The 288,358-nt window shown below is 37.0% G+C and overlaps 7 protein-coding genes and 1 long non-coding RNA gene across 22 annotated transcripts in view; 5 read left to right on the forward strand and 3 right to left on the reverse strand.

Annotated features, from left to right (window-relative positions):
• Positions 1-475: 475 nt before the first annotated feature.
• Positions 476-10,258, reverse strand: grhprb (glyoxylate reductase/hydroxypyruvate reductase b). Of its 2 annotated transcripts, none has more exons than NM_205685.2 (9): positions 9,899-10,258; positions 8,090-8,220; positions 7,937-8,009; positions 6,246-6,392; positions 6,083-6,171; positions 4,154-4,258; positions 3,765-3,900; positions 1,866-1,996; positions 476-1,781 (listed from the first exon to the last, which is right to left on the reverse strand). In NM_205685.2, exons 1-9 carry the CDS (start codon positions 10,048-10,050, stop codon positions 1,660-1,662), a joined length of 1,086 nt encoding a protein of 361 aa, NP_991248.2. In that variant the 5' UTR covers positions 10,051-10,258; the 3' UTR covers positions 476-1,659. The 2 variants fall into 2 exon arrangements, with proteins under 2 accessions (NP_991248.2, XP_005168397.1); XM_005168340.6 differs by having other exon boundaries at positions 1,424-1,781; positions 6,246-6,362; positions 9,899-10,099.
• A 3,639-nt stretch (positions 10,259-13,897) lies between these two features.
• uba6 (ubiquitin like modifier activating enzyme 6) lies at positions 13,898-52,890 on the forward strand. The gene is made up of 33 exons (XM_021476288.3): positions 13,898-13,927; positions 20,164-20,246; positions 20,367-20,461; positions 21,710-21,738; positions 22,722-22,816; positions 26,638-26,749; positions 28,501-28,581; positions 28,658-28,780; positions 30,823-30,946; positions 31,024-31,127; positions 31,212-31,274; positions 31,380-31,456; positions 32,787-32,853; positions 32,930-33,073; positions 33,477-33,544; positions 34,432-34,510; positions 34,659-34,739; positions 34,842-34,919; positions 36,728-36,909; positions 37,004-37,109; positions 37,983-38,072; positions 39,215-39,295; positions 39,383-39,511; positions 44,623-44,674; positions 44,763-44,826; positions 44,956-45,025; positions 46,081-46,152; positions 47,278-47,401; positions 47,498-47,691; positions 47,779-47,906; positions 48,001-48,088; positions 50,530-50,624; positions 50,749-52,890. Exons 2-33 carry the CDS (start codon positions 20,209-20,211, stop codon positions 50,897-50,899), a joined length of 3,084 nt encoding a protein of 1,027 aa, XP_021331963.1. The 5' UTR covers positions 13,898-13,927; positions 20,164-20,208; the 3' UTR covers positions 50,900-52,890.
• Positions 52,891-58,569: 5,679 nt separating this feature from the next.
• On the forward strand, positions 58,570-160,891 carry apbb2b (amyloid beta (A4) precursor protein-binding, family B, member 2b). Of its 8 annotated transcripts, none has more exons than XM_688300.11 (19): positions 58,570-58,613; positions 99,998-100,043; positions 105,255-105,380; positions 107,904-107,949; positions 108,969-109,928; positions 123,912-124,129; positions 124,209-124,400; positions 126,631-126,705; positions 126,987-127,040; positions 129,150-129,235; positions 129,325-129,385; positions 134,459-134,605; positions 139,474-139,601; positions 145,693-145,807; positions 146,038-146,125; positions 148,954-149,037; positions 152,523-152,638; positions 152,754-152,933; positions 156,955-160,891. In XM_688300.11, the coding sequence occupies exons 5-19, from the start codon at positions 108,971-108,973 to the stop codon at positions 157,123-157,125; spliced, it is 2,673 nt and encodes an 890-aa protein (XP_693392.8). In that variant the 5' UTR covers positions 58,570-58,613; positions 99,998-100,043; positions 105,255-105,380; positions 107,904-107,949; positions 108,969-108,970; the 3' UTR covers positions 157,126-160,891. The 8 variants fall into 8 exon arrangements, with proteins under 8 accessions (XP_693392.8, XP_009305863.2, XP_068077236.2 ...); XM_009307588.5 differs by having other exon boundaries at positions 148,957-149,037; XM_068221135.2 differs by lacking the exon at positions 126,987-127,040.
• Positions 67,910-75,317, forward strand: LOC108183934 (uncharacterized). Of its 5 annotated transcripts, none has more exons than XR_012406008.1 (13): positions 67,910-67,963; positions 68,220-68,323; positions 69,592-69,624; positions 69,828-69,912; positions 70,093-70,233; positions 70,330-70,478; positions 70,621-70,757; positions 70,859-70,952; positions 71,080-71,179; positions 71,290-71,543; positions 71,699-71,851; positions 72,239-72,366; positions 72,472-75,317. XR_012406008.1 is itself a non-coding variant. In XM_021471176.3 (13 exons), exons 4-13 carry the CDS (start codon positions 69,831-69,833, stop codon positions 72,787-72,789), a joined length of 1,590 nt encoding a protein of 529 aa, XP_021326851.1. In that variant the 5' UTR covers positions 67,910-67,963; positions 68,220-68,323; positions 69,592-69,624; positions 69,828-69,830; the 3' UTR covers positions 72,790-75,317. The 5 variants fall into 5 exon arrangements, 3 of the variants coding, with proteins under 3 accessions (XP_021326851.1, XP_073806721.1, XP_073806712.1); XR_012406009.1 differs by having other exon boundaries at positions 68,220-68,312; XM_021471176.3 differs by having other exon boundaries at positions 71,665-71,851.
• A 5,290-nt stretch (positions 160,892-166,181) lies between the features above and the next one.
• LOC101882573 (putative methyltransferase NSUN7) lies at positions 166,182-223,207 on the reverse strand. Its single transcript, XM_073950602.1, has 13 exons — positions 222,988-223,207; positions 222,778-222,904; positions 218,897-219,352; positions 208,464-208,522; positions 208,245-208,381; positions 207,358-207,510; positions 206,574-206,757; positions 206,288-206,501; positions 204,055-204,198; positions 203,859-203,960; positions 201,417-201,534; positions 200,861-200,960; positions 166,182-167,412 (listed from the first exon to the last, which is right to left on the reverse strand). The coding sequence occupies exons 2-13, from the start codon at positions 222,782-222,784 to the stop codon at positions 166,558-166,560; spliced, it is 2,529 nt and encodes an 842-aa protein (XP_073806703.1). The 5' UTR covers positions 222,785-222,904; positions 222,988-223,207; the 3' UTR covers positions 166,182-166,557.
• Positions 170,486-193,616, forward strand: LOC137495487 (uncharacterized). Its single transcript, XR_011015310.2, has 11 exons — positions 170,486-170,860; positions 171,924-171,987; positions 172,156-172,230; positions 172,422-172,528; positions 172,653-172,737; positions 172,966-173,039; positions 191,756-191,974; positions 192,066-192,267; positions 192,402-192,525; positions 193,385-193,458; positions 193,565-193,616. It is a non-coding gene; the product is annotated as an uncharacterized lncRNA (long non-coding RNA).
• Positions 223,208-230,185: 6,978 nt separating the features above from the next.
• Positions 230,186-234,829, reverse strand: mettl14 (methyltransferase 14, N6-adenosine-methyltransferase non-catalytic subunit). The gene is given in 11 exon segments (NM_207071.1): positions 230,186-230,726; positions 231,449-231,659; positions 231,792-231,908; positions 232,098-232,190; positions 232,698-232,839; positions 233,129-233,219; positions 233,298-233,385; positions 233,969-234,046; positions 234,152-234,239; positions 234,442-234,530; positions 234,672-234,829. Coding segments are annotated over 11 exon segments (1,368 nt in total). The 5' UTR covers positions 234,738-234,829; the 3' UTR covers positions 230,186-230,421.
• A 924-nt stretch (positions 234,830-235,753) lies between these two features.
• The window catches only part of prss12 (serine protease 12), a 75,640-nt gene continuing 23,035 nt past the window's right edge, over positions 235,754-288,358 (forward strand). Inside the window, exons 1-11 of one of the 3 annotated variants that reach the window (XM_073950650.1) lie at positions 235,754-237,157; positions 239,243-239,381; positions 245,540-245,718; positions 245,804-245,954; positions 253,497-253,675; positions 255,122-255,263; positions 256,000-256,196; positions 274,117-274,258; positions 278,531-278,733; positions 283,474-283,552; positions 283,704-283,826. In XM_073950650.1, the coding sequence (XP_073806751.1) occupies positions 245,559-245,718; positions 245,804-245,954; positions 253,497-253,675; positions 255,122-255,263; positions 256,000-256,196; positions 274,117-274,258; positions 278,531-278,733; positions 283,474-283,552; positions 283,704-283,826 (1,376 nt within the window). In that variant the 5' untranslated portion in view covers positions 235,754-237,157; positions 239,243-239,381; positions 245,540-245,558. Of the gene's footprint in view, positions 237,158-239,242; positions 239,382-245,539; positions 245,719-245,803; positions 245,955-253,496; positions 253,676-255,121; positions 255,264-255,999; positions 256,197-274,116; positions 274,259-278,530; positions 281,827-281,936; positions 283,144-283,473; positions 283,553-283,703; positions 283,827-288,358 lie in introns of those variants that run through there. The other 2 variants (XM_073950642.1, XR_012406014.1) reach the window with 2 other exon arrangements.

Genomic DNA, 288,358 nt, shown 5'->3' on the forward strand with positions numbered 1-288,358 from the left:
GTTCCATACCTGCTCGAGTTTCACTTTTGTTAAACACAGAAAGAAGATATTTTGAAAAATTTTAAAAACGGGAAACTATTGAAATTTTCCCTATTACGTAAAGTTGAAGTCAAAATGATTAGCCCTCCTGTAAATTTAGCTTCTTATTCAAAAATTTCCCAAATGATGTTTAAAAGAGCAAGGATTTTTTCACAGTATTTCCTATAATATTTTTTCTTCTAGAGAAAGTCTTATATGTATTATTTCACCTAATAAAAGCAGTTCTTAATTTTTTTTAAAACATAAAAAAAAAACATTTAATGGTTTTATTAGCATTTAATGGTTTTATTAGCAACACTATGAGCCCCCTTAAGTAATATTTTTTATAGATTGTCAACAGAACAAGCCACAATGGCCCTAATTACCCTAATGGCCCTGTTGGAATATCTAATCAATTCCATGCGTGTTCAATAAAAAAGGTCAGGAGAGATTTTTCTTCAAGGTTTAACATATTAGCAGTTTTGGATACAAATGAATAATTCGATTCACGAATTCGCAACGCAAGAGTTACATTCAGGATGTGTGCAACAGTTTTCATTTCCTGACTTCAACGTATAGCCATGCGGTGAAATTCGTCCCTTGTCAATCATTCTCCATTCCTCCATTGGCCGCACCCATACATACGTCCTCTTTTTCTACGGATTCTCTGCACAACAATAAAAGCCTAAGCCTTTATCAACTGCACATATTCTGTGTTCAGTTTTAAAATATTTCTGCTGACAGGAAGTTTAGCTGCAGAGCTCAAGTTAATTTCAAACAATCAGGCCTATCAGCTCCATCTTCTGCCAAAAAAGCTTAGTATGCAAAACATATCACACTCGAGTTTTTTAATATAAATCACCTTAAGTGATACAAATACAATTGTTTAATGAAAAGAAAAAGCGACAAAAATATGTTTAAAATTTTTTTTTTGTATTTCCTTTTTCCCAACAGCCCATTTCCACTGAGTGGTACGGTATGGTTTTATACGCTTTTATGGCTGTTTCCTTTGTACCAAAAAGATACCAAAAAGCGAAAGTCTACTTGGCACAGCTTTCCTAGTTAAACTAATGAACCTAATTAAGCCTTTAAATGTCACTTTAAGCTAAATATTAGTATCTTGAAAAATATTATTTACTGTCATCATGGCAATGATAAAATAAATTAGTTGTTAGAAATGAGTTATTAAAACATTTATGCTTAGAAATGTGTTGAACAAATATTTCCGTTAAACAGAAATTGAGGAATAAAATATACATATAATTCTGAATTCAACTGGATGTCAGTGGCTACCAGTTTCGAACATTCTTCAAATTATCTTCTTTTGTGTTCAACAGAAGAAAAAAACCTAAAGTTTTAGAAGCAACTTTTTATTTACAAGCAATTTTAATTTCAGGGTGAAGGATCCCTTAAATTTTTTTACTTTTTGCATCTGAATGTGATTTATTCATACTAATTCTCCAAGTGTAACATTTTTCAGTAGCATCAAGTTGTTTGTTGTGCAGAGACATGCTGTGGAGATTTTTCAAACGTTCATCTTTATGTCTTTTATGCAAATACAACAACAGCATACAGGTTTGAAACAACAAAAGTTGAAGGAATCATTACAGATTGTTTTAATTTCACCAGTACTTTTCCCCTCTACAGTTTCAGCTCTTTGGGCATGGCTTCACCTCTGAGTCCTGCCAGCAGGTTGTTGGCAGCGAGGGCTGACATGGCGTTTCGTGTGGTATAGGACGCACTGGCAATGTGAGGAAGAATCACTGCAAATACAAACATAACACACAGAATGTTTTAGCAGGAAACCAATCAAAGGTTTCAATCTAAGCCATGCGAGGCGTTCTTACCGCAGTTTTTGAGGGTGTAGAGCGGATGGTGTGTTGGCAGCGGTTCAGGAGTGGTGACGTCCAGCCCTGCGCCAGCAATCAGACCCGTCGACAGAGCTTCATACAGATCCTCCTGGTTCACCACGCCACCTCTTTACAACAACACCATTACAGGCAAGAGGTCAAGACTCTGTTTTATTTTTATTCTTTGAGAATCTGCTTCTGTGAATCTTTGTAGATATTATTTGTACATAACTGCTGTGATTGTGTTTATTTGGCAAGGCAAGGTAAGTTTATTTATATAGCACATTTCATACACAATCATAATTCTTTACATAAACAAGAATGAAAGAAACAAGTATAAGAAATAAACACAACAAAGAATAAAAATGATTAAAAACAGATTCAAATGTGTTAAAACAGGTTGTAAAGGAATGAAAGAGAAAATCTGTCGGATGTAGTACAGTGCTCATTCGGTAAAGGCACAGCTAAACAAATGTGTTTTAAGTCTTGACAAATGTTGGAGCTCATCTGATCATTTCTGGAAGCTGATTCCAGCAGCGGGGGTGTAGCTGAAGGCAGATTCACTCTGCTTTGACTGAACTCTGGGAATTTCTAATTTACTTGATCCTAATGATCTGAGTGATCTGCTAGGTTTGTATTCAGTTAGAATATCTGTAATGTACTGAGGTCCTATAGGCCATTTAGTGATTCATAGACAAGTAATAATACTTTTTTGTAATTTGAAGTGAACAGTTCTGTTGTTTATCAGAGGTTAAAGGGATAGTTTAACCAAAATTTGACAAGTTTTCACTACTTATTTACCCTGAAGTGATTTCAAAACTTTAGAAGTTTTGTTTTAAACTGTTAAACGGAAATTAAGGTATTCTGAAGATTGTTGTGAACCTGTAACCATTGACACCCAAGGTAGAGAAAAGAGATATTATGGAACTCAATGATTTCTGACATATATCTTTCTTTTCTGTTCAACACAGAAAGAAAGACAATCAGGTTTAGAACAAAGGGTAAGTAAATAATAATAATAATAATTATTATTATTATTATTATTTATGATTTATCCCTTTAATACTGGAGGGCAGGACATCATCTGTTAAGATTACTGACATTTCACAACACTCTCCAATGTGTATTTCATAATATTGCTGGAACACCAAAATCAATATGTTAGTAATGTTTTAGCACGGAATATTGGGTCTTGTTTATCATGGACTTGACATGAAAAATGAACTGTCTGCTAATCAGTTTCATTAATTTTCTGGATTAATTAGTGAAATTGCTATATTAAAACCTTGTGAAAAAGCTGCTAAAATAATGAAAATAAACAGAACTTCACGTAGTTAGCATTGACCAAAACTAGATTATTAAAAAAGTGTTCATTAATTAATATAACGCATTAATAGAATCTAATTAATGTATGGAAAATTTAACTTGAAAATAATAAAGAGCAAAGGAAAAGGTAAGAACTGAAATAAAATAGATTTGGGTCCATGTCTATTTTTGAAGTGCTTTTTACCATTCAGTTTAGTAAATGTCTGTTGAATTTCATTTCAAACTGAAGCACACAAAGTAAATATGTATGTAGATACAGTTTTTAAAAAACTATAAATAGACGAGAGGTCTCATTTCCACTCATTTGTATTATATTTGAAATGATTAAATACTCAGAAACTCAAAATTTAAAACAGGCCGCATTTTAATGTATAATTTTTTAAAAAGTCTTTTATTTTTTTAAGCACTTTTTAAATAATTAAATATATATATATATATATATATATATATATATATATATATATATATATATATATATATATATATATATATATATATATATATATAATTTGAATGCTTGAAAATCCATTTCTGTACTTTTAAGCAACACAAAAAATAATGTTGTATTACCTGCTCGTGTTGATGAAGATGGCATTTTTCTTCATCTTGGAGAAGAGATTCCAATTGCAGATGCCATGAGTCTCTGGAGTCAAAGCGCAACATATGGCCAGAAAGTCTGACTGCTTGGCCAGTTCATCTAAAGACACTGAACACACAAACATACACACACAGTTCATTCCTGTGCTACTTTGTGACGTAAACTCTCACTAGAGTTCTGAGGAGGTTGGATTGAACAGCATTGGAATCTCTCTAATGTCCCCAAGGGCCAAAAACAAAATTTTACACCTGCCAAAATATGTTGAAGCAGCAGGAAATATATGTACATACACAAAATAAAAGATGACCTGGAGCTTGAAACAGAACTGCTATATTGGGACAAATAATAAGGTTCTTCCTACCGTATTCTGCATTTATCATGTTTGCAAGCTCAGTTCTTGGCTCCACATCTGTATAGATGAACTTCTTCACCTTAAATGGCTTCAGACGCTCAGCAATAGCAACACCTATTCAGCAGAGACACACAAAAAACCAAAAAAGAATAGTATCCCGTACTTTCATATGACAATTACATTAATACTTGCAAACATTTTTTGAATTACAAGATTTTTAATAGTAAGTTTAAATATGCAATCATTTCATTAATAAAACTTTCTACATTTTGGAAATAGGCTAATTCTAGAAGTCACCTCATGTTAGGGACCATTCATAAATTGCGTATATTGGGAGCAACACACTTGCGTATTTCAGGCGCAAAACGTCATAACTTTTTAGAAAACCGCAAGCGCACCTGCGAGTGACATGACAAGAACTGACATAGAATATTCACATTTCGGCAGACTAATTACCTCACCCAAACACTGCAGTGCTTTTTAATTTTTCTCCATAAATAAAACTTGTATCAGAGCTGCAGCAACGTTTTGTCAGTTTGTTATCCACTGAGTGAACGGTCGCCTAACAACAACAGACGACATAGGAGCATGAGTGCTTTCCACACACTTTTTAGACATGATAGCTGTGTCTTATTTCAGAGACTGAATCCTCTGAAGGATGTGTTCGAAGTGCGCTGCGTCATCGCGACTAAGGCTGTCTCATTTCAAAAAAATTTCGAAGGCTCCTTAAAACGCAGCCTTCAAATGCGTCCTTTGTTTCCAGGTAATGAAGGACACAACCGGTAGATCCTTCCAGGCCTCGAAGGTCCCAGGATTCATTGCAGGCTGATAACGGCAAGACGCTTTTGAAAGAAAACTCCGGTTTAAATGTATGAATTAGGTTTATTAGGTTTTTTTTAAGTGGATATGAAAACACATGTTAAATAAACAAAAAGAGTATGACATGTCTCACAAAAGAGTGATTTTATATACAGTTTACACGTTTATGTGTACATGTACGGATCAAAGGAAAAAAAATATCCAGCTTTTTTAAACCTTGTTTTGCCTTTAGATCACTTACAGTAAGTTTATTACCGCTTATTAACAGCAGCAGTTACGGTTGCTTGGTGATGAGATTTGTCTTCTGTAGGTTAGATTGTCTCATTTTAAAATGCTCGGTTCGGCCTGTGTGGACTTCGAAGGACTCACCTTTGAAGTCTGCATCCTTCGAAGGATACAGCCTCTGAAATAAGACACAGCTGATATGTGAACAGCCCCTCAAACTGGTAAGTTTTACCATTTCTTTAAATCCATGAATTATGAATCCAATTTCCTGGTATCACTGCACTCTGGAGCACTTTTAGCTTAGCTTAGCATAATAAAGCATTAAATCGGATTAGACCATTAGCACAGGGGTGTACAAACTCGATCCTGAAGGGCCGGTGTCTTTGAGAGTTTAGCTCCAACTCTAATCAAACACACCTGAACCAGCTAATCAAGCTCTTACTAGATATACTAGAAACCTTCCTGGCAGGTGTGTTGAAGCAAGATGGAGCTAAGCTCTCTAGGACACCGGCCCTCCAGGATAGAATTTGGACACCTGACTTAACATCTCCCTCAAAAATAAAATAAATAGTTTTGATAATTTTACTATTTTCCTTCTGCTATTTACTAAGACTACAGTTCTAAGAATTATAGTTCAAGGAACTATACTCTCAATCCGGCATAGTAATCAAGGAACTTTGCTGCCATACCAACACTGCAGCAGACACAATGATATTACACAGCAGTGACAGCCACTGAAAATAGTACCCAGGTAATTTTGTAACAGCGCTGCATAACATCATTGCGTCTGCTGCAGTCAGAAATCGAGTTTGAGACCTGTGCTTTAAACGGTTAACCAACATCCTAAACTAATAATTGATTCAACTACGCAAATATGGTGATCATGTTTCTTACCAATCCTCCCAAGTCCCAAGATTCCAACCGTACTGTTTGCTAGTTCATGACCGCACAACCACATAGTTCTCCAAGTTCCCCAGCCACCACTAAACACAACAATAAAACTCAGTGCATGATTAACAAGCAAATGTATGCGAATATTAATAGTTGGTTTAAATACGTTTTAGCTTCATGCGTAGCTTCAATAAGTCTTCTGGATGTGGCGAGTAACAGAGCAACAGTCAGTTCAGCCACAGCATCGGTCAGGACTTCAGGTGTATATCCTACACGGATTCCTCTACAAAATATACAAGCCCATATCAACAAACTTCATGAAATTAAAAGATTACTTCACCTTAAAAAGAAAATGCAGTCATAGTTACTCACCCTCATATCATTCTATTTTAGATGAAATCCAGAAGCTCTCTGACCCTCCATATACTGTCCAAAACTATAAATAGTGGTTCAACTATAATCATATGAAGCTCCAAGAAACCCTTTTGTGCACTAAAAAAAACAGTAAAACTATTTTTGTTGACCTGTTTTCCATGTCAGGTCAGAGTTTTAATGGTAATACATTGTACTGGCCATAGCAAACGTGCACTCTGACCTGACGAGGAAGGGAAGATATATACTACCTGACAAAAGTTTTGTCCCCTATCCAAGTTTTAGGAACAACAAATAATATTATGACTACTAGTTTTTAGTTTTTTAATTTTGAGTATTTAATTAGGACAGTAAGGTCTGACTTTGCTTACACAAAAGTCTTGTCACTTAACAGAAATAATCCACAATATACACTATAAAGTCATGCTGCAGTGGAAAAAGAATTAATATCATGTATGAATCCCTTGAGCTTGGAGGACTGCATTCATATACATCTCTGCAATGACACAAATAACTTATTAATAAAGTCATCTGGAATGGCAAAAAAGTGTTCTTGCAGGACTCCTAGAGTTCATCAAGATTCTTTGGATTCATCTTCAATGCCTCCTCCTATACCCCATATATGCTCAATAATGTTCATGTCTTGTGAATGGGCTGGTCAATCCTGGAGTGCCTTGACCTTCGTTGCTTTCAGGAACTTTGATGTGGAGGCTGAAGTATGAGAAGGAGTGCTATCCTGCTGAAGAATTTGATCTCTCCTGTGGTTTGTAATGTAATGGGCAGCACAAATGTCTTGATATCTCAGGCTGTTGATGTTGCCATCCTCTATGCAGATCTCTCACACACCCCAAACCATGATTTTTCCTTCACCAAACTTCCAACATGGACTTCTGCAGTATTTGTGATGATTGGGATGCAGCTCAACAGATCATTTACTGGAAAAATCGACCTTCTGCCTCTTTTCTAAATGATCAACTAGAAGTGAAGGTAATATTTGTTGCTCTTACAGCTGGGATCAGCGACAAGACTTTTTTCAGGTAGTGTAGGTGAACAATGTTTTTTTTTTTTGCCACACAAAAACATTGTTGGAGCTTTGTATGATTACAGCTGAACTACTTAAGTCAAATGCAATTTGACAATGTTTTGGTTCCATTTCTGATCTTTGATCATCTCCAGACTGTTGTTGTATTTGGAGGATATTTCATCTAAAACAGGGGTCATCAAACTTGTTACTGGAGGTCCTGCTGATTTTAGCTCCAACCCTAAACAAACACACCTGAACCAGCTGATCAAGGTCTTACTATGTATACTTGAAACACCCAGACAGGTGTGTTGAGGCAAGATGGAGCTAAACACTGCAGGGTTCATCAGGGACCAGGATTGGTGACCCCTGATCTAAAATATCTTAATTTGTTGTTCCAATAATGAATAAAGGTCTCAGGATATTGGAACAACTTGAGAGTGAGTAAAGGGCAATCAACTGACCTTTTCTTAAGCTCTTCGAGAGAAAGGTGATCATAGCCCACTGACATGGTGCTGAGGACTTTCAGATTTGGACCTGGATTGTTAAGAAAATGCATTCAATACGTCAGTAAGTTTTCTCATTTTGGTGTCAGTCTTACAATCATGAAAGCTAACCTGCCACGTCCAGCAGCTGTGCATCAATCTTCTCTGTAAGTACACACAGAATCCCATCACAACCTTTGACCTTGTTCAGCAGCTCCACTCGGGGCACGGGGTCATCAGAGTCCCACAACTCAAACTGGACTCTGCCGTTGTGTGGGCAGAAATCGAGAGTTTATGAAGAATGAGAAAATATTGTCAAGTGAGAAGAGATCTGTTTTAAGGGGATGGTTCACCCAAAATTGAAACTTCTGTCATCGTTTACTCACCCTTCACTGGTCAACCTTGGTAACCATTGACTGCCATATTTGTTTTTCTTACTATGGTTGTCAATGGTTAACATTTTTCAGGTTTTGTCAATATATCTTCTTTACACTGTAAAAAATTATATGATTAATTAGTCCTGACAGCATATGTTTTTAGTTCATAGTAACTTACTTAAGTTAATCATGTTCTAATTTCATTTTAAACTGTTTTAAGTCAGTTTAACATAACAAATTCAATGGACTCAAATTCATAAAATCAATAATAATGTTAATTTGATTCAGCTTAAAAATATAAGGCAATTAGGATTTTTACAGTGCAGTGATCAACAGAATAAACTGATGTTTGGAACCACTTGAGGGTGAATAAAAGCTGAGGTAATTTTAGTTTTTGGGTGAAGTATCCTTTTAAACAGAGTGAAATGGCAGATTTGCAAATGACAGTTTATTTTAATGACCATAAAAATTCTAAAACTTTATCTTATTAAGTCTTCCTGGGTTCAAAATGAGTGGGTTGAAGGTTTTTAATTAACTTTCTCTTCCTCTGTTATCTTCAGCTGAGCAGATGTCCAGTTGCCACATGATAAACAAGTCTTTAGTAAATATGTACCTTATTAAAAGCTCGAAGGGCTAAACTTGACTGTTGTCATGTTGCATACATGTAACTATAAAAATCAAATTTAATTTATTTTTCAATTTTAGTAAATAGCAGTAGCACTGAAACAAAAAGGTCAGACTGGGGATTGAAGGTACTGTGATATTTGAGCCAAGACCCCCAAAAAGGTAATCAAATACATTAGTATTGCTTTAGTGATATTTCAGCAGGCCTTTGCTGAATAATGGGCCAAGTCTGTACTCAAAGTGACTATTAAAACAAGCAGATTTATTTTAGTTAAAGCAGTTAGTCTGTATGACCAAATTCATTAGGGAAAATTTCAGTGATCAAGAGTAGCCCTACTGGCTACTGGAGTGAATTTCATATAGTACAGAATCACTTTTCGCCATTGTCTTGATGCTTTAACGTGAAATAAGCATTTCTTTTTTATTTAACGTATAAACGTCATATCCTTTTGATTTTCCCAGCAAAACGACCAGACCACATTGCAAAAAGTCAGTCTACAGGCTTTTTATAGAGACCTTATGGCCTAGAATCAAAGGGTCTGATTTTGTAAAACAAATTACCCACACTGACATTGGCAATAAAAAAAATACATAGCCTGCATAATAAACAGTTAATTTAATTTAGAGGCTAATAAAATTCTTAAACACAGTCATATCTTAAGTTGAATAAATGGTACAGTCTGATGTACCAAACCAAATGAGCCTTACTGTAAAGTGTTGTCAATTTAATAATAAAGCAACAATTAATCATTTCTTCACATTGTCTGCTTATTTATGAGAAGCCAAATTGTATCGCTTATAAACATTGGAATCAGGAAAAATAATGCATTTCAAACACACACACACACACACACACACACACCCACACACAAACAAACAAACAAACAAACAAACACAACGCACAAATGTTTTTTTTAAGTTGCTGAGTGCTTCAACCTACTGTCCGGATTTTCGCAGAATGTCCAGTCCATCTGGTGGAATCCTGCGGGTCACATACACTTTCGGTAACGCGGACATCGCGCGGTGATGTCCGGTCACGGTACAGGGGGCGATTCTCTGTAGTCTCCCGAGCGCTGTTCTGCTGCACCACATTACTAACAACTGGATCAGTCAGGGAGTCTGAGCTGAGGAGGACAGACGCGGCAGGTGCTGTGTGTGTGCGTCTTTGTGCTCAGTTTCGAGGGAGGAGACGAATGGGTGGTCTTTGTCCAGTCCACGAGCCAAGAGAGCAAATATGTAAGATTAATATATTTTGTTTATTTGTTTTAACATTCCAAAGTACCACAACTAATCACAAAAGGCATGGATGTGTCTCGATTTCTGATAGGCTATTGGCATTGATTTTGTTTCAATCATTAATCAGGGGCTCAAGATGTGTAAACAAGCTGTATGAAAAACAATGAATATTGAAATAGGCCAACACTTTACACTATCATATAAAAACAACATATGGAAAAAAGATTTAGACAACAGGCATTACTATTTGTGCGTGTCAATGTGTGTGTGTGTGTGTGTGTGTGTGTGTGAGAGAGAAAAAGTTTTCTGGTCAATGTTTGAAAGCTCTCTTTGTCAACACACTTTTTTGTACTTTTGACTGAACCACACAGTCTTGTGCTGTAACCTAATGCAGATTAGAGAGACACTCTGAAAATCTATTTATTTTTATTGCAGCATTTTGGAGAAGAAAACCATTAAACTATAATCATACCAAATTAATTGATAAGACAAACATAAGTGAGTTATAGATTTAAGACTTTGGAATATAATTTGCAGTTTTTGTGATGCTTGTTTATATGTGAATAGATTTTGCATATACTTTGCATCTATTTGCTAAAATCTTTTAAGTTATTTATTTCCTCATTAATGTACACCCCAAATTGACAAAAAACACAGAATTGTTGAAACTTTTGCAGATTTATTAAAAAGAAAAATTGAAATAGCACATGGTCCTTAGTATTCAGACTCTTTGAATATATTTAAAGCACCCTTTTGATCTAATACAGACAGGATTCTTGTATTTTTATTTTTTTTTTTAGGAAAAATGAACTTAAATGATTTTGGCAAATAGCTGCAATATAACAAAGAGTGAAGAAATTAAGGGGGTCTAAATACTATCTGCACTGTAAAAAGTTCTATAATGACTTATTCATGACTGCATAAGTTTTTAGTTCATATTTAGCATGTTCTAACTTAATCTTAAAAATTATGCAAGCTGTTTTAGGTCACTTTAACATAATATAAGTTCAATGAACTCAAAAGGTTGATTTGATCCAGCGTAAAAATTTAAGACAAACAAGTTTTTTTATAGTGTGTACCCCTATATACTGTATATACACCATTTATTAAATTCCATACAGTGTATTTTGATACAGCAATGTGCAAGTAGCTCTTTTTCTTCCTTTACCTGATGGTATGATGTAGCATTTGTGCCATAGAAAATAAAATAAATAAAAATAAAATGAAACTCAGCGGTGGAAAGAGTACAGAAAAATCATACTCAAGCAAAAGTGTCCATTGTAAATCGTACTCAAAATATGTGTAAAAGTAGCCCTTTTAAAAGTATTTAAGAGTAGTGAGTATTACGCTGTAAAAAGCTGATGCATTTGCATGTAATTTGTGCATGTGTGTAAACTAGGGCTGCAACATTACAGTTAGCCCATGGTTCAATTCATACCTCGTTTTTTTTATATGGTTTTCGGTTCGGTCCTCATGGCTTGACACGTATGTGTTTCTTTATTCTATGAGAAAAAAATAAAAACGATTTATTGCAATACAATTATTTTGTTTTATCTAAAAGCCAAGCAAAGTACACAAGTTCCTAGTGTATTGTATAAAAAAATTAACACTGAAATCTCACAGCTGCTGGTAGCCCATGTACAAACTGGGGAACACATAAAATCCTACATTTTGAAAAAAAAACATACATGTAAAGTTAATAAAGATAAACTGGCCATTTCAATTAAACATATTTGTACTAAAGCAAACAAAAATAAACCAACTTAATTATCTCTGTGCTGAAAAAATGCGAGACTGTAGTCTGTAACGCGGATCGAGTGCTTTTATAAAATTAAAAAAGCCTGCATCTCCAATCACCGAAAACAGCTGCAAATCTTTAGCAGTAAACACCCGTACTGCCTTTGTTATTTTTATGTGTCTGTCGGAACCTTCTCTGCTATCCTGACTTTAGACAGTGATATTGCTGGGTGATGGCGCTGCAGATGTGTAGTCATGGTTATAAGTGTAAAACACTGCTTGCACACAGTTATTTTTTGTTGACCGTTTTTTTCTTTTATTGGCATTATGCTTACCGGCAAAACCGAAATGTCCTCACACTGCAGATTTGAAAGTTGCCAGTGCTTTCTCGTACTGTTGCCTCACTTCGCGGGCGCTTCCTTGTACTGTTGCCTCAGCCTCACTTTAGATTTGTGTGATTGGATATTTACTCGCAGGGAGGAGTTTCCTCATCTCAGCTCATGGATTTAGAAGCACACACTGTCAATTCAGGGAGATATAAAACGCACATCAATTATTTAAACGCAAAACCGAGAAAACCGCAATGCACAAGCGCGTATTGAACCGGGGAGGTTGTACCATACGGTTTAATATTATATTGAGAACCGTGGCATCCCAGTGCAAACGTAAAATTCTGTAGTGCATTTAGTTATTGCTCAGAAGGCACACAACATCATAAGACGTTAGTATTAGGTTAGATTTAGGTTGTGATGTGAGTTAACAAAAATTCAATGTCTAGCCAGCATCTAAGGATGATCTTATTTTGATGTCCACGATGTAAAATGACGTTGATATTTGGTTGATTTTAGATTGTGTTGGAAAGTGACCAAAATCCAATATCAAGCTAACTTAAACCAATGTCATATTGACGTCAAATACTCATAGTCTTAGTTGTAATGTCCACACAACAACACCAAGCTGTAACATCATTAGACATTGATATTTGGTTGATTTTAGGTTGGATCTTGGACATTGCCGTCGCCCTGATGTTGATTTCTGACGTCAATCCGATTTTTATTTCCAAACAAAATGCAATGTCCCCACGACATTGGAGTAAAATTGTCAATGTTGACGTCTTGCGTCTACTGGTTGTTTAAGGCCATTTCAGTCATCATACAGTAAACATCCGTCTTCTTATCATCAACTTCTTGGACACTTTTAATGCTTCCAATCAGTTTGCTGCAATTATGAATCGCCCATGTCTTGAGGTAGTTCATTATAAATGCGATTTACCTTCTATGTGTGATTTTATTAGACAGGAAACACAGGACTGATTTTTCTAATCCCAATTGACAGGATTAAATAAAGTAGCCAGGTAGCAAAGAATTCTGGCCCAGATTTGGCATAAATCTGGCACAGCAAGCATTCATCCGGCATTGGCATACAGTTTGTGGGCCAAACATGGACCTGGTTTGGCAGAGGTGGCACCGTCCTTAAGGCAGCACACAATACTTGGGCCAGATGTAAAGTGTAGTATTTGGATCATATGTTAATAATTGATTTATTAACATATAGCTTTATGCCACATCTGGGCCAGAATTCTACCTTGGCACTGATGATACACTGATGATACAGTCTGCACAATTATTGCAAGCAGCTTAATCAGCTGTGGTAAAACATCTACAAGTAGATGTTTTTTACCAAGTTAATGACAACAGTTAGAACGGTGGTTTCCTCACAGGTTGCTAGTTTGTGTCCCGACTGGACCATCAGGCCATTATTTTTATATTTTGTGTACATTCATTTTTTTTTGCAAATCCTAGTAAAAATTAGCTCATTATTTTGGTCCTAGTACACATATTTTTTTATTTTAATTTTAAAATCTTTGCAAAACCTCATTCTCATTCAATGTAACCCATTCCACTAGATGGCGGTAGAGAGTTTCCTATCACGAAACGGCTTCGCACACGCGCAGTAGAAGAAGTGTGCAGCTCCCGATCCTCGCGCACATTGACAGGTAGCTAATTCACTGCTCTCTTTCTGCACTTCAGACATTACTTTATACCTCGACTGGCTGAAAACAAGCCATCGCCGCCGTAAAGACACAATATGCAGAGTCGTGCCCGCAGATTTTGTTGATGTGCTTATAGTTAAACAGCTAGACTAATTCACTGAAGAGTTCAGCTAGCCGGTGTGCTAATGATATATAGATATGAGTAAGCATTAAGCGGTATGAGAAATGGATCAATCAGTGACGTGTTCTTCGTTTAGACACGAGATGTATTTTTTCCCCGATTTTGTGTATTATGTATGCATTTAGAGCTGTTCAGATGCTGTCGCTTTTATGTGAATGTTTTTATGAGCATGTTATATGTGTGTGTTTGTTTCTGCTCAAACTAATAGTTTTTAAATTATTATGCTTGCGCTATTAATTGGGAATATGTATGCCATTCAAAACTATGATATGTGAGCCATATGTGTTATTAAAATTTACATTGCGCTGCAGACAGAATTAACTGTCAAGTCATTCAAGGCTTCAGAGCTCATAGAAAACTAGGACATGTCAGGGATATTTCATTGTGTGGTTCAAGCTTGAAAAATGTATATAGAGAAAACAACACAATCTTAAAAGTCTATGTTTATGTTGTGATTATGTTTTATTTAGATTAAAAACGCATCCACAGAGATTTGTTGATTGATTCTGTATGAATCAATCAAACCTGACAGTCCTGAACTGCTCGTGTATGATTTTACATTTGTGCCAAAATGAAACTGCTCTGTGCTTTTGACTAAACATTTTCCAAACTGCAGTAAACATTGAAACCGGTTATCGTTCCATGCCTACTACTCACAGTAGTCTTGTTTTGACATTTATGGAGGTCTTCCTGCATATGCCGGGGTTAACGCTAAGGACATTTTGGACCAGTGGTTCAGATTTTTACTTGCTCTGCCAAAATTTCCACAGGCCCCGCACCAAAAAACAAACAAACAAAAAACTAAATAAATTATTACTTAACATATAACATATTTTAAATAATGTGTCAAAAATAATGTCTGTGAATCTAGAATTAAATATTTAATTTTAGAAAAATATTTAGCAGTAAAATATAACAGTATGGAGATGTGCAGGTATTTTATTGCAAAACTAAAGGTAGCTGACTTAAAACTGTTGGCAAACTATGCAAAACATCACTTAATTTTTTTCATGGTGTTTGCACAATGTTAGAAACAGATGTTTTATTTTTAGCCTCATAATTTGATGTGGCCGTCATGTTGTCGTCTCTTCACTGTACTGGTTTTTACCAGGTTATGGAAAAAAATAATGTGCTCACAACATCCAATCAGATAAGAGGAACTGAAAAGCAATATGGTGTTTATGACTTCACAGTAAAGATAGCATTCAAAGACATAAAAGCACAAATTGTTTCGCGATTCTAAGACTGTATTTGCATGCAATTGACAAATAGTTGCAGTCAAATTAAAATATAGTGACAAGGCAGCACTGGTCCGATCTGGCCAATAACCATTCTGTCTACTGTCCCGAGCATCTCTCACGCTTTCTCGGGCCATCAGGCAGTTCTTATTGTTGAGCCCTGATATGCAAAAATAGAAATCTGAAAAAAAAAAAAAGATCTGAGTTGTGTCATGTTTGAGCATACGTTGATCTTTTAGATTTTTAAGTTCTTTCTCAGACAGTGGTACATATGACTTTTATGTCAACATTTCTTTCACACATTCAGTGTGTAATGTGGACGCTAACAAGCTAATTTCTGGACTCAATCTTTAAAAATTATAAAAAAAAACACTGCTGTAAGAATTACTGTGAAGTTGACAGACAATACGACACTAATAATGACTTTAAAAGATGACCGGAAGTGTGCTAGACTGTAGTCAGGATGACTGTACAAGTGTCAAATTTCAGGACGATAATAAGATTGACCAAAATATAACACTACAAGATGACAGTAAAGAGTTACAGTAAGAATGACAGAACAAGACGTTAGTTGGGGCCAACAGTACTCGACTATTATAAGGTTAAAAGTAAGAAGCAAAGCTCATATGGTCATGAAAAACCTGGAAAAGTCATGAAATTTTGACATGGCATTTTCCAGGCCTGGAAAAGTTCTGGAAAACCTGAAAACCCACAAGGTTTTGGAAAAGTCATGGAAATTAGTTTACCAAATATCTGTGTACTTAATTATGGGTTAGTTGTCTTTACTTCTTTTCTGTCCATGGCCAAACACATCCTCTCACATTATTAGTGCTGTGTGAGCATTATCTAAATAAATAAATAGATCTGAAGATTCTTTGAAACTAAATAGATTGTCGCATGTTTTATGATATACTGTATTGAAGGTGCATTGTGTTTCTTAATATTTACCAGGTGTACATACTGTAGACATTACATGAAAATTAGGTCATGAAAATTTACTCGAAAGTTCTGGAAAAGTCTGTATGATCCCTGAAGAAGGACTGAAAAAGATATTGGAAAAAAATGATTGCGTTGTTTTATTTGACTGCGATATATGTTGCAATAATTTCACCAGATGATTTGTATAGCTTAGTTTGGAAAGAATTCAAAAGTTTATATTGATTGGGATGATTTTGTAGGACAAGTAATCTGCATAAATTAAACATATTGCGTTTGCTGGGTTTCTGGACTGTTTTCAGGTACAGAAATTAAATAATGAAATATAAAAACATGACACTTCATCGTCTTTATTGTATAGAAAATAAACAATATTTGTTAAAATCTTAGAATTTCTTAAATGGTTTAAATACACTTAAAATCTCACAGTCATAAACCTTAAAAACAAAGAAAATGAAAAAAAAAAAACATCCTTTTAAGGGTAAACTTCACTATGTGGTTCCTGGTTAACTATATTCCTACTTAAATTTCTTAATGGATGAATAAGCTATGACTAGGCCCACACGAAATCTGCGCGCGCAGAATTCCACAGATTTTTAGCCCACCCTTGATTCTTTATATTTACTTGTGTAAATTTATTTAGTTTTTAAATTATTTACAGTAATATTGACTAATATGAAAATATTGATTTTATATTTTTACAAAACAGTTTGTAAAATAATATTTTCTGTCTTTTAGTAGATATAGTATATGAGAGACTTGCTTTGTTTACCAATTAAAGTGGATCTAATTGGATTTGCATTGTAAACATTAAATAAAAGTTTTACATTAAATAAAAGGTATTACTTTTTATTTCATAGTTTAATAAAATAGAATAATTCTGCATAAATCTTAAAAGCATAAATTTTGTGCAGAAATAGCAAAAAATGTCCACAGATTCCGTCTGGCCCCAGCTGTGACTAATCTTAAACTGAACTTTCATTGCAGATTGTGCGATGTATCTGTTGTGGATTTGCACATTGCAATATCGATGCTGAATTATTATTATATTATATATAATATATATTATAATATATTATATATAATTATTATATTGTGCAGCCCTAGTATGAATGACTGTAAAGGCTTGACTGTAGACATCAGTAGAAAAGGACAGTAAAATGTTACCTGAAGAACAGCTGACAAAGATGAAAAGCACAGTTGAAGATGATTGTAAGAACAGCAGTCAGAATGACAATAACGGATGAAAAAAGATCACAATACAAAATGACAGTAAAGAGTTACAGAAAAGGCTGATTAATACTTATGCGTCTAATGTTCACCTTGGTGCATATTTTAGAAGTAGCTCACGCAGATGTGTATATGCTTGAACAATGTATCGTTTGAGCATCGATATCGTGATGTGTGTAATGTGCAATAGTAACATCACAGTATTACATTATTTATTAAAGATTAAAAGATAGGGAGCACAATGGCGCAGTGAGTAGTGCTTTCACCTCACAGCAAGAAAGTCGCTGGTTTAAGCCTCGGCTGGGTCAGTTGGCATGTCTGTGTGGAGTTTGCATGTTCGCATGGATTTCCTCCGGTTTCCCCAACAAGTCCAAAGATATGCAGTACAGGTGAATTGGGTAAGCTAAATTGTCTGTAGTGTATGTGTGTGAATGGAAGTGTATGGGTGTATCCCAGTGATGGGTTGCAGCTGGAAGGGCATCTGCTGCGTAAAACATATACTGGATAAGTTGGCGGTTCATTCTGCTGTGGCAACCCCAGATTAATAAAGGGGCTAAGCCGAAAAGAAAATGAATGAATAAATAAATAAAGATATTATTAAAATAAAGATGGTATTTTATGTTTGATTGTTCAATTTTTGTAATTGAATAAAGTTGCAGTACATTCCTCAGAAAACCATAAAGCACTGTTTAGATCAACTTGGTCATCCCAGTTGATCTAAATTAAAGAAATTTTTCCAAATAGAGCTATTTAAATCACCTATGGCCTCATGTACGAAGACTTGCATTAAATTAATACTGAAACATTGCTTACGGACAAAGCTGTAAATGTGCGTACACAGTAAAAATGCAGATGTATGAAACACTGCGGACATGGAATCCCACGCATATTCTCTTTGTACATCCAAATTAACGTGAAACTGAGCGCATGTGCACGAGCGCAAAACCCCCTCTCGCCTCCTCCTTCGTATGAATATGGTAATCACTCCACTTTGGCAAAACCAAACGAAAAAGCAATGGCAAAGGCAAGCAAAAAGAGAAACTTCACAGAATGTGAATTGGAGGTGCTTCTATCGGAGGTAGACAAGAGAAAAATGGTGTTATTTGCAAATGTGTCCTCCGGAATTAATAACAAAACAAAACAAATTGAGTGGGAGAGTTTAGCTGATTCAGTTTACGCAGTGGGGTCTGAACATCGCACTGTGAGTAAATTAAAAAAAGAAATGGTCCGATGTAAAGGTGCAGCTTAAGAGGAGAACCGTGGCGCATATATAGTGTCAGTTAACCCATTTGATCAATTATAAATTAATAGCAATGTTTTTCAAATGTGTTGTTGCGATACTTTGTAGTGTGCAATTTAACATTAAGCCTCTAGGTGTGGCAAATGGAAATAAAACAAACACACACAATAATTACACATACCCCAGACATGAAGTTGGTGTGGACCAACGCACATTCTCATGTTAATTTCTTCATTAGGAAATCCAAACGTGTGCGTGAAACCTGCCATACGCAAAGTTTTGGTGTGTATGTAGCGTTGACACATAAGGCCCCCGGTGAGGTTATACTGATATCGCAATATATATCACAACAAACCAAAATATCACAATTTAAAATTTTGAGCAAAAATTTTGAGCATTTCTTTTACTTCTGCATTATGTCCTTGCTGCTTTGAGAGTAACGTTTCTGAATTGCTAGTAGTCAGTGGGGTTTTGAGTTTACATTTACGTTTCTTATGCAGTGCTACTGTAAAAGTAGCTCAAACTCACATTCATTAAAGAATGAAAGTGGCAGGAACTGGCAAAGGTGCAACAACTAATCATAAAGCAACTCAAAATAAAAGTATCCATTTGTGGCTCCTTTGTGGAACTCAACACTTGTTAAAACTCAACCACAAGCCTAGCACTGCTCCCAGCCTACTGGGGGAGAAGAACAAAACTGAAAACCACCCAGCTATACAGAGTACAGACAGCCTATAACACGCTGTCTTTATAAACACACACAAACAAGCACAAGCAAGTGACACACACACACAGACAGCGTCTCGATCTCTCTTTCATTTACACACACAGACACACACACACACACACACACACACAGAGAGAGCTCTCTCATTCGCACACACACATAGACAGCAACAAACAAGCTAAACGCAGCATCATGCTGTCTCTTTCACATATATACATGCGTGTGCTCGCTTGCTCAGGAGTGGGGAGCCAGGAGTGATATTGTTGAACCGCCCGCTCCCATCCAAAATTAAACCTGTTACCGACCGCTCCCGCAATTTATTCTGAAATTTATTCCCGCGCCGCAGAAATGTGGTCGGGTTCCGCAGCTCCCGCATGCAGACCTCTAGTTTGAACGACCGAACAAGATACGTGTGAGGACAATAGTAAGAATGACTGCAAAAATAACAGTCAAGGAAGATGTACAAGATTACAGTTATAAATGGAATGAGACCACATTAATAGAACAAACACATCAAAATACACTCATTTATATAAACAAGTAGGTAATGACATGAAGCAGTCGATTCATTTTTGGCACAAATCAACCCTCATAGTCAGTGAGCAGGTCAGGTTGATGCAGGCCTATTGTAGATTGTATCAGTCAAAAGAGTCTTGCGCACTGTACAGATGTTTCTCTCTCACACAGGATCTTAAAGAGGAACATCTGGACACCCCCTCTCCCCTTCCCACTATGGCCGACTCCATGGATATAGATGACTCTCTGTACAGGTGCACGTTTAAGACAGAACTGAGACAGGCTTAGCTTTTTGTTATGTACAGAATTCGATTCATTAAATTTGTGTGTGTGTGTGTGTGTGTGTGTGTGTGTGTGTGTGTGTGTGTGTTTAGTCGGCAGCGGTATGTGCTGGGGGACAGTGCTATGCACCAGATGGCCCAGTCCACAGTGTTTGTCAGTGGAATGGGAGCACTTGGAGTGGAAATAGGTGAGTGGTGCCAATTTGTCACTCCAGTCCATTTTTTAAATATTCATATTTGTAATATATTGTTTTCCTATTTACATGTTTTTTACAATATTTGGAAATTTTAAATGGCTATAATTTGCATGGTGGTTTAGTGCGTGTATATTTTCTACAGTATCTTGATCTGAGATGTTCATGAATTCTCTATGCCAGTGGTTCTCAAACTGGGGTACATGTACCACAAGTGGTACACAGGCTTCCTCCTAGTGATACGCAGAGAAATCTCTGAAAAATTCAAGTAAAAAAAAATGAACACACATTTAACCCTTTGATGCATACGATAACAACGATGTGATCAGGAAATTGATTTTAATAGGCTAAACTTTTTATTTTATTTTCATTTTTCTAACATTTGTTATGTATTCTATCATTTGAGGTTATTTTCCTCCCCATACTTGTAACGGTTGTTGGGGGCGTATCTCGTAGTTTTATATCCCAATGTTGACAGGTATAGTTTAATCACTTACTTCTCTGACACACATAGCCTACTCTAACGAGCAGTAAGCAGATCTAATTTCTAATCTAATTTCTAATTTAAATATGTAAATCCAATTTCTGGAAGTTAACTTTTAAATTAACGTTTACGTTAACGTTTAAATTTCAAAAATATACAAATAAGTCATATATACATGCAACATATATTTCAAAATGTATCAGACAGAGTTATGTATGAATATTATGACATACGGTATAACCTATATTTATGAGGTCCAAGAAACATTTGCAGGTTTTGATGAAAATTCTACTTTATGATAATACTTTACATTTGAGTACAGCAGTTTTCTTTTACTTTTTAAGAACAGTGCCATTTTAATTAACTTTTAAAATCACATTTTAATTTAAACATTGACATTTTATTTATCTTTTTCTTTTTACCTGTGTGTTATTATTAAAATTATTTATTTTGTTTAAAGTGACTGATAATAATAAATATTCATAATAATAAAAAATAATCTGCCTCGTTTGTGAACTGTCCAGAGCTGTTGCCACTTCATTAGGCCTACTTTGTATTTCAATACGAGTCATTATGGTGGTACTTGGAGAGACAATTTTTTCTGAGGTGGTTCTTGGTGAAAAAAGTTTGAGAAACACTGCTCTATGCTGTATGAATATTTAATCCAACAAGCTCCTCGCTTCCTTCTCTTTTGAGATGTAAATTTCACAAAATTTTTTGTCACTTTTGTCTAATTAATATTCTTTTATTTTGTACAGCAAAAAACATTGTTCTGGCAGGAGTGAAGGTAAGATCAATTTGACTTTATGTGTATTTTTTTCTATACAAGTCAAAGATGAGATGTCACATTTTGGTATCTTTGTCCAATTAAATTTTACACAAGTTAGATATATTTTTCACAAAACAATCAATTATTCTAAAAAATGTTGTAAAAAATATTCATATATAGTTAAAGTCAGAATCATTAGCCCCCCTGAATTATTAGCTCTCCTGTTTATTTTCACAGCAGAATGAACCACCAACTTATCAAGCAAATGTTTTACGTAGTGGATGCCCTTCCAGCAGCAACCCAGTACTGGGAAACACCCATACACACTCATTCACACACATACACTACGGCCAGTTTAGTTCATTCATTTCACCTATAGCACGTGTCGTGGGACTATGGGGAAACCGGAGCACCCGAAGGAAACCCACGCCAACACGGGGAGAACATGCAAGCTCCACAGAGAAATGCAGGACTAGAATCAGCGGCCTTCTTGCTGTGAGGCGACTGTGCTAACCACTGAGCCACGGTGTCCCCCCAAAATATACTATGAACTGTGATATTATTATACTATAAAATAGAGCATATATGCGATATGAAGTAACTATTTTTTTAATGTTATTAGTTCATGTGATGACAAAGCTGTTAATAATGTTCAGCATCATTTCTTCAGTCTTCAGTGTCACATGATCCACCAGAAGTCGTTTCGTTATGGCCATTTGATGCTCAAGAAACATTTCTTATAGTTTTTCAAAATCAGTGTTATATGATCAATCATTGCTAAATAAAAGTACAATTTATTTCCACAATAAATCTCACACACCTCAATCCTTTAGCTCCATTAGCATATACAGATTTTTCTTTTGTCCTCAAATTGTTTTTTTTCTTTTATACATATGTAGCATATTTTTTGCTGATATAGGTGACTTGGAGCATTTGTTGAAGAGTTAGTTTTCAGTTGTTTTCTGACAGTATTGTGAGATTTTGCATGTGTGTGCTTGCAGGCAGTCACTCTTCATGACAGTAAGCGATGTGAAGTTTGGGATCTGGGCACCAACTTCTTCATCAGAGAGGAGGATGTGAATAATCAGAAGAAAAGGTGCACTTTTAAAAAATTTGTTACAAGACAAGAATGGGGTATATGCACAGCAGTGTTTTTCAGCCAGTGATAAACTTCCGGTGAAAGGTTAATGTGACTATTTCAAACTTTTTAAGGTTCTTTTTACAGCATCGACATTCATTCATTCATTTTCTTGTCAGCTTAGTCCCTTTATTAATCCGGGGTCGCCACAGCGGAATGAACCGCCAACTTATCCATAATTTAATGTAATGTGTATTTATATAGCGCATTTATTGTGTATGGCCATACACCCAAAGCGCTTTACAATCATGAGGGGGGGTCTCTCCACAGCACCACCAGAGTTCAGCATCCACTTGGATGATGGGACGGCAGCCACAGGACAACGGCGCCAGTGCGCTCACCACACACCAGCCATTGGTGGAGTGGAGAGACAGTGATCAAGCCAATTCGGTGGAAGGGGATGATTGGGAGGCTATGATCGTTAGGGCCGATAGAGGGACTTTGGCCAGGACACCCCTGCTCTTCCACGAGAAGTGCCATGGGATTTTTAATGACCACTGAGAGCCAGGACCTTGGTTTAACGTCTCATCCGAAAGACGGCGCCCACTGACAGTGTAGTGTCCCCTTCACTTTTACTGGGGCATTAGGACTCACACAGACCACAGGTTGAGCGCCCCCTGCTGGCCTTACTAACACCACTTCCAACAGCAACCTAGTGTTCCCTAGTGGTCTCCCATCCAGGTCCAATCCAGGTACTGACCGGTTACTTCAGTGAGTAACCGGTCTTGGGCTGCAGGGTGACATGGCTTTGGCTGCAATCCATCGGGCATTATAAATGTATCCATCATAATGTAATTCAAATACAATCAGTTAAATAAACTTAAGCATTTATTTAGTTGTTCAAGCGTAAAACGAGTTAATAGACTGTATAACCGCTAGCGCTGCAAGGATCAGTAGGCTTGCACAGAAACTTCATTAAAAATACTGGGGAAAAATAAATGTTCATATTTTAAAGAGATGGCGAGGAAAATGGAATTTACACAGTGCTTCTTGTCCAGTCTGAGACCAACTTTATATCATATATATTTATCAGGTAGTTTCGATCACTGACTATTACCTTATTACCTTCTTTCATGACCACCAGCGATCTAATCAACAGAGATCGCTGGAAAAAATTCACACAAACTACAATCCTGCCTCATAATGGACTACAAAACCCAGTCATGCAACATACACACACACACAACCGGTTCCAGATCCTGACTAATTAGACACTCACAGCTGATACTTATGACCATTGATTATTTGGACTATTTAAACACGTCTGTTCCACACACGTTGCGGAGTATTGTCTTAGCTGTTGCTGTCTGTACATAAGCGTTAACTGTAAAAACTGTGTTTTTGACGTTGGACTGTTTTGACCCTTTGTTGCCTGCCCTGAACCTTTCACCTGTTTTTGGATTACGCTTCTGGACTGTCTACTATACTTTTTATTAGGGTTGGGTACCGAAATGGCACCGCTACCTTTGGAACCGGTATGCATCGGATCAAATCAGCATATGAATTTCCGTGCCTAATTTCAGTGCTGCAACAAGAATGTAAAGCAGGTTGCACACCTGAAGCACCGCTCTGCGATGCGCAGCACCATGCATTTTAGAATTCGCAAGTCAACAGCTGTCCACGGCGCTCAGCCACGACTCATGACTGTTCATATTTCTGCCATGCCACAGAGCGCCATCTGAGCCCCAATAGGTTCATTTTAAATAACATGCAAATGTTCACGACTGGTGTATGATACCATCAACTGTCATGCGCGCGCCATGCCGAGGCTCTGAGCGTCACATCCGCTGTGTGACGCCCTTAAGAAGTATAAAGGGGTGCATTAAAGGCCCACATAAGTAAGTGTTGTGTTACACCATCTCTAAATGTTTAATTCTAAACAGCTTTGAGGGATACGGATGTCAGCAATGTCAGGCGTTTGTTATTGTAGCTTATAGAAGGCAAAGCGCGCAGTACGGCGCATGCGGCGAGCGACTCTCTTCATCAACACGCAAGATCACGTTCATCTAATTTGCTTAAACTAAACATTATATATGGCTATATTTTACAAGCAAGGATTCTTACACACCAACATGCAGCAGATGTTTTACACAAGTTGCGTGTAAGGGAAAAGCACGTCAAAGTTATGAAATTTGAGGGCTCATGGAATCAACTGAAAGGTGAGGAATGGACTGTCTTTAACAGCTTGTGACATCATCTGGCACATTATCTGAGGACGTTTACATGGACACCAATACTCTGATTTTAAGATGATTAAAACAGTACTCTGATCACGAGTCTACTGCTTAAAAAGTGATTTTTGATTATCTTAAAGGACCACAGACACAAACTGCAGAGGAAACATGTATAGGCTGGTGACGCAATGACGTTGATGGATCTATGTGCTATAACATGTAACTGGGAATCATGAATGTAACATTCAAAAAGCAACTCATGTACACACCTGAATCATATTATTGTCTTATTTAGATTAAGGCAAATCATTAGATCACCGATGTCCATGTAAAAGTAGTCACAAGCCCCAAACCCAGAAAAAAGGTGTTCCCTGATTTTGATGACAGCCTTTCCACAGGTTAGCAGTAAGCTAATGTAATGTTAATAGCATAATGCAGGTCTTGCATTCATGCTAACAAACAAAGATCAAAAGAAATATATTAATGCAATTCAAATAAATAAAATACAAATTAATGTTTACTTTAAACTTATCATAAATATATATTTATATTGTTCAATTATAATGATAAATTTATATATATATATATATATATATAAATATTTTTTTTTTTTGTCGATTAATTTGTTCAGGCACCGTTTTGGCACCGGTACCATTTTAAAAGTATCGATTTAGCACCGGTATCGATATAAACCCAAACGAGACCCAACCCCACTCCTTATGCTGGTATTTGACTCCTGCCTGATTGACTATTCTCATAAAAAGCTGCATTTGAAACTACCCCTGTCCATATGCATATGCAATACCTGACTATTATTAAGATAGTGGCTGTTGATTGGTACATATAAAGCACATATTCTGTATGATCTTATTCTACAACCTAAACCTCCCTACTACCTTAATAACTATTAATAAGCAGCAAATTGGGAGCTTATTAATACTGCAAAAGTCATAAAGTAGTTCATGTGTTGTTAATAGTGAAAATGGCCTATATGCACAGCAGGTGTTTTTCAGGCTCTGACAAACTTGCAGTAAAAAGGTTGAAGCATATAATATTGAAATATAATAATTTAAATAAACTGAAGCATTTGTTTAGTTGTTACACTTCGTTGAAAAATACTGAAGTAAAATACATTTCCATGGGGCAGAACAATGGAATTTAATCAGTGCTTTTTGTCCAGTTTGAGACCCACTCTAAATCATATTACAGTCAAAAAGGGAAGGTCATTGATTTTCAAAGAAACCAGATCTTAAACATGGTCATTTTATAATAGCACGACAGTTCCCCAGAAGTGCTTGAGCTGACTTATTGAAAATTAAAAGTCTCTGTGCAAATAATCTATTGTATCTTAAAAGCTATTGTTATTTTTAGAAGATAATTCTTAAATTTTCTTTTATTTTCTTTTATTAATATGTTCTCTTTTACCTGTTTTCCGGTTTTCTATTATTAAAAAGCATTTTGTGACTTACTATCTGTTAAAGGTGCTATATAAATAAACCTTGACTTGCTTACTTACTTACTTACTTACTTACAAACCTACATGAATAGTCAGATTCTGCTTCTTTGTGTTGTTTTATTAATGTGGTGCATTATTTTCTCTTTTAGGGTGGAAGCTGTGCATTCACGAGTGGCAGAGTTAAACCCATATGTCCAGGTCACCATGTCCACTGATGTCCTGGATGAAAGCACAGACCTCAGCTTCCTGAAGAGATACCAGGTTGGTCTCAAGACTGGCCTTCAAAAGTTAATTGTTTAGATCAGTGGTTCTCAAACTGTGGTACTTGTACCACAAGTGGTATGCAGGCTTTCTGTTAGTGGTACGCGGAGGAATAGCTAAATAATTTGTGTAACTAAAAGGAACACACTTTTGATTTTAATAGGCTAAACTTTTTATTTTATTTTCATTTTTCTAACGTTTGTTATGTATTCTATCATTTGAGGTCATTTTCTCCCTATACTTGTAACGGTTGTTGGGGGCGTATCTCGTAAATTTTTATCTCAATGTTGACAGGTATAGTTTAATCACTTGCTTCTCTGACACACATAGGCTACTCTAACGAGCTGTAAGCAGCTCTAATTTCTAATTTAAATATGTAAATCCAATTCATATATTTAAAATACAAGTTAACCTTTAGATTTCAAAAATAAACAAACAAGTCATATATACATGCAACATATATTTCAAAATTGATCAAATATATATATATAACCTATATTTATGAGGTCTAAGAAACATTTGCAGGTTTTGATGAATCGACTACTTTATGATAATACTTTACATTTAAGTACAGCAAAAGTTTTCTTATAACTTTGTAAGGACAGTGCCATTTTTAAATAATTTTTAAAATCACATTTTAATTTAAACGGTGACGTTTTATTTATCTTTATTTTTTACCTTATTATTACTATTACCTTATTATTAAAGTATTTATTATGTTTGAAGTGGCTGACTTATACCGAGAATTACACCGGGAGCAGAGCCGAAGAGAATAATGAGAGAGAACAACATCTTTATTCCGGGATAACCACTCTTAATAAATACACTTGCATATAAAGTAAATCGTACCTCAAATCATTTACTGGGGCCCTGGCGATTTTTACTGGGGCACGTGCCCTGAATTCTCCAAGATGGGACGGCCCATGTTGGACCCATCTGGGATGGCCCATGTGGGACCCTCCTGGGATTGCCACAGTGACTACAATGTACCCATCTTCTGATAACTACTTCCAGCAGGATAACGGGCCAATATGGGCCAAAATCTCTGAGGAGTATTTCCAGTAACTTGAATTTATGCCATGAAGGATTGAGACAGTACTGAAAGCGAATGGGGGTCCAACCTGGTACTAGTAAAATGTACCTAATAAAGGAATTGGTGTACCTAATAATATATATATATATATATATATATATATATATATATATATATATATATATATATATATATATATATATATATATATATATATATATATATACATGAGCTGGCCCACGTGGGGCCCATCTATGATGGCCCGCGTGGGACCCACATGGGCTGGCCAGTATTATTATTCATGATAATACTTTACATTTGAGTACAGCAGTTTTCTTTTAACGCTTTAAGAGCAATGGCATTTTTAATTAATTTTTAAAATCACATTTTAATTTAAACGTTGATGTTTTATTTATCTTTATTTTGTACCTGTAAGTGTGTTATTGTTCAAACTATTTATTATGTTTAAAGTGGCTGACAATAATACATTTTCGTAATAATAAGATTTTATCTGCCATGTTTGTGAACTGTGCTGAGCTGTAGCTGCTTATTTAGGCCCACCATGTATTTCAATACCTGTCATTATCGTGGTACTTAGAGAGACAATGTTTTCTGAGGTGGTACTTGGAGAAAAAAGTTTGAGAACCACTGGTTTAGATTGTTCTGTATGTTCATATGGTTTCAGATCTAAATGGGGCAATTCTTTTATTTATTTTAGTGTGTAGTGTTAACAGAAACAAAGCTGACCCTACAGAAACGAATCAACCATTTCTGCCACACTCAACAGCCTCCTATTAAGGTACGTTTATTTTCAGACACATTTGCACACATATAAAACTTTCTGTTTGGATGCTTTAAATGTGTTTTTGTTGCAGTTCATTGGCTGTGATGTGTTTGGGATCTGCTCGCGGGTGTTCTGTGATTTCGGGGAGACGTTTGAGGTGTCTGACCCTACAGGAGAAGAATCAAAAGAAATTTTTATCCAAAACATCAGTCAGGTAATGAGAGCACCACATTATTAGAGCTTTTGTTGCATTAAAGGCCCTCATATACTGATGGCAGAGATCTTTTTTTTGTTCTGTGCTTTGAGCTTCACGATACTGGGAAAATATGTGATATGTAATATTGTTTTTAAGTATTGCGAAATTTCCTGTGATATACAGTTGAAGACAGAATTATTAGCCCCCCTGAATTATACGCCCCTGTTTTCTTTTTCCAATTTCTGTTTAACAGAGAGATTGTTTTCAACACATTTCTAAACATAACAGTTTTAATAACTCATTTCTAATATCTGATTTTTTTTTTTTATCTTTGCCACTTACCTGTTAATATGTTTTGGTGCGATTATAACTTGTTATTAAAAAAAACACGACTGAATGTGTGAAAAAAGAAGTGAGGTGTGTTTTTGATGTTGCTTGACTTAATCAGCTGCATATTGTGCGCGAGTGTTGCTTTTGAATTTGGTATAATTGTAATATTTAATAATATTGTGATTTTCAAGATTTGTGAAGTCATACAGCACCAGATAACTTGAAACAGTGACCACAAGTCTCTCTTCTATCTTCAAAAGTCTTCATTGTCATCTTGACTACACAAACACTGCTGTCGCTTCAATGGAAACCCCACCTCTGCTTTCATTTGATTAGAGAATAAAAAAGGTGCGACTGACATAACATACTTTTTCCACTCAGAGTTTTTTCAACTGCAAGTGCACAGCGTGCAATGGCAAAAACGCGAGGTGCGGCAGGTGGTTAAAACGCAAGGCACGCAGGGTGCATAAGCAGCGCACAAAACTCTGCAGCCGTTAGTAAATCATTCAAAAAAGGCACCTCTCAACCCAAAATTGCGTTCAGTGTGATCAGCCCCTAAGACAATACTCTGATTAAGAGTCTACCAAGTAAACAGCAATTTTTGATTACCTTAATCTGATTAATATCATAATCGAACTAAACAAATCGAATTAAGACATGTAACAGCCGAGAGGAGAGGAAACGTCTTGCCAGCAGGTCAAAGGGGCCACAGTAAGAGAGAGAGAAATGGAGTTTACTTTCATTTTTTCCACAGCAGTGAAATAGGGGGGTTTTGCTGTAACTTCATTGTCAGTGAAACACCGTCCAGCAAACACTCCAGTCCAGTGAATTGTGCAGAGTTTCTCTGTCTAGTTACTCGCGCTCACCTCCCTTGTCATAGTACGCTACCTCGACATAGCACATATAAGATAAATGACGTCAGTACATTATAACTGGTTATGATTATTACTGAACCAATACTGAGTTTTCTGCGTCTGCATCACGGTGCACCAAAGAAACAATTAATTTTAACATCCCTAGAGATAACGTTATGTAACGTTGCATTTGTTTTGTATCTACCACTATGCTCACACATAGAAAACAGGGGATGGCAATATAAAAAAAAGGTCGCACTTTATATTAAGTGTCCTTAACTACTATGTACTTGCATCAAATAAATAAATACAATGTACTTACTGTGTTTATAATGTATTTGAGAACACTTGTGGTGCTTTTGAGTTGGGATAAAGGTTGGGTTATGGCATGGGTAGGTTTAAGGGTGGGTTAAGGTGTAAGGCATGGTCAACTGTGTTTTTACAAATGTAATTACAAATGTTAATTAAAGATGTAATTACATACATGTATTTAATCAAGCATAAGTACACATTAAATACATGTATTTACACAATGAGTACATTGTAACAAACTATCAACTCCTATGTAAGTACATATTAGTTAAGGCCACTTAACATAAAGTGGGACCAAAAAAATCTTAAGGGAGCTAATAATATTATATATAAACCTCATAAATATGGAACTAAAAAAAAGAAGAAGTAAAAACTGCTTTTAATTCAGCCTAACTGAAAGCAATAAGACCCTGCCTTATAAAAATCACTTGGGAAATATTAAAAGAAGAACACGAAATTGACAGGAAGGCTGATAAATTTGCTTTCAACTGCATATATTGAGGCCTTTATTCATTTCAAGTGAAACATCATTTTTGTAATTTCCTGCCTGATACACAATCACAGGGCAGTCCTGGTGTTGTGACATGTATGGACAGCCGAACACACGGCCTTCAGACGGGACAGAGTGTTTGTTTGAAAGAGATCAACGGCATGACTGAACTCAATGGTACCATGCACCAGATTACAGGTATAAACAAACCCAGACTTCATCATGTTCAGTAATGTATCAAACTGGCGTATCTAACTGTGTGTGTGCGCATTTAGTTCTGTCTCCCTATACCTTTGCGATTGGAGACACTTCATCATTCCAGCCATATACTCACGGAGGATTCTTCCGCTTGGTCAAGATCCCCAAAACCTTCAGCTTTGTATGTTAACACCACCTTCAGTTCATTTTATTAATAGTGGAGAAGCATAACAATTCACTTTTCCTCTGTCTATGGCTTGTGTAGGAGAAGATGGAGCAACAGTTATCTGATCCTCGGCTCCTTACTCCAGACTTCAGCAAACCAGAGGTCAGAAACAGTCTCAATCTAATTGCTGGAGTTAAATTTTTTTAAACAGACTTTAAGGTTTAGTTACTTATGTCTTAATAAATAAATGTGTTCTTATTTATTCAGGTCCCTCTTCAGCTCCATGCGATCATGCTAGCTTTGGATGCTTTCCTGGAACAGCATGCTAGACTGCCCAATATTGGGTAATTAACTTTTACTCTGAAGTCCTAATACCTGATCACTGTGCTTTCAATAGGTTTTTCTACTCTTGATTAGGGACCGGGGCAAGAGGTCCTGGTTTCTATAAGTGAAGAATTTTGAATTTTTTCATTGGCTGAAATAGTTAGCAGTGTGTTCAGATTTTGATGTTTAGAGCCCTATGAAAATATTTCGTAAGGATGCTGGATTCTGTTCCCTTGTTTATTTATGATTCTATTTTATTCAATTATTTATTTATTTATTAATTTATTAATTTTCTTTTCAGCTTAGTCTCTTTATTAATCTGGGGTCCCCACAGTGGAATGAACCGCCAACTTATCCAGTATTTGTTTTATGCAGGGGATGCCCTTCCAGATGTAACACATCACTGGGAAACACTCATACACACTCATTCACACACATACACTACGGACAATTTAACTTCTGCAATTCACCTATATGTTGTTGGGGGGTGGACCAGAACACCTGGAATAAACCCACGCTAACATGGGGAGAACATGCAAACTCCACACAGAAATGGCAACTGAACCAGCCGAGGCTCGAGAAAGCCACCTTCTTGCTGTGATGTAATCGTGCTAACCACTGCGCCACTGTGACGCCCATTATTTATTTTAACTATTAATCTTTAGTGCCCGTGTTATTTTTATTTGTAATGACTTAAATAAACCAAAACTTTATGAAATATTATATTTATAATAATATTTATAGAATTTTTACAATTAGGAAACACCATATTTTGGGGATTTCTGTAGTCTTTAATTTCTCCAACAAAGTAATGCACATTCATGTGAAAATTAAAACAAAAAAGTATGGCAATAATTCATAAAATAATGAATTAATAACTTTATTATTAACATATTATTATAACTTTAAGAATTGCATTTTACTGTACAGAAGTAACATATTTCTGCTACAATTTCAAAGTCAAACTTTTATTTTGAAGGGTTGTAGTAAAGACCTTGATATGATTTGAAAATTTTGTTTATCTTGACAGCACACAAAATTGAATTAAATTATTATTGTTATTAAATTTAATTATTATGTGTAAACACTAAGTTGCAGCTAGAAGGCCATCCGTTGCATAAAACATATCCTGGGTAAGTTGGCGGTTCATTCCGCTGTGGCAACCCATGAATAATAAAGGGGTTAAGCCGAAAAGAAAATGAATGTAAACACTAAACAATATGCAGCATTCTACATAATGCTCCTCATAACTGTATAATAAAAATCAGTTGTTGCATCTTTCATTTCTCTTTAGTTATGATTGACATGAATAATTAAAAGTGATGGATTATTTTTCTTGTTTGTCTGTAGTTGTTTGCAGGATTCAGAGCTGCTTCTGAAATATACAGAGGAGATCAGCAAAACACTTAAAAACAAGGTCAGTTTTTTGTTTACATGGTAACCTCTGTTGCTTGCAGCTTCATGTTTAAATGTTAATGAGTCTGTGTTGTCAGGTATGCATAAATCCGGATCTGGTGAGGTGTGTGTCGCGCTGTGCCAGAGGGTGTTTGTTTCCTCTAGCGGCGACAGTGGGGGGCATCGCTAGTCAGGAGGTCTTAAAGGCTCTCACTGGGAAGTTTTCCCCTCTTCAACAATGGGTAAGGAATACATAAGATTTAATACGGTAAATTAATATTACAATATAAAAATGTTTATTCTATTTTAAAATAAAAAAAGCATAAAGTAAGTCCAATTTGGTGCTCAGAAAACATTTCTTATTACCAGCGATGAAAACAGTTGTGTGGCTTTTTAACCCTGTTTCTTAAAAAAAAATTCAAATAAAAAGAGCCTTTATTACAGATTTAAAAAAAAAATCATAATAATAATTTACTTAATAAATTGTATTTTAATGTTTTTATTTAAAATTTAAATTGAATTAAATTGAATTCATCCTTGTTTAATGAGACTTTTAAATTTTTTTAAAGACGCTAGACCTTTGAATGATTGTGTTTTATGTTATTATTATGACAACACTATTCATTTCTATGTGTGTTTATGCAGTTTTATCTGGATGCATTAGAGGTTGTACAGCCCCTCCAGTCTCTTCCTGCTGAGGAATTTTCCCCAAGGTAAGTGTGATGCCAAATATTGAGCCCCACAAATATATATTGTTAGTTCATATGTTTCTACAGCATTTTGGGAATTGTTAAAGGGTGTCTGCGGGGTTTTAAAAAGTATTGAAAGTCGATAAATCAATGTAGAGAAATTAAAGGCCCTTGTAATGTATTAAAAAGTCTTAAATGCTGGTATTCAATTTTAGATAATTTTTGTTTATGCAATGTATGGTTGTATACTGAAGTTTGCCTGAATTAAATCTGCGAATATCAGGATGCTATGTAATTTATGAAATCAATAAAATCTTGCTAGGTTTGACATCATGCTGCTTTGTTTACTGCAGAAACTAAGCCAACAGCATTATTTCTGCAGATCCATAGGCGCCAAACCTGCTGAATTAGCTAGATTTAATAGATTTTTATTTAGTATATCAATAATGTTTTAGTTTTGGATTAGTTTCTTACATTAATATTTAGTAAATATACTGTAGTTTAAAATATCGCCAGTGTTTCCAGTTGAAAAGGGGTTACAAGGTCTTAAAATGTATGGAAAGAGTCTTTAAAAAGGTCTTAAAAGGCATTGAATTTCGCTCTCTGATTCGTGTATATACACTCTATGTTATATAAACAATATATAACCATTATAAACCCTTATTTTTTCCCTGTTTGTCACACTTTCAATTTAAATATTAGTCAAAGTCAACACAAGTAAACACATCGTGCTGGTTTAAAATGAAGGTTTTTATTGATAGGGGAAAACAAAATACAAATACACTACTATATAAATTCAATAGCTTTACATATATGATAAAACATTGTCCTCTCAAATAACACTGTTGTGCCTTGGAGCTAAAACAAAAAGTTTAAGAGGGCTGTAAATGTTGTTTTGTCATGTTTTGTAGGGGTGACCGGTACGATGCATTGCGGGCATGTATCGGCCAGTCGCTGTGTTTGAAACTGCACAAGTTTCAAGTCTTCATGGTGAGTCATAAGTGCAGCAGATACAGTAGAAAATTATATATTTTTAATCCTGTAATACATCAAACTTTGAACTAGATACATGTTTTTTAATCTTAGTATATACTTCACATAGATATGTAATTCTATTGTTATAATGTGAATATTGTAGGTGGGCTGTGGTGCTATTGGCTGTGAGATGCTGAAGAACTTGGCACTTCTGGGTGTGGGATTGAGTAGATTTTTGGGAGAGGTGAGGATATGTATCTGACAGGACTCTTTATTTTTGTCCTTCTCAGTTAAACGAAGAAGGAATAGTTGGTGCCTTTTTTAGAATGTGATTCTTTATTTTTAGATTTGCATCACAGATCCAGATTTGATTGAGAAATCCAACCTCAACCGACAGTTTCTCTTCAGACCACACCATATACAGGTATTTAATTCATGTCTGTGGCCCTTCTGTTACTTGATATTACAATGCAGTAAATTTGGAAGGGGATTTATAGTTTATGCCCTTTTTTATAAGATGTAAAATAAATCTTTGATGTCCGTAAAGTGTGAAGTTTCAGGCTACAATGGCATATGTAGCAGCATAGTAGCATATTTAAAAACAGGACTAATGTCCTATGATACTGACTGAGAGAGAGATTGTCCCCTATAGGCGGGGCTTTCCCCCTCTGAAATCATGTACAAAGGAACAATGTCAATCAAAGTGTTTCTGCAGATTAAGTGTGATTATAAAAAACGAAATTAATATATTTTCACCATTTAAAGCTGGTCATATTTACAGACTGTTGCCACAGAACTGTGTTTAAACCAGTGGTAGGCTGTTATCGGCGTTGACACGCTGACTCTTATCAGGCAATAAAAGAAATATCACAGTTTATCTATTCTCAAAGTTGGGTTGGGAGCTGGGTCTGTTCTACGCAAGCTATGATGACTTTCTCCTTGATATTTTAGCGCTGATGTATACCTGGCCGGTGAACCACCTGACAAAAAAAGAGCCCTTCTGGATCTTTCACTTACTTCGAAGACACTACTGACTATGTTTACATGGACATTTGTAGTCTAGTTATTTGCCTTAATAGACAATAATATAATTAAGGTGTTTACGTGAAGGGCTTTCATGTAAGAGTTTCCTGTAATTTTGGGTGACTTTAACTGCACTTCGGCAGTTACACTTTCACTCATGAACATTTCATTCATGCCCCCATAACAAACTGGGGTAGTAAACGCAAATAAGGAGTAAGGACTGCTGAGAGTGTTATGGAATTTATTAACGCACACCAAACAGACAGAAAAAACTTCTGCATTTCCCGATGTGTGTGTGTGCGGTCCTTTACAGCAACTGTGTGGATCTTGTCGGAAAATATGGCGAAAAGTTCTACATGATGGGAATAGTTTGTTGTAGGTAATAGTTGATTGCAGTGTTAACTTCAATAATGCTGCTAATATATGCATACGCCACATCTTAATTCCATTTCTGTTTAGTGCAGTTATGATTTAGTTAGATTAAGGTGATTATAAATCGCTGTTTTGAGCTTATGTAGGCCTACAGTTCAAAATTCATGTTTTACTGATTTAACAGTTAGTAAACACAAGTACATCTTATTGAACATCCCTTATTTTCATTAACATAGTAGAAGAGTTTCTCAAGCAGTTTGTGATGCATGTTGGAAACCGGAGATGAGCCCCTGGTCTAATGTGCCACCTGGCTTGAAAAACCTGTTCTCAAAGGCCTACTTTTAGTCATTTTTTGAGTAGCACACATATTCTGAATGCATTCGGCAGAATTCAAATGAGCCATTTTAATCTAGATTAATTCGAAGATTAGAGTGAGATTAATCTAGATTTAAAAAAAATAATCCATGCCCACCTATGGTTTTAACCCCTTTCAAAATGAAAAAAAATGGCCTTAAATAAAGACATAAACATTATTTTTAGAGGGAACTTAATAACTAGTTATGCGAAATACTCAACACATTTGCTGCAAACGTGTGAAATTTGCCTCGCAATCACGTCTTCTATGCAAGTTTAAAAAAAACTTGAGTGTAAAGATCAAGAAAAACATCCTGTGAGTAGTTTAGAGCAAGTGTGTGTTCTCTTCATGTTTGGTGTGAACTCAACATAAGTGGTAAGATAAAATATTTTGCGATAATGAAGTGTAAACTGGCACATTTCTCCATGAATTATCACTCATGAATGAATATCCACTTTTTTCCCTCTTAATCCTTTCTGTAGAAACCCAAAAGCACTACAGCAGCAGAAGCTTCATTAGAAATAAACCCAGAGCTGCAAATACACGCTCATCTTCATAAAGTGTGTCCTGCTACAGAGGACATTTATAGTGATGATTTCTTCTCCCGCCTCAATGTGGTGGTCACCGCACTGGACAACGTGGAGGCACGGAGATACGTGGACAGGTAATTCATTATTAACAGCAGATGTCTTTTCATTTGTTTTTCATTTTTAACGTGTGCTCGCTTATTCTTCAATGGTTGATTTGTGAACTTGCAGCCGGAGTGTATCCAATCAGAAAGCTCTGTTAGACTCAGGCACAATGGGTACGAAAGGGCACACTGAGATCATCGTTCCAAACCTCACCGAGTCCTACAACAGCCATGTGAGTTTATATGATTATGTGTGTATGTCTATATGCTATACACTGTGACTATATACAGTTGACATCAGAATTATTAGCCCACTTGAATTATTAACCCCCACTATATTTTTTTACCCAATTTTTGTTTAATGGAAAGAAGAATTTTTTTCAATATTTCTATACATGATAGTTTTAATAACTAATTTCTTCATTGATTTCTTTCATCTTTGCCATGACAACAGTATATAATTGTTAACTAGATATTTTCAAGATATTAGTATTCAGCTTAAAGGGCAATTTAAAGGCTTAATTAGGTTAATTAAGCAAATTAGGGTATAATATTAATAATTAGGGAAATAATTCTTGCTCTGTTAAACATTATTTGGGAAATAATGTACACATTTGCTTATTTGTTCTATATATTTTCATATATGCATGTGTTTGTATGTGTATATGCGTACTGTATATATGTCCCCCTCTATCAATGCTAAATTAATGATAATTGTTGAGTTGACCCTGTTTTTTTTTTATTTGAGTGTTGTTAAGATAATCAATTGAGTCATATGACTGGAGCAATAGACTCTCCTGATCACTGTTACCCTGATGAAGGCAGTTCTTTGCCGAAAGATTAGCCATGTGAATAAAGGCTTTTTGATATTTTCCACATCTTTTGAGTGCGTTGGACTGATTTTTGTTGTTTGTTCTGAAGAATCCCTTGCCCAAAGAGCTCCGACAAAATATTTAAGCTACCCCTGAGCGCTTTTTGTTTGTTTTTGGATTATTATTTGGGAAATATTTGAAAAAGAAAAAATTACAGGAGAGCTAATAATTTTGACTTCAACTATATATATATATATACTATTCCCACTCAACTGTGATTACTTTCTTTGTTAGAGAGACCCACCAGAAGAGGAGATTCCATTTTGCACTCTAAAGTCTTTTCCTGCTGTTACTGAACACACCATACAGTGGGCCAGAGACAAGGTCAGTTTCAAGCACTTTGTTAAGTGTCTCCAGAATTTTGAGAGTCCAATGGTTCTTGGGGTCAAAAAGAGAAATGTTGTACAGTATTTTTGTGTATTTTTTACAGGAAAATGCAACAATTAAAGCAAATAATATTATAGGTTTTGATAAAAGATGTCACAAAAACAGTGATTTGATAAAAAAACACATCCCTGCAAAAGCCTGGGACTGATTATCACACTAAAATATCAGGCCTATTTAGTTTGTGGAATTTTTATGTCGATCAAGGTCATTTTACTTGTGTTTTAACAACCTATGAGATTATGTATCTTTAATTTCTTTAAACAATTATTTTGCTTTGCATAGACTTAGTTAAGGATAAAAATATATTTAATTTATTTGTGCATATAATTTATTTCTTTTTACAAAAAAGGTACCCATTATTACTGCTGCTATTACAGTTTAGTACAGATATTTTAAATAACGGTGTGTTTTGTTTTTGTAATCAGATCGTTAAAAAAATCATTGAAGATTTGTATTTATCAGCCTGTATATATCATTTAATGGTATTAGCAAAAAAGTTGATGGTGCATCCATAATTTACTAGAAGGGTTAAGTTTTTTTTACAAATATTTTTAATAGGTCTCTATTTATTACCAGGTAGGTTAGTTTTTATGAATTTTAATTAAAAAAATATCTTTTAAAGTTTTCTTTTTATTATTGTACTATTTTAAACTTTACTGACTGCTATCAGACTTATGTCCAAGGCTTACATGATCAGGATATTCTAGGATGTGATACATAGTAACTTAGATTAAAGACATCAAGTAGTCATAATTAGCTCTAATTAAAGAATCCCTCATTAACCTTACTCAGTGACTCTTTTTCAATATGGATGGTGTGCTTCTTCATTTCTGTATGTGTTTGTTTAGGAATTATGGCTAATATAAAAGTATTATGGGAGTTTTCTTTTTTTTAATTTACATTTTTCTCTACAAAAGATGTGACTTTTATGATTACTTTTTTGTTTGTTGAGATTTAACACATAAAAGGTTGCCAAGTTGTAAAAAAAATGAACATACATTAAGTTTTTTAAGATCTCATAATTGTGCTTGAAGATGTTTGATTGTTGTTTTTTGTGGTTTTGTTTTTCTTGTGTACAGTTCGAGAGTGCTTTCGCCCACAAGCCCTCAATGTACAATATGTTCTGGCAGAGTCACTCATCAGCTCAGAGTGTTCTACAGGTGAGGATGTTTACTACATACACGCTTATCTAAACGCTGTGATATAGCCTTGTTGGAGTTGTCTAAATCCAGTGCTTGTGTGTGCAGAGGATGATGGGTGGAGAGAGCATGGAAGGATCATTTCAGGTCATTAAGTTGCTGAGTCGGAGACCTACTCAATGGGATCACTGTATAACTCTCGCTCGACTCAAATTCGACAAGTACTTCAAAAGAAAGGTGCTGGAACTGCAATGCAGAAAGTAGATTTTAATCAAATAAAGAAATAAACAGTAAAAAACACTATTAATTTAGGCATTTAAGGCAAGACATTGCTGGTGAATAGGTTAAAAGAATGGACTAATAGTTTTCTCCAGTTGACTGATTACAACAGGAATTGCAAACATTTATGCTAATAAGGGTCAGGTACCGAAACCTGGTGCCATTATAGCACCGGTATCTTTGTAACGGGTATGTACCGGATCAAATCCGCATATGAATTTTGATGCTAAATTTTTGTGCCACTGGTGCTGCGACAAGGACGTAAGTAGCATCAAAGGGGTGCATCAAAGGCATCTCTAAACATTTCATTCTAAACAACTTTAAGGGAATACAGACAGGCGATGTCAGGCGTTTGTTATTGTCGAAAGAGAACAGACACACGCAACGCGCATAGTACATCGCATTCAGCCCGGTTTTCGGTGAGCAAGAGCGACACTCTTCAGATCAACTCGCATGATCGCGTTCATTAAATTTGCTTAAACTAAGCATTCTAAAGCGTATTTTACAAGCAAGGATTCTGATACAGCAATGTGCTTTATAAAAGTTGCTTTTAAGGGGGAAACATGTCAAACTTAATGACACATTTGAGGGCTCAAAAAGGCAAAGGAATGCCTCTCTCGCGTGCTCTAGGTGTCATGTGCAATCGCTCCCGTGGGCACTCGCTCCCTCTGCTTTCGCGGCACTTGCTCTGTCTGTGACGGTGCTGCGCGCATCAGTTCCCCGCATTCGTCAGTAGTTGACGCCCAAATTGACACAGGTAATAAAAATATTAAACTTCAGTCATGTTCATGTTGTGAAACACTATCAAAATGTCCACCGTTGATGATATTAGACGTCTGTTTTCAATAGCGATTTTAGCACTTTTAATATAGAAAGTCCTAGGCTATGCAGAGACCATTATTAATCAGAAATCTTTTGTACATAGTTTTACATTAGAAAATGCAGTCTTGAATTTACAAACAGTCGACAAGTACCAAAGAACAGATGTAAGACATTGATCAAATGTAGTTATCAGTCACGCTCATGTAATTCATATTCAACTTGTTGAGTTTTCCCTTCATTCATTTTTGATTTCCTTCTTCAACTCATGATTTATTTACAACACATTTTAAATAGTTTAGCTAACTCGTTTCTAATATCTACTTTTTAATCTACCCCATAGTGACAGTTAGTGCATACTATTTTACTAGTTATTTTGCAAGACATTTATATTTAGACAAAGTCACTTTAACTATTTTATAGTCTTTTATTCAGTATAAAGTGTTATTTAGGCTTAATCAGTTAACTACGAAAGTTGAAATAATTAGTCAAATTATTTTGTAACTGATTTGTTGTGAGGCGAGGCAGTGGCGCAGTAGGTAGTGCTGTCGCCTCACAGCAAGAAGGTCGCTGGGTCGCTGGTTTGAATCTCGGCTCAGTTGGCGTTGCTGTGTGGAGTTTGCATGTTCTCCCTGCCTTCGCGTGGGTTTCCTCCGGGTGCTCCGGTTTCCCCCACAGTCCAAAGACATGCGGTACAGGTGAATTGGGTAGGCTAAATTGTCCGTAGTGTATGAGTGTGTGTGTAAATGTTTGTGTGGATGTTTCTCATAGATGGGTTGCGGCCTCCTTTCTTAAGGAGACTAATAATACTGACCTTATTGTATTTAAATTAAAAACTGCTTTTATTCACAAAATAAACAATGATAAATAGGACTTATTATGACTCCAGAGTAATCATTTTTTTAGGAAACACTTTGAAAATTTTCAGAAGCATTATTTTAAATGAATGGGAGGGCAAAATAACTTGACTTCAACTTTAGGCCTGTCTGTTAAAGTTTCCACCCCCCCCCCCACAATTTTAAAATGCAATTCTTAAATTCATGCTAACCAACAAATTAAATATATAAGTAAATATATTAATGTAATTCAAATATATAAAATATGAATTGATGTTTACTTTAAACTTTAATTATATTGTTCTATTAAAATAATTTTTTAAAAGATTTTGTCAAATAAAAGATTTTTCTAGAGTTATCCACCATCATTTTGTGGCTCAAAAGTATCGGTTCAGGCACCGTTTTGGCACCGGTATCGTTTTAAAAGTATCAATTTAGCACCTGTAACAGAAAACCCCAAATGATACCCAACCCTAATGCTAATACACGTTTTCTAAAATGTAATGTTTAAATATGCAAATGAGGCATTATTGTATTAAATATGCACTTAATTGCATACATTTCAATCTTTCAAATCTGAACGTAAATGAACTTCAAATCTAAATTTAATGAAGTCAGGTTCAAAATTTTGTTTTCTTTTTCTTTCCTTTTTTTTTACTTGTTAGATTTAATAGTTTTTCAGTTCATTTTCATCACAGAAAACTATGTGAACAACCCGAATAACAACAGTAAAAAATTAGATTAATATAATGTAGTTGTATATAACTATATAATATTGTTGTATATAATTATGCAATGTATATATGACAGTATTTCTTTAAAACACTTGAGGCTATAGATATGAATAAATTGTGAAGTTTGGTGTTTGTCTGCTGAAATGCAGATTTATGGCTTTGTTTATGGGAAAAAAATCTATTTGATAAAACAGCCTTTAAAATGCATCACAAGAAACACTTAAAAGTGTTTTGGATGTTTACTTGACATATTATGTTAAAAAATAAATAAATATGAAAAGCCATAATGCCCAAAAATGGACAGGTGATAAATAAAATATTTATCACCCGAAAATAAATATTTTGCCATCAGTGTCTTGCCTTAAATATATTTTTAAAGGTGCTGTATGTAAGTTTCTGACTCTTCTAAAGCATGAAAATGCCATAATATGTTTGCAGATATTTAACATGCCAAATGAACATTATGTTTATCTGAAAAACAATTCTGAAGTCAGATATTCTGCTTTGAAAATGTCGGAAAACTTGCCGGAACTGATGTGTTTGTTTTATATATATATATATATATATATATATATATATATATATATATATATATATATATATATATATATATATAAATTTTATTTATACTTAGTTTATTTTTACAATACAGAACAATAATTTAACAAGAAGAAAAAGAAAAAAACATGCAGACATATATCATTACATACATACACATGTCAATATGCACATATATACTTACCTATATATATACACACACATATATACTTGCATGTAGAAACAGTAAAAAAAAAAAAATTTATAAATAAATGAAAAAGATAAAAGCCGAACGCATAAGATTGATATGTCTCTTCCAATTACCTTTAACTTAAATGGGGATGTCTTTATATTCCCTATTTATCATCCTTTTTTCATAAACCTTCCTGAAAAAAATCTGCTTTCATCCTCAACATAAATGTCAGTTTTTCCATTACATAAATTTCTTCAATATTCTCAAACTACATTACATTTCAATGTTGAGTCTTTAAGCCAGTTGTTTGTTATAGTCTTTTTATTTTGGTTCTTTTAATCCACCCAATGCCAATTTAGCCAATTATATTTCATTCATTCAGTAAGGAAGGCTCTCGACCAATGACTGTAAAAAATATGGACGACGCGACAGCCCTTTTTCCCATTGAACGCCTTGAGGGCAAAACGCCTGCTTGACGGGCACAAACTGTCGCAAAAGACTGCTGAAATTGGAGCCAGACATGCGCAGAAGGATTGTCTGATGGAGCCAGAGGAGGAGCCGCGAAAATGAGCAGAGTCGAGCTTCCAATCAAACGCTTTATGTAAAATCAACTACGCCCCCCGAACTTCTCAGCATGCGTTTGCTGTCATATCAACACAAATGGATGTAATAACGTTAACAAATATGAGGGTTTTATATATTCAATCGCGCCAGCTGCAGGCCGCAGCGCATAACTTACTCGCGGCGTCGCGGGCTGATTCCGGCTCGCATGCGGCAGCGCCTGCTCGCTCGGCCGCCGCATCTGGCTCGATTGACTCGGGCTGGAATTGGGTAGTGAGTCCAGGCATCCGGAGTAGGTCCAGCAGAGGTAACATTAGTCAGTCTGAGCTCTAAGAGATAAGTCTCCGGCAGGCGAGAATCTAGCCGGAACTGTGTTTTGCTATCTGGGTGGCTAGGCGTGTATCAGCAAACTAATAAAGCCCGAAAAAAGCCCTGAACTTAGCGAATAAACAGTGTTCCACCAGGATCATGTATGTCAGAAACTATAGTTTACTGCTGAACTCATTTTGTCATGGTAAAATAACACAGAAATCGAATAATAACATTTCAGTCTACTTCAGTCTCCTGCCGAAGCTCAGACGCCGCGCTTTGAGAAACTGTCAATCACAGCTGTCAATCACGATGACACGCCCAGCTTTAAATTACTGCTAAAAACAAACTGTTTACAAAAATGAAGATCTGCACCTATTTCAGCACAATAACCAGTGCCTTAATCGACCAGAACTATCTTTCGGGACATTTTATTGCAAGTGTAATATTTTTTTTTATTTGGGCTCAAGTCTCCTTCATTAACACGGAGGAGGCGGGCTTTATGACTTGTACTGCAGCCAGCCCCCAGGGGGCGATCTAACGGCCGAAACCTTCAATCAAACGTAGGCTTGCGGCACACTTGCTCTCGACATGTGTGTCCACTACCAAAATGCGACCTCCGGTGGACAATAGCAGATTCTGAAATGAGACCCAGAGGTTCACATGACGTGGTTATTAATTAGCAAATAATATAAATATTACGAATGTAAACATTAGTTGAGCAGGTTACATTGTAGCTCATTGACCTAACAACACACTATGTGATGAGATTTGCAGTAACAAGTAATTGGGCCAATTTGCACCAGATGAAACACGACAGAAGTTTAAATACATTAAACAGAATAGTGCACTTACTACACTTCAACAAAATATTAAGGTTTACAATCTAATTAATACATATCTGGCAACCTGCGCTTGTGTTTGTTTTGAACCAGGTGTGCAATACCTAGTTCACCCACTGGGTGTCAAACTTACATACTGCACCTTTAAATAGTGATAAGCTTTGGAATGCTTCATCATATACAGTAGTAGGCTACTGAATTTCTTTTAACTTTTCACATTTTTGCTTTAATATTTCAGGCATTACAACTACTGCACTCATTTCCATTGGACACACGGCTAAAAGATGGCAGTAAGTAATCTTCACTCCTGCGGAAGAATTCAAAAAGTGAGAAAAATCGATGTCTTTGCCCAGCTGAAGTGTTTCCCTTCTATTTTAGGTCTGTTCTGGCAGTCTCCAAAACGACCACCTTCTCCCATAGACTTTGACCTCAGTGACCCGCTGTGAGTCTCTCAGTAATTATTTATAGTTCGTTGTTCATAGCTAAAGTGAGCATTCATTTTTACTGCAGTAAAACAAAGAATCAGGTGATGTGTGAAAGCTTATGAAAAAATCTCTGTTTTGTCCTTCAGGCATTTTGGTTTTGTTGTCAGCGCAGCTCGCCTTTTTGCTGGAATTTATAATATTCCATACTCAGAAGAGGTAAACAATGATTTACACAAACTGCTGTCTACTTGTGTGGTGCCTGAAAAAGTGCATGGTGTGCAATATTTATTGTCTACAGCAATATTATAATTGTTGCCTAAACAATGTGTGAGCTGAGATTTTTGTGTATGTTGTTTAATTTGCAGAAAACAAACTAAAAACACTCAAAAGTGTTCACTGCATGATACAGAATGTTAAAATGAGCCTGTACTGAACTCATAAATATCCCTTGGGTTTGGGTTTATGTTTTTTATATTTATAAAAGATGATATAGTAAAGTGTGGAGTTAGCATGTTCCCGTTGTGGGTTTCCTCCGAGTGCTCCGGTTTCCCCCATAAGTCCAAAGACATGTGCTATTGGTAATTTGGGAAGTCTAAATTGTCCATAGTGTATGTGTGTGAATGAGAGTGTATGGGTGTTTCCCAGTGATTGGTTGCAGCTGGAAGGGCATCCTCTGCATAAAACATATGCTGGATAAGTTGGCAGTTCATATCACTGTGGAACCCCTGATTAATAAAGGGACTAAGCTGAAAAGAAAATGAATGAATGAATGATGTAGTAGTAATATGACCCATGCAAGAGTGCCGCTATCTTGAAAATCAGTTTTTTAAATTTGATCTCAAATGTGATAATGATTTTAGAAAACAATTTTACAAAAAATTATTTTACATTTAGCTTAAAAGGTTGAAATGAATCTTGCTGTTCACTAACATTATGAGCAAATGATTCAGTGATACATTCATAGAGATGCTTATTTTCTGAATGAATCAGCCATTTTGAATGAATCATTTGAATTTATTCATTAAGACAGAATAAGAATTAAGCTCATTAATGCAGGGACTTGCTACTATATTGATATTTCTTGATCTGTTAGGCTTAAACCAGCCAAGAAACAATAGTATTTAAAAAAACTAATATTGTTTAACTTAATAATTTAAACTCAACAAATAATCCAGATAATTTTCAATATTGCACACTCCTACTTTTTGAAGTAATTGTTTGTAAAGTTTTGTTGCTATTTGTCTTATAATGTTCTATTGAATCATTTATAGCAACTTTCCTACGAGGATGTCTCCAGAGTTTTAGCTGAAGTGGATGTTCCTGAATACAAACCAGCTGAAAAGGTATCTGTTCATTCACTTTGTGCATGTCTGATTGTACTCATTCTTAAACACAACAACTTTATAAAAGCAATCAAAATAAAACAACATTATTTAACTTTGCATTTAGGTCAAAGTGATGTGACTTAAACAGAGTTTGGCACATAAACCTGCTTATAGAATTAAAATCGTAATGCTCTAAATGTTTTACTGGGATTCCTGCCTCTAATAAAGAGTAACAGTTGGATTCTGGATCAAAGAAAAACTTGATTTTTATTTTAGGGAAATTAATTTTTAACAATAATAAACTCTTTGAAGACAGACCTGTTGTGCATTGCTAACTTAATTTGTTGAACTTTAAACGTGATTTTATCTGTTTTAAAATTTTTTTGTTTACCTTTAATTCCTTTAATCTTTAATTTCATCAGCTCTTAGACAATGCAAAAATTAAAAAGTCCACCAAGATGAGGCGTGGAGGTAGTGTTTTTTTTTTTTTTTATAAAGCAATGTGTAAGCTTTTGGACCTGCATAGGTGCATTACATTTAGATCAGCTTTTAGTTGGTCAATGGCGTGGTCTTTTTTAGTTCCTTAAAATAGCAATGCGCCAACAATGTGTTTTAACAAACCTCCTTTATAGGCCGGAACACCCATGAGTCAGCAAAGTGATGCAAATGGATTTTGCTATTTAAGCAACGTGGTGCAAAACGTGAACATTACTATTGCGCTGGTCTGAAATTAGCAACAAATCGCACCATACACAACGTGCACCTTATTGCGCCGGGAGTATGATAGGGCTGGATGAGTTTCTTTCTTCTGCTGAACACAAACAAAGTCATTTTTGAAAATCTTGGAAACCAGTAATCATTGACTTCCATAGCATTTGTTTTACTTACTATGGAAGTCAGTGGTTAACAATTTCCAAAATTCTTCAAAATATCTTTTAGGTTTAACTGAAAAAATAAAATCATAAATAATAAAATAATAAATATATAATAATAATATAATAATAAATAATAAATAACTTCATAAAGATCTGGTGAATAAAACTGTAAATTTTTACATTTTTGGTAAACTATCCAAGAGCCAAATATTTGTGATTTTCTGTGGCTTTACCGAATTTCATCACTTTTGTGTGTTTTTTATTTCAGCATATAGAGACTGACGAGACTGTTAAAAAGCCAGATCAGTTGAAAATAACAGTGAGCAGTGAGGAGGAAAGAGAAGCCATTTCACAGCTACAAGAGGCCATCAACTCCAACTTAGTAACACCTGGTGTGTTTATAGCACACAACATATAACAAACAGTTCATAACAAATCAAGATGCTCAGCTTCCACACATTTGTACTCACATTTTACTCTTACTTTAGAGAGACTATGTATGAGTCCGCTGTTCTTCGAAAAGGACGATGACACAAATGGACACATGGATTTTGTAGCATCAGCGTCAGCCCTGCGAGCTCGTATGTACGCCATTGAGGCCGCTGACCGACTACAAACCAAACGAATAGCTGGCAAAATCATCCCTGCGATTGCTACATCTACAGCTGCTGTCGCTGGACTGGTGAGAGTAAAAACTAAATGATTTCAGTGAATATTTGAGTGCATTGCTGTGTGGATATATGATTGCTTTATTATTCATTCCCTTTAGGTGTCGATGGAGTTGATTAAAATTGCTGGCGGTTATGGATTTGAGTTGTTTAAAAACTGCTTCTTCAACCTGGCCATTCCAGTTGTGGTTCTTACAGAAACAGCTCAGGTCAAGAGAACCCAAATCAGGTAACAGATCAGTGCTTGTGCATAGATACTTTTCAGGGATGAATAGATGCACTATTCCTGGCTTCATGTAATTGGATCTTTTTGTTTTGACCAGAGATGATATTTCATTTTCTATCTGGGATCGTTGGACCATCTTCGGTCGTGAGGACTTCACCTTATCTGATTTTATTAGTGCCGTAAGGGTGAGTAACATTAAGGGCTCTATTTTGACGATCCATGCACAAAGCGCAGGGCGCAAACGCTTTCAGGGCGTGTCAGAATCTATTTGCTAATATAAGGACGGAAAAATCCACTTTGTCTAAAAGGGCTGAGTTTATTTTCTTAATGAGTTATAGGTGTGTTTTGAGAATAAACCAATCAGACTCTCATCTCCCATTCCCTTTAAGAGCCAGTTGCGTTGCGCCATAAGCACATTTGCCATTTACATGGCGTAAAGTAACTGTAGGTGGAAAAACTGAGCATTTCACTAGCAAGAAAACAGTTAAACAGAACATCTGCAGCGAGAGAATGAGAGATGAATTATTAACTTTCACTTTCGCTCTCGTGGATAGGGAAACCTTTACGCACAGACATCAATTAGCCTATAAATAACTAATTTCGTTTGTTAAGCGCAAATATTTGTTTTAAAACAAAGTGTGGTCAAAAACCTGAGTTATATCCTAATACACATGCTATGCCCCATTTGGTCTAAAACCTGACAGGTGGGCAAATCTAAGATTGTTTTTAATTAAACAAATATAAATATTGATATAATAAATAATACTGCTAATAATAATAACATTATACAAAAGCAAGTTGTGATAAATAAACTGAAAAAGCCTCCCGAGATAAAGAAGGCTTGAAGGCAGTAGTTTTTCATGTTTATGTAGGCTAGAAAATAATATGTTTTGTAATATTTAATCCTTTATATTTATATCCTACAGTATATAAATCCTTATTATATCCTATATATATATCCTTAATATTTTAATTCTTTTTCATATGTAAAGATATTTGAGTATTGCCCTAAATCTTGTGTGCATTAAGCAGTGTAAGCGAGGCGCACAACTAACTCACTCTGCGCTCGACTTAAGACCGGCTTTGTTTTGGTCTATTGAAAAATCTATTATAGTTTCTCAAAATATCAACGCCCCAGCAATGCGCCTCAGAACGCCCTCCTTTTTAGACCAGAATGGCTATGGCCGCACATATGAGCGCAAATGCATTTGCTATTCAAACAGCGTGGCGCAAAACATCAAAACAACTCTTGCGCCAAGCTGAAACTAGCAAACAACAATTGCGTCGCGCCTTGCGCCACATTGCACCGGGGGTATGATAGGGTCCATAGTCTGCTGATCAATATTGTGAAGGCCACTTCAGCTTTCACAGACAGATGGACAAAAATATTTAGATAAAATTACATAATAGCAGTCATGTTTATTAATGATATTAACCAGTTATGTCACACACAGTCTACTATCTTGATGTGGGACTAATTTAGCAACGCTTTAAATATATGAACGTTACTTGTAACATAGAAATAAATAAACATTTTGCATATCATTAATAGTTTGGTGGTATTGTTATACAAATCAGAACCTCTGAAACTACAAAATTTGAGCAAACTTCGTTGAAAATGTAAAAAATTGTGAAAGAAATTGAAAACTTTGTTTAGCAAAAAAATGTATGTTTAAATTTATATATATATATATATATATATATATATATATATATATATATATATATATATATATATATATATATATATGGCTGTTTCCTAGTGTTGGATTGTGGCTGGAAGGGCATTCGCTGCATAAAACATATGTTAAATAAGTTGGTGGTTCATTCCACTTTGGCGACCCCTGATTAATAAAGGGACTATAAGCCGAAAAGAAAATGAATGAATGAGTATTATTATTAATGGTAATAGTAATAAAAGCAATAGTGACTAGAGTAATAATTTCATTTAAAACTACATACAGTAAGTAGAAAATAAGTATTTTACTTTTTTTTACATTTAATAAATGCCGCCTTGATAAGCAGAATGATTTTATTTAAATTATTACATAAAAAAAAAATATATATATATATATATATATATATATATAAAACTGACCCAAAACTTTTGACCGGTAGTATATATATTAAGGAAATATTATGAAACACAAAAGTTATCAGCATTGAAAATAGTAATAATAAATGTTTGACCACTTAATTAGCATTTTATAATACATTTTGAAGTATCATATGACTGAAGACTTGCTGAAAATTCATCTTGAATATCCCTGTAATAAACCTTAATATATGTTCAAATAGAAATGTTTTTACAATCATATTTGTTTTGGTAATATTTCCCAGTATCACTATTTTTGACTATTTTTCATTTAATAAATTGTAATAAAAGTGCAAGATGCTACTTTGAGAAAGCAATACAAATTATTTATTAGCTCCACAATTTGCTAAATTTTGGTAGTTCACAGTTTTCTCTCTTTTTGTTTGTTTAAACAATGGCATCCTAAAATTATTATTTTCTTTAAATCTTTAATACATTAATAACACTCGGGTCTATATTATGTTGCCATTTGCCAGGAATTCAATACTTTTTTGCACACTACACAGCAATAAAGCTTTTGTTTCATTTCAGGAGAAATACGGGATTGAGCCCACCATGGTTGTTCATGGAGTGAAGATGCTGTATGTGCCAGTTATGCCAGGCCACAACAAAAGACTAAAACTAACGTAAGGCTCAACAGAAAAATAAAAAATACGAACTGAAAAAAAGATTGCATACTTCCAGCTTCTGTTTCAAAATGTAACATAATGCATTTCTCCAACCATCTCCCTGTTTCTCCTCTCCTTACAGAATGCATAAACTGATCAAACCTTCATCAGGAAGGAAATATGTCGACCTGACCGTATCGTTTGCCCCTGAGGTGGATGGTGATGAAGATCTTCCCGGTCCTCCAGTGCGATATTACTTCAGTGGAGAAAATGAAAGCAGCGAGACAGCCTGACACACACACACATACAAAACTCAACAAACACTCTTCTCTCTTGCCCTGTGGACCACAAGTGAAGTAGCACTTGATCAGACTCAGTGTACATAGTGAATTTTTGTTTTCTACTGGTTTAATATTTTATTGCACAGCATTGCCTGTGCAGATGCCTTAAGATAATTCTATTGTACTTCAATGTGGCAACAATGACTAATATTAACGCTCTTAAGAGTAAAACTAAAAGAAAGTGTTTACACGACTTTCCCCAGGGCTTAAAAGAACACTCCACTTTTTTTGGAAAGCTAAAGGGGGAAGCCCTTTTAGCTTAGCTTAGCATAAATCATTGAATCAAATTATTATCATCTCATTTAAAAATGATCAAAGACTGTTTATAGTTTTGCTATTTAAAGCTTGACACTTTTGTTACATCGGGTACAAAGATTGACGAAAAATTAAGAGTTGCTATTTTCTAGGTCGATATGGGTAGGAACTATACTCTTATTCCTCCGTAACAATCAAGAAACTTTGTTGCCATACCATGGCTCCAGCAGGCACAATCATAGTACACAGAATCTAAAAATAGTTACCAGGTTACTCTGTAACAGCGCTGCATAATATTGTTGTGCCTGCTTCAGCCAGTAAAGATTCTTGAATGTTACTCATGAATGAGAGAATAGTTCCAGGCCTAGAACATAGCAACTCATCATTTTTTTGTCAGTCTTATTACACAGTGTAACTAGATCTGGGGTGTCCAAACTGTGGTTGTCATGCTGAGTCTAGCTTCAAGACACTTCAAGTTTTTAGTATATATAATAACAGCTTGATTAGCTGGTTCATGTGTGTTTAATTAGGGTTTGAGCTAAACTCTTCAGGACACCGACCCTCCAGGACCGAGTTTGGACATCCCTGAACTTAGAGAGTCGAACTTTATATATATAAAAAAAAAGCAAACCTCTTTTTGAGCAAGGTGCTAATCTAACCTGATTCAGTGATTTATGCTAAGCTAAGCTAAAAGTGCTTCTGCCAAACGCAGATATTGGCAGAATGGATTAAAAAATTGTCTAAAATGTCCACATGAAAAAACATGGAGTGTTCATTAATATTGTTCGATTGTCTAAAAGTCAATAGACGGCTTGTAAGAGATAAAGAGTCATCATGAATAAGCGGTTATTTATTTGCACATATTTTGGGAGGATTTTAAGGTTTGAGAGGTTTGTCAGTCACTGTAAGCAACATAAAAACCAAAGATTTTGCTTCTGGTTTCAAATATTCATCAGTGGCTTTCAGCAGCTCTTCACGACTGGTTTCCCATGAATGAGGCTGTCAGGTCTTTTGTGATCTTAGCTGTCAGTGAGGACAGATGAGGTAAAGAATTTCACCTCTCTCGTTACGCCTACCATGATGGTCATAATTCATTATTGCCACTAGAGGGTGCTATAAGTAACAGCTTCGCTTTCTCATCTGCTACTATCAACTTCAGGTTAAAGTATATGAAGGTCAAGGAGGAGAATCTGAATGATGAGATTTTATATAACTGGCAAAGATATAGACATCATCTCATATGTCAGTGTATATTCATATCACAATTCCAATCTGCATGTGGACACAAATAACAGGTCTTTCACAAGTTTCACGTTGCATTTGTAGTCTTGTTAAACGTCATTGAATCGTCCTAAAGTGTCCTTTAGGCAGGTGGCTGTTGCTTAGCACACTGGTTATTGGCAGTAGTAATTAGAAATCACACACACACACACACACATAAACAGCTAACCGGATGATATGGTTTGAGCTTACAGTGGAGATGTTTGAATGCATAATGAAGAGGAAAAATAGAGAAAAGTTTCTGATTTGATCCCTTTAAAATGACCTTCAGTTGCACAGACTTTCCTCTAATGATGTCCTTCTGCTAATATGATATCAAAAGAAGATAAATCAGTGATTGGAACATATGATGTCATTGTGACTAAAGTAAACTACAAGAGTCCAATAAATTAAAATTTCAAATCAAATCTCAATGTTTTCATTCTTTTTTATTTATTTATTTATTGTTTTTATCTTTTTTCACCCATTCTTCCAATAAACTCTTTAACTAAAGAATATTAGTCTTCTGAATTGTTTTAGGGTAATTTAATTGACTACAATCTAACAGGTTTAGTCAAATTGTAATATATGAATTAAACAGTTATCCAAAATACAAAGAAATGTATTAATCTGGTAATATGATTAAAATAAGATTTGAAAACGCATCTATATTTTTAAAAGACTGCCAAGAAACAAGAACATGGTCGTCAATTGAATTAAAGACCAATGCTTGTAGTCACCTTGTTTTACAATGCGGAAGCAAGCTCTTCTCTGTGATTGTTTTATGACTTCCTATTCATTTGCATATTGGTAAATGATTGAGAATAACAAATGCCAGTAAATGATCAAACTGCTTGCTCTAAAGCCGTGTGTTTATGACAATGCATTCATATTGAAATAATACAATAAAAACACTAATTTGCATCATCAAGCAGCATAATGAGCTGTATTTTTCGCAGCTAAAAATCAATAAAAGTGAATAGGCATGGGACGATAACCGGTTTCAAGGTTTACTGCGGTTTAGAAAAAGTCAAGGTTTTAAAATCGCTCAAGTTTTCTGTTATACCGTTATTATGTATACTTTTTTATTTAGTTTTTAGGGCATCAGTGTCTCCAGCAGAAAATGAACATCTACACCAAAAACTAGTGGTCCAAAATATTTTAAATGTTTCTTTAAATTAATACATAATATATTTAATAAAATATATTGTGTTCAATGGGGGGGGGGGGTGTTGGGGAGAGATAACCTAATTTAAAATTTTTTAACCTACTTTTTACCCAGACATTTAGAAAGAACTTATTTTAGAGCAGTTACCACAATACCGTGATATTTGTAGCCAAGGTTATCTTACCAACAGAATCTTAAAGTGAATAAGACTGGAAGTCTCAACACAATTTGGTTACAATGGCTGTGCCAGCTCATATGAAAAAAAAAAATATATATATATATATATATATAAATATAACATAAACATATGTGTGTGTGTGTGTGTGTATATATATATATATATATATATATATATATATATATATATATATATATATATATATATATATATATATAATATATAATATTTTTTTTTTAAATGTATTTTATTTTTTATAAATTTCATTAGGTGGTGAAAATCTATAATTTCTCATAGTTTTGTCATTCAAGTCTTTAGGTTACTAGATCAATATGCAGGCTAAAACTAAAACAAGAAATTATCAACATTACTGTCCAAACATTTAAGATCAGAAAGGTTTTTTAATTCAATATATTTATTCAGGAGTGCTGCAATCTGGCTTTGAGAAGGTATAGAGAAATTTAAAGAGATGTGTGATGCAATTAAACTGTTTTGTCCTGATTATTGTTTTGCATAATCATGGAGGCCAAAATCAGAACTGAATTTCAATTAATTGCACAGCTTTGGTATACAGTAGTATAGTGAACTCATACCACACTTGACTTTAACCTTTTGTGCACAAGTAGGCTACTTAGGGTTGACGGAGCATTATTATTTTATTTTGAAGTTTATTAAATTATTAGTGGGGACATTTCAGTAGTTGGTAGAAATTGGTGGGGACAAGTCCCCTCTATCCATGCCATGACTAACAGTGATGTACATTTAAGTAATTGAAAGGGATAGTTCACTCCAAAATGAAAATTAACTGAGTTTTTTGTTGTTGTTGGATACAAAATAAAATATTCTGAAGAAAGTCAGAAACCCATAGCCACTGACATGCCTAGTAGAAACAAATACTAAGTTGATGGCTTCCGTTATATTATTTTAATCATTTGTAATAATTCAATAATATCTTAATTTTTGTTCAACTTAAAAATAAACTCAGACAGGTTTGGAACAGGGGGAAGGGAAGTAAATTATGACAGAGTTTAAATTTTGGGTGAACTATCCCTTGAAATCTCTGTTTGATTTCTTTTGTTCCACTCACCAGGAAATACAGCTCTCTCTCTCTCTCTCTCTCTCTCTCTCTCTCTCTGTTCTTGGCATGGTGCTACTTTGAGGAGTGGATTTTGACCTCTGGGTCACTTGGGACAGCATGTCTGAGCGTGTGCTTTCAGGACACATATGCCGTCTGTTGTTTTTGCAGATTCTTCATGCAACACCTTCAAAAGATTCTCTTGCATGGAATAGGTTGAACCAATATACTCCCTACAACCAAACACAAGCACAAAATAAAGGTGTGAACTAAGTCAAATTCAACTAAACCCATTACAAAAAGATACAGCTCTGATGTAAAACACAAATACACTAGTTCAGAGCGAGCAGGGTGGAGGCCTGAGGAATTCAATTTACCCCGGAGTGTCAAATGAACTGCCTGCTGTAGTCTGTTGGGTCAGAGATCACACCAAAAGTCTGCACCCTCCCCCATCCCACACACACACATAAACACACACACAGTCAAAGACATTGGAGAGCACAGATGGTTAGTGGCTATCTTGTTTAACATGCATAGCAACAAATTTTCTTGTTCTCCTCCTGAGTAAAATGATGTAACGGTGTAATATAAGAGTCTAGACACTGGACAGCTGCTAGTTCCATGACCCTAACTCATCTAACTTTTGCTGAAATCCACTCATTAATTAGTCAGATCTACTACATGCTAAATTAAATTAACCAAAAATCTTTTTAAAGCTTTTCACAATAGCTATATAAATCGATTTTAAAAGGATAGTAGTTTGTTACAACAAATAAAAATTGTTGTTTACTATCAAGTTAGATGTAGGGGAGTTTTTAGTTCTTCAGTAGAACATTCAAGATGTAAAGCTGAAACTGGTCCTTGCTGAATAAACGCAAGTTATACATGCGTTATAACGTAATAACATGATTTAAAAAATAAAACAGACAAAAACCTCTTGGCTCTTTGACATTGTGTAGTGATGATCACTTTTAAGGCTTGTTTCAGTTTGAAACATCTACGAATATTTACTTCGAGTCAGTGGTACGTACAATCAAGGCCAATGGCAAGTGAGGCTTCATTTTTATTTGTATAACAATGTACATACAATTATATAGTATAATATTATATTTGACTATACACATGTACAAGGCAGTGAAATGTGTCACATAACCAGCAATCTGTTCCTGAAAGATCGCTGGCATACTACACATGTCATTCATGTACTACATATCCCAGCATGCCTTTGCACAAACCAGTCACCATTAATCACACACAGCTGAATATCGTCATCATCAATTGTTTGGACTATTTATACACATTGCACACACCAGTCTATCCGGAATCTTTGTTTGTCAGTACCTGTATGGTTTCAGTGAGTGTCGTCCTGTTTAGTTTTTCTAGTTATGTTTTGATGATTGTTTTGTAACTTTTTGTACTTTGATCATTGCTTTGTTTTTGCATTTTTGCCCTTCATGATACCTGAGTTCTTGTTTTTTGACCTCATTTGTTTTCGCCTGCACGAATAATCTTTTTCATTAAAAATTGCATTTGGATCTTGTCTTCGCTCCCTTGACATCCGGTGACAGAAATGCAGTTTAGGTCTAACCAGGAGTGCAAAAGCAGCAATATTGGATAAAGGATAAAGGTATAAGTTATAAAGTGCAATTATAGAAAAACTATGGTGATAATTACAGAATGATGTACTATGAATATATATATATATATATATATATATATATATATATATATATATATATATATATATATATATATAAATATATATATAAATATATATATATATATATATATATATATATATATATATATATATAAATATATATATGCAGTTTGCTATTAATAATGAAAGGTATGCAGATAGATATGAACATAATTACAGATGCATATGTACGGTAGATATGTACAATAGAATAGAATAGAATAGTACAATAACTGCTTTTGAATGTTTTGTGACTTTGCAATTTCTAAAAATCAAAGGATCTATTTGTAAACACTACAACATAAATATTCATTTGTTTTTTGGTAAACAAACAGTGTCAGTTTTACGTGCGAGTTTGTCTATGTATTGAGTGAACGCGCTCAACACCGTTTGTAGAGGCTGTGTTGGACAGGCCGAATTGTCTCACTTTGACACATGATTACATTTTATTTTGCCTGTATGTGTTTTATGTTATTATTCTTTTTTTCTTTATAATAACAAAGATTTCAGCTAAAAAAAACAACAACTTTTATTGGGTAGGTTAACGTTAAATAAATGACATGTTTAAATGATCGCTTTAAGTAACAGGTGTCTGTGTGGGCTACATTTGCTGCAGTTGATTCCTGCCTTATTTGAGCACGGTTCTCTTACTGACTCTCATTCGGCAAACTTTTGGTTGTGCTGCCTCTTCTCTCCGGGAATGTGTTTCCTGTGCTCCGCTGGCCGATTGGTCCGCGGCCTTCCGGAGAGACGCGGATTGGAAGGCTGACTGCGCTCGACATCTGGAAGGGAGGGGAGTAGTGATGGGAAGTCCGATTCATTTCTTTGAAACGATTCTTTCGAACTACTTGAGTAGGTTTAAACGATTCAGCAGATATTTTACTTCAGGTAATAGTATGAAGTTATATGTGGAAGTAAATGGCTTCCTCTAACTCTACAAGCAAAGTAGCCTATTTATAAAAGAATGGGTCGACGTGCTGCTTATCTGTTCATTTAGAAGAAAACAGTTGCTTATTTTGGTATTGTGTTTATTGTAATGAATTTAACCTTTTGTATTTAGCCATGGACGTACGTATTTAATTTAATAAAATATACACTTTTTCATAATTGTTTAAAAAAATCTTCAAAAATGTAATCAGTCTTACATTAAATGTAGATTAGATGCCAAGATATATACCGCCTCAGGCTTCTAGTAACTGTAAAAGTGCAACATATTTCATACACGTGCTGCTTATCTCCTCACTTTGAAGAAATAGTTACCTATTTATTTTGGTACTGGGTTTATTTCAAAGAGTGCAATCTTTGTGTAAAAGTGTATTTTATATAATTAAATATCATTTTCATATTAAGTATGATATGTAACTTTTTGGTTTCTTAATATTCATTTAAACTAAATGTAACTTAATGTAAATGTTACTTGTTAGCTTGTTAGTTTTTTTATAGTGCAATTCTTTTTTTAATATGATTTATTTTATTTCAGAAATATAGAAATATTGTAATTTATTCCAAACTTTATAGATTTGTTTTTGGTAACTAAAATATTTTAAATAAAATGTATAATTACTTGATTACTATACCTTTTCAGAATTCTACAAAGGTTATTACATGTACAATAAATGCAGCCTAGATCATTTATATTTTCAAAACTCTTTCCAAACAATTACCAATAATTTTATGATAGACATATATTTTGGTTCGTTTATTTGGGCTTGCTTGTAATTGTTGAATTATTATTAAAATCATTGCTTTTAATTAACATTTTATTACAATTCACATGCCATAGTATATGTGTTGCTGTTATTTGCAACACATAAATGTCATAATAATAATAATAATAATAATAATAATCATCATCATCATCATCATCATCAGTAGAGATGTAAGGAACGAATCATTTTTGCCAACCAATTCACTGAAAAGATTCGATTCAAATGAACGACTCGTTCGCGAATCGTACATCGCTAGAGGAGGAGAACGGACGAGAGGTAAACCAGAAAAAGAGGAGAACGGGAGAGGGTGCTGACATCTGAGGTGAGTGATGTATTACGGCAAAATATTAAACCTAAACTTAAGAGCATCAGAATTTGTGATCCGTGACTGTTTAATTCGCGCCGTTTGCCACTTTTTTATGACGACAAGTTTTATTGGTTTTGCAATGCGAAGTTGTGGACGTGCTTCGCCCAAACAGCGATAGCAGAAGGCGGATAGGCGCCTCGGAAGACGGGCTTACAACTAACTGTTCCCAATATTATGCTTACAATTAGTCGAATGAACGTTCAAGCATTGCTACAGCAACATGCACGATACGCCTGGAAACGCTGTAACGATTTTGACGCGCATTTCGTGCTGTTCTGTTCTGTTGGCTTCAGTTGCGATGGAATGGTGTAAACGGGGGTCGTACGTGTGGTCGCAGCCCTCCTTCTCAATATCCCCTGACATAACTGTTTGCTCAGGTTTCCCTTTCGATTCGTCTCTTTCACATGTAATGTCACTTGAACATTAGGTTATAAAATATTAAATAAGAACGATTTACGAACCATGTTTTTGGCCATGGTTATTGGTACGCGCCTCGCCTCTCCCCTCGCAGGTTTTATGGCAGGCTCCAGCCCCCTGTTCAAGGCCAGGCCAATGGAAAAGTCAAAGCAGCGGGAATCGATAATCACACGACTGAAGCAAACGCGCCCGTATGCCCAGTTTAAAGCACCAGCATGTGCATTTATAGAATCATCATAATAGTGTGTATGTGTGTGTGTGTGTATATCCGTAGGCCCATATATATATATATATGTGTGTGCGCGTTATCGCTGTTGCTTTAGGTGCGCGTCGCAGTGGCGAGACTCCAGCCCGGTTTCATGACGCCCGTTCTGCGGCAGGCACCGGCAGCTCTAGGGGCAGACATGCTCACATACGCCGGTCTTCATAACCGTGGAGAAAACTACAATAGCCCGTTATATTGAGTACCAACATAAAACCCTCCACTGTAAAGGCGTTTGTGAGCTCTAGCTGTCGTATATGGTTGTGATGTAGAAAGCGCACTCTGAGAGCAGCTCTGGGAATTGTTATTACTTCAAAGTCTTTGCCACATTTCTGCAAGGCAATATTGGTTTCAGATGAAATGGTAGCGGTGGCTTGTTTGTTTTGTGTTCTGGTTAGTGTGTTTGTAAATTACAAGACGTCATTTCCACCGAGTTGCATCCCTAGCCCGTTCTCTGTTATACACAAGAGATGTAGGGTGTGATTTTGCTTCATGGGATAATTTTTCCTCTCATTACTGCACTGTTTATAAGCTCACAGTAGACTGGGAGATGAATTCATAAATGTTATTAACAGTCTGATTTTTAAAAAATGTATATTAAATTAATGCTGCTTGTACGATTGAGCTGTCTCTATTGTTCAGCAAAACGTGTGGTGTGTAGGTTTGCATCTCATCTTCTAAATACAAAAGGAAAGGGATTAGTAAAATTGTTTGACATTTATTCTTTAATAATATAATATATTTCATAATTATTTTTAATTAAAAAGGATAAGAATAGTAATTACTCAGCAAGCAGATGTCAACATGACGTCAGATTGATTTTGTACCCCAATATCGTGGGACTTAGCATTTTGATTGGAAATGAAAATTAGGTTGACGTCAATGTCCAACGTCGAACAGAAATTGCCTTTTGGTTACTTTCCAATGCAACTAAAAAACAAACAAAATATCAACATCTAATGATGTTATAGCTTGACGTTGTGTGGATGTTACCAATATGACGTTGGATTTCAGTTGTCATACCTGATGGAATAAATGTCAATATTTGATGTTACTTTGACGCTGGTATAAGATGTTGGCTCAACATTAGATATTGGTCAGTTTCCGACACAACATTAAAATCAATCAAATATCAACATCATTCACATCATTATAGGACGTTAAAATAACATTGTCCTTAGATGCTGCTGACCTAAATCTAACCTAATATTAACATCTTATGACGTTGTGTGGCTGCTGGGTAATTCTGTCATAATTTGTCAATTTAAAAAAAAATTCTTAGAAATTTCCTTTGAAATCAATAATTTTTTGCACAGACTTTTAGTTTTTATTTTTTGTATTGATATAAACAACATTTGCAAGGTAATATGTATTACAACAGTAATACGAATTTTGCTGTTTAATACAAGTGTTCTAAAAAGATATATTCACCGTATATGAGGACGTTTTTCAATGAAGTTTTTATTCTTATGTAAACACTGACGAATGCAGCACAAACATGCATGCTTGATGAAAAAGCCTCAAGGTTTGTTTTTTGTGTCAACTTCAAGGCAGTTTTCATATGTGAATTAAAACTATAAATATTTATGCATCCTTCAAAGTTTTATTTATGTAGTGATAAGAGAAAGAAGAGATATTTGTTGTTTGAGTTTATGAGAGTGATGACAGAGTTTTCAATGTGGGATAAACTGACCTCTAACAACATTGTGTTGTCAATTTCGGACCAATTGAGTCATTTTGGAAAAAAATAATTAGGATAATCTGGTCAGTGGTCTAAGTGGTGCTTTGGGGGAAATCTAACAAACACTACTGACTTTTAATATGAACTTTTATTCTACCAAATATATTATGTTTTCATTCTGATTAAAAAATATTATCTGGAAATCATGATATTAATAACAAATATGAATAGGTATCTCATTGTTTATGTTAAAGGCCTCTAAATCTAAGGCTCTAATTGTATTCATTGGCCTAAGTTCCTTGGCAACATTAAAGCAAGGTGTTTCATTACGGAGGGATTTATATCACACGTAACATTTTCCTCATGAAACAGCCAATGCATAAAAACATACAGCTGCCTTTGGATTTTTGTAAGGTGTTTTTTTTGTAAGGGTGTTGTAATATCTGCTTTGTTGGCATCAACAAGAGAATGTCAAAAAGTCCAGCGACTTTTTAGGTGTTAAAGATTTTAAGGTTTTTCATAAGATCGTTTTTTGATGTTCTCTTGGAAACATTCAAACTGCCATCACATTTGTATTGAATTAGTGATCTATAAATAGTGCAAAGTCTTTGTTTATTTGCTGGTTTAAATAATAAGATGTTCAACTTAGACTCTTAGACTTCAGCAGTTGTTCCAGTAAAAGTTGTAAAATTACTTTACAACATCAAGTTTCAAAGACCGAGTGCTGCTGTTATGATGAGTAGGAATTTAGAAACATACCATTTCTTTAAAAATGTGGCCATGCATACTGTTTGCGTAGCGTCGGAAATCTCAGTGTAAACATTTGTCCTTTTCAATGGCGCTGGATTTTATCCTTTCACTGCTTGTCTGTTTGTTGTGCAACAGGGTTTTTTTTTTTCACTCTGCTATAGGAATAGTAACAGTATCCTTGTTAAGGATTCAGATTTCTTGTGCTCTGGCTGGGATAAGGTCGCTGTGTCGGGAATGTGAGTCTTCTGGAATGTTTTGCTGAGGGCTGTTGTGGTCATACAGTCCGGTGCTCATCGGGGTTCATTGTATGACGCAATGACATAACATTCATCATGAGGTTGTATTTCGGTTTGCTGCTTGCACTGGGTTATGGCATTTTATCCAGTTCTCAGCATGCAGACTGCCAGCCTATGCAGAAACAGGATTTTGTTTGGGTGCAAATGTGCTCGCCACCACAGGGTGTTTAGGCTGGTGCTTCTAAGACATTGTTGAAAGTTAAAAGAAATGGATATATTTAAGGCATGTGTTGGCTGCCTCATTCGATGTACATGTCATAAATGAGCAGTTTTGTTTTTGTTTGAAGTTTTTCTCAAATAAAGCTGTACACCATGGGCAAGCATCTGTCAAGGTTGCTCCGGGAAACCAAACCACACCATTCATTCACACATACACAAAATCACTCTACAGTATATTTAAAAAGTGTGTTTGCAGTTCAATATTTAGAAACTAGTCAGTGTTAGTCTTGTCAAAAGTATTTTGATACCAATTGGTACTAAATAAATTAAAGTAAATAATTTATTTCTCATTAACGTAAGCGCTGTTGAGTAGTTCTTAAACACCACTCACTGGCCATTGTGTTCATATTATCAACAAATAGGACTAAAGGTTGTCGATTTACCACTCTTCACTGCTGTTTACCCAGCACTAGCACATATACACAGGCACTTGAGGGTTTGAAAATCCATCAGCTAATCCATCAATGAGCAGACATATAAGGGATCTGCTGAGAGATCAGCTAATAGACGCAGCTTTCAAACACTTTCAAAAAGCAATGGCCTTCAGAGCAATCACAGTTATTTCTGTTGCGCATGTGAGCACAATAATGGTGTTTAAGGACATCCTCAACAGTCCTAATTAAGATTTCCTGTCTGGATTCTACTATTTTGTCTGTGTTTTCCACATCACATAAATCACAGGGCTTAACAAATTAGTTTTTTAATGTTTTACAAATTTACCACTTAAATTGCATGTCCTAACTACCCACAATGAGACACTGCAAAAAATGATGAAAGCTATCTTTTCCATATTAAAAAGTTTTTTTTCCCTAAGCCTAATATGAAATTTTAATATGAAAAAGACAATGCTCTGATTACGAGTCTACTATGTAAACAGTGATTTTTGATTACCTTAATCTAACTTAAGTTATAATCAAACTAAACAGAAATCGAATTTAGGCATGTGGAGCATTCCTATTTTAGCCGCATTATTGAAGTGCAGTACAGACATGTAAACACTAGGGATGTAACGGTATCAGAATTTCACGGTTGGGTAATACCTCGGTATGAATGTCACGGTACGGTATTTATTGAATAATTTACAGGAAAAAACAAAACTTATGAAAATACTCCAAAAAAGTGCCAAAAGTGTCAATGACATACAAATTAGCCATCTATCTGTAAGCTTTAAAACAGGAACTTCAATTTTAATAACAAAAAAATATTAAACCATGTAAAAAAATTAAGTTTCAATTTAGTATTGTTGAAAACTCATCACATTCAACATTTAATCACTCACTCACTTAGATAGAGATGGGTTTAAAGAAAAATTATCATATAAATATAATCTGGTAAAAGCTGGTATCTCTGGGTATTTACAATGTCCCCTGCAACAGAAAAAACCCTCTCATTTGGGACTGAGGTTTCTGGGACAAGAGAGATATGACTTGGCCCAGGTTGACAGCAGTGGGTAACGTTGTGCATTGTCTTTCCCCCACTTGAGAGGACAAACCATGAGTGAGATAGAGGTCTCATGTCTGCATCAATCTGAACAGTGTGCTGACAACACCGCTATTCAGTACGCGCGCGACAACACAGCTGATAAGAACTCGCGCGACAACACCGCTATTCAGTACGCGCACGACAACACAGCTTATAAAAACTCGCGCGACAACACCGCTATTCAGTACGCGCGCGGCGACAACACCCGCTTTAGAGTTTTCCAGCTCTTTTTCATCCCCGCTTCTAGCAGCACACTCCATTTCCGCATTACTGGATCTGTAGCGACAACAGACCGCAAGGGATTATGGCCAAGCCTGGGCTGGTGGGAATTGTAGTTTTCGCTACCTCCCGTTCGCTTCATTCGCCTGAGCAAATTTTCTCAGAAGACCTATAGTTTTACCGAGTCATGCGACTACCGTAATATCGAAAAAAATTAATATTGCGGTATGACGGTATTTACAATACCGTTACATCCCTAGTAAACACCTTAATCAAACAATTACTATCGTGTAGGATTTTAGCCGCATTAGTCTATACACCCGTGGCTGTCTGACACTATTCTCTGCACCTTCCGAGTCAGTAAAGGGCACAGACACCTGCATCACAAAATATGGAGGTTTTTTTTCCCATGCGGCGTGCGGTGTCAAATTCGATTAAAACTAAACTCTTCCAGCAGTTTATACTTGCATCCAATATCTTGTTTGTCACGGGGGAATACTTGAAACATTCCTAAATGAAAGTGAAAGTGCCAAACTGCAGTTAAAGTAAATTAAAAATGAAACACCTAAAATTACACAAAACTCCAGAGAGAGTGAATAGTGTGGTGACCCAATGATGTTAATTGAACTATGTGCAATAACATGTAAAATGGGATCCTAAAAGGAACATTCAAAAGGCAACTCATGTAGACACCTAATCATATTATTGTCCTCAGATTATGGCAAATAATTTGATTACTGATGTTCATGTAAACATTGTCAGTGTGACTGGATAACAGCATAATAAACTGTTATAACATTCATCACCTCAGATGCTGAATATGTATTTTAAGTAGCATAAAAAGTTATCAATGTGAGTTTAAAAACAACTTTACACTGCATTTATAGCCATACTGAAAGCACCATTACCTATTATTAGTTTACCTCAGATCTTGAAAATAAAATAGCTAGCAAACATATAGTTTATTCATGAACATCAGAAATATAGACTGATTTCACATGGCCACCATTTTTAAAAGCGAAATCGAGGCTGCGGTAGGAAGAAACACGGAAGTATCGTTGGGAGTTACATAGGAACCTTTGTGTACCGGGCTGTATATCTTACCAGCAAAGAGAAAGTGACTCCGGTTTCCCCCACAGTCCAAAGACATGCGGTACTGGTGAATTGGGTAGGCTAAATTGTCCACAGTGTGTTAGTGTGCATGAATGTGTATGGATGTTTCCCAGAGATGGGTTGCGGCTGGAAGGGCATCCGACGCGTAAAACATATGCTGAATAAGTTGGTGGTTCATTCCGCTGTGGTGACCCCAGGTTAAAAAAGGGACTACGCCGAAAAGCTTATCTGTAGTATTTAAATGTTTCTGTCGTGTTGCTTCTGGTGCGGACAGCAAAATTGCATGTCACTAGAATATTGTGGAGTTGCATGTTGTTACGACTTGTTAGTTACGACTACTGCTGATATTTTGTAACAGAAGGATTAGTCTCATGGTTCAAATTTAAAACAAGCTAAAGATTTGTTAACTATCATTGTATTCACATTAATGTGTGATTCATTCTCGCCTATTTTACAAACTGAGGGGCAAATATTTTTTTTCTGCTGGCACAGATGCTGTACATGGAGCTTAACTTGTGTTAAACCCAGAACATTCCTTCATGCAGCAGCTGCTGTCATTTTCATACTGCTCCATCTGCAAGTCTTTTTTTAAGGCATATTGCAACATTAAAATCCATCCATTTTTTTTTTCAGATTTTCAGTTGCCCTTGCAATATTTTTAATTGTCTCACCACAAACAAAACAAATAAACAAAAATAATGAAACAATTAAACGTTTTGTTTGTGCTGCAAAATGCTTCATATTCCTTAATAACACATCTGTTGTATTTGCTGTAATTTGCTTGTTTTGATTACTTAATAGCTGGAAATTACACAGCTGTTACCGTCATTATTACCGCGCTTTGATTTGCCTGTAATTGTTTCATTTTTTAATCATTTACATTTTACAGCTCAGTAGCCTTATATTTATTTGTCTTTAACCAGTATTTTAATCTAGACTTAATATTCATGATATTTTATCTTAATGTAAATACCAGATGAGACAGTATGTTTTTTTATATTATTTATGTCACAAAACATTTGTTTTTTTTTAATTTTTCAACACCTGTCTTTTTATTTTTCACACACACACACACACACACACACACACACACACACACACACACACACACACACACACACACACACACACACACACACACACACACACACACACACACACACACACACACACACACACACACAGACTCTCACGACCTTCTCCAGCAGCAGATATGTCAGTGGATTGGTAAGCTGTCATTGTTGCAGCGCCTGTGTGGTTTTTTTTAGGTAAGTGATGTGATGTCACTGCTAATAGGAGCGTCCTCTGGGCACACACACTCTCTTTCTTTATGTGCGTTTTGTTTTATATTCCAGCAGGCTGCTGCACTGTGTCTCTGTCTCCCTCTTTAAGGGTCTGGACTTGCTGACTGAGGAAAAAGTGAGTCATAGGGGGATAGAGAGGGAAAGAGAGAGAGAGACTGCAGTTGATGGCTTAGAGGGGTGTGTGCCTGCACCCCTGTAGTACATCTGCACTGTTGGGTTATTGCTCTCTTATATTGTTTTACAGGAAGGTGCTTTTACTGCAGGCATTCTGAGGTCTTCATTATTATGGGAATTGAATGAAGGCTTTAAATGTAAATATAATTATTTGCTACTTTAGTTTTGTGAAGCTTAAGTACCCACAGGGCACTTTGAAACAACATAATTCAGCTCAGATTAAACATTTAGAAGGCTGATTAGTATTTTTAGCTGACAAACCGCACAGCAGTTTGATAAGGATGGTTAGTCAGAAGTAGTTTGGCTTTTATTTGATTGTGCCATTGTTGTAATACAGATTGTTTTGCATTTGTGGTTTGTTAGAAAAGTTTGATGCTTGCTCTTTAAAATGTTATTTGTTTTTGTATTTTTTGCATTTTGTCAGAATGGTGATGAAATTATAATGATTGGAATAATCTCTGTAGCAAGCAGTATGAGGCAGGTGGATCAAATGTTAATGAGGGACACTCTCCCTGACCATTCACACCGGTCTTGGGTCCCACAGAGAGATGAAAGGAGGAGGGATGACAGTGGAATATGAGAGAGGAGCAGGCCTCAGCTATTTGTTTATGCTCCTGCAGAAGTCATCAGCGAGGGGCTGCTGTTTACTTCATTTTGCTGTTTGTTTATTTTATAAGTGAAGTTTGTGTTCATTGTTCATGTGTTTTCATGCAATCTCAATAAATGGCTACATAAAAGGCCTTGATGACGGCCTGGATAGGCAAATGTTTTTAACTTGCTCCACCAAAAAATAAAAATAGTTATTTCTTAGCCACATATATGAACTATTGTGTCAAAACAAGTCAAATATGCGGTAGTTTTCATACGTTGACTTTTCATTCAACATAACTTCTTTAAAAAAAATTTTAACCTACAGTAACAGTCATGTAAGTGTATGCGCAACAGTCTGTCAGATTAAAGGTCCTAGAAAGTAAACAAGTAAACTCTAAATAATCTTAGAGGACTCGTGTCAATGGAGTTGTGTTCAGTAAAGTTTTATAAACTCATTTCGAGAGGAGCATGTGATGTGATTGATTGCGGCTGGCCTTTTATCCGTAATCAGCAATAATCCAATCAGATTGATTCAAGGTTACAATAAATAGATTGAAATCTCCCTACTACACAGTAAAATCCGCTGTGTTAATTAAGCTGTGTTAATCTGCATTTACTCAAAATGAGTTAATTTTACAAGAAACGGTGAAAGACACCCCCTTGTGTTGGTGAAAATGATCAGAGTTGTATTCTACGTCGTTAACTTTGCTCTGTTAAGCTCCGCCCCTCAATCTACCCCCTGCAGAGAACGTGTTGGAGTTTTGTCGGCGCCATTTTCTGCTCCCTCGTGCGTATAGGTAAGCTCTCTTGTTTAACGTCTTAAAACATCATTTTATCGATTTATATGAGTAAATGTGCTAATACAACGGTATATGTTGTACTTTGATGAGTTTTGTTTGTTAAAACATTGATTATGAGTCACTTTGTGACCGTGTAATTCGATCGATTTTATCAGTGTGGTCACCTTAACGTTAAAGATGAAGCTTAAACGATGCCAATGATCTTACTTAAATTGTTTTTGCGATTTCTAATCTTACTTTTGTATTCATTTAGTTTTGTACTGTGAACTCTCTGAAGAAGACGTTAACGTTAGGCTACATTTAGCCTCGAAGTTTTGCTTTCAAGAGCAACTCTGCAATGTTCCAGGTAACTGTTAGGTCAGTATTTTGTTGTTTCAACATATTAAGATGGTAACTTACAGAGAAAGTTATATGATATAAACATATGTAGTGTAAAATTAACTGTCTCTGTATGGCTGTCCAGCTCACTGCTGGTTAAATATTTTCAGTCAATTTCAAATTAACGTTACTTCCTAATTAACGTTTCTCTGTTAAGAGGTTGCATTTTAACAGCTTGTTAGTGTTGTCATGATACTGTTTTTCGGTAGCAATTAACGTTACTGAAATTCGCTGTTGAGCGCGGTCCTAAACCCCGCCGTTTGGCCGTGAAGGTCATCAGTTCACCGCACTTAACGTTAACCGCTGTTTACCGAGTGCAAACACCGATACAGAGACAGCGGATCATTTTAAAACTGTGAATCATCAGCGGATCTCTTAAATGTCAGCCCATAGACACGCCAGCTCATCTTCGCGGCTTTTAAAACGATCAAGTGGTGTGCATCTGTGCTTGTGCCCGGTAAACAGTGGTGACATGTAGTGATGGGTCGTTCATAAACGATTCGTTCATTTTGAATGAATCTTTTGTATGACTCGAAAACGTTGAGTCCTTTCGGAGTGATTCGTTTAATTGCACAATTGTGCTGGTGGAGCAGAAGATTCGTTCCTTTTCGAGTCTTCTAAGTTATGTGCTTTGAGTCGTTCGTTCATCGCGTGAAAGACAGAAGCCAGTCATGCATTTAGAGCCGGAAAAAGTTTTGATTCGTTCATTTATCGAGTCTTCGGATTTGATTCATCTCTCTTCACGTGCTGCCACATGATAAACGAACGACTCAAAAACCAGAAGACTCGAGAGGTAAACTAAAAATCATGGCTCCTTTTGGCAGCTTAATTAATGTGGGTCTGTGTGACGTGAACGAACCACTGACGTTTGAAGACCTGAAGCTGATAATCGTAGACAAAAGACCAGGTAAACAATAAATGATGATTTACTCTTACAGCATTCCAAGTTATGACTTGTTTGTGTAATGTGGCAACGTCTGTGCTAGTTGTAGATGAGTTTGGAAACAACTTATTACATTTTAATAATATTTTGGCTACTCAAAAACACTTAAATATTAGCGGAAATGGATGCTTTTAATTCCAGTACCAATTGGTACCAAAATTCAGTATCATGACAACCCTTCAGCACAGACATTATTTCAAAACTAAGTGGATTAGAATCATTTTTTTCTATGGTGAATGTATGTTATACTTTGACATAACAGGAAAATGATTGTTGACATATTGGTGTTTTCTTTTCCCCCAAGTTTCTGTGCATATAAGGCTCTACAGATCACATTGTGAGTAAAACCTTTAAGTACTTGTGTAATTACTTTACTAACTGGGATGACCAATTCTTAAATAATAAATATATGTTAATGGTTATAAAATCTTGCAAAAATTTATAAACCTATGTGCCATTTTTGTGTCATTTATTAATTTATGTATGATTAAAGTCCCCCCCCATTGGCACCTGTATGAAACATTCTCATTTTTCTTACAGAGCATGCTGGTAAAGGTGAAATTTGGGGATGCACAAAAGTTTGTTAAAATAGCCCATCTGAACCTGGAGGACTTTTTGTCTGCAGGTAAAAAAACAATTACACTTTTGTTATTCAGATTTCTTATTTGGTATGTGGTCAATTTAAATACTGATGTATATGCTGCTGTGTTATGTTTCCAGATGATATTCAGAGTTACCAGTATATAACTGATCAGCTTTCACATTTTATTATTATTATGCAATATATTATTTATGTATTGTTTAGCCTTTTTGAAGTTTGGGGTTCCAAATGTACCTGAGAACGTGAAGGTTGTGGATGAATCTGGGACTGAGGTGGATGGTGATGTTTTTGAGGAGTTAATCAAAGATCCCTCCGTTGGCGTTCTCACCATAAAACATGGTGCAGGTTTGTATTTTATCACATTATTTGACTGTAATGTTTCACATTTTTTGTCATAGAGACTTCCTCACCCCCCCCTCCTTATATTGTTTATGCAAACAGATTTGGAACCGGCCTCTCCACAATCATCTTCTATGCATTTAGATCAGTCTCTGTCTTCATCCATTGACTCCCTTGACTCTCAGGATACAGTCATTATTGAAGAAGGCCCTGACAGTAAGCGAATGAAGCTGGATGATGAAGCAAAAAAGGTGGACTTTTTTTTTCTACATAAAAATGATTTAAATTGAAAAAATATATAATTTACATTTAATTTAAATTCATTTTTTGCTTTTTGTTAGGTGTGTTTGTTTAATTTGTTTATAACCTGCCTTTTCCCCTCTTATTTTAAAGCTGGTGCAATCTGTTCTCGTCAAAAAACCTGGAGGCGAGAGTATAATAAATGAGTATAACAGAACAAAGGCTTTGAAGGATGAAACGAGGAGAAAAATGGTTAATATCCTGGCAGCTGATATGACCGAAAAAAATGGGTAATCTGCAAAGTACTGATTTGTGTGTACACATAGCTACTTGATATAGTTGTGGATTTATTTATTTTATTATTTTTTTATAATTAATCATTATTTTGCAGAGGGTCCCCACCAAGGCTGGTCAAAGAAAAATATGCCAGAGGAATCGTGGCTTTGTTCCCTTACCTCAGTGACCCCTATTCCAAAAATGGCTTTGTAAGTCTTGCACCTTTTTAAAATTTTACATTTGTGTTGTCACGTTTTTTTTTTTTTTACACACCTATACTACAGATGGTATATTTTGCTCCTGTGTCCCCCTTTTTACCCATTTTTATCTCTTTAGGAGCATTACTATGATGGTGAGAGTGGCACCGGATATTTGGCATGGAGAATCAAAACTATTCAGAGAAACCTGGCTAAAGAACGACGAGGATCATTTGAAGGTACAAAATGAACTTCAGAAATGTAGCAATCTAATTTTCTTTGTGCTTGGATGATTATTTTTTTTATTTTGTATAAACAAACAGTTAAAATTAGTTTTGTTGTTTGTTAGGTCAAGTGTTGTATGCTGAGCGGGGATCCGGTGGACCAACTGTAGCAAGGCATTCAAAGTTTACTCCAGAGATTGTCCTTAGTGAGGATGAATGCAAGGAAGCAATTGCATTCATGAACCATTCTGCTGATGAGGATGCCATCAAGAAGAAAATGAAACTGACATTTGACTATCGTCGTAAGATGGTTCTTGATCCCATGCAGTCCAGTGATCTATTGACAATTTTTCCTCGTTTCAAGGACATTAAAGGCTTGGTAAGTGTTTATAATCATATTTGATAAATGGTTTGTTGTATAAAAATCAAATAGTCAGTGGTGACATGAGTTTAAAGATTTGCCCTAAGCATTACAATAATTAAAATGTTATGCTTATTAGATTGAGCAAGACTTTGTTCTGATGTTTGGAGAAGGAGTGTCAGGCAAGCTGCTAGAGAAGTGGACAACAGCATTCAAGAAAAAAGTCATTCAGCAGTGCAAAAGACTTCCTGCAACCAGCGATTTACAGGAACTTTTGCTAGCAGCAGAATCTCTTCGTGATGACACTGAAGAAGATGTTCATATTGGTAAGAATTTTGATTAATGTTTAGGTAATGTTTCATACCATGGTTATTATAATATTTAAAGGAACCCAAGCATGAATGAAGTTAGCCATAGTTACACACTGTCAGTTTAATTTTTAATTGTTCATATTCAATTGGAATTCATTCATATATATGTGTGTGTATTATTGCAAATCATATTCATCAATTTTTTTTATATTTTGGTAGTTTGGATCAAAGTTTTATCAGATTTACAAATAATTGGATTCAAACTAAGATTGTTAATGTAGCTTTAGTCACTTTGTATATATTTTTGGCTTTTTTATGTAGTTAACTTCTAGTTTTCCACATTGTTTTGCTGCGAGTTAACATTTATTATATTAACCAATTGTTTGTTACCTGTTTAAACAGTTTGGGACAGCGACCTTGCTTCAGTACTACTACTGTTGCATCTGATTCCACCATCTGCTCAAGGCCGGAAGAGACCAGGGAAAGTTTCTGCTTCTCAAGCAGAAAATCATCTTGTTGTCTTCAAGAAGGTTTGTTTGCTGGTTTTATTTAATGATTGTTCTGTCATAGTTTGTTATTATTTAACTTGTTAGTGATGTTTCTTTTTTACTTGCTTGCTTTTTTTTTTTTTTTAGAGTGGAACAAACATCGAGGAGCATCTGCAAGACATCTCTGCGAGCGCTCAGCCCTATCTCCTGGCTGTAGGTCCTCAGAAGGATTCAATTCACCAGTTCTTCATCATCCTTGATCAGCATGCCATTCCATGCAAGTCCACCTCTTCTCTTGGTGCCTTTGATGAACTGTTTAAGGCACATTATGTTTTTGGCACCTCTTACAACACCATGCTGCACAACATGTACACTTTCATTCAAACCACTGTGTACAACATAGATGTTGGGAAAGTGAAAGAAAGTCCTCGTGTTGCTGAGGTTAGGGCAAGGCTGCTTAACTAGGTGCCTAAAGTTCCAGTGCACTCATGAAGTGTTTTGTTTGTGAGACAGAATTAAATGGTTCAAAATTGCTTGTTAGGCACTTCAGATTTGTTCATGGTTTGGTTCCTGGAAAGAGCCTTCGACTTAAATGTGTAGAGGCAGGATGCGGTTCTGAGTTTGGTACCTTCTCAGGTTTTAGAAAACATTTGAATATAAAACATCCTGAACAATGTGAACAGAGTTGTGACCCTAGTGGCATCTGTGAGACAGAGGAAGAAAATAGTGCTGCAATGTTCCACCAGAGTGACAGTGCTGAAGATGTGGCCACAACATCTGTAATGTTAAAGTCTAATAAGAACACTTTAGATATGTGTGCGTCTGCTGTTGCACAACTTAAAGTTGCTGGTTTAAGTCAGTCTGCAATAAATGGTTTTGTTTCATCTATGGAAGAAGTGGTTTTTGAGATTCATAGTCAAGCCCAGGATGCAGCTTTGCTCTGTATATCTTCTGAGGACACTGTTAGTAAAAGGAAAATAGAGGAATCTTTTACAAATTTAGAAAATCCATTTACTTTGTTAAATTCGGAAGTCAAGCGACAGCGACTGTTTACAGCGAAATGGGGGATTGTTGAACCTAGTGAAATAGTACTCGGCACAAGATTTGACAGCAGAAGAAATAAAACTACAGGAACATTTGATCAAGTTGTTGTGACTGATAAATTTTCTTATATTCCCATTTTAGAAACACTAAAGACAATTTTAAAAAATCCACAACTTACCGATTTGTTTAAACCCAGGCACATTTCAAAGGAAGGAATTTATGTGGACTTAAGTGATGCAGCACATTTTAAAAGCAGTCCTTTATTTTCTACAGAAAAAGATGCCTTACAAATTCAGTTATTTTATGATGATTTTGAGACCGCTAATCCACTGGGCTCAAAGAAAGGTATACATAAATTGGGTGCAATCTATTTTTCATTAAGAAATTTCCCACCAGTTTTTAACTCCTCACTGGTTAATATTCATTTATGTGCCCTCTTTCATGCACAGGATGTTAAGCGCTATGGTTTTAACTCCATAATTGAGCCCCTGGTCAATGATCTGAAAGTGCTTGAAATTGAGGGAGTTAAGAATCCAGTGTCTGGAAGATGCATTAAGGGTACTATCGTTCAAGTCACAGGGGATAACCTAGGTCTGCACAGCTTGTTTGGCTTTCTGGAATCATTTGGGGCTCGATATTGTTGTCGTTTTTGTCTGCTTGAGAAGCATCAGTTTCAGTCAGTGTTCTCTGAAGATAGTCCTGAGGTTGAACTAAGAACTGCTGAGATGCATGCTCTGCATTGTGAAACTTTACAGTCTGATTCTACACTACCTCACGTGTATGGTGTCAAAAGGGCATGCTTATTAAATTCCCTCAAATATTTCAACACAGCCACCAATTTTGCTGTTGATATAATGCACGACATTCTAGAAGGAGTTGCCCAGCTAGAGGTAAAACTTGTTCTGCAGTACATTCAGCATAATTTTCTGAGTGCCAATGATCTTGATGGTAGAGTACATGCTTTTGACTATGGTTACAATCAGCAGAGAAACCGTCCTCCAAAAGTCAAATTGCTTGATGGAAGCAATGATTTAGGTTTAAATGCTATTCAATCTTGGTGCTTATTGCGCAATTTGCCTTTAATATTTGGAGATTTAATACATAAAGATGATAAACACTGGCATCTTTTGCTTTTACTTCTGCAGATTGTTAACATTGTCTTTTCACCTGTCTTAACAGATGGCATGACCACTTATCTTAAACATTTGATAATTGAACATCATCGGCTATTTAAAATGTTATTTCCCCAAAAAAATCTTCTGCCAAAACATCACATCATGATACATTACCCACAATGTATAAGGAAAATTGGTCCAATTTTGCACACATGGTGTATGCGTTATGAAGCTAAGCACAAATTCTTTAAAACACAATTAAAAAGTTTCAAAAACATCACCAAAACACTAGCCAAAAAGCACCAGAGTTGTATGGCAATGTATTGGGAGTCTTTTAGCCAGTACAGACTGACTCTTGGCCCAGGAAAGATGGTGGAACTCAGGGAAATTAGAGGTGGCCCAGAGATTGCTTCAAAATTAGGTGTGGTAATATCTGAAATAGTCTATGCTGTAAAGTGGATCAAACATCATGGCACAGAGTATCGTCCTGACTTTATTATCTGCACAGAAGTAGCACATGAGATGCCAGTGTTTTGTAAGATCATGACTATAGCTGTCAAAAATGAAAATGTACTGTTATGTGGCACACTAATGGAAACTGTATGTTTTGATGAGCATTACTATGCTTTTACAGTCAGACTGCATCCAGACAAAGTTTTAACAGTTGTCAATGTAAATGAGCTGTGTTATTTCAAACCATTTGATCTTCAAAGAAAATATGGTACAACCGATTCTGTACTTCATATTGTACCATATTGCCATTTTATGCAGACTTGAAATTTTTGCACTGTATTTTTGTAAGCCTGAATGTTTTAATAAAAGTTTTAACTGATATTGAGTTTCGTTTTCTGTTTTATTTGTTGTTTAATGTTTTTTTAGTATGTTCAGTAGCATTAAAAAATTGCACCAGAGTGAAATAATGACAGTTAAAGCAACACCATATGGGTTGTAAATCAACTCTTTATTAGTGATGTATTAACATTTGACCGGAGTTGATTTCTGTTTGGTGTTAAATTAAGGAACACCAGACAGAGTTAATTTCTGTTCAGAGTTAAACACCTTAACAATTTTCAGTGTTGACCAGTGTTAAATTTTAACTCAAAATTGAGTTAATTTTACTCTGAAAATATAACACAATGAAAAGTGTTAATTTAACACCAATTCTGAGTGGGACCAAATACACTCACGTGCAGTGTTAAATTTAACTCTTTAAGAGTTTATTCAACACAGCAAAATTTACTGTGTACCTTGGGCCCTATCATACACCCGGCGCAGTGTGGCGCAAGACGTGGCGCAGTAGTCTTTTGGTAGTTTTAGCTTGGTGCAAGAGTCGTTTTGAGGTGTTGCGCTACGCTCTTTAAATAGCAAATGCATTAGCGCTCATTTTTGCGCCCATAGGCGTTCTGGTCTAAAAAGGAAGGCGTTCTGAGGTAGACCGCTGGCGCGTCGCTATTTTGAGAATCTATAATAGATTTTTCATTAGACCAAAACTAACCCCGTCTAAACTCCGGCGCAAAGTTGCGCCTCGCTTACACACTGCTTAATACGCACAAGAGAGCAATAGGCAAATATCTTTACATATGAAAATATGTAAATATTAAGGATATATATAGGATATAATAAGAATAGATATAGAATATAAATATAAAGGATTAAAATATTACAAAACATATTATTTTCTAGCCTACATAAATATGAAAAACCACTGCTTTTTGAGCACATTTTGCTATTATTATTCATTTATTCGTTTGCTGGAAATTAGAAATAAATTTATAAATAGTTTTGAAACGAATATTTGCGCTTAACAAACAAAAGTATTTATTCATAGACTAATTGATGTCTGTGCGTAAAGGTTTCCCTATCCAAGAGCGAAAGTGAAAGTGATCCATTATCTCTCATTCTCACTCAGTAGATGCTCTGTTTAACAGTTTTCTGTTTAAAAACTGTTAACTGTTAACTGTTTGCTTGTGAAATGCTCATTTTTTCCACTTAGACTTACTTTGCGTCCTGTAAATGGCGAATGCGCTCTTGGCTCTTAAAGGGAATGGGAGATGACATTCTAATTGGTTTATTCTCAAAACACACCTATAACTCATAAAGAAAATAAACTCAACCCTTTTAGAACATGCGCCGCGGCACAAGGCAGATTTCCCGTCCTTAAATTAGCAAAAACGCGTCCTGACACACCCTGAAAGCGTTTGCGCCCTGCGTTTTGCGCTCTACGCATGGACCGTCAAAGTAGAGCCCCTTATCTTTGTTTTGAAAGAATCCCTCCTTCCACCCCATCTCCTCCTTTCCCTTCCTTGACCAGGAGGAGCTCTCGAGACCTACCTAATCTCGTACTAGAGCTGCACAATTAAACGAAAAAAGATGGCGATCCCGATTCAACCCCCTGGACGATCTTAATCCAGCATTTCTACGATTCTGCCAATCATATTTTCAAGTTCAGGAGAGAGGAATAACAAACAATATGTTTGAGAAATAACAATAATGATAGCCGACTCATATTAATCTTTATTTTAAATCTACATAATGGTGAGAAAATTGTAACCCAGCTCACTGACTAGGTCACTTAAACAAATTATAAATAGTTTATTTTAAATTATAACATTTTATTTTATGATTGTGAGGAGAAATATTGAATAAAGTTCATTTATATTATATACATAGTGTTTAAAAGTTAATAATAAATAGAGAATAAAGTAAGTTTTGACTCGGTGGAGGTCGGAGGTTAGCTCCGCCCCCTTGCGTGTGTGTGAGAGCTGCCGGTGACGGAGAGTCACTTTGATTAATCAGCGCGAGCAGATTGAACGACATTAGACACTTTGAAACAGAAGTTTAGATAATCCAAATGATCTAAAAATCATATTGTTTGGGTGATTGACTGAGAAAAGCCCTAAAGTTTCTGATTTTAAGGATAGTAAGCTGACAACAAGTGATAGAAACGAGAGAAGTGCGAGCGGAGCACATTAATGTGATCGAGAGAACATAAAACTTATATTTAATTGAGACACATTCTTCTTTATTCTCCCTGTTCATCTTTATCTTTCCTTGGCCGGGTTTTTTTTGTGTGTGTGCGTGTGTTTCCCCTTTCGATTCTGCTACAATATCCCGATCTGTCCCTGCCGTGGATGCTTTCTCGGTGGTCCGGACATGGCGAGCCGCCCTTCTGAAAGATCATAACTGGAAGTAAATTAATCCGTTGCTCATTGAACTGGTAGGACAAAACATTCTTGCACTTTCACTGCGCTCATATTTTTGTTTTTATTCAATTTTGGATTTTTTCTCTATCTGGACTGATTTTTTGGATTTTTCACATCGAACTGGAGCTAAAAGAACTTTTGAGCGTTGAACATTGGACTTGGACTCTGAATTACTACTTTTATTCAATCTTTTCCTTCGTTTTTTTTTATTTTTCTTCCTCATTGTATATGATTTGTGAAACTGAATTTGTCTGAAGTGAGATTATCATCTGAAGTGTGGTGATTTCATTATATCTTTTATTGTTTTATTCTAGTAGTCACCAAACTGAACTGTTTTGACATTTATTTATTTGTTTTATTTTGTTTTCCTCATCCAACTTGCTTAAACAATATACTTACCTCAGTTATTCAACTTTATCTTTGAGTCTGACTTATTTGACTATCTAAAACTGGTTGTTATTTCTATACACTCTTGCGAGCGAATTAAAATCTTCTGACATCTGGTCCTAATAAGAAAATAGCAAATACTGTAAAAATAACACAATAGAAAACGCATCAATAACACATAGATAAGGGTTACAAAATCATGATCTTTATTTTAAGCAAAAAAATCTTGATTCTAATTGTAGCCAGAATCGTGTAGCTCTATCTCGGACCCCCTTATATGCTTATTGACCAGGCGGGTGCCCTGGGCTCAATTATCTCCGAGCTCAGGGTTTTCTCCCGGGAAAGCATGCCAAACCTGCTACTAGTGTCAAGCATATCTAAGGTCCTGTTTACACTAATGCGTTTTAGTTTGAAAACACATAAGTTTTGCTACGGTTACACCATCCGTCCACATTACGCCCGAGTTTTCGAGCGCCGAAAACGGAGCGTTTTGGAAACGCTGAAGATGGGGCAAAACGGAGACATCTGAAAACGGAGCAGGGCTGCCGACATTCGCCTCTCTGATTGGGACTTTTTCTCAATATTAAGTAGCCTACACACAGTTAAAGTTCTGCATCCTCTCCTTGTAAGTTCAGACTTCGCAAGTTTGATATGGAAAACAGTCTCCCAAGAACATGTCGGGTAAATCTTCAAAGGAAACAGTGTACTGTATAACCTTATTCACATCATCCTGGCTACAATGTTTCACTTTCTTAACAATAAAATAAAAACATAAAGGAACTGCTATTTTCATTTTGATATTAACAACTTAACAGCAGAAATGTTAAGGATTTGTGCTGCATATTTGAACGTCATCTTCACTGTATGCGTATTCATAACAAAACGGAGATTATAACATTACTGCCTCCTTTCATTTTCAGTGAAAATACGAAACAAACCCTATCTTTTGCTGAATATCAGTTTTAATAATCAAAAAAATCTAAAACGCCATTTTAAAACTAAAATACACTAGTGTAAATGGGGCCTAAGTGTGAACTCTTGAAAGGAACATTATTGTAATGATAATTAAACCATATTAGTAAAAACAGTGTTATCAAACAGTACTTAGTTTTTACTGGTATGAATTGTCAGTGGTCTTGATCAAAATATAGATCTGCTCATGAAGAAACAGGAGCTTGTACAGTAAGTGTTTCACTATGCACGCATGATCATCCTCTCATTTTTGTGCTGTTTTCACCTGCTTGCTGTGACTTGCGAGAACACCGGTAGCCTATTTTCATCAGTTGTGCTGCTTCTCAATTTTTAAGATCACATTTGCATGTGTATATTGACACTTATTGGGCCACTGACAGTCCTGTCTGCTGCCTTGAGCATTTCTCACGCTGGCCCGGGACCATATTCTTGAGCCTTGCTTTGTTTTATAAGTTAAGTGAGATATGAAGATTTCTTTTCCTACGAATTGTACATTTTCCTATTTGTACAAATTTAACACCAATTCATCATTTACAAAGCTGTCTGGGGTTGCATTTACTTGCTGGTGCGTGTAACACTACACTACACAATAAACCAGTGATAGGGTTACACATTGAATGCGAAGTGTTATTGGAAATATGCTTGTGAGTCAGGAGTTTTCACACTGGATTTATTGGTAATCGGTGGCCTGTTAGAGGCTTGCGATTCAGCTTGTCTGTTAGCTGATTTGCAATGAAAAAGAAAGAAGATTTGTTGCCTGCGGAAGCCACGTTTGCTGACATTCTGTTGCAGGACTTTGACTCCTCCCCTTTATGTCTTGCCTTCTCATTGGCTGTAGCTCATGGCCGATGCAATGTCCCATCAAAACACACATTCCACACTGCAGGGCTCAGAGTTACAGACAGGTCAACATATGTAGCTTTTCTCTGATAACATTAATGATAATAAACATTGTGTATGTGATTTTAAGAGTTTGTTAACACATGATTCTTTATAATGGGGATAAGCGTTGATTTACCTCTCATTTGGACATTTTTGGCAGTGATTTCTGCAAAACTGTCAGCAGGTGAAAATAGTGCAAGGTGTATACAAAATAATAAGTTACTTTTCTAATGAGTTAAATAACTCAGTAAAAGCTCAGAGTCTGAATGATTCTTTGAGTGTAATTTCAATAGTTTAACCTTATATCACTTGATATTGATATTATAAATATTGCTTGATAATAATAGCAGGTTTTGCATGCTGTCCCTAAGAAAGCCCTGAGCTCGGAGATTATTGAGCTTAGGGCTCCCGCTTGGTCAATGAGCATGTAAGGAGGTACAAGATCAGTTAGTTCTTGAGAGCTTCCTCTGGTAAAGGAGGAAAGGTGGATGAGGGGATTCTTCAAAAAATGAAGATGAGGGAGTAATGTTAGTCGGGCTATTTATAGTCAGTTTGGAAAGATCCGATTGGCTTACTAATGATTACAGATGAGAGACCAGCTGCGATCAATCATATTACATGCTCCTCTCAAAATTAGTTTGTGAAACTTCACTTAAAGTCAGTGTGAAATCAAAATGTACATTGTTTATTTTGCTTATGCACATTGTTTTTATTCAGGTGAACAATGAATCTGTGCAAGTTAATCTTATGAAGAAGGGGTTTTGGTAGTCTTCAAAGTCTGACCATTTGGTTTTATATTTGGAGTGGCGGTCTACTCTGTTGATGACAATAATGAATATTATTAACTACGTCCCCCTTACCATTAGTTTGCTATAAGGGAATGATGTGCAAAATGAAAGCCCCGCCCCTACACGATATTTTGATTAAGTTGGAAGTACATTAACATACTCAAAAAAAGTCAGCATTAATCTGCTAATTTACAAGTCTTTTTAACACACTCATTATAGACAACCTATTTTTTATAGTGTATTTATTACATTTTCAGACAATACAGATACAACAGAAAAAAATTAATAATAAAAATAGTTCAATTAAAATAAAAAAAAATTGATATTGCATATTCATACAGCACAAACCCTCACAAGATCTGACCTCATTAAATTAACGCTCTGATGAGGAGGTTATGTTTAAACTAGTGATGGGCTGTTATTGGCGTTAGCGTGCTTCGTTAGTGCGAGACTCTTATAGGCGAAAAAAAGTATTGCCATTAATCTATTCTAAAAGTTGGGTTGGGAGCTGGGTCTGTTCTACGCAGACTATGATGGCTTTCACCTTAATATTTAGGTGCAGATGTATACTTGGCCGAATTGCACTGTAGGGGGCGAGAACCAATCTTTGAACTTATTCCTACTGTATAATTACCACATCAAACATGACGTGCTTAGATGGATGCAGTTCACTAGAGGGAATCTGACTGCATCTAACTATCAGGCACCTGTAGAGTTTATGTGTTCGAGTAAATCATATACAAAAAAGTGGACCGGGTGCTTTTTAAATGAATGACGGTGACTGAAAGTCAAACCGGTGAGCCGTCTGACAAAAAAAGTGCCCTTCTGAATCAAATCAGCAGGATCTGGATCTTTCACTTACTTCGAAGACACTACTGACTACGTTTACATGGACATCTGCAATCTAGTTATTTGCCTTAATAGACAATAATATAATTGAGGTGTTTACGTGAAGTGCTTTCTTGTAAGAGTTTAATGTAATTTTGGATGACTTTAACTGCAGTTCAGCAGTTTCACATTCACTCCTGAACATTTCATTGATACCCCAGTGACAAACGCAAATAAGTGCAAATAAGGAGTAAGACAGTGAGAGTGTTATGGAATTTAATAACGCATACCAAATGGAAAGAAAAAACTTCAGCATTTTGCGCTGTGTGTATGTGTGTCTGACAGCCAACTGTGTGTATATTTTGTCGGAAAATATGGCGAAAAGTTCTACATGACGGTAATAGTTTGATTGCTGTATTTACTTCAATAATGCCACTAATATGTGCATACTCCACATGTCTTTGCATTTCTGTTTAGTTCAGTTATGACTTTAGTCGGATAAAGGTGATCAAAAATCGATGTTTCGAGTTTATGTAGGCCTACAGTTTAAAATTCATGTTTAACTGAATAAACAGTTAGTAAACACAAGTACATCATATTAAACATCATTTATTTTCATTACCAATTATTGTAGTAAAAGAGTTTCTCAAGCAGTTTGTGATGCATGTTGGAAACAGGAGATGAGCCCCTGGTCCACCTGGCATGAGAAACCCATTGTCAAAGACTTACGTTTAGTCATTATTTAGGTAGCACACATATTCTGAATGCATTTGGCAGAATTCAAATGAGGCATTTGATAATGAGATAAATCTAGTTTAATTCCAAGATTACAGTGAGATTAATCTAGATAAAAAAATGCATCTATGCCACCTATAGTTTAAACCCATATGTGACAAGAACCAATTTTTAAATGGCATTTGTTTGTGATATAAAAAAAAATTAACTAGCATACGTAAAAAAAAACACATGTATATCTACTTAAACATTTCCCGAATGGTTTCAGTGGTGGGTAGACTTTACCTTATTGATGAAAAAAAAAGTATTTATCTACATTCTCAACTGCTTTAGACTAAATATCACCTCTGGCTTTTCTCTGGAATTTTTCTGTCCAGCTGCTGCAACATTTATCATCAAATCAATGTGGTGCTCTGTGAAATAAAAACAGGACTACTATACACAGTAGGATGAACCATTGTAATAAACTATCGAGCGAATGATAATGCGATTCATAAAGTAAATTTACTCTTTTAAAGTTGTTCCCTTGTCCTTTCTGCACAATCAACGTTCGCCTTATGGTCTTTGCGTTTGCTGAATTAAAGTTTGGATGGTGTCAGAGAGAAGAAACTGCGCCGACAGACTCCCTCTGACTCTCAAATAACAGTCTAAATAAAGATTAGGACAGAAAATCGGCTTAAAAATTGTCTAGCGGGACACTGGCCTTATACTAACTTTAGAAAAGCGAGGAGGGAGCAGCCAGACTCATCTTTCATCCCTAAACAGCCCAGCTTTCCACGGAGGGGGGTGTAAAATCAAGCCACGATCCCACCGTCATTTTTAATGCGTGTGTAAGATTATCACACTCCTCTCATCTGACCAACAGTTGCCTCGGGCTTGACTCAGGATTATGAAAGTGCTGTTTCATTCCCGCTGCGTGCGTATGTGTGTATCCCGACGCCTGTTTTCTATCCCAGCCTAACAATAGCAGGCTTGTATTGTTATTTCTTGCTCCCTATTCCCCTCCTTTTCTCTCTTTCTTTCTTCCTCAGTGTTGCTGTTGGAAGCAGACAGCCATGTGCTCTGTTTTATAAAGAAAGACACATGATCAAAAATATATTGATTTCTTTGGTGTACGTGTTTGAGTTTGTTTGGCCTTAAATGAAACTGATTTACTTGATAATAAATTTCACAGCATCCTTTGACATGAAAGGCCACATTTATTGACAAGCCTGACATCACTTCCTTTTTCCTGTGGATGTTTTGACAGAGTCTGAGTACACACTCACTCACTCACTCACTCACATTCCTCAGTGTGTTTGCTCAGAGTGATTGTGTTGGCGTGTTGGTTAAGAGTCGGCCAGGCTTATGTTTCTTCATGCTTTTCTGAGAAAAGTAAACATTCTTATTCTGTTTTCCTGAATGAATTTGTATATTTTTCTGTCTGCCTCTCCTTGCCCGACCTTCGACTATGCTGAAATTTTACTCTACCGAAATGAAATCATGTCAGGCAGGCCTGTCTTTCTCAGAGATGTGAAGCACTGCACATCAGCCTTCGAGAAAGTTCCTTGTCTTATTCAATCTTCTCCCTTCTATGAACCCTGTCGACGTCCATCTTGTTTATTTGTATTTTTTTTGACAGAGTGATGAGGTGAGACGCGGGTTACATATGCACATGAAAGTAAATCTGCATTTCCAATATTTCTTAGCTGAGTGCGAGTGCGTGTATATATGTTTTGTCAAGGCTGTCAGATCCAGATGGTAATTTTTATGCTAATTTTCATGCCTCGAAGCAGCGCGCTCTCAAACTTGACAGGTCCAAAGGTGTGAGTGTATGTGCGTCTGTTTCTCGTCGGTCATGTCGGCTGCTGTAAATTCATATTCACATTTCACTGTCTTATCAAGATGTTTTATTAATGTGCTGTGCTCTGGGTGGTTTTCCAGGGTGACGCTACATGGTTGATACAGTGCTCCAATTTTTTGATAGTGGTCATTTATATCAAACATGGATTTCTAGCAATTATGAATTCCTAGTATTTAGATGTAGTGGGCAATGTCATTGTTTAGCAATGTCAAGGACCCAATTCATCTAATTCAGACTTGGATTGGGAGCTAAGTCAAATTCTTCCAGTCTCCCACCTTGACTAATCAACCACTATAATTAATCGATTAACTGATTAATCAGAAAAGAGCAGTAAAGTGTATTAGAGTCAATCTTACACAGACACACATGCACATATATAATAAATGTGTACACACACTGCTTAATTGTTGCTTGATTACAATAAATATAATGAGCTAATCAAATAAATACATAAAATAAAAACATTTTTTGTAAAGTTTCTGGAATTTTCAGCTATTTCGAAAATGAATTGTACCATCAAGTGAGATTTAGATGAAAAATAGTTTTGATAGATAAAACTACAATATACCAAAATGCAGTTGTAATTTTAAAGCATTGTGGGGTATTTAAATAAATTGACTAGGGAACATTATTTCTGTTTAATGTATCTGTATTCATTATATTTATATTTTTAAATGTCTTTAGAGGCAGTGTCCACCTTCCATAAATAACGTTCATAAAAAATCTGAATTCTGTTTTTGACTGGAACTTTCAGGAGAATCCTGCAGTACTTATTAGAGTATTATCCATTCTAAAAAAGAGGAACTTTAAAGTCTGTTGTTCACAAAAATGATAAAGGTGTTTAACATTACATTAGACTGTTGTCAGGTCCTGTTTTTCCATGTGTGTTTGTTTTTATCATGTGACCTTCCCCATGTGCTCCTTTGTTCTAGTTCCCGCCATGTGTTAATGTTCATCACTTCCACCTGTGTCTCACCCCTGTATACCATCTGTTTAATCATCTTCAGTGTATTCATACCCCTTTGGGTTTGGTATTTATACTGTTTGGTTCAGTCTTTGACTGGTATTGTCTCAGTTGATGTCTGTTGTCGGTCCTGAGTCTCCTGTGTTTCCTATGTGAGTGGTTTTTAATAAATCTTTGTGTTTTTGTTAACTCCTGCGATTCTTGCCTTCTTGATTGAGCCCAGGCGTGACAACTGTAATGTTCATCACTGTGTCGAAGAAATAAAAGCTTTATAAATTTACATTAGATTGTAATGTTTGTGTTTAGACTTGACATGCAACAGTGCAGAAGAAATAAAGGCTTTAAAACTTTACATTGGAGTATAATGTTAAGCTGTGGTCACACTGGACTTTTCTCCCCATAGACTTCCATTCATACGCACGCAAATGCGTCAGACCAGAAACGCTGGTTATGCGTCAAGTTTCGAAGATCGCTGCGGTGCAAAGTTCAAGCTTGGTGAACTTTGACCTGCAAAATCATATTACTTGACTGCGTGAGACCAATTGAGGGTCAATTGTACAGGAATTCAAAATATGGAGCAATCGCTAACTTTTAATGTCTAATCATCTTGTTTAATTTTGCCCCTTTTTGCAGCACTGTGCTCAAACTCTAGTGTGACTGCAGCTTTTGTGGTTGGTAGATTTCTGGTGTTTAACCTAAGCTGGAATATATTCAAAATATTACACATTTTTTATACTGCGAGATATATGTTGTGATATAAATACAATTTCACTATATGAGTTCAATAAATGTCTGTAAAGAATCTATCATTTTAGATTGATTTGGGAAGATTCTGTAAGGGAGTACATAAAATATAAAAATCTGAAGCATAGATGAATTCAATATAAACATTGTTTTATTGTTTTCCGAAGAGTAGAATTCTATTCAATTTCATTATATATTTGATTTTAATTGAATAATCAAATGTAAAATAATACTGCATAGTCTTCATTTTATAAACATGCATTCATTTATTTTCTTTTTAGCTTTAGTCCCTTTATTAATCTGAGGTCGCCACAGCGGAAAAAAAAGCGGAAACGTGCTACCTACTGTGCAATCAATTTTAAAAGTTACAAACTGTACATTTTATTATGCCTGAATGGTTTTTAAACACTCACATTCACAGGCTTTAGAAAACACTTGCAAAACTCATCATTGCATATACTCACGACGGACTATTGCGAATGATCGCATTGTGATGTCAATGCTGTAACTATAATTTATACTTGACATGCAACAGCACTGAAGAAATAAAGGCTTTATAACGTTAGATTAGCTCGCTAACATAATGTTATCGCCTGCATGAACACAGCGCAAAGGAAGGGGAAAAAGTTAACATTGGCTGGCTATATACTGGCTATATGATCTTTAACCAAACTGGCATGGCACTTGCATGCAAATGGATTTTCATCTCATGCTACACTTGAGATAATTTCTGTCATTTACTCTGGCTGTCGTACTTTTTCTTTCACTCTGTCGCTTTTCTCCCTGGTCTGTTGATCTGTTGATACCATGGCTTCTTGCCATCAAACAACTACACTTCAGGAAGTGATGCCTTAAATGGAATGTTTTTAAAACAATATTTAGAATATTTTATCAATATTTTTTTGTGATCGATTAAATGGAATAGTTCAATTAAAAGTTTTAGCCCTATTCTAGATTTATACACTCATACTGTATACTACAAAACATTACATACTGTTTGCTGTTTGCATTGTTATTAGTCTAAAATACAAGGTCCACCCACATGGCATACTAACAAGAATCTCTGCTTTTATCACGGTTTAAGAGCTGTAGCTCCAACCACACAACTTCATGATGAAACACTGACTCGTTATACTATGTTGTTAATGACTGAATGTTTGGGAAATGCACCCTTAGGCAGTTGTATGTTGTTTACCACACTCCCTCTTTAAATAACCTTCAGAGTGGTCTGAAAATCTGTTGGCCAAAGGCTTTTTAAACTACAGATTGTTGGTTTTAATGGGTATTCGTATTAATATATTGCTGCACAGTCTGATCAGGAGTTACAGAGTTTCACAGAATGAAATAGAGAGAAAGGAAAAGATAAGCCCTGTGTAAGCTGGTTATGTAATATCAACACTTTTCTGTGATTTGTCAATGTGTAATTTTGGCTTTATGTCCATGGGTGAGCATACACATTCTTTGCATGTAGTTGAACTGTTTTTCAGAGGAAAAACTGGGAACAATGGGCTCATCCTGTTGGTTATTATAGAACACACTTATTTTTGTACACACACTCAAACACTATGCATCTGACCAACTCTTTTTCTCACACACTTTGTTGTGTCTAGCTGAAGTTCCGCTTGACCTCCTTGTTGTGTGTGTATGTGTGAGTGTGATGTTGCTCTAATAGCTTGTAAGTCATGTTTATTGTGGCCCATCCGCTCCTTTCATTGTTCGGCATCTGTGACCGGCATCCTGCACTTATATTTTTGAAGGAGCACAAAAAACGTTTGCTACAATCAGTGGTGAAAAGTGTACTGGAAAATCATACTTAAGTAAAAGTACCATTACTTGTCTTTAAATGTAGTGCAAGTAGATTAAAAATATCTGTTGTAAATATTGCCCAAAGTGTAAGTAAAATGTAGACATTTAGAAAGTACTCAAGAGTAGTGAGTATTACTTTGTAAAAAGCTGATGCGTTTACATGAAATTTGTGCATGTGTGTGTAATCGTAATATTCTGTAGTGCATTTAGTTGTTTCCCAGCAGGTGCACAACATCATAAGATTTTTATATTAGATTAGATTTAGGTTGCGATATCAGGTGACAAATTCATTGTCTAGCTAACGTTATTTTATTGTCCAGTAATAACATCAAATGACATTGATATTTGGTTGATTTTAGGTTGTTAGAAAGTGACCAAATTCCAACGTTGAGCCAACATCTTAAACCAACGTCATATTGACGTCAAGTACTGACATTTATTCATCAGGTATGGCAACCAAAATCCAACATCTGATAGACGTCATAGTGACAATGTCCACATAATATTAAGCTGTAACATTATTAGACGTTGGTTTTAGGTTGGACGTTGGACATTGATGTTGGTCTGACGTCAACCTGATTTTCATTTCCAAACAAAATGCAACTTCCCCATGACGTTAGGGCACAATGTCAATCTGACGTCATGTTGAAGTCTCGTGCCTGCTGGATGTTTAAGGCCATTTCGGTCATCACTGAGTAAACATCCGTTCTTCTCCATCCATTTTCTCATCAGTGACATGCATCTATGGGTCAATGCGTGTTAAGATTTTGGACACCATCTTGGACACTTTTAATGCTTCCAAACAGTTTGCTGCAATTATAAATCGCCCATGTCTTGAGGTAGTTCATTATGATGTGATTTTACCTTCTATGTGCGATTTGATTAGACAGGAATTACAGGACTGAATTTTCCAAACCCCATAGACAAGAAAAGTAGTGACTGCAGGTTAAAGGAAAACAGTGGAGTAAAAGTACCAATACAGCACTAAAAATGTACCCAAGGAAAAGTAAAAGTACACATTTTTAAAACTTAAATACAATTCCTGAGAAAAACTACTCAATTACAGTAATTTGAGTATTTGTAATTAGTTACTTTAAACTACTGGGTACAGTACATTTTACAATATATGCCTGATGTAAATGTCTCCACAACATCTAATATTCTTGAATAAAGAAAAGACCATAAAAGCGCTATTTAAGTAATAACCCCTGGATTCACCAGAGCATAGTGTCATGTACAACTATAAACGAGGATGCTTCAATCACACGATAAGAGTCCCTGTTTGTGGACATTTAATCTTGTTTATTTTATACAGTAAAAAAATAGATCCCCATGAAGCATATATTTAGTTGATCATCCTGTGATTTGCTGTGAGTAAACATACAAAATCAGTGAAATGTTAAACTCATTGCAATACTTTATTTTTCAACAATATACATTGCGAAATGATATATATTTCACCAGATAGATTGAATAACTTTTTTTGGGAAGAATTCCCAATTTTAGATGGTTTTGGGTGATTTGTAGTGGAGAGTGTCTGCATAATTATTAAATTGAAATTTAAACTAGATTTTTAGGGGGGAAACATACAAATGATATAAAAGTGCTTCATATCTGTCTGGCAAATCTTAATGGCAGTTGAACACAAAAATTTAAAAATCTAAAGTAAAATGTCACGTTGCAGTCTTCACTGTAAAATTAATTGAACTAGTCTTTGTTAAAGCTACAAATGCTATGGTTACTTGTGCCTGTTTGCTGTAAACTCACTTGATATTTTTAACAGGCAAAAAGCTAAACGAATGCAATAAACTTTCCTAAAAATCTCCAAAGCCAACTCTCTAAGCCAGTGGTCACCCAACTTGTTCCTGGAGGGCCGGTGTCCAGCAGATTTTAGCTCCAACCCTAATCAAACACAGCTGAACAAGCTAATCAAGGCCTTACTAGGTATACTTGAAACAACCAGGCAGGTGTGTTGAGGCAAGTTGGAGCTAAACCCTGGAGGGACACCGGCCCTCCAGGACCAAGATTGGTGACCTCTGCTCTAAGCCATGCTTGACATTGCAAATCCAGTGATGTGACCATTGTGGATATGCACATTGCGATACTAATGCTAAAACGAAATATTGTGCAGCACTACTTCACAACAAAGGCATCACATAACCACTCGGAAACATCCTGGTACATACTTACTGTGAAATCTGTGACTGGTTCTTTTCTGTCATTTTACTGTTTATTTCCCTCTGACCTAAAAAATTACATTCTTAGCAGGTTATAATAAATGATCTGATGGGTATTTTCACAGACCTGTAAGACACAGACACAGTTTGTAGACACCAAAAAGGGGCATAATAGGAGCCCTTTAAAGGGTAAATATACAGAACACACTCATTAATCACAAGCTAAACACAAGTGTTAATTAATGGATAATTTTTACAATGTGCATTGCTACAAAATGCTGTATGACAGCACTTTCTATTCATCAATAAAAAAGCAGCAGTTTCAACAAAAATATTAAGCAGCAAATCAGCATATTATGACGATTTTTGAAGGATCACGTGACACCAAAGCCTAGAGCAGTTGCTCCTGAAAATTCATCTTTTAATTAAGCAGAATTTCTTTAAAATGTACTAACCACAAACATTTGAGTGAGACCTTATATCAAACCTAAAACTAAGTGGTATATCATACACTACCTGACAAAAATCTTATCACCTATTCATGTTTTAGGAACAAGAAGTAATAACTTAACTTCTAGTTGGTCATTTCCTATCAGAAATAGCTTACTGTATATGAAAGGGAAAGGCCTCTAGATCAGGGGTTCCCAAACTTTTCAGCCCGCGACCCCCAAAATAACAATGCCAGTGACTCGCGACCCCCAATATCCTCTAAGGTGGTTATAAATACAGAAACCTTGCATGCAATGACGCAGACACACCAATTAAATTTGTGTCAGTGCTTTAAATGTGCCAGAAAGTATAACCTGATGTTATAAAATCAAAATGCATCTGACGCTATTGCTGCCTTTAATATAATGTAATTACCCCAGGGGTCGCAATCCAATAGAACTAGTAACTATAAGCTACTATAGTAACTATATAGTATATAGTAACTATAAACGACTATTTTTATTTTCAGTATAGTTATGGATAAAATATGTTAATTCTTATGGTTTAATAAAAATAAATCGATTTTTGGAAATCACCAGGCGACCCCCCCTTCATTGCCCCGCGACCCCTTGGGGGGTCCCGACCCCCACTTTGGGAACCACTGCTCTAGATTACACTTATTTTACCAAAATAAAACATGAGCTTGCCTTGATTTTTAATTATTTACCTAGGACAGTAAGGTCTGACTTTGCTTAAACAAAAGTCTTGTCACTTAACAGATATAATGCACTGTATAGAATATACCAAGTCATGGTGCAGTGGAAAAGAATTAATATTGTTTATAACTCTCGTGAGCTTGGACGACTGCATCCATACATCTCTGCAATGACTCAAATAACTTATTAATAAAGTCATCTGGAATGGCAAAGAAAGCGTTCTTGCAGCACTCCAAGTTCATCAAGATTCATTGGATTCATCTTCAATGCCTCCTCCTTCAACTTGCTCCAGATATGCTTAATAATTTTCGCATCTGGTGAATGGGCTGGCCAATCCTGGAGCACCTTAACCTTCTTTGTTTTCTGGAACTTTGATTTGTTCAGGTGGTTGATGTTGCCATCCACTCTGCAGATCTCTTGCATGCTCCCATAATGAATGTAACCCTAAATCATGATTTTTCCTTCACTAAACTTGACGGATTTCTGTGAGAATCTTGGCTCCATCTGGTTTCTAATTGGTCTGCAGTATTTGTGATGATGGGGATGCAGTTCAACTGATGATTATTCAGAAAAATCTACATTCTGACACTTTTCCTTATGATCAACTAGAGGTCAAGCTATTATTTTTTGCTCATACAAATGGGATTGACCAAGTCTATAACTCAGTCAGGCCAGTATACACTTCTGCTGCCAGACACTTTAAAGTATTCATAAGTTTATTCCCCACCACCAAATTAATTATAGAATATAAAAAAACTAAATGAAGTGACTATGTGGGATATCGAGTGTCTGCTTATTACTAGCATTACTAGTCCAGAGCTGTGGAATGTCACCACCATCATGATGACATCACTGAAACATTATCCAAAGTGGTGCGGGGTTGTACTTGTTGCATGTATTCTCTTTGAATGTGCGCGTTTGTTTGTGTGTGTGAAAAAGAGCGAAAGCCCACTCCAGATGTTTGGCATTAGTGATCAAGTCTGAGAAGGATGGACTTGTTTTTAGTGACGCCCACCATCTCCCTCCCCCAATTCCTGTGAGCTGCTGGAACAGGAAATGGGTTTTTGGGCTGATTTCAGCTCCTGTGCTGTGCCTCTGGCTCTCACACAGCACACTGTGGTCATGTGTTTGTCTGTGAAAGGGACAAGAATGCTCCTACATGTGTGTTCCTGATCCAGACCTGAGCCTTTTATCTTCTGCACTGCTTTATTGGCTGAATCTTGAGACATTTTTGTATGCACTTAAAGGGATAGTTCATAAGCGAAGCTTAAGACAATTTAAAGTAATTGTCATTTTAAATGTGTGTAATTCAAAAAGAATGTGCTAGTTGCTCTTTTTAATTTTATTCTGTCATAATAAATGGGAGCTACAGCTTCAAAGTTTCAAACAGAATATGCAGGGCCATACGCAACTGAGGAACCGATGGCTTTCTCACCCGAGGTTTTAAAAGTTCCTACTGTTACTGTATAACATTTGGTGGAATGAATGATTTTTGGTATCTTTGAACCACAAGAATTGGGGAGGTTTTTAGTTCTAGATTGATTTTGTTGAATGCAGCATCTGATATTGCTGTCACTCTGTTTACCTCCCTTATGTGGGGAGAGGGGTCTGGCTGCAGACTTGGTGCAGTGCAATTTGAGCTACATCCAATGCTTTTTAATGCGCTCACCTAACCCCACCCCTAACCCTACCCGTCACAGTAACGTCACTCATTCCATTGAGTGCATTGTGTCTGACATTGCATCGGTGAGTGATGCAATCTCAGCTTGCATCATAAAGGCTGCATCCAGATACTATTGGATGGGGGTGTAAATGCTACGAAGGAAGTACTGTAGAGGGAAGTTAGTTCCTGGTGACTAGTTCCTATAGGTTCATGCACACCAGGACAATTTTCCCTCCTCCTCATCGTACACATTTTTGAGAACATTTTTCATCATTCATACCTGTGTGATTTTCACTGGAAGTGAAATTAGCTCCCTGCCATTCGACGATGCTTAATAAAAAGCATACTTGAATTTTGTTCAATATTTTCAAAAACTGTGATTTCTTTGAGCAGGTAAAGTTAAAGATAGAATTCATATTAGTGTTTGTGAATATCTGTTACGACCCATGTGGCTTGGAGGATAAAAAGGGCTAAACATAATTATGACGACCCAATATCTTTTTAAATTCCCCTGAGACATCAACACAGACAAAGGTCTGAGCAAAAAGTGAGTCACTTTATTTACAAAAAAGATAAGAAATAAAAAAAGAAGATTTAATTACCCAAAGTATATTTACAAATGTGTGCAAAATAATCAATTAAAACAAACCTGAAAGAGGGAAGGACAATATTAGGTGCCAAATCAAAGAAAATAACAAATTTAACACCCACTAACTAAACCCTTCCCTTCTCTAAATGACTAAAGACAAATAAAAAAAAAAACGTCTTCGGCGTCACGTAGTGAAGTTTATTCATAAACTAATTTCGAGAGTATCACATGATCATGATTGAACATGGCTGGTTCTGCATTAGCATGTATGATCCACCAATCAGGCCATTCCTAAGCCACTTTAAAGAGCCAGGGTTTTTCACTACAGTCATCTTCGATTTGAAGAATCCCCCCTTCCACCCCTACCTTTTCACCTTTCCCTCCATAGGGCGGCATGGTGGCCCAGTGGTTAGCACTGTTGTCTCACAGCAAGAACGTCACCATTTCTAGTCCGTTAACAGGCCGGCTGTCGTTTCTGTGCGTAGTTTGCATGTTCTTCCCGTGCTCGCGTGGGTTTTCCCCAGGTCCTCCGGTTTCCTCCCACATTCCAAAAACATGCACAACAAGTGAATTGATCAATCTAAATTTAGCACTACTGTCAATCTCTCATCCAGCAGCATATATCTTTATAGCATTCATTTAAGTCATCAGCTCTTATCAAGGGGGGAGTTGTCGAGATCTACCTGAGCTCAAGGCTCTCTTCTCCCCTTGCAAATGGGAGGGAGCCCAGGGCTCTCTCCCGAGACAGCCTGCCAAACGTGCTTATAATCAATCATCAGCTAAGTGTGAACTCTTGAAACAATATTAAACAATATTAAACCGAAAAAAAAATTAAAATATGAAGTTTGCGTGTGTAAAAGGACAGCATGGTTTGGTCTATGACACAAACATGACACTTATCTCTTTATGTTTATAGTCATGTCACTGTTTTACCATTTTTTGACAGAAAAACTATCATAATATTATGTACACCAAAGTCCCTTTAAGGCAAGTAATTTCACGCAGCGGCCATCATTGAAGCACCTCTCGGCCAGTATGCTTTGGCATTCTGTCCAAATAGGGAAACATCAAATTCCCCAAAACTGTTCGCCAAGCTTATTGTCACCGACTTGGTCCCAGTCATTCCCCTCGCTGGCCAGCAGAGGTCATCATCACCGGACTTCTAACATTAAGTCATCCACTTACACTGACAGCATTCACACCTGCAGCTCATTCATTTAATGACCCACGCTCACACATATAAGCAGCACACACACTCCAGTTCATTGCGAAGTCTTGTTCTGCCCCGGCTAACACTACTGAGCGTTTCTCATCCTTGCCTGCTTCCCCGTTGTTACCTTGCTTTGATTATCGACCTTGTCCTGCCTGCCGCCTGCCTTGTACCTTTGCCTGAATCCCGTCTCTGATCCACACCGCCTGCCTTGAACTCTAGCCTGCTCACCGACTTTGATATTAGCTGCCTGCCTTTCACCCATGCCTGCATACTCATCCTGTGTTTATCTGCCGCCAGCCCTATGACCATATACTACTGTGTTTGATGTGAGTTCGCACATGCATTGCATCTGTGTGCTATTTGTTATTAAACTGTGTTTCAAGAGTTCACACTTAGCTGATAATCAATAAAGCGTATTTGGCATGCTGTCCCGGGAGAGAGCCCTGAGCTCGTAATATCCTCGAGCCCGGGGCTCCCTCCCGTTAGAAGGGCGAGAGGGGAATTCGAGGTCAGGTAGATCTCGAGAACTCCCCTGCTTGTCACCGTGAAAAGTGTAAACTCAGGTTGTATTGGGTGATAATTTGTTTTAGTCGATTGGCCATGGTTTATGTTTTTGGACGGTGGGAGGAAACCGGGGAACCCGGGGAAAACCCACGCGAACACAGGGAGAACATGCAAACTCCACACAGAAACACCAACCGGCCCGATGGGTTGGACTGGCGGTGTTCTTGCTGTGAGGCAACAGTGCTTGCCACTGGGCCACCGTGTCGCCCGATCAGAAAAAGTGGGAGGATGTAGGGGTGGAAAGGGGGGGAAGCTTTAAGACGAAAATAACTGGAGTGAAAAACTCAGGTTATTTATAATGCTTCCGAAATCATCTAATAGGGCTGATTACGGAGCTAACAAGGAGCCAGCCGTGTTGATTATAAGCACGTGATCCTCTCGAAATTAGTTTATGAATAAACCACACTTAATAAAAATACTGCAAATGGATCCCTCTGTGTCAGCCACTTCGTTACACTTATGATTATGTTACAAACTTGGAATCACCAATACAATTAAACAACATCTGTCTCATAAGTTTAGTTCCTAAATGTTTGAATCAAACAATATCGGCATTTTTTCAGGTTGCCCAAGCTACTGCTCATGCACACTCAAAAGTAACGAGATCACAACACCAACCTAATTTATGGCCATTCTACACATTATCATCCTCTGGATAATGATCATCTGATCACGCTGCTCTTCAGAAGTAATTCACAACTTTTTCTTGATAGCGAATCTCCTCCAGAAATGACAGCGACTCTTTATTTACAAGTTTGTGGGTGTTCGAGTAGTTGCTGTCATGTGATGTGCGTTTGACAGGACTGTACCTCACGTTCATTTCATACAGATTACAAAACCAAAAAGCTTTTGTTATCAAGTGTAATTGGTGTCTTTAAAAGTAGTGATTTCGAACTTTATGTGTGTATATTTCTTATGTCTGTGAAGCAAGTACATGCTAAGATTCCAGTGCATTTGTTGACCACACAATCTGTCGTAAGAGCACACAAAAAATGAAATGTCAGTCTATAGCGATCACTGATTGGCTCTTGTACTAGTAGGTGGGGCTTCATTTGCCATATTGACTGTTACATCCATTCAAAACTATACGAATCACACGTCTTGTATATTTTATAGTCTTTGTGTACACACAAGTGTCTTTACAACGATCAATTAAAATAACACTTTAGTTCATCTTTATAACTGAAATATGACACTACTACTAATACAAATATTAATAATACACTACCTTTAGGAATGATTGTATAATTTATATAATTTATAATGTAATTTAGAATTTTTTAATTCATAACATACATTTTTTTGTTAAACAATAAATAAGCTTTTTCAGTAAAAAGTATTTCTGTTTAACTTTTAAGAAATTGTTGTCAAATTCAGCAAGATCATATTTTCAATCAATTGTAATGTTTTTAAAATGACTAAAACTCATTTTTTAATCACTGAAATGGATTTATTATTTTAGGTGAATACTTTTCTTCTCAAATTGCAGGAATAGATTATGTAAACAAAATTCCGGCCACATTGGTCATAGCAGCGTCAGTCTATCAATATTCCTCATCTGATCCTTACGTAACTTTTAGCTGTGCGTTTGTCCGGCTTGACAGCATTGATTTATGATGCTCCATCATGTTTCATCTTATGCTGGTTATTAGGGAATGATATAATCTATGCGTACTTGTCACTCTTTATACGCGCAGTTTCAGAACAGACTGCATCAGAAGAAACAGCCTTCAGTTGATGCCTGTCAGCATTTTCTGATCAGCAGCAACACAGCAGATATGAACTATTGAAGTGCTGTGCATGCATTTAATCCGACCCAGCTACTTTTGGGGACAGCATTTATGAAAGTTTTTTCTACACAAGTGTTACTTATAGTCATTAGAATTTGTTTAATTTATAAACTGTGGCAGTACACAGTCATCAAAAATAGTTCCTGAACGATTGTTTGCAGTAGTCCAGAAGAACATGTGGGGTCTCATGGGACTTCAGTTATAGTTTAATTCATCAACTTTGCCACAGATGTGTCTTCTAGAAATAGAAATGAGGAAATTGTTGATGTAGATTTATAGAGAGTACAGGTAACACTTTAAGGCAAGGTTCCAGTTGTTAAAGGTATAGTCCACACTAAAATTTTCTATTGTCAACATTTATTCACCTTCCATTTTGTTCCAAACACTTCTTCTGTTGAACACAAAGGAACATATTTAGAACAATGTTGGAAAATGATTGACAAAACATTTTTGTCCTACTAAGTCGATGTGCACCATTTTCCATTTTTCTTTTATGTTTGACAGAAGATGTAAACTGTTTTGGGTTTTAACATTAGTTAAGTATTTTAAAATTACCCAAAACAATTGTTCTGCCACATATGTTGATGTTGTATCTGTCGATTTTATTTTATCACACAAAGCATTTAATAATGTTAGTGAATGAGACTTTATATTGAAAGTTGTGAAAAGAATATGTCTTCCATAACTTATACTTGAGAGACTTTGATGAGAAATGTTTGAGATTTTGATTCAGAAATTTTTGTCTTTTTAGGACAAAAGTTGGTACAGTTCTTTTGTTCAAATCTGTTCTGAAGCTTGCATGTGAAAACACATTTGGGATTACTGGGGACTTCTTCAATAAGTAGCGGATTTAAGCAAAAGTCCCCATTTGGTGTCTGTTGCTGGCAGTTGACTCATTTGGTGTTGTTCAAAGCCACATATCCTTCTTTTTCAGACAACAGAAGAAAGATTTTTTAAAAAGGCCTTCTTTTTTCTGAGCATAAAGCATTTTAAATAAAGAAAACCTGAAAAAACACAAAAGTATCTCATGCAGCTCAAGCTTTATATTCCAATTTTCATTTGACAGTACAGTGGAGTTAGTTGAAAATCAAACTGAAATAACTTCATTATGTATCAACATCTTGACTATGGCTGTTAGTCTTTTGTACAAACATTTTTAGAAATCAAAATGGGCATAAAGTAATATCAATGCACTGTCTCCTCTGAGCAAAATAAACTGTTTGTGTTATTTTAACGAAATTTAACTTGAGTGCAAATCCATTTTGGGCATTTCTAAGCATTTGCTTCTGATGTTTTTGTAAATTTTTGTGTGTAGATTGTTTAATTTGTGTAGATGTGTAGATATTATTTTGAAGTAGTTAGCATCACAATCAAAGTCCCTTTCTTTCATATAAGTCGTTCATTGATTATCGTTGTTTCATATTATCGTTAATTGATTAAAAAGCTTGTTTGGCATGCTGTCTCGGGAGAGAGCCCTGAGCTCATAAAATCCTCGAGCCTGGGGCTTCCTCCCTCAGGCGAGAGGGGAGTTGGAGCTCAAGTAGAACTCGAGAACTCCCCTGCTGTAGTTGCTGATGAACAGATAGTGATTGCTCTTAATAGATAACTACTTACTTAAATCATGTCTATAGTGCTGATTTGGATTAGTCAATTAACTTAAGTTGTATGTTTTTATACGGTGGGAGGAACCAGTGACGTTCTTGCTGTGAGGCATCAGTTCTATCTACTGGGCCATCGTGCCACCCATTTAGGAAAGAAGGGTGGAAGGGGGATTCTTCAAAACGAAGATGGCTGTTACATGGAACTTAGGGTGTTTACAGTGGCTCAGGAATAGTCAGATTGGTAAATCATAAATTGAATAATACGGGATGAGCAGCAAGCAATCATAAGCATGTGATCCTCTCGAAATTAGTTTATAAATAAACTTCACATAATTTCCAACGTAATCCTGACCACAAATTTCCTTTCAAAATGAGAGCTACCTCGTTGTTTACAAGTTTGTGCTTCAATGGCCTGTACCTCACATTTTTTTTGCTACAAAATAAGTTTATTTGTTTTCAAGTGCAATTTGTTTATTTAAAAGTAGATATTTCAAGCTTTATGTATGTGTCTCATGTCTGTGAGGCAAGTATTTTCTGAGATTCCATCATGTTTGCTGATCACGGAGGGTTTAAATCAGTGAAGCTGAAGAAACTGTCGTAAAGGACACACATCTGGACTGAGTCCTGCCCCTGGAGAATCATCATAGACTGGCTGCTTTACTAGAAGGCTTCGCTTCCCTCATTAGAGTGTCCATGTTGACTGTTGTATTTTTCGCTGAGTGCATTTTGTATTCTACAGTTTTGTCACAATGGATCATCCTCATCTTCTATAATTTAGGTTGTTATGTTTGTTAAATTCTATTCTGAAAAACTTTTATTGTATCTTTATCATGGGTTAATCAGGCTGCGTGGATAATGCTCATTGAAGAAAGTATAATCTGGCAACCAACTAATAAACGTGTCTGAAAGCTTCGCGTAGATTGTTTATACAGATGTTGATGGAAACCCTTAGCGCTATGGCCTTTCTCTTTCTACTTTTCCTCTCTGTTGCCTTTGCACTCAATCTCTCTCTCTCTCTCTCTCTCTGTCTTTTCCTCCCTCTTTTCTTCTCTGTCATTTGGCAGCTGTTTTCTCGGTGCAGTCTGCTGGAAAGCGAGTCTTTGATATAAGGCCTTGGATTTTTCCTCTCTGAAATACGATCTCGACCTGCCTCTTTCCCAGCATTCATCTGTGTGTTTATGCGTGTATGTTTATGTGCATGCTATGTTTGTTTTTTTCTTCCTCGACACTGATTGGATGCACTTTAATGGCAGGGCCGAGATCTGTCCAGTTTTGAGCAGCAGTTAACTGCAGCATTGCATTTTTCTGCAACTAAATAAACGTCCTTTAATCGAATCAGTCCGCCTGTATGTGAGCGCAAGTGTCTGTCTTGCTTTCTTTCACCCTCAGCGGGATGTGCTTTACAGAACCGCGCTCTCTGTTTTTGGATTTGCACAGTTGGATTATTCAGCAGGTCATATTTACTTGTGTTCTGTGTGGTTTGTTTAACATTTTATTTTCAGCTGCTGAAACTGCCCGTCAGTAACTGCGCTTTATTTAGCATGCTAACATTTCTGTGTAATATTGTTATTTATTGTGACACTATGAATTCACAAATGTATTCTTTTCTCTGTTTTACAGGTGGAAACCTCATCTGTGACAAATACCTCTACCTGCAGATACGTAGGTATGTTTAAGTGTGTATAAGTGAGACGGGTGTGATTGTGTTTTTTTCCCAAATGGGTAGTTAAAGCCTTCTTAAAATGACATGCCAAGAATTCTTTAGCTTTCCCTCACATTCCTGCTTTTTTTTCACTCCTTGTAAAGACTCCAGTGGATTTAAGGGTGTGTGTTATGATTATAGCTGTTGCATCCAGACGCCGAACTCTGTCTCTTTTAAGTGCTGCAGAATTCATTTCTTTAAGTGAAGTTAGAAGTGGAAAAGAACCGAGCTATGAAGCTGTATTTCATTCTATGGTTTAGTGTGCAATAATCCGGCTTCAGCTGTGGAGTCTGTCCTCTCTGAAGTTTCAGTTGCAGCAATTGCATTTCGTAAGACACATTCCAGGGAACAATAGCCAGAACATTTTTTTTCCCAATCAACAGAGCCTTGAAAGCTTTATTTTATAGAATGTCAATTGCATTACTGTTTTGAAAGGAATATTTGACACACAGTAAAAATGTTGTCATCAGCATCAGATTTAAATAATTGCTTTATTCTTTAGCACAAATCTTAAGCAGAATAACAGGGCTGCTGTTTGCAGAACAAGGAGAGTGGTGGTGATTTATACTGCCATCCTCTAAAAAGACAAAAAGGCTCTATAAAAGTACCATTAAAGTAGTCAACATGACTCATGTGCTGTGCTTTAGTCTTCTGAAGCCATTCTATGGCTTTGTGTAAGAAACAGACATCATTTTCCCATCCATTGTAAAACATTCAAAAACATTTTTACATCAAAAAATGTGTAAATTAATCAATCAGTATGTAAGGAATAATTTATTATGTCAGACTATAGTATATACAGTATATAGAAGGCAGAAAACATGCCACTTATATAGTTGTATAGCAAATCATCAAACATCAAACACTATCGAATGATTATTCTCTGTGGGAGGGGCTTGTTTCAGATGTGTGTTCTTATGACAGTTTCTGCAGCTTCATTGTTATGGCTAGTGCTCTGGAATCTCAGTAAATACACACAGCAAATGACCTTAAAAGAGCAGTGTCTGTTATTCAGAGGATGATACAGTATGTCTAACACACAAGTTACAAATTCTTAAATAGTTTGATTGTCAGGATGATGTCTGATCGTTAGGGCCAGATAGAATCTGCTGACATTTTTTGCTATTTCTGCAGAGAATTTTGTTAAAATCTGTGGATTTATGTGCAATGATTTTAGGAGTATCATAACTAAAAACTAATTATATGAAGTCAACAAATAATATATTTTTAACGTTTATTTAATGTTTACAATCCAAATCCAACATGATCCACTTATTTGATAAACAAAGCAAGTCTTTCATATAATCTCTCTACTAAAAGACAGAACATAAACTTTCCAAACTGTATTGTAAACAAATCACATGAACATTTTAATATTATTATTATATCACAATAATATTAGTGAAATTAATTAAAAAACTTAATAAATATTTATTTACACACATTTACACAATTAAATACATGCACTTAATGATGGGCTAAAACTCTGTGCAGGCCTTATAATTCTAAGGGGACGATTTATAGCTTAGGCAGCATGAAAAAAATGCTGTTTTTTGTGGTTGATTAAAACATTTAGAAACAAAGTGTAAGATACAGTAATCATTTCATTTAATTGGTGATTCTAAATATGAATTTAAATTTTGAACTTGGGAAAAACTATTGGAGATATTGATGTGTCCCCAATCAAAGAGATAGGAGATGCAGCATTTTTTAGATGCAAAGATTCATGCTGTATGAAGAGCCAATCATAATGAAGCATTTCTCACCACCAAGTATAAATATGAATAATAGTTTTTATTAATTTTAAATTTGTTCACTTGTAAATCAAGTTTCTTTAGTAGATGTTTATACTGTTTCAATATAATTTGTATGGGAAAAGATCATATTTATAATGTCAAACTTTTACCTGAATTTATTATTATTATTTTTTTTTTTTGTAGTGTGAGATTTTCCTTGAGTTGTATTTAATACAATAAGGGTCAATTTGACCAACATCATAAAAACTGTACCCAGAAATCAAACATAACATGAAGCTTAAGTGCTTTGAGGCTTTTCTTTGTGATAAGTGTTTCATTTTGAATTTACTTTGCAATGTCACACTTCATTCAAGTCCAAGTACTTTAAAAGTACATTTTACTGAAAACCACAATGTTCACTGTAATCCTCATTTCATTCTTAAGGCTAGATCTGTGGAGCTTTCCTTCAGTGGGTAACAGTAACCAAAGGGTGCAGAGCTTAGCAAAGGGTCAATTACTGTGGTCAGGCTCAATTCAAACACTCAAACATACACACACACACACACACACACACACACATGCTTTCTGTAAGGTCATGAGTGCGAGCGAGAGAAGGATGATGGTGAAAGAGGGATTTCAGGGAGGTTTGCCACCAGTCTGACATCTCTAATTAAAGCTCACCACACTCAACTGCTCTTCTTCTGTTTGTTTTCTGGTCTGGGTTTTGCACAGATACACAAAGTAGCAAACTAAATCCAAATTGCAGTGCTTATCTGTCCGTTTTTTTTTCACACTGTATCTTTGTTTTCCCCTCCCGCTCTTTTCTGTGGAGGCTTGTTTTGTGCCACTGATAAAAAAAAAAAATCGGAACTGCAGTGTTGGGCAAGCTACTTAAAAAATGTAGCGAGCTAAGCTATCAGCTACTCTACTTAAAATGTAGCTTAACTACACTAAAAACTACCCTCTGGGAAATGTGGCAAGCTAAGGTACAATATATTTTTTAAGCTACTTTTGCAATTTTCATTTTTAAATCGAAGCAACTTAAATCCAAGTCAATCATATCATAGTGATCAATAAAACTGTCAAAAAACATATGAGGCATAATTGTTCATTTCAATAATTTACTGCAAATAATATGCTGTACTAAACAGAAACAAATGATAGTATATAACAGCAAAAACAAAAAATCCAATAAAACCAAGTGTTACACAATTAAAATACTATAGGAATTTATAGTTAAGAGAAATATATAGGAATAAGCATTGTATTCTATATATATTTACAACTCTTCATTAATGAATTACACTACATAATGTAGTATCATTAGTAACTATCATGAACTAATAGTAATTACCATAGTATACTTTAGCCTTTACTATTAAACTATATATATCTGGTTGGCGATGTCACCTACCAGAGCGAGAGGTGGCAGTAATGCACCAAAAAGTTTGTTGTTGGATCACCATAAAACAGGAAGAAGAAGAAATCGTCATTCTCGCCATCATATGGATTTACTTTCATGGGTTAGACATCGGCCCCGTGAATGTCAATGCCGTCACTTATTGATCCGCGATCAGTAAATGTAGCTTGTGCGGAGGCTACTGCGCTACTTGACTAAAAAAATTGCTTCGCTACCGAAAAACCTATTTGATTTAGAAAGTAGCAACGCTACCTCCATGCTACAAGGAATGTAGTTAAGCTAGTAGCGTCACTACTTGTATTGACGCTACTGCCCAACACTGGTTAATTGTGTCTGTGTATCTCACAATTCTGACTTTTATCACTCAGTTCCAATTTAGATCTCACAATTTGGTGATATTTAAATTTTTTTTTAACTGTGATATATAAAGTTATGAGAATTTTTTTATTTTGAGGAAACAGAGTCTAATATGTTTTTTCTGCCTTTTTAATTTACAATTATAAGATTTTTCTTGCGACATGTCATTGCACAATTCTGAATTTATAATTCTAAATTGTGAGGTTATTATTTTTTAAACTTATGTAAACTTGCAGTTCAAGTTATCCTATTTATTTGGCATTGGAAACAAGGTTTCATAATGATCAAATAAAATAAAAAAAAACACGTGATTTTACAGCTGGGTGATTTTATATCTTAAAGTCTATGTGAAATCCAAATTTACAATGTTTATTTTGCTAGTGCACATTGTTATTCTTTAGGTGAACAATTAAAGCATGCAAGTTAATCCACTGGAAAAAAAAAAAATACTTTCAATCAAAGACAATTAGTTTCTGGGTTTGTATAGTGGCAGTTGTTGCCGTTAGTTTGCTACAAGGGAATGATGTGCAAAATGAACTACTTATTTCTACTAATAACTACTAATATTTCCTTTAAGTTGGAATTGCATCAATACACTGAAAACCTCAGGAACTTCCTTGACATTAACAGACTTTAATATTTAGCATCTAAAATAATACAAATGCATTATTATTATTATTATAAGTCAAAAGCTTTAAACATTTTTTAGAGATATTGATAGATAGATTTGAACACACACACACACACACACACACATGCACACATACAACACTCAGCATAATTGAGTACACCCCATTTTTTTCCATTTCTCAGTGAATATAGGCCATGTATTTTGGTGCATTTAAACAAAACAGATTTATTAAACAGATATATTAAATAAAATAATACAATCACCAAACATATTCAGAAACTGAAAAATAGTACAATTAAATTCAATCAAATTGTTGTAAAAAAATTAGAACCTACAAAATTTCAACAAAATTTTTCCTTCTTTTGTTTTGTCTTGATTTTTTGGGTGTTCTAGTTTTTGGACCGTTATCGTTAAGTTATTTTGTTAGATAACCTCCAGTTTGGCTTTAGTACTGACTAACCTAATGTATATGCACAAATATAATATTGTATAGCTTCCTATTAAAATATGAATTTAAACAATAGATTTGTGAGGGGTGTACTTATATATGCAGAGCAATGATTATATATTTACTAACATTTAATAAGAGATGCTGCTGCTATTAAAACATTAATCAGACTGCTCATATTCATAAGTGCATTCAAATTCTTGTGACTTTTAAGAGGAGGTTTAAATTTGACACATTTAGTGTGGATGTATTACCCAGCCCTAGTTATTTTTGGTTCTAATGTTTATACATGAATGCCCTTTGATCTGCGCGGTGAAAAATGATTTCATTCATATTCAGCACCCAGTTAGGTGATTCCCCTGGAGACTAAGTGTGTGTTTCTGTTTGTGCCTCCACCCTGACAGTTATTTTTGTCATTGCGCTCCAGATACATTTTCCCACCCCATGCTGTTTACACGCACAGCTGGAGAAGTCACACACACACTCACACATCACTAACCTTAGCTGAGGGATGGGCATAGTGAAAACCCATTAAGTAGAAATTTCCATACGCTATCTAATCATAATGTTTTATTGTGTGCAGAGCATATGTCTTGAGTGCTTCCATGGTGATAACCCGCTGCTGATTCGCTGAAACCTTGATGATGCGCTGACTCTACATCATGGCCCATGAGGCTCTGTGGAAATACCCACAATCCTCAGCTCCCTGGTGAGTACGGCTGACTGCTCGTCGTATAGAATGGGTTTGCGTTCACTTGTGATGATACACAGATATGATGTGTTCACAAAACTGTAATTAAAGCTACACATTTTCAATTGTGAATTTTAGATTGGATTAGATTAGATTCAACTTTATTGTTTATGCACAAGTGCAAAGCAATGAAAGATAGAAAAGAAAGAAGTGCAAGTGCAAGAACCGGTCAATTTATTAGGTACACTTTACTAGTCCCGGGTTGGACCCCCCCCTCCCCCCCCCCCAGATTTTGGTTTATATTGACATGATCTCCTGTTCCACCACATCCCAAAGGTGCTCTATTGTATTGAGATCTGGTGACTGTGGAGGCCATTTGAGAACAGTGAACTCATTGTGATGTTTAAGAAACCAGTCTGAGATGATTTGGGCTTTATGACATGGTTTGTTATCCTGCTGGAATTCTTGGGCACACTGTGGTCATAAAGGGATGGACATGGTCAGCAGCAGTACTCAGGTAGGCTGTGGCGTTGACACGATGCTCAGTTGGTACTAATGGGCTCAAAGTGTGCCAAGAAAATATCCCCACACCATTACACCACCACCAGCCTAAAGCACTGATACAAGGCAGGATGAATCCCTGCTTTTATGTTGTTGTTGCCAAATTCTGTGCTGCTGTAACCCATCTGACTCAAGGTTGGATATGTTGTGCATTCAGAGATGCTCTTCTGCAAATCTCAGTTGTAATGAGTGGTTATTTGAGTTACTGTTGCCTTTCAATCAGCTTGAACCAGTCTGACCATTCTCCTCTGATAACTGGCATCAACAAGGCATTTGCACCCACAGAACTGCCGCTCACTGAATATTTTATCTTTTTCGGACCCATCTCTGTGAGCCCTAGAGATGGTTGTGCGTAAAAATCCCAGTAGATCAGCAGTTTCTGAAATACTCAGACCAGCCCGTCTGGCACCAACAACCATGCCATGTTCAAAGTCACTTAATTCACATTTCTTCTCCATTCTGATGCTGGATTTAAACTGCAGCAGATCGTCTTGACCATGTCTACATGCCTAAATGCATTGAGTTGCTGCTAGGGTTGTAACAATATACCGGTATGACGGTCTACCACGATTTGAACGTGCACGATTATCATACCATTGCATATCAACGGTTTTAACCCTTAAAGACCGAGACAGCCGCCCGCTGCTAAAAATAAGTATTGCTCTTAAATGTTTAATAACTTTTGATGCGCTGATCCGATTCATACAATTCAAAGATTGGCATAAAGAAGAGAATCTCAGCTTTCCAGTGCTGTATCACATAACATTCGCGGCTCCGGAGGCTCCGGAATCAGTGCGGTTACGTCATCAAAATTTGACAACGCTGATTTGACAAAGAAACGCTCGTCACTGTGTCTCCGGACAAACCAGACACGATACATTGATGCATTGTCCCTCCTCCATGCCCAGATTGGTTCAAACTCGCTATATCACAACCAATAAGCATAGGTTTCGCTTTTGTTTGTGGACCAAAAACGAGCTTTTTGAATAACACGGAATGAGAGATAGGCATACATTTATGCGCGGCTAAATAAAACGCAAAAAAAAAGTTTTGCATGAAATAATTCTCATACTAAGTACTTTTGCATGCACAGCAGCACAGAAACATGACAAAACAGTGACACAGCAAAGACGAACTGCTGCTCTTGCTGTTTTCAAAAGACGCAAATGAAGGTGCAGCTGTTTGTCTGAATTTAGTTTCGTTATGTAACTATTTATAGTATAGTAAATATTTATATCTATTTTTTTACTGAGGATTTGCACCATGTTTATTTGGACTTTATTTGGACTTTGACACATTATTTATTATTTTCTTATTTTTTTATTTGTTCATTGTAAGTGGTGTTGTTTATAGTAACTGAAAATATATTATTTGGAAAAAGTCAAATTTGCTTCACTGTTCTATTATTTTGTAACATTTGTAACATACCGTATACCGCGAAACCGTCAAACCGTGGTATTGTTTTAGACGATTATCATACCGTAAAAAATTCATACCGTTACAACCCTAGTTGCTGCTATGTGATTGGTTGATTAGAAATTTGCGTTAACAAGCAGTTGGACAGGTGTACCTAACAAACTGGCCGGTTAATGTAGGTATATAGTTATTAGTGTATTTGTAGAAAACTCTAGGTAATATTTACAGATGGATTTACAATGAACATAATATACAAGTTGTATTAACAAGAATCAGAGATTTACAAATAGACGAACATACTGTGCAGGTTGCTATTAATAATCAGGGATATGGAAATAGATTTGAACATATTACACAGGTTGTTATTTGCAAACTATTGAATATTTACTGAATATTAACAGCATTTAAATAATTTTAATTACATGAATAATAATTACTTAAAAGTATATGATACATATTTAATTCATAAACATGTTAAATGTTTGAATTTGCTTGTGTGCAATATTGTAAAAATGTTTTATATCTATGGATAATAAAAATCTGTAATTATGTTTTTTGTTGCAGATATACACTGACAGTGTCTCCGGCTCAAAGAGAAAACCTGTACAAGGTCAGACAGCCCATTGTGACAGAAGGTTTTTTGTGCAGGGCTCTTCACTAAAAAAATCTACTAGAGATGTACTGGCTACTAATTCCTGACTCATCACATGGTGTTATTTGATTAAATTAATGTGAAGCACATAAAGAGATCCCTACTGTTGCCAACAGTAACTAGATTTGAAATTCAAATGAAATCTCAATTTCTTTTAGTATGGAGCCCTGTTTGTGTCTGTCTGTCGTTATGTTACATGTCGAATTACTGCATGATTGGTTAGATTTTCTTTTGTAATGAATGCAGTGTTTCCATGAATCTACTCTTTGAGTGTTGGCAAAAATCAGCTCATCTTTTGGCACAAACCTGATTTAATTTTCCACCCAATCGCATCAAAGAATGAAGCGCTGGGTTTTAAATCAGCTGTAATCACATTCAATTCCCATCAGATTAAGTTGATTTTAAATGTGATAATTCAGTTAGGTAGCACAGGAGCAGCACGGAGCAAATGGGAACGTCATTGCAGATTCAGTCCTGGCGTCGATCTGATATTATTAGCATTTTATATTCCTTCACATTTAATAAAGGAAATGATGGGTGATCCCCATGTAAAAATTGCTTCTGCATTGCTTAACTTGGCTGCTTTGACCCCGTTTACACCTAATCTGTCCTGACGTGTCCTGACCAACAGCAAGGGCTGCTGCTCATCTGTCAATCAGCTACTGGACAAAAACTTTGCCAAAATGCTGCTTTTACTTGATTATTAGATGCACTTTAAAAAAAAAAAAACAGATTTTTCTTATATGTTTTATAGTGATATCTTTAATGTATTAAAACTTTGTTTGCTTGTCTGTTTGAATAATTGTTATTGTATTTATTTTATTTGTATAATTCTTAATTGATTTTGCCAAAATGATGGGCATTGAAGATGAGATAACATTAAATTATATATATAATACGACACTATTGGTCTCTGTTTGTTAAATACAGAGTGTGTGTGTTGTTTTGACTGCTTTTTTTACCTGTTCTCTCCTTAGCCATGATGTCAGTCTGCGTGCCCTCACCACACAACTCATCCCCTTCCGTGGATGCAGCCAATCGCAACGGGCCCTCTGCAACTCCGCCCACTTCCCTCAGTTTGCGTTCCTCACACAATCAGTTGCTCAGTGGTGATGTTATCAAACAGGGCCAGGCCACGCCCCCAAAGTGCCGGAAGAAGTATGCTCTAACAAGTATTCAGAGTGCAATGGGTCTCGGCGAAGGTGTGATGCCACCATCATCTTCATCAGCAACTACTGCCAACCCTAAACTGGCCAAAAACGGTGCAAATCAGTTACGCAAAGCTGCCGAGAGACAGGACCACAACAAAAACACTACTGAAGAAGAGGAAGAAGATGAAGATGGAAACACAGCAGCCCAATCAGAGCTCAGCATCGACGATGAGTTGAGGAATATTGAGGAATTAAGTCTGGACAGCGAGTCTAATGTCGACGACGTTCACAGTGACTTTGACGCCAACAACGAGCTTGTCGATGAGGAAGTAAACAAGTTAATTGAAGATGACACTAATGAGGAGGATCACGTTGAGAATTGTGATGACCTGCTCATTCTATCTGAGAAAAGCGAAATCGTTTCAGACAAGAAGTCCCCTGAGCACCTTAAGACCAAGAGTTATCTGGAGTCATGCCTGGATGGTCTGTCATACCAGCTGCCTGATTCGCAAGACGACGACATCACTAAGCCTTTGCTGGAGAACAAGAAGGATCCCTGTCCCGCATCTCCAAGAAAACCACAGAGCCCCGAGGACACACCCCTGCTGTCTGTCGGCTCTTCATCTTCCTCTTCCTCGCCAGAGACAAAAAAAGACAGACCACGCACAGGAGCCAAGACAGACAGGGCACTAAACCGCATCCAGAACCTTCCACACAGCGATGAGGAGTCTAGCTGGACCACACTGTCACAGGACAGCGCTTCGCTGGGCTCACCTGAAGAGAGCGGTCAGTAGCACACACGTTCACATATGCGTATGTGTGTTTATAGCTTGCTGGTTTTCTCAGTGTGGTTTTGTGTGTGTGTGCTTTGGCTCAGTCTCATGGATGTGTGGCACTCATGTGGTATGTGTGGTTTCCAGTTTGACTGAAGTGCGTTGGCAGAGAGGTTTTTGTGTGTTTGGACTTTACACTTCACTGAAGTGTGATCTAGGTGAACGCAGCACAGTGTGGGTCGGGTTTGAAGCTGTGAAGGAAAACTTGTCAAAAGTGGTTTTCTTATTGCGTGTGTGGTGCTGTGTAGTTTACTTTAAATTATCTGTTGAAGAGGTAAATTGCCCATTTTAATAGCTGTAATTGATGCTTATAATCTAAATCAAGAATGTTAAATAAGGTAGAGACATACAAAGGTGTTCATAGCAGTTGGTCACCAGGACTGGAGTTTACAGTCTGCTGTTGAGTGGTCTCAGTACCCCTCATTTAAAGAGTTGCTTCACCCAAAAAATGTAAACCTTGTAAGTTGTTCCAAACTTGTAATACTATTGAGTAAAAGTATAATACAATATTCTTTGTGAAGTTTATTTATAAACTAATTTCGAGAGGATCACATGCTTATGATTGATATTCAATTTATGATTCACCAATCAGACCATTTCTAAGCCACTATAAATACCTATAAGTTCTATATGACAGCCATCTTCGTTTTGAAGAATCCCCCCTTCCACCCCTACTCCTCCTTCTTCTATTCCTACATGAGTGGCACGGTGGCCTAGTGGTTAGCACAGTTGCCTCACAGCAAGAACTGGTTCTAGTCCTTACCAAGCCAGTCGACGTTTCCTTACGGAGTTTACACGTTCTCCCTATGCTCACATGGATTTCCTCGGGTTCCCCGGTTTCCTCCCACCGTCCAAAAACATGCAACTCAAGTTAAATGACTAATCCAAATCAGCACTATAGACATGCTCCTAGTAAGTAGTTATCTCTTAACAGCAATCACTATCTGTTTATCAGCTACTATAGCAGGTGAGTTCTCGAGTTCTACCTGAGCTCAAACTCCCCTCTTTGCTCCCGCCTTGCAACGGGAGGGAGCTTCGGGCTCGAGGATCTCATGAGCTCAGGGCTCTCTCAATTCAATTCAGTTCAGCTTTATTTGTATAGTGCTTTTACAATGTAGATTGTGTCAAAGCAGCTTCACATAAATGGTCATAGTAACTGGAACAGTGTAGTTCAGTTTTTAGTGTTTAAGTTCAGTTCAGTTCAGTTCAGTTTAGCTCAGTTCAGTGTGATTTGGATAGCATACCAAATAAGCTTTATAATCAATCATCAGCTAAGTGTGAACTCTTAAAATTAATATGTGAAGGTTGTTGTATAACAGAATATTTTTTTTCTTGCACTTTTTGTTTTTCAAGACATTTTTCAGCATTCACACCCAAGCAATTTCCACTGGTGATGAGCAAAATCACACTATGACTGTAGATAGTGTTTGTGGGAAAAACCTGCAAGCCATGAAAGAAAATTAAGTGAAATGATACGAATCCTATTTGATATGCAATTGCTCTCCATACAACTCCCTGGTATTAACATTTTGTAGTCGCTTTCACGTTTATCATACAGCTCTTTGTGTTCAGACAACAGTAAAACAAACCACTCCACATTCATCTTGCTTTGATGCATCTATTTCATCATTTGGAGGGTATGCTTGCCAAGTTTCGTGCTTAAAGAGTAACAGCAGGTCTAGACACATGAACAAAAGTGCGTCAAATCTGTTTTGTCAATCAATCAAACAAACAAAAACTTTGAATGTTGGTGTACGTGATTACATTCACATCTTTTGTTTAGTTACCAGGTATTAAACATGATCACTGAACATGTGCACAGCAAAATAAATATCAGATATATGGCAATATATGCAGATTACATAAATGGCATACAAGTTCATATTTGGATTTCACATATAAAGTATATATTATACGTATATACAAGATATATTTCAAAATATTGCAAAAAGGATTGGAACTAGCTGCTGATATTGAGTACTGATTCCTTGTCATGGTGATCAGCCGATAGTAAGTACCTATTCTAATGCTTCAAGCTTCATAATGCTTTAAGCACATTTTGCCTCTTAAGTATGAAAGTGGAGTGGAGATCTCACTTTATCTAAGAGAATAAACTAAGGATACTGCATATAATACCTTAAACACGTCTTTTATAACCATTTAGGTATGAACATGTCATGGCCTGAAGCAGCTTTACAGAAAATAATTAATCCATTTATTTGACTTCGGCTTATTTCATTATTTGTCAGGGGTCGCCACAGTGGCATGAACCGCCACAACAATTGGTAAGAAAACTTACAAACAATGCAATTTGGAAACATTGCAAATGATGAAAGAAGAATTCAACATGTCTCAATGTAGAAAAAGTTTGGAGCGCATATTTGATGCATGACAATTTAAAATCCACAACTAGAAATTCTAATACATCTTTACAATGAACTGTGAACAGAGGTCGCACCGCAACTGCATATGGTTTAACGGCTGTAACGCGAGGGCTCATGCCCCCACACATCATGCACCTCCTGTTGTGGCTGCTGTACATACGCGTCTACCTCTGCTTGTAAACTCATAAACAAACCCCTGCGATCGGTTCATATAATCGGCTGAACTGGTGAGTACCGATCGAGCCATGAAATGTGATTATCGGCCGAACGATTGAAGTATCTCTAATTGGAACCATTGGATTGCAACTATTGGAATTACAAATTTTTACATATATGTTCAAATAAATTAGCTATAATTTGATATGTATTCATATATTGGCATTTTCTGCTGGAGATCATGGATCTGCACAGAGAGAGGCAATGTAACTGTAGCTTGGTGTGGTCCAACATGTATACAATTTAATCAGACTGCTGGTGGCTTGTTATATGTACAATATTCAGTTAGACATTGTAATGCTGAGAAAGACAAATAAAAACAATAACTTGACTACTCAACACCTATGCTTAAAGTCAGATATGCCTAAAGGAAGAGCTCACTCAAAGTGGTGATCATTTGATGCTCATCATTTACTCACCCTAAACTTGTTCCAAACCAGTTTGTGTTTTTTTGGTTTTGTTGAACACAAAAGATGATATATTTAAAAAAGATTTTTGAAAATAGTTATCTATTGACTTAAACAGTATTTGTTTTTACTGTTATGCATGGAGGTTTCCAGCATTCTTCAAAATAGTTTCTTTTGTTTTTAGCAGAAAAAAAAAGTTTGGAATAAGTCAAGGCTGAGAAAATGGTGACAGAAATTTAATTTTAGGTGAACTATCATTTAAATTGTTCTTAATCATATGTACTTAAAGGCAGAATATATTGAAGCTGCACAATTAGTAGAAAAAAGATTGCGATCTCAATTCAACCCTACACACAATCTTAATTCAGTTTTTCTTCAATTCAGCCAATTATATTTTTAAGTTCAGGTAAGAAAGGGGGTTGATTTCACATTGTTTAATATGTGTTGCAGCAACATGGACACCTCCAAATGGTGTTAAAAGTGTCACATACTGTATTTATAAGGTATAATTCACTCAAATGTCATTTCTCTTTTTATAAAATGATATATTTGCGGCCGTGGAATCACACATGAGCTGACGCACTGTTTGTTTACTACAGAGAAGATGCATGTGTGCCCGCCAATGATGACTACTTTAGTGAACAGAATTTGCATAGGGTGTGAATAACAGGAAATAAAGTTGTAAATAACGTTCAGATTGTTGCACAGATCGATTACCATATGTTCAAGAAGTAACATTAATAATACCCTAATCATATTACTTTTATTTACATCATATTACTTTTATTTACACAAAAAATAAAATAAAATAAATATATATATATATATATATATATATATATATATATATATATATATATATATATATATATATATATATATATATATATATATATACATATACATACATACAATGACACAGGACCTGACAGTGGCATCATACCTGAGAAATCTTTAATGTTTTTTCTTTGAACCGTTGTAGAAGCCATGAAAAATTGCACATCCTGAAGAAATGTGAATGTAGCAGTTGCAGTGTGATATCTAGCAAGCAACTCATTAATTATCATTGCTGCATGTTCTGTTCTCTGATATAATTCCTTACAACAAAAAATCAAATGAGTAATACATTGCACTAAAAAGATGTCGGATCAGTATTGTACAATATAGATGCTAATCTTGTATGTGTTAAATTAGACGTGATCAACTATTTGGATTTGTTTACATGATGTTCTAATATCAATGTTAGTGTCTCATGCTAGCCATCAAGCTAATGCATATAATAATGTTACAGCATAACAGCATTCAACACATTCAAACTGGTTAGTCCAAATGTTTGATGCTTGCCATGAGGGTTTTAACTGGTGCCTTCCACATGATGTGACACCATGTGTTTGTTTGGGTGTTTGCTTTAGAAGGGTTTATGCTAGAGGGAAACAAGACCTCTAAGTTGCAATTTGTAAAAGATGTTGGGAAAAGATTGCATTTACTTGTATTGGTTTTGTTTTGTAATCAGGCTGAGAAATACATTCTAAATTTGATAACGGCCAAAAAGGTCATTCATTTTGCCACATCCCAGTAGGCACACAACATCATAAGACATTAATATTAGGTTAGATTTAGGTCGTGACGTCAGTTATCCAAAAATCAATGTCTAGCCAGCGTCTAAGGACAAATTTATTTTAACTTCCAATAATGACGTCAAATTACATTGATATTTGGTTAATTCAAGGTTGTGGTGGAAAGTGACCAAAATCCAACATCTGATAGATGTCATAGTGGTAACGTCCACACAACGTCAAGTTGTATCATGATTAGATGTTGATATTTGGTTGATTTTTAGCTTGGACGTTGGAAATTGACATCGGCCTGGTGTTGGGTTGTCACGTCAATGGAGTTTTTATTTCCAAACAAAATCCAACGTCTCCACGACATCGGGGTAGAATATCAATATGACGCCATGTTGACATCCTGTGCCTGCAGGGATCCGTCTATTTCATTAAAGTAAAATTCATTAGCTTGAATTTGAATTCTTAAATCACAATGTTTCTAAATCCTAAATTCATTCAAGCCCTGTCTGATTGATTTCTGTTGGCTTTGGAGAACTCCTAACATAATTCCCAGTGATTCTGTGCTCTTTATTCGCATTATCAAGCAACATTTTTTGTTATTGGTTGTAACAAGCAATAGCATGAAGTCTTCCATATTGTGATCTGAAACATTGTTTTGATAGTTTACAAAAGAGCAGTATCAACATTCTTTTAAATATCTCCTTTTATGTTTCACAGACGAAAAAGTCATTCGCAACATGAGGGTGCATACATAATTTTTGTTTTTGTGTAAATTATTCATGATGGGGTGTCATGGTGGTGCAGTGGGTAGCACGATCGCCTCACAGCAAGTCGCTGGTTTGAGCCCCTGCTGGGTCATTTGTGTGTTGAGTTTGCATGTACTCCCCATGTTGTTTCCCCGTGTTGGCTTGGGATTCCTCCAGGTGCTCTGGCTTTTCCCACAGTCCAAACACATGTGCTATGGGTCAATTCAATTAACTAAATTGGCCGTTGTGTATGTGTGTGAATGCAGATGTGAATAGATGTTTCCCAGTGTTGTGTTGTGGCTTGAAGGGTTTCTGCTGCGTAAAACATATGCTGGAATACTTGGTGGTTCATTCCGCTGTGGAGACCCCTGATTTATAAAGTTTGCAAATATTTAAACACTTGCAAATATCCACGTAACACAACGCAAATGTTTCTAGGAGACCCAGAAACCATGACGGACCCTGCTGAGATACGGATGTGTTATTATGCCACCTGTGGTCATGACAATGTGACTGTTGCTCAGTGATGTGATTGGTGGTCTTTGAAAGGTGAGTTGTTTTCCGTTTATTGTAATATCCTGATTAACATCCATATCTCAGCAAAGGTCCAAAGGTCTGTCATGTTTTTGGGTCCCCTTGTAATATTTCCGTTGTGTTACCTGTATATTTGCTAGTGCTGTGACTGATTTGCAGTGAGTTTCTTCAGTCGTTTGTGTTGTGACCAATTTGCAACACATGTGCTTTCAAACTGATGAAGATTGTTTTGTGTAATTGCAGCACGTTAAGCTCTCTCGGCCACCGTAATAAAAGGTCTTAGCCGAAAAGAAAATGAATGAATGAATGAATGATGTCTGTGATGGGACTCATGTTGTACATGACTTGCTACACCGTGGTGAGTCAAAATGGCTGTTTCTGTGGTAACAAGTCTCCATTGCTCTTCGGACTGTCAATCAAAGCAGTTTCTTATTGATACCGTGTCAGTCAATATCTCCCACCGTAGACAGGAAAACCTCACAGGTGTGTGGCAGGTCTGTTTGGCCAGCATGCTGGGTAATGGACAGCTGCGAACCAGTTTTACACCCATATGTTAGCTGGCATCCCCACAGCAGGCTGTGTATACACACAATTTCTGCACATCAATTCCTCTCCCACAGTTTTTGTGTCTTGTCATACCTAGGTCACATGACCACTCGTTGGGTGACACTGCAGGAAAAATGATCTCGGGGGTTGCCTCGGTGACCGAATCTGGAGGCAGGTTTTGTCCGAGTGGTGTGACCAATTGCGTGCCCTGGATGGACAGGAAGCTAAAATCCCTCTTCCTGCTACATTCGGATAAAAAAATAAATAAACACCAAATAAACAGAGTCTGGCTGCTCTCGCAAGCTCACCCACCCCGTCTCTCCCTCTCTCAGGTTTTTTCTCCCATCAGTCGCTCGCCCCCTCTGTCTCTCTCCGGCTCTACCTCTGCTTTCCTCTCTCTTCTCATGTCATCCTCTCCTCTTGCGGCTGCTCAGTCATGATGCTGGGTAAAGACTACATGTTGGCCATTGTTATAGTGAATTACGAGGGTAGGTACCGCGCGTCGGTGTGTCTGTGTGGATGTGAGTCAGTGCTGCGCATGTAGCTACGCGTCTCCGTTGCGTGTGCATGCTCATAAATGCAGGCGGAGAGGAGAGATAAGGAAGGAGGGAGGATATGCAGCGAAAGGTGTCACGAGCTGTGTGCTGAATACTAAAGTTTGTGCATATGTTCGTGGCACTTGGGTCCGTGAATTTTACAGCTGGCCTCCCCTCCCCCTCCGCCACCACATTCTTTATAGACCGCAGAAAGAGAGTGAGAGGCGTTATCAAAAGTGGGTCGAATGGTAGATCATACATTGAAAACTAGGATCGAGATCGTTTTGTGTATGTCGTGTTTAAAAATGAATTTGCCGAAAAAGTCAGCTTGTTTCCTTTGTACTATGTATTTAGGTTTTGTTGGCTCTGAATGCCGTATTAAGTTTTTAAGGCAGTCGTAGTGACCCACTTTATATATCACGGACTACAAGTCCCACCTCAACATAATAATCAGTATTAAAGAATCTGTACTGCAGTGCCTCATCTCAAATGAAAGGAAACTTGGGTAGAGGAGGCATCCTAATAAGCACTCGTGTTCATTTAGCATGCTGGGAGATTAGATTAGCCGTACATGACTAGTGCTGGCTAATTGCTCTTTCACTCAGTTAGTCAGTTCTGTTGGCTAATTATTAAGTCTCATTGAAGTGAGACGTGCCTTAAAGTGACAAGGGGATTGCTCAGCTTGTGCTTTCATTGTTTTTATATTTGAAAGGAAAGGTATTGGATCATTTGCTCACCCTCACGTTGTTTTTAACTCCTATGACTATTCTTCTTTAGTGGAACATACATGAGAATATATTTTGAAGAATGTTGCTTCCTGCTGTATTTTGCTCCTGCAATTGAAGTTAATGGGAACAGTGACTTTTTTGGCTTTCCTTCAAGCAAAAACTAAAGCCATATAAATATTTTCATTACTTAAAAGGAATGAAATATTCAGTCAAATGAAATGAAAGAGCCAACAGAATAGGCCAATCTCCTTCAGTTTTTCCCCTCTCAGTTGTCAGTATGCCATTTGTAACAATGAGTACGTTTACTTGGACACCAATAATCCAATTAAAATTAAATACTGCGATTTTTGATTAATTTAATCCGATTAAGGTCATAATTGAACTAAAGAGAAATTGAATATAGACATGTGGAGTATGCCGATTTATTCCCTGCTGAAAAATCCAGCTTAAACCAGCCTAGGCTGGTTGGCTGGTTTTAGCTGGTTGACCAGGCTGGTTTTAGAGGGGTTTTGGCCACTTCCAGGCTGGTTTCCAGCCATTTCCAGCCTGGTCTTAGCTGGTCAGGCTGGAAAATGACCAGCCAAATCCAGCTAAAACCAGCTTGACCAGCCTGGTTTAAGCTGGATATAGCTGGTTTTGGCTGGACTCCCAGCTTGGCTAGGCTGGTCAAGCTGGTTTTAGCTGGTCATCTCCCAGCCTGACCAGCTAAGACCAGGCTGGAAATGGCTGGAAACCAGCCTGGAAGTGGCCAAAACCCCTCTAAAACCAGCCTGGTCGACCAGCTAAAACCAGCCAACCAGCTTAGGCTGGTTTAAGCTGGATTTTTCAGCAGGGTTTGCATTATTGAAGTGTAGTAGAGTCATGTTAACACCGAAATCAAACTATTACAGTTATGTAGGACTTTTTCCTGCATTTTGCGACAGGATAGTTCACACACACACACACACACACACACACACACACACACACACACACACACACACACACACACACACACACACACACACACACACAAACTATTCTTTGCACCTACCGAGTCGGTGAAGACCACAGACACCTGCATCGTGAAATGTGGATTTTTTTTTCTTCCATTCAGCATGCGGTATGAACTTCCATTAAAACAACACTCTTCCAGCAGTTCATAGTTGCATTCAATGTCTCGTTTATCACGGGGGCATCCATGAAATGTTCCAGAATGAAAGTGAAAGTGCCAAACTGCAGTTAAATTCGACAAATTAAGAATAAAAACGCCCAAAATGACATGAAATTCCGGAGGAAATGCAGATAGCGTGGGGACGCAATGACGTTAATTTAATTATTATGTGCTATAATATGTAAAACGGGATCATGAAACGAACATTCAAAAAGCAACTCATGCAAGCGGTTAATTATATTATTGTCCTAATTAGATTAAGGCAAATAATTTGAATATCGATGTCCATAAAACGTGTAAACGTAGTCACTGACACCGGTACTGTGGTTTAATTAGGACTGTGCATTAATGCATTTCACAATTCTATACATAAGCTTTCAGATACTGTCTGATATTAGGGTTATGCCAATAGACAATGGCATTTTTACATCGCTTGAAAGTCAGACATCCGATGTTGAGTCGACATTAGGGCTGCTCGATATTGGAAAAATCTGATATTGCGCTATTTTATTTTTCTGTATTAAACATGGTGATATGAATACAGTTTCAGATTTCAATTGCACTATTTGACGATTTTCTGGGGAGTCTAACAGTATGTGGTAACAGAAATTCACAATGCAACAATCACAATGCAAACAAATGCTTTTCTTACTATATACTACTTCTATCAAAACAAATAAGTGAAAATTAAGAGTTTTTTGGCTTGTTTTAAGGTAATTATCTGCCAGTGGGGTAAATTAAATAATCCTATTTTCCCTTTAAAGTGTAGATATTTGGTCTACAAACAAGACAAGTAATTTAAAACAATTCTGTGGCTTTTGGTCAGCTAGAATTTAGACTGGACATTGCATATCTTGAAGTGATTGCCGGACATATTGCATCCCCCCTGTGAACACGGTCCTTTGACCTGTGTGTCCTTTGAGTAAAATAAATAACTTTGGCATTGTGAAACATGTCTAAAGTGCTTATATTGTAGATGTGCATGAGGTCAAATGCTTTCGAACAGCTGCTAAAGACCACCTGCTCTCCACCCAATGATCTCAGTGCAGTCCAACTGAGTTTGGGATGGGGCATCATTTGATAGTTGAATGAGCCTTATTATTAGCCTTGTTAGCCTATATCTAGCAGTTGAAAATGGCTTGTTCATGTTCATCAGTAATTTGAATTAAACACAAATAAGACAAAACATAAGATTATTTGTTAATAATACATGCATATATATTTTTAGTTATATTCAACAGGGAATACTTGAAACAACAAAACAGAGGGAAGAAGCCGTCAGACTTAGTACAATAAAAATAACTTATGTGTCAAACGGAAGCATTTAAGGCAAAACTTATATTGGTTTATTGCGAGAGAAAATAATATTTATGATTAAAATGTTTTCTATGTTCTAAAATATTTGTTTAATGAAGATGATCAAGACAAAAAAGTATATACTTGTTAAAACATTGTTTAAAGCTTTATTGGTCAACATATCCCTGATATGAATTCAATTAAATTCTATATCAATTGATTTACATTTTTATTTAGTAATTTAGCAGACGCTTTTGTCCAGAGCAACTTACAATTGAGGAGGCATTCAGCAATTCAACAAGGAAATGCAATACACACAATATACTTATTACAATGTGCTTATTACATACTTACTATACAAAGGAACTGTTAGGGCTCAGAGAATTAGGGGCTAGAGTAAGGGGGGGGAGGAAGAAGAATGTTTCTACAGGTGGTTTGTCAAGCCCACTCGCCTGTGTGAGGCACACTCAGTTTGGGATTGTTTTGGGATAAGGTTTTGTTCACAGGGGTTCAGGTGATCTGAGAAGAGATGAGTTTTTAATTTTTGTTGTTGCTACAATTTATAAAAGATTAAAGTCAGACGCCGACACGGTGGTTAGCACTGTCACCTCACAGCAGGATGGTCGCTGGCCCCCACAGTCCAAAGGCATGCCATACAGGTGAATTTAATAAACTAAAGTAGCCTTAGTGTATGTGTGTGAATTAGTGTGTATGGATGTTTCCCAGTACTGGGTTGCAGCTGGAAGGGCATCCACGGTGTAAAAACATATGCTGGATAAGTTGGCGGTTCATTCCGTTGTGGCAACCCGTGATGAATAAAGGGACTAAGCCGAAGGAAAATAAATGAATGAATAAAAGTCAGCCAAGCAGCTATTAAACCTGTGTGACCACCTCAAACCCAATGCAAAATCTTGAACGTAAAATCTTTTGCCTTTAAATGAAGGTCCTGATAACATACCAACTGAAATGACTGTAAATGTGTAAATGTGACTGCACCTTTGGTTGATCAAAAAGCATCATTTTAGAAAGTTCTTATCTCTCAAATGCACTTGATTGACCTGTTGAAGGTCTAATGAAACACGTTTACAAAGTTTTGCAGTTTCCAAGTTTTTTTTATGACAGTGAAAGCAAAAGTACAGCCAGTATATGATACAGCTTTGTGAATTTGGATTTATTTTGGACCAACAAGATTTCATTGTGAAAGAAATTACCCAAAAGTGATTTCCGGACATGTTGCATCCACCCTGTGGACTTGGTCCTTTGACCTGTGTGACCGTTGAGTAAACAAATGACTTTGGCATTGTTAAACAAGACCAGTTTATGTATGAGGAACAGCTTTGTGTTGCCTAAAGCATGTGCACTGTAGATTTCCCGTCATTGTGTTTTTGAGTCTAATGGTTCCTTGTGACCTCATAGCAAGTGTCAACAATTTAGAATCTCAGTAGATTCATTTAACATCTGTGTGCTGTTTGTCAACCTTATCATAGATAGATATGAAGCACTTGGACAGCCTACTCATTCTACCTCATCTGTTCATCAAATTAGAAGATGTCATCTTTCATAACCCCTTATTACACTGTTGCAGATATCGTTTTACTTCAGTCATTTGCTATATTCAGTTTTCGGAGGTGCTGATTGCATTAATCATGCACACATTGACAAAACCCCTTTGAGAATCTCTTTAGAGCTGTTTTAAACACACACACACTGAATGTCACGACTCCATGGTTTTGGTGAGGACGTGTTTCCTGGTTTGAATCTGTTCAGCATATGTGTGAGTAACAGACTGCAGTGGTTTACTTTGTGTGTGTGTGTGTGTGTGTGGTTTTCCTCACCCAGATTGCATTGTGTGAATAATGCCCTTACTAACAACTGAAACATGAAACAAACATTCCCAGCTGCTGAGTGAGGACAGACAGAACAGTAGCAAGTTCATGGGAGAGAATACGATTTTAGACTACGATACTACTTTCATTAAAAAAAAACACATTTTAATAAAAGAAAAACTTTATTTTATCATGCTAATGTTACACAAAATGATTATTATGGCATTTGTCAGGTGTTTGATTTTCTTCAACGTTATAACCCTGTTGTATTAACAATGAGTATTCAGTAGCTATCTTACTGCTCGTATATATCACAGAAACGCACCAAGATAAAAAAAGACTCATTATTCCAATAGTATCTGGCTTCAGGAGCTTTAATTATGCAAGGTTGACACTTGAAAGGCTCATGTAAACAGTCCATAGACTGGCTGGTCATTAGCATGCTAGAAATTTGTAAGGAATAGATATTTTGCTGTACTGTTTGTACCATAGTGAATAATAGCATAATACTGACAACTAAGTTGGCAAAGCAGGACATCTTTACACTGAGACAAATAAATGTTAAATAATGTAATATATAAAAAAAAAAAAATTGTTGCTTGTTTATTTAACAGGGACAATAGACTTGACATTGTTATACAAAGATAACCAATGTTGTGTACATATCGCAAACAAATCAAGACATACGAGAAATTATAAATGCATGTCATTTGGCATATGCTGAAATGGCTTTAGTGTAATATAGTGACCCAAAAGAATTTCTCTTAGATGGCCGGCCAGCCATAGGAAGAGTCCTGATGGTTCCAAACATCTTCCACTTACAGATGATGGAAGCCACTGTGCTCATTGGAGCTTCCAGGGTTACAGATTTTTTTCTGTACAGAATTACAGAATTTACAGAAATACAGAAGGTTACAGAATTTTTTCTGTAACCTTCCCCAGCCTTGTACCTCAAGACAATCCTGTCTCAGAGGTCTACAGACAAGTCATTTGTCTTCATGCTTGGTTTGTGCTTTGACATGCACTGTCAACCCTGATACCTTATACAGACAGGTGTACGCCTTTTTAAATCATGTCCAGTAAACTGAATTTACCACAGGTGAACTGCAATTAGGCTGCTGAAAACATTTCACGAATGATCACTGAAAAGAGAATGTACCTGAGCTCAATTAAGAGCTTTACGACAAAGGCTGTGAATACTTAAGTACATGGGATTTTTCAGGTTTTTTGTTTTTAAAAAATTTGCAACAATTTCAAAAAATCTTTTTTTTTACATTGTCATTATGGGCTATTGTGGGTAGAATTTTGAGGAAATAAATGAATTTAATCCATTTTGGAATAAGGCTGTAACCTAAAAACATGTAGAAAAAGTGAAGTGCCATACTTTCCGAATGCACTGTATGTGCACATGATAGTGCTCATCTTTTGCAGAGTATAGCTGTTTGTGAATGTAAAAGATAGACTTTTACAAAAGATCTAAGAGCATAATAAATAAAATATTTTCCTCTAAATGAAAACTGTGAATGGACAAAATTAGTTGTCAGCAGTGTTTTCTCTCTATAAGTAGACAGATAACAAGCTATTGGATCATTGGGTTTATTGTTCGAATAAACCTTCTGAGACTCCTGAGGTAAAGGGAAATATGTGTGGTAAACCTTGGATGCAGTCTATTGAGTTACACCTTTAAAACTGAAAACAACCCTTTAACACCATGTCAGTGTTTAGTCTTTTTAAAAATATCAGAGTAATTGTCAATTATGTATATTGGACCATCCCACAAAAAAGTAGAATGCCCCAAATCGTTATATCAAACATTAACACTCTTGAAGTGTAGCTCAGCCAATCAGATTAGAAAAACTAAATGATATACATATAATACTTAATGCATACCCATTACCATGTTATAAATGCATGCTTAGTGTTTTTTTTTTTTTTGTAGCGGCCATTTGTAGAAGTCTTGGGTATGTTGGTTGACCTACTATATTTGTGTTTACAGATATCTGGGGCGAGCAGTCATTTCAGACAGACCCTGATTTGCCTCCAGGATGGAAGATGATGACAGACATGGCTGGTATTTATTACTGGCACATTCCAACGGGCACCACACAGTGGGAGCGGCCCGCCCCATGCCATCCAGTGCCAACTGGACCCAGCCATGCCAGCCGCAAACACTCACTGGGTTCCCTGTCGCCTTCACCCACCCCAGATCATGAGGTATGATCCATTTGAGGCCACATGATTAAGAAAATAATACGTTTTATCCACATTGACCAATCACTTTTTCTGTATCTAGTCGATGTCTCATGCCGATGTGTTTTTCGGAGCGTCGAGTCGTTCGGGCAGCACCACTTCTGACAGTTCGTCTGAGCCCGCTCCCATCCCGTCTTCTTCATGTCTGGACCCGACCCCCATCCTGTCCTCAAACTCATCCTCATCCTCTGACGCAAATGTTCCTTCCTGTGGATTCGTCAACAGCTGCTACTTTGTAAGTTTTTTTTCTTTTTTTCTTTTTATCAGTGTCCCATTTGACAGTATATGTGCAATACTTTATGGTCATAACCTGCCATACTTTGGGTGCAGAGCTTTCACAATGAGTGTGTAGAATTTCACAGTGATTTAGTTGTGTAGAAAAATTGATAAAACGCCACATTAGCATTAAGTTATCGTTTATAAAAGAAACAGAGTTCTTGCTGTTACATATGTGACTATGCATAAGTTGCCATGGATTAAATAGAGCTTGGTAAAAAAATATATATATATCTATCACACTTATTTACTTTATATCTGTAAATTTCAGTTATCTGAAAGAAAAAAAATAAACAGGCATATCAATAAATCTTAATGGCCTAGTTATTTTTGAATTTCAATTGCTTCTGGGCTTATTTATAAGTGGGTTTGGATCTCTTTTTGGTCCTTTGAGTCTTAGTCTACTTTACAGATATGCTGTCTGCTTTAGTGCGAGACGAGGTTAACAGCACCTCACATCCTTTTCTCTGTTTTCAACATGGGAAAGTGATACATACAGCGTTTATTACAACTGTCAAATAAATACTTTAAAAGAGACTTTTTAAACCTTAAATTCAAATTTTGCTTTTGTAAAAAAAATCTAATGTTACTAGGTTAGTTAGGAATTATTGGTTGAAACCATTTTTACTTTGTTGAGAAATAAGTCTATTAAGACGTAGTTTTCATGTGTAATTTATTGTAGTAGTTCCCAACAGGGGATACCAGCCCACAAGGAGACCTCATCAAGCTCTGTGGGGGGGTCGCATCATAACATTTTTTTTTAGCAGTGGACAATTAGGAGAATGATCATGCTGCCTTAGTTAATTTTATCTCCTGGCTGACCAAAACATTAACAAATTTGTAATTCGTCCTCCACAAAAAAAGTATCTGATTCGCCTTCTGCAGTTAATAGTAATGACCCAAGAACACTGGACCCAGGTGAGTAAGCTCCAAACATTTCTGGTCACAGTGCTAGCAATGCTTGAAACACGAAATGCATGAAATACCAAGATAGTTACCTAAACTATGGTTTTATTCTACTTTCTTGAAGCAAAGAGTCTCTGATCCAGCCACAGAGCATTATCTGCGCCAAAGTTCTTGCTAACGAATGCATGAGGCCGTCAAAATTTATAATACATTTGCAGGCGACTCATCCCCAATACGGCAAGATGTACCCATACAAATGACCTACTGATGGTTTGTTTTTATATTTTACATCAGGCGTGCGTGAACATATCTAGGTGTAGTAATAAACATACCGTTGGTTCGAAAACAACGTTTTTTTTTGTTATACCTACTCCAAACTTATATGAATGATAATATCATTCAATGTAGAGGGGGGCCTTACAATATTTTCCGGGGGGAAAGGGGGGAAAAACGGGTTAGGAACCACTGATTTATTGGTTTATCTAAAAAATAGATATTAAGGCATGGTTATCAAAATATAAATAATGTTGTTGTTAAAAATATTGAAATGTTGAAACACCATTCATAAGTTTCTTTTGCACTACTGGTGAAAAAAGTCTAAATATTTTTATAAATTTAAATAACTATTTATTATTTATTGATTTATATATATCGCCACCTTGGAATTATAAGGTTTTATCTGCGTTCTGAATAATTTTGAGATATTGAGCTTCAAAGTTTTTGCATTCCATATAGCAAACAGTATGTGTGTAACATTTGTTTTAAATAAAAACTCTTAAAATGTTAAAAACTTCTAAACATCCCATAATGTAAATAAGTTGTCATTTAATAAGAATATGTCAATAACTCAATTTTTACAAAAATATCAGATAGAACCTTATAATTCTAAGGTGACAATAGGTATATCTATTAGATATTATTAAGCAGAATTTTCAGCAGCCTTTACTCAAGTTTGCACTTGAATCTTTTTATGATTTCCAGATTTTGTGTTAAGAAAATAATTAAACACTTAAATAAATAAAGTCTTAATTACAGAGTTGCTGATTTTTCGTTTTTTGGAATCTGTTTTTTATTTATATCGTCAACATTTGAAGTCAATCAAAAAGTTTTACAGAATAGTCCTAAGACAAGAAAGGGTGTTCAATAGTTTTACATTCTACTTGATCCACTTCAAATGTTGCCTCTATATTGTACTTTCGAATATAAATATGTTGTGATGTATAGACAGAGACTGGTCATTCATTTGGATAAATCTATAACTATGTGCATGTTTGTGTGTGTAGCCTCGCTCCTCATCCCTACAGATAATGCCAGGGAAGGACAGACACTCAGAGGCTCGCCATCGGGAAGAGGACAAGGTAAAACTAACAGTTTACTCTAATAATGTTGTGGAAAACAGCTTGTGTTATCATACGACTCTTGGAACATAAAAGATTGCAACATCCATACTTCATCCAATCAAATCTTAACCAAACAAACAACATCCAGCAGCTCTACACATCCAGTACACACACACACACACACGCTTGTGGAGTGATCTAACAACCCTGTCTTGTCTCTTTCCACACTCCCACCCCTGACCCTTCAACCTCGTCCTTCCTTTTTTTCTGTTTGTTTGTTTGTGTGAATAATGGTGCAGAAACAGCCATGGAGTGATTTTGCAGTGGGAAAGATTGATAGTGAGATCTGGAAGGTTAGTATCTCAGGCAGGTTTTTTTATTGAACTGCTGAGCCAAATACACAGTAGAATGTTTCAGGAGACAGTGCTTACAAACATTAACTATATTAGTATATCCTTTTTGAGGCTCAAAATGCCTCTTTTGCTAAATAATTTGCAAATATTAAACAAAAAAATATATAAAATATTATTTTGCAACTTTTTTCTGCATTATTAAAAATTCTTAAACATACTGAAGCAAAAATAACCAAACATAATGTTCTACTGGTGTAGGTGTGCTCTGAGGTTCTGTACTCCGTCAAACCTTCCTTACGTTTTGACCTTTCTTCTGAGCATGGCTTTTGTCTTCTGTTGTCTATCTACAAAGCAAAAATCATTTATAGAACTAAATTAGTCTTTCTAGCACCTTCATAATTTTTTTGTTGATTTAAGCATAAACTGAAGTTTGTAAGTGTCATGCTTAACAAGAAATATATTGAGGTAAGAAAAAAACTACAGATGTATTCTCTCAAAATTAGTTTTAGGGTTCATATTTGTTCACACTTGGCAGGTTTGGTTGCTCTGTTAATGTGGTTCACTTACATAATTGTGAACGCTAAGCTCTAAACTTTGATGCGCACCAAACTAGTGGGCGTAGGCATAAGATGATGGATCTTGGTCCGCTTCCATACAAACTCTGTTGTGATTCAATTGAAATGTTGGCAATTGAAGTATTGTTTTGTATATCTGGTAAGTTCCTTTTAAAATACACAGTATAAAAACTATGGACTCTTTTCACATTTTTGAATATCTCAGGAACAGAAGTCATCATAGTTGGGTTAACATAGAAGGCGGTGAACGGGAGAGTACTCCTTGTATTCCTATTTGCTCAAGTAATAAAAAAAAACTTCATTATACTGTTTTCATGATTTTCGATAAAGGCAAAAAAAAAGTTTAAGACAAAAAAAAAAGTTTAAAAAAAAGTTTATAATGGCAGTCGGAAATTAACTGTGCCACTGATAGACACTGCATTACAAACATTTAGCATATTTCAGTTCAAGTTTATTTGTATATCACTTTTCACAATAATTATTGTTTCAAATCAGCTTTACAAAAGGTGTACACTATTGCATTACAATTAAAATAAAAAAGTTCAGGTTATTAGTTACAATAACTTTATTAGATAATAATTTTAATAGCTTATAACTTGAACTAATTACCTAGTAACCAATAGCTATTAACATTTATTTTCCTTTTTTTTGTAATTTGATGCAAAATCTATATAAATAGTATAGCTTTATAAATTTACATACATTTACGTACACAAAGATATCAAAAACATTCAAGGAATTAAGATGCTGATGACCCTTAAATGAACCATCACCATCTTGTGAAAAGGGTCCATTGCAGTGGTCACCAAACTTGTTCCTGGAGGGCCGGTGTCCTGCAGATTTTAGCTCCAACCCTAATCAAACACACCTAAAGAAGCTAATCAAGGTCTTACTAGGTATACTTGAAACATCCAGGCAGGTGTGTTGAGGCAAGTTGGAGCTAAACCCTGCAGGGACACCGGCCCTCCAGGGCCGAGATTGGTGACCCCTGGTCCATTGCCTTAAAACAGGAACAATGTGAACTCTAAGTGAACCAGATAAACAGAGACCTGGACTTCAAGTGTGAATGCGTTAGATAGATATATATATATAATTAAAAACATTATTAAAAAATTCTCATGAATTCTTTTATATTTAGATTAACATCTTAAAGTTGACAATGAATTAAAAATATATTTTTTACAAATCAGACAATCGCTTAGAAATGTTTATTTATTTAGATTGAGTGAATAGTTCTGAATAAGTAAATGATTTTTGCTGTGATATTGCATTAAATCTATGTATTATTACTCTGTTTCTGCTCATACTTTTAATTGTATCCTTTTTAAAAGGCACAGGGTTAAACTTGTGTTTGTTTTCAAACTGGTAATCATTTCCAATTCAGTTTTCAATCACTCATCGCAGGATCTTTATATTCCTGTTTTATTTGGAAAGATCTGCCCATGAAACACAGATCTCAGCACTCAGCCCACTTTCTCCATGGTGGGTTTGTGCGCTCATGTTTTAAGTAAACCCTGCTTTATCTCTGCTCAAGGATCTACAGGCGGCCACAGTAAACCCTGACCCCAGTCTGAAAGAGTTTGAAGGCGCAACTCTCCGCTACGCCTCCCTTAAGCTACGGTTTGTGAAAGAGAATAAATAAACATATACGGGAGAGAATAAAATGGCAGTGAAGTGAGATGTAAAACTGTCTATATGCCTGTGTTTAGAAACCCTGCTCCTGTGGAAGAGGAAGATTCCAGCAGCATTAACAGTGACCCTGAGGCCAAGGTGAGTGTATGAGTTTGTTCTGCACAGATAACAGATCTTCACACATAAACAGCCCTACACAGAATTTATTTTAGTCTTCTTGAGGACTGCATTCAAATGAACACCTGCCAAGCTATGAAGAAAATATATATATAATATATATATATATATATATATATATATATATATATATATATATATATATATACACACACAAGATAATGCTAACACTTTAAAATAATGATACATTAATTAATGTCTTTATTAACACTAACAAACAATTAGTAATATATTCATCTTTGCTAAACATAGTTTATATTAAGTTAAATACCATTAGTTCAAATTGGTTTATGTTAACTGACAGTACATTTAATTTTTATAGTGCATTAGTTAAAGGGATGGTCCAGAGTGTATTTTTGAGGCTTGGTTGTGTTTATAAGATGAAAAGCAATGTATGATGATGCTTCTTTTGTGGAAAATAACATTATTTTTTCACGTATCTTACTTTGATTATATACAGCTACTCAGATAACATGAAAACGACAATCATATTAACTAGTTCCTCCAAAAGCCCGCCTTCAAGAGGCTCTGATTGGTCTGCTAACTAAATGAGCTGTGATTCGCTGGTCGGCTCCTAAACACTGTTAATCAGAGTAGCTGTTAGCCCTATCAGTTTGTGCCTGAATCAGACATAAAATGAAGAGGACACAGCTAAACCTCACGCCTGCTCTCCAAAATAAAATCTGACAAGTGTCTTTTACATATATTCAGAATAAGCATGTGTAAGTAATATGAAATGTTCACATATCCTTTGTTATTTGAGATGTAGAACGCAGGGAAAGCAGCCGCATAGAGAGACACTGGTGAAGATTGTGGGTGTTTACAGTGGTTTGACAGATAAATATAAATGTGTAGCTAAATTGTTAACGATGCCAAACAACATTTATTATTGTTTACATCCTTGTTTGCATCATTGCTACAACATATTGTTAATGCTAAAATTGATCCATGTAATTGATGTATTTTATAAAATACTTAAAATACTTGATGTAAACAAATAAAATACTTAGAGGTTGTGGCTCAAAATCCACTTCTTCTATTATGGTTGGAGCTGTTTTTTAGCTGAATCCAGCACTGAACTTAGGAGAGATTCTGAAAGTTCTCCTTTGTCAATTGCTAGCTATATATTTGCGTTTGGACGGCATTTTAGCTCTCTCTGTTATAACATTACAGCGCCTCTGGCCATGCCTTTTTGCTGTGTGTGCACATGTTAAATCCGCATAACCTGTAGCGCTCGTGATCTCTCTAGCCATGATGTATTTTTTCTAGTTCCCAAACTTCGTTCGCTGTAGGCTTTGCTAAGCTAACTCTGTAAAAGCCAATGTCTCCCTTTGCATCGAACTTTGAGCGTATTACATTCAGAGGTGTTTTTTCTGTTCACACAGCTACATCGCACATGAACTAAATTTTAAAATATGATATCGTAGTGAACCATGAGCAATAAAAGCTTTACAGGATTATTCATTCTTAGATAATGTTAGTGAGTACATGAGCTAACATTTAACAATGGACCGTTATTCTAAACTGTTACTAAGATACTATACTGCTGAGTTTCAACATTGTATGGTTAAGGTCTAATTATAAGAATCTTGCCATAGTAGACAAACATAATAAAATCAACAAACAATTACTTTAAATTTACTTAAAAATGTCAGTTTTGTCTCTTATATGATAAACTGTAAAACGTTTACCTCACTTTAAATTTTATTAGATGTAACCGTGTACACATTTTTACACCAAACATTTGGGTCGCCACATCGGAATGTCCGCCAACTTATCCAGCATATTTTACGCAATGGATGTGCCCTTTCAGCTGCAACCCAACACTGGGAAACACCCACACACACTTTTCATACACATACACTACGAATAAATTAGCTTATTAAATTCACCTATAGCGCATGTCTATAGCGGAGCACCTGTAGGAAACCCACGCAAACAATGGGAGAACATACAAACTCCACACAGAAATGCCAACTGAACCAGCCGAGGCTCAAACTAGTGATTAGTTTCGCTTATTGTTAGAAGGTTTGAAAAAAAAGTATAATTTATGGGATTTGTTTGTATTAACACAGTTTTTAAAGTTCTCTTTAGCTGTAACGTTAACTAGTATTTACATGTATTTATTTGTCTGTAATAAGTACGATAAATGTATATTTTAAGAGGATAAGCTCAAATTGTTTTATAAACATAGTATATTGGTGGAATTTGGTGTTGCTGCCAGTTTTAAACATCTAATGTAATTCTAGATGTATAGTGCCATCTAGTGGCTGCTCAGTGAAATGCAAATACTTGTCGTGCTTGGAAATGAAGACTCTCAACCATGATCTTCATTTTCTTGAGTCAGAAAGCCAGTATTGAGGTAATAAAACATAGATGCTAATATATAATTTAATATAATATAATATAATATAATATAATATAATATAATATAATATAATATAATATAATACAATAAATATAATATAATATAATATAATATAATATAATATAATAAAAAATAATACTAAACACTATGTCTCAAAAAAAAAACACATGACATTATTTGCTACAGATTTATGCATCAAAACACTCAATGTAAAATATATCAATTATACAAAAAATGCTAAATTAATAATAAAAAAAGGTTTAACTACAAATTTTATTTGATCTTTACCTTGTTGATGGACAAAAGTTGACACTAAAAATTTCACAAAATATATGTTATATGGTTATACTTACTAATTTGATAATAAAAATACAATACAAAGAATATCTTTTAATATATTTTTTAAATTGTTTTATTTATTTATATGTTTTAATTTATATATTTTTGTATTTTAAAAAATGCCATTTTAGTCTTTACTAGCATATCATAATCTGTATATATGCATGACTTTATTGTTCCTCATTTTAACTATTTTATAATAAAATAAAATAAAATATTTATAATGCATAATATTTTACGTTACCTTTTTTTCAGCAGTCATTCATAAATATAAAGTGTAAAAGAAGAGTTATTGATTTAATTGATCATTATCAAAATACATTGTGAACATTGTCTTAGAAAGTTCAAGTTATCCATTTCTTTCCAAAAAATCATACCAAGACTAAACATTTGAACAGACATTTAAACTTGATGGCATATGTTGCACTCAGGTCTGTGCATTGCAACTGCACGGTAACACACTGTAAGTCAATTTTTAACTGTAACTGGATTTTTAATTGCCAGATAACCTCATCTAATATTCAGTTCATACTTTCTCAAAGTCGCACTCTTACTCTCCCCGTTCTCTCTTCCTCTATGCATGTTTCACACTCTTCCTCTTGAGGATCTGTCCTTTCAGCAGCAGTTAAAATCAAACCCATAGAGCACGACAACATTCTGCCTATTATTAATCTCCGTTACACATAAACTCTTTCATTATGGAGGCTCCTCATCACCCATTGTCAGAAAAAGAGAGAGACTGAATAATGGATGATGCTGCTCTCAGAATGCTGGGAGTGAGATACCGATAGGAGAAAGGAAGATGAAAGAAAAGATCTTCCAGTAACAGGGGTCTTGGTGTTTGATCTCAGCATTCTGATATTTGTGTGTGTGTGTGTGTGTGTGTGTGTGTGTGTGTGTGTGTGTGTGTGTGTGTGTGTGTGTGTGTATGTGTGTGTGTGTGTGTGTGTGTGTGTGTGTGTGTAAATGATCATGCATGTGTATGAAGGCACTCTGTCTCTCTTTCTCTCTCTCTCTCTCTTGTTCTCAGTGATTATAACTGAAGCTATTCTTAGAAGGTGCCATTTGAAAGTTTAAAGAGGTGTTTCCTCAGTTCAGTCTTTCTCACTGTAGAGTAGGAGGATTTCTGAATATGAAGCATATTGTAATGCAGTATGTAAACACATAATGGATAGGACATAATCTATTACATAATATAGTTGAAGTCAGAATTATTATCCCCTCCTTTAAATTGTTTTCTAGCTAATCCTTTAAATGTCAATTTAAACTGTATAGAAGTGTCTTTAAAAATATCTGGTAAAATATAATTTTACTGTCACCATGACAAAGATAAAGTAGATCAGCAATTAGAAATTAGTTATTAAAACTATGATGTTTAGAAATGTGTTGAAAAAAAAAATCTTCTCTCCATTAAACAGAAATTGGAAAAAAAAAATAAACGGGGGCTAATAATTTTGACTTAAACTGTATATTTAGGATTTGTGACCCTGAACCACAAAGTCAGTTATTAGTGTCTTTTTCTAAAATTAAGATTTAGGCATCTGAATAAATAAGCTTTTCATTAATGTATAGTTTTTTTTTACAATTGGATTATTTTGACCTGGATACAACTATTAAATAATCTGGAGTGTGCAGGGGCAAACAAAAGAAAATGCTGACAAAATCACCTTTAAGTTAACGAAAATGAGGTTGTTAGCAATACATATTACTAATTTAAAAAAATTTCAAGTTTTGATATAATTAAATCAGGTCATTTACTAAATACTTTCAAGGAACATGGTCTTTATTTAATATTTTAATGATTTTTGGACTAAAAGAAAGATCTATAATTTTAACCTATTCAGCATATTTTTAACTCTTCCCACAAATATCCATGTGCAACATAAGACACGTCTTATTGTCCAGAGTCATATTTGAATATGTCAAACTCATAATAATCTTCAGTCTTAACTCATATATAGGCATGGACAAGGAAATTAAAGAGCACTTGAAAACTCTCCTGGAGTACTGGAAGAGCATCCGCTGTGTAAAATATATGCTAGATAAGTTGGTGGTTCATTCCGCTGTGGCGACCTCTGATAAATAAAGGGACTAAGCCGAAGGAAAATGAATGAATGAACGAACGAAGGAATGAATATCATTTTGTTTTAATTTCTTGACATTAAAAATCAGGGATAGCTTGGCATATATTGGTATTGTGTTGTCTTAAAAAGTAATACAAATCCGTCTGAATATAACAATAGAGTATGTTTTTATCTTTTTTTTGGCAAAAAGGAAATTCTCTAAATGAAATGTTTCATCAGTGGGTGTGTTTTTTTTTATTCCAGTGTTTTGCCGTGCGCTCTCTCGGTTGGGTAGAGATGGCTGAAGAGGATTTGGCTCCGGGTAAAAGCAGTGTCGCTGTAAACAACTGCATTCGTCAACTGTCCTACTGCAAGAATGACATACGAGACACTGTGGGCATCTGGGGAGAGGTGAGCTACAGCTACACACACACACACACACACACACACACACACACACACACACACACACACACACACACACACACACACACACACACACACACACACACAGAAACAAATACATTTCTAAAAATCTTTTGCACAATCTTTGCACAGTTTTACCAGAACCTTTGAAGTTTGAAATAGTTCTGCTGCTTTACACAAATATTTTTTTTAATATCCATATGCTGGGGCAAAGGAGTGGCGCAGTAGATAGTGCTGTCGCCTCACAGCAAGAAGGTTGCTGGGTCGCTGGTTCGAATCTCGGTTCTGTGTGGAGTTTGTATGTTGTCCCTGCCTTCGCGTGGGTTTCCTCCGGGTGCTCTGGTTTCCCCCACAGTCCAAAGACATGCGGTACAGGTGAATTGGGTAGGCTAAATTGTCCGTAGTGTGTGTGTGAATGTGTGTGTGTGTGTGGATGTTTTCCAGAAATGAGTTGCGGATGGAAGGGCATCCGCTGCGTAAAAACTTGCTGGATAAGTTGGCGGTTCATTCCGCTGTGGCGATGCCAGATTTATAAAGGGACTAAGCCGACAAGAAAATGAATGAATGGATGAATGATCCATATGCCTGCCTATAAATAAATTCAATTAGAATTTTATTTTACTTAAGGATAAAGATAAAAATTATATAGCGATCACTAATACTTGCATATTACTATAATATTTAAAGTTTCAATTAAAAACAAACCCAAAAGTCCAAACCCAAAAGTACACAAAGTTCAGTTTCTATTTATTGTTTGATATACAGGCAGTAATCTACATTTAAATAAAAAAATTGTATGCAATCATGTAAAAAATAAGGCAGATATGGTTCAACAACAGTTTATTGTTATAGTTAGGAGACCACTTAAACATTCAGAGTTTTTGTAGATGTACTGAATTTGCTACAGTAGGTGTTTGTTTAAGTAAATTTTACTGTTGGTTTTATTTATTTTATTCAGCATTTCTTTACGTTTCAGATAGAAAATATAAATATTTTTTAATCATTCATTCATTCATTTATTCATTTTCTTGTCAGCTTAGTCCCTTTATTAATCTGGGGTCGCCACAGAATGAACCGCCAACTTATCCAGCAAGTTTTTACGCAGCAGATGCCCTTCCAGCCGCAACCCATCTCTGGGAAACATCCACACACACACTCATACACATTAAAGTTAAACATTAAATATTGCATATAACAGGTTCAGATAATTATAGTTCTAGACTAATTTCTAGACCAATATAATCTGCAGTGCAAATATTTACAGAAATACTTTTCTAAACTATATGAGCTGTGTAAATCGAAACTTTAAATGTAATGCTTTGTGACACATTGTCTACACGCCATTTAATTACATTGTTTCACAATCACAAAAACTGAGCGATTATAAGATTTTTTTATAAGATAAGTTTATTTTGCGTTTACAGTTGAAGGCAAAATTATTAGCAACTTATTAGCTAAATAATTATCTGTGAATTGTTTATTGTTTTACTATTTCCCAAGTGATGTTTAACAGAGCAAGGATATTTTCCCAGTATGTCTGATAATATTGTATACATATATAATGGATAGGATATAATCTATTACATAAAATATACAATTGAAGTCAGAATTATTAGCCCCCCTTTGAATTCTTTTTTCTTTTTTAAATATTTCCCAAGTGATGTTTAACAGAGCAAGAACATTTTCACATTAAGTCTGATAATACATTTTTTCCTCTGGAGAAAGTCTTATTTATTTTATTTTGGCTAGATTAAAAGCAGTTTTTAAATTATTTAAAAACATTTTATGGTCAAAACTATTAGCCCCTTTAAGCTACTGTATATATTTTTTGATTGTCTACAGAACAAACCATCGATATACAATAACTTGCCTAATTACCCTAATTAACCTACAGTACTAAAGCCTCTAAATGTATATATATATATATATATATATATATATATATATATATATATATATATATATATATATATATATATATATATATATATATATATATATATATATATGTATTTTATTGTATTTTTTGCCTAGAATAAAATGTTAGTTTATTTAGGTCAATATTAATAGCCCCTTAAAATTTAAGTTTTTTGACTGGCTACAAAACAATGTCTTTATATTGCACTTAATACTAGTGTCTCCCAAAATAACTAGTACAATAATATGTAATCCTCATGGCAAAGACACAATAAATAAGTTATTAAAAGAATTATCTTTAAAAATGTCTTTGTTAAACAGCACTTTAGAATGTTTGATTTTTTTCAAAAAGGGCTAATGATATTGCTTTTAACTGTAAAAAGAACCGTTAAAACTGCATTTATTGTTTGAGTTTCCTGATAGAAAATGTGCAGATTTGTAAAGTTGAAACACTTTTTTATTAAAAACACAATTTTTATTAAGTAAGCTCTGCTATAAAGGGTTTTTTATTGTTTTATTTATGCATAAGCTGAATCAACATAGACTAAAAGATAAATCTTGGGGTTTAAGATTCAATTTCTATTCATTATGATGAAGAAAATATCACATGTGCAGTGGTTAAAACATTTCTGCAGTTCATACAGTATGTGTATCATACTCAAAGAACCCTGGTAAACACTTGTATTTTTACATCACTAGTTCTCTTTAACTAATCTTTTCAGTATTCTTCATATTCACATTCATTCAAAATATGTACAAGGTTTCTAAACATACCTTGTGTCATTTTGATAGAGGAGAACATAGAATTGGGGATAAACTGTAAAAAAGTCAAGGCGAGAAAGAATAAGAGTAACAAAGAGGAGAAGCTGAAAATGTCATGCAGGAAAAGCAACTGAATAGAATGGGAAGAGGAAGAAAGAGAGTTTAATGTGTTGTGACAGGACACAGGAAGAGAGCCTCTGTTCTCCTTCTGCCTTTTATTTTCTGGTCTGATCATTTATTCATTACTTCCAACATGCATACGAGCACAACCATGCTTAGACCTTATAGCTGTGACATTGATTCCAAAACCTAGTGAGTTGCTACATGGGTAGTATTTCAAGGCACAATGGCTGCATTTATGTCTCAAAAGCTGTTCCAGATCATAGACAGCATTAGTATTTTATCTCCACTGTTTATAGACCTCTGTATAAAAATAGTTAACTAAACCATGTTGAATGGTAGCGAAGCAGTGGTGCAGTAGGTAGTGCTGTCACCTCACAGCAAGAAGGTTGCTGGTTCGAGCCACGGCTCAGTTGCCGTTTTTGTGTGGAGTTTGCATGTTCTCCCTGCGTTCGCGTGGGTTTCCTTCAGGTGTTCCGGTTTCCCCGAGAGTCAAAAGACATGCGGTACAGGTGAATTGGGTAGGCTAAATTGTCCGTAGTGTATTAGTGTGTGTGTGTGTGTGAATGTGTGTGTGGATGTTTCCCAGATATGGGTTGCAGCTGGAAGGGCATCCGCTGCATAAAAACTTGCTGGATAAGTTAGCGGTTCATTCCGCTGTGGCGACCCCTGAATAATAAAGGGACTAAGCCGACAAGAAAATGAATGAATGTTGAATGCTGAAAATCATTAATAATATATATTTAAGACTTGAAACTTGACATTTTTACCAGGTGTTGATAACAACCAAAGAAATACGCACGCACACACACACACACACATCTAATTAGTTTACAAATGAAGTTATGTGTAATAAAATTAAATGACACAGGAAAAATTATTAAACACATAAAGAAAGTCAGCTGTAGAATGGCAGTGATAGCCCAGACAGCAGCTGAAATCTCTCAGTGTTATTCAGCAGCCATCTGCCTTTTGTCATTGTAAATTAATATTAGCTGCTTCAGTCCAACATCTATATAATCAGGATGATGAAGATGAAACCAGAGTTTATGTTTAAGCAAGACAATGATCCAAAACGCAATCAAGGAAACTCGCAAATGGCTTCAGAGAAAGAAAATCAAGCTGTAGAATTGCCCAGCCAATCACCTGACCCGAATTCAATAGAAAATGCAAAATAAAGATCAGATTTAACAGATGAGGTCCACAGAACCATCAAGATTTTTACACTCAGTTGAAGTCTGTAAAAAAATCACACCTGAGCAATACGAGACTTCATTCTCCATATAAGAGTCATCTTTAAGTAATTTTATATATATATATATATATAAATATATATATATATATATATATATATATATATATATATATATATATATATATATATATATATATATATATATATATATATATATATATATATATATAATGTTAAATGCTTTTAAAATGTTTTGTTTGTTTGTAACACAATAAACTTGGTAATAAAATTTAGTTTTACTTAAAAATGAAATGAAAATTCCCTCAACTTGCTCCAAACATGATTGAGCTTAAACACAAAAGAAGATATTTTGATGAATGTAACACAATGGTAGCTATTGACCTCCATGGTGTTTTTCACTTTTATAAATTTCATGAAAATATATGATTTTGTTTTCCAGTGAAGAAAGTACGTTCGTAAGGTTTAGAACAAGTAAAGTGTGTTTAAATAAGGAGTAGATTTTCACTTTTGTGTGAAATATTCCTTTAAAAATATATATACCATGATAAAAGTTTTGTGTTATGCATACAACATGTTCTGAGTTTGAAAAATTACACATATTTAATTTTTTGCTCAAAACTAAAGTTTATATCTAAGGGAAAAAAATATATTATTTAATCCATTTTTATGATTCCATATAAAGCAGATTACCTTATTGGTAATAAACAGAGAAAGCTCACTAGATTTTGAAATTGAATGTTTATTTTGTGTGTGTGTGTGTGTGTGTGTGTGTGTGTGTGTGTGTGTGTCTGTGCGTGTCTTTGTGTGTGTGTGTGCGTGTGCATCTGTGTGTGCCCAGGGGAAGGACATGTACCTCATTCTGGAAAATAACATGCTGAATCTGGTTGACCCAATGGATCGGAGCGTCCTCCACTCTCAGCCAATCGCAAGCATCCGTGTGTGGGGCGTTGGCCGTGACAATGGAAGGTAATCACCTGTTCCCATTTTTTATGTGTTAGTCAAGGAGAGCATATTCAATGGAAAAGGATTTGTGAAATGTTTAATAAATGACAGAGATAAACTGGAGGAAACTAAATGTTTTATAATGCCCTCTTTATTCATGAAGATGTGGGAGGTGATTTTAAAATTTTCTTAGTTCATAAATGTCTGTTTATGATTTTTTGAAAGTGCACTGAAGGGGCGAAAAGGGGATTTTATATCGGTTAAACGGTTACAGCTTTCAGCCACCGAGAACATCATCAGCTTCTTATTTACGAAGAGCTCATTTTCCACTGTGCTGATCCTGTTCAGCTGACTGCTCCTTTACTAACACTAATAATGTTTAATCTCTGTGACCAAGCAAACGCTGCCTTTATACTTTAAGAAAAAAATACTGACTAGTTAAATCAGACCTCTTCAAAAATTAGCTGACCTACAAAAGCCATTGAATAGAGGGGAAGTAAATTTGCCTTTCAGCATTAAATTTTTATCACTAGGCAAATTATTTTATCCAAAGTCATTTACAAACGAGGACAATTGAAGTAATTAAAGCAACTAAAGTACAAGAAGATATAAATTATATGACAAAATCTCAGCTATTTAATAAAATCCCAGCATCATACAGTATATATATATATATATATATATATATATATATATATATATATATATATATATATATATATATATATATATATATATATATATATTAGGCCTGCAAGATATTGAAAAAAATCTGACATTGTGATATTTAGTTTTTCTGCCATACATTCTATATTGAATACCATTTCACCAGATGGCTTGAATAGATCTATTGTGAAAAAAAATATTAATTTAGATTGGTTGGGTTGAAAAGAGACTAAGCGGAAAAGAAAATTAATGAATGAATGGTTGGGTTGATTTTGGAGGGTGTGAATCATACGGTGGCCGAGAGAGCTTAACGTGCTGCAATTTAAGAAAACATGAGCAATAAACAACACAGGCAAATTAATGAAAGACCTTCATCCGTTTGACAGCACACAAGCTGCAAATCCTCACAGTGCAAACATTTAACGTAAATGCACTGCATTTTCTCACAACACGAAAAGAACGGAACACAACGGAAGTGTTTCAAGGGGACCCAAAACATGACGGACACCACTGTGCCGTGACTATTGCTCAGTGATGTTGTAGGTGATCATTGAGTGGTGAGTTTTTTGTTTGTTTATTTTAATATCCCAATTTAAGTGTCCTTAGTTTTTATTAGCCTAAATAACCATAACCTAAATAGCCGGGTCCGTCATGTTTTAGGGTCTCCTTGAAACATTTCCGTTGGGTTCTGTGCAATTTAAGAAGTGTTGTAAGAAAATACAGCTCATTTTTGTAAAATGTTTGTGTTGTGAGAAAATGCAGCATGTTTTATTCATTTGTTTACATTGTGAGAAAATGCAGTGCGTTTTATTAGTGTTTGAGTTGTGAGGATTTGCTGTATGTCTGCTATCTGCTTTGAATTTGCTGCCATTTTTTGTAATTGCATGTGTATTTTAGTGCATTAATCTCTCTCAGCCACCATATAATCTTGTATGAAAAAATAATAGAATTGCAAGAGTAATTATTGTAGAGCAAAGAAAAAAGTAAAATTAACAGTTGTTTATGGTTTTTCAGTCAAACAGCATTCCAGAAATTTAATAATGTATTTACCACCATGGACCAAACCACACTTAGAGCTAGCCTTTATTGTAGGGATGAAGGGGATGGTAACAGTAATACAAGTAGTAAGAACAGTAAGATGAAGAGGAAAGGAAGTAATATGATAATCTGTGAACAGGTAGGTAGGTTAATCGGGCGTCCTACGATGATGCCCAGAGACTCAGAGTAGGGGTATCGTATTTTGGTAGAGTGATTGGACCCCCCTGATTTACTCTAGGAGTGAAGAGAGGGTTATGGGATTGTTAATAGGAAGCGAGGAAATAGAGGGACGGTGGGTTTGAGAGAACAAGAAGAACAGTGCTAGAGGGCTAGTCTGCCTTAAATAAGTTTCAGGCAGTGAGTGATTGGTTAAGGAGACAAAGTGAGGCGTGGTTCCGGCGCCGAACCTTTGTTAACAAGTTAACTCCATATCTAATGTAAAATAACACTGTATAGTCTTCATTTAATTAATAATTCAGTAAAATATTTCGGTCACACTTTACAATAAGGTTCATTAGTTAATGTTAATTAATGCATTTACTAACATGAACAAACAATGAACAATACATTTACTAACGTAATTGTTCATGTTAGTTAACGTTAGTTAATGAAAATACAGTAGTTCATTGTTAGTTCATGTTAACTCATGGTGCATTAACTAATGTTAACAAGCATGGACTTGGATGTTAATAATGCATTAGTAAATGTTCAATAATGATTAGTAAATGCTGTACATGTGTTGTTCATGATTAGTTCATGTTGGTAAATGCATTAACTAATGAACCTTATTGTAAAGTGTTACCAATATTTCTTCATTAAAGTTACGATTGTTTTATGTTATTGTGCCTGATCGCTTTACATTTTCTTGAATGCCTTTAAAACCCATGCAAATGAGAAAGTTTCACTTTTCACTATTCTCAATTGTTGATCGACTATAATCCCAACTTAACATTTTATATCCTGCGATGTGACTATTGCGGACACACACGTTGCGATATTGATGCTGAAACAATATATGTGTGTGCATGTGTTTGTGTGTGTGTGTTTGGGGGGGGGGGGTATGGGGGGTTATATTTGTAAATGCATTAGTATAACAATACCTAATGAGTAGCAATGTTTAATAAAATGTCAGTGTTTAGGCTTTTATTAAATTTTGAGTGAACACTGTAATTAAAAAAAAAAAAAAAAAAACTTCCTAATATGATATCATTAGCAAAGGAATCGCAAATGCACTGTGACAGACCATTGCAAGCTATAGCTTGTAACATATGTGCCTGGAATTCCTCGCGTTTCATTTTAATTAGAGATTGCAGATCTGCAAGCATCAGCACCTTTGCACCTGTGACTTCCCTCATGCGTTCATTATCACTAGCACATAAGAGATTCACTTAATGTGTCTATGCTAATGTATTCTGATATGGAGACGCTCCTCCAGCCCCTTCACGCTAAAGGTCACCATAATGATTTTGGATTGAAGAAGTCAGGCCAGTGAAAGGAGGACAGAAATAAAAGATTGATGATCAAGAGACAAGTGCTAATGAAAGTTTAATCCAGCGTTATCGGGACTGCCTGTGTGTGAGTGTTTGTGAGGTCATCCAAATAAATCTCCCACACTCTCCAAAAAGCTGTACTTTTCCTGCTTTAGTCCCAGAAGAGTTGATTGGTTTGTGTGTATGCGTGTGTGTGTGTGTGTGTGTGTGTGTGTGAATGATGCAGGGGTTGAATGCAGCATACTTCATCACGGATGCTGAATCACAGTTTTGCCTCACTGAGTGTTCGCAGTACCACTTTCTGAGCAGCAGATGGCGCCCTTCATATGTTCATTAACAGGAATTGCGCTTTAGGCTTGGTTTTTGGTTTCCCAGATATAATGTGCAGTCTGCATGTGTAAGTATTTTTTTGCAAGTGATCATCATGTCCTCCAATGCTAATACGCCACTAAGCCCATCAGTAACATTTTCCTCACCAGACCCCGGAGGAGGTTATAGCGTAGCGACAAGCCATACGGGAGGGGGAGGGTAGAAGGAATGCTGGGATTGGATGGAAGGAGAGAGAGAGCGAAAATGAGAAGGGGGTAAAAAAAAAGAGAGAGGGAGATTGAGCGTAGAGAGGTGAGCTGCATGTTTTTAACAGAGCAGAGGATGAGTCGAGGAGGTGAAAATCTGTAGAAGAGCGCTACGACATAATGCTGTCCAAGGAAAAACACATTACTTTAAAAAGATGTGAGTATTTTTCTGTCACATTTTTAAAAAATATTGTGCTCTCTTTTGGTCACTTATTAAAGACCCAATGTTTTTAATACTGTATGGCATTTTTATACTTATCCAGTGAGGCATTTGTTAAGTAGTTTCTGTTGAGGAGTTCTGGAGTGAGAACGTGGAAGTAGTTTGGGCTGATGGAGTGGGTGGAATTGCTCCAGATGGTGTAAATGAGGAGGTGGAGAATTTCACTAGAGGATTAATAATGCGTTGTTGTCATTTACTGTGGCAAGGATAGTATAGAGGAGTACTGCATGTGCAGTTATTAAAGTAGGTCACGGCAAGATGTTCACATCACTAAATGGGTTACATTGGAAAGAGACTGCAACTTCCTTACGTGTTCCCTCAGATCAGGCCTTCCCTCTGATACATCCCACACATCCATACAAACTAGAGCACTTGGCTTTTTTCAAATTCCTTAGGGAAACCTCAGGGTTCTGTTCTCGGTCCATTTGCGTTGTACCTCCTTGTAGTTTCTCCTTGACCCTCCAGCATGTCTTTTTGTAATATTTATTTATTTTTAATCCTTCTGAGATGCTGAAAAATAGACTTTTTGAACAGGTTTGCAACCTGAGGTTCATTCTAGGCTTTATTATATGCACTAGGTTTATTCTCCCTGCCTCACTGTCTGTTAGATCTCTAATTATAACACTGTTACATATTCATGCCTTTTACTGACTACACACCGAGAGCTTCATGGTTTGAGGTGTCATACATCGAGGAAAATCTCTGAATTCTCTTGTCACACCTGCTGGTCTTTCATACACGCATACATACACACAAAGCTCTGCTTTTCTTATCACAAAGTCTGGAAAATAAAGAGCTGCCAGAAAATGAACCTTTTCTTAAAATAAGAATACATTCATGCCACAGGAAGTTCTAGCAGTTGTTTTTTAAGCTGCACATCTTGTCAAACCCATTTTTGTTGGTCTGTTTTTAATTAATAAATTGAAATACCTTTGAAGCTTGTTCATGAAACACAAGCAGAACATGCTTAATTCATAATATGTGTGCTATCATGTTGAAATGGCATTAGCAGATTTTTTTTAGAAAGGTTTAGTTGGTGATTTTGTTGAAATGTTTTGCTTGTGGTTCAATAATGAGTATCATTGTGCTCATAATGTTTTTCATTTTTTACTCTGCTGCTTACCGGGACTCAGAGAGAGGTAAATTGCTTTACCCTTTTGTTATTTGTATTCTCATCATTGTCTTGTTGTAGTCTGTTGCCGTTCATTTAGTTCATAATAGTTTATTTTTAGCTGTAAGAATATGCGTATGATACAGCTGAAGGTGTAAGTTTAGAGACACTCATTCATCTTAGACAGCCACGTGCACCTGCAGACAGCAGGAGAGGTGCATGCATGCATTTTTTGAGCACTTTTATTTTTACACCCTTTTTTTTTTGTATGCTTGAAATTAGGGTGTGCATTTCTTTAAGTAATTGTTTTGAAATTGATTGTCGCTGTTAAATCTAAAGGGCACATCATCCATCAGTGTATCTGAGGGCAGTGATTAGCATATTAACACAAACACACTTTTCACATTCACACTCATTTTGTTTATAACCAAGTGTCCTAATCGATGCTATATGTTAATATGCGAATCAATTCCTTCAAGTCAGTATAAAAACATGATGGTCTTTGTTTACATTTCTAATGTTTATTATTTTATTCCAATTTTTATTTATTATATTATTTTATTTATTTATTATTTATTATATTACTCCAAATAAAAAATGTGTAAAACACTGTATAGTGACACCCTTAATTTCTGTGGTTCCTTTTTGGAAATAGTAGATTTTGTGAGTTAAAGGGATAGTTTAACCAAAAATGAAAATGTATTCACTATTTACACCTTCAAGTGGTTCCAAATCTTTATGAGTTTCTTTTTTTCTGAAACTAAAAGCTGGAAACCGGTTACCACTGACTGCTAAACTAAGAAAATCAATGGTTACTGGTTTGCAACATTCTTTAGAATATCTTTTATTGTGTTCATTAGAAACTCAAACAGGTTTGTTACAAATTACGGGTAAGTAAATGATGACCCAATTTTCCATTTTCTGTGAACTATCCCTTCAAATGAGTTTGGGCTTTACTTTAAACAGCTGTTTACTTCATGTTTAATCTTGTCTCATTTTAATTGTGTGCAAACAGGGATTTTGCATACGTGGCACGAGATAAGGACACCCGGATATTAAAATGTCATGTTTTCCGCTGTGACACCCCTGCCAAAGCCATCGCCACCAGTCTGCACGAAATCTGCTCTAGGGTAAGATTTACGTGCTAAACAAACAACATCCAACACAGAATTATCCTCAATGGCCTATTCTAAGCGGATTAATGAAAAAGTTACATTAGATTGAAGTGAAAGCTACTCATAGTCTCAGGTCTGTGTGAAGGGGAAAGAGTACAGCTGAGAAACGAGAAATAAGGTTCACATTCTGTTAAGGCTGCTGATTTAGAGCAGAGATTCTAATGAGTTCGATTTCTGTGTAATAGATCATGGCAGAGCGCAAGAATGCCAAAGCTATGGCTGGAGGATCCCTACAGGACAGAACACATGCTGGCCTCGACGTCCCATTACAAGGTAACACAAAATCTAATACACTAACAGTTACAAATTTGCAGTAATTGGATTCTTAATGTTTCTGAAATAAGTCTCTTATGCTCAGCAAGGTTATATAGAGTTGACGTCAGAATTATTAGCCCTTCTTTGAAATTCAGTTCTTTTAAAAACGAAGTGCTGTTTAACTTAGAGAAGTTTATTAGCAAGTTTTAGAGTAGTTGTATTATATAGCTATTGGATAACAGTGGTTTGCACTATATTCACCTTATTCTTCGCCGACGAATGGGCGCTGCCATTTGAATCTTTTTGGCTTGAGACTTCTGGTCTCATTCACTTCCATTCATTTTTTGACGTTAAAAACTGCTCATTATGCTGCTTGATGTTGCAATTTGATATTTTCTTATTATATTATTCTACTTGGTCTGTACAGTCATGCAAACATTTGTTTGCAAAGCAAGTAGTTTGACCGTTTTCTGCCGTTTATTATTCCTAGTCATTTCTCCCATAGGCGACTGAATCGGAAGTTCTAAGACAATCGCGAAAACAGGCGCACTTCCGCATTTTAGAATAAGGTCAATACAATTAAATAAATAAAAGGGCTTAAAGGGCCGATAATATTGACCATAAAATGTGTCTTTAATCCAACCAAACAATAAAAGACACTTCCCCCAGAAGAAAACAGTGTTAAATGAAATACTGTAAATATATATATAGCAATAAGACAGTAAAGAATGTAATGTAATAAAGCATTTTTTTGTTGATTAAAGTATGAAAAGTCTTCATCACACCATTCTTTATAAAAACTAACATTGCTCATAAAAAATTGGGGTAAAATATTTATGGTTATAATATACAGTTTTAGGCATTCTATAAACCAAAGTATACTCTAAAAAGCATTTTCCACAAAATAGTTGTTGAAAAACATTTTAACCATTGATAATGGTATACAGTTGAAGTCAGAATTATTAGCCCCTCTTTTAATTATTTAAATTATTTTAATTTAATTATTTCCCAAATGATGTTTAACAGAGCAAGGACATTTTCACAGTATGTCTGATAATATTTTTTCTTCTGGAGAAAGTCTTATTTGCTTTATTTCGGCTAGAATAAAAGCATTTTTAATTTTTTAAGAAACATTTTAAGTTCAAAATTATTAGCCCCTTTAAGGTATTTTTTGATAGTCTACAGAACAATATACAATGACTTGCCTAATTACCCTGACTTGCCTAGTTAACCTAATTACCCTAGTTAAGCCTTTAAATGTCACTTTAAGCTGTATAGAAGTGTCTTGAAAAATATCTAGTAAATTATGTACTGTTTTCATGGCAAAGATGGGTCCCACTTTATATTAAGTGGCCTTAACTAATATGTACTTACATAGGAATTAATAGTTTGTTACAATGTACTTATTGTGTAAATACATGTATTTACTGTGTACTTATGCTTGATTAAATACCTGTATGTAGTTACATCTGTAATTAACTTTTGTAATTACATTTGTAAATACACTGTTGACCATCCCTTACACCTTAACCCACCCTTAAACCTAACCATGCCACCAAACCTGTTCATAACCCAACCTCTATCCCAACTCAAAAGCACCACAAGTGTTCTCAAATACATTATAAACACAGTAAGTACATTGTATTTATTTTTTGATGTAAGTACATAGTAGTTAGGGCCACTTAATATAAAGTGGGACCCAAAGATGAAATAAATCAGTTATTAGAAATGAGTTATTAAAACTATTATGATTAGAAATGTGTTGAAAAAATCTTTCTCTCTATTAAACAGAAATTGGGGGAAAAAATTAACAGGGCGGCTGATAATTCAGGAAGTTTTATAATTCTGACTTCAACTGTAAGCCATTATTAGTAGCTGACAGCAAAAGAAAATATTCAAAGACTGGAGCAATGGCTGCTGAAATATATCTTTGCCATCCTAGGAATAAATTACAATTTAATTTTCATCTCAACTACAAAAATGTTGGCCCAATTCAAATGTAACTTTTTTTTTTTACTTCTACACCTTCCCCTTGGCCCTTGAGACAAAATGTGAAGGGAAAGGGCTTCGACCCCTAAGAAATGGCACAGCACTACAACACCTCCATACGTCATCATATGTCATTGCAATCTCTTGTTTCATACGAGGTTGACGATGCCAACTGCTGTAGTTATTCCAACATTTGCAATATTTTTTTGGTATTTGTCTTCAGGAAATCACTGAAGGCAGTGACATCATATTATTATAATGATATAATGTGGCAATGAGCTTATAAATGTACTGTGCATTTACACCAGGGCCATATTCATCTAAACAGACAAACTCAACATCAACGTTATACTAGACACTGTAAAAAGATCATTCGCAAACCACTAGACTTTTCTGACAGGTTATTTGAGTGTCAGATGTGAAAGTATGTTGTGGGACTACTATACAAGAGTTATTATTATGGATTATAGATAGCTAAATTTATTGTTTTTGATAGTTTTTTTTAGCATGATGCTCAAACATGAACGCCGTTATGAATGTTTTAAAAATATGTTTGTTGTAAAAATTCATAATCATGACAAAAAATACTAATTTGAAAATACTAATTTGTGCAGCCACACCTTCAAGCTAAAGAGAATTGAGACAGGGTAAGGGAAAAGGGCTAAAGGGTAGAATTGTGATTTGGCCATTATTTACATTTTTTCTTTATTTTAGATCAAATAAATGCAACCTTAATTATTCTAAATGAATACAATTATATTATCATCTCAATTATTCCAGACCTTGTGCAGTTGTGTATGCTTTTTTGTCTTGAGAAACCAGTGTGTATTAATGTGTATGTTGTGTTTTATTCTCAGCAGAGTTTCCCACACCAAAGACTGAACTGGTGCAGAAGTTCCAGGTGTTATATGTTGGCATGATGCCAGTTGCCAGACCTATAGGTGAGCAGATACACTTACTTCATAGTCTTGCACTTACAGCTTTCATGCTCACTCTCTCTTTTTAACACCTTCATGCTGCTTTTCTTTATAACAACAATTCCTCTAGGTCAGACTTAACAAAACAGTATCAGGCAGCTCAGTCATAGGTTTGATTTCTTGCATCTTTCTTACATCAGTAAATGAAGCAATAAATTGGTCATACATTTTTATCTGATTGTTTACAAGACAAACACAGCCTGCTGAAACTAGGAAACAAACATTCGTTGTCATGTCTTTATTAAAAAATATTTTAATAGCTGGCTGACCTTCCACTAAATCACCTATACAAAACTGCTGTTACAAGAAGTTTTACAGTTCACTAATGTCTAATAATTTAGAAATGTCAAATATGCATAACAGTTCTTCTTCTGTAGTTCTTTCCATCTTCATGCAAGTCAGGAACAGTTCTTCATCTTAAGCTGTTTTTGAATGGGATTAGTTGTAGATAGAGAGGTGAGGTAAAGTGGTTATTACCACAGCTCCTGAGTGATTTTATTGTTGCCCGAAAGTGTTATCTCAGTAATCATTACAGACAATGAGAGCAAAGTTAACTGCAACTTTTGCAGCTTCTACTTTTTGTAAAAAAAAAAAAAAGAATAATGACCTTGAATGCTTGTCTCATCTGATAGACCATTCATTCTCTCTATATAATGGGTTTACTTTAGGTTTTTTCAAGTATGGAGTCACTTGAAGCATTTAGTTGAGCTCTAGATTTTAAGAAAAGACTGTTAAAACATTTTCCACATAACATAAGGTCAACAACCCTTAGAAATAAACAGTTCAGTTAGCTGTAGGTAAACGGCTGCTAGCAACATTCAATCAGAATGTAAATAATTTAATTAATAAATTGTTAGAGATTTTAATAGTAACTTACAGTACTTACAGTAACTGTTTATAATATGTTCATAATACATAACTTGTGTGCATGCGACAACAGAGAGATACTCCTTCAATTGTTTTCTGTTTGTTTTAACTGAGATGTCTTATCCCATGTGAATTGGCCAACATATTGTGTCTTTTGCTAGCTAAAATTCATTATAGAGGAAGAAGTGTCTCAGGTGCTTTACACACATTAAGACTTTTTATACAATCTATGGTTTAGACAAAACATGCGAACAGCCATTTAAACAACAATGGAGGACACAAATCCTATTTTCGATTGTGTTTGTCAAAAGAAAAGGCAAGTTTTGTTTGACCATGGTTCATTGGTGTGCACCCTCATTATATTTATTGTGGTGTCATGTTTCGGCTGTGTATTTAGGGTGTACTCACACTAGGCTATACGTACCATGCTCAAACATGTTTGACCCTCATTTCCCAGGTTCATTTGATAAGTGTAAGTGCTCCGAATTGGGCCCAGGCACAGTTCAGTTGGCCGGCCCTGGCCCGATTGAAAGAGATGTGGCAGAGCACAGTTGGGTTGGGCTTTGGTGTGGTATGCTTGTAGTGTGACTGCAAAGCGTGCCTGAGCCTGAAACTGATAACGCGACATCACTTTTAAAGCACTGTTTCAGATGATTTTTTTAATCATTCTAGCTTTTCAGTGAATGTGAACTGTCATAGTTCATCAAAGATACAAACCCTACGATGACTTTCATGAACATTTATGAGCATCAAATGTCTGTTCAGCAAAAAATTTGACTATGTGTCACTGGATATCAAATGTCTTAAAATAATACAAAATAATAATACTAAAGCAATTTCCATTGTACGAAGCTAGAGTGCTTCTCTTCTGTTAAACTGAACAGTCACATCATCAATGACGTAACGTGCTTGGGCTCAGAAGGCAAAAATTCAATGTGAGTGCAGGTCAAGAGGGGAGGGGGACAATCGCACCTGGGCACGGTTCAAGACAACAGTACCTAGTGTGAATACACCCTTAAAAATAATGCTTCCTGTGTGGTTGTTCTCTTGGCTTGTTGTATGCACAAGTGACTGTGTAAACCAATAGCCTTCAGTAGCAAGTCTAGCTCCATCCTTTAAGCACAATACCGCTGTGCTCTGTCCCTCATGAAAGAGTGCCAAAAAAGTGGTACAGTATGGTTAACTAGTTTGGTACTTCTAACAGTGGAAATGAAAATAAATGAAAGTGAAAGTAAATCATTATAGACATTTTGTGGTAAAATTGCATTACTCCGTCCTGTCCTTAGATCTTATGAGATGTCTTTTGTTAAGTGGATTCAGTGTTGTTTTATAGGACATCATGGCTCTGATTAGACTCTAGATTGGAGAACTCCCCACTCTGGAAAACGTTTAATGAAATAATTTCTACCATACTTAATTTATCATTTTGCCGTTTTACCATAGGTTTCTAAAAATTTGGAAAAATGTGTTGCAGCCTAGATTCATCGTCATTTATTTGACAATGAATTGTTTGAGTAATTTAAATCATCCTTGCCATACTGCTGAGCCTCATCTTGTCAAAATCACTGCAGTGGACATTGGCTTACTAACTTCAGTCATAATGTATATGATCTCAGCATCGCATCAACACCATCTCAGATAGCAGATAGGCTGATTTCTGTCAGAATTACCAATACTGTTTGTTTATTTGGTTCAGATCATGTACTTCTTGTGTTCCACAAAGATCATTGTTGGGACCTTTACTTTTATTATATACTTAACCCTCTTGGTTTCATTTTTTATAAGATGTGGTATTAGTTTTCACAATAATTCTATGGCACTGCTAATGACTGTTCTTTCAAATGATTTAATATTAGACAAATGATTCCTGATTTGTGTTTGTTATAATTATTATTTATTATTTTACATTTATGAGTTATTGTTTAAAATGTTACTCTTTGGTTTGTTCTAAGTTCACCTTGAGTGCATTAAAAGGTGCCAACAATTACATATATTTATTATATTATATTATATTTATTATTATCATTTATTATTGGTATGTGTGATTGTACTAAACATTTTCAGTATGGGTTTTTAGGTTCAGCACATATTTGAATTAAACAAATATAGTGTTGTTTTAGCCACTTCATGTGCAGAACTTGATTTAAAACATCTGGGTTTAGTTATCTTCATTCTAATGAGTAAATAATAATTTTTAAATACCACAAAATACCTTTGAGTCTCCGCTTGGTTAGTAGATGCATGGTTAAAATGTGATACTTTATATATTTGTGCTTTATTTCCTTTAATAAAGAATGAAGCCTCACATTTGGTCTATTTTTTAAGAAATTCAACCAATTAATGTTATTTTTTGTAAATAAATTCAAACAAAAATGCTTCTTACAAATCCTTTTACTACTAGTAATAGCACCAAATATACATTAATACATGCCTCACATCCCATGTATTCACTTTGTTGCTAATCGGTTTGCCTATTGTTGCAATTTAGTTAAAAATAAGTTACAATTTCATGTCTGATTATTGTGGAATTTCAGGTTCACAAACTTTTTCCTGTTTCAAAGGTAGATGTTTCTGTTTTCTAGGCATGGACATTCTCAATGGCGCAATAGACACTTTGGTAACATCATCAATCCGAGATGACTGGATCCCTGTGCTGTTGAATGTAGCTGATGCGACAGTCACAGTCATCAAGGAAAAGGCAATTTCAGCTCTCTTCACCTGTTCATCCCAAAGACATTTTACTAGTTTTTGTGAATTTATTGTGTATATTATATGTAAATTGTTAACTCATGCATGATTCTTGTTGTCATTAGGAGGAAGACGAGGTCCTAGTGGAGTGTCGTGTGCGTTTCCTGTCATTCATGGGAGTAGGAAAGGATGTGCATTCTTTTGCGTTCATCATGGACTCTGGGAACCAACACTTTGAGTGCCATGTGTTTTGGTGTGATCCCAATGCTGGCAATGTGTCAGAGGCTGTCCAGGCAGCGTGCATGGTGAGTTCTAATAGTTTTGCACTGCATCAAATGTCAAATGTGTCACAAACACGCAATGTAAATGACCAATAAATTAGGGCTATACAGTGCTTAGCATATATAAGTGTACCCCTCACAAATCTTCTATTTACATTACTATTTCTATAGGAAGCTTTAAATTACTATATATAGGCATATACATTAAATTAGTCAGTACCGTTGTCAAATCTGGAGCTTATCTAACAAATGAAAGTATAACAACAGTCTAAAATTAGTACATCCAAATTTATATGTAAAAGAAAAATATTAAATACAATTTTAAAAGGAACAAAATTCAAGAGAAACAAAAAAATGTATAAAAATTTGTTGAAATTTTGTAGTTTGTATTTATCAAAATATTGATTTATTAATTTATCTAAAATTTCGCATTAATTTAAATGTATTATCTTTCTATTTCCAAATGATGTTTGGCGACTAAAATATTATTTGAATAAACATATATGTTTAATAATTCTGTTCTGTTCAAATGCACCAAAATATTTGACCTATATTCACTGAGACTTGGATAAAAATATTCATTTTCAAAATGGGGTGTACTCAGGGCTTAATTTGTGCCGGAACAAGCCACATCTGGTTGTGGCACCTCTGAAATCTGATCTGGCACCTCATTTTACCGATCCCCCTCCTCATGACTCTTCTGTGACTCCCCACCTCGCTCTTCACTTCCCTCTTCACTTTTTCCACTTACCTCGCAATTTACAAATTAAGCATAATTTGTACTCAATTATGCTGAGCACTGTATATTCAAACACAATGTCAAGACCAAAGTTAAGCCTATATCGTACAGCCTGTTGAAAAACACAACTGTTCGCGTTTAGGGTCATTTTTTAAAATGTTTCTTAAATGATATCTCACTTACTCACTTTCTTTGAGTTTAGTCCCTGCTTTATCAGGGGGAATGAACTGCTATTTACTCTGGCATATGTTTTACACAGTGGATGTCATTCCAGCCACAACCCAGTACTGAGAGTACAATCCTCAGTGCTGGGAAACACCCGCACACTCCCATTACACACTAGAGCCAATTTTTTATCTAATTACTCTATACTGCATAACTTTGGACTGTGAGGGAAACCAGAGACCCCAAGCAAAAATATGCAGAACATGCAAACTCTACACAGAAAGGCCTTCTGGACCAGCTGGATCTCGAACCAGTGAGCTTCTTGCTGTGAGGCCACTGTGCTTACCACTTAGCCTTGGTTCTACCCTAAATTAAATTTCATATTCATCAGAAGGATGATAAATACAGTAAAAAAGTTTAATATTTTTACAATTTAAAATAACTTTTCTATTTTAATAAATTTATTCTTGTGATGGAAAACATTTTTTAGTAGTTGTTCCTTATAAGTTCTGAACAAATTAATATGAATTATGAAAAAAAATTGTGAATTATCATTAGTTGTTTTATTTTTTCTATAGCTTCATGTTTAAATATACACATGGAATACATGTGTAGAAAAAAGCCCATTTAAGACTTTTATAATATTAAAAGCATTGCAGTATTCTTCATAAATATTAAATGGATACTCCACCCTTGACTATCATTCTCTTATACCAACTTATGCAAATGTAGTGTCCAAACCACAACTAAACCTGCCAAAAGTTTCGAAAATCAACATTGAAAGATGTTATCCAACCCAGTAGGGCTGGGCGATTACTCAAAAAGTAATCGAAATCAACATTCATAACCTAAAATCAATCAAATTATTCTAGACAGATTTTTTTCAATTACTTTTCCTACCGCACGTGGAGTCACAGGACCTTGCCTTGTTAAGACTGATTTAAAGACAAATTACCATGTTTGTAAACATTCAGGATGCACTCGCAGCAAGGTAGCAGAAAAAACCCGGGAGCGCTAGCATTTACGTCGAGGGAATAACATCTGATGCGGTACAAAGTTTGTTGTTGTCTTAGAAATAAGTTGTATTGATTACATTCATTCATTCATTTTCTTTTCGGCTAAGTCCCTTTATTAATCTGGTGTCGCCACAGTGGAATGAACCGCTAACTTTTCCAGCATATGTTTTACGCAGCGGATGTCCTTTTAGCTGCAATCCATCTCTGGGAAACATCCATACACACTTATTCACACACACAATTTAGCCTACCCAATTCACCTACAGCGCATGTATTTGGACTGTAGGGGAAACCGGAGCACCCGGAGGAAACCCACGCGAACGCAGGGAGAACATGCAAACTCCACACAGAAACGCCAACTGACCCAGCCGAGGCTCGAACCAGCGACCTTCTTGCTGTGAGGCGACAGCACTACCTACTGCGCCACTGCGCCACCGTATATTGATTACATATTATATATTATTTACATAATGCATTTAGCATATTATAACAGCTTGTCAACCAGTGATAAGCACAGTGATTGTGCAAAATTAACGTTAAAGTGAGTGGCGTTTGTCTGACAGGTCCATTTGGATAGCACCCTCCCAATGGATATTGGATGTGACGAAATGGCCAACCATCCAGCCCCAAATATACAATCTTATTGAAGCTTCGATGTTTTAACTAGAGAGAAGTTAAAGGCCCACAAGTCTTTGGATGCCAGCAAATTTGTTCTGTGTGGAGATGTGCAAGAAATAATGTTCCATGATGACAAGATTCAAAACTATGTAGTGCTAAAAACCGAGGTTCTGCCTAGCCAAAGACAAGGAAAAAAGACGGAGCTAACGTTATACAAGGCCTTAGCAATCATTGACAAGCAAAACTACTGCATTCTGACTGTAAACTACACCTGCATGACAGAGTACGTGAACTTACACATAAAGGTAAAGTAGGTTTTATATTCGCACATCAGACTTTCTCCTTAATAATATAATTTCATAAAAGTATTATTTGCAAACTTTAAATAACGAAATCCCTTTAGCATCCAGTGACTATTAAAGTACAACATTGTTCACTGTCAAATAAACAGTGTTAATGTTGTTTGTAAGTCACACTTGCAGGTTATTTCAGACCAAATATTTAAAGTGCCGTGGTGAACAATATAGGGAGTGTGTCATAAGTTGTCACTGAATGAATATGTGTGAATATTAAACCAACTTTACCTTAATAACTTAAACTTTCACATTTCATTCTTAGTACTAAGTGTCCACAGTTTAATTAACATTGCTTGAATGTTTTTGCTGAAATCATTGCTGCAATCAAAAACGAGTAATGTGTGTGATTCAGCATAGCGTGAACTTACCTGATTTAACATGAGTCCATCATTTTTAATTAGGTTGTCACTTCATTCAGCTCCCTTTTAGCTAAAGACGTCTGCAGTTGGCATTAAAGCAGTGTGGTGTATAGTAAATGTTAAGTTTTCTATCCGAATTTGGCATCCTACCGCACAACACGACATGTTTACTATTGCCAGCGGTCTCTTTTTGCAACCGGGAACCCCTGTGATGTCATGTGTGACGTAGGTTGGTAATTCGTCTATACATCCATGTTGAGTGCACGCATATGGTCCGGACCGGCACAACCTATGTGCGGTCGCTTATCCGCACACCTCTCAAAAAAATTTAAACTACACGTCGCACAGGCTTTGTAATTGGTCAGTTTGACAGCAGTAACGGCCTGGATTAATTTGTTGTTCAATGTTGAAGTTTAATAAATAGTTTAATAAATAATCATAGACAGTAGATAGTGTGTGTTTCTATCAATTGTTTTAAAATCAAGTAATGCAACCTTCCTTAAAAAATCTCTCACTGGTAATATGTGAACTTATTTACTGTACAAAACCTGTCAGTGAACTATGAAGGCAAAAAAATAAAATAAAATAATTGTTCATTATTTATAATTAATACGAGTTAAAAGTATAATGTTTAGTTAAAGTATAATAAAAAGTACAATATAGAGTTAAAATGTTCAAGTAATCGAGATTTTGATAGGCCAAATCGCCCAGCCCTACAACCCAGCCTGTATTATTATACTCAACACATACATCCTCTCACTTTTTGACTCTTTTTCTCCTTTATGTCTGCAGTTGAGGTATCAGAAGTGTCTGGTGGCGCGTCCTCCATCTCAGAAAGCCTGCTCACAGGCGGCCCCTGCTGATTCAGTCACCCGCCGCGTCTCCACCAGCGTCAAACGTGGAGTTCTGTCTCTCATCGACACGCTCAAACAGAAGAGACCCGTCACTGAGCTGCCTCAGTGATCTGACACGCACACTCACCGTCACGCTCTGCATGCTTATAACTATCCGAATGTCCTGTACATACCTGTCCGGTCACATGGTGGAGATGAAGAGGATCACAAGGATGAAAAATCAGAAAATAAAGCTGATGCCAAGAAAATACACCCTTTACTCACACACTCACAAGTACATCAGATCTACTATACAAGCCTCTCTCTCTTCCGATGTCAATCATGCATATATTTGCATGGGAAGCCACGCCTCTCCAGCATGACAGCAATCAACAGGCTCTGCCCACCTAGAAGAACCGCCTCATCTAGAATAAGCCTGATCAAAGAGAGAACTTGATTGGAAGAATGTTTGTGCATATGAGAACAAATACGGCTGCTTGTTCATTTCATCGAGTTCATCATCGCTGCATGATCATATGTAAGTGTGGATGTATAGAAGAGCTGAAGGATTCTACTGTCCTAAAGTGTCCTAAAAAGCAAGGTTTTATTTTTTGTTTCCCTCTTTATTATCCTGCCGAACACAAAAGCAGATTCGATGGATAGGAGATGGGGATTTCATAAAACTCAAAACTTGGTTGCGTTGCGTTCGATTCAAAGTAGGATATTCCTGTTTGATACCTTTTGAATGTTTAATGCTCAGTGTATGGTATGTAAGGTGCGGTCACATTAGCAATATTTTGGCTGGATTTGGTTGGCACTAAGGTCTACTGTCATTAGTGTAGTGATGTAGAAAGCATTTATAACAATACTAGCCATTACTAGGTGTTCAGGGAGCATCTGGACTTTTGAAAGAACACATTGGTGGGGGTTTATTTTAGGTGCAAAAAGACGATTTGAAACATTATAATTGCTTGCAACAGAATGCATTATTGCATACATAAATGAAAATACACCTCTATATACATTTCTGGAGATCGCAAAATATGTCCCAGCGGGTACGATTTTTTGCAGTTTTTGTTTTCTCTAATCCACGAGAAGCTGCTTCGAACGCTTTTTGCGATCTCGGATCTTTCTCGCGAGTGCCATTCACTGCAGTTCTTGCGTAAGCTCACTAGAGGACCCTCATCTGATTTTTACCACTGGACTCGAACCCTGTCGTCGTGGTCAACTCCTCTCTGCGTCTCAAGTCCGCCAACGTACATGGCAAGCTAACGGCACAAACTTGTTACAGTGGGAAAGCTGTCCATAGGAAGGAATGTAGTCAGCTGGTAAGTGCGAAAAGGAATGGCGTCATACCGCCATATTTAAAAAATGAAATGCAGCCATATGTACCTCCGGCTACATATATCGCAGTCTTCAGAAACGTGTATAGGGCTACAATTTCAGAATGAGCCTATGTTGTTTGTTTGTCACTTGGCTTTTTTCCATTGTGTGCGATTTCTGTCCAAAAGCGTCAAAAAAAGTTTGTGCTTTAAAATCGAGTTGCGGTATGTTTTGATCCGCTTACACATGCAACAATGGCGTATATTGTTTGTACCAACTAGTTTGTTGTTCATCTTCCATCTCTTTTGTTTTTTCATTTGCGAAACACTGGACAGGTTCAGTGTTGACACCTTGTGGGCAAATTAAATAGTGCAAAAACAGTTGAACAGAACACATTTTCAAAGCATCGGTGAGATAAAGCGAAGGCCTCAAGGTGCAACTTTTTCAAGGTTGAGCTTTTCTTAATGAGTGCCACATTTTTGTAACATCCACTGTCCTATTGCCTTATAACAAGAGTGTCACATGTCAAAAGAATGAATGAGAGACATGCGTTTATTACAGTCTACATGCATCCATTGTAGACAGAATAACTGATTAAACTTGCCCCACTCAGGTTTCGCTCCAGTTTTTACTAATGTTATTAGATGAGCTAGTGAACCTTTTCCATATATAGCTGGGTTTCCACTCTAATGTATAGTAAATCTTTTCAAAGTTCACTAAAAATAAAAATAAATCAAATCCCAAATGTGAATTAGGTGCATTTCCGTCAAGTTGTTTGAGCGGCCGACTGTAGTACTGGTAACCTCGTAACCAACAGTAAACAAGGCAAACATAATGGAGTCATGTGAATTTAATATTCACTACGTAAGAATTTATTTGGCAAATGTTTCCATCTCCCGTTTTTCACGTTAACCCTGTTTCACACAAGTCCCAGACCACCTAAAGTGAGTGTGAAAATGTTTTTAGAAAAAAAATATGAGATTTATTTGAAATTTGGCTTTGCGATGCTCCTTTCTCATGTGACACTTCAAAATGCACATTAACACACAGTGATGGAAACCCAGCTTTTCGTGTTCAATGGCTTCAGTGTTTCAGTCAATTTTCTGTAGCATAGCATAGCTGCTAAATGTCTCATAAACAGATTGTATAGCATCTAGAATTGATGCTAATTATATTTCACCCTCAAGGAAAGTTTTAGATGCCTGGAATAGGCAATTACAGTAAGTCTTGGCTGTAAAAATTCGCTGAACAACAGTATATGTGACCGCACCTTCAGGCAACAACAACAAAAAACACCATAACGCAACCAAGTTTCTAGCAAACTGCAGAGAATAAATGCCACTACATAATGAACTAGTTAGAAGGTGAAGTGATGTTCCTTTACACTTTTCCAAGAAGAAAGATAAAATGTTGCATTTTATCATCAAAAGTCATCGATGCTCTCACCAAACCATATATTTTCTTCATGAATATCTTCAACATCAGTTAATGAGGAGGCTTGGTAAAAAATATCACCAACAACAACACACATGGAAGGACGTGAGCTGTAGATGTAAAGTATGAATGTGCTTTTTATATTTCCAAAGTGAAATTGCCTTTCGTTTCTTTGAAAGAGAGAATGTCTCAGAGGAGAACAGACGTCGAAAACACAAGAGGCGGAAATAACTTTGCTTAGAGCCAAACAGTTCAATGGTGTCAATTCTGCTTCGAACCCCAGTGTAGTGCTTAGCTCCTTCAGAGCTTCTTCGGTGACTCAAAGTCCAAAAATAGCTGACTAATAGGAACTAATCTGCTAGTGAAAGAAACTCGGATGTCTGTGAAGAGCTATTTTTGAGTTTCAGTATCTACTCCTCACGTTTGGATGCCATTAGTGGCTCTACATCTCCTGGTTGCGCTTCACAAACGTTCCACGCGCCACCTTGGTCTTGCTGTACTCTGGCGTGCCACTTGTAGTCCTAGACTTGCCCTTTTTTCCACAAGGGTTTCGACGAGTCACTTTTGTGTGTACATAAAGTATCTATATATAGCAATTGTCATATCATAAGGCTTTATTTTTCAAATGTCAGATTCTCTTATTTTGTCACGATTTATTTTTCTGTCATGTTATTTTGGTCATACTTGCCTTGGCATGTCTTGTGATCCCGTTTATTCTGCCCACATTGTAAAAACAAAAGAAAACGAAATCATGTACGTGTTGTAGATAAATCAATTGACAACAAAACAAAAAAAACTGAAGAAGGCCGAATGATGGTAGAGATTGTGAATATGAATTTATTTTATGGTCTTTTATAGGAGAGCTAGCTCTAGGGGAGAAGATGTGAACTGTACGTGTCTATCTATGCATTCTTTTAGCTCTAGAAAGATTCGAAAGAGAGAGAGAAAAAAGACACATTGCCTTGCATGTCCTGGGACAATTTAAGAAGACAAACTGTACTGAACAGAAATGATATTTTTTATTTTATTTATTCTATTTTATATCGGTATATACTGGTTTCATTGTGATGTATCATATGCTTAGACATTCTTTACCCTGTTTCAGACAATAAAGCAAGCTACAAATGTCAATCCAAAAACACACTGTACAGTAACAGAGCTGCTGATGCACAGCGCTGCCTGCCATGGTTACGTTACAGTCGAAAGGCCTTTAGGACCTTTACATTCTGCCCAAACAAATATTAGATACAATATAGAATACATATACAATATAGAATATGCTATCAATTGATTATTGGGATATTTCAGACACAAGTGTTACAGGTTAAGCCTGAGATTAATGGATTATTTACACAATAGCCTTGTTTACACCTTGATGTATTTTTTTTTTGTCAATCTGACCACAAGTGGATGATGTTGAATACAAGTGTAAATGGGGTGTCAAATATTTTGGGAAATCTTTTAGAGGTAGTTGGAAATGCATTTGATCCATTTGCTTGATGCTTACCTTATTTAAAGAAATCATTCCCCAAAATAATGAATATTTCAAGTGGTTCCAAGCCTTTATGGGTTTCTTTATTCTGTTGAACTCACACACATCTATTTGGGGGCTTCCCATTGATGTAATGATTTTATACTGTACACACTGTATATTCTCTCCCTCTAGCCATAAACACAAACCTCACAGAAAACAATCTGCATTTTCACATTTTCAATATACTTCATTTTGTCTGATTTATGAGGACCAAAATTATAAAGTTCAAAATTTACTGGTATTGCTATATTTGTGGGGACATTTGGTCCAGACAATGTTAGGAATAAAAGGTACACACACAAACACACACACACACACACACATGTTTTGAAGGATGAAAATCAGTAAACTTGACATCTATAGTATACTGCAAAAAAAAAAAAAAAAAGTTGACAACCTAAAATTTTAAGGCAACCAGCTTCAGAAAACTTTAATCGAGTCAAGTGCAGTACTCGGGTTGAAAGTTAAAACAAAAAAGCTCTGTAGCAAGTTGCCTTCAATTTTGCCTACAATTTTAAGTTTAGTCAAAAAATTTTTACAGTGTAGGATAAAGTAATACTATGGAAGTCCATTAAAAGCGATTTTCATGTTTCTTCCAAATATCTTCTTTTGTGTTTAGCAGAAGAAAGAAACTCAAACAGGTTTGGAACAAGTAATAGGTGAGAAGATTTTCACTTTTGAGTGAACCATTTTTGGACTATGTTGTGAGAAAGTGCATCAAGACAAGGTATTCAACCAAAAGTAGATTACGATTGAAATCTTAGTCGCTATTCACATTCCTTTTGTCATTTGCTCATAAGTCTTTGAAATTTGTTTATCAAATAGAGTACTGCTTTGAAAGTTATGCAGTGAAAATAGATAAAGTTCTTGCAGGAACATTGTTTATAGCTTTGATTTGATGCATTTCAAAAATGGGTTGCCAGAGACTGAAATGTGTCCTTTTAGGAGGGCATTTACATGACACATTTTTTCAACTAAAATAGAACGTTCTATGCATTTTGGCTGTTTGTTTAGATGACAACAGTATTTTGGTAGTCTGAAACTGAAAATCACAGCAGTATAGTATCCATGGAAATTATTAGAACAACGTTTTAGTGAAAACTGTGCATTGTGTGCATGCATACTTCATGTAAAAGAGATATTGCTAACTACTGGCCTGGTATGCACAATAAAGCACTATAGACATTTTCACAGGTCCAAAATTAGATCTGTATTAAAAAAAGTAACTTTTTTACATCACTGTAATGTAAACATAACCTAATAATGCATGTTTACATTCACAAAACTATTAAAAAGCTGTGCAAATATTTTGGAAGCAGTGAAAGCTCTTATAGTAACAAAATGGGGGCTAGTATCTTTTTAATAATTGATATATTGTATTACACACGTATCTTATGTAATAAATGGAATATGATATATATTATATTGTATTTAATATATGTATATATATATTACACAACAAATCACTCTCATAATCTAATTCATCAATGACCAAAATGAAATATTTGTTTGGGCAGCATGTAGATGTTCAGCTAGCTCTATTACAACCATTACTCCTTTATCTTGACTGCACACGAGCCATCAAATTCCGTTTTTACCTTGAGGATAATCAGAGTATGAAATGAGATGGCAAAATGTGTAAAACTCAATCTGCCTGTGTACTGCACTCCTTTAGTCTCTCCCACTTCTTCACTTTTGTGGACTGTTTTTTTTTTTTTATTTGACTCTGATGATGATGGGTCTTTACAACTCAGCATTTCCCTTTAGATCACATTTTAGAGTAGTGTGAAAGGGGTGAATAAGAATAAGAATCTTACTTTCTATTCAGAAACAAATTCAGTGGCAACTGACAAAGTCAGCTGTTGTAAGAGGGAGGAGGCTTATGGGTAATGTAGTCCAGTACAATATCTCAGCATAGAATCGTCATTCTCATGTTAGCAAGAGTAGTGTGTTCGAGTGACTTTAGTGTTCTTGCATGGTGAAACACTCTGATCGATGACTATCAGGGCAAAGCTCATCACAAGGATTAACAAAGCTAAGAATTAACACTCTACTGGTCAAATACACACTCAAACACACCGTTTTGTGGCTTTCTCTGCTCTACACTAATTTGTACACCATATAAATGTAAACTGTTGTGAAAATAAATGGCATATCACAAAATACTTCAAAGTGTTTAAGGCTTGTAATTGATTTCGTATACACAATCTGTTGTTTGAAGAACTGTCCTAATGATATTCTAAGACATGATTCATTTATTAAAGCCCTGTTATCCCACTGAATATTAATTATTTCACTGTTATCATTTTCTGGTAATTCTTAGAAAAAAAGTCAGCTGCATTTATTTATTATTGTTTCTTTTATCCTGTGCCTAAATACAGTTAAAGTTAGGATTTTTAGTCCCTAATTTTTTTTTTCTTTTTTAAATATTTCCACAGTATTCACAGTATGTCCGATAATATTTTTTCTTCTGGAGAAAGTCTTATTTGTTTTATTTCGGCTAAAATAAAAGCAGTTTTGATTTTTTTTAAACACCATTTTAAGGTAAAAATGATTAGCCCCTTTAAGCTATAATTTTTTTTGATAGTCTTAAGAACAAACCTTCGTTGTACAATAACTTGCCTAATTACCCTAACCTGCCTAGTTATCATGGCAAAGATCAAATAAATCAGTCATTAGAGATGAGTTATTAAAACTATTATGTTTAGAAATGTGCTAAAAAAAATCTTCGTTAAATAGAAATTTGGGAAAAAATAAACAGGAGGGCTAATAATTCAGGGGGTTTCATAATTCTGACTTCAACTGTTAACACGCAGGACTATAAACTCAAAATTCACTTTAAACCTGGCTATTCTGGCTTTATTTTCCTTTTTTTTTTCAAAGTTTTCAAATTCTGACTTTTATTTTATTTATAATTCTGAAGAAAGGGAGGAATTTCAAAGTGTTAACTTACAATTGTGAAATAAAAATGTTTAAAAATGAGTTTCAAGAGTTGACACTTAGCTGTAGATTGATTAAAAAGCTTGATTGGCATACTGGAGAGCCCTGAGCTCATAAGGTCCTTGAGCCCTTGGCTTACTCCCATTTGCAGGGTGAGAAGGCTGTTTGAGCTCAGGTAGGTCTCGAGAACTCCCCAGCTTATTTATAGCTAATGAAAAATTAGGCATTGCTAAGAAGATATAATCTGCTCACCAGGAGCACATCTATGGTGGCAATTTGGTTTGGTCAAGTCACCTATATTGTATGACGCCTTTGGACTGTGGGAAGAAACCAGAGATCCTGGGGGAAACCCACGCGAGCACTGGGAGACCATGTAAACTCTGCACAGAAACGCCAACTGGCCTGGTGAGGACTTGAACAGGTGACATTCTTATGACACTCTATCAAGGAAAAGGGAGGAGGAGTAGGGGTGGAAGAGGCGATTCTTCAAAATAAGATAACTGAGGTAAAACGTTGAAAAACCTGGTGTGTTATATTTATCTAGGTAAAACATGTGTTAGCTAATGCGGGACCAGCCGTGGTCAATCATAAGCATACGATTCTCTCAAAATTACAAATAAACTCCACAGAAAATCAAAATAACCTGCTTTTGTTTTTAATTTGATGACTTAAAGGGAGAGTTCACACTACTAAACATTCTGTCATCATTTACGCATCATTAATATGTCACAAACCTTCAAGTTTCTTCAGTTGAAGACAAAATAAGCTATTTTGAAAAATGTTGGAAACCTGTAACCATAGTATTTGTTTTACTTACTATGGAAAGAAATGTTTGGTCTCTAACATTTTTCAAAAAAGCTTATTTTGTGTTCAACAGAAAAAGGAAACATGTAAAGGTCTGAAACTTTGTACATAGTGAGTAAATTGGAATTTTGGGGTGAACTATCCCTTTTTAGAAGCATACACAAACTATCTCATTTGTATATTTTTGTGTGCTCATCAGATGTTTTAGGGTTGAAGTGTTATGCGTTGCATTCCTCTATAAATAATATGAATAAAACACATACCAACCAAATGGCTAACTTTTAAAATAATTAGGTTTTCCTAAGCTGGAAAAGATGTTTCATGAGTTCCCACTGATATTCTTAGCGTTTATACCAGGTTTGGCATGCTGTCCCTGGAGAAAACCCTGAGCTCGGAGATACTTGAGCCCAAGGCTCCCGCCTGGTCAATAAGCATATAAGGGTATCCAAGATCAAGTAGGTCTCGAAAGTCCCCCCTTAGAAAAGGGAGGAAAAGGAGATAGGGTGGAAGTGTGGGGGGGTGGGGTTTCCAAAACAAAGATAGGGCAAAATGGAGAAAATGATCCATTTATGGTAAGCTTGGATCACTCTGATTGGATTATTACTGATTACAGATGAGAAGCCAGTCGTGGTCAATTATATCACATGCTCCTCTCGAAATTAGTATGTAAAACTCACACTGCGTAAATCACAAAAAGTCTTATTATAACAAATATTTTCACCCATATTGTGACGGAGAGAAACAGATTATTAAGAGAAACAGATTGTTATATTGTATTCTGAGATTTAACCCCCAGGGGTCTGAGGTGATTTTGGGGCTCCTGAGATGTTTTGACTTGCCCTGACATTTATGCTTATTTCAGCTACTTATTACATAGTACTGGCCAACATGTATATTTTTTTTATTCAGCACAAACTTTGCTACATTAATATGTGACAAATATTGATCTACATGATTGCATTCTTTTGAAAAAATAAAAAAATTATGCGTGGTTAGTAAGTTTTGGAGAAAAAAAAGTAGCTGAAATAAGGTCCAAAAAACACACTGAATGTGCCTGAACAAGACTTTTGAGTCTTGTAGGTTAGAATATTTACACCCCAGTTATATGAAAATCATTATGTTCTCTCATTCAAAGAAAACGTTACAATGAATTACAATTTGTTAAGTTTTATTTGGGTGATCTCAGCTCTATGTGTGAGTGACAATGGTCATGAATAATTTACAGTGATCAATCAGAAAATAAACCATACATGTGTTTTATATATTCCTTATGTCATAATGTTTTCATATATATTTAAAGCCCAATTAGAACCTTCCTTATTTGGATGCAAATCACAAACAAATGTAATTATGAAACAGCATGTATGATACAAAAATGGTTACAGTATTGTCACCATACTACACGTCACCAATAAATAATAAATCCTTTTTACTCAGTGCCTTTCCTTCAATGCATTATATTTTTTCAGATAGTTTGTCAGATTACTTTCTACAAACCTTCTTTAGTAGAAGCACAAGGGATGTAGCTCAGTGCCACGTCTGTGACTGTAAAATGATGGAGTCTCTGGCTTTAGTGATGCTGCTGGAAGAGGAAGGACTGCTGGAGAAATGAGACGAGTTGGAGGAGTTCAGCCGATAAGGGGATGAAGAACTGAGCGGATAAACAGGAGGCAAACGGAGCTCTCTCGAGAGGCTTTCCTTAGCCTCTGATTTGATGATTTCCTGTCTTGGTTTAACAGATTCCTTTTGAGACGCGGATCTGCTCTGCAAATGTCTGGATCTGTGTGGTGGTACTGGGGTTCGAATGGCGGTGGGTTTGGTCTGAGGTGGAGTTGGAGTAATGGAGTTAACGGTCATGTGTTGTGATGGCCGAAGATTCAGGAGTTTCTTACGTGAAAGTCGAGTTTTGCTCTGTTCTTTATGGGTTGCTTTTTTTCTTCTGGACGGCTTAGATTTAACTTTCACCGATGGCTTATAAGATTTTGATCGCTTCTTTTGCACAGCTGAAGACTGATTTTGATCATCGTTTGACTGGTCGGGTATGTTGGAATGATTTGTAGTGCTAAGTGTGACATCCATGATTGATGTTTGGCTTTTAGTGATGGAAGCGTGGTCTAGGATTGTAAAACTCTCAGTCGGGGTTGTGGAAGTGGGATTTGTAGCTGGATTGATGGGATCTGGAAGATTCAGATTGATCATCATTGATGCTGGAGCGTCAGTCGTTGAGAATAGTGGAAGAACCGCTGTAGATTCTTTTCGTTTCTTTCTCTTTTTGGGTTTGTCTCTATCTAGGGGGTCTGGAGGCATCAGGCCTCCCAGCAAACCTTTAGCCGCGGCTCGTGCCAAAATATTCTCCACAGTTTCAACTTCTGCTGGGTCCTGCTGTTTGAGAGATAAAACTTTAGGTCTCAGGTGAAAAAAAAATTAAATAACTGCCCTTTTAACAAAACTAAAGGGGCAGATATTCATTTTTTTTAATAAGAAATGCACATTTTAAACTCAGAACACAAAAATCGTATATCAAATCAATCCTACAATATATTCTCATCAGTAAACAACAGAAAACAACGAGGAGTTTCAATATTAATAAATAACATTGTCCCAACAACTGTTAATACATCTGTTACAGATCCAAATGGACAATTTTCCATCATCAAAGTTTCTATTAATCATATCACATACACACAAGCTAATATGTATGGCCCAAATAACGATGACCCCTCCATTTTTCATAACTTTTCATTATTACCCAATACAAATAATGTCATTATTGCTGGAGATTTTATAATTGTCCTTGACCGACAAATAGACCCATCAAATTGAACTAATTATTCCAAAAACTACCATTTAACAAAAACCATTAAACAATATATGACTTATCTGGGACTTGGTGATATTTATAGAATAAATGATCCCTCCCTGAGAAAATATACATATTATCCCCCTGTCCATCAGTCCCACTCCTGAATAGACTTCCTCATTTATTTTGGTGCATCCCTAAATTCAATTATGGAAACTGTAGCTTGTGAGGCAGATTTAAATATTTTTTTTTTTGTATGACTGTCATGTTAAAGAGATATACCAATATTTAAAATGTTGTTATTTATTATTCGCCTGCATGTTGTTTAAAACTATATTAAACTTCTGAGAATGGACTTGAGTGTCCAGAGGTAGTAAAAACATCACTGAGGTAGCAAATGTCACTTTAGTGATTCCACCTTATTAATAAAGTTGACAGGGATGTTATTTTTAAAAAATGCTCCTTTGCTTCCAGATCGATTTCCAGATAGGCATAAGATTAAAAAAACTTGTACTTTGAAAGTTTGTTTGACTTGCATATCATAACATTCATTCATTCATTCATTCATTTTCTTGTCGGCTTAGTCCCTTTATTAATCCAGGGTCACCACAGCAGAATGAACCGCCAACTTATCCAGCAAGTTTTTATGCAGCGGATGCCCTTCCAGCCACAACCCATTTCTGGGAAACATCCACACACACATTCACGCACACACTCATACACTACGGACAATTTAGCCTACCCAATTCACCTGTACCACATGTCTTTGGACTGTGGTGGAAACCGGAGCACCCGGAGGAAACTCACGCAAACGCAGGATATATATTAACATTTGTGTAATAAATGAATTATATTTTGGGCTTTAAAAAAAAGAAAAAAAAAAACATGTAAGAAGTTTCATTTTAAGGGGCGAAAGAAGGTTATAGTATTTGATAAAAGATTATGAGGGTAAACTATTTAGTACAAAAAAAATTAAGTGCACAGTGCAAATACATCATAGCAAGCACTGCTATTTATTCATTCATTCATTTTCATTCAGCTTAGTACGTTTATTCATCAGGGGTCGCCACAGTGGAATGAACTGATACTTATCCAGCCTATTTTTAAAAAAGCGGATACCCTTCCAGTTGCAACCCGGTACTAGGAAACACCCATTCACTCACACATGCACACACATACACTTCGGACAATTAAGGTTATCAATTCCCCTATAGCGCACGTGTTTGGACTGTGGGGGAAACTTGAGTACTCGGAGGAAACCCACATGAACACGGAGAACATTCAAACTCCACACAGAAATGCCAACTACCCCAGCCGGGACTTGAACCAGTGAAGGAATTTTTACTCATCACTACTATCATCACTATCATCAGAACCTGCTGAAAGCTACATATTAAAAACACATTTTGACAAATTTTTCATTTTCATACAAAATATTCATTGTCCTGTTCTGGAATGCACATGTGATCTCACTTATGACAGCCATACACTCATCTTGGTCTTCTGGCGGCAAAGAGTCTAAGATACTGAGAAATCTGATGTGCTGCAGACTGTCATACAGATGTTTGTGTGCCCTCATGCTGCGGCTATAGTGATGACCACTCAACATTCCATTGATAGACCCTAGAGCAACAACTTTTAAATCGATGAGTATATCTTGCAGCCCTGCTTCTCCAAATATGCCAAGGTAGGACATGCATGTGTTCAACTCACCTAATCTAATCACTACATGCTGAGTAAATTAATCATCTTTTCAGCGAGCTTGCTGAGCTTTGGCATACAGTATATACATTAGCTTGATCAAACATTAATACTATGATCCTTCCTCACTAAACAGTTACACAGAGACAAAATGATTTAGGTGTCTGCCTCTGGGCCCTTATGCAAGATAAACAATGGTTGTGGCATATAGAGATCACTTTTAGGTTCAAATCATCTGGAATGTCATACTTAATGGGCCAGTGCTGGTTCTTCAGTTGGACAAAAAAATCCATGAAATTAGGTTGAACAGTTTAAATGTCACAACAGATTTTGCTGCACTAATATTTAAATCACCAGCGACCTTCTTGCTGTGAGGCAACAACGCTAACCACTGAGCCACCGTGTCGCCTCAACACTACTATTTAAATATACAAATTAAAACAGCACATTTTTATTACATAGTGACTTTAAAGTTTGGAACATTTGGTCAGACAATAAACTGAAACAATGTTAAATGTATTTTTTTTATTAAGTTCTTGCAAAAATGTATTAAATTAAATTATTTCTCTTTATTTCTCTTTTCTCTTTATCTTTGTATTTCACTGTATACTCACTACCAGGCAAACTGAATACATTTACAGTATAAACAGAACACATCTGTGCAACATGCCAGTCAACTGCAAAACATATGTGCCTATTGCTACTTACTGTAAGTAATATGCAACATGTACAGTAATGAAAATAAACTAAATGTAGTAAAATAGAGTATATACGTTTTTCTTTATATAGAAAACAAGCGTTACATGGAGCCAATCGTTTACAGAATTATTAACATTATTATTAATATTTTTTTCGACAGCATTTCTTAGAAATCGCGTACTGCGCCTTTAAGGTGATATTTGAATTTGGCGGCGTGGTGGCGTTGCTGTGGTTACCTGCATTCTAAAATAGAATGTGTTCCATGACGTGAAACTGTAGTGGGTTCCCGAGACTTCAGCGTCTGCCCGTCTTTGACATAAACGGTTTGTAAAGTTCTTTATAAAAGTATAATTTTGGATTGTTATATAGCTGTTTCAACGTGTTTTCGGTCACTGAGCCGAAATATGTTTGTATATTTCCCTCTGTCATATACTTTTTGGTTGTTTGATTAACGTTAGTTTTTTTCAGATCCTTTAGTTAGACTGTAGTGATTGTCGACCTTTCGGATTGTGAATAACTTTATATATTTTTTATTCTGGTTTGTGTATTATCGTCTTTAGTATAGATAGTCGTTTGTTGTGTTGTCAGGTTGGTGGACGGATATACAAGTGGGTGATTCTGTAATTACAGGTAACATTTGGTGTCCAAAAACATCATTATTTCAGCTTTTTAAAACAAGGGTTAGATTTTTGATTGTTTATAAATGTTTTACATATTTTCATAGATCACACAATCTCACATGTTAAAACGTTTTAAATTGCCAACATTCACACATTGGTTAATTTAAAAACATTGTAATCTTGATTTTATTAGTACCATGTGCTCTTTGCAAGTGAACTTTTTGGCTACAAACTTGTTAAATTGACTAACAGTCATGTACCTGTGAGATTAAGAGAGCTTATTAAGGTCAAGTTGTTTTTTTATTCACACATTCATTCTGTGACAACTTGTGACACATTCCCTATATTGTTTACCATAGCACTTTGCATATTTGGTCTGAAATAACCTGCAAGTGTGACGAAACAATATTAACACTGTTTATTTGACAGTGAACAATGTTGTACTTTGATAGTCACTGGCTGCTAATATGATTTTGCTATATAGAGTTTGCAAATAATGTCCGAATGTGTGAATATAAAACCAACTTTACCTCTATAGAGAGTTTGTGGGTCTCTCTGTGAAATGTAATGTGTGATGTGTGAAATGTAAAGTCTGTAATCTAAGAGAAAGAAAAGGGTTTTTCTTGATATGTTTTTTTTTAATTTCTACACATTACCAAAATTTTGCGTTATAGTTGACAAACAATACAATTAAAATCAGTTTTTCCTTAAAAGTAAAAAACAAAAGTGCTTGGAAAGCACTGAATTTTTACTAAATTGCTAAATTGAATATGTTTTCAATAAGATACTTAAATTAATTGGTGTTTAAAAAGAGTTTATTTACATAACCTATGTGCATGTACCCACAATTATAGAATCACCCAAATATAATTATTTTGCTTGTGTATTCTTTATATTTAGTTTGTATATGCATGTATTTTTTTTTACATTTGCAATTTAACCCATTGTAATTTTGGTAATGAACACACAAGAATCAACAGAAGGAGACTCAAAATGGGAATGCTGGAAATAACTTGAATAGCTGGAGCTCAGCAATCCAGTAAAACTGTTGGTATTGTCTTTGTTGCTTGCAGTGTGGAGTGGAGCATGCAGAAAAACAAGGGACTTACACACCCCAGCAATGACAGGAGACTCATGGTTGGGTATTCCTGTATGAATGGATGGATAGATGGATGGATGGATAGATTAATGCATTGATGGATGGATGGCTGGATGGTAAATAGATGTCCTTCCAAGAGAAGGGGGTGGTGGTGGGCATATATTGCTAGATAGGTGTCTTCTCTGTGGCAGTAATTTGCATTACAGGTAATGAACAAACAACAGGCAGAAGAAGGAGACTCAGAAGGGGAACGTTGGATATTTATTTGAAGAATGCCGGAGGTAGGGCTATGTTAGTTTTGTCTTTTGCAGATTGGAGTGGAGCATGTGGAGAAACAAGGGAATCAAACACCTCAGAAATGATAAGAAACTGATGGTCAGGTATTACTTATTTACGGTAGATGTACTTCCAAGATGAAAGGGGTGCTAGTGGTCATAGTTAGATGTCTTCTCTGTAGAAGATGTTTTTGCAGGTAATGGACACACAACAGGCAGAGGAAGGAGACTCACCAGGGGGAGGTGAAGATGACTTGAGGAGTGCTGGAGAATAGCTTTGGCATTGCTGGATCTTGGACAACAGGTAGGGCTCTGTTAATGCTGTATTTGTTTTAGAGAGCAAGTTGAACAGATTGAACAATTGAGTTATCATCCAAAGAATGTTGTATTAAGATTAATTATTGACTTGAAATATTTCTCTATGGCAGGATGGCATGGGACACATGGAGAAACAAGGAAACACATCTTGGCAGTTACAAGGACATTGTAAAAATGAGATACTGGCTTGAAGTAGTAAGTTCCATCAAATTAACTTTTTTTAAACGTTTTCTTACATTTTATTAAACTGACTTAAACATATATAGCTTGATATTTTTACTGCATAAAACATTACACTGAAAGAAACATTTAACTGAAGTTAAAGTAATAAGTTGATGCAACTTAAAACTTTATGTAACTTTTAAAGAGTAAGTGAGCTGGAGCTCACCAAGCATATAAAGCTGTTAATCTTGTCTTTTGCAGATTGAAGTGGATCTTACAGAGAAAAAAGGGAATCACACACCTGAGCAATGACAGGAAACTCATGGTTGGGTTAGGTATTTTCTGGATGGATGGATGGATGGATGGATGGATGGATGGATAGATAGATAGATAGATAGATAGATAGATAGATAGATAGATAGATAGATAGATAGATAGATAGATAGATAGATAGATAGATAGATAGATAGATGAAAGGTAGATAGTAGGGGTGGGACAAAATATCAATATGCTGATATATCGATATATTTTTGGCTGCGATAAATTATCTCTACTCTGGTGCCAAGTATCGATATTTGTCTAAATGTACAAAAGATCTGAACTAGTCAATGAGACTTAGGGAGTACTCACATGTACAGTGCACATGTACTATGTACAGTTGCCTTGAACAGGGCCAAAGCACGCTTGACCCCCCTCCTGTCTTCCCTGACGGCCCGCACTAACATTACATTCAGGCCTGGGCACGCTTACGTCATTGATGATGTTCAGTAAGCGCTTTCGCTAAGCTCAGTGGAGATTTCTTTAGTTATATCGTTTAAGTTGTTTGATATGCAGTGACACACGATCAAATATTTCGCCAAACAGACCAGCTACTTTTGACGCTCATAAACAATTATAAAGTCCTTATGCTGCAGGAATTAGGAGGTTTGCTTAAGGTGCAGCTGTCGTGCAGTGAGGGGTTTGCGTCTTTAATAAACTACAACAGTTTGCGTTCATTGAATAGTACAAATGATTAATTAATCCATATAAAACAGTCCCTTAAAAGTCACGTCTCGCTTTCAGTTTCGGGCTCAGGCTCGTTTTGCTCTCACACACAGGCGTACCACGCCAATGCCCAAGTGGACTGTGCTCTGGCACACCTCTTCCAACAAGGCCAGGGCTAGCCAAGTGAACCATGCCTGAGCCCGATTCACTTCCCAACTGATTGAACTTCCCAAATGATCCGAGAAACGGGCCTGGGCACAGTTTGGATAGCATAGTGTGAGTACACCCTTAGACTGATGGCAGCAGTTAATGTCTTTGCCTGCAGTACACCAAGCCTCCACCAGGCACTTTCTGTAATTGCGGATCAACAATACTTTATGGCCTGTTTCCACTGAGTGGTACAGTACAGTACGGGAAGTACGGGTCACCTTTATCAGGCTTGTGTTTCCACTGCCAAAAGGTACCCTTTTGTTGGGGAGGGTGTATGACAGACAGTTTCAGTCAACGTCATTATCGCTAGTGGAAAGTGGAGAGGGAGAGGAGGGGGTTTGTAGGTTGCTAGGTGACCATTAACTGTTTTAATTATGGAAAAAAATATAAAGTGCTGCAGTGTTTAGGTGTTTTGTGTTTGTTCATGATAATTAGTCTACTGAAACATGTTAATATTCAATACAACCTGAAGCTGATCGGCCAGTTATTGTCACCTGACTTGCGGAGTGTTCGCAAAATTTATTCTCTAGGTGCGTTAGGAAGGCGCGAGTGCATCACGCCACTTGTGTGTGCATTGGAAACAATGAATTTGCACGAACACTGGAAAAAACGCGATATGCGCTCCGCCCCTAAAAGACTGCAGTCATTTGCAATCTCCAGAAGTTGATCTTATTGCACAGACATGGTGGATTCACCTTGTTTGTTGACAAATGTGTGGCAGATCCATTCCTTTGCAGTTCGCGGGTCCTTCACTGGGCCTTTTCCCCTCAGCAAAGAAACTTTTTTAAGACGTCTGTTTCTTTGGGTACTTAAGTTACTGAGATGTAAGCGAGAAAATATGGTGATTTTTCTAAATAAAACACTTTTCAAAATAAAAGAGTTCAGACTCAGATAATAAATAAAATGGAAATAATGAATAATTTCTTGTGATCCATGTACCGGTACCAGTCCACGGCCTGGAGGAAAAAAAGCAGTGCCACTGCTTTTTAGACGCATGCATGCATTTAAACCACAGACAGAATCTCAGGCATACGGATACATTCTTCTGTCTAAGCTTGGCCAAAATATGAGTGTTTCAGACATCCTAGCTCTCCCGAAATCTTCTGCTAGTTTCTCCCTCACAGACCTGTTTTTACATTGCTAAAGAGATCACACGTGCCAGCGGTCAGTGCTGTAAGACTTCATAAAGGAATTATTTGATTCTGCCAAAACGTATATTAGATAAAGATATAAATAGGACATGAACATATCAATTGAAGGGCCTTGCATTTATTTATCCATTACACCCCTTGGGAAAGTCTTACAGATGATATTATGAAAACTTTGGCTAAAAATATTAGAGAAAAAAAGCGGATAAAAATCACTTTTTAAATGGATGACTAAACAACTAATGTTCTCGACCGTAATAAGTGTCTTAAGTTTACAGAAAACTAGAAAGCAATAAACAGCTATTTTGAAAGTGCTTTTTTAAGTGTGTATCCCAAAAAAACTGAGATGCTGCTGCTATGACTAATTAAGAGACGTGCCCTTTTCAGTCAAAAACTGCTCGCTGCACATCAGCATTTTACGCTTGTTTGGCAGCTATGTGCTTGTTCTACATTGTTGTGTTGCAATTTTATATAATATTCTGCTAACAAAAAAATTTATCATAACTTTTTAAAGCATTTTTTTCATTCATTTAGAAATGTCGTGATATACTGTGGATGGTTTTCATGTGATATATTGCAGAATTGCTGATATTGTGATATATCAATATCGGCAAAATATCATGATAATAAAGTATCATGAGTTAACCTGTGATTCCCACCTCTAATTGATAGATTAATGGATGGTTGGATGGTAAATAGATGTCCTTCTTAAAGGAAGATATGCCGATATATTGTGAAATTTCTGGCTGCAATATCTATACTTTGGCACCAAGTATCAATATTTGTCTAAATGTACAAAAGATTAATTAATCAATTAGGCTTACGCTGACTACAGCAGTTTATGGCTTTGGCTGCAGTACACCCTGCTGCCACCAGGCATTCCCGTAATTTCGGATCAACGATACATTAAGAAGCACCAGCATCATTTAAACATTAGTTATGTATGTAACCTTGGTTTTGTGAATTCCGGATGACAGCCAGAGATGGTGTTTATACAGTGGATAATCGCAGCACCAGCTGGATAGGTTGAGGAACAATGTACCAACAAAGTCACATGGTTATGCAAGCTGAACTGAGGTATATAGTCTGCCACAGCTGAGCGCCTCACCAAGGTTACATACGTAACCAATGTTTTGTTTAATTTCTCCTGACCACCAGAGACGGTGATTACACGGTATATGACCCATGCCAGCAAGGTCACGAGAAAAAACTCACGAGTAAGTGGGAATTTATTTAGGTTATTGAAACATTTGATGGAATCAGCTTGCAAAATCATCTGGCACTTACAATAGCCGCATTTCCACTATCGCGAGCGAGCCAGGGCGAGCTAAAGCCACTTCTTTGCTGCATCCTCCTTGATGTTTTAATAACGCAAAATAATCACCGTATTAAAGACACAGCAGATAGCAAAGGTTTTTGAGAGTTTTCGTCAAGTTTAAAAGGTGTGTTTGTGCGCGTTTAGATGCCTGTATGTGAATGTGAGACAGAGCAAAAGAACGCTCGCTTGACAGCTCTGTTGATGCTATGAGCGGCTTTTTTCTTTTTTTTTTTTTTTGGAAATAATACACCATATGAATACAACAGAAAGACATAAAACTTTACAAATGGAAGTGTTTACTTTTGTAGGCTAAAAACAATAGTGTCATATCTTGATAAAATAGCCCAAGCTATATTGAAATAATTTAAAGAATTACAAATATCAGATATAATAAAAATCGCAATAACAAATAAACCAATATAAAACAAACAAAAGCCAGCTATAACAATTTAGGTATATACATTACATAAATTAAACCGTTTTAAAGCCATATTAAACTCTTATTTTACAAAAGCCTGTATGGAAAAAAAGATTTTAGATTATTTTCTAAAAACAATTAACACTGGAGAAGGTTTGAAATATTATTTATAAAGTATTCAAATACGATGATATTTATCAAATCGTGCAAACAGAGCATTTTTTGGATGAGTGAAAGCAGAAACTAGGCAACCTTTTTTTCTGTCCTGTGTAGCGCCACTTTACAAACGCATCAGGAAAAAACTGCAAATACAAAATGTGTTCTGTGTCCTTAAACAAGTGTTTATGGTTTTATATGATGTGGTAAAATTTTAAAATGAAATTTGAAATACATGAGATGGGTTGCTGCTGGAAGGGCATCTGCTGTGTAAAAACTAGCTAGATAAGTTAGCGGTTCATTCCGGTTCATTCGGATTAATAAAGGGACTAAGCCGAAAAGAAAATGAATGAAAGAAGAACTTTATTAGTGAAAAGCTGCTGAGCGCAACAAAATAAAGGCTATATTTTATTACTTGCCCTTATGTGCTGAAATACTTAACACTTTCCTTTAACACTTTTCTATTAAGTGTCATATAGCCTATAAGGAAAAATGTATATGTTTCATGTCTCTTCAAAGCATTTAGGCTAAATGTTTGACAGCGTCTATCTAAATGAGGGATTTTCTACCCGAAAATGTATTTTATATATATGAGTTATTACCGAAGAATTTCTGTGGTGTTATATTATGGATGGTGCACTCCCTGTGGTGGCGAGACCACTCGATGTTCAAAGCCAACCTTCGGTTGGCGAGTAAATGAATATGATGAATGAGAACGTTCGAGGTTACTAAAGTAACCCTTCGTTCCCCGAGGAGGGGAACAGAAGCACTATAAGTGGATTTGATGTTCTAAATCCACGTATGGGAGGATTCGGTTCAGAAGCCGCTCGTCTGAAAGAGTATTGAACGGGCCAATGAAAGCAATGAATTGGCAGCGCAAGCTTGCGCAGGTGTACTGCATCGCCAATTTACTGAGCATATAAGCAGAACTGGCGCAAGCAAACGCTATCCTTTTTAAGCTGAAGAGACTTTTAACAGCTATGGGACAGTCATTATGGCGACGGAGTATAGTGCTTCCGTTCCCCTCCTCGGGGAACGAAGGGTTACTTTAGTAACCTCGAACGTTCCCCTTCGGGGGGAACTCCAGCACTATAAGTGGATTTCATGTTCTAAATTCACGTATGGGAGCCCATTGAAAGCGCCATAATGACTGCACCTTACCAACACCCACCATGAGAGGGCAGTTAGGCAAGCGTGACGCACCCAAATCATGAGAGGCGCGGTCCTCCAACGTGCCCTTGGCCCTAACTTATCCCACTTCAAAAGAAGCTTTACGGAATAGGTATATTTTTTTAGGAGTCGCTAGCGTCTAGATAATTCTAGGAATATACGACAGTACGTTGGGAAGCGTGCCATCCCAGTAGGGAGGACGCTGCGGGGACCATCCACACCCAATAGGGAAACAAATGGAATTACATATGGACTAACCCTGAGAAGGGGGAGTGCGCATAAGAAGGTGGTTAGCAGATAGGGAAAGCACGGGTCCACCCAGGGGGGGGACTTAACCGTGGCGGAAAAGCATATGGGGATTACCAGCGGGGATCGGCCATAGCAGGCACCTATACCCAAAACGCGGGCTGACCAGCGGGCAGACCTAAAACGTAGTGGGCCAGCAAGTGACTCCTCCGCTGAGTCAGTGCTGGGGGCCTCGGAGGAATCTGCCGGGCTCACCGAATGGGGAACTTTACTGACAGACAGGAGGGTGCACATCTCTCCGTGTTAGGGAAAAAAAGGCACCGCAAGCATGCTACAACACCTATCGAGTTGTTTCCTCAATCACCAAAGGTCCCTAACACCCTTGAGGAAACCGGCTCCACTCGCAGATTATAAAACCTTGCAATGTGTTGGGTGTCGCCCAGCCCGCAGCTCTACAATGTCTGTTAAAGAAGCGCCGCGCGCACACGCCCAAGAGGATGCAACGCTCCGAGTGGAGTGCGCACGCACTCCCGGGGGCGCGGCTGACCTCTGCTCAAATAAGCACATGAAATGGCTTCCACAATCCAGTGGGATAAACGTTGTTTAGGCACGGCACTTCCCTGCTGCCGTCCGCCATAACAGACAAAGAGCTGCTCAGAAGATCTAAAGTTCTGAGTACGGTCCACATAAATGCGCAGGGCGCGAACTGGACAAAGTAAGGACAGGGCTGGGTCTGCCTCCTCCGGGGGCAGTGCTTGCAGGGTTACTACCTGATCTCTAAAGGGAGTGGTAGGAACTTTGGGCACATAACCCGGGCGGGGTCTCAGGATAACGTGTGAAAAATCCGGCCCGAATTCCAGGCACGAGTCACTGACCGAAAATGCCTCCAGGTCCCCGACCCTCTTAATGGAGGCCAACGCGACCAGCAGAGCCGTCTTCAGGGACAGAAATCTTAAAGATACTGTATCGAGTGGCTCGAAGGGATCAAATCGCAGGCTCGTGAGAACGAGGGCGAGATCCCAAGAGGGCGTGAGAGGGGGGCGAGTTGGATTAATTCGCCTAGCGCCTCTGAGGAACGGGATGATGAGGTTATGCTTTCCCAAGGTGCCGCCAGCCACCGCGTCATGGTGAGCGGAGATGGCGGCAACGTACACCTTGAGAATGGAGGGCGACAGCCTGCTGTCCAGCTTCTCTTGAAGGAAAGAGAGCACAACACTGATCTGGCAAGATCGGGGGTCTTCTCTGCGAGAGACACACCATTCAGTGAATAGACTCCACTTCAGGGCGTAGGCGCGCCTCGTGGAGGGGGCTCTAGCCTGAGTGATGGTATCAACTACCGCGGGCAGCAGGTTACCTAAGTCTTCCTTGCGTCTATGGACCACACGTGGAGGTTCCAGAGATCAGCGAGGGTGCCAGATGGTGCCTTGTCCCTGAGAAAGTAGGTCCTCTCTCAAAGGGATCTGCCATGGGAGGGCCGTCGCAAGGAGGGAGCTCTGATATCCAGGTCCGGTTGGGCCAGAGGGGCGCAACTAGCAGAACCTGCTCCTCGTCCTCCCTGACCTTGCACAGTAACTGCGCGATCAGGCTCACTGGTTGAAACGCATACTTGCGTATGCCCCGAGGCCAGCTGTGGGCCAGTGCATCCATGCCGAGAGAGCCCTCGGTCAGGGAATAAAACAACTGGCAATGAGCGTACTCGGGGGAAGCAACAGATCGATCTGGGTCTCCCCGAACCGCGCCCATATCAGCTGGACAGACTCGGGGTGGAGTCTCCATTCTCCAGAGTGAATCTGCTGCCGTGAGAGCACATCGGCTGCACAGTTGAGCATACCTGGGATGTGAATGGCGCGCAGCGACAACAGCCGCGGGTGACTCCAGAGGAGCAGACGGCGGGCGAGCTGAGACATGCGGCGAGAGCGCATACCCCCCAAGCGGTTGATATACGCTGCTGCCGCCGTACTGTCCGTCCTGACCAGCACGTGTTGCTGCTCCAGCACCGGAAAAAAGCGGCGGAGAGCAAGGAACACTGCCAACAGCTCTAGGCGATTGATATGCCAACGCAGCTGGGCACCTACCCACAGGCCCGCAGCTGCATGCCCGCGACACACGGCTCCCCAGCCTGTGCTGGAAGCATCTGTTGAGACAACAATATGACTGGACGCCTGTCCCAGAGGCACACCGGCCTGCAGGAACGAGGGGTCGTTCCAGGGGCTGAGGGTGCGGCGACACAGCGCAGTAACAGAGACTCGGTGTGTGCCCGCATGCCATGCACGTCTTGTAACTCGATCTTGAAGCCAGTGCTGAAGTGATCTCATATGGAGCAATGCGAGCGGCGTGACAGCCGCAGCGGAAGCCATATGCCCCAGGAGCCTCTGAAAATATTTCAGTAGGACCACTAATTTGCTGTCGAGCTCCCTCAGACAGTTCAGCAGCAGGCGAGTGCGCTCTCCGGAGAGGCGCTCTACCATGGTGACCGAGTCCAGCTCCATTCCGAGAAAAGAGATCCTCTGCACCGGGGCGAGTTTGCTCTTTTCCCAGTTGACCTGCAACCCAAATAGGCGGAGACGTTGGAGCACCTCATCTCTGTGCGCAGTCAATTGCTCCCGAGAGTGGGCTAAAATCAGCCAGTCGTCGAGATAATTGAGTACGCGGATGCCCGCGAGCCGCAGGGGCACTAGGGCACCCTCCGCGAGTTTGGTGAAGACCCGCGAAGACAAAGAGAGCTTGAAGGGGAGGACCTTGTACTGCCATGCCCGACCTTCGAACGCAAACCGCAGAAACTGACGGTGGCGTGGAAGAATGGAGACATGAAAATACGCGTCCTTCAGGTCTATGGCTGCAAACCAATCCTGAGGATGAACGCATCGGATGATGCGCCTCTGCGTAAGCATTCTGAACGACAGCTTGTGAAGGCAGCGATTCAAAACGCGCAGATCTAGGATTGGCCGTGACCCACCGCTCTTTTTGGGTACGATGAAGTACGGGCTGTAAAACCCGCTCTTCATCTCGGCTGGAGGTACCGGCTCGATTGCACCCTTCGCCAAGAGGGCAGCAATCTCCTCTCGCAAGACAGGGGCGGACAGGGGCTATTGACCCTGATGAAATTTCGTTTTGAGAACTGAAGTTCGTAGCCGAGTCTGATCGTGCGTATGAGCCACCGCGAGGGGCTGGCCCGCGCTAACCAGGCAGGCAGAGCCCTCGCTAATGACGTCATTGCAGCAATCGCTGACGTACCCGCGGAGGGTACGTGCTGATCCGGGGAGCGCGAGGGTCCCACAGAAGAGCTGGAGGAGAGCGATTCGCTCTGGCTCTGCACCCTGACTCCAGAAAAGGGGCTTGGGGGCTGGGAGAAGGGGGACCGTCCCCCCAGCACCCGTGAGCCACTGGCGGAGCATGTAGACCCTGCGAGCTGAGAGGTGGCGCGTCCCAGACTGGCAGGGCTTGCAGTGCTTGTGAGCCACTGGCGGAGCACACCGAACTGAAAAAGTGCCCTTTCATTTCATGGCAGTAAAAGGTGCCGTTGGAAATGGCGCCCCGCCCTCCAGCGGGGAAGAGCAAGTTCCCTCTTCTCCAGATGACCTGTCCCAGGCTTCGCGGTCCGTTACCGTACTTAGCGGTGTTCTGGGCAGGGGGAGCTGCCTGCTTCCCAGGTGCTCGATGCACTTGCGTGTGCAAGGGCGATGCAGCTCTCATAGGCGGGCGCCTTCGGCGAGGAGCAGGTATGGATGGCACGGCGGGCGGAGCGGGCTACGGATCCGCCGATAAGACATCACCCATCAGACTGCTCTCTCACTGCCTCGAATTCCTGGGTGAATTCGCAGACAGTGTCGCCGACCAGCTTGGGATATGGGTCAAGAAAGCGGACTTTGTCGACTTCGCGCATACCAGCCAAGTTCTAGTCAGGGGTGGCACTCCTAGATCACTAATGTGGACATCGTCCTCCCCAAAGCACACGCAGCGGACTCAGTAGTCTAAAGAGCTTAGTCGGCTGCGGTGCGAAGCTCATAAGCCTGGGTTGGACCCACCCTCGTGCAGCTCGGCCAGCGCCTGCGCTTGGTAGCGCTGGTAGGTAGCTACTGCTTGCAAGGCGGAAGCAGCCTGGTCCGTAGCTTTGCAATCTCTGACTCCGGGGAGCAGAAACTTACAGGCTTTGGATGGGAGACGAGGCGGACCCCACCAAGAAGAGGCGCCGCGCGGACTAACCGCCATAGCGCACTCAACCTGAGGAATTGCCACATACCCCCTGGCCGCTCCACCACCAAGAGTGGTGAGGGTGGAGGGACACGCAGCACGAGCAGAAAAAAAGTGCTCTTTAAGACCGCGTGAGCCTACTGTGCGTCATCGGGAAGAAGGGAACGCCCCTCTAGTCAGTCCGGCCGCGGAGCTGGGGGATAAACCATCTCCAACCCACGGCCGAAGCAGCCCGGGAAAGCACGGCTAACACGTCCGTTTCAGTATCCGTTTTGACAGCGCTCACCTGCCCGAAGGGGGCGAGCGGGTCCGAATCATCGTCGGACAATGAAAGCCCACCCTCCGATGCCGCGGAGGACATCTGATCTCCGGTGTCAGCGAGCGTGAGAGCTACCATCTGATTAGACGGATCACTCCCAGTACCCGAAGCTTGGATGGAGGGCTTGGAGGAGCGAGAGGTCGGCGAGCCCTTAGGTGGCGGATTATCTCTCGCTGGAACCCTCAGATCTGCCCGAGCGCCCGCTGCAGAGCAGGAGGCGACTAGGGTGGCTCGCTCTCTTACGAAAGCTAGCCGCGATCTCAACCGCCACCAAGCACCACATTAACATGCTGGACCCCCAAACATGTAATGCAGTGAACGTGCCCATCATCCGGAGCCAGGAAACCCCCGCAACCAGAAACGCACAGTCGGAGCGCCGTCCTGAAAAGGACGTGCTGCACGACTGTGTTGCTCTTTTAGCTGCAACAATACGCACCGCTCTGGAGGACCGGACCCAAAGGGACGCCAGGCAAGGGAGAAACCCAGCTCGACCATCTGCCGCTGCGTGGACTCGCTCCGGACCGGGAGACACTTGTTCGCTCGAAGTGGCTGTAGATCAGCAGGAGGAACCCTCATGAACTCGATCAGAAAAGTCTCTGAAGCGAAAAGGATAGCGTTTGCTGGCGCCAGGTGTGCTTATATACTCAGTTAATTGGCGATGCAGCACACCTGCGCAAGCTTGCGCTGCCAATTCATTGCTTTCATTGGCCCGTTCAATACTCTTTCAGACGAGCGGCTTCTGAACCGAATCCTCCCATACGTGGATTTAGAACATCAAATCCACTTATAGCGCTGGAGTTCCCCCCGAAGGGGAACTCACAGGCCTGTGCGTATAGACATATAATGTACTGCTGTACAGTCAAGTGTCATTTGTTTGTGTCGGTTGTCTTCGTTTTAATGGTTTCGTGATGATGCCATGGTGTGCTTTATCTGCCTGAGTCCTGCTGTAGTGGGCGGGCTGTGTGATGTTTGATTCAGGGGACGTTCTGGGGGCGGGGTTTGCATGACGCGCTGCAAGCTACTAGCCCGACAGTGGAAATGCGACATGATTTCAGCCTCACTCCCGGGCGACTGGCCCGGCCTGATAAAAGCCCTGACTCGCACTGGCCCGACAGTGGAAATGCAGCTAATGAGTACATTTACATGGACACACTCTGATTTTAATATGATTTTGACAATACTCTGATTAAGAGCCTATCATGTAAACATAGATTTTTGATTACCTTAAAAGACCACAGATACCCGGGTCACGAAATGTGAAGGTTTTTTTCTTTCCATTCGGTGTGCGTTGTCAAATTCCACTAAAACAACACTCCACCATCAGTCCTTACTTCATCCTCATCCAATACCTTTTGTCACAGGCATAAACAACATGTTGCTGAATGAAAGTGAAACTGCCGAACTGCAGTTAAAGTAAAAAAATTAAAAATGAAACACCCGAAATTACCTGAAACGCAGAAGAAAATGTGGATAGCCTGGTGACGCAATGATGTTAATCAATCCATGTAGGATAACATGTAATACAGAATTATAAAAGCAACAATCAAAAAGCAACTAACAAAAACAAAAACAAACACCTTAATCATATTATTGTCTTATTCAGATTAAGGCAAATAATTAGATCACTGATGTCCATTTAAACGTAGTCACAAGCCCCAACCCTAGAAAAAAGGTGTTTCCAGATTTTGATGATAGCCTTTCCACAGGTTAGTATTAAGCTATTGTTATGTTAATTGTGTAAAACTCAGCCTGATGAGGCTTCATAAAGTTCGTGCTCAATGACCAAATCCAAATGTGAGAAAGTGAAAAAGGCGGGGCTCTGAGCTGCGGCAAATTATATACCTCAGCTAAGCTTGCATCACTATGGGATTTTGTTGGTATTTTTGTTGTTCCTCGATCTGTCCAGCTGGTGCTCTAATTATGCACTTTGTAAACACCGTCTCTGGCGGTCAGGAGGAATGAAACAGAACCACTGACAGATGACCCATTGAAATTGTGAATATCTTAGGCATACGGATACTTTCTTCTGTCTAAGCTGGACCAAGGTATTCATTTAAACTTTTTAATATTTTTTTGTACTTGGCAATAGACACTCTAAAAAGCAACTGATCTGCTGATTTAAGAGAGCAAGAAGGTACGTAGGGGTAGTTCTGATTAAAAGGGAGAGGTAGAACCACTTATATTTTTAATAGTAAACAAAAGAGTAAAATTTTTCCCTTCAGGGGAACTTCGACGTGTGTCTTCACACTTTAGGAGTGTATAGAAAATATCACAGCAGCTGTGCCAATCGTGCCCCTGATGTGAAGTTTGCCAAGCATAGCGTGAGCACACAAACATCACCAAGACCGCATCCTTCCAACGTCTTTTTAATCAACATTATATAGTAATAATTTAAAAAGAAATTAGATTGGGAGTCATTAAAGTAATTTTACCTAGCTAATGGTAATCTAGAAATTTTAAATTATGTCAGTACCTTAAAAAAGCAAATCCCTGAAGGTGGAGGACGCTGCGTTGGCCACCTGTAAGACACGGACGGGTTCATCTGAGAAGGGGGAACACTCCGTGGCTGAATACACATATGAGATTGCCAATGGGGATCATGCATAGCTGGCACTGAACCCCAGCATGCAGGTAGACCAACCAGGCATACCAGACATACTGGGCCAGGCACCCGGCTCGGTTGGGTTGGGTCTTGGGGGCTATGACTGAACTCTCTTGGAAAGTATCTAGGAAAGTTCCAATCTCAGGAAAATCACTCCAAAATACTATCAACACATCACTGCAAACACGCATGGGGACCAGACTTTGGTTCATTGCTATTTTCCGTTCCGGGATGCATAAATATCCCTCCCCCGCCCACCGTTTGGCAAATCAGATAACTCTTCTATTCTGCTCTTGCCTGCTTACAGGCAGAAACTGAAACAGGAACCACCCACCCCCAGGACGTTTCAGAGCTGGACAGACGAATGGGATTACATACTTCAAGACTGTTTTGATTACATGGACTGGGATATGTTCTGGGCAGCATGTGATGACGACATTGACACGTACACAGACACAGTCACGTGCACACTGCGTGCCCCGCGGCCAAAACTGAAACCACCAGCACATTCTCTGTTTCTGTAGCAGACGTAACGAGAGCTTTCCGACGCGTAAAACATCCGGAAAGCTACATGCCCAGATGGCAACCCTGGATGTGTACACCAGCTAGCGGGAGTTTTAACCTCTCGCTCTCTCGGTCTGTGATTCCCACATGCTTTAAGACAGCGACTATTGTGCCCATACCTAAATCAGCTAAAATCTCATGCTTAGGATCTGGGTTTACACAGCTTACTGTGCAACTGGATCCTGGACTTCCTGTCAAGCAGACACCAGGTGGTCAGAATGAACCACATTACATCATCCACACTCATCCTCAACACTGGTGCTCCACAGGGCTGTGTTCTCAGCCCACTCCTGTACTCCCTGTACACGCATGACTATACAGCCAAAGACAGCTCCAACGTCATCGTTAAATTTGCTGATGACACAAGGGTGGTGGGCCTAATCACAGATAATGATGAGACGGCCTACGGAAAGGAGGTGCACACTCTGACGCAGTGGTATGAGGAAAACCACCTCTCACTTAACATCAGCAAAACCAAGGAGCTGGTGGTAAATTTCAGGAGAGAGAAAAGAGAACACCACCACCGCCAACGCTTGCATCATCAACCACACTGGATACATGAAACTTGATCTCTCAGGATTCAGCTTAGCAGTTGTTATCTCTTCAGTTGCTCTGTGAGGCTCTAAAGCGAAAATCAAACTGCTCACTCGGCATGCGCTGGTTATATACTCTACTAATAATTAATCACCTGCACCTGCAAAGCCGAGATCTTCCAACTCAATGGCATTCATTGGTCCGTTTTCTTACTCTTCAGAGTGATTGGTCGTCTGGCTAACTTCTAAAGTGTGAAAACACATTGAAATTCCCTTGATAAGGAACTATTTAATTCTTTCAAAATTTATATTAGGGAAAGATATTAATAGGAAATAAACATTTAACCATTACAGACCTTGGGAAAGTCTTGTAGATGATATTATGAAAACTTTGACTGAAAATTTTAGAGAAATAAAAATGTTAAAAAATCTTTTTTTATTTGATGACTAGATAACGTTCGAGGTTACTAAAGTAACCCTTCGTTCCCCGAGGAGGGGAACGGAAGCACTATAAGTGGATTTGATGTTCTAAATCCATGTATGGGAGGATTCGGTTCAGAAGCCGCTCGTCTGAAAGAGTATTGAACGGGCCAATGAAAGCAATGCATTGGCAGCGCAAGCCTGCGCAGGTGTGCTGCATTGCCAATTAACTGAGCATATAAGCACACCTGGCGCTAGCAGACGCTATCCTTTTTAAGCTGAAGAGACTTTAAACAGCGAAGGGACAGTTATTATGGCGACGGAGTATAGTGCTTCCGTTCCCCTCCTCGGGGAACGAAGGGTTACTTTAGTAACCTCGAACGTTCCCCTTCGGGGGGAACTCCAGCACTATAAGTGCATTTGATGTTCTAAATCCACGTATGGGAGCCCATTGAAAGCGCCATAATGACTGCACCTTACCAACACCCATCATGAGAGGACAGTCAGGCAAGCGTGACGCACCCAGATCATGAGAGGCGCGGTCCTCCAACATGCCCTTGGCCCTAACTTATCCCACTTCAAAAGAAGCTTTACGGAATAGGTATATTTTTTTGGGAGTCGCTAGCGTCTAGATAATTCTAGGATTATACGACAGTACGTTGGAAAGCATGCCATCCCAGTAGGGAGGACGCTGCGGAGACCATCCGCACCCAATAGGGAAACAAATGTAAATACATATGGACTAACCCTGAGAAGGGGGAGTGCACATAAGAAGGTGGTTAGCGGATAGGGAAAGCACGGGTCCACCCAGGGGGGGGAACTTAACCGTGGCGAAAAAGCATATGGGGATCACCAGCAGGGATCGGCCATAGCAGACACCTATACCCAAAACGCGGGCTGACCAGCGGGCAGACCTACAAAGTAGTGGGCCAGCAAGTGACTCCTCCGCTGAGTCAGTGCTGGGGCCTCGGAAGGAATCTGCAGGGCTCACTGAATAGGGAACTTTACTGACAGACAGGAGGGTGCACATCTCTTCGTGTTAGGGAATAAAAGGCACCGCAAGCGTGCTACAACACCTACCGAGTTGTTTCCTCAATCACCAAACGTCCCTAACACCCTTGAGGAAATCGGCTCCACTCGCAGATTATAAAACCTTGCAAATGTGTTGGGTGTCGCCCAGCCCGCAGCTCTACAAATGTCTATTAAAGAAGCGCCGCGCGCACACCCCCAAGAGGATGCAACGCTCCGAGTAGAGTGCGCACGCACTCCCGGGGGGCGCGGCTGACCTCTGCTCAAAAGCACATGAAATGGCCTCCACAATCAGTGGGATAAATGTTGTTTAGACACGGCACTTCCCTGCTGCCGTCCGCCATAACAGACAAAGAGCTGCTCAGAAGATCTAAAGTTCTGAGTACGGTCCACATAATGCGTAGGGCGCGAACTGGACAAAGTAAGGACAGGGCTGGGTCTGCCTCCTCCGGGGGCAGCGCTTGCAGGGGTACTACCTGATCTCTAAAGGGAGTGGTTATCAGGGACATAAATCATAAAGATACTGTATCGAGTGGCTCGAAGGGATCAAATCGCAGGCTCGTGAGAACGAGGGCGAGATCCCAAGAGGGCGTGAGAGGGGGGCGAGTTGGATTAATTCGACTAGCGCCTCTGATGAACCGGATGATGAGGTTTTGCTTTCCCATGGTGCCGCCAGTCACCGCGTCATGGTGAGCGGAGATGGCGGCAACGTACACTTGAGAGTGGAGGGCGACAGCCTGCTGTCCAGCTTCTCTTGAAGGAAAGAGAGCACAACACTGATCTGGCAAGATCGGGGGTCTTCTCTGCGAGAGACACACCATTCAGTGAATAGACTCCACTTCTAGCCTGAGTGATGGTATCAACTACCGCTGGCGGCAGGTTACCTAAGTCTTCCTCGCGTCTATGGACCACACGTGGAGGTTCCAGAGATCGGGGCGAGGGTGCCAGATGGTGCCTTGTCCCTGAGAAAGTAGGTCCTCTCTCAAAGGGATCTGCCATGGGAGGGCCGTCGCGAGGAGGGGGAGCTCTGATATCCAGGTCCGGTTGGCCAGAGGGGCGCAACTAGCAGAACCTGCTCCTCGTCCTCCCTGACCTTGCACAGTAACTGCGCGATCAGGCTCACTGGGGGAAACGCATACTTGCGTATGCCCCGAGGCCAGCTGTGGGCCAGTGCATCCGTGCCGAGTGAGCCCTCGGTCAGGGAATAAAACAACTGGCAATGATTGTACTCGGGGGGAAGCAACAGATCGATCTGGGTCTCCCCGAACCGCGCCCATATCAGCTGGACAGACTCGGGGTGGAGTCTCCATTCTCCAGAATGAATCTGCTGCCGTGAGAGCACATCGGCTGCACGGTTGAGCATACCTGGGATGTGAATGGCGCGCAGCGACTACAGCCGCGGGTGACTCCAGAGGAGCAGACGGCGGGCCAGCTGAGACATGCGGCGAGAGCGCATACCCCCCAAGCGGTTAATATACGCTGCTGCCGCCGTACTGTCCGTCCTGACCAGCACGTGTTGCTGCTCCAGCACCGGAGAAAAACGGCGGAGAGCAAGGAACACTGCCAACAGCTCTAGGCGATTGATATGCCAACGCAGCTGGGCACCTACCCACAGGCCCGCAGCTGCATGCCCGCGACACACGGCTCCCCAGCCTGTGCTGGAAGCATCTGTTGAGACAACAATATGACTGGACGCCTGTCCCAGAGGCACACCGGCCTGCAGGAAGGAGGGGTCGTTCCAGGGGCTGAGGGTGCGGCGACACAGCGCAGTAACAGAGACTCGGTGTGTGCCCGCATGCCATGCGCGTCTTGGAACTCGATCTTGAAGCCAGTGCTGAAGTGGTCTCAATGGAGCAATACGAGCGGCGTGACAGCCGCAGCGGAAGCCATATGCCCCAGGAGCCTCAGAAAATATTTCAGTGGGACCACTAATTTGCTGTCGAGCTCCCTCAGACAGTTCAGCAGCAGGCGAGCGCGCTCTCCGGAGAGGCGCGCTACCATGGTGACCGAGTCCAGCTCCATTCCGAGAAAAGAGATCCTCTGCACCGGGGCGAGTTTGCTCTTTTCCCAGTTGACCTGCAACCCCAATAGGCGGAGATGCCGGAGCACCTCGTCTCTGTGCGCAGTCAATTGCTCCCGAGAGTGGGCTAAAATCAGCCAGTCGTCGAGATAATTGAGTATGCGGATGCCCGCGAGCCGCAGGGGCGCTAGGGCACCTTTCCGCGAGTTTGGTGAAGACCCGCGAAGACAGAGAGAGCCCGAAGGGGAGGACCTTGTACTGCCATGCTCGACCTTCGAACGCAAACCGCAGAAACTGACGGTGGCGTGGAAGAATGGAGACATGAAAATACGCGTCCTTCAGGTCTATGGCTGCAAACCAATCCTGAGGACGAACGCATCGGAGGATGCGCCTCTGCGTAAGCATTCTGAACGACAGCTTGTGAAGGCAGCGATTCAAAACGCGCAGATCTAGGATTGGCAGTGACCCACCACTCTTTTTGGGTACGATGAAGTACGGGCTGTAAAACCCGCTCTTCATCTTGGCTGGAGGTACCGGCTCGATTGCACCCTTCGCCAAGAGGGCAGCAATCTCCTCTCGCAAGACAGGGGCAGACAGGGGCTATTGACCCTGGTGAAATACCCGCCCGTGAACTTGGGAGACTTGGGAGGACTCAGTAGTCCGAAGAGCTTAGTCGGCTGCGGTGCGAAGCTCATAAGCCTGGGTTGGACCCACCCTCGTGCAGCTCGGCCAGTGCCTGCGCTTGGTAGCGCTGGTAGGTGGCTATCGCTTGCAAGGCAGAAGCAGCCTGCTCCGTAGCTTTGCAAGCTCTGACTCCAGGGAGCAGAAACTTACAGGCTTTGGATGGGAGACGAGGCGGACCCCACCAAGAAGAGGCGCTGCGCGGACTAACCGCCATAGCGCACTCAACCTGAGGAATTGCCACATACCCCCTGGCCGCTACACCAACAAGAGTGGATTTAGTCCTCCCATACGTGGATTTAGAACATCAAATCCACTTATAGTGCTGGAGTTCCCCCCGAAGGAGAACTAATGTTCTCTACTGGTGGAGACATTGTAAGTGCTCAGAGGAGTATGAGCATTGAGATCAGTTACTGTTCTTGAAGAAAAAATATTACTCTAGTGGTAATGCATGATTTTGCATGATTAAAAGTAAACCAGGGCCAAGCATAAAAAACATCAAATAAGTTGGCCAAGTTGTAATAAGTATCTTAAGTTTACAGAAAACTAGAAAGCAATAAACAGCTATTTTGACAGTGCTTTCCTAAATGTATATTCCACAAAAATGAGATGCTGCTGCGACTAAGAGATTTTTAGATGCCCTTTTCAGTCACAAACTGCTCACTTCACATCAGCATTTTACGCTTGTTTGACAGACGTGTGCTTGTTCTACATTGTTGCAATTCTATAAAACGTTCTGTTAACAAAAGAAATGCATCTTATTATTTTTTGATGATTTTTTTTTATTCGTTTACAAATATCGTGGATGGTTTTCTTGTAATATATATTGCAAAATCGTTGATAATGATAATGTTGATAGTGATATATCAATTTCAGGGGAAAAATATTCTGATAATATTGTGTCATGAGTTAACCTGTGATTCCCACCCCTAATGGATAGATTAATGAATGGATGGTACATAGATGTCCTTCCAAGTGGAAGGGGGTGGTGGTGGGCATAGATTGTTAGATGTCTTCTCTGTGGAAGTTGTTTATTTTGCAGATAATGAACACACAACAGGCAAAAGAAAGAGACCCAAAAGAGGAATGGTGAAGATTTATTTGAAGAATGCTGGAGACAGCTTGTGAATGGCTGGAGCTCAGTCAGCAGATTGCAGATTGGAGTGAAGCATGTGGAGAAACAAGAGATTCAACCATCTCAACAATGACAGGAAATTCATGGTTGGGTCAGGCATTTCCTGGTAGAGTGGATGGTTGGATGGTAAATAGATGTCTTTCTAAAAGAAAGGGAATGGTAATGGGCATATATTGGTAAATAGATGTCTTCTTTGTGACAGTTGTTTAATTTTCAGGTAATGAATGAACACACAACAGGCAGAAGAACGAGACTCACAAGAGGAATGGTGGCGATATGCTTTGGAGATATGCTTGAAGAGCTGGAGCTTAGCAAAATGGTTGAGCTATGTTAGTCTTGCCTTTGTGTTTTACAGACTGAAGTAGATCATGTGGAGAAACAAGAGAATCACACACCTCAGCAATAACTGGAAACTCAAGGTTGGGTTAGGTATTTCTTGGATGGATGAATAGATAGATGAATGAATAGATGGATGGGTGGTAAATAGATGTCCTTCCAAGAGGAAGGGGGTGGTGGTGGGCATAGATTGTTAGATGTCTTCTCTGTGTGGCAGTTGTTTATATTGCAGGTAATGAACAAACCACAGGCAGAAAAAAAAGACTCCCAAAACGAATGGTGGAGGTAAATTTAAAGAATGCCAGAGAACAGCTTGGGAATTGCTGGAGCTCAGCCAGCAGGTAAAGCTCTTTAAGTATTATATTTGTCTTTTGTAGATTGGAGTGTATCATGTGGAGAAACAAGGGGATCAAGCACCTCAGAAATGTCAGGAAACTCATGGTTGGGTCATACATTTCCTGGCTGAATGGATGGATGAATAGATGGTACATAGATGTCTTTCCGCGAGGAAGGGGGTAGTGGTGGGCTTATCTTAATCTTATCTTAACCACGGCGAATGAAGTTCTGCACAAGACTTTTGGCCAGCGGAGAAATTAAAATGGTCGTGCCCAACTGAGTCTGGTTCTCTCAAGGTTTTTTTTCTTCACTCCCATCAGGTGAAGTTTTTTTTCCCTCTCCGCTGTCGCCACTGCCTCGCATGGTTCAGGATTGGTAGAGCTATGCATCGATGAATTTGCTCTTCAGTGTTTGAACTCTCAGTAATGATTAAATCACACTGAACAGAGCTAAACTGAACTGAACTGAACTTAAACACTAAAACCTGAACCACACTGTTCCAGTTACTATGACCATTTATGTGAAGCTGCTTTGACACAATCTACATTGTAAAAGCGCTATACAAATAAAGCTGAATTGAATTGAATCTTGTTAAATAGATGTCTTCTCTGTGACACCCAATATAAACACCCAACAGGCAGGAGAACAAGACTCACAAAGGGAACGGTGGCGATAACTTGAATAATGCTAGAGAATAGCTTGGTCATTGCTGGAACTTAGATATTAGGTAGAGCTTTGTTGGTGCTCTTTTATCTTCAAGTGTAGCAGAAAAAGATTCAAAATGGGAACCCTGGAGATATGCTTGAAGAGCTGGAGCTCAGCAAAATGGTTGAGCTATGTTAGTCTTGCCTTTGTGTTTTGTAGACTGAAGTGGATCATGTGGACAAACAAGAGCATCACACACCTCAGCAATGACTGGAAACTCATGGTTGGGTTAGGTATTTCCTGGCTGGATGAATGAATGGATGCATAGTAAATAGATGTCCTTCCAAGAGGAAGGGGGTGGTGGTGGGCATAGATTGTTAGATGTCTTCTCTGTGGCAGTTGTTTATATTGCAGGTGATGAACACACAACAGGCAGAAAAAAGAGACTCACAAAACGAATGGTGGAGGTAAATTTAAAGAAGAAGAAGGAGACAAACAAATGAATGGTGTGGACACACAAATGAATGGTGTGGATAAATTTGAAGAACGCTGAAGAACACCTTGTGAATTGCTAGAGCTCAGTCAGCAGGTAGAGCTCTTTTAGTCTTACTTTTGTGTTTTGCAGATTGGAGTGTATCATGTGGAGAAACAAGAGGATCAAGCACCTCAGAAATGACAGGAAATTCTTGGTTGGGTCAGGCATTTTCTGGCTGGGTGGATGGATGGATGGTAAATAGATGTCCTTCCAAGAGGAAGGGGGTGGTGGTGGGCATAGATTGTTAGATGTCTTCTCGGTGGCAGTTGTTTATATTGCCGGTAATGTACACCCAACAGGCAGAAGAAGGAGACGCACAAGAGGAACGGTGGAGATTAATTTTAAAGAAGGCTGGTGAACAGCTTGGGAATTGCTGGAGCTCAGCCAGCAGGTTGAGCTTTTTTTCAGTCGTATCTTTGTGTTTTACAGACTGAAGTAGATCATGTGGAGAAACAAGAGAATCACACACCTCAGCAATAACTGGAAACTCAAGGTTGGGTTAGGTATTTCTTGGATGGATGAATAGATAGATGAATGAATAGATGGATGGGTGGTAAATAGATGTCCTTCCAAGAGGAAGGGGGTGGTGGTGGGCATAGATTGTTAGATGTCTTCTCTGTGTGGCAGTTGTTTATATTGCAGGTAATGAACAAACCACAGGCAGAAAAAAGAGACTCACAAAATGAATGGTGGAGGTAAATTTAAAGAATGCCAGAGAACAGCTTGGGAATTGCTGGAGCTCAGCACAGCAGGTAAAGCTCTTTAAGTATTATATTTGTCTTTTGTAGATTGGAGTGTATCATGTGGAGAAACAAGGGGATCAAGCACCTCAGAAATGTCAGGAAACTCATGGTTGGGTCAGACATTTCCTGGCTGAATGGATGGATGAATAGATGGTACATACAGTAGATGTCTTTCCGCGAGGAAGGGGGTAGTGGTGGGCTTATCTTGTTAAATAGATGTCTTCTCTGTGACACCCAATATAAACACCCAACAGGCAGGAGAACAAGACTCACAAAGGGAACGGTGGCGATAGCTTGAATAATGCTAGAGAATAGCTTGGTCATTGCTGGAACTTAGATATTAGGTAGAGCTTTGTTGGTGCTCTTTTATCTTCAAGTGTAGCAGAAAAAGATTCAAAATGGGAACCCTGGAGATATGCTTGAAGAGCTGGAGCTCAGCAAAATGGTTGAGCTATGTTAGTCTTGCCTTTGTGTTTTGTAGACTGAAGTGGATCATGTGGACAAACAAGAGCATCACACACCTCAGCAAAGACTGGAAACTCATGGTTGGGTTAGGTATTTCCTGGATGGATGAATGAATGGATGCATAGTAAATAGATGTCCTTCCAAGAGGAAGGGGGTGGTGGTGGGCATAGATTGTTAGATGTCTTCTCTGTGGCAGTTGTTTATATTGCAGGTGATGAACACACAACAGGCAGAAAAAAGAGACTCACAAAACGAATGGTGGAGGTAAATTTAAAGAAGAAGAAGGAGACAAACAAATGAATGGTGTGGACACACAAATGAATGGTGTGGATAAATTTGAAGAACGCTGAAGAACACCTTGTGAATTGCTAGAGCTCAGTCAGCAGGTAGAGCTCTTTTAGTCTTACTTTTGTGTTTTGCAGATTGGAGTGTATCATGTGGAGAAACAAGAGGATCAAGCACCTCAGAAATGACAGGAAATTCATGGTTGGGTCAGGCATTTCCTGGCTGGGTGGATGGATGGATGGTAAATAGATGTCCTTCCAAGAGGAAGGGGGTGGTGGTGAGCATAGATTGTTAGATGTCTTCTCGGTGGCAGTTGTTTATATTGCCGGTAATGTACACCCAACAGGCAGAAGAAGGAGACGCACAAGAGGAACGGTGGAGATTAATTTTAAAGAAGGCTGGTGAGCAGCTTGGGAATTGCTGGAGCTCAGCCAGCAGGTTGAGCTTTTTTCAGTCGTATCTTTGTCTTTTGCAGATTGGAGCGGATCATGTGTAGAAACAAGGGAATCAAGCACCTCAGAAATGACAGGAAACTCATGGTTGGGTCAGGCATTTTCTGGCTGGCTGGCTGGCTGGATGGATAGATGGATGAATGGATGGTATATAGATGTCTTTCCACGAGGTAGGGGGTAGTGGTGGGCATATAGTTCTTAATTAGACGTTTTCTCTGTGACAGTTGTTTGATTTTTTTAGGTAACGAATGAACACACAACAGGCAGGAGAACAAGACTCACAAAGGGAACTGAGGCAATAACTTGAAGAATGCTAAAGAATAACTTGGCCGTTGCTGGAGTTTAGAAATCAGGTAGAGCTTTGTTGGTGCTGTTTTTGCTTTGAGCTGAGTAGAAGAAGACTCATAATGGGAACTTAGGATATATGCTTGAAGAGCTGGAGCTCAGCAAAATGGTTGAGCCATGTTAGTCTTGCCTTTGCGTTTTGCAGACTGAAGTGGATCATGTGGAGAAACAAGAGCATCACACACCTCAGCAAAGACTGGAAACTCATGGTTGGGTTAGGTATTTCCTGGATGGATAAATGGATAATTAATGAATGGATGGATGGTAAGAAGATGTCCTTCCAAGAGGAAGGGGGTGGTGGTGGGCATAGATTGTTAGATGTCTTCTCTGTGGCAGTTGTTTATATTGCAGGTAATGTAAACACAACAGGCAGAAGAAGGAGACTCACAAGAGGAACGGTGGAGATAAATTTGAAGAATGATGGTAAACAGCTTGGGAATTGCTGGAGCTCAGCCAGCAGGTAGAGCTCTTTTAAGTCGTATCTTTGTCTTTTGCAGATTGGAGTGGATCATGTGTAGAAACAAGGGGATCAAGCACCTCAGAAATGACAGGAAACTCATGGTTGGGTCAGGCATTTCCTGGCTGGGTGAATGGATGGTTGGATGGTAAAAACATGTCCTTTCAAGAGGAAGAGGGTAGTGGTGGGCATATATTGTTAAATAGATGTCTTCTCTGTGACAGTTGTTTAATGTTCAGGTAATGGACACACAACAAGCAGGAGAACAAGACTCACAAAGGAAACGGTGGCGATAACTTGAAGAATGCTATAGAATAGCTTGGCCATTTGCGGAGTTTAGATATCAAGTAGAGCTTTGCTGGTGCTGTTTTTGCTTTGAATTGAGTAGTAGAAGACTCATAATGGGAACCGTGGAGATATGCTTGAAGAGCTGGAGCTCAGCAAAGTGTTGAGCTATGTTAGTCTTGCCTTTGTGTTTTGTAGACTGAAGTGGGTCATGTGGGGACACAAGAGCATCACACACCTCAGTAATGACTGGAAACTCATGGTTGGGTTAGGTATTTCCTGGATGGATGAATGGATAGATGAATGAATGGATGCATAGTAAATAGATGAATAGATGAAATGAACGGGGGGGGGGGGGGGATAAATTTGAAAAACGGTGAAGAACATCTTGTGAATTGCTGGAGCTCAGTCAGGAGGTAGAGCTCTTTTAGTCTCATCTTTCTCTTTTGCAGATTTATATTTAGTCATTTAGCTGACGCTTTTATCCAAAGCGACTTACAAATGTGGACAATGAAGCAATTTACACAACTAAAAGAGCAACAATGAATAAGTGCTGTAGGCATGTTTCAGGTGTGTAAAGTGTAAGAAGCAAAGCATTAGTAATGTAAGTTTTTTTTTTTTTTAGTACAGTTAGCGGTGGAGCCAGAGAGGCAATTGCAGATTAGGATGGAAAGTGGAGACTAAATAGTTGAGTTTTTAGTCGTTTCTTGAAGACAGCGAGTGACTCTGCCGTTCTGATGCAGGTAGGGAGTTTATTCCACCAACTGGGCAGATTGATTGAAAGAGTTCGGTAAAGTTGCAGATTGGAGTGGATCATGTGTAGAAACAAGTGGTTAAAGCACCTCAGAAATGACAGGAAACTCATGGTTGGGTCAGACATTTCCTGGCTGGGTGGATGGATGAAAGGATGGTACATAGATGTCCTTCCAGGAGGAATGGGGTAGTGGTGAGCATATATTGTTAAATAGACGTCTTCTCTGTGACAGTTGTTTAATTTTCAGGTAATGGAGACACAACAGGCAGAAGATGGAGACTCACTAGGGGAACGGTGGCGATAACTTGTAGAATGCTAGAGAATAGCTTGGTCATTGCTGGAGCTTAGAGAGCAGGTAGAGCTTTGTTGGTGCTGTTTTTGCTTTGTGCAGATTAGTGAGTAGAAGGGTCATAATGGGAACCACGGAGATATGCTTGAAGAGCTGGTGCTCAGCAAAATGGTTGAGCTATGTTAGTCTTGCCTTTGTGTTTTGCAGACTGAAGTGGATCATGTGGACAAACAAGAGCATCACACACCTCAGCAATGAATGGAAACTCATGGTTGGGTTAGGTATTTCCTGGATAGAAGAACGGATAGATTAATAAGTGGATGGATGGATGGATGAATGGATGGTAAGAAGATGTTCTTCCAAGAGGAAGGGGGTGATGGTGGACATAGATTGTTAGATGTCTTCTCTGTGGCAGTTGTTTATATTGCAGGTAATGAACACACAACAGGCAGAAGAAGAAGACTCAAAAGAGGAAGGGGATAAATTTGAAGAATGCTGGTGAACAGCTTGGGAATTGCTGGAGCTCAGCCAGCAGGTAGAGCTCTTTTAGTCTTATCTGTGTCTTTTGCAGATTATAGTGTATTATGTGGAGAAACAAGGGGATCAAGCACCTCAGAAATGACAGGAAACTCATGGTTGGGTCAGGCATTTCTTTGCTGGGTGGATGCATGGATGGATGGATGGTATGTAGATGTCTTTCCAAGAGGAAGGAGGTAGTAGTGGGCATATATTGTAAAATAAATGTCTTATTCAGAGCCTGGTCAGTACCTGGATAGAAGACCACATGGGAAAACTAGGTTGCTGTTGGAAGTGGTGTTAGTGAGGCCAGAGGGGTGCTGAACCTGCGGTCTGTGTGAGTCCTAATGCTCCAGTAAAGTGAAGGGGTTTAACGTCTCATTCCAAAGACAGCAACCACTGACCTGTCAGTGGTTGCCGTCTTTGGAATGAGATGTTAAACCAAGGTCCTGACTCTCTGTGGTCATCCTGTGGCACTTATAAAGAGTGGGGGTGTAACCCCGGTGTTCTGGCGAAATCCCCTCCATCGGCCCTTACCAATCAGGGCCTCCCAATCATCCCCATCCACTGAAATGGCTACATGACAGTCTCTTCACTCCACCTATAGCTGGTGTGTGGTAAGCGCACTGGTGCCATTGTCCGGTGGATGCCATTACATCATTTCCTAATCCCCCCGCCCCTCATAATAAATATACATTATAATACTTTACATATGAACTCTGTACTGACAAGGTCTGACAAAGTCCCATACATTTTTACCAAATTTTCAGTCTTTTTCAGTCTTTGCTGATCCTTCCTTTAACAACTGGCCGGCTATCATCCGTTTCTAACGTTATCACTCAATTTAAAAGGCATTGTCAGTGGTTATCAGCTGACAGATATGGGCCAGTTGGGGCCTTCTGCGCCTACTGGTAGGCTCAGAAGGCTGTTATCATCCATCCACATGGTCAATCAGCTATACTAATAGAGAAGACTCCAGATCCAGATTTGTTTTTACATTACTGTGCCGGTTGGGCTTAAGGTAGGCGTAGACGTTAATGAAATACAATTCATGGGAAATTAAATAAATAAAAAAAATAATTCTTGTTAACTTCCGGCCACAGCCGTATGTGATCTATAGCTGATTAACCATGTGGATGGATGATAACATCCTTCTGAGCCTAGTGGTTTTAAACTTTTAAAAAAAAAATGCTTCAAAAATTTTTAATTTAGTTATAAATAAGATTAGTTATCAGTTGTCAAGATCAGCTATGTGTATACAATTACTTTAGTAATTTTTTAAAAATTCTGTGTGAAGGCAGAGCTGATTTATTTAGCCTTCAGTTTCATATATGATAACCTTTCTGAATATTATCAGTCTTATTTTTTCAATTTGAGAATATATCTTTCAAGATGTCCTGCTGAATATAAAGTTCAAAAATCAGTATGTTTCAAATTCAGAAGATTACAAATGGATTTGTGTCACTTAGTTTTGACCAATCTAATTATTGCTGAATAAAATGATTAATGAAATGAAGATAGAATAGAATATAGAATATAATAGATTATAAAAAGTATGATTAAATGTATTCCAGGGTTCAATTAAAATGAACATTATTAAATAAAACTATCAAAATGTTAAATTTTTAGATATTCAAAGGAAACTACAGGCTCATTTCTCTTGCTGTGTGTGGACTTGTGTGGATGCTAATGTGATCAGACACAAGTGTTCATTATTTAGTGAGAACCGGAGCTACACTGCCAGTATTTAGGACAGCAATGCATCAAGCTCTGCTTGAGAGCAGTGTGTGTGTGTGTGTGTGTGTGTGTGTGTGTGTGTGTGTGTGTGTGTGTGTGTGTGTGTGTGTGTGTGTGTATGTGTGTGTATGTGTGTGTGTGTGTGTGTGTGTGTGAGAGAGAGAGAGAGAGCTCTCACCATCTCACACACAGACATTCTCCTTCAAGCTTTATCAGTGTATGAATCACAGCATAATATAATAGCAGTGAAAGTAACCTTATGTACATTTAGAAGTCCATCAGCCTCTGCTTAAATGACTGTTCCCTCTTTCTCACCTCTTGTTTCATTACATAAAGGAAGCAGCTATTTTTTAAATGTGTTTTTAATATGTACATTTAGTTATAAATAGAATTAGTTATTCGTTGTAAACATCAGCTACATGTCATGTGATTAGGGATGCACCGATACCATTTTTTTGGAACTGTTCCGATCCCAATGACAAAATTCTGAGTATCGACCGATACAGACCCAATCCCAATACTGTGCCGTTAATAAACTCAAATAGTATACCTTCTTTAATAAAAAAACAGACTTATAGACCTACTGTATATGACAGATGACACAATCTAAATAAAAACACAATGCTTGCTGTAAACTAGGCTAATTATTTATGCATAATTACTATTCATATTATGTTTCCTTTTTTAATATTACATTTTTGTCTTCCTATGAATCGCAGCATAATATTATTATTGGTTGTATAATATTAATATTTATTATTAGTGAAAGTAAGCTTATGTACATTTAAAAGTCCATCAGCCTCTGCTTTAATGATCTTTCCCTCTTTCTCACCTCTCGTTTCATTACACAAAGGAAACAGCCATTCGTGATGTCACTTGCTTCAGTTTTGAAAAACATCTCTTTCTCATCATTCCATCCTGCATTGACCAGCCTTATCCAAACATGAAGACACACAGAGAGAGAGAGAGAGAGAGAGAGTTGTTCGATATTATAAATTCAGTCCAACTTATATCCAATTTCTGTTAACTCAAACACTCATATAATCCTTTCCCCCACTTGCTTTTCCATGGATTAACTGCTGTTTCCATGGATACAGCAACTTTAAATCTGTACAGTTAGTGGCGTGTGACAGGAAAGACTTAATGCCTGGATAGTTTGTGTGTGTGTGTACTGGTCTCGACAAGTATAGTAATACCAGTAATCTTGTGCGGACATTGTTTTGTTAAATAGTGCATAAATCATATAGAATGAAGTGTTTGGAAAATGTAGTATATTTTTTTTGAGGGTTGGGTTTAGGGTTGGGGTAAAGAGATTAAATATACTATATACAAATAATGTCTAAGGGATGTCCCTACACAGATAGTAGCATAGGTGTGTGTGTGTGTACCTGAAAGGCAGAGCTTTTGCTTTGCTGTTTGCGTTCTGTAGTGCTCTCTTCACGATTTCTTCATTTTCCTCTGGATATACCGAGCATGTGCAGTAAACCACGGCTTTCACTTTAGGTGCTGCGATTGAAGCAAGTTTAGTCAATTATAATTTACGTTAAACAAATAAACATTCATTCTGAATTGTTTCAAGGTCACTGGTTTTAGATGTTTCATAATGTACAGTTGAAGTCAGAATGTTTTGCCCCCTGTTTATTTTTTCCCTCAATTTCTGTTTAACAGAGAGAAGATTTTGTCAACATATTTCTAATCTGTAAACTGATTTATTTTATCTTTGCTATGATGACAGTAAATAATATTTAACTAGATATTTTTCAAGACACTTCTATACAGCTTTAAGTGACATTTAAAAGCTTAACTAGCTTCATTAGGTTAACTAGGCAGGTTAGGGTAATTAGGCAAGTTTTTGTAAAACGATGGTTTGTAGACTATCGAAAAAATATAGCTTAAATGGGCTAATAATACTGACCTTAAAATGTTTTTAAAAAATTTTAAACTGCTTTTATTCTAAGCAAAATAAAACAACTAAGACTTTCTCCAGAAGAAAAAATATTATCAGATATACTGTGAAAATTTCCTTGCTCTGTTAAACATCATTTAGGAAAAAAAAATCTTTGGGGGCTAAAAATCTTCAAAGTATAAATAAAACTTCAAAAGTATATTTAAATTACACACTAATATGGCTGCACAATAAATGCATTGGAAAAATGTAACATTATGATATGTTGTTACTCTCTAATTTATATAACAAAAATACATTTTTACCATGACTTGTATAGCTCTATTTGAAATGAATTTATAATTTTAGACTGATTGGGATGATTCTGTAGGGAAATGCATCTGTATAAAATCTTCACTTTGGAATGATAAGGTTCTATATGTGGTCTAAATGATTTTGAGATATTGAGCTTCAAAGTTTTTGCATTCCATATAGCAAACTATGTGTGTGTAACAGTTCTTTTTCATACATTACCATGACAGAGACCCTAAATGTACATAATGTAAATGATCAAAATTCTCTTCAGTTTGCAAATCGAGTTTAAGGTTTTATCTGGCAGATTATTCATTGAAGCATTACTTATCAAGAAATATAATCAGTCTGTTTATTCATTTAATAAAAAAATATATGTTGATGCTTGAGAAAGTATAATTTATGCTTTCTCTAACATTTATTTAATGTTTTAGAATGCATATTTTTTCTTGTTCAAATGAAGCGTACATAGCTGTGCTAAATATTTTGTCCAGTGCAGCTGTTAATTTTATGTAATTAATATGGTAATAATTATTGAATTATATGCTTTATATGAACTATTGAATTATATTTATTGAATTATATTGTCCCAGGAATTAAAATAAGTATTTGCCCTTCAAGGCTTAATATCAAATTGGAAGACTTTAAAAGAAAACAGATGATGAGCAAATGAGTTTAATGAAGACTAAAAAGTGCTTTACTGACTGTACATACACAAATAAAAATATATTTGAAATTTTTAGATAAAACCTTTTTTGTTTTTTAAATGTAAACAACTTATTAAAAAACATCACATTATATATATATATATATATATATATATATATATATATATATATATATATATATATATATATATATATATATATATATATATACGTTGTCTTTTAATACCCTGTAAACAGTCAACTTTATCAAATGAAATGAGTGTAGCTACCTCAAAATTAACTGAAAGTCAATTCTACTCATTTGAAAAGAGTTTTGAACTCAGTGTTGAAGGTAATGCGTTTATTAATAACTCTTCAACTTAAATGGAGTAAGTTCACAGTACTCATATACTGTAGATTAACTCAAATGGTTTGTCGCCTTAACTTATTGGGTTTTACAGTACTTGGTTTAAGTTCTCTTCATTTATCGGGTTTTACTGTGCTCAGATTGCTTTGTTTGCTCAAAATGATTAAGTTCACAGTACTCATTAGGATTAGTTTTTGAATTTAATTTGTTTGTTGCAATCGGTTTCCGCAAATGGTTTGAGTTACCTTAACTTAATGGGTTTTACAGTGTAAGAATATGTGAATAACTCAATTTTGACAAAAATGTCAGATAGAACCTTATAATTATAAGGTGACGAAATATACCAAACATTTTACAATCATAAATAAATAAAATAAAGAAAAAGATAAACTAAAAAAACCACATTTTATTGTTCTCCAAGGAGTCTTAACAGTATTCAGGTACAGTACTTTAATAATCACATGAAAAATAATACTGCATAGTGAAATTTAAAACAGCTTTACTCAATCGCTCCTTAAAAAGAACAAAAAAAAAAAACTTGCTGTGACTATATAACAGCTTTAAGACATTTACATATTTAACATCAGGTAGAAAATGTATGTGTATGTGTGTGACTCACAAGTGAGAGCATGGTTGAGGTCTTGCATCTGTTTGCCAACCAGTTCCTGCAGTTTACTGTTTGAGATGGTTCCTTTAGAAAGGCCATGCAGCAGTCCTCTATCTGAAAAAGAGCAATTATCTTCATTCATTCATTCGGTTTGCATTATTTGATGACTTGTCGATAATGAAAAATGAAAGATTATGTGTTGCTGTACCTCCATTCTCATTGATGATAAAGTCAACAGGGTTACAGAGAGCTGACGAAGAACATTTTGGGAGCAAAACGATCACTCGAACTTTCTGAATTCGAACATCCCAATCATTAAGCTCACTGAAGAACTCAGACATCAATTTCACATCTGTGATGAAAGACAAAACACTTACAGAGTATCAATACTTAAAGGTATTACATGCAATAATGAAAACAACCCCATAATTCACTCACAATCAAGTGATCTTCGATGTATATGACTTTTTAATTGCATCTTACAAATGTGCACTTAGCAGCCATTTGTTACGAAAACCCATTAATCTACTTCATAAGGCATGGGTTAACACCCTGGCACCATATGAGTTTTATGCAGTTTTGTAAGCTTAAAAAAAAGGCAAATATTCAACACCATTATACAGATTGTAAGAGGATACAATTTAAAACTACTCTGATTTTGTTAGGGGTGACACGGTGGCTAAGTGGTTAGCACTGTCACCTCACAGCAAGAAGGTCGCTGGTTTGAGTTCCGGCTGGGTCAGCTGGCAGTTCTGTGTGAACTTTGCATGTTCTCCTCGTGTTGGTGTGGGTTTCCTCTGGGTTCTCCGGTTTCCCCCACAGTCCAAAGACATTCGGTACAGGTAATTACAGTGCATATGGAAAGTATTTTTAGCGCTTCACTTTTCCCACATTTTTTAATGTTTCAGGCTTATTCCAAAATGAAGTAAACTTAATTTATTTCCTCAAAAGTCTACACACAATACCTCATAATGACAATGTGAAAAAAGATTTTTTTAAATTGTTGCAAATTTATTATAAACAAAAAACCTGAAAAGCCATTTAAATAAAAACAGGCACTGCTCATCACCAGGCTAATACCATCCCTACATGCTGTGAGGATGTTTTTCAGCAGCGGGAACTGGAAGACAAGTCAGGATATAGAGAAATATGAATGCAGCGATGTACAGAGACATCCTGAATGAAAACCTGTTTCAGAGTGCTCTTGACCTCAGACTGGGGTGACGGTTCATCTTCCAGCAGGACAATGACCCTATGCACAATGCCAAAATATCAATGGAGTGGCTTCACAACAACTCGGCGAATGTCCTTAAGTGGCCCAGCCAGAGCCCAGACCTAAATCCTATTGAACATTTCTGGAGAGATCTGAAAAGGGCTGTACACCGTTGCTTCCCATCCAGCCTGATATAGCTTGAGAGGAACTGCAAAGAGGAATGGGCAAAAATTCCCAAAGACAGGTGTGCCAAGCTTATGGCATCATATTCAAAAAGACTTGTGGCTGTAATTGCTGCCAAAGGTGCATCAACAAAGTGAAAGCTATGAATACTGATGTACATGTGATTTTTCAGGTTTTTTTGTTTTTAATAAATTTGCAAAAATTTAAAAAACTCTTTTTTTCACATTGTCATTATGGGATATTGTGTGTAGAATTATGAGGAAAGAAATTAATTTAATCCATTTTGAAATAAGGCTGTAACATAAAAAATGTGGAAAAAAGTGAAGTGATATGAATACTTTCCGGATGCACTGTACATAATGTTCAAACCATATAATAAACATGGTTCGCAAGATAGTACCACTGTAGAATGTTAATATCAATGCCAAGTGTTCATTGGTGGACTGAAACAAGTATGTAATTGTAATATGGATAAGGGCCTCTGTCTTGCCTCATGAATAGGCGCACATAAATCCTGCTCATCTAGACAGGTGGTACTGGAGGAGGTGGAGGATTTTAGAAGAACTTTGATTCAGGACTAGCCAACAACAGTGACTGTTGAGGTAGACTGTGTAAATATTTATATAGTACACTACCTGACAAAAGTTTTGTTGTTGATCCCAGTTGTAATAGCAACAAATAATAACCTCACTTCTAGTTGATCGTTTGGAAAAGTCCTCTGCTGTGGAACTTACAGTGATGAGCTGTGCTGTGCATAAAAGTTGAATTTCTTTCTACTTGACACGGTGTCTAAATAACGCAGTGCTCATGTGAGTGGCACTTCAAAAGATGCAAGACACAAGCATAATGGTCTAACACCTCCATCAATCGAGTTTTTACGTTGAAAATCATAGAAAATGTAAAAAATTCTAATCTGTCTGAGGGATTTATCAACCATCAAAGTGCAAAAAAGTCGACAAAAGCACGGAATAGTGAATGAAGGTATGGGGCTGTTTCATGAATAAGTATGAGATGGTATGTACACTCCCGATAACATAACACTTACTTTTGCAACCAGAAGAAGAGAGGATAGTTTGTAATTCCTCCTTGAAGGTGAGGATATTAAGGACCCCGCACACGTGTACACAGCCAGAACAGGCTGCAGCCTGGATAGCCACATGAGCCACAGTCTGAACAGAGAAGGACCCCACCATGAGAACTTCAGAACCCTCTGTCAACAGTGGACGGACAGCACATGCAGCCAGACTCCGAGATTTATCCTGAAGTCAATCACACAGTTTACATCGATATATGTTTGCCTCATCAGAATGATGCTCATGTGTCTTTATTACCTGTATTATCAGTGTGTGTTCTTTCACTAGTTCGGATTTTTCCAGTTGTTTTCCGAGCCTTTTGGGAAACAGCAGTACATTGGTGCAGTGTTTGTCCTTACAGAACACATTTCCCATTAGGTGTGTGTGTGAGTCCACCTGACTGAAGCCTGCGGTCCTCAGAGTCTCGCACACAGTTTCGGTACTGGATAAATTGATGTACAGTTCAAGTCAGAATTATTAGCCCTTCTCAATTACTATCCCCCTGTATATTTTTTTCCCTTAATTTCCATTTAACAGACAGATTTTTTTTTTCAACACATTTCTAAACAATAGTTTTAAGAACTAATTTCTGATAACTGATTTCTTTTATCTTAGCTATGATGACAGTAAATAATGTTTAACTAGATATATTTCAAAATACTAGCATTCAGCTTAAAGGGCAATTTAAAGGCTTAAGTGCGTTAATTAGGCAAGTTAGGGTAATTAGGGAAGTCACTGTATAACAATGGTAGACAATTAAAAAAAATGCTTAAGGGGCTGATAATATTGAGGTAAAATGGCTTTAAAACATGTAAAACTGCTTTTATTCTAGTCCAAATAAAACAATACTTTTTTTCCAGAAGAAAAAATATTTTAGGAAATACTGTGAAAATTTCCATGCTGTTAAACATCATTTAGGAAATATTTAAAACAGAAAAAAAAAAATCAGAGGGCAAATAATTCTGACTGTACATCTGTACATCTTCAGTAAGAAGTAGATTTGTGTTGACGTACAGCAGATTCAGATAGAGAAATACAGCACCTGGCTTTGAGTGTGTTGATCCAGGCATACAGCGCTAATGTTTTTGATCTCTGATGTTTATCTCTCAGAGCTGGTGGAAGACAGCTGTCTATGGTCAGTAAATTCTGCTTGATTCTGTATTGTGCCAGTGAGGCTTCCAGTTTGGTCTTGAACCTTGTACACACAAATATACAAGCACAATATGTAAGGTCATTTCATTGTCTAAACTAAGACTGCATAAGATATGATTTTTTTCATTATTTATGCTAATTTAACAACAACAACAAAAAAAAACTTTTTCTCTGATTCTGAAACAGATACTACTGTTCTTCCAAACATTTCTGCAATAAAAACAATTTGTTAACAATTTGGTGATTCCTAAATTTTGGAGGACATTTTTCCTCCCTCAAAATTGACACAAATGACACAATAGGTCACATGGCAGTGGAAATGTGAGTGATTTAATATACACATCTCAAATATGTGGGATACACTAACAGCCTTGAAAGTTTAAAACCAAATTTATTACCTACATTACAATATATGATTTAGGACACATCGCAAATAGAAATTATTAAGCGATTAATGAAGTTCCTCCTGTGGTGTGTCTAAAATTCTTAACTACTAATTTGAATTTATTTCACAACTGTTAGATAATTATGTTCTATATGTATCCATATGAGTAGCATGTATGAAACTTGGACACACATCTATTATATTGTCTCATGACCTGTTGAGTCAATTTATTTACCTAAATAAATGTATGTATATATATATATATATATATATATATATATATATATATATATATATATATATATATATATATATATATATATATATATACACACACACATAGTATATAACTACGGTTTGTGCTGCTCAGACACACTGCTATTCATACTGACCTACAGAGGCCATCCTCAACCTGTCTTACGTCCTTTATAAGTCTCTTCTCTGTTCTGTTGATTGGGCTTCTAGGCTGGAACTTCCTGTCCAGAAGATCATAGAGCATCACCACCACTAGACCCATAAGGTCATCTGGCTGAACATAAACACACACATCAAACTCATTAGAGTCAGATAATTAAAGATTAAAGTGCAAATGTCAATCATAACAGACCTACCATTTGCTGAGAACGGAGAAAGTAGCTGTCAGTCAGAATCTTCTCCAGTAGATCTTGAACTGTGATGGAAGGACAAACTTTGGGATATTTACTGATGCTAAAATGATGACATCACTGCTACAATCCAAAACAACCTCTCTAGAATAGTTTTCACAGCACTGTATGGAAGAACAATTTGTAATTTTTTTTTTAAATTTAGGATTTATAAATAACATTTTCCCACTCTGAAGAGATATTTGTAAAGTTCTTCAATAAAAATACTTTATTTTATGAGAGTGTACTGCTGTAAAACAAGAGCACAATATGAAGGAAAACTAAAGGCTATATAGTCCGAAGATCCTAAAATATCCCAAATATATTATATATATAGAAATGAATTTAAAATAGCTGGCTTCCAACTAAAACTAATAAAAAAAGAGAGTATTATTATAGTCGATTATGCTTGAAATCTCATTTAAATGTTTTATTTTGTTAGAAACAACTTTTTAATTTTAAATTAATACACTCTATTTCTAAATGAAAAAAAGCAAATACTTGCCTTCATAATGCTTTTTCCTTCTAATTTTAAGAATTACTTTTCTTTTAGAAGATAAATATAAAACTAATAGTTGTTTATTTGTGTTAAAATTAATTCTTCAAAAGAAAAATAACACACATTTAATTTATCAAGCTTATTAGACTGACTGTTGTAAATGAGGGCGATGCCAATCCTCTTGTGCACCACCAGAGGGAGCCATCGCCCGAATTATAATTCGTCTCACGGACTCAAATTCCCATAAGCCCTTCTACCTGTCACTGATTGCGGTCCAGGTGCCTCTCATCAGCTCAGCGTATATATACCACACTCACGCTCTGGTTCATTGCGAAGTCTTAATTTGCCCTGCTGTCATTACTGAGCGTTCTCTACTCCACATCTCCGATTGATCTGTGCTTTTGACCCTTTGCCCGACTTTACGATTAAGAAAGACATCCGCCTGCCCCTGAACTCCAGCCTGTTATTCTGACTAAGTAAGATATCTGCCTGCCTTTGAACTCTAGCCTGTCCCTCGCTTTGATTCCTGGATTGCTCCTTGTTGTTGTTTGTATGTGTGCTTTCAATAAAGCTTGCAAATGGATTTAATGCCGTCTGACTCAACACAACAGAAGACTTCGCCAATACAGAATCCAGCAGCTTTAGCACAAGTCTCTACGGAACTTTCCGCTCAAGCTACAGAGCTAGCCACTCACCATCAACAACTTACCCATTTAACATCCCTCACGGAGGAACTGGTGAGAGCTATGCAGCAACTCCGCCATCCCAATCCTGCAGTTTCCCCGTCTGCCACCATGACAGCTCCTCAGCCAACGACTGTCTCCAGTGTTCCAGCTACCGTAAGTGCCCGATTAGCTTTCCCAGAAAAGTTTGATGGTTCACCGTCTCGCTGCAAGGGCTTCCTCTTACAATGCAAACTATTCGTTAATCAACAACCTGCACTATATCCCACTGAATCTAGTCGGGTGGCTTTTGTATACAATCTGTTAATGGGTAAAGCACTGGAATGGGCTACAGCGATATGGAAGGATGAGGAATGTAATTACCCCACGTTCGAAAATTTTCTTAAACATTTCTGAGAATTATTTGAACATCCAGCAGAAGGAAGAAGCCCCGGTGAACAGTTACTCTCTCTTACTCAGCAACACAGCTGCAGAGTATGCCTTATCATTTCGCACTCTCGCCGCACAAACCAACTGGGTTGAAGACACATTAAAGATGCTATTCAGACGGGGATTAACAGCCACTTTACAATCCGAATTGGTTTGCCGTGACGAAGGAAAGAAACTGAACGAGCTCATTGAACTTACCATCCGTCTTGATCACCTAATTCTTAGCCAAAGAAATCCTCGCACCCTGTCTCAAGTTTCTTTCGATCCGCCCTCTGATGAACCCATGCAACTTGGTTTCACACGTCTAACCCAGGAGGAAAGAAGGCACCGATTACAAAATCATCTCTGCCTTTACTGCGGCCAAGCGGGGCACATGAAATCCACCTGCAGCATACGACCTCCCACACCGTTTCAATCGGTGAGTTCCTCTCATGTTCCATCAATATTCAGTGTATTTATTCCTGTAACAATTTCGTATGGTAATTGAATGATTAATACTGCTCTTGTCGACTCTGGTTCTGCTGGAAATTTTATTGCTAAAAAGTTTGCATTAAGTCATGAACTATCCCTCAGCTCATGTGACTCCTGTCTTGCAGTGGAAGCATTAGATGATTGTCCTGTGGGTGAAGGACGCATCCGCATGATCACTAATAAGCTACAATTACAAGTTGGTGTTTTACACACTGAGGAGGTACAATTCTACATTATTGACTCAGTTAATCATCCGTTGGTATTGGGGTTGCCATGGTTACGTCGACATGATCCTCATATTTCATGGAGGGACGGAGAGATTCTGCAATGGAGTCATGCATGAAGTATTGTATTCGGCCCATTCATAGAATTCCGTTGCGAACCACTAACATTCTGCCTAAACCAGATGATGAACAAATTCCCTTTGAGTACAATGACTTGCCCGAAGCTTTTAGTAAGCAAAAAGCTACTCAACTTCTCCCGCATCGGCCAAGTGACTGTGCTATTGAATTAATTCCCGGCTCAATTCCCCCAACGGGTCGAATATTTCCTCTGTCACAACCTGAACATAAGGCTATGTCTGAATATATCGACGAGGAATTGGCCATAGGCTTCATCCGACCATCAACATCCCCTGCATCAGCTGGGTTCATCTTTGTAAAGAAGAAAGATGGCAGTTTACGTCCCTGTATTGATTACCGAGGGCTCAATGAGATCACCGTTAAGTTTCGTTACCCATTGCCTCTCGTACCTCCTGCCCTTGAACAACTAAGACAGGCCAAATATTATACCAAGCTTGATCTTCGCAATGCATACAACCTTATCAGAATCCGTGCCGGTGACGAGTGGAAGACTGCGTTTTCCACCACTAGGGGGCACTATGAGTACACGGTAATGCCCTTCGGCCTGGCAAACTGTCCTTCTGTGTTCCAATCCTTCATGAAAGATGTCTTTCGAGATATGCTGGACCGCTGGGTGATCATTTACATTGACGACATCCTTATCTACTCAAACAACATGGAAGTACATGTCCAGCATGTGTGCAAAGTATTGCAACGTATGATTCAACATCAATTATACGCCAAACTAGAGAAGTGTGAGTTTCATCAAACACAGATCGCTTTTTTGGGCTATGACATCAGTGTGGAAGGGATTGCAATGGATGATACGAAGGTTCAGGCAGTTCAACAATGGCCGTTACCCCAAAATCTCAAGGAGCTACAACGATTTCTAGGCTTTTCTAACTTCTATAGACGGTTTATCAGAGGCTTTAGTTCCATAGCAGCTCCGTTAACGGCCATGACAAAAAGAAACTCCCACAAATTATCCTGGTCCTCTGAAGCACGTCAAGCGTTTACAGATCTCAAAACCCGATTCATCACAGCTCCTATTCTCTGCCACCCCAACCCAGATCTACCTTTTATAGTGGAAGTGGATGCATCCAGCACAGGAGTCTGGCGGTGTTATCCCAACGGAAGGGTCAACCACCCAAAATGTATCTATGTGCCTTTTTCTCCCGTAAATTTACCAACGCAGAACGAAATTATGATGTTGGAAATCGCGAACTACTACAATGAAATTAGCTCTAGAAGAGTGGCGGCACTGGCTGGAAGGGGCTAATCATCAATTCACCATTCTGACAGATCATAAGAATCTGGAATATCTCCGCTCAGCCAAACGTTTAAATCCCAGGCAAGCTCGTTGGGCTTTATTCTTTACCAGATTCAATTTCATCGTCACATACCGACCAGGGAGTAAAAATGGTAGGGCAGATGCGCTATCCAGGCTAACTGAGGACAAACCCACCATTAGCAATGAAACGATTCTCCCTACCAAGTTATTAGTGGCTCCAGTACAGTGGGACATACTTACCGAAATTCAAGAGGCGAACCGAGAGAACAGTCCTCCAGTAGATTGTCCAACTCACCTAACCTTTGTACCCAATGATATACGTTCACGACTACTTACTCACGTTCATGACACTCCCAGCTCTGGCCATCCAGGCATCACGGCAACATTGGAGATAGTGAAATCTCGTTTCTGGTGGCCTTCCCTCACGAAGGATGTGATCAACTACGTTCAGAACTGTTATGTTTGTCAAACGACGAACGCATCTCACCAAACCCCTGCTGGTCTATTACAACCGTTACCTGTTCCGCAGCGCCCCTGGTCCCATATAGCGGTGGACTTCATCACTGATCTCCCTGTTTCCCAGAACAACACAGTCATCCTAACGGTGGTTGATTGTTTCTCCAAGGCTTGTCGGCTAATTCCATTACCCAAACTACCTTCCGCCTTTGAGACAGCAGAGGCTCTGTGCAACCAAGTATTTCGAATCTTTGGCTTACCTGACGATATCGTATCTGACAGGGGATCTCAATTCACTTCTCGAGTATGGACCGCTCTCTGTAAGAACCTCAATATTAACATTAGCCTTACCTCAGGGTATCATCCTCAATCTAACGGTCAAACTGAACGATTGAATCAAGAAGTGATTAGATTCCTGCGTTCCTACTGTCATCAGCAACAGAATGAATGGAGCCGTTGTGGGTGGAGTATGCACAGAACTCATTGATACAACCAGCTACAGGCATCACTCCATTTAAGTGTATTCTTGGTTATCAACCACCATTGTTCCCATGGTCTGGAGAACCCACTGAGTTACCAGCTGTCATGGACTGGCTACAACGGAGCGAGGATGTTTGGAATCAGGCTCACAGAAATCTCATGAGGGCAGTTAGGAGGAGAGAGATCCAGGCAAATCGTCATCGGCGCCAGGGACCCACATGTCATCCAGGGCAGTGGGTGTGGTTGTCAACACGGGATCTTCGTCTGAGGTTACCCTGCCGCAAACTCAGTCCCAGGTATGTAGTGCCATTCAAAATTTTATGTCAGATTACTCCAGTGTCTTTCCGCCTGGCTTTGCCTAATCATTTTCGTATTTCTCCCACTTTCCATATGTCATTACTCAAACCCGCTGGTGGTCCACGAGAGGAGGAGGTTGAGGAAGGATCGTAAACAAGGACCCCCTCACCTGTTATGATCGAGGGCGAAGAAGCGTATCTCGTTCGAGAAGTGCTGGATTCTCGACGCCGGGGTGGCGCCCTCCAATATCTGGTGGACTGGGAAGGGTATGGTCCAGAGGAACGATCCTGGGTGAATGCTAGAGATATTCAAGACCCAACTCTCACAGAAGAGTTTCATCAGAGGTTCCCAGAGAAACCGGCCCCCCGACAGCGCAGTAGACCCCGGCGTCAGGTGCATTCTCGCTTCAGGAGCCGCTCGCAGGAGGGGGGTTCTGTTGTAAATGAGGGCGATGCCAATCCTCTTGTGCACCACCAGAGGGAGCCATCGCCTGAATTCTAATTCGACTCACGGACTCAAATTCCCCTAAGCCCTTCTACCTGTCACTGATTGCGGTCCAGGTGCCTCTCATCAGCTCAGCGTATATATACCACACTCACGCTCTGGTTCATTGCGAAGTCTTGAAACTTGCCTATAGCACTTATTCATTGTTGCTCTTAGTTGTGTAAATTGCTTCCTTGTCCTCATTTGTAAGTCGCTTTGGATAAAAGCGTCTGCTAAATGACTAAATGTAAATGTAAGATTTAATATGATCAATATGATCATTTTATTTGGAATCAAAATTTCAAATAGAAATTGCTGTTAGTTAACAGTTTTTGTGTCTTGTGATTCACAGGTGTTTTCTGTTTATTAACTCTTTAGAAACTGAATCATGGGACCTTAATCTTGATTTGCCCTGCTGTCATTACTGAGCGTTCTCTACTCCACATCTCCGATTGATCTGTGCTTTTGACCCTTTGCCCGACTTTACGATTAAGAAAGACATCCGTCTGCCCCTGAACTCCAGCCTGTTATTCTGACTAAGTAAGATATCTGCCTGCCTTTGAACTCTAGCCTGTCCCTCGTTTTGATTCCTGGATTGCCCCTTGTTATTGTTTGTATGTGTGCTTTCAATAAAGCTTGCAAATGGATTCAATGCCGTCTGACTTAACACAACACTGACAAAGTTCTGTCTGATCCTATGTAAATGTTTAGGAATATAAATTATTGTGTTTCTGGACAAATCAGAATATTAAAAATGAATGTAATAATAATAATATTATTATTATTAATAATACTACTACTACTACTACTACTACTACTACTAATAATAATAATAATAATGGAAGTAACTTTGATTTAAATAAATTCAGTCTACATCTCTCCTAAATTATCCCCCCTTTCAAGATGTTTCAGAAACAAAAACAGCAACCTTTTCTTAAAAGCATAGATCTCATAATCTTTTGCGATTGAAACATAAAATTTCAGGAATGGCTGAGAATAAAAAAGAAATCGGACCATTTGAGTATTAGCAGTCTGTCTGCTTAATATCTGTTAATACTGCTCCTTCAACAGACATTTAACTGACTAAGAAACTTTGCAAGTACATGTCAACTTTCACTAACTCTAAGCCTAATCCAAACCTAACAGTCTAGTGAGAATTAGTTGCCTTGTAGATGCAATGTAACTTCAACAAACGGATCTTAGAAATAAAATGTGACCATAAATAATAGGAATTAATTAACAGATATTTCTTCCTGTAACATATTGTATGCTATATTACATTGGCATGCTTATGTAAATTAATTCTGTAAAGTTCAAGAATTCATTTAAATTGTTTGTTAACTTTGTATTTGTGGATGACAGAATAGGCTGTAAGAACTGACCTCATGCTGACAGTTCAGCACTGCCATTAAAGTGTTACAGCAGTCAGCCAACTCATGTCTGACCTGACTACACTAAAAGCAAATAGATGTCATAAAAAGGTAAAAAAGCCTCCCCTAAGCAAAAAGTAGAAGAAAGTGAACGTGAGTAAGAGAGAGAGAGAGAGAGAGAGAGAGATGATTCAGAGACATGTGTGGAGAAGATAAGCTACAAGGAGAAACTCAAGCAGAATGTGACCAGACATTCCCAAATTATTGATTCAGGACTTCAGCAATGGAAAGAAGAGGGGAAAAGCAAGGAAAGATGAGGTCAGTGCAGAGAAAATGACAGGGAACATGAAGAGGCCACAGCTTTGCCCCAAATGTATTTTACAGTCACTGAGTCACTAAAATAACATTAATAACCTCTAATAACATGTTATTTCCCAGAGATGGGTTGCGGTAGGAAGAGCATCCGCTGCGTAAAAACTTGCTGGATAAGTTGGCGGTTCATTCCGCTGTGGCGACCCCGGATTAATAAAGGGACTAAGCCGACAAGAAAATGAATGAATGAATAACATGTTATCAACAAATCTAAATTTTCTGAAATCAAGCTTTATTACAACTGAACACATCCTTTATTTGGAGATTTTGAAGTAGCCAATATTTTAGATCACAACACCAATTTTCTGAAGTTTTTAATTGCCAATGTTTTAAAATATTATTTGACACTGAACAATAAATATGCAGATAATAAAAATAACATTAGGACAGCTTTTTTTTTCCAAGATTTTAAAACTGCTTTACTGTTTTCTGAATTAGATGTGCCATTTAAAAAGAAAATACATTTTATTATGATTTACTGTGATATGGCAACATTAAAATAACAAGCCAGATAACTGCTCCAGAATGCAGCAGCACGAGTGGTCTTCAATGAACCTAAACGAGCACATGTCACTTCGCTGCTAGTCCGTTTGCACTGGCTGCCAGTTGCTGCTCGCATCAAATTCAAAGCTCTGATGTTTGCCTACAAAGTGACTTCTGGCCTTGCTCCTTCTTATCTGCTCTCACTTCTGCAGATCTATGTGCCGTCCAGAAACTTGCGTTCTGTGAATTAACGTCGCCTCGTGGTTCCATCCCAAAGAGGGAAGAAATCACTTTCGCTCACGCTCACGCTCAATCTGCCCAGTTGGTGGAATGAACTCCCTAACTGCATCAGAACAGCAGAGTCACTCGCTATTTTCAAGAAACGACTAAAAACTCAACTATTTAGTCTCCACTTCACTTCCTAATCTGCAATTGCCTCTCTGAATATCACACTAACTGTACCCAAAAAAAAATAAAAAATAAAAATAAATAAAAAAAAAAAAATTACTAATACTACTAATACTTCCCTTCTTAGACTTTACAGACCTGAAACTTGCCTATAGCACTTATTCATTGTTGCTCTTAGTTGTGTAAATTGCTTCCTTGTCCTCATTTGTAAGTCGCTTTGGATAAAAGCGTCTGCTAAATGACTAAATGTAAATGTAAGATTTAATATGATCAATATGATCATTTTATTTGGAATCAAAATTTCAAATAGAAATTGCTGTTAGTTAACAGTTTTTGTGTCTTGTGATTCACAGGTGTTTTCTGTTTATTAACTCTTTAGAAACTGAATCATGGGACCTTAATCTGGGCTCTGACAACTTTAAATAGTATAAAAAATAAAACTGTAAATAATTGAGATCAGAAATGTAGCAGCTAGTTATCTGATTGTTGTATCATAATTTACATGACCAAAAACACCAATATTGTGTTTCAAATACATTAAAAATGACAGTACAAGTCACTTTGTTTAAAATTACGACATGAAACGTTATCAGAGCAAGAGATCAAGGTCCCATAATACATCTCAATAGCCTAAATAAATGGAAAATAGCCATTAATCAGCTACAGGCTACTTTAAATGATCTTTTTTAAACAATGGATTCATATAAAATCACTTTTGTTTATTAATTAATTAAAATGTCTTCCTATTTATTTTACACATATATAATCAATATTGAGGGGGGCACGGTGGCTTAATGGTTACCAATGTCACCTTACAGCAAGAAGGTCACTAATTTAAGTCCCTGCTGGGCCAGTTAGCATTTCTGTGTGGAGTTTGAATGTTCTCCCCATGTTGACGTGGGTTGATTAAACAAAATTGGCCACAAGTATGAGTGTTTCCTAGTACTGGGTTGCGGCCGAAAGGGGAATTGCTGAGTAAAAACATATACTGGTATAGTTGGCATGTTCATTCCATTTAGGAAGATTCAGTGACCCTGGATATTGCTTTAAAAGTGACAAAGAATAAAAATGTGTAATAAAAAGAGTTTAGTACATGGAAATGGCATACCTTGAGCCTCAAACATCATTTCCTGATTCTCATGATAATCCCGTAAGCGTTAAACCCCAATGAAAAACAGGCTAATCCAAACAAAACACCTACTCTGACAATACTCATGGGTTCATTAATATGCACAGCACAACAGTGTTTGATTGGCCACAACGGTGAGATTGCAGCAATTATGTTTTACCGCTTATTTTCTAAGTTTAACACATCTAATTACATTTCCTATGTATGTAGGACCTTTATTTTGAAAAGAGGACAGGCATTAGCTCCGGGGTAAGTAAATGCAACAGCATAACATATGTTTACAGCTCATTCAGATGTAAAATACAGGAAAGATGGATTATACGTTTATTTAGCACCACCCCAAAAAGGCATATGGTCTATTTAATTGTATATTTTGTAAGTGTATGAGTGTAACATTTTCTGTTTATGTTTGTAATGCAGCAATACACTTTTTTATTTGTAATGAGGCAACAAACACATATACAATAATGAATATTTATGCATCATGTTATGTCACTCTGCTCTTTCAATTCTTTATCATGTACTGTCATTAATACAGATAAAGAAATGAGTTATTAGAAATTAGTATTTAAAACTATTTTGTAAAAAAACTTCTCATTAAACAAAACTTGGTTTAAAACAGTTTTAAGATGGTCAAATTTTAAATTTAAAAGATTCCTTAAAAGTCTCCATAATGTAATCTATTTTGGTATTCTGGGTGGCTGCTTGCTAATTGCTATATGCTACCAGGTTTCATCAAATTACATGTTTCTATCAGGTTTTAGCATGTGGCTAGCATGTTTGAAAATTGAATGAAGAATGTCATAGGTGAGCTAATAATTTTGACTTCAGCTCTACGTTCATGATTTCTTTCCAAATGCACCGTTGAGCCCAGTTTCAGAGGACCTGAATAATTGATGTTAAAGATCTGTGGTCCTCAAAGAGTATGACATCATTGAGTGCAGGGACATCAACTACTGCATACTGCAAAAACAAAAACCTTTGATTCTTCACCCTTCCAAATCACCACTTTATAACATGTGCCCTCTTCACAAAGACTTATTTCCCTTCTTTAAAGAGTTTATCCAAACAAGATTGGGCAGGTAAACTCACTTTGAGCTGAAGGAGAATACTGAAATATGAACTTTCAAAGGAAACGTAATGCAATTCTTACCCTGATAACCATAAAAACACATTTTGGATTTGAGGAATAGCTTTTTGTCACTTACATTTCAGAGCATTAAATGCCAACTCGTAGGCCCAGAGCTCATTCTGCTTGGTTTTAGCCTCATCAACTATCCCTGAATCATCATCATCTTCATCATCATCATAATCTTCTTCATGACCACTGGGACTGATGCGCCCATAGCGAGTAAGTCTCTGAGTGAGGTTTTTCTCCACAAAAGTTTTCAGGAAAATGGCAGCAGCGTGAACATACACTGAGTCTGGGAATCCCAAAGGTACTCCTTCTCTCTCCATCCTGACTGTGTTTCTTTCTGTGGGCATTGCAGTGATCCTCTTATTGAGGAATTGGGTAGATACTTTTCTCTTTGGAGAGACTGGAGTGTGTGCTTTATTCTTATGAGCTGATTCTTGATCCAGTACATTCAGTGATGAGACGTCAGGCAGATCTGAGTCCGGTGAGGAGCTGGGAGTCTGCTTAACCATTCTGATCAGGTCAAATTCTGTGAAATAATACTGCATTAGTGATCATTTATTACACACATTATTAAAGGGATAGTCTAACCACAAATGAAAGGTCTGTTATCATTTACACTACCTGACAAAAGTCTTGTCGCCTATCCAAGTTTCAGGAACAATAAATGTTAACTTGACTTCTAGTTGATCATTTGATATCAGAAGTGGCTTATATGAAAGGCAAAGGCCTCTAGATTACGCTTATTTTACCAACATAAAATCTGATCATGCCTTGATTTTTAATTATTTAATTAGGACATTAAGGTCTGACTTTGCTGAGTCAAAAGTCTTGTCACTTAACAGAAATAATGTACAGTATAGAATATAAAGTCATGCTTCAGTGGAAAATTAATATTGTGTATGACTCTCATGAGCTTGAATGACTGCATCCATACATCTCTGCAATGATGCAAATAACTTATTAATGAAGTCATCTGGAATGGCAAAGAAAGCTTTCTTGCAGGACTCCCAGAGTTCATCAAGATTCTTTGGATTCATCTTCAATACCTCCTCCTTCATCTTACAGCAGACATGCTAAAAAATTTTCATGTCTGGTGACTGGTCTGGCCAATCCTGGAGCACCTTGACCTTCTTTGCTTTCAGGGACTTTGACGTGGAAGCTGAAGTATGAGTGGGAGCGCTATCCTGCTGAAGAATTTGCCCTCTTCTGTGGTTTGTAATGTAAAGGGCAGCACAAATATCTTGATACTTCAGGTTGTTGATGTTGCCATCCATTCTGCAGATCTCTCACACGCCCCCCATTCTGGAAGTAACCCCAAACCATGATTTTTCCTTCACCACACTTGACTGATTCTGTGTAAATCTTGGGACCATTTGGGTTCCAATAGGTCTTCTGCAGTATTTGTGATGATTGGGATGCAGTTCAACAGATGATTCATCAGAAAAATTTACCTTTTGCCACTTTTCCATATGATCAACAAGAAGTCAAGTTATTATTTGTTGCTCTTACAGCTGGGATGGATGACAAGACTTTTGTCAGGTTGTGTACTCATACTTGTTCCAAACTGGTTTGAGTTTCTTTATTCTGATAAACATAAAGGAAGATGTAGTGAACAATGTTGTAAAAAAAAAGACACTGACTTCCGTTGTATTTTTTTGCTCAAATGCATGTCAATGGTCGCTTATTTACAGCATTATTTGTCTTCAACAGAAGAAATAAATTCAGAAAATTTAGAAACACTTGAGTGTGAAGAAATGGTTTAAGATTAATATTTTTCAGTTTTGGTAAGTACAATCATAATATCAAAAAAATGTAAACAGCTTATTAGTTTAAAAAAATCTTTAGGGTGTTCGTACATGATATGTAGAGAGTATTGTGTTTGGGGGTCTTTGGTTTCTGATTTTGTTATGTTTGACAGTATGTTATGAAAACGTCGTGTTTCTGTTTTACAAACATAAAAAATACTAAATATAATGGCCTATTTTATTATTTCACATAACTTGAAATATCAAAATATGGTTGAAATTTATAATAATAAAAGCACATTTTACCTTATAAATAGTATTTCGAACGATCAAATGTTTCTTGTTGACAAATGGGTAAAACCTAATGTGTATGAAGAATTTAAAATAATTTAAAATGACTTAAATAAATAGTTATTTAGTACGGTAATGCTGAACATCTGTGAGTAAAAGAAGCACAAATCTTCTTAATATCAACACTCTTATTTATAAAGTTTAAAAGTGCAATGCTCCACATGCCTTTTTATTCTTAAAGAAAACTAATTAAAGAATTGACTGATAATTTATAATCCTATGTTTAATCGACCTTTTATGCACTTCACATTTACATTACATTTAGTCATTTAGCAGACACTTCTTAGAAAAATCACCAAATCTTAAAGAAATTCATTAATTCATTCTCATTTCGCCTTAGTCCCTTTATTAATCTGCGGTCGCCACAGCGTAATGACCCACCAACTTATCCAGCACATGTTTTACGCAGCGGATGCCCTTCCAGCTGCAACCCATCTCTGAAAAACATCCATACACACTCATTTACACACTACGGAGCACCCGGAGGAAACCCACGCGAACATGGGATGAACATGCAAATTGAAATGCAGAAATGCCAACTGACCCAGCCGAGGCTCGAACCAGCGACCTTCTTGCTGTGAGGCGACAGCACTACCTACTGCACCATTGCATCACTCTAAAAGAAATTAGTCTAAAATAATCTTTCTTTTTCTTTCTTTCTTTCTTTCTTTCTTTCTTTCTTTCTTTCTTTCTTTCTTTCTTTCTTTCTTTCTTTCTTTCTTTCTTTCTTTCTTTCAATACTCACATGCAATTGGTAATTTTTTTGGTAACTCTTACTAATATTACAGCAGCTAATCAAAATTGCACATTATTTTAAACATTTTAGCATATTTTTAAATATTTTAGTACAATAACATTATCACAAAACATCATATTCACTACACAAAATAAGTATTTCATCTATATTAATGTTTAATTTACAGTGTCTGTCTTTCGTAAAGCTATTACTATCAAACGTTTGATTTGCATCTCTTATCTTTCAGTTGAAGACATTTGTCTGTCATTTAATTTAACTTATCTTAATGTTTAATCGGTGAATAATTTTTTAAAGTCCATTTATTTTCAACTTGTCTGATAATTTGTAAGTTAAAATATGCTGCAACATATTTCAGTAAAGAAATACCAATTACTACAGCAAATACTTTTTTGCATGCATATGTAAATGACAGAATGTGCTTTTTAATTACATTTTAATTGCATCCAATTTAATTTTATATAAACGTATTTATTTATTTTAAATTTATCTTTTGTCAGTTTCTCTGAATATTTGCTGTGATGGCTGTGCACAGTACAGTACCATTCATTCAGCACAGACAGTGATTTAAAACCTGTACCTTGTATTGTTTGCTACTAAATAACTGATTGTTAAAAGCACTACGTTTAAAAAAGATCTTGTTGTGTTTTGGTGAATAAACCAAATGTTCTCAATTCAAATCAAAATGACCTTGTGTTCTGAAATAGTGATTATGTGAATGAGTACATGTGTAAATACAATGACATCAAAAACATCACGTTTTAAAAGAATTACGAGTAGTACTACAAGTGTGATCAGTTTAAAGTTTTGTACAAACAGATTTGAAAATGTACCCCTAACTTATGAAAAGAGTACCAAACCAATAAAAAACTATTACCTGGTTTAAATCTTAATTTAAACCCCAATCTACTCCCTAAAACTCATATGACCCAGAAAAACTCCAATATCTAAATGATGTCTAATATATATTACATCAAACTATAGCTTTCTACTCATTACCAGTATGAATTCAAATGCCATGTTTGCATGCAGAATAAACCTTTAAACCCCTCTTTTTATGAACATTCAAAATCTGTTTAATGAAAAGGAAATAATACATACCTCTCATAATGTAAGCGCATTCAAGTTGGCTACAGGTATGAATATGAGAACAGACTGAAAATTACAGTAGGAGCTCTCTAAGTCTCTCTTTCTCTCTCTCTCTCTCTGGCTCTGGGATCTTGTGTCACTACAACAACAAACACATTTGTTCTTGTCAGCAGAGTGTGGATCCTCTCCCTCCAGATGTATCAACAGCTCATCATCACTTACACAAACACAGAGTAAAGAAAAGTGTATTATAGTGCACCCTCAGGTTAGGGAAGGTGTATAAAACAGCACATAGAACATTGTTTATGTAAAATTTGGTAGTAAATTAGATGTTGCTGGGTTGTGTTTGTTATATCTTATATCTCTGACCCATTTTAACCTAAGAGGTGCTGTGGAGTTTAGTTAAAGAGCAGACAGCTGGCTTTAAGGGTAAACAGACTCCAGAGAAACGCTTCATTTCTGCTCATTTGAAACCCTCTTACGCTTGACGCACGTCGGCTCCAATGAGACACAATTAGCCTGACGTTTGCATTCATCACGCTGAATGATTCATTGCTTTGGGCTCAAGTACGATCTGAGTTGCAGTCTCCATTGCTTAGAACTGAACTTAAACTAAACTGACCTTCATCACTCACTTCTTTGAAGAACCAACGTTTTTTTTTCTCCTCAACTTTGACAGCCAATCACTTTCTGAAGCTTGTTAAACTCCTCCCAGGCAGCACCTGATTGGTCGACTGTCATTAGTTGACTTTTAATTAGTGATGAGATCTGTCAATCTCTTTGAAAAGAATCCTTTGTTGCTTTAACTCCAGATTAGTGGAACAAACACTGGAACCGTCATTAGAGAGAGAGTGCTTAATTAATAATGTGGGGTGTGCACACTTCCTTGTGTGTCTGTGTCCTGAATTAGTAATGCGAAGAAATACATGGCTTCTTTTTTCCACATTATCCCACCTGTCAGTGTCTCAGGGACAGATCGGTGTGTCCAGTGAATACAGGGCATTCAGCTTCATTGCTATTTAAGCTTCAACAATGCTCTGTTATTATTATAAAGATTTATTTTGACGTAGTCATCAACACTTGACCTTCTAACAGTCTTCTGTTCTGTTTATTTATGGCTTGAGGAAAACAAAACTCTTGATTTTATGCTACTCGCTGGTCTATTTTTTATTCTTTACTTAAAAAAACAGAAACACACACAAAACCTTGCTACGACTATATTTTTGTTTTGTTTTTTAGTTCAAGTTGCTTTGAAAAAAAAGTACTTTAAAGGGCCCTATTTTACCCAATTTTTCAAGATTTAAGATGAGCCTTTTGTGTCTCCAGAATGTGTTTGTAAATTTTCAGCTCTAAATATCCTTCAAATTATTTATTGTACGCTTCTGAATAAGGGATATTTGAGTTGTTAAGATGCTGTAGCTTTTTTGTGGACTATGCCTTTAACGCAAATGAACTAGTTCTCACAGCCCACCATACCCAGGTGCGTGTCAGAACCATCCGCTTGTTAAGTCCTGACCAGGTTGATCTCACGAGAAAATGTAAGTATTTTACGTTTTGCCAGTTTAGTGGCTAATTCATACAAATTCGTACGAGTTCAGTCATTGAAAATTGAATTGTACGATTTTAAAAAGGAGGCGTGGCACCTGACCCAATCCCTAAACCCAACTGTCATTGGGGGATGAGCAAATCGTACTAAATGTGAACAGTAATACTGCTAAATATCCTGAACAACTTTACCAGTATATTCAAAAAAGTGCTGTTCACACAGGCAAGGACGTTATGAAATTTTTCACACATTCATTCCAAAATACCGGTAAATTCTAAAATCATTAACCAGAAATGGCCTCTAAAAGGCTGCGCTTGTTTTTTTATAAACATTTAACTACATTACAAACTCTCTATTGTACACAACTTCGATAAAAACATATGAAGGCACACTTTCGTATGTCGAGATGTACATATGTGTGTGTGCTGGTGCTCACCAGCAGCTTCATGTGCACATGCGTCAAGCAACTGAAGCAGAGCTTGAAGGTAAACAAACAGTGGTTTATCATAAGCATTTTAATGATAACTTTTACACAGTTGTATTATTCAAAGTATATTCAAATATTATTATATTAAAAAAGAATTCAAATATTCAGAAAAATATTACAGGCTTTTACTTATATAAACAGCGTGAATGTGAATGCATCTGAATGGTTTGATTTGCTGGAGTAGACGTCTCACGTCTTTTCGTGAAGTTCCCTTCTGTGTTTACACAGCGCAGTAATTCCAGCAAATTACCGGTAATGTTATAACTTTTCTTTCCGGAAAACTGCTGGAACAAATTTACCGGTGTTTTCAAAAAGGGTCTGTTCACACATACAGATCTTTCCAGAAAGTTGCCAGTAGTTTTCTGGAAAGGTCTGTATGTGTGAAAGGAGCTATGAAATACTGTTTCCGGGTCCAAGCCGCTACTCATTTGAATTGAGAAAATATTCATTTATGACCACTTTTTAGTCATGTCACAAAGTAAAGTTTTATATAAAATCATTGTGTACACAAAAATCTCTGGACACACTGCATCACAGACATCAATATTTTAACAATTTACAAAGAATTGATCACTTTTCTTTCATCAGATATTAGGCATGGATGTATCTATTGTGATCGTAATTTATGAAAGTATTACATCGCTTTGTAAACGTTTATAGGGCGTGGATCTGCTCTTGACATACATCCCTAGAGGACATGCATTGAACATCACAAATTCTGTTTCGCACTTTTAAAAACATAAAGTACTTAATAATACTAAATGAACACTTAATAATACAATTAAAAATGACGTCTCATGCTGCAAAAGTCAGTTAACAGGATTTTTTGCAGTCTGGCTTTGAGGAGGTATGAAATGTATAAAATGTAGTGAGGTGTGTGATGCAAGTTTACTATTTTATCCTGATTATTGTATTTCTTAATCATAAAGGCCAAAATCAAAACCGAATTTTGATTAATTCAGCCTTGGTTAATAGTATTCCAGTAAACTCGTAGCGAACTTAACTTTGTGCATGTGTAGGTTACTAAGGATTGATGGAGCACTACTTTATTTTAAGGTTGATTAAATTATAGGTAGAGACATTTCAGTAATTAGTAGATATTGATGGGGACATGTCTCTTCCGTCTATGCCAATTCTACGCACTTGTAACAAGTGAATAGAGATCTCTTTCTCTGTTGGTCTGATGCGTGTAATCTTCTCCTGCTGAATCTAACATAGATAAACTCTCAAGCACAGTGACAGACAGAAATGAAGCAGATCTCCCTTAGTCTAGTAAGATCTTTCCCAGCAGTTATTTGATGTATTTGTTGTGGAGTTAATTCAAGCCTTTCTGCAATGATGAGTCACACACAATGTTGTTACAATTCATGCGCGCGCGCACACACACACACACACACACACACACACACACACACACACACACACACACACACACACACACACACACACACACACACACACACACACACACGCACACACGCACACACACACATTAATATACTCAATAATATACATTGCTGTATGGATATCCTTCATGTTAATATACAAAATAAACCTGAATTAAGTCCACAAACTGGGACTGATGCATCTTCTTTTATAACTGTTTCAAACTTGTAAAACTCATTCTTGAGGTGCAGCCGATCACAGAGAGTTGAACAGATCTTTTAATCCCAGTTGCTTAGGGTAAGTCTTGTCTTGTGGATATGAATTTATGCGTTACTATGGAGACATGTTAACTTCTCAATTAATTCGGTGGACAGAGGAGCTCTCCTACATTAGGTTGCAGTGGGTCTCAAAATTGCAGGTATTTGGTATGTGCTAACATGTTTAATTCCATAAAAGATTCCGCAATATAACATTTACTGTGGTATTCTAGGTGGCTGCATGCTAATTTCTATGTGCTAACATGTTTAATCAAGTTGCATGTTTCTATCAAATTTTAGCATGTTGCTAGTATGTTTCAAAATTGTAGGATGATATGACATGTTTTAGCATAGTGCTAGTGTGTTAGTAGCCGGTTTACCACATTGCTAGCATGTTTAAACAAGTATCATGGCTTTTTTCTTCTGTTTTAGCATGTTTCTTACGTTTAAAAGATTATAGACTTAAAAAAAAAAATTCTGATTGCCTTAATTTTTTAAACTGAATCAAATTAACCTTATGAGTCCATTGAACATAAATCATCTTAATCTGAATTAAAACAGCTTGCGTTACTTATAAAATTAAGTTGATTTTTAACATTAACATGATTAACTTTAATAAGGTACAATTAACTAAAAACGTGTGTATATATATATATATATATATATATATATATATATATATATATATATATATATATATATATATATATATATATATAAAATACAGTATATTACATATACTTTTTTACAGTGTAGACTATATATTGATAGTTATGTTTTTTTATTTATTTATTTATTTATTATTATTATTTTTTTTTTACATTGGAAGCATTTTGTAGCATGTTCACCATGTTGCTAGCATGTTAATGCACATTACCTGCTTTAACACATTGCTGCTTTTTGTGGCAATGTGTAGCATGTTACTAACATGTTTACCACTTTGTTAGCATTTTGCTTTGTTATGATTTAACACAAACAGTAGCATGCATTTTTACTATATTGCTAACAAAACCTATAGGCTAGGCTATGTTTTAGTTGAAGAATTAAAAAACTTACATTTATCAGTTTAGAAATATGAGATGCAATGTTTCAGGGAGTTAAAATTTTAATGTTTGACAGCTGGAGTGTGCTAGGCTGCTAGCTAAGCCACATTTGAGCATTACACAAATCAATGGGAATCCTTTAATTTTTCATCACCCTTTTTTTTTAGAAAAACCCAAAAAGAAATATAGAAAACCAAATTCGAACAGTTTGATGGACCAGAGTCATTCATATTTCAGTTTCTTAAACCAGCATTTGTATTACTTTTTGCATGTTGCACAAATAAGAATATTTATTTATTACTTATATTAGGCGAGCGGAACAATTGCAGCAAATTTTGAACTAATTTAGAAAACGTTAAGCCTAAAGCTCTGAAGTAGTACTGGAATATTGTGCAAACATGTTGTTGCTTTTGGTAATAAACATGTTGCAGTATGGTTACTTGGATATTCTGGAAGATTGCGAACTGGGACAACTCACTTCTTTCCAGAAAGTTCCATGATCTGATGTATCATCTCTGTAGCACAAATATAAGGAAAATTATTCAGTGTAATTTTTCATGTAGTGTATTGTTGAATACTACAGCAAATCTACATAATATGCATCTTGGTGTTAACTTCTGTGACAACAAATGTATAGTGGGATACTTGATGTACTAACTTAAACATTAAAACATGCAACTGACCCACATTTTGACTGGCCTAAAACATGCTGTCACTGTCATGCATATATGGAAAAGCCACTTTATTTAGTATATTCTGCTATATCTAATCAGGCCAGAAAAGAACACTAGAAAAGTGAGAAGATTATAAAACTGGCTACTGCATGATTTAATTGTCCATTATAAGTCTTTTACAGGAGCACATGGTGGCTCAGTGGTTAGCACTGTTGCCTTACAGCAAGAATGTCACTGGTTCAAGTCCCAGCTGGGTCAGTTTCTGTGAGAAGTTTTCATGGTTTCCTCCTGTTCGCATGGGTTTTTTCCAGGTGCTCTGGTTTCCCCCTCAGTCCAAAGACATGCTGTACAGGTGAATTGAATAAACTAAATTAGTGTGGGAATGAGTGTGCATGGATGTTACCAAGTCAAGTACTGGCTTGCAGCTGGAAGAGCATCCGCTGAGTAAAAAACATATGCTGGATAAATTGGCAGTTTAATCCACTGTATCGACCCCTGATGACTAAAGGGACTAAGTCGAAGGAAAATGATTGAATGAAGTCTTCCACATTAAAGGGGTAGTTCACCTAAAATTGAAAATTCTGGCTACATTTACTTAAAGTTTTTTATTGTTCTAAAATTTTTTCAAATCTGTAACCATTAACTTTTATAGCAGATAAAAGAAATATAGAATTTTTATTTCGGGTGAACTATTTTTTTTTAAGTTTTAGCTTTAATCAATCCATAATACCCCCCCCCCCCCCTTATTATTAGCAGTTCCCCACAAAAAAAAAAAAAAAACTACCTGCTAAGTGAAAACATTCAATGGGCTGACTTTATTCACTCAGTAATTCCACATATAACTACTAAGAGAATCAATAAAGTTATTTGGCACCAATCATAAAACTCAGCCTTGCTGCCCTCCGGAGGACACACAAGAAGTGTGCACGCAAAACACATTCTTTTTTTTCTTCTTTTTTTACTGGCCACTTCATTGGACCCTCTCTTACCTTTAGAACTGCTTTAGTTGTTTGTGGCACAGTTTCAACAAGGTTCTGGAAAGATTCCTCAGAGATCTCAGTCAATATTGAGATGACAGCATCAGGCAGTGCAGATTTGTTGTCTGCACATCCATAATGTTAGTCCCCTATCCCACAGGTACTCTAATGGATTGAGATCTAGTGACTGGAGGTAATTTGAATAAAGTGAACTCCCTGTCTTAAGAAACCAGTTTGATTTGATTTAATGTTTGTGACAAGCATTATCCTGCTGGAAGAAGCCATCATAAAATTAATAGGCTTAGGTCACAATGGGATAGACATGGTCAGCAACAGTACTCACAAAACTCAGCAATGCTTTCGATTTTTAGTTTTGTTTCTAGTCCAAATATTTACAAATTATTAAATCAAGAAGCATTTTTTAGACAAGCCATAAAAGAAAAGATAGTTTTCACAAAAAATAAGTTTTTCCTTAAAGTAGGCAAAATAATCTGCAAATTGTGAAAGCAAAAAAAGCTTATCAAAGCAAAAACAAGATTATTTTTCTTACCTCATTGGCAGATTATTTTGTTTTTTTTAAGAAAAAAAAAACTCACTTTATTTCGACTTATTATTTCTGAAAACTGGCAAATGCACCTTGATTTAAAATCTGTAGATATCTGAACTAAACACAAGACAAAAACTCCAAAGTATTTTTTTGCAGTGAATAAAATATCTCCCACACGATTACATAAGAAGCAGATGGATTCATGCTTTCATGGTACTTTATGCCAAATTGTGATCCTATTATCTGTACTTTACATCAAAAACCAAAATAATATATATGTACATACAAAAGATGGTTAAACATTGAAATAATAGCCAACATAATAATCACAACAAGGCGACCCATTTTTTAATCATCTTTTGTCCAGTTTTGGTTAAAATGCATGATGCAATCCCAGCATACTACATGGAAATCCCAGCTGTCTGCTATCAACAACATAAATGAATAAAGTGGTGAGTGAATGGAGGATGAGTTAAGTCATGTGCAAAAGTCAAAAACAAATCTTTGTTTAAAAAACAGGGTTTAATTGAGGCTGAATAAAATCTTTACAAATACTTTTGTAAGTGACTTTACAGAAGTCATTCAGAATTGAGTTGTTAAAATTGAACCCCATCCCTAACCTCTTAATACACTTAACAAAAACAATACAGAGATCAACACCTTTTCAAATTTCAAATACAAAAATATCTCAGAATCCTCACATTTTTTGTTTTCAGTCTGAATGTTGGCACGTTGCAGACTATCGGGGAGGGAATCCACGATGTGGGCCTCCACGGCCTCTGAATCCCCCTCGATCCCCACGGAAGTTTGGCCGATTTCTCTCTCGACCCCGATCACCTCGGCCCGCAGCAGGACCACCCCGTCCTCCTCGCGGTGCACCCCCACCCCTTTCTGCCATAGATTTAGGAGGTGGGGATTTGGGGCGGAGTCTCTCGATTTCTTCAGTACAACCAGACAAGTAAGAGTTGGGCTCGCTGAAGTGGGTGGAGTAAACTTCGATGTTGAAGTTGCTATTGGTCAGAGTGGGACCCACAGTCAGCCATCCTTAAATGAAATAAACCATAACATTTTACATCATATAACATTTACACAAGAACTGAACACATTTGGTGGAAATATTTATATTAATTATTTATTTTTGCATTAATAAAATTTAATGAAATACTTTTTATTGTTGGAACTCTGTTCATCACATACTCGTCACAAAATGAAGCAAATTAGAATTATGAAGGATCATAAAGACTGGAGTAGTGCCTGCTGAAATTTCAACTTTGAATGATAGAAATACAATAAACTGTAAAGCATATCAGTCAATATTTAAAATGGATCAAAACTTTTCAGCAAAAGTGTCCTAAACGCAAAATGTGTACTGAACATTGCCAATATTTTTACAATAATATTAATATTATTTATCATTTTTAAATACATTTAATTATATATTTATTATACAATAACGATCTTTGATCCTCCTTAAATGTTGACTACTGCATATTCACATAGGAAACAGTTATTTTAAATTGTAATATTTCATGTTACCGTTTAATGAATTTTAGTTTAAAAAAAAAACTTCTGGCTCTAATCTATTAACTGTAGTGATTAAAAATATAATTTATAATTTACTAAAATATCATTAAAAGTACTGTCTTTTCAAGCCATATTATGTTGTTACTTTTAAAACAATACACTAATTTCACAACTAACATCGTTGAGGAATGCTATGCACAATTTATAGAAATATACATCTATAATATCTGTAAATATTTAACCTGGCCTGATAGTGCTGTCTCTGCCAAACAGGTGCAGCCGTCGACGACCCAGGCAGAAATGCTCAATGATGTGGAAAATCTCCACTGGCTTCTCAATATTGCCCATCTCTGGCTCCTCTGTAATGATCAGGTCAATATCCACATTAGCGTGAATGAAATCGCCATCTGTGCTGCGTCTAACAGTGCCTTTGATACCCATCAGGCAGTGCTCCTGAGTGTAAACACACAAAAAAGAGATGTCAAAAAAAAAGTGTTTACTACAGGAAAGCATCATTATGAATAAGTGAGATTACAATGTTGTGCTTTGCCTATGACTCTATATATTATAGACAATAACTTTTACCTTAGTTCTCTGGAACACTGCTTTAGGGTCCAGTGTTTTGGTTTTGCCAGGGTTGTTTTTGTTGGTCTTGATCCAACATATGTCCTCACATCGCCTGAAGCCCCATTTTCTCAGACACTGAGAGAGAAAGAAGAATGAAAGATGTTTAAATATGTTTGAATAAAGAATATTTGGCAATGATGTAAAAGCAGCATATTTGTATGTGGGCAGGTTATTATGTGTACATCATATTTGAGATAAGTTTAGGTTTATGCACATGGAACAGAAATCTGCCATGTCAAGTTTGTATATTTGTGAGATTTGTACCATTCGGCCAAGATCAAGGCCTTCTCCTGAGCCACACCACAAGAATACAAAAGAGCGAATGGATGAGATTTCCTCTATGTTCAGCTTCATGATCTAAAGCACACATGAATACAAAAATAAGTTATTATATATGTTAGGACATCTTACATTATTATATTATATGAGCATAAAATATATAATAACTGTTATCTAAATGGATAGTTCATCTAAAAATGAAAATTCTCACCATTTAGTCAGACTCAAATGGTTGTAAATTGTTATCAATGTCTTTCTTCTGTTGAACATAAAACTAGATAATCTGAAGAATGTTGGAAAATGCAGCCACTTACATCCATATTAGGAACAACAAAAACAACTAAAACAAACAAACAAAAAAACTATGAAAGTCAACGGCTGTTTTCCCCCAGCATTCCTCACTATATCTGCTTTTGTGTTTAACAGAAGAAATGAACTCAAACAGCTTTGGGACAAGTGGGGATGATAGAATTTTCATTTTTGAGTGTAGTCAAGTATATCTCTAATGTGTATTATAATACATAATTGAAATCAATTTTAAAAACATTCTCATGAGGTTGATTTTGAGAATTTGCAGTAACTCACATCGTCCCAGTTCCAAAAGCGCTCATTGGCAATGATGCCTGACTCTCTGTAATATTCCTCTAATGGAGGCTCTATCAGAATCACATCAAACTTGCACTTCAACTCTCTCAGATCAAACGTGTCTGGATCTGCCTGGAGATACCTGAAACGCACACAAACGCAAGAGTTATTACATTCATAAAAGCATTGAAAAAGACCCAATTGTCCCATAGTTAAATGCTTCTAATTATTATAAAAAATAACTGATTTTATTTGCTTAGCAACCTCAAAATCACTTTTGTTTTTAGTACGTTCAAATAAAATTCTAGAATCTAAATAAAACCCAGTGTTTTATACACAAATGTGAATAATTTTCAGGTTTCAAAAACTGCAAATGGGCACCACTGGCCGGTATGGGCCCTATGACATAGACTGAGACCAAGTTTTCTTACATGGGGGGAGTGTTGGTGGCAGAGATGAGTTCATCTTTCAGTCGAATGAGCTCTCTTTGTTTGGGGTATTCCTCAAACCTGTCAGCCAAACCTACAGCACATGAGAACACACAGGTTAACACACTCTCAAAGTGGAAAACTAAAAAGAAAAAGTAGAAAAACACTTTACCTCCATCTCGGATAAAGTTCTGAGGTCTATGACCTGTGTCCACAAAGTGCTGGCAATAATCATTGTGAGGATTTAAACTCTGAGTGCCCTGTGAAACAAGTAATGATATAATAAAAACATTACTTATGTTATTTTAGTAATATTTAGAGTGACTTTGCATAGACATAAACTATGCAACTGAAAAAGGAACCAGAAGAAATAAATCCCCTATGACATCTTATACTGATACATAATACAAAGGAATACAAAGGAAAGAATGCAGAAAGCAGAAAAAGCCAACAGGTAAATGAGACTATCTCTAGCTTTCTGTATGTATATACTGTATGTAACACTTGTTTCCCAAAAAAGCTCCAATAACTAAAACTGTTCCTAGTCCTTGCATTACAAACATGTCAAAAGCGAGAATTTCCTACATTAGTTCTAAGAACTATGAAACATACCTTAATTGCAAAACCCAATGCAGTTTACGTTTACTGTAAGGGACAGTTTTTCTGATGGAATGAAAGAATTTAAAGATCGTACTTTTCAAAAATTACCATGTTTTTGCCTTTAATGACAGTATATAGTGGTAACCGTTTTGTGAATATATGTCTGAGTATCCTCACAAAAATATCATAGCTTCTCATACCCGATTGCTCAATTAAATCATATACAATTGTGTTTAAAGATACCTTTAGAAATGTGCTGGAGTCCTTGTACACCTCTTCATATGGTCCACTCTCTTCCTGATGTTGAGGCTCAACATCTTCCTACACCATACAGCAGATTCAAAATCAGTTACACATAGCTCTGACCTGATCAAATGTAAGGGCTTTTCTGAATTAACAGCCGATTCCTGATCAGCGCTCTCTCACCTTTTGCTCTTCCACATCTTCCTCTGGATCTTCACCCTCATTCAGACACTTCCTTTTAGCACCAGGAACTGATATGTCAAATGATGCCCTACAGTAAACAAACCAAATGGTAACTGACCTCAGCATCGTTCTGATTAATACTAACTTACAAGTAGCAGCATCACATACCCGTGCTGAATGTAAAGGTTGTCCTATCAGTACAGTTTTAGCTCTTTTGGGGTATATAGGTCTTAGTGTTCTTTATTTTTTAGTGCTGCACATAGTCCTTGAATTTAACAAATGGTTTATACCTGCAGGTCTCTCTAGTCTCTTCAATCTCTTTTTGTTCATCTTTACTGTTGAGAACTGCGCCGATGCTGTCGGGACTCTCTGCTCCGAGCTGTAAAACAAATCATTAATGTCATAAAACATTCGCAATGCTTCTACGTTCATTGGCGTTAGTAATATAACACCGCGTTAATATGGCAGTGTTTGCTAAAACTGGCTTTCTGCAGGAAGAAATAAAGTTGTGTATTCGTACCTGTTGTGCGAGAAGCTGACGTCTGAGCTTCTGCCTTTCCCGTATTTCTTGCAAGCGGCTGTTCATGTCGAAAATGTTTTGCAGGAAAATAGCTAATCGTGAAATGATCAGATGACAACAATAGTGCGGCAAAAATCCATTGAAACCCTCAACGTGAGAAACCGTCGCATGTATTTTACATCATCACAATGCTTGACGCATACGGTGACGTCAGTAGACGGCCTCTTACTTTTATTTGGAGTAAAAACAACTAGCGTAAACAAAATGTAATAATGATTATCTTTGAATGATTTGACTGTCAGTGTTCCTTCAGCCATTAGTTTTTGGAGATCACAATTTCAAGACGTAAACTCGAACCAGACTTTTAAGATCTCCAGACGTTTTTGTATAACTGAAAAATTAGAGAGGTAACTTAATATTTAAAATTGTTAATCGTTTTTATCATGTAAAACAGGTAATTGCACAATTTTGTAAAGGTGTTGACTTAAAATGTGTTTTCTGTAACGATTAAGAAGAGAGTATTGTTCATTTATTTTGATTGTATTTATACACTATTGTTTTGGTGTGATCTTTTTTTTTTTTGCGGAGTACGAGTATTGCATTGGAATTAAAAGAAATGATGTTTATTATGAGAATACAGCCGGCTTCAAAATTTGGTATAGTGTTTGCTCATTATATGTGGAATTTGTTTTATTCGTAAATGTAAATGGGCTGTGAAAAAAACCTAATTTTACTCATTTTAAAATAGAAATAGATCATGTACGATATAAAAACAAAAAATACTAAAACAAAAAGCAATGTTAATTATTTTAAAGCCTTAAATTTAGACTTTGAATAATTGTATTTTTTCTTTTCTTTTAATATTGTATTTGTTTTGATCTATCCTTGCTGACTGAAAGTAACTGAAACCGATTTTAAAAATATATTTTTAAATTAGCTATTATTCTATAATTAATAATGTTTATAATTTCATAAATGAAAAGCATTGATTCTGGTTGCATTTTACTGACACAAGAGGGCAGAAGTGAACTTTTGGCTGTTTGTCATTGTGATTAGTTCTGAAAGCTTGAGCCGAAATTTGTACACCGTGTTGTCTCGGAGAGACCAACAGTGATGACCAGACCAGACTAGACGCCAAATTACTGATATAACGTGGCAGACTCTCGTTTAAGTTCACTCTGTGGGAAGATCGGCGCGCGCAGCTCGGGCGCTATCGTGGAATGATTTATTTAGCAATTACTATTTGCCTCGTAGATTCTTTTTCTATTGTTCTGCAACTTGTCACTATTAAATGAAGGACACTATTGATTTTTACCATCAACTGTTCTCTTTTTAAACTTGAAATCCAGACTGGGCGACGATCATCAATATGCATGAGTCATAAGCTCCGGGCTTCCCCGGTTTCTCTTTTATTGATCCGCGTCTGCTGCTCTGATAACAGCCAAACGACAAGATGAGAAAACTCGGGTACCATGTCTTATCCACGCAGACTGGAGAGTAATTGTCGGGTGTTAGGGTGACAGTCACGGACAGGTTGATCGTGATGGATGTGAGGTGTCGGTTCGTCTTTACGGTCTGCGCGCTTCTGCTTATGATCGCGCGCACTGGCGGCTCTCCGTTCACTGACTGTGTTCAGAGCAAAGGGAAAGCGGGCTTTTACGAGGGGTCCATTGACGCAACCGAATCAGGCGTGAAGTGCATGAACTGGAGCGATGTGCCCGGTGTTAGAGAGCGGTATCAAGGTAAAGGGCTCGGAGATCACACTTTCTGCCGAAATCCGGACGGGAGAATTCGGCCCTGGTGCTTCTTCACGAACAACAGAGGACGCATTGACTGGGGATACTGCGACTGCAAGCAGGGTATGTATGTATACAAAGAAAGTATCTAATTTTCAACAGTATTAGTTTATGCGAAAGAAATTTACCGCACTTCAAGTGTGTTTAATTGTTTTTACAAGACCTTCTCGCGCATTACCTATTTCCATAGATTACTTTAATGCTTACTATTACTTGAGACTTTAAAAATTGTCATGTCAAAAAAGAAAAAAATACTGCAGTGCACACAACACATGCAAGCTAAGACATGTCCAAACTTCAATGCATCCACGCGTGGGAAAGGTATGCGCCTCAGGTAGCACTAAACGGAGAACAAAGCAGCCACTCTCATCCAGCGCAAGACGTCTTGTTGTCATTTGGGTTTTTACTGTGAAACAGTAGTCTCCCACAGAATGTTGGTAATTTCATATATTTGTTGCAGTCATCGTAGCTCTTTTAGGAGTGTACGAGCGCGTTTTGAGCAGTGAACTCTCTCTGACAGATGCGCACGTGCTTATTTATTTCCGCCGGGCTTAGAAAGTGAGGAATCTAGTACCGTTTAATTTGACAGTGACTATTTTACAGCATGACTTGTGAGAGAAGAAAAAGTTTTGAGACCTGTGTAATGTACTGCACGACAGGCAATATCATCATTTTAATCCAGTGAATAAGGTAAGTTTATTTGTGGGCTAGTTTTAGCTGCATAAAAGCTAAATATTTCCACTTTTTGCTCTTGGAAAAAGATAATGGAACTCACTTTGACCCTTTTTGAAACCATTAACCTTAGTAGAGGCTGTGAGTGGGATAAGCAACTTCACATGTGAAAACTAGCCCATTTAAACTAGCGTTTACCATGGCAAAATTTAGGAATGTGCATCTTCAAAGACAGAACTGTTAAACATGGTTTACTACTACTACTACACAAACACACACATGCACAAGTACAAGCACACCATTATTATATTCAAACCGGTAACCATAAAATTAACCACTACCCTAACCATAGTATTAGTAAAACTGTGGCAATACAACTGCTAATAATCTACAAAGCTACACAACCATTTTTTCTAAAGGAGATTTGTCATTTTTTATCAGATAATTTCATAAGAATAATCACATGCAAACGATCATAAATAGTTTAATGATGTAATCCTGTCTTATAATAGCGCTGGAAAGAGTACTTGGAGTAGAGGTATAAAAATATAAGGTTGTGTAATAATATTGCCATATTTATTATTTGTGACATTTGTCTACAGTTCTTTCAGTATTATTGCACGTGAACATCTTATCAGTCTTAAATGACCGGATGAGCTTATTTAAATATTTTGGTATTCAATCAGTTTATATTTCCAGCACATCTGCCGCTTCACATTTTCCAAACATTCTGTGAATGTTTTGAAGCGCTGAAATGTTTGAAGAACATGTGCTGCCATCATGTGTGCTTGTGTGCTGTGTGTGATTTATAACTGCTCTGAATGCAGCAGCTGGCCTGCACATATACTGGATGCAAACACTGGACACATGAAATACTGTCACACACACACTGGATGTATTTCAATACTAGTGTTGCTAATTAAAAAAATATATTAATAAATAAATAAAATTATTTATTCATTAATTTTTTTAAAGGGTTGCCACTGAGGAATGAACCACCAACTTATCGACCAAATGTTTTATGCAGCAGATGCCCTTTCAGCTGCATTACTGGGGAACACTAATACACTCTCATTCACACACATATTGAAGTCACTACGGACAATTTAGCTTACCCAATTCACCTGTACCACATGTCTTTGGTTCATGGAGGAAACTGGAGCACCCGGAGGAAACCCAGGCAAACACAGATAGAACATGCAAACTCCACACAGAAACGCCAAGTGACCCAGCCGGGGCTCAAACCAGCAACTTTCTTGCTGTAAGGCAACAGTTCTATGTTGTTACCATGTTGCCTAAAATTTTCATTATGATGTATTTTAAAAAAAATGAATTTTAAGGGTTTATATTATATTATGATATAGATTATACCTATACACATAAAAAATGACTTGCTGCTTGTTCAAACTACTTATTTAAAATGAGTTGAAACAACATTTGTTTTGGGACAGCTTGTTTAATATTCATTACACTTAAGCTTGTAAAAATAATGAAGTTAACATAATCGAAGAAATTGTGTTGAACTCAATATTTTTACAGTGTATTATTGCACTGATTGCACTTATTTACTCTAACTCCGTAACTGATGTCTGTGCAAGATTATTCACCATCAAATCTTATAAAGGAATATCTAAAGGCAATTCTTTTCTAATTATTGTGGTGTAAATCTAATATTATGTCCTGTTAGATTTCAGATATGTATTTCAAAAGCAAAGGACATAGCTTTTCTTATTATTGCTCACTAGCGTTATAATAGACCTGATTGTACTGCTGTAGTCAATAGCTTACATTGTTTTCATGCCATACATTATAGCTGAGTAATTCCCAACATCACATGCACAAACACACACATTTATTATACAACTGACAAGTGAAACTCATGTGGAGGTTAAAGCATTCCTCTGTCATCACATAAAGCAACTCAAAGATTAATGTTTTCGTGCTGCCTAACTGAGGGAACATTTGTAATGTGCACATTTATCAAATTACAGAGACGAGCGGAACCAAATGTTTGCAGAACATTCACTTTTATTAGCAGCTTGAACAGTGAAGGTCAAAAGCACTCTCAAGTTTAATTCAGTAACTTTATGTGTATGATCACAGGCTCTTTGCGACTGCAGGGAGGCAGATCTAAACTGGATGGTACAGTAGAAGTGTATCTCAATGGTGTGTGGGGAACCATCTGCAGTAATGGCTGGGATGACCAAGATGCCGCTGTGGTGTGTCGACAGCTGGGACAGGGGTAAGACACACATACATATATAAAATTGACAGTGTATAATGTTGTTTTGGTGTTTCTGCAATATATTTACCATGGGGCTTATCTGAATTACTTGCATTACAGTACATTTGCCAGAATATGTAGCATACACTCTGATGCAATCTGTTAGACTTGACCTGATTTTTAGCGTGATAAATGACGTTAACAATTTAAAGGGATAATTCACCACTAAATAAAAGTTATCTTATGTTTTTACACCAGTGTGTGGTTTTAAACCTTTATGAGTTTTTTTCATCTGTTGAACAAAAAAGATGAGGTTTCGGAGAATGCTGGTTGCTCAGACACATCAACAATGTCAATGGGTGCCCACTACCAGCATTCTTCAAATTATCTAATTTTGTGTTCAACAGAAGAAAGAAACTAAGTGTGGTTTATTTATAAACTCATTTCGAGGGGATTATGATTGATCACGGCTGGTCCCGCTTCAGCTTCACATATTGCGCCAATCAGATGAGTACTAGCTCACTATAAATAACTAGAGTTTTCCACTTCAGTCATCTTTGTCTTCAAGAATCCCCTTTTCCCACCCCACTCCTCTACTTTCCCTGATAGGGCGGCATGGCGGCCCAGTGGTTAGCACTGTTGCCTCACAGCAGGAACACCACTGGTTCGAGCCCTTACCAGGCCAGTCAGCTTTTCTGTGCAGACTATGCATGTCCTCCCAGTGCTTGTGTGGGTTTTTCCCAGCTTCCTTGCACCTTCCAAAAACATACATTATAAGCAAATTGACTAATCCAAAGTGGCATCACAAGACAAACTCTTAGCCAGCTATATCTCTCAGCTATTCCTAACACGTTCACAAGCAGGAGAGTTCTCAAGAACAAACTCCCCTCTCGCCCTTTAAATGGAGGATATTCTGAGCTCAGGGCTTTTACCTGGGACAGCATGCCAAGCATGCTTTATTATCAATCATCAGCGAAGTGTGAACTCTTGAAAATATGTTTTGAACTAGTGAAGGGTGAGTAAACGATGGCAGAACTGTCATTTTTGGGTGAACTGTCCCTTCAAATGTCTCCTTGAAGACTTGTTTAACCAGACTTTCAAAAGTCAGGTGTCAGTAAGATTATTAGTATTATTTAAAGAAATCAGTATTTACATTCAGCAAAATGCACCTTTGTTTGACCTGTGTTGGACCTGTTCCTTTAAAAGGGTAATTAGGTATAGTTGCTACAGTAGTTATTTCTCATAAATAGTAACTTAGTTAGTAACTGAGTTACATAATTATAAAAGTAACTAATTACAAGAGAAAGTAACTATTGCGTTACTTCTAGTTTGCCAAATGACTATAGAATTAGTATAAAACATTGTACACTAATCTACACTATTTTAATGTTGTTGTAGGACATTGTGAGCTACAACGGCAGCATGTCCTTAACTACAAAACTAGATATTATTGTGTTTAATTCTGTGTTTAAGTGTTTGCAGTGGAGAAAAATTCAATTTCATTTGCTTTGACGTCATGGCTTTGTCTCCTTCTCCGAGCTCACGTAAACACCTGCGTAGCCACTAGTTTTCTTGCAGCATGAGACATCGTGAGGTGCTTCATTTTCATTTTTTATTGCCAGTAATGGTAATGCAACTAGTAACAGGGAAAACAGTAATTCAGTTGATTACTCGTTACTGAAAAAAGTATCACAATTAGTAACGCCACTTATGTATAACCCCGTTATTCCCATCACTGATCCAAAGTAACAGCAGGTTTTAAAATTGGAAATCTTACATGGTTTTAAATCCTAAATTCAGTCATGGCATTGAATGTTGCAGTGCAAATGAATATTTTCTCAGTGATTTTTTCCAATACTTATATCTAAACATTCATAAATATTGCATTTGTATGTGATGCAAATACTTTATTTGACAATAGAATGAAAATAATCTTTTTGTTAGATTTATTTGAGTGCATTGACAGATATTGGATATTGTCATAAAGTCACGTTCCAAGACTTTTTCTCTACTGCAAAAACGTCAAAAAGAGCTATTTCTTTTTAAATAGTTAAAATAGCAAAATACAATTATAGGAACTGGATGCCACTGAACTAATATCGAGGTCCTGTCTAATTAAAGGTGTTAATTGCAAGAACAGTTGAAGTCAGTATTATTAGCCCTTCTTTGATTTTTTTTCTTTTTTAAATATTTTCCAAATTATGTTTAACAGATTTAGGAAATCTTCACAGTATGTCTGATAATATTTTTTTTTCTTCTGGAAAAAAAGTTCTGTTTTTTTTTTACCAGAATAAAAGCAGTTTTTATTATTTAAACACCATTTTAAGGACAAAATTATTAGCCCCTAGGCAATTTTTTATTTGATAATCTACAGAACAAACCATCCTTATCCAATAACGTGCCTAATTACCCTATCCTGCCCAGTTAGCCTAATTAACCTAGTTAAGCATTTAAATGTCACTTTAAGCTGTATAGAAGTGTCTTGAAAAGTATCTAGTCAAATATCATTTACTCTCATCATAGCAAAGACAAAAGAAATCAGTTATTAGAAATGAGTTATTAAAACTATTATGCTTAGAAATGTGCTAAAAAATCTGCTCTCTGTTAAACAGAAAAAATAAACAGGGGGCTAAAAATTAAGGTGGGCTAATAATTCTGACGTAAACTGTACGTATGTATAATTAATAATAATTACTACAGTAATTATATGGAAAAAGTGAAACTAAGACATACCCTAACCCTAACCCTTAAAGTAAAGTTTTACCCAAACAAGACATATGATGTTTTGCTGAAATAAATATAATATGGCCATCACAGCAAGGGATGTGCAAAGAGACATATGTAAAAGACACCACTAGTGGTTGTAGTCAGATTTTGAAGCCACATGTCATTGGTGCCACAACTGGGCCTATGAAAGTGATAATCACTGTGTTCTGATGACCATATGCTGCCCGTTCATTTGTTACCTAACCACAAAACAACCTTTGTAAGGTTGTGCATGGAATCCTTTGGTATTTGACCCTAGTAAGCCAAAGGTCAGAGGTCAGTCTTTCACCTATACAACTTGGCATATGCTTAGTGAGTTGTCTATCAGAAAAGGCGTTTGAAAAGATCACAGATTTCCCTGGATACTTCTAATCTCTGTCTTGAACACACCCATATGGTTTGTGTGTATCACGCTGACACACATGCCTATTTGAGAGTGTTTGTCTGAGGTCATTATCGAGCGTGCTCAGACAGAGGTGACCGCAGGGTCTCAAAGATCAGATGACACAATAGTGACAGTTATAAGTCTGACAAAAAGTATTATTTTACCAATAAAACACAAGCGGATGCATACGCATGTGCAGAGTTGTCATCAGTTGACCTCAGTTGCTTAGCCATTTGTCAAGTCTGAATAATTCATTGGGTGTCTCTGCTTTACTAGATGAATTGATCTGAATTATTTAAAAGCTAGAGAGACAGATTGACTCCATGCACTTTGATTTATGTTTGCTATCTTTCTGTTTGCCACAAGCATTTTTTTTTATTCATACCCAACTAATGTTGTAAAAGCTTTGCAAATTTAGACGTATCACCTTAACAACAATTTCAATATTTATTCAGTTTGACTAATGCCACTTTCTTGTCTGCATCAAGGCCAATAAGCTTTAATAAGTAAGTCTTCTGGCGTTTTATTTCCTTCCATCGCAAGTTGTTCTCTTATTTCATGAATAAAAGCATTAACCGATTATGCCACACAACATTTCTGTTATTAATTACTCAATCTCATGTTGAAATTAAGATGAAATCTGAGAGTTCTCTCATTTTTTGCTTTCTTTGGAGGACGAGAAAGCTCTCAGATTACATTTAAAATATTGTAATTTGTGTTCTGTAGATGAATGAAGGTCTCAAGGAATTGGAACGACATGAGTAATAATAATAGAATTTTCATTTTTGGGTGAACTAACCCTTTAATGCTTTACAAATAAAACTTTAAAAAATCTGTAAGATGCTAAGTTTCACACTATAATTCAAAAGTTTGGAGTCATTCAGGTTTTCGAAAGAAAGAAATTAAACAAGGATGTATCACATTGATGAACGGTATTTACAATACATGAACGATTTGTGTTCAGTATAAACTGTTACTTTTTACTTTCTATTCATTAAGCAGTGTGTCATGATGTCATGGTTTCTACAAAAAAAATATTAGTTTCAACACTGATAAATAATGTTTATAAAGCATTAAATTAGTATGTTAGGATTTTATTTCTGCAGGATTGTGTGATATTGATAAAAAAGTAGCATTGGTGAGAATGCCTTGGTCAATTTAAAAACTGTACATACAATAACTTAATTGTGTGTAATTATCAGTGGTGGAAAAGAGTACTGAAAAATCCTATTCAAGTAAAGGTACCATTGCTTGGGCAAACATATATAGTGCAAGTAGAGTAAAAGTATCTGTTTTAAATTTTACTCAAAGTATGAGTGAAAAGTAGCCCTTTTAAAATGGCTACTCAAGAGTAGTGAGTAGTGAGTATTATGCTAGGAATGGATATTGCGTTTACATGTAATTTGTGTGTGTGTGTGTGTGCGCGTGTGTGTAAACTTATCATTCTGTAGTGCAGTTAGTGACTGTTTAAGGCCATTTCAGTCATCATACAGCAAACATTTGTCATTCTATCAGTGACATTCAGCCTAAACAGTCTCTGGATCATTGCAAGTATCTTCTTGGTCGCTTTTAATGCTTCCAACTAGTTTGCTGCATGTCTTAAGGGTGTTCAGTATAATTCCAAAACGACGATGAGGAATTAAGTTTAGGCTGGATATTTATATTAAATTTGGCATGATCCGATTGGCTAGTTTGTGATTACTGTAATTATCTGAATATTACTGTGATTAACTGTAATAAAGTAATTGTAATTGCTCAGTTGACATCTTCGTCAGACAGCTCCTTTTTATTACTATAATGAGTAAGAAAGTGCAGAAATTATTTCCAGGACTGTATACAGTATGGTATATACAGTATGGTATGTACTGCTTTGGTGTACTAAAAAAACAAGATGAAGTTCACAGAAATGGTACCTCACATGTTTCTTTGCATCTTTTTCAATTCCATGCAGGGTCATGACTGCATAACTGAATAGATTAAAGTAAAGGAAACTATTGCAACACAATTTGGGAAAAAAACTTACATTTCAGTTTTTTGATTTTCTGCAATATGTACTGAGATAAAAACTATTTCACTTGATGACTTAAATTGCTCTATTACGAAAGAATTCATATTCGTTTAGGGGCTGGGGTGATTATGTAAACAAAGCATAAGCATAAGCATAAAACAAATTACAAGCACAGATAAATACAACAGATTTTTCAGTGAAGTCTAACACTTTTGAAATAGAAACTGAATAATCAAATACAAAATAACCCTGCTTAGACTCTTCGCTGTATTATTGAAGTATGAGTTTGATAAAGCTACAAATCTTAGTTGTGTCTTGCACCTGAATGCTTTAAATGCAGTACACAACACAGTTTAAACACAGTAAAATACCTTAATCGTATCTTTTGTGCTAAAAAGTAATTAGGATATGAAGAGTTTAAATGCAAAAACCTCTAAATGCCGTTTGATAATTTCTTCTAAAATTAGCAATTTTCTTAGACTCTTGTGTGTAGGCTCAGAAATATTTCCTTTATAGTAATGAATAACTTCTTTTCATTGCCTTTAAAGTGAAATACTTGAACATAAAAAAGGAGGCTGAGAAAAATGCTACTTTTAGGAGAAAATGTCTGATGGCATTTAGAAGTTTTTGCATCTGAACTCCTCATATTAAGTAAAGATCCTCTTCCATTAAGACCTTTTTATAATTTTTTCCCTGTAAATATCATATGTAATTTTGGATTAGTAATCCTTTGCTAAGAAGTCTGTAAACTTTACACCTGGTAAAGGATTTTCTTATTGTGTTGAATTTTTTAAACCATCAGATTATAGATTTTCAAATAGCTGTGTCTGAGCCATATATTGTCCTATCCTAACAAACTGCTTTCGTTTATTTATTCTGCTTTCATGGTGTTTAAACCTCAAATTCAAAAAACTAACCCTTACAGCTGGTTTCATGGTTACCTATGTTGTGCAGCTTTGGAAAGAACTGTCACAAAAATGACATTACTGTTCGTCTCTCTCTCTCTTGTTGTCTCAGCTATAGAGCACATGCACGCATGAGTCCTCTGTCACGTCTGGTGGTGTCTGTAGTTCACTGGCAGACTGTGGGCTGTGAAGGACAGGAAGATGACTTACTGCAATGCAATCGCACCGTCTGGAACGGGGGAGAGTGTGAGAATCGCCAAGCGGCTGCTGTTTCTTGCATGCCGGTGGAGAGTATGTATACTTTAACATTTACATACATTTAAACACAATCACAATCCCTAATAAAAAAGAGAAAATAACCTGTGTGTTTGTTTAGCTTCAGTGTTTGTCCCAGTGCGGCTATCTGGTGGTCCATCGGCATATGAGGGCAGAGTAGAGGTGTATCATGCAGGACAGTGGGGCACAGTTTGTGATGACCAATGGGATGATAACGACGCTGAGGTGGTCTGCAGGCAGCTGGGGTTAGGGTAAGACATTTACAGACAAACACACATATTTTTATAGTTGAACATGATATTAAACTGGGTGGCACGGTGGCTCAGTGGTTAGCACTGTCGCATCACAGCAAGAAGGTCGCTGGTTGGAGTCCTGGCTGGACCAGTTGGCATTTCTGTGTGGAGTTCTGTGCATATTCTCCCCGTGTTTGCATGGGCTTCCTCCAGGTGCTCCAGTTTCCCCCACAGTCCAAAGACGTGCTATAGATACTCATAATTGAATAAACTAACATGGCTGTATAGTGTGTGAATGTGAGAGTGTATGGGTGTTTTACAGTATTGGGTTGCAGCTGGAAGGGCATCAACAGCGTAAAACATATGCTGTATATGTTGGCTGTTCATTTCACTGTGGCGACCCCTGAGAAATAAAAAGACTAAGCGTAAGGAAAATTAATAGATGAATAATAGTAAACATATGTATTTTTTTTTTTTTTACATTTTTAAACAAATGAACTTAAATATTGTCATATTAATGAGTAGAATTTTTTAAATGCTTTGTTCATTGGTCATTGATGAAAAGAGGTCTGTTAGCATAAAAAACAATGTGTAATACCACCTCTTATTGTGCTTTGTTTATACATTTATTTTAATCTATGTCTATCATATATATTTTACAGTGATTAAAAGTTGACACCAGAGGCATGTCTAGAATAGCAGAGCTTTATGTCTTTTAACAATCCTAGTTGACTCCATGGTTATATACCAAAAAGATCTGGTAAGGAATATTTAGAACAAGAATCATTTTATGATATATTAAAATACTTTGTTGGTGTATTCCACAAGTCGCCAATGGTCAGTCGTGGGATCGAACTGGCAACCGTCCACATGGGAGTCGGTTGCTCTACCAAGGAGGCTAAAGACCATGGCCTCTAGCGTCTGTCAATAGAGCACCTGTAGAGGTCAGAGGAGTGAGGTTTACTTGCACAACACTTACCTAGCTGGCCTCCGTTACACTCACCCCCTAAACCTCACTCCCATCCGAGACACGGCACCAATGTCACCTCGCTGGTCCAACACCACTCAACCCACTCCGAGCTGGGATTGAACCGGCAACCGTCCGCATGGGAGTCAGTTGCTTTATCAGGGGAGTGAGGTTTACTTGCACTGCACTTCCTTAGCTGGCCTCCCTTACATATGCATATAATCACTAATGGTCAAGATGATTTGAAGTACCCGGATGAGCCTGTGTTATTCAGTGGTTGTTATCTGGGAAAAACATAGTTTAGTGGTGATTGACCAATCAGAATCAAGTATTCCAGAGAGCCATGTAATAAGAAACATTATTACGTTTGACTTGTATTTAATATATTTTCATGTATAAAAAAATTACTATGATCAAACGCTAGTTATAATGTGGGTACAGAAAGGGATGTTTTGACTCTGACCCTGATACTTTTTATTTTTCTTTATTTTTTTTATTCAAATAGGTGATAAGATTAGATCTGTTTAGGTAAGAAAATAGTAAATTATTAATTGACGTAAATATCTTGGATATCTACATCAGTTGCCATAGTAATGACAATAAGACATAAAACAGGACAAAACAATGAAATAGAGTTTTATCTTGCCATGGTACTGACATCATGTGATGATGCACAACATTCATGCATATGCTTGCTTGTCTTTCCATGCATAGTGAATGCAACTTGTGAGAATAAATGAATGAATGAATAAATGAATGAATTCAGACATGGTTGTAGACACTACTGCGCTTTGTGTGTGGCATTACATTCCTGTTGTGTCCCATATGATGAAAAATATCTTGAAATCTGATGTGACTGAATGCACTGAATTGATTTCAAACAACTGATGGATTAATTTGAATTGCATTTTTTTAATCAAATTAGTTACATATTGTTAATATAAAAATGTTTAATTCTAGACAAATATGTAATGAATAATAATTAATTTAGGAACAATTAAATCAAAAAACAATACAAAAATATAACTAAATTAATTTATCAATGATTAATTAGGAGTTCTAGATTTAATTTAGAGTAATTTAATGTAAAAACAAATTTAATATTCAAATTATTTGTTGTTTTCAATTATTTTGTTGTTATATATTCATCTTTTATTAATTAACAGCAATTCAAAAGCAAACCAGTCATATGCCAAAGAGATCTGCCTGCCTAAACAAACCCAAGGAGGCTTGACCTTGTTTCTTGGGAACAAACTGTCTATTTAGAGGAACACGGGGGCGTTTTTATAACTGAAATGTGTGAAAATAAAAGGAAGATAGAGAGGAGGTAGGAGTGATAAACAGAGATAGGGAAAGAGAGGAGAAGAGTGTCTTCCCCGCATAAAAATGTGAAATATTTTCTTGGGAGGTTCCTGACACACAAAGCCAAAGTGTTCTCAGCAAGAAAAGTGAGTGTGTTCCAGACAGACAGAAAAGGGAGATAATGAGAGGATGAGAGCCAGAGGAAGACAGATCGAGAGGGCAAAGAGGCGTAAAGGGTGATTTAGAGGGAGGAGAGGAATTAGAGAGGAACGGAAAGAGGGGATGGAAAGATCTAGATGTGAATCAGGTTGATTGTTTCAAGATTTTCGGCTGTTATATGCTGACCGGTTTAACAAATGGTACCCAAAAGTGAGCTCTGTAGGTGCGTGTAAGTTTGTTTAATAATCGCTCATGTGAAGGGCTCTCCATTGAGCGGAAAAGCTCTTGTAGAATAAAACGCGTGGGTTCGTGCACATGTCAGAGACCGCAGTTCCACCTCATTTGCTTCTCAACCTTCACTGATTATTGACTGCTGAAGGTTTTGCTTGATTGCCTGTTAATCACAGAAAGAATATAAAAAAGTGTATATAATCTCACAGCTGACTCTTAATTCAGCCCACTGGGATACTTTTAACAACTTATAACACAGTCTGTTTTTCTTTTTTTTCTGTTATGCAGTCCCATTTCCCCAACCCACCAATGTGAAGGTTTCCACATGAAGAAGTGGTTCCATGCTAACATTAACTTGAGAAATGTCAAATGCTGTAATATGCATCAATTTTAGTGAGGAAAACATTATAGCACATATAGTTCTGCCTACATGTTTAATTATTATTATTATTATTATTATTATTATTATTATTATTATTATTATTATTATTATTATTATTATTAGCCATGTAAATGTATGATAAGCAGAAAAAATGCTTGGTTAAATAATCAAAATGTTTTAGAAAAAACATGACAAAAAAACAATTAGAAATCTTTAGCAAGCTTTAAAAAGGATGTCTCATGAAATTAACTATAAATTTACTATTAAAAAAAAAACTTAATGTGGTATTTCAGTTTGTTCTCAAACCTGCACTGCTATAGGTAATTTGGCACATTTTTGAAATATGATCTAGCATATGAAATATGTGTACTAAAATATAGCCCCTTCCAGAAGACAGAATGCATTGTGCCCATTCATCAAATGTGCGATTTGTGCAGCTTGATTGGTCAAACATTATTTTCATACTATTGCAACAATCATAGGTCAGATCCCAGGATTTTCTAATTTATCTGTCAAGAGCAGGGGTGCCCAAACTTTTTCTTATGAAGGGCCAAAAACCAAAAGAGCTGGACCAAAGGTAAATATACCAGAGTATTACATTAAAGCTGCTATGGTAATTTCCTAATTTATTAATATTGAAAAATAAATGGAAAAAATACTTCAATTTTGTACATTTTATCATGAACTTCTTACAATAAAAACATAAACACATTTTTAACACAATTGTGTTCAATGCTGAGTCATGCTGCACCAACCTTTGCCTTGATTTGCATTTTTTTGATTTGCAAGTGACAGTATTTGCATTTTTAAAGATCTTAATCAATGTCAATGTTAATTTTATCTATATAGCACTATTATACACAACCAAAGGTTGACCAATGTGCTGAACAATACAAATTACAAAGAACAAGTATAAAATTAGGGCTAAAACAAACAAATCTAACTGATAGTTATTAGAGCTAAAAACAAACAATTCTCACTGATAAAATGCCAAATCAAAAAGGTAAGTTTTCAACCTAGATTAAAAACAGACAGAGATGATATAGACTTAATACAGAGGGGCAGAGCATTCCACAAAGTAGGACTAGCTACTGCGAAAGCCCGATCACCCAAGCATTTCAGCCTCGACTTTGGAATGTATAATAGTCTCTGGATAGATGACCGAAGAGACCGACCAGGCTGATGCTCAGTCAACAGGTCTGTCAGGTAGGAAGTAGCTAGGCCATTTAGAGATTTAAAAACCAGGAGAAGAATTTTAAAAGTGACACGATAGTGCACAGGCAACCAGTGCAGAGAGTGCAAAACTGGTGTAATGTGGTCATATTTTTTAGTGCCGGTTAAACGCCTTGCAGCAGCATTTTGAAATAGCTGTAAATAGCTGTGGGATAGAGTTGTCTGACTGATCCCAAAATATAGCGCATTACAGTAGTCTAATCTTGAAGAAATAAAAGCATGAATATTTTTTTCTATATTCTTCTAGATAAAATAGGTTTGACTGTTTTTAAAATTCAAAGCTGAAAAAAGCAAGATTTGACCACTGCGTTAATCTGTTTATCAAATCTTAAGCCATCAGTAAATATAACACTCAGATTTTTTACACAAGGCATCATGGAATCATGCACAACATTTAATTAAAACATTTAATTTCATTTGCCTTTTAACTTCATTTGACTTTTAATTTCATTTGACTTTTTTTGTTGCTCAACAATCAAACAAGCAAGCAAACAAACAAAAGTTTATGGTAAATTAGAAATGACGATCTCTGTTGAAAGCATTTGCCCCAACCTTAATTGGCCAAATCAAAGGTTACCATGCGCCAACTTTGACCTGCGGGCCCTACTTTGGGCATCTCTGGTCAAGAATTTAAATGTAAATACTGGAAATAAGGAAAATAATGGGTGCATTCATTTAGTGGGATTCATTTCATGAAAGCTCGCATCATGACAATGCCATTTGTCATTGTTATGCCCACTAGAGGGCACATAACTTTAAAATGTAACTGCGTTTTCAGAAAACAAAAGGACTGTTTTAACTGCTGTCACTCGGCCAAATAATGACAGTGAAAGTTTTTGTTCAAATGTAAATAAAAGCTGAGAAATATTTTTTTCACAATGATGCCTCTTGTACATCGTCTTATCTTTTGGGAGATGTCTGTGTCATTTCCGGTCAAAAAAGAATTAGCTGTTTGAATAAAAGTAATATTAATAATATATCATTTTTTTTATGTTGATTTACGATATGCTACAAATTAGGGATGACAAAGTATTATTACAGTTTTTTCAGTTATTTGGTACATTTCTCAAATAAGAATTGAAATTTGCAAAACAGTAAGTGCATTGCTCAAAACAGCGCATACAAATAACAAAACAGCATGGGTTACCTGCAAAAGCCAGTCTCTTGCTCAAAATCCTTAGTAACTAAATTTCTGTGTCAATGAATGTGTCAGTGTCATCAGAATGACAAGTCCTGTGGCCATTGTGTACTGATAAGACAGTCAAATTACTTTTCATGTTTTCAATATAACAGTGTATTCTGGAGCAATGTTCTGATGTAAACTATGGCTATTTTATTCATTAATTTTTTTTGCTATTTGTACTGTAATTTGTTGACAGATCTTGTCATTGTGATACAGAAAGGTAAAAACAGCACTGCATGGCAGAAAGGAAAAAACAAAACAAAAGTACAAATGTGAACATATATAATCTCCTTTCAGATGTTTTTGTTAGAAAAAGTCAAGATTCTTCTGGGAGAAATTCACCAAATGAAGACAGTTTTAGAAAAGAAGTCTAATGACAATGTATAGAAAAAAAATGCATTATGACTTGTTACAGTTTTTTTTTGTTTGCTTTGATGCAGCCATCAACTGAAACTCCACATTTTCAGCGACATAAACAGCAACACTCATGGTCAAAAATAAACATTTTGCTTGCAAAATGCACATATCACGTCAAAACATTTAAAATATGCAACAAAAGCTAGTTTTACCTTCCAACAACACAACTTGCAAACAAGTATATGAGCTCTTTCAATTAATCATTACACAATGGACAACAAAATACAAAATACAGAACTCAGTGTGAACAGTTTTTCTTGATTGCTTTGATGCAGCCGTCAACTAAAACTCCACTTTTTCAAAACATTTAACACACAGGCCTAAACAGCGGCACTCAAAATACAACAAAATACAAAATACAGCACTCAGTGTGAATCTGTGCACCATTGCTTGCCATTGTAGCCTATTGCCAATGCCATTGGCGTTGTTGTCTTTCTATTTGGGCTGTCAAATTTGCCTTTTTGCTAAGAATTGGATGCAGAATGAGAAACGCTTTGATTACAGTTTTTCTCAATTGCTTTGATGCAGCTGTCAACTGAAACTCCACATTTTCAAAACAGTTAACACGCAGGCCTAAACAGCGGCACTCATGGTCAAAATGACACATTTTGCTTGCAAAAGGCACATACCGTGTCAAAACATTTAAAATATGCAACAAAACCTAGCTTTACCTTCAAACAACACAACTTGCAAACAAGTATATGAGCTCTTTCAATCAATCATTACACAATGGACAACAAAATACAAAATACAGAACTCAGTGTGAATTAGTCCACCATTGCTTGTCATTGTAGCCTATTGCCAATGTCATTTGTTGTCTTTCTATTTGGGCTGTCAAATTTGCCTTTTTGCAAATAATTGGATCCAGAATAAGAAATGCTTTGATTAAACCTATATTGAATTCATGACATTTTTCAAACTGTGGCTGACAACTGAAATACTGTATAAAACAACAGACAAAAGTAATGAAATACTGTAAATATTAGAGAAAACACATGTAAACCAATATACAGTCAAATCTATGGAGAGTAATGGACATAGCCAATAATGACCTCCATCCATGCTGGCACAGAACAACTCAGACCTTCCACCGTTTTTATAATGTTTGCAGACTGTTTGCTAATTGAAGACTTGTGTGAAGGAGTGTCAAACCATTGCTTCGCTGAATTCATACTGATCTTGGTAGTTTCTAATGGTTAGGAATAGATGATTTCTGTTTGGTAACCATAACAAAAACAATGGAGTTTGGACTGCTTGAATGACATCCGTGTTAACTGTTTTGAAAAATGGTGGGGAAAATGTGTCAACCCAATGAGAAAGGGTTTACACATTTGCAAGACCTGTATAAAGAATTTATTTATTTTCCATGAGTAGAATCTCATTCAGCTCATTTAAAATGATAATATGCAACAATATGCTGGAATCTTCTAGAGGAGCTTAGCAGGAAGTCTTTACAGCTTTTCACACTGACCTGCTGAGAGACAAGCAACTCCCTCTGACTTCATAATGACTAAATAAATGAAGCATAAGACTGTAAATCAGTTGGAAAAATCATCTAGTGGGATGGCAGCTTTAACCTTTAGCTGAATTATTTCATTGTTTTGCATTCTTTGAGGATTATCAGTGATTTGAATTTCATAATGAGCGTGCTGGTGTTTTGTATTATTTTGTGATTTATGTGTACAGTGGCATTGCGAAGGCTTGGGTGGGAGCATATTTCGGCGCAGGCTCTGGGCGTGTGTTTTTGGATGAGGTGAGCTGCACCGGAAATGAGCTTTCAATAGAGCAGTGTCCAAAAACTGCCTGGGGGGAGCATAACTGTGACCACTCAGAGGATGCTGGAGTGTCCTGTGTACCACTTACAGGTATAAACACACTTCTGGTTCATTATATGATTTACAGTTGGAGCACCCTGAATTATTAGCCCCCCTGTTTATTTTTTTCCAAAATTTCTGTTTAACGGAGAGAAGATTTTTTCAATACATTTCTAAACATAATAGTTTTAAAAACTCCTTTCTTTGAAATGACGGCAGTAAATAACATACATAATAAAAGACACTTCTATACAGCTTAAAGTGACATTTAAAGGCTTAACTAGGTTAATTAGGTTAACTAGGCAGGTTAGGGTAATTAGACAAGTTATTGTATAGCGATGGTTTGTTCTGTAGGCTATCGAAAAAATATAAAGCTTAAAGGGGATAATAATTTTGTCCCTAAAATGGTGTTTAAAAAATCTAAAACTGCTTTTAATCTAGCCGAAATAAAACAAATAAGACTTTCTCCAGAAGAAAAAATTTCAGACATGCTGTGAAAATTTGCTCTGTTAAGCAATATTTGGAAAATATTTAAGAAAGAAAAAAAAATTGAAAGAGAGGCTTATTATTCTGACGGTAACTGTATGTGTAGGTTTAGGAGCAGAGGGAAATTTGTTCAATTAAAAAAATGTCAAATTCCATTCAGTTCTGTTATTGAAAACACTAACAGTGTTTGTTGACGTGCTTTTTGCTGACATGATGCTGTATAGTTTGGAAGAACTAACGCAATGGTAATGTTTTATACTTAAGTGTGCTTAAGTATTATTTGTTTTAATGTACTTAATATTAAGTATATTGTTTTAAGGACTTGAGTAGAAGCCATTTCACAATCAGATTTATTGTCATATAGTATATTGTGATATATTTCTAAATACACCGACAAGCACTTATAGTAAAGTGAAATACATCTAAATGTCAATATTATAACTTTTTAAAAAATATTTTTAATAAGTTTCTTAAGTTAAAAATGATGTGAAAATGGTACACACAAAGAAAAGAAAAATGAAACAAATGTGTACAGTATATATATGGAGAAGTTAATATTTTCTATTCTCATTCTTTCTGAAACATAGTTTTTTTTACGTGTGGGTCATTTTTAAAACAATCTGCAGTCAAATATCTTTAAACTAATATTTTATTCTCATGTGATCCAGCATGTTATTGAAAAAAAAACAACAACTGTTCACTTGTTTCTGATGTTGTTCCTGACTGTTAGAACCTGACATGTTAACTCAAAACATCTTTTTTCTCTTTAATTTGGTCTGTTTATCAGCAGACATAAGTGCACAGAGAACATCAGAAACTGATTGTGCATTTGTATATGATATTTACTGTCGATAGACCTTGTTCTATTTAGTTTTTAACGCAACACGATCGCATGTGAAGTTCATGTCATGTATAGGCAAGTGACTGAATGGCAGTGTTTTAATGGTACATAGACCTCTGTAGTCTGCTGATGTATACCATGTGTAAACAGATTTCGTTTCTCTTCCTCAGACGGTGCAGTGCGTCTGGTTGGGGGTGTAAAGGGTTATGAAGGGAGACTGGAGGTCCATTACAGAGGACAGTGGGGGACTGTGTGTGATGATGGCTGGACACAGACTAACACACAGGTCGTCTGCAGGCAGCTGGGTTTCAGGTAATGCACAGACAAAAAAAATCTCTTGGATTGCTTTGCTTCTAATACTTCTGAATGTTTCAAGGTCAGAAACAAACAGTAGGAAAAAAACTTAGTTTAATTCAATTCATGTTTATTTCTATAGCGCCTTTACAATGTAGATTGTGTCAAAGTAGCTTAACATAAAGGTTCTAGTAAATTAAAACTGTGTTAGTCCAGTTTTCAGAGTTGAAGCTCAGTTAAGTTCAGTTCAGTGTGGTTTCATTTTTACTGCTGAAAATTCAAACACTGAAGAGCAAATCTATCGATGTGCAGCTCCACAAGTCCCAACCAAGCAAGCCAGTGGCGACAGTGGCGAGGAGCAGACTTGACCAATTGACAAAAAGTGAAGGAAAAAACCTCGAGAGAAACCAGGCTCAGTTGGGCATGACCATTTCTCCTATGGCCAAACTTCCTGTGCAGACTTTGATAAACTAATTAATAAAACTTAATTAATGAACAATAATATTTGGTATAATCAACAAAATTTTGCTGTTCACTCATTAGATGAGCATCCATTTATGTTACTGGAGTATCAGATCTTTTAAGCATTTGTTTTGTTTTTGAGCCATTTTCATTAATGAAATTAACTTACCTTTTTACAATGTGGACACAAGAATACACATTTTTCAACTGTTAGAAACTCTAATCTGTAGATTAATTTTCAATATATCATGTGCTTATTATTGGTTTTGTTAATTGTGTTGTGTTGATACAGGTCAGGGGAGAGTGTATCAGCAGGGCGGTTTGGGATAGCGGCAGGTCCTGTTCTTCTGGATGATGTGCGCTGTACTGGAAAAGAGCCCACGGTCACACACTGCAGCCGGAGGGGTTGGTTTAAACATGACTGCACTCACAGACAGGATGTAGCCATTGTGTGCAGCCCCCAACGCTCCAGACATGGAGTACCCAACAGTAAGAGCTCTGAAACACACACAAACATACACACTTTAACAAAGCCTTACACATTCCCCCCTTAGAGAGACAGAAACAATCCAAACACTGAGGGAAACATTGTGCATCTCACAGCCATAAATATGACAAGAATGACCTGTGACCAGATACTGTTTAAAATTTGTGGAAAATGATTCTTTCTTTTGTTTTAACTCCTAAAACATGTTTATTCTGATCTTTACATCTAAAGAGTTTTATTTGACTAGGTAAAGATAATAAATTTGATATAGCTACGACATGAAAAAGTTATTATAGGAACAGAGTTGACATTAGACTTACTTGTATTTCGGTATTCAATATCATTATGAGATCTAAAACTAACATTTAAAACAGTTAATATAACAACTTTGAGAATGGTTATTTCGGTAATTTGATTTCAATTATCGTGAAAATGAATGTTTCAGTTTTCAAAATCTTATTTCGATGGGCATCATCTGTATGTTTATGACATATAACAATGTAATAAACATATTGATGTTCAGTATTACCACTGAAAGTCTTAATTAGTTGCAAAGTACAAAGTATTTTTAATCAATGTAAATGTTCACCAAATGTTCACACAAACACATATTGTCAATTAATATATATATATATATATATATATATATATATATATATATATATATATATATATATATATATATATATATATATATATATATATATATATATATATATATATTAGGGATGTGCGGAGCAGCCGGTATTTGTATTTGTATTTGTATTTGTTGAGGGGGGAAAAGTATTTGTATTTGTATTTGTATTCGAGTAAAATTCAAAATGGCGCAAAAATATATATTTTTTTCTATTACACTTCTAATTTACGTTATAGTGAAAGTATTGTTTAATTATACCCATTATATAAATTATAGATATGCAATATTGGTTGTTGTTTTTGAACATGTGATAAGAAATGTCATTGAAAAGAAAATAACATAGAAGCCATTATCTCATCCATGGTTAAACCAACAACTAATAAAATACCATTGTGAATATTATGAACCCCACCACCACCGTTCTTGTTGAAGGACACTGAATAGACAGAATAAAAACAAATAATACTTCAAAAAACTGTTCTTCTTCTGAAAGAACTTCTTTCCAATGCACAGAATTCCAAAAACTAAAATTAACTAAATAAATCTAAATAAAACCCTGCCTGGGGGATCTGGCAGAACAAAAGTATTCTATATAATACTAAAAGATACAGCCCTGCTATTGTCATCTGCCTGCCACAAAACAGACACAAAGTTTTTTTTTTTTTTTTTTTATGTTTGAAACTGACTTGCTGGGGCAGAATGTGGCTTTGTTGATGGTTTGGTGCTTGTGGAGGATTTAGCAGAACATAGCTGTGCTGATTGAGGGGATTGATGCTTGTGGGGAGTTCACAGACAGTATCAGGAGAGGATGCTTTTAGTGCATGTGATAATACATTACATAGAAGGTTGCGCGGTGGCACAGTGAGTAGCACTGTCGCCTGACAGCAAGAAGGTTGCTGGTTCGAGCCCCGACTGGGTTCTCCCTATGTTGGCGTGGGTTTCCTCCGGGTGCTCCGGTTTCCCCCACACTCCAAACACATGCAATACAGGTGAATTGGGTAAGCTAAATTGTCCCTATTGAATGTGTGTGAAAGAGAGTGTATGGATGTTTCCCAGTGCTGGGTAGCAGTTGGAAGGGCAGCCACTGCGTAAAACATATGCTGGATAAATTGGTGGTTCATTCCACTGTGGCAACCCCAGATTGATAAAGGGATTTAGCCGAAAAGAAATGAATGAATGATTATGGATAGAAGATGTTAACAGATGTTTAATATCTCTGCCTCTGCTGATTTCACTTTTGCAAACATTATACAGTATCACTTTGTTTTATCTGCAGCACCACTGACTGTAAAATTCTTCCACACAGAACATGAAGGTTTTTTTTTTCTTTTGACTTGTGGAGGACCAAGAAATGGCTCAGCAGCAGTCTCATTTTTTCATAGTGCCAAAATGTATTTGAGGAGTTTTAAGTTAATAAAAAGTGACGGGAAGCTATGCTAAGGTTAACTAGCCTATAGCATATATCTTGCTGTCTGCAAAAGACAGTAATGTAGACGTACCATATAACTCCCATAGGTGCATACTATTCGACACAACTGCAAAAGCATCGTTTTAACCTTTATAAACGAACGTTAACGTTACTCTGTCAACAGTCTATTGTCTAAATTACCGCGCTAACAGAGCTAACGTTGCGTAAACAGAGCACCCAGTTGCAGACGTCCGATCAAACTCCGCTTCAACTCTGCTACAAGTTTATAAACTGCCTTTGGAACCCAATTAAGGTACAAAAATCTATTTAACAAAAATAATGATGCAGTGAAGTATTTTTTTCGCTCAGCCGAGCCTTCTGTCTGTTGCTGTGGAGAAGCGCCCTCCTACTTCTGACTGAGCGTCTCTCTCTCTCTCTCTCTCTCTCTCTCTCTCTCTCACTCTCACTCACACGGGCATGCACTGTGGTCTCATGAGGAAGCGCTGTTTTTTGATATAGTGTTTTTCTTGCTCCCGAATACAAATAATTTTTCAAGTATTTGTTCGAATTAAGTATTCGTAAAAACACGATATTCGTGCCTTTCCGAATATCGTATTCGGGTTCGGCTCCACCCTTAATATATATATATATATATATATATATATATATATATATATATATATATATATATATATATATATATATATATATATATATATATATATATATATATATATATATATAATGGAATTGGTATAATTTGCCAGGTTTAATAATACTTAACAATATGTTTTTTACTTGAAAATTATACAGACTATCAACTGTACAGAATCTCACTGGCAACATAGGCTCATGCTGAAAACATAGCTCTATATACAACCCGGGCTCATTGTGGAAACGTAGCCCCGCGGACGTTTCTGCAGACCGCAAAATACGTCCCGGGAGGTACGTATTCGAGCAGTTTTTGTTTTTGCGAATCCGTGAGAGGCCGCTGTGGGAGCTTTTTCGTGTCTCGAACGCCATTCGGAAGCGCGTGCCGTTCGCGCCTGCGTTGTTCTTGCGTGAAAAGCCACCGGAGGCCGCTGTGGAGCGACCGTCTATCCGACTGACTGGCTGAACAACTGAACGATCAACCGGGCGGGCGGCCAGTCGGCTGACCTAGTCGCCCTCCTCTTTCTCCTCCTCCTTCCCTAAACCCAAGTGACGATTTGCAAAAGCCGTCCAGAAAAAAAAAAAAAAGCAAAAGCCCTTGTCTTTGTTTTTGACCGCGTTTTCGGATCTCACCGCGTTCTCGCCCTTATTTTTTGGATTCTGTTTTTCATCTTACCTGATTTCTGGAACTGCTCTTCCCCGGACTCGATCCCGGTCGTCCCTGTGGCCGGCTCCTCCTCTTCCGAACCTCCGCTCCGCCGACGTGACACTGTGAGCTAAGCGGACAAACTGATTGCAGCGGGAAAGCCCTCCACACAGAGGAGGAGCGGCGCAGAGAGGAGTTTGTCGAGAGAGGAGTTTAAGATGCAGAGAGGAGTTTGACGGGGTTCCAGTCCAGCGAAGAACATCTCCAGAAAGTGGTTAAGACAAAAATAGAAGCCAAAAAAATAAAATAAAAAAGTAAATAACAGAGTGAGAATGTGGTAAAATCTGAAAACATGGTAAAAATCAGGCGAGGGCTTTACTTTTTTTAGATTGCTTTTGGGTTTAAGGAAGTGGGTGGGTGCTGGTCAATTAGTGATTTTTAAAACACTATTGGTTGGGTTTAAGGAAGGAGAAGGGTGGTTCAGTCGATCGGTCAGTCAGTCAGTCTTTCAGTTAGTCAGTCGACAGCGGCCTCTGGTGGATTTACTTGAGAAGAGCAGGCGTGAATGGCAGTCGCAAGACAAATACAAAGCGGGCTCTGGTATATGTGTGTAAACAAAAACGCCAAAAAATGTACGTCCTGGGACGTATTTGGCACTTTCCAGAAATGTATATAGGGCTACATTTTCAGAATGAGTCTGGGTTGCTCACTGGAAGTAGTAGGTCATCTGGATACTTCTCACCTACTATTTTTCAATTACTGTGAATTCAGACATTCCAATTGGCTCACATGCTGCTTTTCACATATTATATAGTAGGGAAGTATGTGATTTCAGACAGACCACATGTGTTTCAGATACATGAGCTAATATACTTTTCTATGCGGACTTATGAGGAGTTATGATTATCATAATTGGTTGCCGTGGTGATGTCTCCACATCTGTAAACCAGGTGGCAGAATGGATAGTGTATTCACATCTTTTACACAGTCATAAAACCTGAATATCCATCCCTGAGAAGGTCTGTCTGTAAGCTGAATGTTACATTACACACACTACTGCATATATATGTAAGCAAAATCCACACAGAGAGAAATGATCTGACAGATTCTTAGTAGAAAGAATTCTCGGTAAGCTCATTAAGAGCTTTGGTTCAGCAAGATGTATTAACCATCTCAAGACATGCGACAGACCAGTTCTGCTCATGGTCAGAGGGCATGAAGTCAGACGTTTAACAAGTACAGCTGCCATTAAACTTATCATGCCTGACTCCTGCTAAGCTTTATAAAGAGCTGATGATTTTACCTGACCCAGACAGACACACAATTACACACAGTACATATGGAAAAAACTCCTATACATCCAGACGACCATATTCCCTTCATTTTCATGATTTCAGCTCTGAACTAGACTGTTTAAATGAAATTATGTTTAGGCCCAATCCCAGCTTCACTCCTTAGTCCTTCCCCTTACCCCTAGCTCTTGTTTTGCAAGTTCACGTGAAAGGGTAAGGGTGTCCCAATTCTGTTTAGCTTGAAGGCGTAAGGGGAAACACTAGCTATATAGCTTTATACCAGCAGAATACACCAGCTACAGCGGCAACATGGCTGCACACGGAGATCAGGAGTTGCACAAATTAGTATTTTTTGTAATTAATTTGAATTTTTACAACAAACAAGCTTATGTTTTAATATATTCATAACCACGTTTGTGTTTTACTGTCATGCTTTAAAAAACACGCTAAAATAAAAACCGCTAAATATCTGTAATCCATAATAATAACTCCTGTACAGCAGTCCCACAACATTCTGTCTCTTGATGACACTCGAATACCCATCCTCACCATCGTCTGATCTCATATGAAGCAAGAGATCGCGATGATACATGACGTGTGCAGGTGTTGTAGTGCTGTCCCATTTTGTAGGCGTAAATTTTGAAGCCCTTCTGCTTCACAATCTGTTTCAAGGGCCAAGGAGAAGCGGAAGGAAAAGGGATAAGAGTACAAAACTAGAATTGGGATTGGGCCTTAACATAATATAAATATAAGCAATTAAAATGAAACAATGCCATTTAGTAAAAACATTTAAAAATATATAATACTGTAATACTGTAATAATAATGTAAATGTGTACATTTTGTAAGTAAATTCATGAAATTTAGAAAATATTAATACAGTGCATAATGTAAAAGTAATAGATATTTTAGTTTTATATTTTTTGTTTTAGGGTCCTATCATACACCAGTTCAATAAGGCGCAAGACGTGTTTGGAGCGATTTGTTGCTATTTTCAGATCAGCGAAACCCTAATTTTCACATTTTGCGCCACATTGTTTAAAGGAGTGGTCCACTACGATATCATATTTTAAACTTTAGCTAATGTGTAATGTAGTTGTGTAAACATAAACAACATCTCTGAATGTAAAAAGCTCAAAGTTCAATGCAAAGGGAGACCTTGGTTATACAGAGTTAGCTTAGCAAAGCCTACAATGAACGAATTTTGGGGACTACAAAATATACCGGCCCTTGTGAGATCACAAAGGTTCTTTTACTGCGCACATACACTGCGCAGCTAAGGGCCATGGCCAGAGGCGATGTAACATTATAGCAGAGATAGAGGTAAAATGCGTCCAAACACTGCTGTTTCCACAGAGCTTCGTCTGTTTCTGTATTTGGGCTTCTAAAGGACACGACACAAAGATAGAAGTGCTTACAGTTTAATATTAATTATGTTCCAGAGAATTATAAAATACATAGGAAGCATGATTTGACAAAACAGCTCCAGAATCTCTCCCAGTTCAGTGCTGGATTTGGTTAAAATCTCCTCAAAGCAGGAGCTGTGAACTACAACCTGTAAGTGTTTTTATTTGTTAAAATTGATCATGACATGTACAGTGTCTAGCGTTAACGGTATGCTTCAGCAAAGATGTAAACAACAGGACACGCTGTTTTGCAACGCAAATGATTTAGCTACAAATTCATATTTATCAGTCAAACTGGTGTAAACACACACACACATTTCACCAGCACATGCATCATCTCTCTATGTGTGTGCGCGACTGCATTGATTCTCTTTAGGCAGTTGTTCCATGCATTTTACATCTCAGATAATGAAGTCGCAAAAGATATGTGAATGATTCATATTACTTACACCTGCATATTCCGGATATATATGAAAGACGTCGTGTAACATCGCGTCAAGTTAAAAAAAAAATACAGGAGAGCTCACCTAACTCGTGTAGCAGCAGAAAAATAAATCAAGGCTCAAACAGCCTTATTCTGTCACGATATATTACAGAAAATAACTTAATCCTAGCATCAGAGAAAAAGAAAAAGAAATTCCTGCGTATATGCGCTTGTTACAGAAAGTTTACACATTCACACACAAACATAGACACACACTGGGGATCTCTCTTAAAGGAGCCGCACCCCATTTTTACACGGTACAGACACATGTCAGATTTTATTTTAGAGAGCAGGCAGGAGGTTGTCTGACTGTTTACACAGCAGAAAAGCTTGTGCTTGTACGGGCGTGACGTGGAGCCGATCCACGAATCGCAGCACATTATGACGATGACCAATCAGAGTCACTTGAAGGCGGGCCTTTCAGAGGAACTAGGAAATATATTAGTCGTTTTCATGTCAGCAGAGTAGCTGTAAATAATCAAAGTGAGATATATGAAAAAAATACCATGATTTCCTTCAAGTGAAACATGAGCACACATTGCTTTGCATCTTATAAACACAACCAAGTCTTAAAATTACATTCTACTACACCCCTAAAAAGGTCTAAAAAGGAGGTGTGTTAAGCCGCATTGTTGCCGTGTTGCTATATTGAGGAACTGAAATAGACCAAGCCATCAACCAACTAAAACTTTAGCTGCGTCCCAAATTGCATACTTGTGCACTGTTCTTAGCCATTTTTTAGTTTAAATAGTGTGTAAGTAGTGGGGTAATACTGAAACCTCTAAAAATATGAAGTTCACTTTATTTACCTGGATGATGCACAAATGTGTAATGATGGACACTTCACGCACTCATGTAGCAGAAGGGGCAGAGCTTTCGGATAACTTTATTTATTTTGGAGGGTGAAAGCAAAAGACCTACGAAACCTGACAGTCATTCCAAAGAGGAAATTGGTGAGACGATTGTCTTGGAGCAGTTACTCCGGGTCCTACCACATGAGGTGCGGATGTGGGTAAAGGAACACGAGCCAACAACAGGACTTGAGGCTGCAAAACTGGCACAGCAATATATTAATGCTCACCGAGGCATTCAGCGTTCTCAACCACTTAAAGGTACTGTTAAAAACTTTGTTGGTAATCGCACTGAACCTAAACAGAACTATGAACATGTTCCAGCACAGAACACTGACACTGGGAAGGGGTTGGTGTGCTTTCACTGCCAGCAGCCAGGGCACAAAGCTCTTGTGTGTCCTGTGCGTAAAGCTAAATTGACTGGATTTTGTTATGTTCCAAGGGAAGGGGACAGTGACAGTATTACAGCTCACAAAGTGCAGTATGTGAAAGCTTCTGTGAATGGACATAATGTAAATGCCATGTTGGACACTGGTAGCTCAATGTCATTGATAAAGCGGAGTCATGTCACACATGTGCCTTATTCAACTATGGTGAATGTACAATGCGTTCACGGGGATGTAAAATCGTATCCACAAATTGAAGTGAATGTGGGGGTACAAGACCAATTGTATTTACTAAATGTTGCAGTTGTCGATGACCTACCTGCTGATATGATTTTGGGAAGAGATATACCAGTGTTAAGTGAACTGTTAAACATGAACTGTGATACAAAATTGCCTATAAATGTCGCACTGTCATGTCCGGTGGTAACACGGGCCCAAACAAAAACAGGTCTGCAGCCATTGCCTGACTTCCATGATAGTCTGTTGCAATGCGGGACCAAAGGCCCCAAAAAAACACGCCGTCAAAAGCGGCTGGAAAAAGGGCTTGGTACTCCAGCCCCAGAAACACAAACTGAGGGTCTGGAAACTCATAGTTGGGAAATCCCAAAGGACATTGCTAGCCTGCAGAGGGCTGATAAAACATTGACTGGGTTATTTGCTAAGGCCAATGAGGACAAAATGGACTTATGTGGGGAGAAGTATGTTATAATTAATGATGTTTTGTACATGCAAACCTCTGAATCCACACGTTTGGTTGTCCCTACATGTTGTCGTCATGTGGTTCTGTCTGTAGCACATAACATACCGTGGGCAGGGCACCTTGCATTCCAAAAGACATATGCATGCATTAGTTCACGTTTCATATGGCCTTCCATGTATACTGATGTACAGAGTTATTGCACCACATGCCCCACCTGTCAAAAGACAAGCACTGTGCGTCACCAGGGTAAGGCCCCATTACTTCCTTTGCCTGTAATCTCTGTGCCGTTTCAGCGCATCGCGATGGATATCGTGGGCCCACTGGAGAGGAGTACATCTGGACATCAGTACATTCTGGTCATCAGTGACTATGCCACCAGGTACCCTGAGGCTTTCCCTCTGCGATCCATCACCACCGCCAAGGTAATCAATGCCCTAATACAGCTGTTCTCTAGAGTAGGAATACCCAATGAAATACTTACAGACCAAGGAACCAACTTTACTTCCCGACTGATGAAGATGATGCATCGTCAACTGGGCATCACTGCAATCAAAACTACCCCATACCACCCACAGACAGACGGATTAGTAGAGCGGTTCAATCAAACACTGAAGAACATGCTTCGCAAGTTTGTGTCAGAGACTGGAAAGGACTGGGATAAATGGCTACCGTTTCTGATGTTTGCCTACAGGGAGGTGCCTCAAGCTTCGACGGGATTTTCTCCATTTGAGCTCCTGTATGGATGGCGGGTTCAAGGACCACTGGATCTCCTTCGAAAGAACTGGGAGACCACTTCGTCTGATGAGGTGACGGAGAAGGCAAAAGGTATTGTGCAATACGTCCTTGAGATGAGAGACCGTCTGGAGACCTACAGAGAGAAGGCCCAAGAGAACCTCAAGAAGGCCCAGAAGACACAGAAACTGTGGTACGACCAGAATGCCCGAACTCGTGAGCTGCTGCCAGGACAGAAGGTTTTGTTACTGCTTCCCACCTCGACGAATCAACTACTGGTGAAGTGGCAAGGGCCCTATACAGTACTTCGAAGACTGGGACCAGTAACATATGAAGTTCATCACCCTGATAAAGGCAAAGAAAAGCAAACGTATCACATTAATCTATTGAAGGAGTGGAAGGAGCCACCTAACAAGGAGACATCGTTGCTGATCAGGAAAGTGGAGGAGGTAGAGGAGGAGGATCTACTGGAGCAGAGAGGTGCAGAGCCGGCACAAACCACAGGAGTGGGGCTAAATCATTTGGTGTCAGAAGTGAGATGGCAACTCGCAAGACGTCTAAGAGAGGCAGGAAGCCTAAAGCGGGGCTTCGTTCACAGACTGGAGCCCTTAGCAAGGAGGATGGGGCATGGGCGTCAGCTGAGTCTACGGAGACGGAGTTGGAGGAGGAACTTCCTCCCGTTCGACCCAAGTCCACATCACCGCAAGTCACAAAACCTGTTTCTTCTCCTGAAGCAAAGACTTCATCTACTGGAGGTGGGATGTATGCATTAATGAGGGACTTTCTTGACTCACAAGCAGAGCGGGAGCAGCGTTACCTAACAGAGCTACAGAGTTTTAAAGGGTCAGTTCACCTGGCGAGCGAGCGAGCTACTGTGGTGCCGTAAGCGATCTATAACTTGTACATTTTTATTGTGATTGTACATATATCGTTTTGTTTGTTGTTTATTTTTCTTTTATTTTTGTTTGTTTGCTACTTTGCTGGGTTTTGGGTTTCACTCTCGTACACTGTAAATAAACCATCACTTTACACGTTATATCAGCGAGTTGTGCCATCATTTTGAGGTTTTCTCATTTTTTTATATCCTTTGAGAACCCACTACGAGCCTTCCTGGCTCGTAAACCTCACATTTGGAGAGTGATTATAGCGCCACCCGATGGTGAATGCGGTTACACTCATGGCAGGTATTATTTGATAGTTTGGTCATTTATTTCACTGATTTGGCAACCGTCAAACGTCATCAGGGAAATGGTTTGAATTTCCGCTTAGTAAAAAACATTTGTGCTCCATTTGGGATGACACTACATACATATAGTCTGCTGTTAAGTGTGTAAGTGCATAAGTACATAGTGCATGAGTGCATGAGTGCATAGTGTATAGTGTGCCATTTGAGAAGCAGCTCTGGTCTAAATCTAGCGCAGAGCTTGTTAGTTATGCGCCTATGCAGATCCAAAACACACACACATTGGATGTACAGCAATACACAAATATCTTTACATATGAAAAAAACTTAAAACGTGTGTTTGGATGTAACCCATTTTTTTGACCACACTTATTATTGTTATTATTGTTCATTTATATGCTTGTTGGAAGTTAGAGTTGAAATTAGAAATAGTTTTGAAACAAATCTTTACGCTTAACAGACTAAACTAAATATGTGGGCTAATAGATGTGTTCATTGGAGTGCGTACAACACCGTTTTCCAACACGTTTTGCACAAAAATAAAGCAGTAAAGTAAAGAGAAAAAGTAAAGAAAAGAGAAAATAAAGAGGCATGGTATGGTACAACTGACTCTTAAAAAGTATCAGAGGTAAGGCTTAGATTGGTTTAATGCATGTTATGGTCAAAATGCACCCATAACTCATTAAGAGAATAAGCACAAGCCTGTTAGTCCATGCGCCAGGGCGCAAAACGTATTTTTCTGTCCTTAAAATAGCAAACGTTTTGCAAGTAGATCGTTAAACTAGAGCCCTTAGTTTTTGATTTTCACAAAATAATAAACTGACAGATATATAGGGATGCAAGTCTAAAACTTTTCTACTTTAATATCAGTTAATTTAACGTTCAAACTAAATGAATTCTTATTTTATAGTGGGGTCCTCCATTCATGTGTTTCACTGAATGAAATGTCCTGAAATAGCATTACCCTCACATTTTTCTGCTGCTTTTCTCTTCCTCGCTTTGTTTTCTTTTATTTCCCCTCTATCCCAGAACTCTTTTGTAAAATTCAGCAGACAGAGAAAGAGAATGAATGTGTGTGTAATAGATCCAAATGGGCAGATGGCCAGTCAGAGTGTGAATAACAAAATGAGTGACAACACTGGAACTGGGAAACGGTGAGGAGTGTGTCACTTCTACAATCACACGCACACACACTAGAAACTATAATTTGTGTTAATGCCCTGCTGAGGTCTCTTTCCTGGACCTTCTGGCAGATTTAACTTTATTGACTTTGGACAGAGCAGTCAATGTTTTCAAGAGACTCGCTACAGATGAGATTTCCCTGTTTAATTCATTTTACTCACTGGGAATCAAATGAGTGTGGTTTTCTGTGTATATAAATGAAAGGCTAAAGTAGTTCTTAGTATTCTCATCAAGCACTCATTTCAACATTATACAGAGATAGCAGTATATAGGATTTTTCAGATAATCAAGGTATTTACAAATACAGTGTTAATTTTGACGGCAAATTTTGATGTAGTTTTAGTCTTAGTCATTTGACTAAAATTCCATTTTAGTTTTAGTCTTCTGAATCATTTTAGTTTTAGTCAAGTTTTAGTCGACTAAATCTATTCTATATTTAGTTGACTAAAAGATATTTGTTTTATTTTAAGAGTATTTCAATTAAATATTGGATACATTTATTTATGCAAATTTTTCTAACTTTAAATTGAATAAAACAGTCTAATTAAAATATGGTATAAAGCTTTTCCAAAAAAGACCAAACATTAGATATGCATTGTTTATTTAGATCATAAGTAATATGTAAAATTATGTGTCGGCAAGAATAGTAGACTACTGAAAATATAAGACTTTGCAATTATTTAGCAAACCCTTACACGACTTCTCTATTAACCAGTCTGTTGAACAGTTTCATACAATTACAAGCAGGTGCCAGATTAACACCAAAACCGGGAGGAACTGAATATGTTCTTTAAATATTGTTACTGCTCATTTTTAAATACCTCATTTAAGAGTTTTACACTGTACTATAATATAGAATATCTGTAACTCTCTTATAACTTAAATACATAAATGCTTTTGCCGATTTTAGGATAACTCTAAATTAGATGAAGGAGTGACCTCAATTTAGGAAATTTAGGACACACATGCATAAATTTGCATTAAACACTCATTTAACAGTTTACATGTGTCTGTTGCTGCGTTACAAATGCACACTGAAAATTTCACTATACATGTTAAACTAAGAAAACATACAGATAAACAGACCTAATGCCTCTTTGGGATGACACAATAAATTGAGAGAATATATCTACTGAGTATATATACACTCACCGGCCACTTTATTAGGTACACCTGTCCAACTGCACAATAACGCAAATTTCTAATCAGCCAATCCCATGGCAGCAACTCAATGCATTTAGGCATGTAGACATGGTCAAGAAAATCTGCTGTAGTTTAAACCGAGCATCAGAATGGGAAAGAAAGGTGATTTAAGTGACTCTGAACATGGCATGGTGGTTGGTGCCAGATGGACTGGTCTGAGTATTTCAGAAACCCGGGTGCCACTCCTAATTTGTTTTTCTCTGAACTAGACTTACATATAAAGAGTCCTTTTTGAAATGACACACACACAAAACTATGCATTAGAATTAGCATTTAAGTCACTAGGATGCATTTAAACATTTTTGTCAGGTTTAACTACCATCTGGGGGAAATGTTTTGCAATATATTTGTTATATTTTTACCCTAAGTGTTGCCTGCTGAATAGCTTCTGGAATTCATCCTACACACAAAATACACACACACACGCACGCACATGGACACATATGCATACATACACACAACCACCCACTGGCCTTCGTCTGTCAAATTGATGGCTTTATGAAAATGCGGTGAGTCTGGCTCTATGGGAAACTCTCAGAGCTTGAATAATGTTTCCTTCTTGCTGAATGAACTTAAATTGAGTTCCTATTTGCCTCGGAGCCACATGGAATCCATAAGGGTCCACATGGAAACTCTGCCCGCAAAACTGTATTTCCACCGATTTCCAAAACACCCGTCCTTTACAAAGTCATTCATCTCAGTATACTCTCAGCTCCGTCTAACACATTCGATCACGTTTAAATGCCTTCTGCAGAAATCAACACACCCCTCAGATGTTTAATGTCACATCTGATTGACAGACAAAAAATCTCATATTGCTATTGTCATTCTATTTGTATGAATTATTGCTCTACATCTGTAACTCTGCCTGTTTCTCTTACTAACTCGCACGCCAGAAAACCTTATACGTGGATGACAGATGACCAGTATATATATACAAACACTCAAGTTCTCTCTCTCAATATGCACGCAGCAGAAACACAGTATTTGGACAGTGAATCCAAATAAATAAAAGCGTCTGAGTGTTCCTGTGTGGTTTTAGGAGTGTTTTTCATGTCATCTCATAGACAGAGCTGATGAAAAGACCATATGAAAAAACCATTTCAGCGGCCGATTGCTATCATATGTAAGTGTACGTGTGTGCCACTGGTGCAGAAGGCTTTATGACGCAAATTTAATTTAATAAAAAAGTACTCAAATAACTGCTGACAAACGAGACATGACTGTGAGAAATGGACTTCATGCTTTGAAGCAATGATTTGGATTGCAGATGTTCATGAAGCTGTTCTGTGAATGTATAGAATATGTAGTAGAGGGATAATCTATGAACTGCATTACTGAAAATTCGCTCAATTGGTTGTAATAATAATCAGATTGTATAATCTGAAATAAGCTTAGTCTATTGGCAGTTTATTCTTGGCACATTAATGCACAAATATGTGATCATGAGCATGCATAAATGACTTGGCCAATCTGGATGTACATTCATTGCCATTATCAGTTTTAAATATCAAAAAAAGTATGCTGCTAAATGAAGAAATTTATAGTCAGTAAAGTCATGTTTTCTTTGTCTTTGCACCGAGAGTGCCGCTGATATTGCTGACGGGCCTGTGGCTGATGAATGATTGTGTGTGTCTGTGCGTCTGTGTGTTATGTGTAAGTGGAGACAGGTGTTCTGTGAGTGGAAACCTAAAACTGTCCCTCCGGCACCAGGTGTTTTTTTATGCATCGTACTGTGTTACGCACACACGTATATGTGGATGTAAATTGTCTTTCTATAGCCTTCCTTATTTCCTTTATTCTCTAAAATCATTTCAGTAAGTTTTACTTCCTTTATTTCATTTTAAATACATAAATCTTCCAAACATAAAATGTTTTTGCATCTTATTTTTTGTGCTGCACAGAAAAAAGAAAATCATGCAGGTTTGAAATGACTAGAAAATGGTAGAAAATGGTAATGTCTAGATAGGATGCAGCTGTGGATACGCACATCCATATTGCATCATTTTTGTAACACTGTATATTAGGGGTGTAACGATACACTCAGCTCACGATACGATGTGTATTATGATATAATGTTCACGATTCAATATGTATCACGATATTTGGAATAAAAAATGAAAATTTAACTGAAATGCAAATTTTACCAAGTAAACTATTTTTTTATGTATTTCTTTTGTTTCAACTTGTTAAACTGATCCTTCTTTAAGAAAATAAATTAAACAGGCCTGTCTCTGAAAAATAAAACAATTAAAAAACTTCTCAAAAAATATTATTGAAATGACAGTGAAATGAATTATCTCTAAATATATTTATGGATAGTCAGAACAAAGGTTTAAATGCTAAAACGGCTTGCCATACGCGCGCGTCTATTATCCGCCCTCTGTAGTAACAGCTCACGGTCAGCTCACGTCATGTGTGATTTTGCGGCCGCCAATACATCATTAAATGAAGACAGAATGATGTTTTAGGGTGAATTGTACCTTATAAATACAGTATGTGACTCTTTCAACACCATTAGGAGGTATCCATGTCGCTGTGCAAAGTATGTAAATCACTGTGAAGACTTTATAACTTAGGATGTTTGACCCAGTATGCGTGTCAAAAAGCGGACGAGTCTAAAGCAATGACTGTACAACCAAAATGTTGACAGACGTCTGATTTTGAGAGGATGGGCCATCCTCTATTTCAGCTCCACTCATCTTGGTCTGCTAACATTACTGCTGCTGCACTCTGAACTCACGTGCGACAGCAGGTGGAACGTAGCTCACGTGCAAACAGCTCAACTAATAAGAGAAAACGGACTTCATATCGTAATCAAATCGTCATAACGCCACGATGCATATTGATACATTTTTGCATCGCAATAAATCGTACAACGATAAATCGTTACACCCCTACTGTATAGGCTACTAATAATAAATATTATTACATTATTGTGACGGTTGGGTTTAGGGTTGGCATGGAGGTAGGCCTTAATACAATACAATTTAATGGGTAATTTAATAAATAACATAAAAATAACATGTACAACTATTGTTTTACATTACTGTGATGGTTGGGTTTAGGTATGGGGTAGGGGTAGACGTTAATAAAATACAATAAATGGGAAATGTATTAAAGAATATAAATAGTTCTTGTTAACTTTACTATTCTTGTTAACATGACCGGATCTGATCTAGCAACAACCAAATGAAACTAAATGAAACATCTCTTTAAATCCAAAATTTGGTATGCATAAGACCAGGTTACATCTGTCACATTTGTGTGTTTGGCATTGCATTGATGTTTTATTACGTTAAGTTTTTCATTGTACACTTTCATCATTTTGATCAACACAAAGTTATCTTCATCCACAGTTTGAACACTCAAAAGCACATTAAAGCAGTGCTTAATCTAGAAGAATAAATAACATTCAAACTAGATAACAAAAATTAAATGACAAGTTTTGGATGATATAAAACAGAAATGGAATATTACACAACTTCCACATTCAGACCACCTCTTTCCTCATTTAATCATCTTAAACCATACCAAACTCGAAGTCTACCTTTCCAGGTTCGATCAGAAATTGTACTACTTTGGGGTATAACATTTTAGTGATATTGATTTTATTGGTAGATGAAAGAAAATTTAGTGAAGTCATAAAAGCCTCATAAAAGTCTCAGGAGGACCATTTTAGACACTTCAGACCCAATTTAGCTTCAATAAACTATATCAAACAAATTATTTCCCCAGGTAGCCACTTAGAGCTTGTGAGATTACTCAAAAACCTTTAACCTCAGGAAAATATATGTAATTGCAGTGTAGTATATTTTCTGCAACTGTTGTTAGTGATTGAATTAACACGTTTGTTTAACCATTGAGACTCTCTTTTTAATATTAGTCAAATTAATGGAAGGTGTATATATACAGTTGAAGTCAGAATTATTAGCCCCCCTGTTTATTTTTCCCCAATTTCTGTTTAACAGAGAGCAGATTTTTTCAACACATTTCTAAACACAATAGTTTTAATAACTCACCTCTAATAACTGATTTATGTTATATTTTCCATGATGACAGTGAATAATATTTGACTATAAATTTTTCAAGACACTTTTATACAGCTTAAAGTGACGTTTAAAGGCTTAACTATGGTAATTAGTTTAATTAAGCAAGTTAGGGTAATTAGGCAAACTATTGTATAATGATGGTTTGTTCTATAGACTATCGGAAAAAAAAATAGCTTAAAGGGGCTAATGGTTTTGACCTTAAAATGTTGTTAAAAAATTAATAACTGATTTTATTCTAGCCAAAATAAAACATATAAGACTTTCTCCAGAGGAAAAAATATTATCAGACATACTGTTAAAATTTCCTGAATCTGTTAAACATAATTTGGGAATTATTTACAAAAGAAAAAAAAATCAAAGGGGGGCTAATAATTCTTATGTATGTAGTCTATTATTCTCATTATTAGTTTCATTTGCCATCTTCATTTCTCACAGTTGCTTACACATTGTTCTGTGAAACATACAAGATTTTTTGAGAAATGTAAGTGTCTGTTTGCTTTTACTATGGAAGTCAATGGAACATAAATATACACTCTGTAAAAAATAAAGTTGAGTAAACTTAAAATTTGAAAGCAACTGGCTGCAAAGAAATTTGAGTTTAGTGGTTGAAATTGTGGCAAATATTTTTTTTTTAAGTTGACTGAAAAGGCTGGTTTAAGTCAAGTATACTTTATGGAATAATTTGGCACAACTTACAACAACCATTGAAGCTAAATAAACTCAAAATTTCTTCGCAGTCGATTGCTTTAAAATTGTAATTTAACTCAACTTTTTATTTTTACAGTGGTATATGCTCAAGTTAAGAAATCAAAATTCAAAGTCTCCTCAACTGGATTTTTTTTTCATTGAACAAACTGTTCCAAACAAGCAGTTAAATAATTTTTATTATTGTTATTCAACTCAGCTAAATTCAAAAATATGTCCACCTAACTTACATTTTTAATCTGAGTTGACAATTTGCACATTGGATGTTTTACAGTGCAGTTTTGATATGGCAGAATTTAATTTTTGTGTGAAACATTTAGAACATATAAGGCACATACTGTTTTTGCATTAGCCCTCACAATACCAAAGATAAATGTTATTTATTTTGCTTTCCCTGTCCTTCAGGTTTACCTGTGAGGCTGGTGGGCGGAGAGAATGAGAGAGAGGGGCGTGTAGAGATCCTGGTGGGTGGCCAGTGGGGGACGGTGTGCGATGATGGATGGACGGATCGGGACGCAGAAGTGGTGTGCAGACAGCTGGGTTACAGGTGACTCCAGTATTTCACCTAATGAGCATTAAATGTTCTGTCATTTCATTATAATTAGACAGTTTCTAATTGTATTTGACTCAAAGATGTAAAGCTGGTAAAACAAAGATAATATAATATAATATAATATAATATAATATAATATAATATAATATAATATAATATAATATAATATAATATAATATAATATAATATAATATAATATAATATAATATAACATAATAATTATTAATATAATTTAATTTTGGGGCCAAGCAGTGGCGCAGTAGGTAGTGCTGTCACCTCACTGCAAGAAGGTCGCTGGTTCGAGCCTCGGCTCAGTTGGTGTTTCTGTGTGGAGTTTGCATGTTCTCCCTGCGTTCGCGTGGGTTTCCTCCGGGTGCTCCAGTTTCCCCCACAGTCCAAAGACATGCGGTACAGGTGAATTGGGTAGGCTAAATTGTCTGTAGTGTTGGAGTGTGTGTGTGTGAATGTGTGTGTGTGTGTGTGTGTGGTTGTTTCGCAGAGATGGGTTGCGGCTGGAAAGGCATCCGCTGCGTAAAAACTTGCTGGATAAGTTGGCGGTTCATTATGCTGTGGCGACCCCGGATTAATAAAGGGACTAAGCCGACAAGAAAATTAATGAGTGAATGATAATTTAATTTTATTCATTCATTCATTTTCTTGTCGGCTTAGTCCCTTTATTAATCCGGGGTCACCACAGCGGAATGAACCGCCAACTTATCCAGCAAGTTTTTTTTTACGCAGCGGATGCCCTTCCAGCCGCAACCCATCTGGGAAACATTCACACACACACACTCATAAAGATTAATCAGATTATTTATTATAGCCTCCAGAATCTGTCCATTTTGGTGTCTGCGTGAATTGTAGCTGTTTTTGTAGCCTGTGGCTTTAAATGAAAATGAGTGGCTTCTCACCGTCCACCATTTCACGTGCATGTCTGCTTCTCATCATGTGTTACGTCAGATAAACAGCAGTCAGTGATGGAAACAGACATGGATGAAGCTGAAATAAGGTCACTAGTAAAAATACCAAGTAATTCTATTTGATGTATTTGTGGTGGAGTTTATTCAAGCCTTTCTGAAATGATGATGAGTCATACACAAATGTCATTTGCAGTACACACACACAGACATATTAGCGTTTACTGACACCATGCAGCCGTGGTGATTATAGCAGATAAGGATATTGATTTTAATGTCTTCATTACAAACATGGATTATTTTAAAAAAGTTTTAAAACTTATAAAAATCACAAAGAGATGGAACAAGTGTTTTAATCCAAGTTTATTTGCAATTTTTTTTTTCTGTGGACATATGTATACATGTTATTATAGAAATGGAACAAAATGGAGTCTGTCAATCAGTTTGGTGGGAGTGGAAAACCGCACTCCTGTGTCACGTTGCGGTGAGCCTAAAATTTACTGGGATTTGGATCCTGTTTTAATGTCAAGAAATTATTTTGTTTTTTGCTTTTATATCACTCCAATATGACTGTGGACACACTACCTACACACAGTTCTGTCCAAACAGCTTACAAAAGTTGATTTTCATCATAGGTGCCCTTTAAAGATATTGAAACACAAGGCAACATAGTCTTCCTTGTTTTCATCTCAATGTAAAGCAAATCTGAAAAAAAATCCTGTGTCCATCAAGTTGTTAGAGTGGCTGACTGTAGTATTGGTATTCTAGTAACCAACAGTAAACAATAGTTTTTCATTTGCATCACTCATTTCTCATCTGATACTTCAAAATGCACATTGACACAGGGTAATGGAAACTCAGCTAATGACAACACTTCAACTGTTTTTTTTTGCCACACGTATTTACAGAATTATCCACCTTTAAAAATGACTACATGAGTTGTTTTTTTAAGTAGGTTATTATAACCTATGGCCAAGTGTGGGATCAAACTCATGATTGCTGCTATATATTGCAAAGCTCTATTTGAGCTAGGTCCAGATCTATTTCAGTTTGCTTCTTTTTTTTTTGGAAGTAAAAATGATTTTTATTAGTTCCGTTCTGAATGGTTATTGTTATTGTTCAGCTCAGATTACAACACTGAGAAGACTGTCAGATTTACACACGCTAATGTGATCAACACCTTCCCTTATGCTCACCTCCTAAGGGGGGTCAGAGGTCAGGTTATGACACTGTAACTGATGCTTATATCTGATGAGCTCAGTTCTCTCAGCTGGAGCTGGCGATGTTTCTCACTTGTGTTATGTTAGATATGCTGTGCTTGTCATTGTATGTGTGTGTGTGCTACGATATATGTTCCTCTTGAGTGAATACACCCAGAACTCACACAGATCTTTCATTGTGTCATTGTTTAAGCTAACGTTCTTGAAGTATTGAGCTTAGTAAATGTACCTTGCTATACTTCAGGATTATCATTAAACTTAAATCAAATCACTTTTGTAGTCACATCCTCAGCAGCACATGTAACTTACTAAGATGAGTGAAAAGCTCAGGTGCTGACTCCAGACAGTGCAAAATACAGACAGTGCAAGATACGACAACATACTTCAAAAAACAAAACAATATACTATTAGCAATGTTGACAGTAGTACGCAAAATCCAATAAATATGTGAAAGACAATAAATATGTCAAGAAAAACACACATTACACACATGTAGGCTCCATTGACTGTAAAAGATATGGATGTAGTATCCGTGACTTCACCCATAGGTTTCTGAAGAGCGCAAATGAAGCTAAAAGTCACCGTGGCCAACTGTTGCCATTTTGTTCGCTCGTCATCGCACCAACCAGGGGTAACCAAACAAGGGAAAAAAGGCGAAGTGTCAGTGTAGTTACAGAAACCTGCTAGCATTTTGCTTATACAGGCTTTTCTTTGAGAGAAACCCTTAATACTTCTCCTAACCTTTGACTTTTTTTGTGTTCTGACCACATGTGCTTGGTTATATACTATATCAATAAGATGTTTAGTCTTTTAAAAACCCTGCTGTAATACATTGAGCCACTAAGCATTGTTCATATGACGTTTTTCTACAGGAGGAAAATGCGAATAACTCCCAAATACTTTAAATACAGTATGTGTTGGTATATGCAAGGCTATTTATGAAATCCAGGCACAACACTGTATGAAAACGTTTCAATTAATTGTAGGAAATTGTAGGAAATAATTCCAAAAAAATAGACTGTATAAAGCCACATAAAACAAAAAAAAAAATATGATGCATATGCCGAGTTCAGCGGCTAATCAGCTGAAATCATCTGAGGTGACATGATGGTGACCAGCTGTCACTTAACAGGCCACACCCTTAATTAAACAGACAAACATGTTTTTATCATCTGTAAAATATGAGACACTGCTCGCTGCAGAGCCATTTGAGCTCCAGCTCCCTTGTTGTGCCCAAGTGGCTCTGAAGTGAGCACCACTTGTAAAATTAGCCAATTTAGCATTGCAGTCAGAGAACATCTGGATTTCCTGAAGCCAGCCAGCAAAAGCCAGTCGTTGAATTGCCGTTTCAGTTACTTCCGTATTGCCTTCACGAGGGAGAGCGAGATGTTGCCGCTTGGTAGGCACAGATAGATAAGTACACAATCAAAAATATATAGTTTAACTGTTGGTGGAAAATTATTGTAGGCAATATTGTTTTAATTAAGGATTTGGCTAAAATGTTGTGCATGCTACATCTTGATGGTATGCAGTGAGGGGTATGGAAAGAGTTCATGTGAGGTGTGTCAAGTGTTTATCTGAAATACGTTTTTCAGGCTGATGATTAAGAATATTAATAATATTATTAGTTAATTTGTGCTGTTATGGCAACAACAGTGGTGTTTTATGTAAGGGATAATGTACGTACAATCTAGCAGGTTGTACTTGGAGAATAGATCCCGACAGGCTTATTACATGGCTTCATGCTATAAATGTTCAACTTAGCACATTAGACATAAAACACTGATCTAAGCTGTAATAATTACTAATTCTTTTATTAAGCGTAAAGCTTCATTGACCAATCAGAATCAAGTGTTCCAGAGAGCTGCGCACTTAATTCACACAATTATTTTTAATTTACACAATTTTACACAGTATAATTTAGTAGTATTCTTATTTTTGCACTTTTTAAAAAATTTTGTTTAGCTTTAATTTGTATTTATAAAAGTTTTTTTAAGTCATTTTAGTAATTCTAGTACATCTTTAAATTTTCAACATAACATTTATATTTATAATAACCATTTAAAAATTTTATTTCAGATTTAAATTTTTAATTAACAGTACACATTTCCCTGTCATTCTTTTTGCAGTGGGCTGGCTAAAGCTCGTGTAATGGCATATTTCGGAGAAGGCGAAGGTCCTATCCACATTGACAATGTAAAGTGTACAGGCGGGGAGCATTCCCTGACTGACTGTATCAAACAGCCATTCGGGACACACAACTGTCGCCATAGTGAGGATGCCGGTGTTATTTGTAACTATGGGTTACAGCAGGATTCTCCTGGGGTCAAAGGTGGGACATTCTCCTGTTTTTTTCTCATTGCTGCTGCATCCAAAATATGTCACATTGGGATATTTAGCAAAACCTCTATGAAAGTATTTCTGTTATGGAACATTAACAGGAATAGTTTACCAGAATAGACTACTCACCAATTACTCATCCTCAGGCTGTTCCAGATCCATTCATATATGAGTTAAATGTTAAATGGTTTGTCTACGTTTGAGAAAAAAGACATTTTGAGCAACTGTTGGTAACTCCTTGACTAGTATTTAATTTCATATAGAGGAAGTCAGTGGCTACTTTAAATTTACAATTACCAACTTTCTTCAAAATATCTTCTCTTTTGTGTTCCAAAGAGAAAAGAAACTCATGTTTGTAGCAACTTGAGGACGAGTAAATGACACGTTTTTATCTTTAGGTAAACTACACTATTAATGCAGCTTTTTTTTATTCAATGAATTTTTCAAGCTTTACTAATGAAAATAAAAAGACATAATAGTGTCAAGGAGTTGCTGTGGGGACAGGGTTTATTATTAGCATTTACTTATCTATAGTATACACTCACTGGACACTTTATTAGGGACAGCTTACTAGTACTGGGTTGGACCCCCTTTTGCCTTCAGTACTGCCTTAAACCTTCGTGGCATAGATTCAATAAGGCACTGGAAATATTCCTCAGAGATTATGGTCCATATTGACATGATAGCATCACTCAGTTGCTGCAGAATTGTCGGCTGCACATTCATGATGCTAATCTCCCGTTCCACCACATACCAAAGATGCTACAGTGAACTCATTGTCATGTTCAAGAGACCAGTCTAAGATGATTTGCGCTTTATGACATGGGGTGTTATCCTGCTGAAAGTAGCCATCAAAAGATGGGTACACTGTGGTCATAAAGGGATGGACATGGTCAGCAACAATGCTCAAGTAGGCTGTGGCATTACTCAATGCTCAATTGGTACTAATGGGCCCAAAGTGCCAAGAAAATATACAATGTGCCAAGAAAATATCCCCCACACCATTACACCACCACCACAAGCCTGATCGTTGGTACAAGGCAGGATGGATCCATGCTTTCATGTTGTTGACGAAAAATTCTGACTCTACCATCTGAATGTCGCAGCAGAAATCGAGACTCATCAGACCAGGCAATGTTTTTCCAATCTTTTATTGTCTAATTTCAATGAGCCTGTGCGAACTGTAGCCTCAGTTTCCTGTTATTAGCTGACAGGAATGGCACCTGGTGTGGTCTTCTGCTGCTGTAGCCCATTGGCCTCAATGTTTGACATGTTGTGGATTCAGAGATGCTCTTCTGCATACCTCAATTGTAACGAGTGGTTAATTGAGTTAATCTTGCCTTTCCATCAGTTGGAACCAGGCTGGCCATTTTCCTCAGACCTCTGGCATCAACTAGGCATTTGCATCCAAAGAACTGCCGCTCACTGGATATTTCCTCTTTTTCTCTGTAAACCCTAGAGCTAGTTGTGCATGAAAATCCCAGTAGATCAGCTGTTTCTGAAATACTCAGACCAGCCCATCTCGCATTAATAATTATGCTACGTTCAAAGTCACCTAAATTACCTTTCTTCCCTATTCTGATGCTCGGATTGAACTGCAGCAGATCTTCTTGACCATGCCTACATGCCTAAATGCATTGAGATGCTGCCATGTGATTGGCTGATCAGAAATTTGCATAAACAAGCAGTTGGATCTAATAATGTGGCCGGTGAATGTATATTTATGTAGGTTTACATGCATTTTTGCAACCTTTTGTATACATAGCATTTTAGTACTGCACATTTTAGTACTATTCTTAGCATTTTATTACTAAATGTACTGTATCTGTTTCTGTAAGGCACATCACATACTTGTAATTTACAAGATTGTATAAAACACTGACTTGGTGTAATGTACATGCTGCGGCAGCAGGTAAATGTGCAGAGTGTTTTGTTTATATTCTGATCTGTAAAAAAAAGCCATCTAAGAAAAGAAAGATGGAACCCATTACCTGAGAAGATCTATAGTTGTTGTAGAGTTGGAGTAAAGTGTGTGTGTGTGTTATGTCTACTCTAAAGGATGTGGTTTGGCTCAGCATGATCACTGGCACTTACTATAGACTTTTTGTGCTGAATTATTCACTTAGACTTCTTTCTGCTTTATTTTTCTTATAAATCTAATGTGTAATGCATGTTAATCCAGCCTGCTTTCTTCATTAAACCCAGATGACACATAAGCAAAACACATTTTTGTGTAATCACCTGTAGGTGTTGTACTGTATATACTTAGGTTCTGTCAAAAATCTGATATATGGCCATATATAAACATACAGTATATATAAAATTCTAGATAATAAGTTTGGGGTCAGTTTTTTTCACGTTTTTTTTAAAGAAAAAATATTTTGTTTATCAAGGCGGCATTTATTAAACGTAAAATATTTTACAGTTTTTAGATATTTATTACAATTTTAAATAACTGCTTTCTTACTGTATGTCGTTTCAAATGAAATTGTTGCTTCAGTGATTCTTGCTTTTATTACTATTACCAATAATACCAGTTAATATTAGAGTGATTTCTGAAGGATCATGTGACTTTGAAGACTGGAGTAATGAAGCTTAAAATTCATCTTTAAAATCACTGGAATATAAGATTAAATTAAATGTCAAACTACTTTTGAACAGTTTTTATAGTGCAATAACATTTCACAGTTTTACAATTTGTACTGTATTTTTGATAAAAATAAATGCAGCCTTGTTAGCAGGAAAAGCTTATTTTAAAACATTTAAAAATCCTACTGACCTCAAACTTCTGACCAGTAGTGTATATCTGCATGTTCGTAAATGTAAAGCTTGGGGAAAAATATACATAGACAACCATTTTGACAATATTTAAAATATGCAGCATGTTGCATATATGTTTTTTTGTGATTTGCATATATTGCCATGTATCTTATGTTTGTATTTACCCCAAAATCAAAAAGACAAAAAACAACAACAACATTACACCTATTATTTTCATAAAGATTAATGATTTTCTGTTGTCATTTTTATTGTACTCTCTAAAAATATGTGTAATGTATTTTCTAAAATACAAGTTGCATTTTAAGCTATATATATATATATATATATATATATATATATATATATATATATATATATATATATATATATATATATATATATATATTTAAAATCTATTTTACATTATCGATCTAGCAAAAACGTGTTAAAAGCACACAAAAATATAAATTGTTGCTAAATAAAAGACATGTGAGCATCTAATCAGCACATTTTCCACAAGCCACTTTTTTTCCATTAAATGCAGTGGTTTCATAATCAATAAAAGTAGTTCTGGTCAAAAATGAATTGCGATTACTGTAATTGCATCCAAAATAAACGTTTGTTTTGACAAAATATATATGTGTGCACTGTGTATATTTATGTATAAAGTATATAAATACAGGCATACATGCATATATTTTAGAATTTGTTTTAAAAGAAAGTTTACTGAAGTTTCATTAGCACAAGCCAGCTTCAACAACACATACACAATATTCAAGTAATACGGTCCCACTTTATATTAAGTGTCCTTAACTACTATGTACTTACATCAAAAAAATAAATACAATGTACTTACTGTGTTCATAATGTATTTGAGAACACTTATGGTCCTTTTGAGTTGGGATAGAGGTTGGGTTATGGACAGGTTTGGTGGTATGGGTTGGTTTAAAGGTGGGTTAAGGTGTAAGGGATGGTCAACAGTGTATTTACAAATGTAATTAAAAAAGTTAATTACAGGTGTAATTACATGTATTTAATCAAGAATAAGTACACAGAAAATACATGTATTTACACAATAAGTACATTGTAACAAACTATTAATTCCTGTGTAAGTACATATTAGTTAAGGCCACTTAATATAAAGTGGGACCAGTAATACATATTTACAGATTATATACAAGTTAAAATATCTATGTAACAAAATAGATATGCATAGTTTTGTTTCTATGTAGTTGTATCACATATACAAAATAAAAATATATAATACACAACCATGGACGTCAGGATCGCCACAGCAAGAAGATCGCTGGTTCGAGCCTTGGTTGGGTCAGTTGGCATTTCTGTGTGGAGTTTGCATGTTTGTGTGGGTTTCCTCCGGGTTCTCCGGTTTCCCCCAAAGTCCAAAAGACATGCGTTATAGGTGAATTGGGTAAGCTACATTGTCTCTAGTGTATGTGTGTGAAAGAGTGTATATGGATGATTCCCAGTGATGGGTTGCAGCTGGAAGGGCATCTGCTGCGTAAAACATATGCTGGATAAGTTGGTGGTTCATTCTGCTGTGGCGACCCCTGATTAAAAAAGGGACTAAAGTTAAAAGAAATTGAATAAATACACACACACACACACACACACACACACACACGTATATATAAATATATTATGTCTAAACAAACTTTTATTTTGGATGTGATTAATCACGATTAATTATTGCCCAGCACTAAATTAAAGTTGTTTATAGGGAAAGCCACCATAATTTCTGTTTAGAATATTCTTATATATTTTTTATTCCTTTTTCTTTTCTGTAAAGACTGTAAAGGTGCAGGCAAGAGTAGAGGAGCAGAGCCTCTTAAAAACAGCAAACTTTATACAATGTTTTGTAGGGGGCTCGCGGTGAAATAGCACCAAGGCAGATGTTCTTAACAGATTCACCCATGCACGCTTTATAGAAATTTGTGTTTGTAATACATTTCAGAGGCAGTTGGCTCCATGTGTGGTCTAAGACTCTCTCACACACGTCAGAAGAGAATTATAGGAGGAGAAAACTCTCTACGGTAAGCAAAGAAGGTCAAAATGTATATAAACAGCATTGGCATAACAAATGACACATTTCAAAATAATTTTATGTGTGGTCAGAATGAGAAAAGCTGTTTAAATGTTATAGCATGCTCATAGTGTGTTTATGTGTGTTTGTGTATGGCGTAGTGGTGGCTGGCCGTGGCAGGCAGCTGTGCGTTTACGGGGCTCTCAGGCAGATGGACGCTTGGTATGTGGAGCTACTTTGATCAGCAGCTGCTGGATCCTCACTTCAGCTCACTGCTTTAAGAGGTACACAAATACTTGTATATATGGACAGGTACATCTTCATTTTATATTGCATCTGCAAGGTTTGCAGTAAGTAACCCCCACCCACGTGCACTCATACTTCTTTCTTGTGTTTCCAACTTTCCACTGTGACTCACACAGCTAGATAACACAACATCAAAACAAACAAAACATTTCTAATGGCGGATTTTAAACAACGTACCTTCTTCCCACACTTTTTCTGTTGTCTGTGAACAATTTTGTAATCATTATCTGCAAATAAACACTTAGTCATCCCAGCTGCAAAACAAACAGAGTTAAACAGTTCCAATAATTCAAATCCATTAACAGATGCAGAGGAATTAAATTAAAATACCCTCTATGTGATGAAGGCGATAAAAGTAGATCTGTGTATTAGGTCACACTTTTGTTATTGAGTGTTTTGTACAGCTAAACACAGCTAGTACGTATAACTGAACATTTTTAAATGATAGCTATAAATATGTTTTACTTATATAAAATGATATACAATTTAAAAGATGTTGCAAAAAAAGTAAGCGAAAAAGTTCTTTCTTCACTCTCTATTGGAGAGTAAATTCTTTGGTCACACTTAGTTTGATGGTCCGTTTGTTGAATTTAAGTTACAGTTACAGTTATCTACATGCCAACTAATTTTCATTAGATTATAAGTAGACTGCTAGGTTGGGCTTACAGTTGGGGTTAGGGTAAGTTAACATGTACTTGCAAAGTTTCTCATAGTCAGGTAAATGTCTGTTGAAGAAACATATCAACAGATATTAAGCAGACAGTCTACTAATACTCAAGTGGCCCATCAAAATAAAGGGTTACCAACTCTTTTAAGATGACATACAATCAATAATATGATATAATATGATGATTAATTAAAATTCAATATGAAAGTGGTTAGCACCGTTGCCTCACAGCAAGAAGGTCATTGGTTCGAGTCCTGACTGAATAAAAAAAAGTCAGAAAAAGTCAGAAAAGTGGGCGTGTCCAGCTCTGTTTAGGGGGGAGTGTCGGAGGAAGAAAAGGGGGATGGTGTGGGAGTGTCTATTTGGGCACGCGCTAAGTTTCAGAGTCAAAATACACACCCACACAGACAGGAGAAAGTGATGGTGTTTAACCTACATGGACATCTGTAGTCGAATTATTTGCCAAATTATTAAATGGTGGACTTTAACTGCAGTTTGGCTCTTTCATTCAGGGAATTCATTCATGCCCCTCGCGACAAACGAGATATTTGATTGGAGGAACTGCTCTAAGCGTGTATTTTTCATGCAATGTTTGATACCGCACGGCGAATGAGAGAAAAAAAAAACCTCAGCATTTCCCGGAAACTTAGATGCACACGGCAGGTAGTGTCAGAAAGCAGCGTGTGTTATTCCGGTCACTAAATGCGGTAAAAACCCTACACGAGATTAAAGTTTGGTTGTGGTGGTAACATGTTTACACTCGGTGCAATAGTTTGTTCGATACGAACAAACTGAATAAACAAAGAGCACTGGTCGCTCACTTACCAAATCTGTAGAGACAGGACAATCACCAGCAACTAGAGCCGCGTCTTTATGAAGAGAAGACTACAAGCGAATCCGGATCTCAGCGTTTGCAGATGAGAACAGCTCTCAGGTAAACAATGTTCCTCCTTAGACACGTAAGTTATTGTTGTTGAGCGTCGCGTACACTGTAATCCACACGTGACTCCAGCTGAGCTACAGAGAGAAAATGAAAACGAAACCTAACTGCAGCAAACTATTAAAGCAACACTTCACGCTTGTTTTGCCAACACAATGTGGCGTCTCTGTCGTCTAAACACTATGACAGTAATGAATATTAATGAAGTTGCACAATAGAGCGCGCTGATTGGTTTGAACCAAGCCTTACTCATGCATTAATGCATCACACTGTAAGACGTAATAAGACTCACTCTGGCACAGATGCCCAGTCTGCACGCTGGAATACACGCTATTATATCATGGCCGTGATGCAGCTTCAAAAATTCGTTTCAAACAGGAAGTGCGAATTTGCTTGAAATAACGCAAAAACAACCAATTTACACTTTTTAGTGAAATATAGGTGTCCTAATAGTGTTTTTAGCAGTGTGGGACACATATACGACTGTCAACAGCTCAAAAAATGTGTTTTGGTGTTTCGTGACCCTTTAAATGTTCTCCCTGTATTGGTTTGGGTTTTCTCTGGGTGCTCCAGTTTCCCCCACAGTCCAAGCACATTTGATATAGGTAAATTGATTGATTGATTGATTGATTGATTGATTGATTGATTGACTGATTGATTGATTGATTGATTGATTGATTGATTGATTGATTGATTGATTGATTGATTGATTGATTGATTGATTGATTGATTGATTGATTGATTGATTGATTGATTCATTCATTCATTCATTCATTCCATCATTCATTCATTCATTCATTCATTTATTTATTCATTCACTCATTTTCTTTTTGGTGTAGTCCCTTTATTAATCAGGGGTCGCCACATCGGAATAAACCACCAACTTTTCCAGCATATGTTTTTGGAGCGGATGCCCTTCCAGCTGCAACCCATGACTGGGAAGCATCCATACACACTCATTCACACACATACACTATGGACATTTTAGCTCACCTAATTCACCTATAGCGCATGTCTTTAGACTGTGGAGGAAACCAGAGGACGTGGAGGAAACCCATGTCAACATAGGGAGAATGTGCAAACTCCACACAGAAATGCCAACTGACCCAGCCGAGGCTTGAACCAGCGACCTTCTTGCTGTAAAGGCAATCGTTCTACCCACTGTACCACCATGTCATACTTGGTTACCTTATAGCCGCCTTTCCACTGCACACATTTGGACACGACTGTCGGAATACGCCCCCTTGTGGCACACGCACAGAATTTCCAGTTTTGTCGCGCACCATGGGAGAGAAGCTCTTCTCGCAGTGTCTGAAATAAAGGAGTACAAAAGCAATAGCCTTTATTCTCCATGTGTTTACCATAGTTTAATGAATGAATACTAGAAACTCATAGACCACAAAAAAATTTAATGGGGAATATAGAGACAGCATATAAATAAAAACAATTTTATTACTTATTTATGAATAGAATTTTTTATATAGACTTTTTTTTAATTAAAAAAATTTTGAAAAATATTTCTCAACTTGTGCGCACGGACCTGCTTGGATAACACTGGAATACATCACATCCGGTTGCAGTCTGGTCGCAAATATTTTAACGTATCCGCAGCTCAATTCAGATCTGAATTTTCCTCATACGGAAAAGATCGGAGCTCCACACAGCTCCTGGACTACTCTCCATTGGAAATGAATGACTTCCGGTCTGTCGCTTGTCGTGTGCAGTGGAAAGCAGGCTTATTGCATATATGTGCATGGAGGTAGGGCTGCACAATGACACGATCAGCATCGATATCGCAATGTGTGCATTGAGTCAAAATCTGGGCTCAAATTATGCAGTCTGAACTAGTCATAACCTGCCTATCTCACTATCCCAGATGTATTTTTTTGTAGTCCCCAAACTCCGTTCACTGTAGACTTTGCTAAGCTAACTCTGTAAAAGCCAATGTCTCCCTTTGCATTGAACTTTGAGCGTATTACATTCAGAGATGTTGTTTATGTTCACACAGCTACATTACAAATCAACTAAAGTTTAAAATAAGATATCGTAGTGGAACATGAACCTCTTTAAGTGGTTTTAACAAAAATGATTACTTTTAAAAAAAGTTTTGTTTGCAAAAGTACAGAAAATTTTCTACATCACTATCCTCTTAAGGAGTTATTCTCATGTGAAATCTTACGTTTAACAGGACTCATGTTTTGAACATTGTCAAAATAGCACCTTGTTTCTAGGCAGTGATGAACCCCATCCATTCCCATAACACATGCAATTAGCCATAGACCTTTTGTGCGATTTTTGATAGGTTTTCACCAAAGGTATAAAAGGCTATAGCTTTTCACATTAAGGAAGAATAATAGTAGCAGGCCAGAGGAAAGCAATAAAAAGATATATGAAAACAAACACTTCTGCTTCCCATAAGGATCACTCTGGTAAATGATCTGCCTTCAGTTCAGTCTGAGACTCTGCTGCGTGTTCACATTACTGTGAAGAATGTACGCTAGTGATAGTTTCCTAAACCATTTAGGGTTTCATTTAAAAAAAAGGGTCTCAGTAGAAAGACTTTGGCAATGTGAGAGGTTTAAGTAAGATAGGATCTGTTTTTTATCAACCAGTCCAAGCACTGAGCCTTCAAAATATGATCCATGACATCAGACTACTGCTAAAGTTTCCTCTAGTTGCATGCTCTCCCTCACACACAGACGTGCACACACATACACACAGCTATAAATCTAGAGACCTTGATGCCCCCTCCCTCTTTTTACTCATACTCGTTCACACACTTTTTAAGGAATGCAATTAATATTATGCAGAAGTGTAACAGTTGTTTTAAATCATTTAGCTTGAGATGACTCAAGTTAGTCTCTCACTTCCGAGTTTACTGAGGGTAGCATGACATTAGTGCA

This window comes from Danio rerio, chromosome 1 (genome assembly GCF_049306965.1).
Source record: "Danio rerio strain Tuebingen ecotype United States chromosome 1, GRCz12tu, whole genome shotgun sequence".
NCBI lineage: Eukaryota > Metazoa > Chordata > Actinopteri > Cypriniformes > Danionidae > Danio > Danio rerio.

Coding starts and splice junctions, on each gene's coding strand:
- LOC108183934 (XM_073950611.1), top strand. Junction 70,953..71,079: donor CCTATTCCAAAAATGGCTTT/GTAAGTCTTGCA, acceptor TTATCTCTTTAG/GAGCATTACTATGATGGTGA. Junction 71,544..71,664: donor TCAAGGACATTAAAGGCTTG/GTAAGTGTTTAT, acceptor TATGCTTATTAG/ATTGAGCAAGACTTTGTTCT.
- apbb2b (XM_688300.11), top strand. CDS start 108,971: ATGATGTCAGTCTGCGTGCCCTCACCACACAACTCATCCCCTTCCGTG. Junction 129,236..129,324: donor TACGCCTCCCTTAAGCTACG/GTTTGTGAAAGA, acceptor GCCTGTGTTTAG/AAACCCTGCTCCTGTGGAAG. Junction 134,606..139,473: donor CTGTGGGCATCTGGGGAGAG/GTGAGCTACAGC, acceptor GTGTGTGCCCAG/GGGAAGGACATGTACCTCAT.
- LOC101882573 (XM_073950602.1), bottom strand. Junction 207,511..208,244: donor GTTGAGGATGGCCTCTGTAG/GTCAGTATGAAT, acceptor TGTGTGTACAAG/GTTCAAGACCAAACTGGAAG. Junction 201,535..203,858: donor CCTCAACCATGCTCTCACTT/GTGAGTCACACA, acceptor CTTCAATCGCAG/CACCTAAAGTGAAAGCCGTG.
- uba6 (XM_021476288.3), top strand. CDS start 20,209: ATGGCCGACTCCATGGATATAGATGACTCTCTGTACAG. Junction 21,739..22,721: donor TTGTTCTGGCAGGAGTGAAG/GTAAGATCAATT, acceptor GTGTGCTTGCAG/GCAGTCACTCTTCATGACAG. Junction 33,545..34,431: donor GCTGAGGAATTTTCCCCAAG/GTAAGTGTGATG, acceptor CATGTTTTGTAG/GGGTGACCGGTACGATGCAT.
- grhprb (NM_205685.2), bottom strand. CDS start 10,050: ATGTGGTGCAGCAGAACAGCGCTCGGGAGACTACAGAGAATCGCCCCC. Junction 8,221..9,898: donor ATTCTGCGAAAATCCGGACA/GTAGGTTGAAGC, acceptor ACACAACGGCAG/AGTCCAGTTTGAGTTGTGGG. Junction 6,393..7,936: donor CTCGAAGAGCTTAAGAAAAG/GTCAGTTGATTG, acceptor AATTTCATGAAG/TTTGTTGATATGGGCTTGTA.